Below are 283,956 nucleotides of genomic sequence, written 5' to 3'. Positions count from 1 at the left end.
AACCTTAAAATATACATACAATATTTTTAACACTAAGCTTAAATTATGCAGTTGCTGCATTTTGATGATAAATATGCAGATGAGAAGATTTCTGCCTCTTTTATCTTGTGGTTCTAACTCTGTCTAAAAACAGATTGTCGCAGTCACCCTAATTCTGAGAAAAACAGCCTTTTGTGCATTGAAAAGCCAAAACAAGCAAGTCTGATGATCAGATCTTCTCTTCCTAGCTGGCATATGTCTGCCATGCTAGTGAAGGAATCACTTATTTCTCGTGGTAACAGCAGTTGGTGCCATCAATTCCTGTCAGCTGGGGAGAGGGATGGGAAGCCAAATTCATACACTGGTGATTAATTCTGGGAGCTCACATGAAGAAAGGCTCTCTGAATACCACTGGAAAGCTCTGAGATTGCCCACTCTGCTGCAATGCAGATATATTCTATACAGATGTGATTAGATAATTCTTGTCTTTCTGCACCTTGGGGAGAGCCCTGAGCCTCACTCGTGTGAGGTCTGGGCTGTAGGTGTCCAGAACGGGCCAACACAAGATGGGATGGGTGGGTTGCAGGCATTGGGGAAGGACTCAGTCAGCACCAGATCTTGTTCTGCATCTGTGCTTACCTCTTTCCTTCAGTTTGGAAAGTGGCACTTTTCATTGAAGGCCACAACTGCTTGAGCAGTTTGTGGAGGGGGTGACCCACTCCTCTGTGGGCGGCAGGGCTTTGGAAAACTTGCCTAGTGCTTCCACTAGTTCTTCTCCCCCTTGTCTCAGTTCTTCTCTCTTACTCTCATATATACCTAGACACAGTCATTTTGTCTCCAAAACAGGCCTGGTGCCCTGATTTTTGGTCTTTCTGGACATAGTAGCATCCCTTCTGGTGCTACTAATCACAAGCAAGAGTGAGTTGCTGTGTTTGTCCTCATCCCTTTTCCTTCTGATGTGTGAACCCTGTGGTTACTGGCTGTCCTTGGGCTGGCCACTCACACCACAAGCTGCAAGCTGGTGGCAGGGCTGACAGCCTTACCTTTCATGTGACATCGAGCACGGGCCACAGCAGACAATGCCTGCCAGAGCCAACCATGTACATCCTCTTCCTTCCCAACCCAGGAAATGCACTGTGTGTCTCTGACAGGTTGTATATGAGGGTAGGGAATCTGGCAAAGCACAGTGAACAATACCGAGCAGATCTGGAGTTTACGGGACCAAGTTCCTAATCCTGTCCTTCGACCCCTGTGTAGCCTGATGCGTTTCTCTGGACACCTGTCAGATTAGTGCTGAAAACATCACTTCAGACCTTACCTTTAATCAGTCAGCAGAGAGGCTACAAAGTTGGGACGTACCTGAACTTACACAGAAGATGGGCTCTGATGAAGCCAGTTGGCCTTGAGTTACTTCTACAGAAAACCCCTGTAGCCTCACAGTTTCCAAGTGAACAAGCATAAAATCAAACAAGTGTAAAAACAAGTAGTCTGCAAGGATTGTGAAACTTTGTTCCCAGACAGAGTAACTTCTGATGTGACCTGTTCATATCCCACAGTCAAACATGAAGACCTTTGGACTCTAATACCATCTGTGGGTATGTGATCCCTTGGCTAGTTTGCAGCTGTTCAGCACTCTCTCAAGATACACTGGAATTGTTAAGTTCAATTGAAGTAGGCAGTGAAAATAAGTGTGAAGGGTTTTAATATTGATCTCTGAAGATTATAATGTTCATAGGCAAATAAACACTCTTATGTTTTTTTGCACATAACATGCTTTTATTTTAGGCTGAGGAAACCTGTAGTGAGAAAGAACAGAAGGCAAGTCCCCATGATGGCATGGGGTGTGTGTCTGCACACACGTGTCTCTCAGTCTTTTGCAAATGGTTGCAGACACTCTGAATACAAAAGTTGTACACAGGAGAATTCTTGTAGTCATACAGATGGAAAACAATGGGCACTCGTGGCTTGGGCTGCATAATCCATATATACTCACGCTTTCAGATATCTGAAAATACACTTTCTGATCTCCTCAGAAGACCACCCCCCCATTTTAGGCTGTTGGGTAATGAGGGTGAGTCAGCCACATTAGGACTTCTATTCATCCTATTTCATTGTGCTTAAGCAGGCAGTAGCTACTGGAATTGTACAGGCCATCTCTGCACCAACTCAATAGCACTGCTTATTTCTCCATCTCTTTTAAAGCCTCTGCAAAAGTAAACCTGCTGGGGCTGTTCATTGGTTTTCTTTTCACTCCATAAGCTTTTCCTTTCTCAAGGAGCTCAGCACCTTGCTGCTAATCGGCTCATACATACAGTAGAAAGTAGAATTGTAGGAGATTCTGTAGAGAATCTCCACTATTTTTTAATGTTTATTTAGTGTTTTCTTGATTAAAGAGTTCTGTCAGAAGAGCAGTGGTCCTGGGAGCATCTTTCCTCAAGTGACTGTGAACAGTAGTTCCTCTTCTTGGCACCCGGATCTGCTATCTCCTTTTCTGTATCATGAATCCTGCATGATTAGCACATTACAAGTTCTGTTTGAATTGAACTGGTATTTCTGCAGCTGCATCATGTGATCATCAACATTAAAATGGTTGTTCTTGGATTAATAGTTCTTTCTCTACCTTTTGGACTGTAGCTTCCTTTTCCAGGAGGGGCAGGAAATCACATCCTGAGCTTTACATTGGCAGTCTTGGCTCTTTCCCAAAAGAGAGCAGAATTTAGTGCTGCTGATGCTTGCATCTCAGTAAGATTGTTCAGAGAAATGGAGAATGTGCTGTCCCCCAGTGGGATGCAGGGGAAGCAGGGGAAGCGGCATTCTGACTGAGCTCCACTGACTTCAGCAGTGTCTCCTGGAGCAGGGACGGTGCTTCCTAAATTCTGCTGAGTGCAGAGTGCAGCCAGCGGGGTCACGGCTGTCACACAGCCCAGTCCAGACAGAAATACACATGCATGTGCTGCAGGCTGCAGGTGCAGGAGTGCAGTGCTGCCACTCAAATGCTGACTCTCCGCAGTGAGCGAACTCCAGCAGCTGCTGGGACCAGACTGCCGGGCGGGGAGCCCCTTCTGGGCTGAGCAAACCTGCAGATAGTGGGGCTGCCTGTCAGACTGGTTACATGTACACATCAACATCCTTCTGACATGAAGCTTGACACATCCTCATGTCTCGTTGGCCTCCAAAGTGGAAACCAAGAAGAACTGAAGCAGCTCCTCTTCATGTTCAGAGCTCAAGAGATTGTGAATGTTTCTTCACTCTCAGCATTGCTGCTATGTCGTGTTAGTGAGGCCACTCCAGGAACCCACTGAGGACACAAACTCTCCTCTCGAGAAGGACAAATAATGTCTCTGTAGAGCATGCCCTCTGCCTTTCCAAATGGCTGCTTCCACCCATGGTTCTCTCTGCTTTTCTCAAAATCTGCTCGACAGAAGCTTTTATCTCCACAGTTATGGATGAGCTGGATATTGTGTGTTTGTTTGGTAACCAAATGGTGTGGTTTTCCGTATCTAAATCTCTTTGACTTCCTGGTTTTGACCTAAGATAGCCCCACTGCAGCACAACCACTCAGCGCTGTCTTTGCTATGGACTGCTTTGAATGTGGCACCTCCAGTGCTCACAGTGCTCCAGTGAAGTGGGCTCACAGAAGGGTTCGAAAACCCTAAAAACCAGAGAGGTTTAGTGAGAGACCATGTAAGGATCTACACCAAAAACCTGTGTGCCCTTTGCAAAACAGAGCAGAGCACAGAGCATTGAAACTGGGCTTTTGGATGCTGGTGTGTGCTTTAGTGAAACCTGATGAAATGCAACAGGATAGAGAGGAAATGAAAGAGTTTGTGCAAGCTATAGGGGCAGCATATGGCAGACTGGGGATGGGGAGACCTTGGAGAGCAGTTTGTGGCTGCAGAGATACTCAGCTTGTTTTACAGCACAGCTGCTCAGAACAAAAGAGCCTGTCTGGATTGCTCGTGTGTTAGCTAATGCTGGTGACAGGAAGTTTGGAAAATGTCTAAAATATTGCTCATTAAATGGGCAAGTGCAGTGCTCAGGTTTGCAACATACCGATCAAATATGTTGGTCATAATGGACACGGTCATGAGATGGGTCAACAATTTTAAGGAGTGGATGCAAATGAGGGAAACAGCAGAATCAGGATAGCAAAAGGGAGCAATGTGTTGTTGGTTAAGGCTGCACAGCACACTTTCAGGAGAAATTTATCCACTGTAAATCCATATAATTGAAAAAGGCAGAGCAGAGAGGGTATATATGGATGAGCCATATGAATGGACCACAGAGTACCTCAGTTTGGATTCTTGGAAAGTGGATCAATGAAAATATCTTTTTGTGGAGCTGAGATTCACAGTCACAAGGAGCAGATGGTTATTGTGAGTGTTATGACCAAAGCACACCTTGTCTTTGGTGATCCCCTGATCTCTTGGAGTTTCTGTAATTGAGCCCTGATAGTGCAAAATGTATTGACAAGTTCTATGAAAGTGTAATCTTGGGAATTAATTCTTCTGGTGACAGGCTTCGCACACTCAAAACCGGGAATCAGTAGGATCCACTGCATTTAGGCTGAATTTGCTAATAGGCATGAGATTGTATCATCAGGTGAGGAAAATATTTTCAGTAATGTTTGGAGGACTGTGAGTTTATTCTTTCCTGACATTCTGAAAGTAATTATGGATGAAAAGAGTATTTGAGTCTGGGTACACAGCACTGCTGCTACTTTGAGTGCACAAACAGCCCTACTCTTGGGGAGCATTAACTTGAATTGGCGTGAGAATGAAATTTGTTTTGATCAGCTCTGTGTTGCAGTCATACAAGGGAAAAGAACTGCCTCAGAGTTTGTTGTGCCCTGTACAGCACCATGGTAAAACCACAGGTGAGTTCTACATTTGGACACTAAATAAAAATGTATCTATTTTCTATTATTCTTGAAGCCAGGGATGTTTCCCCTTGTAGCTAAAGTTCAGAGCTTTCTGTAAAATTACCATCACATTGCTGCCCTTGTATTCCTGCAGATGCACAGCAATTTTGACCATCCATCTCTCTGGGTGTGGGGTGGGCAGCTGCCCTCAGCATCTTGGCTGAAATTTTGGCTCAGTGTGATGCAGACGTTTTGCAGAACCCCTGCACATTGCAGTGCCCATTGCTGTGACTCCAGCTCCTGGAAAGGACTTCTACTTAGAAAAATTATCAGCATGTAATGAGTGAGGACTGCTTTACCCAGCCTAGCTTTGATCTTTGCTCAAGAACTGATTCAGGATAATAACAGGCTGAGATAAAATACAAATGGCCACTTTGCTAGACAAAGACAATTGCTTGTGTAGAGCTTTGGCTACCATGCAATTAATTTCTTTTCAGAGCCACGCAGCTAATATGTAACAGTCATTTGCAAGATATTGCTGATTTGCATAGTGCCCCCACCTCTCCTGCAGCCAGTGCTGAAAAAGCGAGATTGGCTGGAGGCTTACAGGGATGTTAGCAATGAATAATACATCATCTGCAATCTGGGCTTCTTTAGCCATGTTATTTGCAGGCTGCAGGGGATTTTTTCTGGCTTAAGCAATATGTTTTTAGTGGATGTGTTGGAATCTTGTTTTGTCCCTTCTGCCGTAGCTGTGCCTGGGATGTTTGGACCTCCACATTAACACCAGCAGCTGGTTTACGCAGTTGGCAGCACAACGTTTATGGCTCATCTTTGTGCACTGTAGTGGTGGGACAGAAACCCACGGAGAGACTGAACCTGGTGAAGGACCCGGTCGTGTTTGGTGTGTTTCAGCTCCATGTCCCCCCCTCCAGCTGGCTTTTGGCACCCTTGATTTTAGAGCCCTGGAGGAGTCTGGCGGTCAGTGTGTGCAGTTTGGGCTGTGAGTTTGCCATCTAGTGGCTACTAGGTTTGATATTGGAGTCCGAACCAGCCCCCTGGTTCAGGCGCTGCTGCTGCTCCCGCTTCGACTGGCGACAGCGCAGTGAAGGCCGCCAGCCGCTCCCCGCCTTCGCTTGCTGTCGTGCTGGTGCCGCTCAGGCTCTGCTCCCCTGTGGCTTACCGGCTGCCTGACATTTGAGCTTCGCTTAAAGGTGAAACATGCTGTCAGGCCGAAGAAGTCCAGGGCTGGAGTCGGAATTTGGAAACATTTGTGTCAGGTTCAGCCCTCCAGGGCCAGGAACCAGCTCCATACGCCTTCCTGCTGTGCCAGGCTGACGCACTGAGGTTCCTTCCTGGCCTCAGCAGCATCTCAGCCTGGCTGCATTTCCCTGAAGCACAACCAAATTCTCCTCACTGTACAGATTCAGCAGGTTATGGTTCAAGCCATTTTCCTCCTGACCGTGTGAATGAGAGCTAAGCTGTTGTGTTAGTGCCACTACCTAAGTCTCCTGTGCCAAGGAAAGGCTTTTCAGGCTGGTGCTCTGGTGTGTGCTCGTGTGTATACACAGGTGAGAAGGACACTCTCTCTAGTCCCTTCTTAAGGGGGAGGTGACATGAAATTTTTTATTTGAGCGGCCTTTGCAGTGCTGATATCGTCACACAGTGCAGTCTGTGTGCTTGGGTGGGAATAGGGAGGAGCACATGTGCGAAGAATAGATATTAATTCGGGTAGAAAAAAGAGCCGCATTGGAGAAATATCCTCTGCCCCTTCCCCCACAGGTGTTTACAGGAGTTGCACTTGTTTGCTGTCCCAGGTGCCAGAAGAGCTGGGGTGCTGCTCTCGTCATGGCTGCTTTGTGCCTGACTTTCTCCTCCATGATCTCATGTCTGAATCAAAGCTTGCCTACAGGTGGTGATCGAGCCCAAAAAGGCTCATCACTTACCAAGCAACCGTCTGCAGTTATTTGTTTGTCCTCTGTAGCCAGCTTAGTTACTTATTGATATCAAATGTTTGTCTCACCATGTTGTAATGAAAAGGAAGAGATAAAAGCCTTGTTCTTGCTTCAAGTGCCAAATTAGCTAAGAATGGTGACACTCTGCTACTGTTCTCTTGTGTGCTCAGATGGAAAGGCATAAACCATTGCTCTTTATACACTGGGGTAGTTTGTTACCCTGGGACAAGGCTGGTTCAAATGCTTGAAGTGTGAGCCAGATGCATCTGAAGGATTTACTAGACAGTTAAAATACAGGAGATGCTGCCTCGTGCATTGAGCATTGCTCCAGGAGCCAGGATGAAGGAAACATTTCCTCCAGGGTAGCTGCAGTGGACCTTAAAGCCAGCAACAAGGCCAAGGGTTCACTTTCAGAAATCTAGAAATCTAGTCCTAAGGTACTTGTAGAACATCCTGAAGGAACAAATCCCCACTGCCTGAGCGAGGCAACACAGGTTCTGTGGTGGGAGTACAGAGTCAGCGCCTGCTCTTGCCAGGAGCCTGCGTGGTGTGGTGCAGCCATTGCATCTCGGCATCTTCTGGGCGTGCAGGCAGGGCCTCCAGGCAGTCTGGTTGCACAAGTTTCTAGTTTGGGTCCTGCTGCAAGTCAGTGTTTAAAACCCCCAGGGATTTTGTGTGTGTGTAAATGTGCCTTGTAAAATGATGTCCACAGACATTCTAAGCAGACCACAGCATTTTGATGGAAGCCAGGGTTTGAATCAAAACCACCTCATTTGCCTCCAAACCCTGTCTCCCCATCAGAGTTGTCTGGATCCCATTTGAAATGTGTTAATCAGAGAAAAATGACATATGCCTCTACTCTGAGGTCCATATGAACTTAGCGTGACATTGAGAGAGACCCAATGCTCCATTCTTCATCAGGCCTGTGCTCCAGCTGTAAATGCAGGGATATTGGAGATTCTCTTTAAATAGGAGTACATGTAATAGTAGAAATATTTTCTTACAGGTGTGAGAGAACTGTCAGTAATGAAAAGCCATGCTTCTGTTCCTCAGGGTCTTGGGTAGGGGCAGCAGTGAGAGCAGAAGGTTTGCTCTCTGACTTTGCCTATTCCTGAGGCAGAACTGTTCTTGGGAACAAGGTGCTCAGATCATGCTGTGATTGCTAGAAGAGGGCTCACTGCATCCTGTTAGTAGTGTGACTAAGTACTGCAATATTTGATGGGATTTTTTTTCTTCCAGATGCTGAAAGAAATGGCTTTTTGTGCCGTTTGAGCTCTCAGATTACAAAAGGTATTTCTAATCTTTGTGGTTTTGTGAGAACATTTTAAAACATGAAATGAATTCAGCTAATGGACCAGAAACCAGAAGGCAGAGAAAGAGAAAACAAATTGTATCTTTCCTCTCCATCACGTGGTTGGTCTGGGGAGGAAGAATGAGTCACTATTTTTTAGCACATAAAAGTGGGTGTGATTACTCCTGTTCAAAACCTGCTGATATGCACAGAAAAAATGAGCTGCATTCAGCACTTGCCCAGGCTCTGTGGCACTGATCTGCCCTCCCCTGGGAGGTGAGGACATTGCCAATGTCTTGGCAAGAGATGGGAGAAGAGAACGTGCACAGGAACTGCGGGCCGTGGCGCTGTCCCGGGGCTGGAGTCCTATGGCCACTCCCCACGTGCGGAGCAGCGCTGACGCTCTGCACCCTCCTGTGCCCGAACCCCACGGGCTGCGCCTGCTTCTGGCTCAGGCCTCCTGCTCACCATGTCTAACCTACTTAGGAGTTAGTAAATTGGAACAAATTCAAATGTTAAGTAGTTTAAGACTCAGGTCTCTCATTTTAATTACTTTCTCTTAGTCAAAATTTTGCCTTTTGAGGCAGATAAAATCAGGACAAAGACAGATACATGGGAAGAGCAAGCTTTTAAAGTTAAAGCTCACAACGTTTGTTCAGTATGAGCTCCCCCTGGAACTGAGAGCTGGAAGAATCCTGCTGGGCTGGAAAACAGTAGTTCATCAGCATAACTACAGAGCTGGGGAGAATACAGAGGTGGAGGCTTCAGATCTGCTCTGTTTACGGCCAGGGGCGGGGGCAGAATGGTTTCCCTCTCCTGGCGTTTAGTGGCTGTATAAGCTGCACATACCCCACTTTCCTGGTAAGGGGCTCCGTTTGTCAAGGCAGAAGGAATCCTTGAAGACCCTTTTCTTGGACTTAGAGCAAGGTCCCAGCCAGCCCAGAGCTGAAGCAGCATTTTTGGTTGTAGTTTCCAGATTCATCAACTTCTGCTTTAATTCTTGGTGCTCACAGTTTTAATTTCTAAAATTCTGCCGCTTCACGATCTTCACCGCTGAGGTCCCTATTATCCCTGTTGTGCAATTACTGTGGATCAGAGTTGAATCTATTTTTACTCTCTTGTTTTTCCCTTCAGTTTGTAATGCCTCTGGGAGTGAGTTCTGGGAAGAATCTGCTTTGGTTTTAAGCTGGATGGTGCCGCCTCCTCTCCCATTATCACTCTCCGGTTTCAATGGCCCCATTGTGCTGTCTGTACTGGCACTTTGTTTGCTTTGAAGTGTGGGTAAGAAGTTGCTCCGTCCCTCCAGTTTTATTCTGTCACTCACGGCACTGACCTTACTGCCGGGAGCTGTTTGGCGGAGCGGCTGTTCCTCCTGCGCACCTGAGAGCCCTCCAGGGCAGGTGCGAGCTGCCGAGGCTTTCGCGCAGCCCCGCCGACACCCGCGCCTGCTTCCTGCACCGGCTGTGCCTTGCTCTGGTCCTTCTTCCTTGGCTGAGAGGAGTCGGGGATCCCGTGGATCCCGTGTTTTTAGTACTTTGACAGTGAGACTTTTTCCTTGTGAAATTTTGGCTTCTGCCACTGACTGAGAGAGACGAGAAAAAAATTCTGACGATGCAAAAAATGCTGTAAAGTAGAATTGTTCTAGTGCAATTTCTGACTGCATTAAACTCTTTCCATTGTGCATTTCTCAGGCTTTATTGAATCCCAGCCAATTTCCTTCAGCTTTGTCTCATTTCCCTTCAAAGTTGGCTTTTCTCAGCTCCAAGATATTTGTGTTGCTGCCCTTTCTGCAGACCCTCATCTGCATTTCAAACCTGGTGAGAGATTACCATCCCTGTATCTTAGGTATCTCTGTAGTCATTTAGTACACCTGGCTCACATCCAGCCCTTGGATGCAGACTTGTCTCTGATCTGGCTGACAGTGTAAAGCAGCTGCTCTCCTGTACTATCCCCAGGAGCACAGGCCCTTCCTTAGTGTCCTGTTGTTTCCCAAATGAAGTAAAATCCCCCCTGGACCACACTGCTTGCCCTGTTGACAGACCTCCCAAGTCTTTTCCCTTTCCTTTCCTTTTCTTACCCAGCCACAGTCGCGCTGTTTGGTGCTCTTCTCAGTGGCTGTAGTTCTGTGCCCGTATGTTTGGCTGCAGCCGTGGGCAGGTCCCAGCGTGGTGAGTGCTCTGCTGGGGCGCGGGGACAGGCCAGGGATGAGTCTTTGTGTAGGCAGGCACTTGGATGTGCTTCTGATGAATATTTAAGATCTCACCGTGAGCACTGGGCTAATGAATTGCAGTTCTAGCATTCACTGAAAAAGTGTCACAAACATAATGGGGACAAAATTTGCTTAAAATTTGTTTTGAACATCTGTGGCATTTTTCTCTCAGTTTACTCAGCTCTGTTTTTTTCTGCATCTTATTTACTTTGGATTGTGAACCTACACTAGTTATTTTAACTTCTATTTTTTGTTTGTTTTGAATAAATTTTCTTTTACTATTGCGGAGACAGAATGGTACCACAAACTGTTTGCCTTACTTCCAGGAGACATTATATTATTAATGCTTTCTAAAATTTTTGCTTTTTATTGGTTTTATTTCTACTAAAGCTTGGACTTGAAGCCTACAGTCACTGTTCAGAATAGGGGTATTAGCTGTGACCCATGTGTACTGTGCAGAATTTAAGGGTGGTATTATACAGGGAGAGTTTTCAGTATACTCTGAGTGCACACATCCTGCAAAGCTCTTATGGTGCTGATCTCTCCCTGGATGATTCCCTGGCAGAATTTCTCTCAGCCTGCCCTGAAGGCCCGTTCCTGAGCTGGTCAGATCTGTGCCCCGAACTCAGGCTGCTGGGGGTGGCAGCGTCCCATCCCCCTGGACTTGTCTTACAAAGAGGTTTTCAATCGAACAGCGTTAGCCCACGTGATGGGTGAATCCAGGTCAGAGAGCATGGTCCCTTCACATCTGCTCCATGCTTGCTGCTGACATTTTCATTCAGCCTGCCTGTACTGGGCAGCGATGGAGGTCTGTGAAGGGGGGACAGAAACATCTTTCTGCTGGGGGAGGACAATGGCAGGACCTCCCAGTAACTGCAGCTGTGTCGGGGCTCTGAATACAACGGGCCACTCTTGGCAGTGCTACTGAGGTCTGGCTCTTGGAAAGCAGCACTGTGATTCAGCTGTCACTCAGCTCCCAGCAAAGGGAGCTTTGAAAAGGCGCCTCTGCTGCTCTCCTGGAGTAGCAAATATTTCCTAGGCCTGTGCTGCTGAATGGGAGAGATTGCCATTGTCCTCCTTCCCCTCTCAGGCTTGCTGGGCTTGCTCTAAATGGGCCTTTTGCAAGGGAACAATAAGCCCAGCGAAGGGTCCAGGTTGCACATGTCTGAGCAGTGAGAACACTCGAGCACTTGTTCATTGGCTCCTGTGATGTGAAAAGCTGTGCTGCCGACAGGGCAGGGGGTTTTCCAGCCACAGCTGTGGTTTGTTTTCTCTCTCAGGTTGTGCTGCTCTGGGTGTACATCTGCGTGTTTCAGCTAATTTCCTAGAAAATATTTTCACCCCAAGATTTACATTGGCCTCAGAATCTGTTTCCTTTTGCAGCTGGAGCTCTGTGATGTGTTTGCAGTGAAACCCACCAGGCGGGTGGGACCTGAGTTCATATGGCTCTGCTCTGATAAACTTTAGCTTAGGGTTGGTAGAATATCCCCAAACTTGTATTGCCTCGTGGTTTTGTGGCAAAACCACACGCACCTCTCTGATTCAAACCTGGCTGAAAAGCCATGGCTTGGGCTGATGTTCACAATGAACTTCAGGGCTAGAAGACGTTGCCCCTCAGGAATTTGTATGGAGACAAAGGTACAATTCTCTGCCTGGACCACAGAACATTTACTAGTTTTCCTCTGACCTTCTCATGAAACTTTCAGTGCCACAGAGTTACACGCTGCTTTTCTATATAACTGATGCTATTCCTGCCCTCTTTCCCCCTGCTGCAGCTGAAATAATGATTTTTGTGTGTGCAGCATTGATTGGCAGGAATGTTTTAGTATTCTGAAGCTTTTATTTGTTGTGATGGAGGACTGTGTCCTACCCAAGGAAGACATGGGTAGGAAGACATTGGAAGAGTTATGCTGTACAGTAGAATACAGTAAAAACTTACCACAGGGAGACAAATATGAACATACCATGTTACAATCTGGTTTTCTCATCTGAAAATTAGAAATATAGCCATAGTGATCTTTGGGTCATTTAAAAAAAAGTCTTTTAGTTTTTAAACCCCACCCAGATCCCAAATATAGTATAATATATTCACTTGCTCTACCTGCAATATTTCCTTTTTTAGGGGTCATATAGCAATGACCTGTCTAAGAATGCCTTAAGACCAGGGACAGCATTCGGTGACTCACAGTGTCCTTACTCCGCTGAAGTGTGGCTGACACGATGGGCTTGGTTTCCCAGCATTGCCTGTGTAGATGCCTGAGGGATTAGAGAATTTTTCAGTATATGTAATCTCTGCTTGCGTACTCCTACAAATCAATGTCAGCTTTTATTTTAAAACACTATCAGAAAAATTAGTTCTTTGTTCTTTTCAGACGTTCTACGGTCTGATTTTTCTCCTGCACCAGTCTTGCTCTAGTGCAATTTGCACTGGTGCTTTTCCTGATTTAGGCCTGTCTGAGTGAAAGGAGGATCAATGCTTCCTTTGCAAAGTGACTCGGACTGCAGCCTGGCCACACCACGCCGTCATCGGGAAGTTTGCAAAATTGAGGTGACCGCACCCTGGCTGCGAGTCCGGGGGTTCTGTGCTGTGCTGTGTCCTCCAAATGCCAGTGAGGCAAATCTCTTTGGAAGTTTCTGCCTTGCTCATCCCATTTACTGAAACTAAATTTCAGGAAGCTAATCGGGCAGAGAGTGCAAAGGATGAAATGTTAGAAATCAAATTAATGAAGCTGAATCACCAATTTGTGACCTAGAAGACTATTAGGAGTGATCAGAATTAATTAACTCTTCTTTGCGATGCTTCAGAGGAAGCCAGCGAGCATGGAGACAAAGGACATGGATGGGATGTGACTACCTGGGCCGGCTGAGGCAGCACGGCAGGGCTGGCCCCAGCTGGGCTCCAGCGGCCGCTCGTGGAGCGCAGTGAGTAGGAGTGGGCGGAGGAGTTGCCGTGGTCCCTTCCTGTGTCCTGCTCTTCCATGCTTGTTCAGGGACACGTGGATGAAGCTGTGAAGAAGCAGCCATGCTGTTATTTGTGATGGAAGTGCAGGGGAGTCTAAGAGACTGAGTGGGATTTTGAATTTTCTAGCAGAATGGTACTGACAATTCCCTGGAAAGGTCTCATCACTGCTCCCATTCTATGGATTTGTTTCTTTGGCTCAAGCTCTGTTTGCAGGTTGAGGTTGGAGGTATCTGATGGAAAGTGGCCACCTCACACTCGGTCTCAGAAGCCTGGCGGCAACCACCAACCACCAGAGGAAGAGAAACCATGACACAAAATCTTACTGGAATTTTCCTGGTTAATCAAAACCAGGATTGAGTCCTAAACACTTCTGGGGAAAGATGATACATGTATCAAGTTGTAGCTTCTTTTCTTTCAAAGGTCAGAGTTTTAGACTGCTTTGGCTGATAGTTGCCAAAACAAATTGGTCGTATGGGATACTCTGTGATACTACGTCAACTTCTTGCTGAAGTGAATGTGAAAGGTAATACCTACTTTGTAATATTTGGGAATTTTAAAGAAGTGAATATTTTACTCACCATTCTTTTTGGGACAAATACGGAGAAAGAAGATATGTAATCATAATTATTTTCACTAACCAGAACTGCAGTGTTTCTTCTTGCATCAATAAATTCTTTTTATACTCTAAACTGCCCATGGGAGAAAGAATTGGTGAAGAGATGGCTCCAGTTTCTTGAATAATGCATTGTTTAGTAAATGGACTGTCCGATCAGGAAATAGTCCTCTGACTATGATCAACATCGACATTGCTGGCTGGACAACTTACAAAGGAGCATTTTGAAATTAATTTGATGATTATGAAAATGTCTTGGATCCTTTGCTGAAGGCTAAATAAACACAATTAAAATATTCTTAGTTTTCAATGTGCTTTGTTCAGTTCATTAAGTGTAACTAGAGCTTCCAGTTATCTGCATTTAGTTTTTCAAAAAATTGGAGGGTATTTTTAGAGCAATGTAAAGCTTATTGCTAATTACACCTGGGGGGAAATCTCATTAGATATTCATTTGCTTTCAGAGCTTAAAACAATTCTAATGAGCTGCATTAGTTGTGATAACACTGACTGACTCTCTCTTGTCTGCTCCCCCCGGCTTGTCTGAAACAAACAAAGATTCTGTGGAGCCTGGAACTCAGCAAATGTGACCTTGGCTATCTTTGGGGCCGAGGGGAAAGAGGCGCAGTCCCGAGGACAAGGAAGTTTGCTGCAGTCAGGGCTTGGAGCTGAAGTGGCAGATGACCTTGCAGCCAGGACACTGAAGCAGGGGAGATGCCTTGTCCTGTCCCTGCTGCAGCCCTGGCTGTGCTGGCCAGGGCCAGTCCCAGTCCCCCTTTCCTGCCACCTCTGCTGAACTGATGGTTTAAGGTCTCATCAAGGCCGTAAGAGGCAGCCTGAAAAGTACTCATGAGAGACCTGACCTACTTTCTTCCCTACAGAATGAACCATCCCCTAGGCCCTGCCTGGCCAGGTGGGTGCAGCTGAGGCTGGGGAGCCCTTGGACTCAGAAGAATTCAGGAAAACCCAGAGGAGCAGCTGTTTTTCCTCTTCACATAGCTGCTGCTCACAGTAGTCTGCAGTGTAAAGCTTTGTCAGCTGGGGTGTCTGCCTGGGACAATGCCATGAAGAGCCACAAGCTTGATTCTGAGTCCTCTGCTCCACCAGCTGCCAGAAGAATTGCTGCTTTACTGCTGTTGCGCTTGGAGATTGGAAGGGCTTCTGGTGAGGAGCTGTCTCAGCCTTGGATGGCTTAAATGCAGGACAGTGACGCTGAAGGGAAGAGTTGCCTTACCTTGGTGGGAAGTACATGGAAGTCAGGCAGATAGAGCAGAACCATTTTTACTTCTCCCTACACCAGTACATTTTGGATGAACTGGGCAGCCTGTGAAGAGTTCTGCCCTTGCTGGACTTAGAAATTATTTAGTGCTGGTCTTTGTATCACTTAACACTAAGCACCAGCAATGACTCAAACTCAAAAACAACTGCCCAAATGAAGTGTTGATGTTGCTCCTTTCCATTTTACAGATGTAGCATCTTTGTCCAGGACAATGAGAGCATAGAGAGAATATGAGCTGCAGCCACTCCCCACGATGGACTGTAACAAGCCCATAAAACTCTGGAAATGTGTTTAAATCAGCTCTTTCTAATGATGCAAAACAACATAGTGGCCTGGGAAAATACCTGTTTATGTGGCTCTGTAAGCAACATCTCCTCATGTGGCACGAGAGGAAGGAAGCTGCTTGTGCACACAGGTATCTCCATAAGTGGCGTGGCAGGAAGGTGACTGTGAGTTGAGACACTCCTTGGAGACCAGGGAGACTCAATGTGGGTGTAAGTGGCACATAGAGACAGGTTTACTGCTGCTTCTGGGAGAGGCTATGAATTGAGCGGTAGGTAATGGTGTAGGAATGATCACACACAGAGCAGGATATATGGGATTCTTTCGTAATTGGGGACATTTTGGCATTGGAGCTGAGCAGGTGAGAACAAGCTGCCAGAGTCTGCTTGTCAGCAGGAAGAAAAGGGCTGGCTGCAAAGACAGAAACTAATTTTGTTTTAATCTATTGGTTGTAGAGTAGAGAAAAGGCAGGTAGAAATATCAGGCTTGGCTACTGGCAGAGAGAATACACCTGAGTCAGAGAGGAGCTGCCTGGACCAAAGTTGTAAGTAGAAAGGTGGAAACCAGACTTTATTCCTCAAAGGATAAGAGAGCACAGAAAACGAAGCTTTCAGGGAGCTGGAGGGTGTGAAGTGGATGGTTGGTACCAAACCCCCTACTCCATGGCTCTCTTATTAAAGAGGTTAAAGGAACTGTGGGTCTAAATTGGAAAGGTTTTCACAGGCACTTCACAGAGCTGAAGTGTTTTGCAGGAGATTCCTCAAAGGTGGAAGGCGGACAGCCTCCCACCATTATTTAAGGAGCGACCCAGATGTGCACCAGGGTCTTGCAGGGAAGTTCGTTTCCCTTCAGGTGAAGACAAGTCTTAGAAAATGTTTTAATAGATGAAAGGTGGCCTGTTGAGAAACGCACAGCTTGACCAAAGATAGCCAGTATGGTTTCCGGAAAGGACCTTTTCTGCCTCGCTAACTTTTGGAAATTTCTTTTTTTAGAACATACACTCCTGTCGGCATAGACAAGAGGCTAAGCAGGAGTCAGGAGAGGCTTGGATCTTCAGACGGTGTTTGACAGGGTCCCGCGTCGGAGGTTAATGTCTAAAGGTGGGGAGTTGGAAAGGGGAAGAATTGGCTCACTGATTGAAAATTGGCCAGAGGACAGGAGCAGAGTGGGGAAAGGAGGCATAAATAGAAGCCTTTCAAGATGAAAGACAAGTTAATAAAGGAGCGTGTACTGTAGGAGACTGCACTGGCGGATCCTGGTCTTTCTGATAGTTACAGTGTATGAAAGACTTGGCTGAGGACATAGAAAGCAAGATTTCCTAGTTTGCAGATCACATCAGATTTGGGAGGAGTGGTGAATAATGAAGAATTCCAATACAGGCAGAGTGGAGACCACTTCTAGGCTTTGATATGATGACAAACACAGACATAGACAGAGCAAGACATTTTACAGCAACATATTGGGTTACTGGTATCTAACTTCTTTTTAAAGAGTCTGGGATGGTCATTGGTTTTAATACTTCCCAGTAGGCTTTATTTCTTGCCAAGCTGCTGGAAGAGGCTCACTGAGAGTCTGCTTGTGTACATAGTAAATTTTATTTTCTATTTTGGCTGGTAGAACTCATGATAGAACAACTGCACATGTTTGAAAGGGCAAAAGCATCTTGAATTGAAAAGGGCAGAAAGTAGGACTGAATGAACAGGCTTAGAAGGACTATACAGAGGGTCCTTTCATGTTCAGTCCAAAGGTCAGAATAGCTCAATGACTTTGGAGAACAAACCAAATCCACCAAACCCACACATATGGTAAAACCCATCTGCCTCAAAATTGAAGTGGCGCCTTTCCAGTATGTCTCGTTCCTGCAGTGGTGAGCAACACTAGCCAAGATAAAGCCTTTTAGGAGTAAGATGATTATTCTTCAGTCACACTGCACAGCTGGGAAGGAAATTCACATGTTTATACATAACCAAAGAGAGCCTGGTTGACAGTGAGGGAGCAGACCTGTCAACTGGTCTATCTTGGCTCTCTTGAATTCAAAGGATCAATGACATTTTCCACTGTCTCAGGGTAAATACTGTGGCGGTGGAAGGAAGAGGTGTCTAGTGCTTAAGTCAAGTTTCTCTTAAGTCAGCTTCAGGTGTTCGGAAAGAACTGTTGAAAGAGGGGGAGTCTTGGAAGCCAAGTGCTGTCACGAAAGGCAGCCGCCTGCAGCCAGGCTGAACGTCACCTTGGTGCCTCCGCCAAGGCAATGGACACCAGGATCCCCAGCCTGGGCTGGGGCCTGTTTGGAGACTGCTGACATCAGCTACATAAAAGCATTGAGCTTGGGGAATGAGATGGAGTTCAACTGTCTGAATATGGCACAGAGGTTCTCCTTGAGATGCTTCAGAGCTTCTCCCAAAATTTCTGTTTTGAAAGTTAAACCTCAGTATTTTACATCAATACTGAAAGTGTCCTCACTGGGGACTTTCCCCAGACCTACTCCTCAGTGATTTATTTCTTGTCCCCCAACTAGGCTTGTGTAAATTACTTAAGTTATTTTTTGGGTACTAATTAACTGTGCAGTAGAAATCATATTATACAACTGGTAATGAGCAAAATCTCAGACACACTCATACACCAACCAAACCTTGGCAAATTGTAATTAGCTCAGGACTTGATACTCCCTTATTCTGCATTTCATTTTTTTTTTCCTGAGGAAAAAAAAGCTCTACATAATGAGCTCTTTGAACCTAAATCAAACAACATTTTCAGTGGGGACAGGTAATGAAATGTTAGTCAAACCCATTGCAATGGACAGATCAATCACTGCCTTGTAGGATCTGAAAAGGAACTCTGAGATAATGGTGGCAGAATGGCTTCCACTGCAAATCTTGCAGGCCCAGCCTTTGTAGGTCACACAGGTATGAAGTGGGGAGCTCTTTCTTTCAATCCCAGCGTGCTCGGAAAAGCGAGTTGCCACTTTGCTGAAAGCAGTGGGATTGAGACAAGAAAAGAGGCTTTCACTTTTGGATCAAGCCAGCAAATTCTCTGTGCCAAGAGGGAACCTGGAATGAGTATTAAGTCTTGCAGGAATGCTGAGGGAACTGAATATGTGTTCTTGGCCTCATGGCAACAACAAGGGAGCGTATAAAGCAAACAGTTGTGAGCTACTGAGCTCAGCTGTTCACCAGGGAGATGAACGGCTTTCTGGAGCTCCAGTTTCCACATTAGCATCGTACAACAGCCTCATCTATTAGTACAGTGTGCTCTCATGTCGGAGATGCTGTTGCAGCACTCAATCACTTCCCAAGACACTAACTTTTTAGTTTCTCCTCTGCAATAAGGCTTTTTGGAAAACAAAATATTAGTCCCCCAAGAAATTCTGGTATTTCAGAATTAGTTTTTGGTTCTGAATTGTGATAAAAATCAAAGCGTTGAAATGTTATATTAGTCAAAATACCTGAAATATTTCAGTTGGGAAAAAACCTGCAAAGTAGCATTATCAAACCATTACAAATCTCTAATACTGAAGCATTTCTTTGCAATAATTTCCAAGTGTCAGAAATGATATATAATAATAAAGTATATAGGGATATAGAGTTCAGAATGTAGGAACAAATTGTTCAGAAGTATTCCTATTTCAAGCTTTGTTGAGCTGCCCATGTTCCCAGGGAGCATTTCTGTTCTTGATGAAACAGTATTTCCTGATTTTTGACATTTGGTCAAAAGCATTTGGAGCATCTCTGCTCAGCCAGAGTGGCTGTGGCGAGGGCAGGCACAGCTCTCGTCACCCAATTTGTTAAATGTTTGTTTTTGCTTCAGCTGTAACCCTGCAAGTCTCTTACACTTGCTCTACCTTTAGCATTATCTCTCTCTGCATTATTACTGCATGATTTGGAAATTAAATCCAGGCTGTGACCTTCTGTCATGCATGTTGGAGGATTTCCTTTTGGAGTAGACAGTGGCACTGATGGGACTGACGGCTGTTTCAGTCAGCGTACTGATTCTCTACTGACAGGCACTTCTCACTTGTCAATGTGCTACTTCATCTCCTCCAAGTCCATGGACACTCTATCTATCTGTCTATCTATCTATCTCTCCATCATCCTCTAACAGGGCTGCTGAGCATTGGTGCCTGCTGAGCATACACCTTGGGTAACACCATTAATCACCTGCTTGATGAGCCTGTGCTTTGAATTACTTGAAATACATAAAAGTGCTGCTGGTAATTTGCTTTTTCAGGGCATTTCCCTGGGATTCAGATCATTGTGGCTGAAGGTGCCTTTTCCCTGGAGATAGAAGGAGGAGCACCACCCCAAAACACCTTCTGAGGAGGGGTTGTATTTCTGTTTTCCTCCTTTCTTGGTTAGAGATCCTGGTGCAGGCTAATCCTTGAGCTGGGCACCTCCACCCTTCATAGTTTATTGTCTGGCACACATTTTGCAAGCCAAATTGATTAGTGTTCACCAAGGTGAGAGCCCAAGTCGCTTGGCCTCTGCAACAGGCCTTCCCTGACATTCAGACAGCCTCGGGGCCTTTACTATCTTTCTAAACACTTTCCTTCTCTCCTGTAGAGCTGCCTTATTACAGCAATAAAAATAACAAGGTCCCTGCAGACCTCTTTATAAAGAACAATTTAGAGCCAGGAGTAAGTGTAAGGATTGGGATGAAAATAGGCTATCACAGTGCTAATGTGATATACAGGTACGATTCATGTATTATATTGGCACAGGGAAGCTGTGTGTCCTGGGAAGCAGGGACTCAATGTGGGACTGGTTTAGGTGACTGCAGACAGACAGAAACAGTGGGTTTGATACCCAGCCTACGGGAAGGGCCTGTGACAGCCTGGAGTGACTGTGACAGGTTTGGAATGGTTCCGTTAAATGTAGGGAATGCAAACACCAAAAGCTATGTAAATCTATCCAAGGACAATATTGATGTCTAGATATGTTAGGTTGGAACAACAACTACAATATGACATCCTGGATCCCATGTTATTCCCTCATTTCTGTGGGCATTTTCAAGTCCTTTTCATGGCCTCCATTAGAAGCAGCTGGGTTGAAGAGAGATGTACAAAACAAAAGCAAAAAGGTGAAACCACTCCAGATCCCACCTCCTACCTCAAGTTTTGCTGTGTGTCTGCCCCTGTGATCTGTGTTGCTTCAGATAGCTGAGGAGACACAGGCACAAAGCAATGGCAAATCAGTTACTGAGCTTACCCAGGGCAAAGCAGAGGGTTAAATGGCATGCAGGGATGGCAAGAAAAGGTAATTGAAGCTTTTGCTGGTGGTCTGGGGAAGGAGGGAAGGAGAATGATGTCCCTTATGGAAGAAGTATTTCTGAACTGAGAACCTGCTGGTGGTGGAACTGCTATTTTCTTCCAAAGGTCAAAAATCCCAACTGGAACATGGAGCAAAAGAATGGGCTCAGCTGCAACAGGGGCAAGGCCAGCCACACCACGGAGACAAAAGGCAAGAACACTGCAGAAAATGAAAGCATTTTATTCCCATCTCCTGCTTCATTTCAAATGGAGGGTAAAGACGGAGCAGGCTAGGATTCCTAAGGAGGATTTCAGGCACGTACATTGCATGCACTTTTGTCAGGAGGGGAGCAGTTTGAAGGATGACTTGTGTTATTGGCACTAGCACAATATTACTGCGTTATCTTTATTTTTTTTGAAAACACCCTGTATGCGTTGCAAGACGTGTGAAAACACAGCAGCTCCAGACATCAGTGAGGTGGAGCAGATAGAAATATAAAGGCTTATTAACAAAAGGTTGATGTATGAATCACAGCCACATGTTTTTCTCCTCCTGCTCTACACACAGTTTAAAAAATTTTTTTTGTTGTTTTTCAGAGGAAGTGAGGTGTTCCTCTGCTTGCACAGAAATTTTGAGTACCTGCTGCAGGGCTGTTTAATTCTGTGACCCTTTCTTCCAGAGTGGCTGCCTTCTGATACTTCTCAGTCTGAAAGGCTCCTGCTCTGCCTGGCAGCTGGAGCAGAAAGTGCTCCAAGCACGGGAGCCCCGACAAGGGGGCTCTTCTACTGACTTCCACTGAGGTGTGCTAGATTCCAGTGTTTGCTCTGCAGCTCAGGAGAGCAGCCTCTGCTGGGCAGGAAGAGCTGCCCAGCGCTGGGATTTCCTGTGCAACATCTGCCCTGCCAGCAGTTTAAAATAGAGCAAGATGAAGGTCCGGGAAAACCCAGAATGGCTTTACCTGGAAACCTCATTAAAGGGAAATGAAATTGCTTTTGCTCTAACCACACTCAGTGATAGCTGTAGCAGCTTGGCCTGTCACTTCCTTTTGCTACCCTTCTCGTAGGGCTTGGCTTAGCTCAAGAGCTTGCAATGCTGTGAGACGGCACCCGGAACCTTTGATGCTTACCTGTCCCACATCTTCTATATCCAGGTGATTCAAAGCCAGTTCTAGTGTTGCAGCTGCATGAACATAGGAGGGGATTGAAGCCTGTTGCTTTAATTTTTAAAGTGTAATGAGAAATCACAATCCCAACTAAGGAATTCAAAGCTGAAACCGGCACTTTTCAAGGGGGCTGTAACTCCTGGTGATCACAGGGGCAGCTCTTGCCCCAGCACAACAGCCAGTCTCAAACAGATCCTGGAGGCATTGCACAACTTTATATTAAAAAAGATTGATGTGAAAAAGGTTTTTTGTCACTCACTATAGCTGAGGGAGAAAAATCAGATGACAGAAGTGGTGCGGTTTGCCATTGTCTGGTGGGATTCACAGAGCCACGTGCTTGGTGAACATCTGGCCTGAAGGCTGTTATGGGGATGGAGGAGGGAGCAGGAGGGGAGTGAAATGAGGCAGCAGGATAAGGCTTTGTCTGAAGACTTTGAAATACAGGTGTACATAATGCTGAAAAAGCAGAATGAATGGTAACCTATTTTGTGGCTTTTTGATGTCTAACTTAGCTGCCAGTTCTCGTAACAGCATTGTAGGTAGCTGTCTCACAACAGAAGGTGTATTGTTCTCACTGTCCTGCTCGTGCTCTCACTGGGAAGAGGGCTTGCCCCGACCATGCTGGATGAAAAGCAGAGCCCCTATCTCACCCAGTGACCCCCAGCACCAGCCTCGGAAGCCAGGGCTGAGTTAGAGCCCTTCTGTCAGCAGCAGACTTTGTGTCTCAGAGACCTCCTGCTTAGAAGTGCCCCAAAGGGCTGAACTTCAGCTGGATGGCCAGAGGGATGTTTTAGCTGAAGGGCTTGGCTGTGTTTGCCAGGGGAACAGCTCTGTTGGCGCTGAGCTCCGCTGTGGCAACAGGCTCTGCCCTGGCAAGTAGGATGGGCACGGCTTTCACAGGCCCTGTCCTCCTGGTCCCGTCGTTGGCCACGTACCTGAGCAGCTGAGGCCAGGGGGAACAGAGTCCTGATTTTGTTTGGCTCAGTACTACTCCATTCCGTCCTCTTGTTTTTGTCCTGGCTCATTCCTTGGCTCCTCTAAGATGTAACTTGGCAGGAGCACAATGCCCAGTGCACACACTTGGCAGCTCAGCTCTTGGTCTGTGGCTTGAGTGTTGCTAAATGAATGATGCAACCGACTTCTGAATCCAGGCCTCTCTTGCGTATTAAGTTACTGCTGCCTCCTCAATATGTTTTTCTGTACTACAGGCAAGTCTCTCTGGTCTTTCTTTCTGCTTCAATGAGGATTATCTGCCCCATATAAAAAGCCTACCAGAGCTGTCCAACATTTGGGCTGGTCCCAAAGAAACTTAAGGACCCTCAGGGCAATGTTTTAAAAAAATATTAAACAATGTCTCTCTGCGCTATCCTCTGCAAAGCCTCGTGCTGACCAGCTGACTTGTACTCCAGGCAGTCACCCTACAGCCCCCAGCTCTCCCACTCCTCCTCAGCAGGACATGTAACGCGCCAGGCTGTGGCCAGCAACACCTCATTTGTCCATAGCTCGGGGCGAGCGTGCAGCTCTGCTCTGTGCCTGCCCTGGGAAGGGACGGGTGCCGGGAGCCTCCCTGGCAGAGTCTGCTCCTCGACTCGTTCGAGGCTTGCGAGCACGAGATTGCTGTAATATTGAGCAAGGTTTTCCAACACATGCTTTTCTCTGGCAAATCGCCACCCACAGTGCCGTGTGCCAACATAACACTTTGACTTAAAGAGGGAAAACTGCCAGATAAATGTTTTAGTTGCAGGCCTGTTTCATTGTTGAATTCTAAAATCTTGGCGAAAGCCTTTGCCAGTGGATGGGGAAGCAGCCTTGCTGTCGATGCTGGTGAATAGGGACTAAAGCAAATGTGTTCAGGGATGACATTTGGTGGACATCACCCACCAGCTAATTACATTCTGTTCCCTATTTCTGCACCAAAGGCATGCAGAGCAGATCAGGGACAATGGAGTAGGGACCCTTTAGTTGTCCACTGGTTCTCAAGCAACAAGATTGCTTGTGATTTGGAGGATTACAGCAGTGATTTGGGGGCACTTTCTGAGCCTGCAGATTGCTTGCTCAGTGAGATGCTGGTCTTTCATGGTTAGGGGGATATGTCCCTGGTATCAAGCAGCACTTCAACAGGGCAGAGCAGTACTAGCTAGACTAAAGGAGAATTTCAATTGCATTTGAGTCCCTGGAACAAGGGTGGAACACAGCTCTGCTCCCTGCCGTGCTGGAACCCATCTGCTGGAGTATTGCCAACCCTGGGCTCTGTTAGCCACATGCAGCCCCTCCAGCTACCCTGGACACAGAGAAAATGGGGGGGGGGGGTGTGCACAATCCAGGCACAACGTCATCAGCAGATCCTTCTGAAATAACAAGGATTAATACTACTTTGCTTCCCTCTGCCTGGATCTACTAAGCACAGAGGTGTCAGAACAATCTGTGCCTCTTCTGCCCCAGACCCAGAGAACTGAATCAGAGGATTAGCAAAATGTCAAAGAGTTAAGCAATAGGAAGGAAAAGGCTGAACTTCCCTGTGAAAGCACTACTTGCAATAGAAAAAAATCACAGTAATTGTTGTTTTCTAAAGAAACCCGTGTTTGCATGGCATATATCTTCCAGGGTAGCCACCTACACAGCTTTTCTTCATCAGGGATCATTTATTTTGTTTTCAGATCATTGTCTAGACTAATTGTCTTAAACAAGAGTAACTTCCTTTCTCTTTATTCCCTAGTGGTCTTGATAGGTTTTAATTACCTTTAGGTGGTTCCCCGTATAATTGCACATCAAGTTCATTAATGATCACAATATGTTCACCTAATAGGTTTCCATTAAAATCCAATGGGTTGCCATCAAAATGAGTTATGGGAACTGACAGAAAACTCACTAAAATCCCAATGTCTTTAGTTACAGTGAATTAAACATTGTGTCTATTAAGAAATATAAAAAACAAATGTCAAGACAAAAAAAATTGTCTCACAAATTGATGAATTTATATGTACAGAGTTCTGCAGAAACTAGCAAAAGGCTCTTACTGCTTTGGGTCCAGTTAAGCAGTGAAGTTTTTCCACCGTGACCATATCATTAAAGTTCAGATAAATCAGCAGAACAGAAAAAGCTAACTTCATTCCAATGCATTGCAGTTTTGGAGGAACAGAGAAGTCTGGATCCCTTGCTGGTCTCAGTTCAGTCCTTGTCACAGCTGCTCTGTATGAGTCCCCACGGCTGCTGGGGAGCAACAGAGACAGCACAGGGCTGGGAGTGCTGGGAGTGCTGGGAGTGCTGCCGGTGCTGGGGGTGAGGAGCGAGTGCAGGCAAGAGGCAGCTGGGGTGAGAGAACGAAGGGCAAGGCCAGAGTGCATGGCTGGAGCATTCTGGGCCCTCCTCCTATCCCTGCACCTTCCACTACAAGTAGGTCCTGCCTCTCTCATTTGCTCCATCCCCTCTCACTTTCCCTCACTCCCAACTGCAATAACCTCCTGAGGCCCTGCAGCAAACTGGAGGAGCTATTTTTCCATTCTGCTCTCTTGACCCTTGATCTCTTCAGTGACTGGCAGCCCAGGTGCTTTCCAGGGATGGTTGGAAAGGAGAGGTCATTCCTGCATTTTAACTAGGAATGTCTCCAGGCTGTGAGGTGATGTCAGCCCTGGGGCTGTTTGTATCCTCTCATTCCATCTGGATCTTGTAGGCTAAGAGCATCTTTGAGCTGAAAAAGTGCCCAGGACAAACCTTTTCATCTGTACCTGAGCTGCCCCTGCAGTGTTGAGCCCCATTGAATGGTTCTGCTGCTATGTATGGGCTTCTGCTACAGCAAGCAGGACTTCAGAGAAAAAAATCAAACTGCTCTAAATTCCAGTAAGCAAATCTGTGACTCTTCATGGCAACTCCACATTATTCCCAGGTTGTTTGCTATTTCCTCTGTTCTTCCTTCCCTGCTGCCTTCATTATCACACTGAATATCACCAGGGCAGCATGACAAGAATCTAGAGAGACACATTATTAGGACAGCCATGTTCATACCTCTGAACTGCAGCGTTTGTTAACAATTCTGAGCTTGAAGAGGGGGAGGATGGCAAAATCTGCTCTTCCAAATTAGAAAGATGTATTTTAACAGTGTGTCTGAGGCGAGATACATACTCCAGTGGCTAATAGTGACCATTCAGGGACCTCTCTATTGCTCTGGTGCATACAAGGCCCCTTGGAGTGGCACAGACTTGGCAGGGGAGTGTCAGATGTGTCCCTCCAGGTGTCCCACGCAGGGCATCTGCAGTGTGACCCTTACTTGCTCTTTGCACTGTAGGTCCCGTTTCCTGTGCCCAGGGAGCCCTGGCCCAGCACAGGGGGAATTGTAGAGCTCTGTGTACTCAGAGGCAGGATGGTGGCTGGCAGACAGAACTTCAGCAGCACTGACCAACAGGCTTCGTAAAACAAGGGGCAAACTTGGAGTGCAGCAGCCCCTGCTCCGAGCCTGCAGCTGGGCCACATTGGCAGACCAGGGTAACTGGAGTGGCTGAAAATTCAGGCAGGGATGTTCAAGGCTGGGATGTGGACAGTTTAAGGGGACCTTATGTGACATGTCAAAGGACTCGATTTGTGATGAGTTCGGCTTTCATTTTGTTGCCCCAGGGGCTGTCTGCCTTCTAATGTTAGTTTGCAAGAAGGCTGCCATGAATGCAGAGGGCAGTACCTGTCCATGGGCATGGATGGCTTCGGTCTGGGATCAGACTGCCTCACTCTGGTCCTGGAGGGAGATTGTCTGCATTGCCTCAGGAAACTGAGCTTGGGAGAGGAAATCTGGGTATTACTTTTCCTCTTTTAATTCCCTTGTGTGTCTAAGTTAAGAGTGCAGAGCTGCCGGACACAGACCTTTCCTTTCCTGTTCCAGCCAAGTGCCAGCAGCCTTTCAGGGGTTCCCAATACCCTCAGCAGGAGACAGAAAGTGAACAGAACTGGCTTCCTGCCACAGCAAAGCTTTTGTGCCTGTTTCAGGCAGCTTCCTATGGTTCCCTTCGTGCCAAGAGGGGAACCAGAGGAAGTTCCTACAGACAGAAATGTGTATTACTATTTCCTGTTATGAAAAGCCGCCAATGCAACAAATCTTAGCGGTTTCATTTGTTTATCTCAAAATGAACTAAGAAACTTAATTTTTTTTTGTCACGTGTAATTAACTTGTGATTTTTCTCTGCAGTTGCTGAAGGTAATTTAGCATTTTATTTAGCTCTAAGCTACAAACTCATGCCTGACCTTAGAAAGAAACAAAAAACTGTTTTCTGGCACTTACAAGTAAATAGAATAGTCCTCTCCTCTTGCCACCATCTTCTATTTAATGCTGCTAAAAGGTACCAGAATGTCAGCATTGGAGATTGATTCTCCTTCCCAGCCTGGAGACCGTGTCTGTTCCCGAGGAGCCAAGTGCTGTTGCTGAAGTGCAGCATGCAGTGCCATGCTGCCCTTATCTGCTTATTACACTCAGTCACATCTAAATAAGCATCTGTAAGAGAAGGCAGCGAGGGCAGGACACGGAGGGCAGCCTGAGGTTTGCAGAGCTGCCTTCTCCCCTCCTCATTTCTTCTTTTTCCGTGCCCTTCTGTCATTCTTCTGCTGCAGATGTTTCCAAGCCATCCTGATTGCACTGGTCTCCAGTTGGTCACATTTTTGGTTGACTGGATTTTTTTTCTTTCCAGAAACACATGTGCTTTGCTTTCTCTCCAACTCTGTCACTTTTTATTAACTCAAACAAAATGTAGGGAAGCAAACACCTCTTTGAAAATACTTTCAGTCATTTGATATGATACTGTCTGAGAAATGCTGAAACCATTCCAGGGCTCCAAGAGAGCAGACTGTGGTGGTGTCAAGGAGAGTTTTACAGCACGTGCAGCTGGGTGCACAGCTCCTGTTACAGCCTGTCAAGGCTGGTGTGTCCAGCCCTGCTCTGCTCGTGGCCGCTGCTGCTGGGTGCTCCAGCAGGGATCTGCACTGCAGTGGCTGGTGCTGCCTTTCAGGTCATGGGACAAGGCGTGCACATCACACAATTGCTTGCCCAGCCCGGCTTCCTGATAATCCCTATCCCATTCAAGCCATCTCATCTCAGCTTGCATGCAGTATTTTGTACATTTGAAACACTAATACGGGCCAGACAGTGAACAGCCCCACGGTGTCCTTGCCAAAGCTGGGATCAGAGCACTGGTGCGAGTCTGTGGGTCCAGCTGACCTCAGTGCAGTCCAGCTCACTTACATCAGCTGAGAGTCTGGAGTACTTGGGAATACAGTGGGCTTGGCTTCAGAACTGAGGAATGGGGACATGGAGAGCTGGACTTGCAGAGTTTGTGGTTTCAGGGAACATAAGGTACGTCCTGGCTGCGACAGGAGTTGTGAGTGCTCAGCACTTCTTAAAACCAGGCCTGGTATCTGACTTAGCACACCCAGTTACACAGTACTGTGTCCTGCTCTGTGGGAGCTGCACTCAGCTTTGACATGGCTGAAGAGAGACAAAATATTTAACATTAGGAAGAATATTGCTTTGTCAAGGGAGACCACTTTGCAGCACAGGCCAAACTAGGTAGGTGTGAAAGCCGTGCACAGGAAGGCTGAGCTGCGCTGCAGTGCCTGACTTCTCCTGATGCTGCACGAGAAGGGAAGGCTGTACAACACGTGTGTGGAGCACCAGCTCTGCTCCATTTTTTATGGAAGAGCTCAGGTGTTGTCCAAGATCAGACATGAGATGTTTGACACATATGACTGCCAGACCAGAGAGGAAAGATTACATTTTCATATTAACAGTTCCTGGCAAGCTCCAGATTTTTCAGCTTTTCATAGTTTGCAGAAGTGCCAAGAATGGAGGCAAACAAAGGGTGAAAAATATTTAATTCATCCTGTGAACAGTGAGTTCAGGGGCACCCGTTATTAATTGAATCAAGTGCAGAGCTCTGGATCCAACCCTGGGCAGGAATGCTCTCTTTTGAGACCTGCCTTCTTTGGATCTTTGAAAAGAAGAAGAATGCTTTTTGCATGTGAAAGCAGTAAGTGGGATGGAGCAAATGCAGGGACAATTTAGTGAAACTGCTTTCTTGTCAAATTGAGCAGAAGATGTAAGTTTGTACATACCAGAACTGAAAGGCACTTGCACTCCAGAAAACAGTTCATAAATTTCCTTGTGCTCCACACTCTCTATAATGTCCACAGCAGAGAACCCCTTTTTATTGCCAAGGGAGACATATGCCCAAGGAAAGTTTTAAGGAATCATAGGTACCTGCTGAATCTTCATTAAACTTCCCCCACTTCAGTACTGGGGCAGTTTCCACTACTGTGACAAGTCTTGCAGAGAGACCATATTCTGCAAAGCAGGAGTCTTAAGACAACAGAAAAAGAGAGTCTTCTTTATACAAATTATACTTTGAATTTGGCAAAATTATTGTATGGGTCAAAAACTTAACAGGGCAAAAAAAGTTATTTGGCATATCTCTCTGGATTGTCTCATTACTCCCGTAGAATATTGAGTTTACAAACACCCGGTGGTTCTGGGCCGGGTACCCAAGCCTGGCTGCTCAGGCAGGAATTCCTCTGTGCTGCAGGGTCAGAGGAACTCACACCGTGGGCAGCACCCTGAGCAGCACCATTGGCTCTTCTCTCTCTGGCAGCTGCTGTAGGCAATGTGGGAGCTCCAACCTGGCTGCTGGGAATTCGGAGAGCGAGGGCACCACATGCTTAAGCAACACTTTACATTGTTGTGGTAACATCCAGCAATACAAGAGCTTTGTTTCGCTTGAAAGGCACAAGTGCAAACTGATGGGGATTTCAAACCTTTGTGAGCAAAACACTTCTTCCTCTCCTAGCCTTGATATATCAGGCGAGTTCCAGCCTTCAAAAGCAAAAGGTATCAACAAGCACGAACTGCACCCAGGCACAGGAGAAGTGGCTTTGCTGAGCAGTGTGTTTCAGTGGAGTGATTTAGGGAATCTCTCTATGTACAACTTGTGAACTCTGGCTGAGGTTACGGAACGGCTGCATGAATGTTTCAAAGTATGTTGTTCCACATGTCACAATTCTTTCAGATCAAGCATAATGGAGGTCCCTTATGTGCGAATAGGTCCCACTAGTACAACATAAAGGAGGGTTGCAGCCTAGGCAATGCCTCAGATGATTCTGTCTGAGAGCTGGAAGGACCAGAGAGCCAAATAGGGTGTAATGCTGCGCTTAAACATAGCAGAATCTGAGAAGTTAAGGAAGAATTCAGGCTCCCTCCTGCACAGAGGAAGCGTGATAAGGAATGCGGTGAAGAGATCATGCTTTCATCTGATGGAGAATGGTGTGTCCTTTATGACCCTTGGACCAGCCACATTAAAGGATAACATTTGCATAGGAGAGGAAGAAAGAACTAAAGGTATTTCGCTGTCCTTCGGAATGAAGAGCTATTTTCTGCTGTCTCCAAACACTATTTCTCAAGCATGCCTCTTGATGGCTTTCAACAAGCTCCTGAGTTATTTTACACACTTAAGAAGCATTCCTGAAAGCCACTTTCCAGTTGCACACATCATTTTTGAGTTCGTTTAGTTTCTGCGGGCTCATGATAGGCTGCCATGGGCACAGAGAGCTTCAAGTAGCAAGGTGTTGAAGAAGCAGACTGGCTTCTCTGAAGGAAACACAGTCCTTGAAGTACTTCAGTTCTGAAAGCCTCTCTTATCCAGTGGTAAGTACTGCTGGGAGTAATCAGCAGAGCTAATAGCATGTGCTCAGGGAAAGATTTTGCCTGAGTTTCCGTTTGTCCGTGTAAATCCAGGTCCAGCTGATAACAGAAGATGAACACACTGTATGGAATGAGCTCCTCAGGTGCACATGGCAAAATGGGTGTTCCAAGCATAGGTGACACTCACACAAAGTGAAGGTGAGCAAAGACATCCAGGGCTCCTTGGAGAGCCCCTCTCCAGAAAGTAGACCTATCTGATTTCTATTATGGGAAGGAAACCAGGTGGCAAGAGCTCAGCTGGTCACTAGAGAATGACCAGTAAGCACAGGCAGGATGTCTCTGCAGCATGCAGGAAGGCAGCCAGGGCATTCAGTTTGGGATGCCAGCTCTGGGAATTGGCACTTGCCAGGGAGCAGCCTGGCTCTGCCAGAGCAGTGTGGTGCAGGGCTGTGCGGTGCAGAGCCATCTCTGAAGTGTGTTCACATGGGAGCTGCAGCTCCACTTCAGTGGAACCTGTTCTTCGTGCCCTGCTGGGGCTCAGTGAGGGCAGACCCCAGCCCGAGGAGCTGGGTAAACAAGAGGGGCTGAGCACCACTATGCTCTGAGTGCAGCAGCTGCACAGAACTGAGCTGCTTAAATCCTGCCCAGCAGTCCTGCCACGAGCCCACTTAGTCACTGCAGTGACTGCAGCGTAGGCAAGCCCCATTAGAAATAATGCATAAAGGTTAATGAAATACTTGTAGCTATTTTAATAAGTGATTAATCTTTTATTACATACTGTTACACAGTCCAGCAGAGCAATAGATTGCTTTTAATTGTAGCTTATCATTATCTATGGTAACTTGCACTGATGCGCTGGTAACCATTTTGAACACATGCTGCTTATATATATAACAGGCCAACCACTCAAATTCATTATTCATTAATGCCTTTTAAGCTGTGTAAAACTGGGGCTGTAACATGGAGCATAATCAGGGCAGGTTTGCAAAGTATCTGTGGTGTTGCAGGACTGGCTGGGAATGCCTGGAAAGATAGCAGTGCTTGGTAGGGATTCACACAGCTGGCTGCAGGGGAGCAAGAGCAGTGGGGCTGGGGGTGTTGCAGCACTTTGGGAAATCGGGAATGCTGCCGTGCTTATGTGGGAAATTCCAGCTCAATCTGGCACATCTTTCCCTGCATGAATCCCTAAATGAACAGCTGACCTGGGTCAGCCCTAACTGACAGTGGCCTAACTTTAAACCTTACCGTAGGCATCTGTGTTTGGCCACTGCTGGAGATGGGACACTGGCTCGAAAAACCTCTGCTGTGGTCACACACAGCTCTGTGCCTGTACCAAAACCTGCCAGTGCAACAAGTGAGTGTCTGTCGAGGCTCCTGTGAGCACCCTGCTGGGTCTCTGTTATGGTTTGCTGCATGTTTCCAACTGCAGTGGCAGTTCAAGGATGTGTGACACAGAAGGAGCCCATCTGCCAGTGAGAGAAGGGACTCTCCCTTATGCTTGTGGTTGGATGCAGGCTCCCACTCTTCTGCTTTCAGTGGTGCCTGCGATTTGCTTAGCAGCCCCTTTGGTTTTAAAATGTAGATCAGTGATTTGGATTTACACACTGCCTGGGGTTTGTGTGGCTGTTCTTGCAGTGTGAACATGTGTGTTCAGTTTTTAGGTCTCTGTGCACAGAGAGCAGTTCTCATTGTTAGCTCACTTAAATAAAAGCTGGTGAAGAAACCTCTGAGCATGAGTCACTATCTCACTCTCTGGTTCTTGAAGTCACTTCTTAGAAAATGAAATGGGGAGATACTGTTGCATCCCCCTGATAATTGTCAGCAAAGAGGGTGATGTGAGTAATGATCTAATTTTATCACGTTGTGGTTTGAAGAGGCATCAGACTGGTTGCAGGTCTGCAGTTAGAGTTGGCTGACACAGGGTATCTGACACAGTCCTCACCAGGTCTGCAGCAAGACGGAAAACAGAACATGAAGGGGACACTCAGCTCAGGGTGCTTATTGATCCATCAGGGAAATGCTGGGTGTTCCAGGGCCAAGTAATCTGTTTACTTTGGTCTCACTGGGCCTCAATAAATGCCAAACTGGTCATTAGCTCTTAGGAGAACTCCCTGTTTTCAGAGCAGTCTTGCTCTGTGTGGTCCCTTTCCCTGTGTGACCCTGTGGATACATGGACAGCTGTCTTACACTGACTCCCCTTCCCAGTTACTCTCCAGCTTTGATATTGTACCTGGCTGGATGGGCTGGAATTTGCCACATGGTCCTTAAAAGCACTGAAGAAATGACACAAAGGGCAGGATTCATGCCAGTTAGTCCATCAGGATTACTTCCATGGGTTCCAAGCCCAGTTTTTGTCACTTTGCAAATCCCGAGAGGTTGTGGAGATGAAGATTCCTGTGGAGTGGGCAGTCCTCACATTGTTGAAGAGTCTGTTTTAAGAGCAAAAATTTTCTTGAAATAGCAACATCAGTGGGCAGAAAAATGTACAAGAGGTTTGGTTTGCCACAGCTTTTCTGAGGAACAAGGATGTGAGTCAGCTGTAAATAAAGTATTTATAGGGACGCTCACCTTGGGGCAAATGTCCTGCCTAAGGATGCTGAGCTGGGACAGGTGGAGACAGCGGAGTGAGGAACAAGAACACTGGAACCTGCAAAACCAAATTACAGCTCTGCCTTAAGAGCAGCTTTCCTAACACATTCCTTTTCCTTCAGACTGACTCCAGGTCACACAACCCTTCTGCTTCTGCAGCAGTTTGATGAGTGTGTTTGTTACTAACCCCATCTCAGTGAGTTCTTTTTCCTTATGTCATCCTGCAAGTTACTGCTTTTGAGAAACCACAGACTGATGTGGTGCTAAAAACAAGGGCAACACCTTGGATGACAGGAGTGTGCCAAGAAAAGGATTTCCTTTTTTCTGGAGCTGGAGAGAAAGCAGCTCCAGTTCAGTGGGCAAAGGACACTTTAGATCTAGGAGAATAAAATGCAAAACAAGTTTTTGTTATTTCAGGATCATGAACCCAGTTCTAGACCTTGTCTGACATGTACTGAGTCCTGAAATTATCCTAGGAAACCTTTCCTGTTGATCCTGGGTCCCATCAGGCAGTCCTCACAGTTTCCCCAAGCATCTTTGTTTAATGTCTCATTCAGTATCTGTAGATGGGTCTCATTTCCATGCTGGAAGGTGCCACACGGAGGACAAAAAATGGAAGCGTACACAGAGAAAATGACCTCTCAAACATGCACCCACCACTCTTCTCAGTTGGGCCTCAGGGTTTAGGTGCAAATGAGAAGCACCAGGGTCTTACCACCCCCTCCAAGTAACATTAAGTATCAATAATGGAAGTGCTTACAGATACCCTGTACAATTCAACCCTTATCTTTTATTTATAGCTGACAAAGCTCAGAGAAGGAAAAAATATCATCATACTTTAAATAATAGAAGGTAGAGGTATTAAAACTACCCAGGCAGTTACAGTAGTTGCAGAAATGTCTCCCAGCAGACCCGAGTGTGTGTACACCGACTGCATTTTTAATTTTTAAAACATATTTCTTTCAAAATTATTCAGCAATACAAGAAAGCCACTTTTATGGGGTGATAAATTACTGTAATAAAGTGTCTTTTGTCCAGGCATACAGACAGAAAGCCATTGCAGGCAGCAGAGACAGGCGTTAGCCCCCAGAGAGCTCAGACCCATAAGCAGAGGAGCATGTTGATTTGTCTCACTGGTTTTTAATTACTTTTAGAGCATCCTATCTGTTTTTTAACTGCAATTTTGCTCTCGGTTAACATTTATGTGAAGGTTTGATTTCTCTGTGAGTTTTGAATGCAGCATTAGACCTTTGCACTGGTTCTGGAGAGCTCTGGTGCCCCTTCCCTGCAGCCCAAGCTAAATGACACGGTACCTGTCATTTACGTGCAATTAGAAATAGTTTGATAAGATTTATATTCCTTTGAAACTTTAGAAACTTCTTGAAAGTACTAACTGAAAAAGGAGTCATGAGTGATAATTAGGGGTCTGATCCAGCTCCCTTCAGGGCCAGTGTGTTTTTATCACAGCTACATCCATCACTGTAGCAGGCTGCTGGATATTGCAGATGCGGATGGAGTCACTCAGGTCTCAGTGGACTTAGCGCCAGTGGACACAGGACTTTTTCTCATCCCTCTGGACAGGAGTGTCAATCTTGCACCCTTTGCATCTTGATTAGTCACCAGCATTGTTACTTTGTAAACCCAGGCAGAGTATCTTTAACCCCAGTCCTATATATATCTATATCCATGTTCTGCACGTAATTCTTGCCCCCAAAGCTATGGCGTTTGAACTTCACAGAATAAAGTACATTTAATTGGACCTATTATTTTCTTGCAGAGGCAAAGCCTTTCGGATCAGGCTTCAGCCTCTCTGTGCCAATGAAAATACACATACCTAATTATTTCCATTTTTCAAAGAACCTCAAAGGCAGCTGATGAAAGGAACCTTTTGCAAAAGCTCACAGCAAACAGAGTGAAGTCACCTAATGTGCAGCGAGAGGAAGCAGTGATCTCCTCCTGTGTGCACGGGGCCAGCGATGCTCCACAGTGCCTTGAAAGAGGGTGTCTGGCTGTTGCTCTGGAAAAGAAGATTGCTGGGAAATGGATGAATTCATGTCACCAAAGAGGGTTTTTTGGAGCTAAGAGCTTTTAGGACATCAAGTCTTTTGAGATAGGACAAAATGTTTTACCCTGCTGCTGACACCAGTGCTCAAAAGAGGCACAGTCCACTGCCCAGATTATTCAGGCGTGTTTCTTCCTCAATTTGAGAAAAATTCTCTTCAACTGTAGTTTTTATCCTAACATCTTTGCCTTCACTGATGATGTACTTTTCCTTTTCTAGGTGTTGTGTACACCGTAAGAAGTTGCTGTTGCCTTGAAAAGCTCATGGTTTAACGAGCAGCTCTGTTGTTATCAGCAGAGGGTTGGTGTGAGCAGTGGTTCTGCAGAATTCCTCCCTCTTGTCCCAGTATTGCCCACTGCAGCCCAGCAGCCCCAGACCACCCTCCCCAGGCAGTCCCAGGGTCTGTTGTTACCCTCAGCTGGCTTCTGTTGGCCTTCGCATGTGTGTGAGCTGAGACTCTGTCCTTTTCTCTTTGGGAGTCAGGTGCTGTGATTTGAAAGGTAACACAAGTTTCCTCCACTTAATAGAGGCTGAAAACCATTCCCTATCACTTTTATCCTACTCAGCTTTTAACATACTCCTCTCTCTTCAAGCATGGCAATTACTGGGCCATGGTGTCACTCGGGCAAGTCCCCAAGGCCTTCCCTGTTTCCATGGGCTGGAGGTGGGTCAGCCACTCGGACACACAGACATGCACACACACGGTGGTGGACAGGCAGAGAGGAGCCTTCTCAGCTCTCCCCCTCCTGAGCTGTGGATTCACTGCCCTGATGGTCCGGAACGCGCTGTCACTGATCAGTGAGCTGGGAAATCTGGGAGCAGCCTGACAAGGCACTGCCGGCTCTCCGAAGAGTCTCGGCAGGCTGGCAGGTCAGGGTTCCCTGTGTGTGGTGCCCACGGCCAACCTCTGCACCAGTGTCTGCCCCTGGGCATCCGCTCCTGCCAAGGGAGCACCTTCCCCCAGCGTGGAGGGGAGGGACACAGAGAGCTCCTGCCCTCCTTCCTGTGGGAGAGCTGGAGACCTTTCTCTGCACCTCTCAGCAATGGAAGCGTGCCCCCAGCTAGGAGGATGGGCAGGGAGTAGGATCCCATGGAGCTCTGGACTGCTGCCCAGCTCAGGAGGGAGAAGGGGGCAGGTGGGAACTCCGGCTTCCTGCATTTTTTCATACAAAACAGAGGAAGAACAGCTCCTGTTCAGCTCTCCATGGACACCAGTTTGCTCCACTTGGCTTCTGCTGGTGTAACTTGTAGCTGCTCCCTCTCTCTCTTTGGCTGTCAATGGAAGATTGATGTAGCCCAAAAGATTTTGTCCACCACCCTTCAAGGATAGTATTTATTATGAATTTATCAGCCTCAGAGGGCTTTGTTTAGGCCCAGACAAAGAGGTTTAGAACAACAGAACTTGAAACAAAGACTGAACTCAGATTAAAACTATTCTGGGTTTTTTGCTCAGCCTGCAATCATTTGCTCAACTTTTACTGACTTTGTCTTGTCTATCAGAGGATGTTTTTTTTGTCTGGACTTAAGCCCGGCTGGACTTAAGCACATGCTCAAAGCTAAATATGAGTTAAATTACTGTGCTGAATCAGGGCTTTTCTTCTGAGTTATTTTGCTGTGAATGCATTTTTGGCGCACACGAATATCAACTGTAGCTGTTATGCTAATAAAGTTGAACCTCCTGATTTTAATATTCTATATTTCTTTTCATTCTATGTGGAGACGGTGATGACTTCTTTTGTATCTGAGATTTACATGCAGTCCCATATTTTAACAGTGACACATAATTTACATGTGATTAGATCAAAGTATTTACTTCCAGAGTTTTAAAACAACAAAATCTGATATTGAATATGCCTATTTTCCACACCTTTTAAGTGAATACAGAATAGAAATAGCAGCTTGAAGCAGCAGAAATTTCAAGAGATCTGAGTTTAAGAGAGAGGTTTCACTGCACTTTCCTCCTTTCAACTGCTGCTGTCATGGCTGGGGAGTGAAAGTGGCAATGTTTTTAGAAATGTTTTCATGAAGTATTTTATAAGTGCAGTTTAAATTACTTTTTAAGTTGGGTAATCTGCCAAAGCTTTACATTGTTAACAGAGAAGGAGAAATTGCTGAAGAACTGAGTGGTGTGCTCATTGGTGTGCATTTTGGGAAATGGGAAGGCAATTCCTGCCGTGAACCCACTGTGCTTCCCACACAGAGTGTATTCCAGCATCTCTTAGCTGTGTCCAGGAGCAGCCCTACCTGGAAAAGATAAGCATGTTTACTGAGTGGCATGGGAAATAAAAGTACATGTGCAAGGAAATGAACCCAGACAACGTGCCCTCCAAAAACGGGGTCCACATTCCTTTGGCAGAATTACCGCTGAGCGATGGGGTGTCTTGTGCTGCCCCTTTCCAATCAAATACAACTGCAGAAATTAAGCATTCCTGAACCTGCTTTTTCTGAAACTCTGTACTTAAACCCTCTTTCTGCCAGGTGGGTGAATTGTTCTGGTGGTTTTTATCCAGTCCTCTGTGTGTCTTTCATTCAATTCTGCCTGAGCGAGTCCTGCAGGGATCCCAGCTGGGTGCGCTGGGACTGCCCCGTCATCCCGGAGCTGGGCATGCACAGTCCACCTCGTACCAGCTGCGGGGCTGCAGAGGTCACCGGCTGCATTGCAGCCTCCTTGCTCCTTTTTGGTTAGGGTGAGGCTGAGCAGAGCTCAGCCACTGCCGCCTGCTTCCCGCGATCTGTCTCTGCAGGGAGCTGGGGAAGCAGCGCCTTCACCGTGGGGCCGTCGGCAGCCCGGGCACTCGCTGCCGGGCCGGGGCTGCAGAGCAGGGCCGGGGGCCCGGGGGTTGTCCTGCAGACTCAGCTGCTCGATAGCTTTGGTCTGAGCGGTGTCAGGCCCTTGCAGGAGCAGCCCTTCCTTGTTTCAGCACAGCTCGGGGGGTGTGGACACGCGCAGGGCTCCGCACACCTTGTGCAGACCTGAGCCGTGCAGGGCTGGGCCGGGATTGACTTTGAACACTGAGCAAGCCCTATTTCGTCTGTCTTACAACTCCTCTCCTAACACAAGGGAATCATCTGTCTCCACTCTCTGCCCGGACACAACGAGCAGATAATTAATTCTCTGGGGTAGGGATGAGGCTCTGGGGAGGCTCCAGGCGCAGAGTCCTGCCCTTGGAGAAGCAGGAGCAGCTGCACTGGCCCTCCTGGTTGGGGATTTTTTTTTCAGCTTACCCAGATAATAAGATCCTTGCTCCTCTTAACCTCTTACCTAGAGTGCAATTAGGGGTAAACTGAGCCGGCTGCTCTGTAAAGAAAGATGTGTCCTTAACCTGGTAAGAACAACTCCTTAATTATTAAGCCAGCAGTGGGAAGAGTAGTCTGAGTCTGTCTGAGCCAGGTGAGCAGGGGAGCCTGTGAGACTCACCTGGCTCAGTGTGAATGCCACACAGTGCTTTGATGAGATTTCATCTGCTCAACAGGCTCTGTGAAGCAACAAGCTCAGCAAGATGAGTCCTGGCCAGAGCACAGTGCCCATCTCTCCCTGCAGACCTGCTCCCAGAGCCCATTAGCGCAGTCCGTGCTGGTCCCCACAGCCTGCTGCCAGGGCCACACGTCCTGCCCTGCCCAGGGTCCCACGTCCTGCCCTGCCCACGGCTGCTGGTGTGAGCGTGTTCCACCCTGTGCGTGTGTGCACGGTCACGCTGGTTAACCAAATCCAGCAGTCTCTGTGGTGTTCTCGTGGGAGCAGCCACAGTTAAATGGATCACAGGACACTTTCCACCGCTATTATCTGATTTCCCCTGAATGCATTTGTTCAGGCTCTGCTGCTGTTGTTTGGTGACAGCTGTGCTCACTGAACCATTTTCTAAAAGCAGAGTGCATCCAGTTAACCACTTCACCTGGTACAGCAGTGCTGAGGCTTGGACTGGGGAGCTCCCTGGGAGCTGCCTCTGTGGGAATTACTGTGGGAGCACGGGGTAAGGCTGCTGCTGAGGGATCAGATGGACCTTGCAGCACCATCATTCCAGTGCTGTGGTCCTGGGGCTTTTCTGCGCGGGCCTTTTGTGGGTTTTCTTTTTTTTCCCACAGGCAAGCAGCAGACAAGATAAGCTGCTACTGCAGCAGATGACTTACATAAATGTTAATGAGCATCTAATGTGTACATAATTTTCCTGCAAAAGGTGATCAAAGGTAGGAGAGTTTTGACAGGCCTCATTCCAGGGAGCAAAGTGAGGCAATCTCAGCCCAGGGGCCAGAGCTCAACACTGGAAATGGTGCCTCCAAATACAGCTCCATTCTGGCTCCATTTGCCTTTTTCAGGCTCCCTTTTTAATCTCTGTTTCAGCTGCCTTTCAAGTGAGCAGGGTTTTTTTCCCCATGAAAGAAATATTACTCTCTGAGGCTCATTTTTACAGTGTGCTGCTGCTAGAGCAGCACCAGCCGATTCCCATCTCCTGCTGCACCACCCACCTGCCTGGATGCTGTGAGGACCAGCAGCACGTGGGCAGACCTGGGAACACACGTGTCCCTGTTCATGTCATCCCTTCCCTCCTGAGGCAAGCTGGGTGGCTGAAATGAAGCCCTTTGCTGTCAGACAGAGCAGAGGGAGAATGTGAGACACATCCTTAATTTTTGTGAGGGAGTGAAGGCGTCCTCAGTACAGCATCCAGCTATTCCCACTGACTGTCACTGCTTTGTTGTGGGCAGTGTCAGCAAGTCCATGGACTAGTGAGGCTTTGGGTGCTGAGCTCCTCCAGCACATTGCAGGGCAGGGTTAATGCCTGGCTTGGCTTCTCTAAACCCTGCTGGTGCCTTGTTGTGCCTGACTCCTCCCTGCTCACAAACCTATTCGAGACACGCTGTCTGGTTACTGATCCTACACCTTAGCTGGGTGTCTCCTTAGTCCTCAGCAGAACTGAAACTTCCCCATGCCCACCCACTGTAAACCCAGAGCCGGGTGCTGAGTTGGATGGCATTTCGGTTCTGGGCTGCAGCCTCCATGCTGAACTACTCCTGATGATAAATGCTGGTTGGACTGATGTCTGTAAAGGCTTTACAGCTCCTTCTTAACTGAAAGCAGGGCTTTTCCTCATGATTTGCTGAGTCCTGGTCCCTGGAAGGAAAGGGTAAGGGAAGGAGAGGGGACCCTGCTGAGCCCTGGGAGCGCCTGAGGCCTGCCTGTCCCCTCTGGTCACAGCAGACTTGGGGCAGGAGTCCCTGAGTCACCCTGGCTGGTGCAGATGATTAAAGGGACACAAATGATTTAAACATCCCATTTCCCATTTCAAGATGTCCATGACCCTGTAAGACAAGATCTGGGAGATTAATTATTGCAGATACTGTTGTCAGCAAATTATGCCTCTTTCTCTGTTGTCCCTGATCAGATCATGATAATTACATTTACGCTTTGAAATGACTGAGGTAGTAATGAGGAGCTCTTGGTCTGCAGTTTGTTTGTGACAGGAAGCTGCCAGCCTGCACAATTGAAGTTTGCATTGCTCTGGTTTGACATGCAGTGCACGTGGTAGCATTTCCCTTCCCAAACCAGGGGAGCATAACTCATGGCATCAGGTGCAAAAGCTGGTTTATGAGCCCATAATTCCCTTTATGGAACATTCTTTCAGGGTGGTTTAGGACTTGCTGGGCTGTGATCATTCCGACCAGTAAACTGGCATTCCTGGGATGTTCGCTGCAGGCTAATGTCAGAAGAACATTTTATCCCTCAAATAACAGCCTCTACATGGTTTAAAAACTTTTCACTGTAATGAAAAAAGTAACAGTGAAAAAATTGAAGCATTAGGCCTTTTTCTTAACAAAAATACTTGGAACATTTCTACTAAAAACATTCCTTAAGAAAATGAGCATTTTCATTCCAGCCCTCTGATAAGCACATTTTGCACAGACAGTACTTCTCATTTCCTACTCACTTTATGACCAATCCTGGGTCTGACTCACTCCTGTCCATCCCACCTTGCCACTGGCTTCTGGTAAAAAAACAGGCTGATAGATATGGGAATGGCTGATTTTTCTTTCCAGAGAACAGAGGTCTCTTGTTCTTTTCTGTGGTTGTATTTTCACTGCTTTTTATTCAAACATAAATAGCCTTGAACGACTCTGCTCTCCTGGAGGCTGACAACTGACTGTGGAGGGACAATTTTATTGTTTCTTCGCAGGTAGTTGAGCAGACACCATGCAGCTGCAGCAGGAGAGAGGATACAGGGGTGTGTGTGAGCATGGACAGCCCAGCCATCTCTGCTGTTAGGTCTGAGATTGCATTCTGGCAGGAGAGCAGGAATGTATGACTAAAGAGAAGGAAGTTGTATCTGATAAAAGGCCAGGCATGGGAAGAGATGGCAATAGAGAGGGTGTTTAGTGAGGAGAAAGCCCCTGCCTTCTCCTGCCTGCTGCAGCAACCCCCTGTGCTCCCCGTGGAAGCAGGGGCAGGGCTGCCCCCTCCTCCCCATCTTGTGTGTGGAGGGAGCAGATTGGTTTCCCTCCTGGTGCTTCCTCGAGCAGCTCTCATGTGGCAGCCTGCCTCGTGCAAATGAGCTGAGCTGCAGCTGGGCAACCAAAAGAGGTCCCAGTTTCCTCCGACAGAGCAGATCTGGCTTGCAGGTGGCCTGCACCGAGTGCCAGCATGCTGGAAAACTGCTACCAGGAGCAGGGTGGCAGCCGGAGCTCGCTGGACCTGCAGTAGCAGCTCCGTTATCTGGCACACTGGAGCCAACTCTGCTCCTCTCGGTTCCCAGGCACTGTGACATATGCTGTCTTAATGCCTCCGGCAACTTGGAATCAGCTTGGCTTTTTCAAAAGCCCTTTCATACAAAGGGCTGACATTTTCTGTGCTTTATTCTGGAGCTGGTTTGGGTTGTTAAAAATTATACCCAGTGGGTAGGAGCTGCCATAGCTCCAATTGCTTGTGTGGCTACTCTGTATTTTATCCCTCTCTTCTTTTAAATTTTATGTTGGTGTAAGGAGAGGGGAGCATTGTTTTGAAACAAGTCTGTAACAAGACGTTGAAATAGACCTGGGAAAGTGTAAGTGGTAAATACCTGTCTGAAGAACAAACCACCCCAGGGCCTCAAGGACAAGGCCTCCAGCTGTTCAGTTATTCCACCTGGATCACGGGCTCCAGCTGTAATTTCTGTTTCACTAGCTTAATTCTACACCTTTTTACACTGGCTTTTGAAAAATGTGTATTTATTCACTCTCTGCCTTTCCACATTAGCTGTAAATGCCTTTCAGTGGGTCACACTCTCAAGTGCACTTGTCTTTCCAAATCTGTGCACGGTGCTGCATTGGGACAGTGAACAGCAGGGAGGAAAGTAGGAGACAGGCACCCAGCATGGACCTGAGTGCACTCACAGTGCTGAGCCCAAATGGAGCAAAGAATGGGAACAGCAAAGCTCTCTTGTCCTGTCTGAGTGTCAGCACACACAGAGGCACAGACACGCACCCCCAACAGCAACAAGTGCACTGCAGGTCTTCATACTCCTCTCTTCCAACACACCCTGGGAATGCTGGATGTGCTGCCTGCCTTCTCCTTGCATCTTCATCCAGCGTTTTTTCTCTTGTTTAGTGGAACAACTCCTCTTCATGTACCTTGCAGCAAGGCTGGTGTGGTCATTTTCATAGCAGAGAAACCAAGCAAGGCTGTGGAAAGAGATGTGGGAGAAAAGCATGAACAGAACCCCTTGGCAAGTGAGGACAGGTGTGTTCACAGGGTTTCAAAGGGACATAGTACTGGAGCAGTGGTAGAAGTAGAGTGGAATTGGGAGAAACAGCATTGGGCTGGGAAGTGGGGTGTGCACTAGAATCTGAATCATTTTTCACAGGAAGTGGCGTTGTTTCAGCCCTGTGACTCCACACTGGCCAGAGCACGAGGCCACAGCGGTGACTGATCTCCTCTTGTTCTGGGCCTGTTCCCGGAACACGGTGCAGTGTCAGAGCAGGACTTTCACTTCTGTTCTGCAACAACTATTTCAGACTCTCTGATTCCATATATTGATCACAGATATTCCAGACTGCAGCTCTGCCATTTTGGGCTGAGAGTGACATCGGCCACAGGCTCATTCCTGGTGTCTAGACTGGAAGAGCCCGTAAACAGTGTCAGTCTGAGTGCCTTGTGTGGGAGGTACAGGTTGGGCTGGTGAGTGAGTGATGCTGACTCAGGTGACTTTGAAAATTTATTTTCCTAATCACTTATGCCAAGGACTGCTCCCTGAAGTCAGTCAAATAAATGCAGAGCTGCCCCAGAGGGACAAGTCAAAGGGAATTTGGACTGCCTTGACTGGTGACTGTATTGTGGAGGACAGCACAGAGCAACCTGGGGCTGGCTTGTGGGGCTGTCTCTCTCCTGAACACCCACAGCCTCAGCTGAGAACAGTACTGTCCCTTCCCTGTCCCAGGGAAACTGTGCCACAGGCTCCTCAAACTCCTTCCCTATAAGATGCGATGTGGAAAATCCCCTTCCCCTGCTACCTTCACCACAGAGCCCCCCTAACTGTGGCTCCCTGCCACCATGTCCCCTCCCAGTGTCCCTCTGTCTTACTTGCAGGGAAGCATTCTGTCCCTGAGGGAAGGCAGCTCCTGTCATTAAGGGACTGAATTCTTGGTTTTCTCTTTGTCTAGTTCTTGCATTAGCTCAATCCCATGGGCCATGTAGAGGACCTGAAGCTAAAAAGGGTTGATTTGTCTTGTTCTTGCATTGTCTAATGGCTGTTGCCCATTTATACCATGCTCTGTAGCTTTAGTGAGTCCACTCCGGTCCATTAGATTACCCCACTGAACTGGAGAAAATGAAACATGTCCTTTCTTTGGCAGTGGCTTTGTACACAGTAAGAAAAGAAGAGAATTAAACCCTCCCCAGTAGGGAGATTGCTCTAACAATTATTTACTTTGAGCAGGCATATCTGTATTAATTTGCTTTGGGTTTGCTTGATTTTGTTGATGAAGATTACAGGAGACGAGTTTTAGAGGAAAGCAAATTGCTTAAATGCCGTTCAATACTGGGGGTATGTCTTGGCTTTCTGCATTTGCAAAGGTTTTTAGTAGAAATACTTCGTTTGGGATGAACAAAATACGAGTGGAAGTGTGTGTGTATTTGTGGGTATGTGACTAAGCAGCAACTTACATTTAAGCACATCATTAAGTGAGTTGGTGAGGAGGGCAGAGTTGCTCCACCAGCCTACTCCTCCCTTTCACAGATGTGTATGAATGTGTGTTTGCGAGGCTTTTGTTGCAGTTTCCTAATGAACAGTGGGAAAGAAGTTATCACACACTGTGCAAAAGGTGTTCTACCTGAAACAATCCAAAAGATTGTGGTAGTCCAGTTGCATTTCTGAAGATAACAGATTTTTTGTATTTCCTCTTTTGACTTGCCATTGGAAAACCTTAAATGGAATATTTTCCAGTGATTGTTTGTGTTAACCCAAATCTGCCCTCCCAGATTTCTGTGGTCTTGGTTTTTTCTTTCTAATGTTCTGCTGCTGAGCATGCAAATCAGTAACTTGTTATTGACTCCTTTGTTAAATTTAATAGCTGTTAATGGGACTCAATGAGAGTTTTGCAGGGTTTCATTTTAACTTTCAACAGAACTTCAAAAGTACCTTTACATTAAGCTTAAATTTCAGACTGTCCTTCAAACTCTGATTTTCCCTGGAGAATAGTTTAAACAGGGGGAGGTAGACCAGAAGCCTCAGTGGGTCTCACAGCACTACATGGACACGGGTGCACTCAGAGCAAGTGCCCAGGTCCCACCCTGGTCTCAGTCTGTGGTGCAGAGCAAAGAAGAGCAAAGTGAGGAAAGGCAGCGCGTGCTGGTCCCGGCTGTGGGAGCTCTCGGCTCCATGGCTCTGACACTGGAGATGGGGCAGAGTTCACTTTTTCCACGCTGGGGTCAGAGCCCAGCTGCCCTCCTGGGTGTCACTCAACCCTGACTGGCACTACCTTGGCGTGCTTCTGACTTGACTAAAAATAGGCAGTCTGGCAACCTCCTGAGAGACCTGGCTTTGCAGAAGTCTCTCACTGAGCTCTGCAGAGCAGCAAGCGCAGGGCCATTTTTGTTAAAGATCTTCAAATGGAAGGAACTACCTTAGCCTGTAGGATTTTCTCCTTCAACAGCCAGAGAAACATCTCCTGCCCCAGTCATCCCTGCCTTGCTCGGTAGGATAGGGATCTTGCAGAGCTTCCTTATCTGAGACCATGTGGCAGCTCTTGCAGCTTCAGTTGTTAAGACTGAGGATAGCAGATGAACGTTGGATCAGGGATCCCACTGTCCTGTGGATCAGGGATCCCAATGTCCCATGGCCCTGGGGCTCACCAAGGGGGTTGTCAGCACGTTCCTCGCTCTGCACAAGGTTTTGTGACTGAACCTTCCTTGGTGCTGCCCCCACCCTAATAGATCAGCTCTGAAAAATGCCTAAACACATGCTTCAGAGCTTGATAACAAGGTGATAGGTGTCTTAGAATTACCAAACTGAACCCCTTTAAGTTTATTTTGCCCTGTAAGCTGGAATGGACCCAGATAATTTCAGCATTTCATAGTGTCATCTTCAGTTTAATGCGCAAATTACTTAATGTGGAGTTGTGACTGCAGGAGCACATTGCTGTTTCCTGTCCTGGTCTTAGCAATATTGAATTTCCCCAGCCCTACCAGGACTCAGCTCCTCATGCCAATCACAGAGATTGGTCATTAAAAATGGGAGACAAGAAAACAAGGAGCTGTTCCTGTAAGCCGTGTGCTCCAGCTGATGGGAACGGCAGGAAGGAGGAGATGGGCTTTGCTCCTAATCAGCCAGAGACGCTGCACACTGCAGAGGCAAACCTCACTGTGCTCGAGACAGGCCTGAGCCACAGACCTTGCTGCGACTGGACCTGGACCTTTCTGTGTCTTGGCTCAGGAGCAATCCTGACATGTTGCTGACACATTCTCCTTCTCTGCCCACGAATCTCCCACTCCCCAGGGTGGCTGCCCTGTCCCAAGCTCAGTGAAGGCACAGGGAAGGTTGGACAACAGACCGGCCCTTGTGATGGGGGAAGATGTTTTTTTGGAGTTTAGGGAAAGATTTTTGTTCCATAGCCAGGAAAGCAGCCACAGCTGTGCTGTGCCAGGGCTGTGCCCCGGGCTGCCGAGGGGCTGCGGGGCACGTCGGGCACCCCGGGGGCTGCATGCCCAAGTGCCGTAACACAGCTCTACTGCAGCGGCACAAACACCCAGCCTGGGGCCCCTCTAGCAGGTTGTGGGAGCACAGCATGTGCTGCTCCACTTTGACAAGCACAGGGAGTGATTAATGAGCCAGGAAAAACAGGGTGACACATGCAAATACTAGAGATCTACAGAGGAAATTCTGAGGATCAAGTCCACCTTTGTAAACAGAAATATCTCTATTATTGTGGAAGACAAGAAGGGAGCAGTGAAGCTCCGTGACTTCCCCAGACAGTCTCTAATGATACTTTCTGCAGTTTGCATCAATCCAGATTAAGCTTTGGGCTGACACAGACAGGTCTTAACTAGGATCTCCTCCAATGGAGTTGCGTGTTCCCCTGTCCCCCTCTTTCCCTGCTGCTGAGCTGGGCTCCATGCCTGACACAGAGTATCTGCACATCCCCTTGAGCAGCTAACCCTGCTCCCCTGATCGCTCTGCCAAATGAGGCTCTGGTTTCACTGTGATCAGGAGTGCTGCATTGATGAGGACAGTCTGTGTGCGGGAGGAAGTGGGTCTGGTCTGTAACTTTAGTTGTTCCAGGCAGAAATTGGAGCAGCTCAGACAGCTGCTGAAAGAGGCATTCTTGCTCTCCCAGGGTACCTCTGCCAGTGTAAGGCCACTGACATTGCCAGCCCCTGAGAACTACTGCTTCAATGTGGACTGAGCCTTAAAAACCCCTTCAAATGTGGGAAACAACATCAAAGCAGAGTTGTGGGAAATGGGAAATGCCACTGTAGTGGCCTGGGATGTGCTGAGCCGGGGTGGGATGAATGGTGCACAGAAGAGCTCCTTCCACTGCTGTGCTGAGAGCAGGGAACATGGCTCCTGGTCTCTCTTAGCCCTGAAAAGTCCACATCAGGTTCTGCAGGAGCTGCACAGTGCACAGACCAGCCCTGTTAGTGCAAACCTGGGCATTTGGCAATCTCAGAGTTCTCTGGAAACACTACTCACTAACAACTACTGCTTCTCAGGACATCACCAGGCACTGTATTCTCTTTTGGAAAGAGATTTCACTGGGGCCTCTAAAAAGGAGAGCAGTAATTATTCCTCTGCTCTCCATCTGGGGAGGAAAGCCTTGACCTCCTGGCACATGGTCAGATACTGGAAACAGTTTCCTGCCAACACAAACTTCTGAAAATTTCCCATGTCGCATGAGAGGGGAGAAGCTTTAGTATGAGATTGCAGGGCTGTTTTGGAGTCCATTTTCTTTAAATAGCAAATACAGATTGAGTATCTGTACTTTGGTGTAAGTAAGGTTGAATAAAGAGGAAGTCCTTGAGCTATACTGCAGTTTACTGGGACCCATCCACAGACAGTTGTGGATCCTTTTGCATCAACCTGAGTCTTCTCCCTGTGCTCATACAAGTTGTCCCAGGGCTCTGTGGACACTACAACACTGTACAAAAGCAGCATCTCAGCACAGCCTGGTAAACCTGAAGAATTGTTTGGGGGCAAGTGGGGACATGAGGAGCATGGTTGAACATGCCATGTGTCAGTCAGGGATGCCATACCTTTAGCAGATAAGGGAACAAGGTAATTGACTTTTCCAGGCTTGTGTTACCCGGAAACTTTCTCCCAGCTGCTGAGAGTCTGCAGTAACACTGAAGTGTTGGTAATTGCGATCCGCACGGTGCACATGCTGCTAAGGTGAAACCTTCTACTTCTTGAGAAGGCGTGAGCTTGGAAGGGTTCTGGGCTTGATTGTCATTCTAGACAAGTGTATCCTGACATCCTTTCCTTTTTACTATAAATCAGAAGCAAAATGAATAAATTAGTTATTGAAGTTCCTTGTGGGCTTCATTGATGCGATTGCAGGTGGAAAAGACAGGTAACATAACCAGAGGGAATTGGTGTCAAGGCTGCTCCTTACAGACCCAGATTATGTCACCAATCAGCTGGTGAAATAAAGAGATTTCCCGCGTATATTTAGTAAATCAACATGACAATGTCATATACAATCGGAGTTAATTAGGCAAACCTTCTTGCTGTGTATAGCATATCTCATGCCTTAGAGGTAGAGAGGCTTCCGTCAATGCTGCAGCTCTGGAAGTGTCAGGGGAAGTGGGCTGGGTGCAGCTTGGTGTTGAGAGGCCCCTCAGCACCCTCCTCCTCCTCCCTGGGAACTGCTCAGGGTGAGCTCGGGCTGGGCAGTTTCATGCCACCAGCCCTGAGAACGCAGAGGTCTGGCCTGTAGCACCGGGTGCTGTTGGGAGGGGCACTGCTGGGGTTTGACACAACGGGAAGACAGGAACCGTGTCTGGGAAGCCTCGTGTTTCCCATTTGATCTCGGCGCTCCCCAGGTTTCCTTAGCCCCCTGTGACCATGACGTGCTGTATTGCCAGAAGTCCCCCGCTTGTCCCCCAAGAGCGCTCAACTGCAGGATGTGTTCTGGCACACGAGACTCGCTTCTGGGGTCAAGGAGGGACACAACTGACAGGAACCCCTGCCCTACTCGAGCTGCTCACAGCTTCCTGGCATGGCTGCAGCAAAAGGCTTTCCATCCCTGAAGGCCTTTCCTCGCCCCTGCCCCGGGGAGGAGAGGCTGAGTGTAGGGCAATGGAGGGGCTTGTCCAAGGTCAACCCGTGTCAGAGCCAGGAGCCCTGCACCATTTCCTCCTTCTGACTGTGGGACTCCCATCTGGTTTGATTCAGCTGTCAACCCTGGAGCAGAGAGTGGCAGTCACAAAAGGTTTTTTCAGACATAATCCCACTAAACGGAGACAATCCTGTTATGTTTCCAGGCGACAGGAATTGAGACTTTAGTGCCAGAGTATGAGGACTCTGCCCGAGGGGCTTTGTTTCAGGACTTAACGTCAGGTGATCTCAGGGCCAGCCTGGTCTTTGTGCCCTAAAGCAGCACAGATTAAGCCCTAAACATGTATTTTTAAACTGAGAAAAGCCCAAGAGGTGTGATAGACAATCTGGGAAGGGGAGGAAACACCAGACCAGCATCCCAGTAAGAGGGATTAGTCTGGCCAAGACAATGGAAGCCGTGAATCTCCGAGGGGCATGGCCTGACATGCCAGCTGAGGGCTGGGCTGCCCTCCCCATGCCAGCTACACCAGCCTGCCAAAGTTCAAATGTCTGACAAACATCACACTGCAGCTCCTGTATTCCCAGCCCATGTGTCCCTGATCCCCAGCAGAGGCCAGTTAATACCCAATTAACAGGACTCTTTCTAATGAACTGAGCCTTAACTGCCAGGCACTCCATCCTTTAATCTCTCCCAGCCGAGTGGAAGGGCTTGGCAGGTGTCACTTCAGGCTGGGGTGACAGGGCAGATCTGGCCTGCCAAAGCACAGCCACATGTCCCCTGCCCCCTCACCGGGGCCTCCTCCCGAGACACCATTTACCCCAGGGCAGAGAGAACATCCCTGTTTCCACGGGCCCTGCAGCTCTGAGAAGTTAATCTCTCCTTGTCCCTGGAGCAAGGCCCTGTTACTTCCCTGGCCAGGACAGGTATCCCAGTTTTTCTCAAATGACTGTCTTGGTCAGTCACACTTTGTCAAAGCTGTTCTTCTTCCCCTGTCTGCCAGAGCCTCTTTTGTAGCCATGCTCAGTGTGAAGGAGCCAGTGCCACTCTGTGTGCCCAGGCAGCCTCTTCGTGGCATTTGGTCCCCAAATGCACGAGTCAGCAGTCCCTTGTGAAAGGCCCAAGGATGCAAGGAAAAACGGACGTCACTTAGGAGATATGGCCATCCCAAAGCCCTCATCAGACAAACCAGGACTGGGTGTCTTTAGCTGTAAATTTTTAGAACAGAGGGGAGACACACCCCCCAGTGTCACAGATTCCCTCAGCACCCCAGAGGGCTTGAACCGGCTGTAGCAAGCCTTAGGGATGAGTAGTTCAGGAGTTACCTTGGCTTTGGGAGCATCAGAGTGAAGCTGTTCCCGCTGTATAGAGCAGCTGCCTTGCTTTACAGGGACTGGTGTGCAAATCAGACTTTCTCCTCCATGTTCATCTCAAAAGTAGAAATCTATGATATGAAACAAGCTGGGAAATCCCCTGCACATCCTATCTCAGCCCCCCACAGCCTTATCTCCACTCGCAGAGGCTGGGGGCATGCAGTGCTCAACAGGCAGGGCAAAGTGTGAAGATGCAGCACAGTGTGGGTGCTGTGGAATTTGGGGTTGGGGCCAAATGAGGCCATGGTGGAAGAAGGATCATATGAATTGTAGTTCCTAGTGGCTAGAGACATCCCCTGCTTCTCCTGTGCCTCTCTGGCTTCAGGTAGCAGCAGCAGAAGCTGGTGGTAGGTTGTGCTGGAGCCAGTCCTGCCCTGAGCACCTGATCTACCTGGGAGGTGCCCAAAGCCTCACAAAGAGCTGGTGTTCAGTGGGGAGCCTGGGAGAGGCAGTACTTAGCACATGGAAATGATGTTATAGCACTCAAATCATCATTAAAGATGACACCAGATTCTGCATGCTGGACTAGCACAGAGATTGTTTTGTTGCATTATCCTGTTTCTTTCACCTGCAGATCTCGTCGTGCCTCACATGCACTATTGCAGACACACGCTGTCCTGGGAAGGGCTGAGATAGCATTAGCCCAGCTTACAAAGGGGGAAGTAGAGAGCAGGAATGCATTAAACACCGGCTTCTGTCTCTGGTGCATGCAAGAAGCTGGGCCAAAAAGTATTTGCTGAAAGCCCCAGAGCAAATGGCTGGAGCAGATCACAGACTGTGCCCCAGCCTTTGGCTGCCTCAGCCACAAAATAGCTCCATCCCCACGACTGGGACAGGAGAGAGTGGGAGAAAAATACAATCTCCTAGATCACAGGGCTTCTCCAGGTTTTTGGGGAACTACTGGCACAGCCCCAAATGCTGTGACACAAGCTGCCGGCACTCCTGGTGCTGTGACGGGCTCTAGCCCAGGCTGAACTGTGCCCATTGCCCTGATGCGACGCAGAGCCAGGTGGCTCCTGCTGTGTGACATTGCTGTACCCCAGCCTGGCACAGAAAGGTTTGAGCTGTTCACTCACTGTTTTCTAGAGCTGAGGAAGCAGACTGGATCCTAAGGGGTCACTGAGGATCCTGTGAGATCTATGCAAACATATTGCCAGAGCAGCTTGTGCAGCTCCCCCCACTTTGCAGCCAACAGTGTCAAACAGCAGAATTGAGTGTGAAACAGCTTCCCCGCAGACCCCATTAGCCTGAGCTGGAATTGCCAACATAAGGCCGGGCCCCACAGCCCTGGAGAGATGCATCCTGTCAGAGCTTCCCAAAGCAGGAAGGAGTGAGACTCAATGAGCAATGACTGTGCCCTTTTTGCTTTTAGGCACAGGGCCACCACTTGCCCTTTGCTTCCGAGCAAAGCCGTGGTCCCTGCTCCATGCCAGCAGAATTCCCTGAAGGAGCAGGCTGCACTGAGGGTGTCCTTCTGCCTCTGATGGGGTGGGGCTTCTCTCTGCCTTAATTTTCTCCCAGATGAATTTCTCCTGTGCCTCTAATTAAGCTTCCTCTTTGGCTTAGGACTGTGGACAGTCTGAGCATTTGTAAATTAGCCATCCACCAGACAGGCTTTGTCCAGCTCTCAGCCCTCTAATTACTCTGCTCAGCCCCCAGAGATGAGGGATCTGCAGGAGACAGACTGAGCAGAGCAGATCAGGTGCGACAGACCCTGCTTGGACAGCAGCCCTGAGAAAAATGGTGCTGCTGCCCAGCACAAAGAGCTGCGGGGACACAGCCTGAGCCTGGGCCGAGCAGAGCCCTGTGCTTGCATGTTGGGTAAAAACTCTTTACTTGCTTGTCTGGGCTGTGTCAGAATCCCCCTGGCTGTGTGTGCCACGAGCTGGTGCTCCCCCATGGCACAAAGTCCAGCCAAAGTGCAGAGCTGATGGCAGGTGCCCCTGGGCTGTGCCCAGCCAGCTCTGAGCCGGGTCCCTTCCTCCTTGCCAATGTGCCACTGTGATGCTCTGATCCCAGGGAAAAGGAGATGACTGTCCCTGACTGAGGAGATGACCAGCAGCTGGAAGCACCAGAATAGGTGACTCCAGTTTGTTGTCTCACCTCAGAGAGCTCACTGGGGCAGGACAGCACCGTGAATGAATGCAGGAGGCTGCTTTGGGAGAGTTTGGACATTTGTATAACACAGCCTGTGAGACTCGGTTCAGCATTTGAAGGAGTTGCAAGTCATCTGCAATGTCCTCTGCAGCTCCTTCACCAACAGAGCTTGAGCAGCCCTTGCTCGAGTCTTTGGACTTGTTTACAGAAAGTATTTGGACAATGTGGCAATTCGGGGTTTTTGTTTTTTCAGAAACAGACATGCAGGCAGCAGAGTTGGGTACGTACACTGGGCTTTGCAAGACAAGCACTAAAGAAATTTGTCTAGCTGGGTTTGACTGGGGAGGCACAGGGAGCACAGAGCCCAGCAACTGCTGCACAGGCAGCCCTGCCCAGCGCCTGGCAGTCACTGCCACGGGCACAGCAGAGGACAGGGGCATCTTTGGGGGCAGCAGTGTGTTTGCCCCGTCCCCCCCAGGGCAGGGCAGCTGCTGCAGGATCACTCTTTATGCAAAGATTACAAGAAAAAAATGCTCCTCTCTGGGCTTGCTGCTTTGTCTAAGTCTTGAATGATTTTCTGTCACTAGGTATCAAACTGCAGTTGAAAGGATTTCCCGTTGACATTTAGCAGTATTAAATTACAAAATAACCACAAGTCAGCCACTCAGTATGATATAAACAGTGGGATTTGACAGAGCTTTTTCTGGCCTTGGGGACCAATTTATTCATTTTTACAGTCCCAACTCCAGTCATCCACTGGTAATGCACAGTGCCTTTTGGACACCGCCTATTTGGAATTAGAGACACATATGGCAGAGTGTAATTACCTATTTACTCTGCTGCTGAATCAGCAAACTGAGGCTAGTTAACATTACAGCTCATAAGTCCCTTTCATAAGCATGGGTCAGTGCTGGAACTGAGCAAAATTAATTCAAAAGAAAGAAAGAATTCCTCTTGAAAGGAGAGCCAAAAAAATCAGATGATTTAACAGGGAAAAAATGGACCCTAAATGCTTTCTGTGAGGAAGAAATCTGAGGAACCCCGGCCAGGCTTCTGGGAGGAGGGGCCTGGACCATCACTTATTCCCACTGGTGTAAATCGGGAGTAGCTGTGGAAATGTCTTGCTGAAAATCTAAAATAAATGAGAGGGAAATCAGGCACATTGGCCAGAGCTCCGGCTCAGCTCCCTGAGGAAACAGGCAGCTGGTCTGAGCTCTGGGCTCTGCATCCTGCCACCCCATGGGGTCTAGCTCCAGCCAGGCTTTGTGCTGGCTCTTGGGGCTGGGCTCTGAGTCCCACTTGTTTGCACCGAGAATTTTTTAGCCCCTTGTCACCAGCTGTGACGCTGGGACTGGACATGCACGGGGCCTGGGTGAACACCTCCAGCTCCCGGCTTGTCTTCTGCCCCCCTGCAGCCCTGCCCTGGTTAACAACCAGCGGCAGAAAGAGCTTCACGACTCCGTGAAGCTCAAACATTTCCTGGTGAGTAAATGCAGAGCAGCCAAGGTGGGGAACGCTGCCCGGGCAGGAACGCTGTGGAGAGGCACAGCTTGGCTGGCACGGCACAGGGGCTTCCCCAGCCTGCAGCCATGGAGAGTCCCGGTCTGTGGCACCCGGAGAGCCCCAGCAGCCCCCGGAGAGCCCCAGCCTGCGGTGCTCCACCAGCTGCAGGGGCGACACTGGTGGCATGTGGAGGAAAGGGTTAACTTCCACCAGTACCAGCTGCTCCCAGCAAGAAGCAAGGAGCAGTGTCCTGCCCTCTGGGCAGACCAGCCAGGGGGAATCCAGTGGGTAACTGGATTTCCCAGCCCTGTGTCTCAAGGGCGCTGGGGGCTGCTGTTAAATGGTTCATGTGTGGGACTCTGGGAAATCTCAGCGCCCATCCACTCTCAGCTGCAGGATGTAATGGATTCTGTCTTAGTCCAGGCACTGGCTGTGTGGGTGTGGGTTTTGTGTCTTTGTTCCTGGGGTTTGCACATTTATAGTCTCTGAATATGAAGCATCACAACAGCAGAGCTGTGTGGGACATGACTGGGAATGTTGTGGAGCAGAAAAATGTGTCCCCATCAGCCTGGGGTGTGGGAGTTGTGCTCCAGGGTTCAGTAAAGTTTGCCAAGTTGAAGTATGCCATGTCGGGCTGGTGGCTGGGGAGTGGGGAAAGGTGGCCCTTGGGAGGGCAGGGAGGGCAACTGAACACCTGTGGCGCTGGGTCTCTGCAAGGGCAGTGTGAGCCCCTGGTTCCTCTGGTCACTGCAGTGGCATGCAGGGCTTGGCAGCAGCATGGCTGGTCAAGGGCAGGGGAAGGAGGCAGCTTCCCTGCCTCTCCAGATGTGCCAAAGAGGCAAAATAATAGGAACCTAAGCTGCCAGCAGCAAAGTGAGAGACACCTCTGGAAAGCACCCTCTAAAGCTGTAGGAACATGTTTCTCCTCCCACTGACTTTCAGAGCTTTGCAGTGATTAAGACACATCACTGCCAGGCCTCCTCTGTAAAGCTGCTATTAGGTGGTTTCCCTGTGGGACAGGGTGAGGTACAGGACTTCACAGGGATCTGAAGCGAGATAGGAGACGAGCTGTTGGTGCCTGGCTCCATCCCCAGCTGGTCCTGGCTTGGGCGTCTCTCTCGTGGGGAGCTCTGTGGGTCCTGGTGTGGAAAGCACCCATGAGCTGTGCTGTTCACAGGGCGGGTGGTGGCATGTTGCTACCCCTGGCCTCATTTGAGTCTCACCCAGCTCCTGCTATTCCAAAATGGAAAGGAGCCATTTTAATTTCCTCCCTCTACATTAAATTTGCCATGGTGAGCAGTCACTGCCCCTAACAGAAGGACGGAACTGAGTTCCTTGGCTGAGCTTCAGAACCTCAGGGGCCACAGCTGACAGGGAAAGGAGCAGCACAGCAGGGTGGGCACAGCCACCCCGTGTCTTTGCCCTGACAAACCTCATGATCTGCACAGACAAGTTCCCAGTTCTACCCAGCACCCTGGTTTGTACAGCTATAAAATGGGGACAGCAATGAGCAGCTGCACTGCAGTGCTACCAAGGCTGATGTTTAACTTGTACTTTTAAGTGCTTCAGAGAGAGACATTACTGTGAAGTGAGTGTGGCATCCTGGAGCAGGGTCCTGCCACCAGCACCACTGGAGCAGGGGCAGCCTCTGGCTCCTACAGGTGCACCCACTTGTGCTCCTTCTCTTTTCATTTTCACTCTTCAAAGGGCTGGGCATCTCCTAGGAGGGTGCGTGCGGAGTTGGGATTTGAACTCACTAGCTTTGTACAGCCTGCACCTGTATCTGCAGCATGTGGGGAAACAGTTTTGTTTCCTACTTTGCTTCATTTTGGTTTGGTTTGGTTTCGTTTGGTCTGGTTTGATTTGTTTTTGTTTGAGAGGGGAGAGTGAAGAAAGAAAATGACAAGCACCTGGGAAGACCACCTTGTTCTGGGTGAGGTGCTGTTCAGTAGGAGCAGCAACACCTTAGAGGTAGCTGGTGAAAGTGTTGCAGGGAACAGGACCAACATACTTGTCCCTCTCACTGAGCTGAGGCCTCATTTGCAAGAAGGGATTGTGCTGGGGAAGCTTCTCTGTGGCTGCTGGTTGGACCTCTCCTGCCTAATGTGAGTGCAAGGCCAACCCCCTGGTGCATCTCCAGTTGTGGAGGCCTTGTTTGGTACAAGCAGAAAATAACACAAAATTTCTTCTTTTTTGCCCCATCCTCCCTGCGCAGGGACTGTGTGGAGGAGGAGGAGGTCCAGACCATAAAGCGGGGTGGCAGGACTTGCATGTCCTTATTCTTCCCTCTGCTATTATTCTCTCTGCTAGCACGGATTTTTTACTTGTAGCATTGGTTTCCCAATCTGTAAAACAGATGGAAACTAGAAGCCTTGCAGGAATATTCTACACACTTCAGATGGAGTTTGTCTCATCTGAATTCACATCTACCTGCCTCGTCCCCCCAGCCCTGTATCTTTTTCTTGTTCTGTGATTTCAGATAGAATCTCATAAATCTTGTTCTAGGCCTAAATTAAATGACTGCTTAGAAGTCAAATCCCATCTGTGGCATGCCCTGTGACCTGGCAATCTTCCTTTCCATCGCTTGAAGTTGGCAACGTTCCAGGGTCTCAGGGAAGTTCTGCAGAAGGATTGTCAGGCTCCTGGGATTTAGTTTAGATCAGTATTTCCATCCCCAAAACCTGTTTTGTGGGAAGGGAGAGAAGAAAGAAGTTTGATGCAGGGTTTTAAATTGGCCAAGTAAAGTCCATACACTTAAACTGTGAAGCAGTATGTTTTATATTGGAATTTGTTAGATCCTCTTAAAGGCTGTGGAAACGTAACTACAAGAAGTCCTATTTCTCCCACACTTGCTTTCCCTGGGTTCTATGTTCTCTAAACATCCTGGCCTGGTGTGTGCCACAGCCACTGGCAGTGGCGGGGAAGGGGCTGCAGTTTGAAATCTTGAAACTGTGAGAAGTCTGATTTTTATCTCAAGTGAGCATTTTTGCTTAATTTGATACCAGCGCTTTGAAGTGTCTGAGCACTGCACAAAATGTACCTAAAGAATGCAGAGGAACAGAAATAACAGCAGGAAGCTGTTACAAAAGCAGCAGGAGATGTGATTGCACCAGGGCAGGATCAGGCTCCGGCCCCGCCGCACCGCAGTAGGGGTGCCAGCAGCATCCCCGCAGAGGGAGACAGAGTTGGGACCCACTCCAGGGCTTTTCCATGGGAATTCAGCAAGACCTATTTTCTGATGAAGCTGAAGCTGGCAGCACATGTAACCAAGCCAAGGAGTTCACTCCAGAACATGGTGATTTTTAATAAAGTCACAATTGCTGCTCTGTGCTAAATGAGTCATTTTAAAGTCAGTCCCTCATAAAACAATCGCTTCCCAGATCCTGCTTCCTTCTATACACATCTCACCAGCACAGCATACTTTTATGGCATAAACACCACCTTCGCTTATATTGCTGCTCAACAGTTAGTGCTTGTTCTCAGTGATTTCTCAACGGTGAAATCCAGGCTGTGCACAATGCCAGGGAACAGCATGCTCGGAGGAAGGGCCGGCAGCATCCCGCATCCAAACCCAGCGGCGTGAGCTGCTGTTCTGGCGACAAGTGCCTTGATGTGTGCTTGTGACACCGCCCTGCTGGGCACAACGGGCCCCCTGCTCCCTGGGGCCCGAGGTCCAGACTGTGCCCTCCCGGCCGTGTGCATGGCCAGCACAGATACTCATCTCATCGCTTTCTGGCCCACTGATCTTTTACAAACTTAGGCAAACTGAATTTGGTGTTGGATCCTCCTTCAACTGCCTGCCAAATTACATAAAATTATTTAAAATTGGCCAGTGAGCTAAAAAGATGGGGGTGGAGGAGGTGGGGGGAGATGACAGATGGATGGTGTGAATGCAGGAGTCTTGCGTCCTTAGGAAGCCAGGCTTAAAACATTCAGGAAACTGAAGAGGTCTCTGATCCATGAACCCTTTTGTTCCGAGGCACTAATCTACCCGACCAACCAAGCTGTTGAAGTGCAGGATGATTTAGTTTACTTTGTTTATTTGCTTTTTGAGGAAGTATGGGCCAAAATGATGGTTGAGAATATGGCATGTCTCGCATTATTGACTGCGGATCGTAACCTTGTAAAACAGCATTTTCATAAAATACACTGTGAGCATTTGTAACCTGAACGCGAACTGCCAAACACACGTTCACACAACTCTGGTATTTGGTTTAATATGTATATATTTTCTTTTACAATTTGGACCTAATGAAAAACATGTGGTTTGTGCTGAGTAAAAGGAATAACAGAACTTTGTGCCGGCTGCATCGGTTCCTGCTGGGCATTACCGACCGCATGTGCTCTCTTGCTGGCTTGTGACTCCAGATACTGCGGAATGACTTGAACGTGTTCCTCATCTCCACCCAAACCTGAACATTGCGGTTTTCAAAAACACTGTTGTCTTGGCAACCTTCCAGATCCTTTCTGGGCATTTAAAACTTGGCTGAGCTAGTGGAGCAAAAGCATGTTCCAAGTGTTTTCCCAGGCCTCTAGCACAACACCTGACTGCAACACTGCTTTCTTCCCGATACTCCATTGCTTCAGTTGTCTTTGCTCTTCTTTTGGTAGCAGTGGCACCCTTGTGGTACCTCCCTGTTTCCTTCCGGTTTAAAAGAAAGCCCTTTATTTGCCCAGAATTTGAACCAGGGGCACCAAAACATTATTGTCCTGTGGTTATTCACATCTGAGAACTGCAAATAGCAAGGGCAGCGATGCTTCACTGGCTCTCCGGAGAGCTGAGTCAGCACTTCCAACTTCCTGAGTGGCACAGACTTAAGAGGGCATGAAACAGGGCTGCTGCTTTAGAAATGGCACAGAAACCCTACAAATGCAGAAGACTCCTCAAAGAAATGTAAATTTGAATGTGAGCCATTGAAACACACAGGAAAATCCTTCATTGTGAATGTAAATTTAAACAAAATCGTCTACCTCCTGCCTTCCCACACAAAGGAAACCTGCTGCCTCTTCCCTAGGAGAGTGTTTTACCAAGCTCATATGAAACTCTTTTTACAACATCCCTTTGTCTCTCTTGGAACCTGACCAAGAACTATAAGCCTTTAAAGAGAGCTTTTTGCTTGTTCAGGCCCAAGGGGAGTAGCTGGGTATAAATAATAGATTGGCCTCTTCTGTCTCCAGTGTTTCTGTTCTGCTGCTCCTCACGGACGCAACCTGGGAAAGGTGTGGCGGTGCCTGCAGCAACACGAGAGCAGTTATCTGGTCTCCCCCGAAGGAGCACGATGATAAAGTGAGAAACAGCTGACAGGACCAGAGCTGGTATGTGCAGCCCAGTGGACGTGATGTTCCAATTTTGGAAAACTACAACTGGGGAGACTTGCTCACTCGCTGGACCTTGCTGCTGTTTTCTGCACAGGGAGCCTTGGGAGAGCAATGTCTTATCTGTCCAGCCTGCTCAGCAGAAACAGCCCCTCATCCAGGCAGCTGATGGTTAACAATTAATACCTTTGGAGCATATGCCTAGCTAGGGAAAAGTGTTAGGGATTTGCAGTATACAGCCAGGCAACATGAACTCCTTGTTTTTCCAGGGTGAACAGCTCTGCCACATCATCCTAGAAAACCACAGTTGTCCCTTGTTTTCAGTTTTGCCAGTGTTGCATTTTCCATGTCACCCTTGCCTGTGAGCAGCAGTGCTGTAACCCCAGTGGCCTGAGCTGTCATGCTTCTCACCTGCCCCACTCCCACCCAGCCCTGCCTTTCTTCTCCCTTTATCTTCTGCCTTCTCAACTGTTAAAACCCACCTCCTCACCTTTCCTAACAGCTACCCTTTAACAGTTGTCTCTTCTCCCCCGGTGTCAGATTCTGCCTTGAGTTGTCAAGTTTGACACTGGCAGTTTGTCAGAACCCCAGTTCCCACCCAATCCTTCTCCACTGCTGTGGGTTGTAAGGAAGGGAGGTAGGTGCGGTTGTATAGTCCCAAATGGAAAGTCTGTATTTATCTCTTGGCAAGCAGAATTAGGAACTTGAGGGATAGTATACAGGCTTCTGCTTTCTCCTACTCCTCAGTTCCCTTCTTGGTCTCCCTGGGCAGATTAAGGCTTTTGTGCTGTTTTTACCAAGGTCAGCGATCTATTCTTTTGTATTCGCTGTTCTCCACTCAATTAGTTGAGGGCATTTAACATGGATTTTTCATATTTGCATCGCAAATTCTAAATGATCCATGAAAGGCAGCTGTTCAGAAACTTCTGAATTCATTATCCCCAGTATCTTGGAGTAAAGAAACTTTACCAGCCATTTGACTGGGCCCCTGTGTAGTCAGTATGATGGGAAACTGTCAGTCATTTGTAGTCTGCATTGAAGAATTAATGTGATGCTGTGGTATCCGGTTTCCATTTTGCATTCCCTTCAACCTCTTCTTTACCTGACTTGCCACTTACTAATAGTTGTGTCGACCGATCAGTAGCTGGAGACCTGTGCAGCAGCACCCCCAAGGCCTTTTTCGGCAGGGTCATCACAGTCCTTCCACATCTTATTGCTGTGCCTCCACCTGGGCACCTTGGAGAACAGCCCATGCCAGCCCACAGCACCCTCCCCACTCCCAGGGCCAGGGGCTGCAACCAGGTACAGGATGCACAGGCACAGGGTACAGCTGGAGACCAATCCTCATGTTCTTCCGTGTGACACACGCGTGTGCAAACACACCCCACAATCACATGCACAGAGCTCCCAGCTCTGCATTTCCACCCTGTGTCTCAGCTGCATTCCTTGCTGCAGGAACAGCACAGCTGAGAGCCAGAGCCTGCTCTTGCTTTCTCTCCTTCCTTCCTTCCTTCCTTCCTTCCTTCCTTCCTTCCTTCCTTCCTTCCTTCCTTCCTTCCTTCCTTCCTTCCTTCCTTCCTTCCTTCCTTCCTTCCTAATTCCTTCCTTCCTAATTCCTTCCTTCCTTCCTTCCTTCCTTCCTTCCGAATTCCTTCCGAATTCCTTCCTTCCTTCCGAATTCCTTCCTTCCTTCCTTCCTAATTCCTTCCTTCCTTCCTTCCTTCCTTCCTTCCTTCCTTCCTTCCTTCCTTCCTTCCTTCCTTCCTTCCTTCCTTCCTTCCTTCCTTCCTTCCTTCCTCTTGCTGGGTGTGACAGGCTGAGCACAGTTGTTTATTGCTTTTGTTTCCCCATCTAATCAGATCTCTTTCCCTGACATTATGCAGCTCAGCACAAGCACTCCAGGTGGGATGAAACCAGTTCAGTGCCCTCCTCCCACCCTTGGCTGCTCCTATCACTAATGAACTGCAAACAACCATGTTCCCCATGTTCAACCTTCACCCTGTCCGATGCATCCATAATCTAAATATAGGCCATAATTATTCTGCTGGCATCTGTTGGCCCATTGACAGAACTGACAGTGGCAGAGGTCGTGAGACCCTTTGCACCTTTAATATATTCTCTTAACCATTTCCCCGCCACTGATTGTTACAGACTCCCTAACACCCAGTAAATGTCTGTGGTTTGTTCTTTGACTGTTCCAAAGCTGTTCCTTAGTCTGCTCAGTTCCCGTACCACCGAATGCTGATTATTTTCTTCCCTCTAATTGGGACACTTGGTTTGTTTATCTGGTTGTGCAATCAAAATGTGAACCCAGGATGCTCTTTTCCAGCCAATGACCTGCATCTCCCCCAGATGCAAATCCCAGTGCCTGAGAAAATGAGTGCAGGAATCGATCTCTTGGCCAATGCACTGTTTCCATGATGGAAGCAGAGGCACTGACTTTCCATATTATTATTTTTATGGCCCTGTGGAACAAACAGTTGAATATGGTGCTGTGAGAGTGAACAGTGGGGGGAGAAACTAATTTGTGCTGTAAGTAATTTGATCGCAAATCTTTTAAAGAATGAAAATTGTAGGGGAGAGATGTCACTCCTGGCAGAAGGTCGCCTGTGTCACCTGTCAGACAGTCCCCAGTGGCGATCATGAAAATTTCTTTGTGGGGTTATTAATAAATAAACATAATGCTCTGCATTTCTGCAGCACCTTTCAGTGCAGGAACAGAAAGCACTTCAACTTTAAGAACTATGCTCTGCAATTACATTAACTTCCTTTGAAAATACTATTTCAAAGGTTAAATTTGTAATTTGTTTGAATGTTACCATCATAAGACAGTATTAAATTTAAATGACATTATTTCCACCTCCACCCCAGCTCATTTTGAGGTAAAGTGCAATCTCCATTTGACATCTTGATGAATTGAGTGAAGTGACAGGTCATTAGTTCTGAGACATACTTTAAGTATTTGCAGTGCAGTAGCTCTTGGAAAACATAACAGTGGTCAGGAATCCAACGTGCCCCTACAATGGGCAAAGATTTTGTCTCACAGAATTTATAGTTTAGTTCAAAACTACAAACAGCAGTAGAAGAGAAGGAAGGTTGGAGGTCGAAACAGTTGTGGGCTGTCCCACAGCACACGGGACACGAGGTCATGATCATAAAGTCATCGTGCTGTCAGTCAGAGTGCAGTGATGTATTGCTGCTCTGCCAAAGGATGGGCCCTGGCTGTGCACCTCGGTGTGTGCATCCCCAGATCTTGTCCACGAGCTAGAGGAATACCTGGAACAGGCAACGAAAAGATGGAAGAAGAGCTGTTGATGTTGTATAACCCCTGTGTGTTCTGCTACCACCAGTAGTGCCTCATTTTTCATTTGCATTCTTTTATCTCTGTGGGTCCATATGATTAGTCTGAAATGTAAACTACCATCAGCTTTCTCTGGGCAGGAGTCTGCTTTTGTCCTGTGTTTTTGCACAACACCAAGCACAGCTTGGGTACTGACTCATGAGTAGGACCCAAAAATCCTTCAGTTAGCAATCTGTCCTGCTGCCATTAAAGTTTATGGCAAAATTCATCCCGCTTTCTCTAGCTGTGAAATGATACGGCATTGGTGCTATGAACCAATCTTCAGAGTGAAGGAAAAGGACAAATCACAAAAGAAAAGTATTACCCAGAATAGATTCCTCAGAAACTATTCCCCGTGCAAGGGGCTGGGAATGGGAAGGTGCATGCCTGCCGTGTCTGGCAGGGTCACCCTCGTAACATCTGGCTGTGAAAGCTGGGGAGCTCTGCCAGCTCCTTTGGAATAACAAGCCGAGCTCATGAAGACAGAGCATAGCTGTGCATTCCTGCGAAACTCGCCTGGAACACTTGGAAAGGGTCACCAGGAGGAATGTCAGGGAAAACAGGGGAAGGGCCTAGGACTGTTAAAGCCAGAGCTGCTCAATCTGGCTTCAATTGCTTTTCTCCTTCTCCTTTCTCTATTTCTTTCTTCTCTCCTCTTCTCTGGCTGCGCAAGGGGAGGCATTTGAGCCTCACTAATGACCAGGGACACTATATAAATGATATAAACAGGGATCAACTTAAGGCAGTTCATTAAGAAAACAGGGAGACAGAGCAGTAAAGCTTGTGTCTTGCTTACACAATAATGAAGTAGTTAGAAGGGTTTATCTCTGCTATCAGCTTAACATGTGGTTTGAGTTCACACCTGAGCCCAGGCTCTGCAGTTAATCCTGCTGCTCTGTGGCTCCAGCCCAGTGAGCCACATTCACACCCTGCCCGGAGAAGTGAGAGGGAGGCACTGAGCCTGAATGAAGGTGCTCCAAAGCCCAGCACCAGGGGCAGGGTGAGTTCTAACACCGGTGGTGTGACAGTTCCAGGCTCACACAGCTGGTGCAGAGGGACAGCTCCAGGAATGGAGCTGCAGAAAATGCATGAGTCAATATTCATCCATATATTCATGATCTGTAGGCTTGGGTGCTGTGATGCTCATTATCTAGGCATGACCTTAAAAACTGTACTTGATTGAGAACACGGCAGCCCATCTGTTTGGCAACACAGGCTGCTGGGGGCCTCACCCCAGCACTCTGCTTCCTGCACTACTTCTCTGCTTTGTTGGAATACAGATTTGAGGGCACAGGCTTCATCTCCAAACCCTTTGCTGAGGCTGAAAAAAGGCATCCACAACTCTTTCTCTCTCAAGAGCACAGTGAGTGCTACCTGTGCATGCAGGACATAGCTTACTCCATGTCCCAACTCCAGCTCTGTACAGCAAACTTCCTCCTCCTCCTCATTGCCCCAAAATGAGCAGCAACCACAACACTGGGTGCTTGAGAAACTCCATCTTCTACTCTCCCTTCCACAAAAGCAACAATAACAGCCACCCCACAGCCCCTGTGAGGCAAGCTGCAGCTCATGCCATGAGCTCTCTGCAGTTGGGGTGGTGGTAGGTACCACCCAGCAGCTTGGCAGGGACAGCCCTGCAGCCGGCCTGGATGTGACAAGGAGAGTGTGCTAAGGCCAGGGTGTTCCCTCCACTGGGATGGAACACCTCTTCCAGCTGTCCTCTCCATGCAGGACAATGAGCAAATTCATGAATGAAAATTCAAAATTTCCTGCTCCATTAGAAGAGGACAACAGGCCTCTTCCACTTTTCCTGTGCTGCTCTGCCCTTGTTTCAATTCAAGAAATGAATGAGAACTGTTTGCTGCCACTTCATCATTTCAAACACACAACCACCAGAAAAGAGGAAGCAATATTCAGTTTTCTATCCATGTGAAAAATCCTTCTGCTCCTTCCTCCAGACACCTTCCTGAGCCTGTTTTTGAGCATCCCTCCTTCTTTAAAAGAAAACATGTCTTTCTTCTAAGCAATTAAACTCTATAAAAAAGGCCATTTTCCCCATCATACTTTCCCATCTCCCCTTTCCTGGATGGCAATCACATCCTCCAGATCTCACGCTGAGAAGGATATTCTGCCACTGGTCACATCTGGTTCCCTGATGAGATCCGCAGGCGGCCAGGCTGGAGCGCTTTCTGGGTCACGTGGTGGCTCTCAGTTCCTTATCTTCCCCAAGACCAGCGCTTTTTAATCTCCCTTGATTCTGTTTCTCTCCTTTCAGAGCACGCTTATCAGTTTGAGACTAAACTGCTGTGCAAATGCTCACGAGATCAATCTACAGATCTTAAATATGGTACAAAAGAGGTGTTTCTGTGAGCAATCTGTTGGAGAGATTTTGTGCTGCCTTTTCGCCTCGTTCCACGCTGGTATGCATTCCTTCAGCATTAATGCTTCCTCTGGGACCCAACCTTATGGAAATCTGAGCCGGAGCGCACAGGCTGCAGCCGCTCTGTGGAACTCGGCCTGCGTGGAGGGAGCTGCAGCCCTGCCTATGGAAAGAGGAATCCACAGCCAGCTACTGCTGGCAAACTGACTCTCCTTAAACTCTACAATTTACATTTGAAGAAGAAGGCTATTTCGGTTTTTGGGGGGTTTTGGGGGTTCTTTTTGTGTTGCTTTTCCTCCCCTGAAAAATAACTTCTAGCAGCCTGCTCAGTGTGTGCTACTAGGAATGGAAAATAAGTAAGTCAATAGGCATACATTAATTCAGTAAGGCCAGGAATTTATCGATAACAGACTGAGGATCAAGGATACAGTGACAGTTGCATTTAGCTCTCAGAATAAAGTAAATCAATCGAATTGACTGGATGTTGATTTAAAATCCTTAAAGATTTGGGTCAAGATTGTTCTAGTTTTCCCAAAACTGACTTGTGAATCTCCATACCCACAAGTAATACAGGAATGTTCATGGTTTCATGTTCTCAGCCCCCGCTGATATTACAGTGCTCCCTTGCTGTGCTTGGCTCTGTTGGAACAATTAACATGAAGTGGCCTCACTCCCAGTGGGTCAGTGCTACAACATTGGCTGGAAATAGTGAGGAGGCCATGGGTACCCTACAACCATGGGAGTATTGGCTATAAATGCTTTAGAGGGATAAAAAACCTATTTCTTTGTATTTTAGGATAAAAAATAAGTTATTTAAAACACTTTTATTTAGATAATTCTCCATTCTTTACAGACTTACAGTAACTACTAAGAATTCCTTTGGACAGTTGAATCAGTGGGATTTTAAGTGTTGCAGATTAGGATGTACATCAACATATCCTTGAACTGTATAAAATAATTAAGTGATTAAATGGAATGGTTAGCTAGGATCTGTGAATGATGCAGCCCTCATTTAGATGTGTGTGTATAAAATACATTTTTTTGCACTTCAGGAGACTTGATCTGTGGCTGTTCTTACAGACCCTGAAACACAGAAGAAGTAAAGTAAACATCTGAAAGTTCTCACTTCAGGGGTTGTTTGAAAGAGAATTTCACACAGCACTGTAGCACAGATATGAAAGAAAGTCTATTTCTGTCAAGACTTAATTGAGGAAATTTAATTTTCTTTCCTAACTGAATTGCTGTTGATAATTTAAATTAATTCTGTCTGGTCTGTCTAATTTAGCCATGAAAAACCTGGATCTTGGAGCTGTGCACAAGAATGTAGCAGATTTTTAAAAACAGCTTTTCTGAATAGAAAGACAGTAACTTATGGCAGCCTAACAATAGATTTTTTTTGGTTGTTGTTTTGATGTAAAGCACTTAAGTTCTTCCACCTCAATCCACTGATATTCTCATTTTAAGAGAAAGAAATGCATTTTTGCAAATGGTACATCAACAGACTTTGGGAAAATTGAGTTTGGAAAAAAAAATTGAATTAATTTTGTTTCTCTAAGCACTTTCCCATGTTTCAGATTTTGTACTGATAGATTGATGATATGATTTGCTTTAAAACCAGGTGGCCTCTTAGTTTCCATCTGTTGTGTCTATTGCTCTGTCTCTAGTGAGAAGCATTGCAGAGCTGTGCAGGCATCTGCACCCCGGAGAGAAACTCTGCGCCATCAGAAATGCTCCGGGAGAGAGAATCTATTTTCACTGTCTCTTAAATGTATCAGAAACTCAAGCCCCTGGATCTTGTTTATGTTCACCGAAACTGAACACAGTGAATTTCTATTAGCTGAGTGTAAACAGCTTCGTAACAAAACCAAAACCAAGTGACATTTCCAGAAGAAACAGTTAAAATCTTCCCAAACCACCATGGCAGTTTCTGGTCTCTCTGGATGCTGGGGGTGGCACTGCTTTTGCAAGAAGGTTTTCCTAAAAGTAGGAGTTTCTATGGATAAAAGCCATTTTAGCAAAGATCTGCCATCATGTTTCAGGTTCTGTAAAACACAGAATTATTTTGAAGTATGTGAGTGCAGTCTGCTGGAAAAAGTTACTTACTTGAACTGAAATGAAATGTCTTGGGCAGGCTCCCCACAGCTCTGGTGTAGGTGTAGGCGATGCAATCAGTCGAGGGAGAGGGGCACAGCAGCGACACGCCACGAGGGCTGCAGGCATTTCCTTGGAAGCTGCGTGTTCGGGAACATCGGGCAGAGAGTGGGGCCTTTCCCGCTGCTCCCAGGGAACACGCACAACAAATCCCCGGTGCTGCGGGGCAGGGCGTCACTGTACACGACTGTCTTCTCCAGACAGCTGCAGCACACCTGAAGGGATTGGGGAACAGCGAGGCCAAGGCATGGGACGCTGGGGTGAAACCACAGGCCCCCCGTGAGTGCGGCTCCATCGCGGGTGCCCAGCCTTAGTCCTAGTGGACTGGGCTGACCTGCCCCGTTCCTGTGGGACTGGGTCCATGCTCACTGCTAGGGCACTTCAACTCGTCTGCATTACAGGAGTAATTAAAAGAAAGAAAAGCATTTAAAAGTAGTATTTTAACTAGCAAAGGGCTGCGCGGAAATGGTCGTAGTGGCAAAGGTGCTTTTGCTGGCACAGCGTGTTTCATTTGTGAGCTGCTCTAGGGCTCGCTGGTGTTAGCACTGAGCTGTGCCAGCGCTGCGAGTTTCCAGTCATACCAGCAAACATCTCCACACAAGTTTGGCAGAACTGACAACAGCTGACAAACTAGGAGCAATTGCCTTGGTCCCCAGCCCCGCTGCCCCGCAGGAACCATTGCTGAGCCTCACTCGTTTGGTTTGCGTTTATTGTCAAGTTTACTTTCAGGTTCGCGTCCACTTGTAAAAAAAGCCTGTTTTATTTCACATTCCATTAAATTTATGCCAAGTATTCATACATGTCATAATTTGCGGATTGAGGATTTTCTGTCCCAAACGCTGGATGCGTTTTGGAGCGAAACCCGTCCAGGCAGGCTCGTGCAGGAGCTCGGCTGTGCCTCACTCGAGGCCCGAGGCTGCGAAACGCCAGGGCCGGACCCGCGATGGGGCCCCGCTCCGAGCCGAGCGGCCCCGGCCGCCCTCCCGCAGCCCCGGCAGGAGCGGATGAGGCCCGGGGAGCCGGGGCGGGGGCAGCCACGGGGCAGGGCGCCGTAGCGGGGCGGGGGGCGCGGCGGGCCCGGGCGGTGCCGCGGGCGGTGCCGGAGCCCCCGGGGCCGCTCCAGGTGCGGGGCCGCAGGTGGCGCCGAGCGCGCACGCGCCGCCCCCCGCGCGCGGCCCCCGCCCGGCCTGCGTGGCAGCGGCGGCGCGCGCGCCCGAGCGGCGGCGCGTGCGCGGGAGCGCGGGGCGGGTGCGCGCGCGGCGAAGTTCCGTGCGGGACGCGGCGCCGCTCGCTCGGTCCTGCGGGGCTCCCGCGGCCCCCGCGCCGGCACCGCCGCGTCTCCGCCGTGCCGCAGGTGAGCACACGGGGCCCCGCGCTCCGCCGGGCCGGGCCGGGCCGGGCCGGGCCGGGCCGGGCCGGGGGTGTGCCCGCCCGCCGCGGGCCCCGGCGTCGCGCGGCGCCTCCGGGCAGCCCCGGCCGGGCCGCGGGACCGAGCGAGGGGCGGCGGGCGGGATCGAGGGGCCTCGCTGGCGGGGCCGCCGGGGGCTGTGCGGGAGCCGGGGGTCCGGGCCGCAGGGCCCTCACGTACCCGGGCGGGAGCGGGAAGCGGCCGGGGACGTCCCCAGCACCGGGCGGGTCAGCCCCGCTGCCGCCGGACGGGCCGAGCGGCGGCCTTGCGACTTGAACAAAGTTGCGGCTGTGATACAAACACGAGTGTTTGCGCATTTTGATGTCGCTCGGAGGGTTTGGGGAGGTTTGGTTTTTGGGTTTTTTTTCCATTTTAGTGGCTGTGCTCCGAGCACACGCGGCCCGGAGGAGCCGTTCCCGGCCCCGCGCCCCTCCGTGCGCCGCTGCCCCCCAGAGCCCGGGATGTGCTCGTTTGGCTCCTCGCTGGGGTTCCGGGAGCTGCCGGGGTTGGCGGAGAGAATCCCGGGTTGTCCGGGAGGCCCCGAGACCCTGCCCGGCTGCTTCGTGCTGGGGTCTCCTGAGACCCATTGCTGGCAATCCCCCCGTCCTGGAGCCGCTCCCGGGGTGCGCTCTGCCGCGCTCCCTCCCAGGGTCGGAACTCCGCGGTAACCCCAGTGCCGGAGGATTACACATGGCTTGGGAGAGAGCACATGGCAGAGATGAACTATCAAATACTATCTTTTCCCCCCACCGTGTTCCTTCCTCCAAAGTGTGATTTATGCTTGTTTAGAATAACGGTGGATTTCTGAGCCCATCTGTTTGTCTGTCTGTTCGCACACATGGAATATCTCTGCCTATGGTGATTGCCTATGGCATTATTGCAGGAGAAGTAGTTTGATAGGAAATATTGTAGCAATTAGAAGTCCAGTGATGCAAGTTCCTGACACATTGTGACTGTCTTGCTGTCAGTTCTGTGTCTCCTTTAAAAGTTCATTTTTTTGTGAATCACTGTAAGTAACCGTTTAACTTCTGCAGCATTTCTACAGCTTTTACGTTTGAGACATCTCTTGACATTGAGTCAAACACTTTCCACTGTCAATTTTTTCCTGTAGACATTCTTTGTGACAGTCATATTCTGTTAAGCAACAACAGAAAAAAAGAAGGAACTGCTTTTAGATAAGGCTGTTGCTGCCTGTTTCCTCTGGCTCTGAGTCTTAGAGACCTAAAAAATGGGAACTGTGAGAAACTTTTACTATGATGGAAAAAGAGCATCTTCTGTGGGAAGTGAGATTTCTAGATGGAGTGTGAGTGACTGCTGTCACCCCAAAGGAATTGTCAGAGCAGAACCAAACTTTTGCTTTCTTAACACCTGTGATGTATGAGAACGTTTCTGCTTGTTTCATTTTTCCCTCCTTCCTCTGGAATTCTGTTTCTTGACAAATAGGTATTTTGTGAGAGAGGATGGATGCATAATTGGAATGTGAGTTTTTATATACCTTTTCAAATTCTTCACTGTTCATTTTGTTGGGAGAAAACCAGATGAAGATGAATAACTCGGACTCCAAGCCCATATTGGGAAACAGGTTTTTTTGCAGTACTTGCCCTCTGTGATCCTGCCTGAAAAGTTTTGTGTCAGTCTATAACACTGAAATATATATTGAAAATATTGAGCCTACACTGGCTTTTTCTCATTTCTTGCAGTTATCGAGGCTGTACTGGAGAAAATAGTGAGAGATTCTGAGGCTTCTCCTGCAGCGTGTTTTTGGGCTTTATTCACACCTACCTGTTGTTCTGAAGGCCTCTTGCAATGGCTTGAAAGAGGTTTTTTGTGTACTGAATGAGCTGTTGTTTACTCAGAGTAAAATGAGTATTTTTGTTTGAATCGGGGTAGGAGCCAGAAATACTCATATGGGTTTTTCTCCTGCTCTGCCTCTGCTCTCTTAGCTGTAAAATGGAGGTGGTTACCAGCAAGTCCCCTTCCTGAACACCTGCAGCTTTCTAGATGTGTAAAAGATTAATTAGTGGATGTATTTTAGCATCTTTTCCTCCTTTCTGTGGTGTGAAATATATTTGACCTCAAGGCTATGAAAAATATCTAATAACAACCAACCTGGCAGTACAGACCAACCTCTGTGGCTGCAGCAGCCAGCAGCTGGTATGGGTGGGAGAAATCAAATGTATTCAGTTTGGATTTAAAGCGTGAAAATGGACTGTGGCTGGAGGAGCAGAGGAAGTACTTAAAAGAAGATTTCAAAAATGAAATTACGAAAGTGGAAATCTGGGGCTTGTAGGACTTTTGCTCTGTCCTAAATGAAAGCCTAGATGGGTCCCTAGGGAAAATGAATTTAATAGCCCAAGTTGTGCTTCAGTTTTTGTCATTCTAATGTGCTTTTCTTAGAGGTTCTTGTTGCAAACGAGGTTGTTCATGGTGATCTCCAGGAAATGAGAACAGTAAGTACACTGAGCCTCATTTTGGAAGTTGGGCTCATCTTCACCACTGAACGAACTTGTTTCTAATTGTAACTTCCAGAGTTTTACTTCAGCTCAACACTTGTGTAGACAAGGAGTGGTCATGATGCTTTGTATGGTTTGAGCACAGAATTATGGTTAGGGAAGTCATGAATGGCCGTTCTGCCCATGACACACACTCCTGCATTTGTCTTGTAAACTCACTTAACCAGTCTGTTTTACCTTTTATAGGCAGATGGTGACTAATCCAGTGTACACCTCTCCAGGTGCCTGACTGGGTTGTTTGTAGGAAATTATGTGATATGTGTTGTTGTATCCAGTACAAATACAAGATGCAGGAAAAAAATCATGTAATACTGAAAGCAAAAATAGTCATACCGCTGAAATATAGTTTATGGTGGTCTTGATACCACTTGTCACTGAAGGTGCTGAAAATGCAGCAAGAGAATGGTGGCCTCCTCTGCTCCTGGCTCTGGAGACAGGCACGGTGGCAGAGGAGGCTCACACGTGTCTGTGCCACTCCATGGACTGGACAGAGTGGCCTTTCCCAGTACAAAATCACGTGGAAGTTAAAGGTTGTCTAAAATGGGCAAAGTGAACACTGTCCTGTTAAAGGCAGAGGCCTTTAAAGTAGTTCTTTCTGTTACCAAATGCTGTTAAGCTGTGTTTATTGTACTCACCCTTCCTTTGTAAAGCTTTCAGTACAAGCCAGTACTCAGCAAGGGCCCTGCTGCTTTCCACTGGCAGGTCAGGGAGTGCTCCGGGAGATAAGAGCAGTTTATCTAAAGCTGGTGGTAACAGTGGGGAAGATTCGGTGTGTCAGCACCAGGCAGTCCCGAGTGGCTGAGCTCACATCACACAGCTGGTGCCACTGAGCTGGAGGGTTCCCCTGGTGTTCCCTGCTTGCCCAGGCTGGCATTCCCAATCCTGTGGGCTGGCTCAGCTCACAGTGAATTGGTGTAAAACCAAGGAGCCAAAAGGAGTTTGATTAAGTAAGAGAGTTGAACGCTTGACTCTTTGTGGCTGCTGGAAGGTCAGGTGGTGCTTTCCCGAGCTGTGTCCTTGCGTTTTCCCATGGTGGGACGGGTGCACTGAGGGATCCAAGGCTGTGTTCAGGGACTGGGATGTCTGCCCTGGGAACAGAGTGGACCCTGGGTCTCTTCCACTTGTGAATTCCATGTTTCACTGGAGAGCTGTGTCTCTGAAGTTAAATGGAGGAAAATGTAGTATCTAGGAGGTGAAAGAAGAGTTCGAAGTGTTCAAACCATGAGGTGATGTTGGCCCAGTCAGTATTTTTCTTTTTAAAGAAAAAAACCAAGAAGCCAAAACATTTGCATGCAAAATCTAGATTTAGGTCTGACTTAAAAGTCATAGTGCTTTTTGGAATTGCTGCAGTGTGTCTAACTTACATAGAAAATTAAGCTGTATAAAATACTTCCAAAATTTTTTCTCTGACACAGGTTTTGGGGGTGGTGAGGAGGTGTGTGTTTCTAAAGCCAGACTGGGAGCTGCTGTCTTGAGTTGGCTGAAATGTAGGACAGGGGGAACTGGGGTTCTGAGTGTGTGACCAAGTGTTAGTTCTAGAGCCTGTAAGTGAAGTTTTGTTTAAAAACAGAAAAGCACAAGGAGTTATTTTTAATAGTGGTTCAAATGCAGAAGCCTATGAAGCTGTCAGATCTTTTTATACAGGTAGGTAAGTCTTTTCTATCTTGGCTTATTTTTTATATGCACCTTGGATCAAGATTACTTCAAGTTCTAACCTGTGCTAAGTATTTAAACATCTGGACTTGCTGTGAGCACCACTGCTGTCCAGACATGAGAAGTCTCTTGGATTGCTTTTTAACATTTTGAAATATTTCAGGAAAAAGCTGTATTTTTTATTCTGTTAAAACAGTATATGTAGCCTCCAGTGTTCAGTCTTGTGACATGGCTTATAACATGGCACAATGCAATAAATTGCAAATAACTTTATGGTGTCAGTACAATCAAAGAAATTAAATTTCTAAATTGTTTACTTCAGCTTGGTGCTACTTTAAGTGTCTGTTATCAGAGATTCCAGGCAGTGGACAGCTGTCTGTCGCAGATGGGAGAGGAAAAAAACCCCTAGCTTCTTCCTTCTAAAAAGGTTTCCATATAAACCCCATAGTAATGTAATACAACCTTTTAGTCAAATTCGAGTTTCCTGTTACACATTTAAGTGAACCGACAGCAGACTCGTATCTATTTGAAACCAAGTGGTGTAAGTAATGTGGCCCTGGGAATTTTGTACTCCAAAGCATTCTTGAAACCTCACAGATGCCTGTTGAGCAGTCAGATGTATTATTTATTGCATCTTTAAAAAAAAACCAAAAAAGGCCTTGCAGGTAGTTCATGACTTCTGTAGTCTGCTGTGTTTTGGTAAGATCAGGTGGTATTGTCTTTCCTGTGCCTGTTTTACCCAAGAAAATCAGGTAGTTTAGAAACTGTCAGCAAATCCACATTTTTAATAGAGTAATAATAGAGTAAGAGAATAAACCAGGTGTAACTAAGTCTGAAAAAGAGCAGTTTAAGGTTGAGTGTTTTCTGCTGAGATGTGAAAATGGCAGAAATGGATGTTTTGCACCGAACTGCATGAAGTTTGGGATTATAAATTGGATGTGCTGCTTTATTGTTCTATGTGCTAGTTCACCATGGCAATTATAAACTCATTAAAATAGTTACAACATGTCATCATAAAGTGCAGAAGGTGGTAAGATTGTTCTGTTTAAATGACAAAGTTGTCGCTGCTGTTGGCATCCAGCTGTCTCCTTTATGGTGATTTCCTTGCTGTCTTTCTTTTTTTAACCCCTCTGGACTATTTACAGGCATTTTACAGTTCTTAGACACTTCTTAAAGATTTTGTGCTTATTTGTTTTGAGTAACTTTGGTCTCCAGTTCTGGACTCCAACCTTTGAATTGTGCTTCACATGATGAATCAAAGTAGGTGCCAGCCCATCCCCTGCCCTTCGACAGACCTTGGGCACCAGTCTGGACAGATCAATGTGTTTGCTTTTTAGGAAGGCAATTAATTTTGTTATTTTATCAAAGTATTGACTGGTTTGGGTTGTAGTTTGAAGCAGTTCTCTCTGTGAAGCTGTTGAGCTTTCCCTGTCGGGTGGTGCAGTGGTCTCTGCTCGCCTCAGCTCCCCAGAGCTTTATGTGGCTGCACCTCTGGGTGGGTTTAGCTCAATCTAAGGTGTAACAGGCTTTTTTCTGAATTCAGTGGATGGATGGTTTGTTTGTATAACATCAGCTGGAAATGGTGCTAAAATGTTGTTTTCCCAAGTGTGGAGATGCTGCTGCTGCTGTTCCAGAAACCCCTTTTGGATGTGAGCCCTCTTAGCGGGAAGGGAGTGCTCCTGATGCAGTGTTGGTGGGGGCAGGAGGACGAGTGGAGTGTGAACTCAAACCTCTTCCAAACCAGCCGAGCTGGAGCGACCAAGGGTGATAAACCTGAGCATGGCAGTGTTGGAGAAAAGGGCAGAGATTCCTCTCTGATCAGGGCGATAACATTTTGCACTGCACAGCTCTTTCGAAAATGAGTGGCTGTCAAAGTGTCCCCACCAGCCGGAGCAGCACTGCCAGCAGACTTGAGGGACCTTCCTGGGGAGGTTGCAGTGTCCTGTTTCAGTGCATCCTCCCACCTTTCAGCCCAAACACCCTTTGGTGTTTGATGTGGTGGGACTCCCCCCGACTGGTTGTGCTGTCCCTTTGGGGGAGGCTGTCGCCATCCTGCTCCTCCGCGCGCTGTCTCCAAATGAATCACAATCTCCTCACCACGTGGGTGGTATTGCAGGGACTGAAAACCGCACTGATAAGGGCTGTGACCCGGTCCCAGTCCAGCCTGCTGACAGAGCAGGTGTTGCTCCACACCCTGGGGAGGATGTGCAAGTCTTTCATTTTGCAGAGCTCAGTGACAGATGCTGACCTCCAGTTACTTTTGTTGTTGGGTCTTTGGGAAGCCCACTTGCTATGAGATGGGAAGTATCCACCAACCTGTTAAAAACTCATGGTGTGCATGGACTGGAGCTTTAAGTCCATGCTGACAGGAAAACCGGGGATTTGGGACTGCTGCCTCTGAGAGCTGGGGTGCTGGGGGTGGCACAGCCCGAGGTGTTTCACCCCTGCTCGGTGGTGCTCACTTCCCTCACTGCCACTGTCTCCTGCCTCAAGTGGTCCAGGATAATGTAAGTTCCAATTTTTCTTCTTTTCTTAGAGCCAACTGTTCCCTTTGACTTGGGAGAGTAACTTTTTTCTTAACTTAGGGATTTTTAAACTGTGGAGTTGGAGAGGAAAATCACTGCAGATGGTGCAATAATTGGGGAATGCTGACCTACAGGATAGATGACAGCTTCGAAGTACGTTCAATACGATCCTTTCAGGAATTTCAGTTGAAGTGTCTTGTCCTGTTCTTAACCTTGTGGACACTTGTTGCTGCCATCCTGAAAAGGTGTGGATTTTCTCCTTGTTGGAACATTTTGTTTCCTACATAGGAGCACTCTGAATGTCAAGCCTCTCTTGGAGGGTTTGCAGTGGGCTCTTGTTCTTGGGGCAAATCTGTGTCATTACAGTGAGGAGATGGTTTCTTTCCCTTAAGAGTAGAGTCTCAGGGTACATAGATATCAAACATGAACAAAAAAACTTCTTCCTCTTTCATGGAGATTCTGCTTCATTCTTTGTGCTGCTGGTGTTTTATTAGCTCTTCTGTCAGAGTTGTGAAAAACCGAGAGTCTCAAAATAATTAAACTGGAACAAAACCCCCCCAAGAAACCTTTAAAAGGTTTTAAAAATACATGACTGTATTTCAAGGAAGTAAGTAAGTCACAACTGGGTGTCTGTGTGCCACCCTTTAATCAGATGGGAAACCTAGGGAGTGACTCTCAGCTGTCACTGTATTAAGAACCAGTGCTGCCTTTTGTGGAGTCTGTATACACTGAACTCAGGGCCATGGAGTAAATATTCTTGCTGTCTGTTCATAATCATTCTACTTAGAGTAAGCGCTTCTTGGGTGGGTATTACAAACCTGTTAATCTTTATGGTATTTATAGGGTAATTTTTAACTCTCTTGAGCTCTTTATTTCCTTGTGGGTCAATTACTCAATTTATAACATTATGTCAGATGTAAGAACTTTACCATCCAAGAGTAAACTGTTGGGGATGGTTCTCTACCTGTGTTTGCTCTTAGTTCTTTGTATATTAAGGTATGCAGTAACTTACTCTGTGACTGACTTACTGGGATTTCTTTTAGTCCCCCTTGTTTGCACTTTGGAGTGACTGTAATGTCTTATTTTAGCTTTTCTGCTTCATCACTAATGCAGGAAGAGAGACCATTCTGCTTTTGCACTTGCTTTGCCACGTGGCTTCCAACTTCCTGGTCAGTGATAGCTGCACCTGGATTTTGCTGGACTTGAAATATTTCTTTTGATGAGTAGTAGTGTGTTATTCACAGGTATTAATAAGGTGTCAGCATTAGGGAGGTTGGGAAAGAAATGCAGGGTGGGCAGGACTGTTGTTTCCATGAGTAAGCTCATGGTTTTTAATAATCTGATACTACTGAGTTTTTGCTTCAACACTGAAGCTTATTAGAGCAATAGAAAATTGTTACAGAGGGCAGAATACAGTGTGAAATGTGATTTGTCTCTTATACAGAGCTTGCACATTTAGTTACAATTTTCTTGAAAGGTTAATTCCCAGCTTCTCTTCAGAACATTCTGTGCAGGCCTTTCTGTAGGGAAAAAAAAAATTGGACCCAATTTAAATAGACAAGTCTTGTGAATCCTGAAAGAATTTGGGCATTTAGCCCAGGAAAGGGAGAGCTCTCTGCAAGAACTTCATTAACCCTGTCTGTCATCAAAATAAGTAATAAAAGTAGCTCTGCAGACATTATAAAGAACAGATATTCTTTGTTTTACCCTGTGGCCTTGATCTGCAAGGTACTGGTGGATGAATCTTACTCTTCAAGGACAGCTGTGCCCATGTAGGAAGGGAGATGGAGATGTGCTACATGCAGGGATGCAGAAGTGGGGATATGAGCTAAAGATCTGCACTAATTTTTGGAAAATTTGTGCCATTAGTTCCAGATACTCAGGAATGTGCAGGGCAGCTGACTTTCATTTAGTAGCAATATTGATAATACAGTCTTACTTGGCGTATTTTGGGGCAGAAAAAATATAAACAATATTTCTACCATAGCTATTTTTGTAAGTAGAAAAATGTTAAATATTTTTACATGGAGAAGAGTTTCTGCTTCCGTTTGGCTGTTGCTTGCAGGATCCAGATGCTGTGAAAGCTCTTCCTGTGATGCCAACATCTGGCTGCCTGCACATTTTGGGTAGAGTTTTATGAGGTGGCTTTGAAGTTGCTTTTGGATTTGAATCACATGAACCTTTGGATTGGCTGGGCTGCACAATTCTCAGCATCATTTCCTTTTCCTTCTGATTATGGGAAATATAAATACTTCAAGCTGTTGTTCTGATGTTTTAGAGTTGGGGGAACATATATCTGTATTTTCCTCCATTCCTTTTCCCTGGATTTGAGACATATTAAAGTCTTTAATAGCCAGCAGCATGGCTGTAGAGAGAAGCTGCATGAGCAGAGTTGGTTACAGCAGGTTTTGTGGATTTTGAGCCCATTTTACATGGGCTTGCTCTCGTACTTTGATCTACCTTTCTTAAACATTTCAGAAATTACAGCAATATTTCAGAAGTATTTCTGTGAGGTTTGCTTAATGCTTCTTGAGTGCTTGGAAGTGTTCTAATTAAAAGATACTTATAAGTGCTAAGTGGTGGTGTTCCCAATCACATATGTACATAAAGATTTATAGAAAACTTTGTTAAGATTTGAACTTGTATGTTTGTTAAACTTTCTGAGGACAGACTGGGCTGAACAGATCCCACATTCAGGGTTTGGGGCTGTAGCAGCAGAGCTGATTCAGATTTTTTTTTGTACTTTGGATCTTACTGCTGGTTTTGTCTTACTAGCTTAGGATGGTCTGTTCACTTGTGCTCCCATGTGGGATGGATGGTTACTAAAGGTGTCTGATTGGAACCAGCTGTGGAAGTAGTTTGGATTCTTTGTTGTGTCCAGTAGAAACTTATTTCAGGGGTTGGTTTAGATTGAGGGGTTTCACCGTAGCCTTGGAACAATCCATCTGCCCAAGTGCTTGAGTTTTGGTTCTTCATTTTGACAAGGTCCTTGAGATGTTGCTGGTGAGTGGAGCTATATTTCAGCTGTCATTGTCACCTGGCTGGGGGTGCAGTGAGATTGTTCCCTCCTGTGCCAGGAGCCAGCCTGGAACGGAGGTGGCAGTGCTGGTACAGACAGTGTGTGTTCCATGGTTCCATGGGATGGGACTTATTTCAGTTAGCATTTAATGATGTGAAAATGTCTGGCAGTTTCTGTGAACACTTACGTTATGAATATATTCCCAGCCTATATTTAATCTTTCCTTCATCAGAAATGAATGAATTCTGAGAAGGATAACAGAAGTGTTCTTAAATAATTTGGCTTTGTGTTTGAAAGCTTTATTGCATTATAAATTAAAAGGTGAACATGTTGTTGCATGCTTGGTAAGCAATACAGTGAAATTCCGGGTGGGTTTGGTATGTGTTTATTTTTGACATGTGTTTCGTGTCAAAACAGAGATCTGAGAGATCTGGCTCTAATGGTTCAAAGGTGATAAAAAATGAATACCGTGAATTTTCTGGATGGCTCAAAATTGCAACTGCGAGAATATAAATTAAGGTTGGCTTCTTACTTTATCTGAAACACACCTCAGTGAAAACTGGTTGGGGAAGAATGCAACTTGCTGTTGCTGTACCATGGTCACATTATCACCTCTCTTCAAAGGAAGTCTTGTCCCTTTAAATGCTGCTGACTGCTGTCCATCCTCAGTTTTGGATGTGAGTATGTATTTGATGTTTACATCCTAAACAAACATCATGCATAAATATTTACATGTGGTGTAGCACTAGGAAATTCAATGCAGTGAAAGAAGGGGTAGGAGTAGTCCAGTTAGGCCGGTGAAAAGGAACATTTACCTTAAAATATAAACCAAGTATTCTTGGCATTGATCCTGGAGCTGTTTAATAGGAGCCCTGTGAAGCCATCCCTTGGAATGGATGGATCTGCAGAGTATCTGAAATGTATCCAGAAGACTTAAACAATTATGCCTTTTGGTTTAGGACCAAGTACTAGGAGCTGGTACTACAACACAGAAGAAAACCAAACAAAACCCAACCTTTAATTATTTAAAACTTTCTAAACCCCTAACTCTTTAAAACTTTTAAAACTTAAAACTAAAATTAGAAGTAAACTACCTGCCTACCTAATGAGAGATGGGCACTTGAAATGTTCTCTCAAAACTATTGTATTAGCTCAAGTGGCATCCTCAGACACAGTGATCCAGTCGAGCATTCTGTGCCAGGCCTTGCTATTTTCAAGCCATTGTACTGGATTTTTCCCCAAACTAGAAGGCAGACTATTTGAAGTTATAATCTTCCTTGCTTAGAATGGGAATATGGACCTGAGCTGGGTGTAGGTGGTGATTTGAAACAGAGTGGGATATTTCATACAGTTAATTATTGGCAGGAAGCATTTGTTTTATTGACATCCACAGCGAGATGACTCTGAATAGCTTTAAATAGTTGACTTAATGTCATTTTGCTTCTAGGTATGGAACAGTGAATTCTGGTGTCTGTCACAGCATTCGTTTAATGAGTATCAGTTGTTGACACGGTATGAAAAAGCTCCAGGGCTCTTCAGCCATTTCACTAAAACATTCTCAGTTAGTGGATTTGGGGTCTTTGAGAAGCCCATCCCTGACTGGCTGTTGAAAATCTGGTTTGCACAGTCTTAACACAAGCCCATCTGCACCTGCTCAATTCCAACCCTCTGAAATGTGAGGTGTGACTAAACCACCACTCTTCGGTGGTCAATTCGTTACGAAGACCGTCATCCTTTTCAGGATAAATCCTTTTCAGGATAAATTGTGGGTAACTCACACTGTAATGTTTGTATGTGTGAATCTATAGACGCAGTTTCATCGTGATGCTAAGCCTGAAATTCAGAAACTGTTTCCTCGTAATTTATTGGACTCAGTTTAACAGTTTCTGCTTGAATTCCTTTAGTGCAGGCAGAGCTGTTGTTGTTGAGAGAGGCCCCAGACTTTCTCACAAGGCAGGGGTGGCCATGCCATGACCATCACCCTCCACAGGCAGCTCTTGCTGGGCAGTTTTTTACTGAATCACATTCTCTAACTGTGCTCTTGCAGTGTTCTCTCCTCAAGCATTTCAGTGCCGCTCCTCATGTTGTTTCCTTTAACATTCATATTCATATTTTTTTCAGTGTTGGCAGGTGTGTATTTCACATTAACATGAGGGGTTTTTTGGATGTTAGACTGCTATTTGCTTATGGTAATTTCCAGTCATCATAAGGTGACTGTTGAGAGAGATGAGCAGAGAGGAAAAAAATTGTCAGGCATTTACAGTAAATACTCTCTGCTTTTGGAAATGCTGTCAGAAGTTTAATTGTTAGGTTCAAGTAAGTTTGTCATGTGCCAGACAGAATCAGTCTGCTGTAATGAATGGGTTACGCACTTCACCAGCAAAAAGGGAGAGTGAGAAACCAAGGGATGCTCAGGATTTCCTGTCACCTTGCACTGCAGAAGGAACAGGGTAGGCTTTTTAACCTAGCCTGTAATTAGGTTTTGCATGGAAGCATATATTACTGTGCTTGCTTTGCCAAAGCTCTTCAGTATGATGGATGAGATTTAAAGGTTGATCTGACTAAATTGCAATGAGAATACTAACGACAAAGATATTTCTGTTGTGAACTATTCCTACCAGACATCATAGCTGTGACAGAAGTGGTGTAAGGTAATGGACAATAAAAGTCACTCGAAAATAATACTCTCCTAGGACTGGGCTGCCTTCTCCAGAGCACGTACCCTGAACCACAGCGATAATGTAATCATAAGCCCAGATCATCATTTAAATATATAGGTAATCTCATAGAGTATCCTGGCAGATTTATTTTATGAGCAAGGAAGAGGAAGAATATTATTGGGCGGTAGAGAGGGAGAAAGTGGTGCTGATGTGGTTGTGTTTATTCTGTAAAACAGTTTGCATTGCCCCAGTCTTTGGGGATCCTGCAGCGAGCAGCACAGGGGCTCTGAGGGGAGCAGCAGCCGGGCTCCCAGGGCAGCGCATCCCTGCGGATATCGCAGCCGGCCGGGAGCCTGCTGGGTGTGCACTGCTGCATTTCAGTCCCCGACAACTCCCCGTGTGCCGTAAAAGATGGACATTTGTGCAGTAGGTTAAGTCATGTACTTGATTGGTTTTCGTCAGCTTGTGGATTTCTGGAACTACGCAAGACTTGCCATTTTGTTTTGGTTTGTTTTACACAAGGTACCCAAACAGAGCTGCTTGGCTCCCCCCACAAGTCCCTGTGTAGCGAGAGGATATGAGAGGCATACAGTAACTGAGTGGGAAAGCAGATTTATATATGTTACATATCCATGCTTTAACACTCAGTTACATATATCTGTGTGTGTATATATGTGTGTGTGGTGGGCAGCAGCAGGGCTGAGCGCTGGGCACACGGAGCAGCTGGTGTGTCTTGCAGGAAGGTGAAAAGTGCTGGTACAGAAAACGGTTGTAACACTGCGCACAAGCTGCTGCTTTGCTGCCTGCTTGAGAGGTGCACGGTCCTGTCATGTTGATTATACATCTGGGAGCAAATAATTTGGCCTGCAGTTGAGTTGGAGGCATCCCGAGACACATGGTGATACCCGATCAGACTGGTCACAGCTGCTTCACCGAGGAGCACCCGGGGCATCAGGGCGGCTGGGACTGAATGCCAGGATGCTGATGAGGTTCTGCTCCTTAATGAGTGTCTCGTAACTAATGATCCTGGCCTTTGCTACCAAGTGCCCTGGGCTGTTCTGCCCTGAGAATTCCACCTGTCAGGTTCCTGCAAGGTACTATGGGTTCGATGGGGTTTTGTGTTCTGCTCTCTACTGATTAGGTGTCAGAGATGAGGTGTAAGTACATTCAGGTACCCAGAGAGGAATTGCAGCTGGGGTTGTGGCAGGGGAGCTGACTGCACAAGAGGTTTTTTTTTTCCCCTCTATTTGGAAAAACCCCAGGTTACCTGTGAGTGCTGCTGCATGGAGTAATAACTGTACAGCAGAAAGGGTGACAGTAGTTTGGGAGAAGGAGCAGCTCATTCCACGTGGGTTGTGGTCGCATTTCCCGTGATGGTAATGATCATCCTATCCTTTTATTCACTTTCTGGAAAGATATGTGATGCTTCATGCAATTTAAAGATGTTTTGATTTACAGTCATAGTCAAGACTCAGTGTGAAAATGTGTGATACTGCAGAACTATGTAGGAAATTTGGAAGCAGGAATAAAAGCCTGTCACTTGAGAAGGAAAAGTGCAGAGCTAAGACAATGTCAAGTAAAAACGTGCCAGTGTTAAGAGTGTACCTTGTACCTTTTCTGATGCAGTGCAGTGCCTTCATGTTGCTGGCTGCTATTTGAAGATCCTCTGTGAAGCCCCTTCCTGGGGATTCCCCTTCCCTCTCCCTGTCCAGTGCCAAGAGCCCGGAATAGCCAAGCTGACAGCCTGGGGCAGGACATGCTGTCCCGAGGTGTCAGCGGGCTCGGTGCTGTCATGTGAGCTCTGCTGGATCTCTTTTCAAAGCTGCTATTTTGTTCTTTCTCCTTCCTCTGCTTCCAGCTGTAGCTCTTCAAGCAAGCAGTGCCTGAGTGCAGATCCTGCCCCTGGCCTGTCCCTGCTTGTGGCAGGTGGGCTCTCCTGGGCTCTGAACTGCCTGCCTCTGATGGTCCCTCACAGCAAGGGATTTGCTCCTTGAGTTTCCTTATGGCCAGAGAGTGACAGTTCCATTGGGAGTGCCCAGACTGGGGCGTGATGAGATCGTTCAGGTTCCCATGTTCAGAAGTGAATCCCTTCCCTTTCTTTGAGTATTAGACCTTCTGAAGGCAGGACACAGTGGATGCACAGTTTGATCAGTGTTAGACTGTGGACACTTCACGTGGCACTGCCCAGATGTGTCTCCGTGTTGGGGCTGGGAATGTGGGATGTCTGGGTTCCTGTGGAGCTCAGGGCTGAGCAGCCAGGTGTTGGAACCAGCGTTTGCTCTGTGTATGTGGACTTGGAAGAGAGAGAACATGTTGCTCTCCCTTCAAGTAAACAGCCTTTCTCCAAATCTTGAATAATAAAATAATTAGGATAGTTCCAGCAGTGTAGCATAAGGTAGGAATTTCATAGGGCACTTTAATGTCGCTATTAAGAGACATAGTTTTATCTAAGTATTTTCACCTGGTTGCTTATAAACCTATAGATGCTTGAGACTAAAAAAATCTTGAAGTCAAACTTCTTCATACTAACATACCTTCTTCCACTGGAGTTTCATGGTACTGACTTTGAAAAACTATTTTTGTTGAGAGCAACCCGTGTGTTCACCTGTTTAACGTAGCAGGAACTGCAGCTCTTTTGTCTAGTGACCGTTTGTTAGAGTGAAAGCTCATTTGCTTGAGACACAAGAAGAGCCTGTCTCTGCTTTCCACCTGTGTTGTGGTAGCTGGTGTTGGGAAGGATCTGCCAGAGCTAAAGGCCTATTTCACAGACAACTGTTAAAAGAATTGAGCACTACTTGCTGCAGAAATTCTTCTGCATCATATTTTCTCCTCCACTCCCACAAATATTTAAAATACCTTTGTATTTTAAATTAAGACTTAGTCATTGCCCAAGTACCAGGCATGCACTATTAATACACTAATGAGGTCAGGTTGTGTTCTTTCACTGAGTGAATACTTGCCAAAACTCTTGAAATAAGTTTCTGCAAATGCTTGTGTTGGCCACTAAATCTTCCCTTGTCACCATTAGGCTTCAGTCAGTGCCAAGGACAGGAATGGTACAACTCAGAATGACAGAGGGTGTGGGTAAGGGATAACCAAAACCTGTGTAAGGCCCTTTGTGGGGAAGGGACATGAGTGTATTTATTGTGGGTGTTCTGTAAATGCTGTGACTGTATTTTGGGGCCTAACTTTGCTCGGCCCCAGAGCTGGCGTGGAGCAGGGAGTGCTGTGATCCACTCCTGGTTCCCTGAGCAGCTGACAGAACTACCAGAGTTTGTCTGCAAGTCAGGCTTGAACACAAATAGCTCAAGTATGGGTTTTGTTTCCTAGAAGGGCTGGAAAATCTGGGTATGTTCAGTCTCTTCTGCCTCTGCAGGCAGAGGAGGTGTCTGAGAGCTGTTCAGCCTGAAGCCCACAGCTGCCCTGTCACTGTTGGCCACACATTTCAGGTGTTCCTGAAGTGTGTGTGCAGCCCTGTGCCAGAGGAGAATTAGTTAATCTGGGATCACAGTGTTGTTCCAGCACTGGAATGTCTCAGCTCCCTGATGGGCAGCTCTTTACAACTCCTGCATGTTCTGGTACCATTTTGAAGGGGAGCAGACTTTCATTTCCGATCGCTGTGTTGGGCCAGCCTGGAGCTTCAGCAAAGGAATTCATGCATGGAGTTTGTTTCTCTGTTGTTCCTATAACACTTCAGCCTCATTGAATCCAATATGGTTTCTAGCTCCTGCTTCCTGTGTCTTGCCAATGAAAGCTTGTAATTTGGGGGTAGGAAAGAAAGACTGTGGGTGAATTTTTGTTGTCTTTGACCAAAGAAAGCAGCAACAGTCTGGAGGGACTTTTTAATTTTTGTTTTACAAATGGAGATGTGCTGACCTTTTTGCATGTCCCCTAAGTGACTGGGGACCTTCACTCCTTGGGGAAGTGGCAGTAGCTACTGTTACAGGTGACAAAAGCAGTGTCTTTAGTAGATAACAAACTACTGACCGAATAAACCCGTTTTCTGCTCCTTTATTTACTGTGAAACAATACCAGCAGTAGCTGTGATGCTGGTGGTTTTGTTGGGTACTCTCTGGAAGAGGGTGGCTCTGGCCTGTTGCTGGGCCCTTTCAGCAGCAGCTCTGCTCTGTCAGAGCGTGGGGTTGTGTCTGAGCTGTGTGAGTCAGCCCAGGGGAAGGGCAGGACTCGGCCTCCCGCTGGCTGCTGCAGCCACTTGTTGGCACAGCCCAGAGTTCCTCTCTTCCCACGCTGGCTGGGCAGTGAGAGACCAACCTCTCCCTTTCTTTTGCCTCCAGCAGAAGCGAGAGACAGAGTTTGGTATGATACCATGGAAGGGCAGCACAACCATCCTCATCATCTAGGGGACCAGAACAACCCTCTGTGCAAGCTGCCAGGGCAGGAATTCCAGCATGATCCTCAGGTAAGTGCAGGTGTCTCTGATCTGTCTGCCTCTGTCTTTTCTTACCTTCATTCTATAAAGGTCTCTTGATTTCTTAGCATTTAGCTGCCTTCGCCCCCCTTCTTTTGTTTTTAGTGCAGTTATAGCAGTTTTAGGGAATATCCAGTTTGGGATTCTGCCAGCCAGCCAGAGTTTCCTGAACCAAGTTTTTTGATTGTAATAAGAGAAAAAGGAAATAGTTTGAATTTTGCTTAAAACAAGTGTTTTTAAATCATCTTATGAAAACATACTGTGTTGGCATTCTCTTGTCTTTGATTCTTTGAAGAAAAGGCCAAAGTAAAATAGATGATTGTGTAAGTGAATAAATGTATTTTATCTCCTTTTATAGTGTCATAATAAGTGCTGGAGAAGTAATTACTAAATAAAAGAAAAAACTCATTCTGCGTGGAACTGTAGGCTCCCTGTGAGTCTCTGGAATCCATCCTGCAATGTATTTTGTCCATACTATAATAAAGTTTCACTGTAGCAGCTCCTCTCTCTTCCTGCCTTTCTGCAGAAGGCAGCTAAAACCAGGATTAACCCACAGTCTGTGTAATCATGAAACTTGGATTTTGTGAATTCTGGCTGCTTGCCTTTTCAGCCTGTTTGTCTGTTGATCAGAGCAATTCAGTTTTGCCCCTATGTTATTTTAAGGAATAAACCAAAAGCATCTTGGGAAGCTGTCAGAAAGAAGAGGATTGTAACTGTGGTGTGATGTGACCATAGGGAGGGGCTGGGAGTGATCATTTGTCGTTCCCACTGTACAGTCCAGAGGTGATCCAGGGTCCCTGAGCAAGAAGTGGTCCTTGGGAGAGCTCTGCCAGTGCCCAGCACAGGCTCTGCTAAGGGGGGAGTTTCCTGCACACAGTGAATGCACTGCTGGGAAAGTACCATGGTGTGGAGCAAAGCCCCCTCTCCTAATGCAGCAATTTGTCATATTAAGTCATTTAATAATAATTGAATCCCCTTGATTAATCTCCTAGAATTAGCCAGTTGCATTTTGAGCAATTAGGGTTAATTACTGCCTCATTTGGCAGGATAGTGCCCCTGTAATTATTTCATGAACAAGATTAGGAAGTGTTCCTGTGCAGCAGATACATTCATGGCATCTTGGAGCACATGTTAGAATTTGTAATGACATAGTTAAGTGTAATTAGTAGCTAATAATCAGTGTTCTGCTGTGATGCTGATGCTGAGTGGGCTCATTTTGCTGTATGGTCATTGTTCAGTGAAACCTCCCCTCAACTCTGGTAATACCCAAGTTCTGTTAATGGAGGGCTCTATTAAACTGTTCTGAGAATGATCTAATTTGGAATTAGAATTGCAGGAAGACTTCCTTTGGTTTTGCTGTCAAAATAACATAAAAAGACCTGAATAACAAAAATATACAGTCTACCAGGGAACTGGAAAAAATGCATGTAAGAAAAGGTTGTGTTTAGAGGCCTTACATTGGTGGCATGATAGGGTTGCTGATGACATATTTCTGATTTTCCATCTTTCAGGAATATATTTATATATAATTTTTCAAATCTCTGGTACTTTTTACCTGGAAGAATCTGAAATTGCATCCTTTCTTTCTTCTGAAAATCTGAGTAATGCAGACATGCTGTGTAATAGTTTGTGGAAGGGAGGGAGGTTTGGGAAGCTGGTCTTACGAGAAGTGTTGTTAATGGCAGAGATAAAAACTTCAGCAGAAAAAGCCAGAACATGAGTTCGGAGAGTCTTGGATGAGGAGGGGGCTTGGTATGGAATGGCCTTCCCTTCCTTCCATCCCTTTCATTCCAAACTACTGTGCCAGCCCCCAAAAGACCAGAGCAACAACGTGTTCCTTCCCCAGAGCTTTTCCTGTAATTATGCTGCTTTCTACAGCTTCTTTTTTTTTCAGTTCTGACAGAGGTGTTTTTTCTGCTTTATAACTCATCAGTACAGAATATGAGGAAGTGTGTCAGGCTTTTCTTTCCATCTTTAACTGCTGTAGTTTAGTTAATAAGATGAAACCTTTGAATAATGCTGGATATTTAGAAGTTATCTGTAATACAAATAATAATAAAAGAAAAAGTCCAATAAAATCACAGTTTTGGCTTTTGGTTCTCTTACCTGCCCAGAGATACACCAAGGAAGTTCATCAGCAAGAGGGAGAGCATTTTCTAGTAATGTTCCAGAGTGAAGGTGTTAATTATTTAAGTCTCTAGATTACTTAGTGTTTATAGCAGTAAGCAATAAAAATTATTTAGGAGTAAATCAGTGATATAAAAATATAGAGTTGTAATTTTTCGCTTAGTTTTCATACTAAATAAACACAATAACTCACTTTTAAACAACTCTTTTATATACTCACATCTTAGCAGAGCTGCTAAGAGATTATTTCTATGGTAATTTTAATTTCTTAGTGAATATCACCTTGTCCTACTATTTCCAAGGTATTTCTCTCTTTCCTTGTCATGTTATAGTACAAATGTCTAGATAGGTACAGAATATCTGGATATCAGGATAGATCCCATTCGTGCTGACAGGGATGCCGAAACTTTGAAACTCAAGCCAATTCTTCAGTAAACTTTAAATTCCAGGTAACAGGTTGAGTGAAGGATATTTTATGATGACTGTGTAGTCTCATTTTGAAGCTCAAATTGAAAAACCTGATGTATTCTTCAATAATTACTTGGCTACCTGTTTGAAGGATTATCCATATTTTAGAAGTTTCCTCATCTCTTGCGAGCTTAGAAGTTCTTTCTTTAATCAATCTGTTTTAATGTGTTCCCATAAATTCACACTGGAATTTCAGCCTCAAAGTATGCAAAATTCTTTTCAGGTAGGCGTTATTGAATGCAGGCAGGTGTATAATTTTGGACATACTAAAAGGGTTTGAAATACTGATGCTGATAGTAAATCATTGCTTATAATGTGTGTGCATGTTCTACTGGAGGGGCTGGAGATCCCCCATCACTACTGCAGATGTCTTTTAAAGGTGAAATTAGTTACAGTAAATGTCACTCAGATGAAGTATGCACTTTAGAAGCAAGGAAACCATTCCTTTAAAATTAATGATGCATTGCAAATATCAGAAAAACCTTATATCCAGTGTAAAGATAATTAAAATTCAGGTCAGAAGTGTATGACTTAGTCTGGCTAAATTTTTTAATGAGATTTCAGAAAATTAATTGGGCGAGTATGTTTTTACTCTTCTAAAGAATATTTCATTTCATGGCTCTACAGGAAAGATGCTTTTATTGACATCTGAAGATTGTACTGTCTGACTTTTTAACTGTTGGTTAACCAATCTTAACAGTTTTTAGGTTGATTACAAATACTCTAAATGCCTGTAGCCCTTTGTGCAGAGCTGGCTGGTGCCTGTTTTCCACATGCCAATCAGCAGTAAAACAACTGACTTTATTATTAATTAACATTAGCACTCTGGGTTTCTATATTGTGCAATTAGCAGTGAACATTTCCCTTTCTCAGCCCATTCAGCCTTGGATTTCCTGTGCCTCTGGGGGAGCAGAGGGACAGGCCTGGCTCTGCAGTGGGGTTGTATTTATGATATTTTTGTTTTCACTCTTAGGGTGCTCCTTGGCCCAGAAGAAGGGCTTAGAGGCTGCAGGCAGACCTGCCCCCACAGTTCTCTTGGGGCTGTTCAGGTTTTCTCTGGATCTTAAGTAATTACAAAGAGGTACATTTATTGGCCAAACACTAATTGTTCTGGACATTGAAAGTCAGAACAGTTTTTTCTTCTTCTTCCCTATCCCAAACAAATTCTGGACAACTACTCATGAACAAAAATAAAATACAAAAAATGTGTTCAGGGTGTGTAGGTGTCCTGCCTGCATGTCCTAAGAGCAGGATTTGGAGGGAGCTATGGAATATCCAGTTGTACAGGTGACAGCCCCCAGAATGGGGGGTTGTTAAGTACAAACTGCATCCAAGGAGCAAGTCTGTAGCAAGGAACTTCCCTAATTATGCCTTCCTCGTGTTTGGGTACCTTTATAATCTGCGATGTGGAGACTCCCAGGAATCCTTGCCCTTTCCTGAATCTGTTCTGGTATGTACAAGATAACTGAAGCTTTTATTTCACTGGGGGTTTTTTAGTGTTATGAAACCTTACCAAATCTGTTTTGCAGAAGATCTTGTAACACTTCAAAATTTGAGGCTAAAAGCCCTGGTGAACTTCCCCCTGAAGTTCTGTGACAAGGGCTGGCCATTGCCTGCTTTTGCCAGCTTTGGAATTTGTGCTCTGCCACCAGTGGTTCCATCTCACAGAGCACATGTATGCCAGAGGAGATGTCCAGAAGAGCTTGTTCTTGGAATAATCTCTGCATTTCTTCTTAAAAATGAATGGCCTTTTTATTTGCATGAGGAATTACTTGACTTCAATCTTAGACTTTTTTTTCCCCATGGAGTAGGAGAAGAATGACACTTCCTTGTGTGGATGAAGAGAACAGCCTTTGTCTCAAAACAAGTTCTTCCCAGACTGTGCCCTTCCTACAGCTGCCCTGGGAACAGAAATGTGCAAACAGCCCAATTTTCATAGTGCCCAGTGGTTAGGGTTCTTTTTGCTTGGTTGTTTTTCTTCTTTTTATTTAATTTTTTCTTCTTTTTATTTAGTTGTTTGTTTGGTTTTTCTTAATTTAAGCTCCATTGTTGGCCTTGACACCTGATCTGTAGAGGCAGGGGCTTAATTTTACTGCAGTTATGCAAACCTGAGCCTGAATCCGTCCTAGAAATGAGAAAGCTTATTTTTAATGGACAAGTTTGAAGACGATGGTGGTCTCTTATTACAATTATATCTTATTACAATTACAATTTATACCTGTAGATGAAAACTCTGAGGTTTGCAGAAGTAAAGATCATGGGTTGTTTGAATGAATAGGGGTTGGTTCTTTGCCAGCTTTCTGAAAAATTGTGGTGGTTAATTGTGGAAGGACTTGAAGACAGTGGAGTCCCCCATGTCAAAAGTCATGAAATAAGTGAAATGTGTGTAAGGTCAGACTAGAGGGGGTTATTCTGAGAAGGCAGATATTTCCTAGGTGTTCTGTGTGCTAGCAGTACTTAGCAGAGCTTCCTGCTTACATTCAAGTACAGCAAGAGAAGGTTAAGTTTGAACATAAGGGAAAGTAGCCTGTGATCAATAGGGAGCTTTCTGGTACAGTTTGGCCTCACCTGAGGATGATTCCTGGTTTGTTCCGTAATCAAACATCTCCTGCCCTCTCTGAAAGCTCTGTTACTTTAATTAGGTCTGATAGGTTGTGATAGCCCATGCAAATCTAGGTCATTGCATATGTAAATGTGCAGCTGCAGTCCTGGCGGTGCCAGAACACATCAGCAGAGGTGTCCAGGCATGGGCAGCATCACCCCCAGCACCAGCAGCTCCCGGGCTCCCTGTGGCAAAGGGGCTGGGACACATTCCTCTCACTTGCCTAATGTTTATTTATGTTTTCAAGTTCAGAAGTTGGTAGGTATTTCTTGGCACATGCTTGAAACATTGTTTTACACTTAAGCACTCTTGGTGTAAACACACACAACAATTTAAGAAGGGCAAGTGGAAACTCCTTGATTTCAGTGTGGATTTCTTTCTGAAAAATAAAGTTTTGTAGTAGTTGCCTCGTGAAATGTTCTAAGAAGTGCTGCTTCTACTGTGAATGGTAACTACAAGTTAAAAAAGCTTTTGCTCAGACTTTCTTACTGCTCAAGAACAGCTCAGGAGGCACATGGACATGGTAAAGGAAATGCTGTGATTCCTTTCTATTTTTAAGTTAGGAAAAAGTGCTTTGTAGGTTTATGTGCTGACACCTTTGTTTTGTCTGGGGAAAGTGGTTTGTCTGTACAGGTCAAGGAACTCGCTTAGCAGCTCATGTGTAAAACAGTTGGGAAGTGGAGATGTTCCTGGTGGGAACCAGGAAAATGGGACAAAATCCCTGTGTGCGGACTCTGCTGGCTCTGCCATGCAAACAGTGCAGGGGAGCTGATGTTTGTTACACTGCCTGGAATGAGCTGAGTATCCACTGTGACAGGTATTGAGGAGTGGTTCTGTTTATCAGATTCCCTGCAAGGAGAGGTTGCAACCAGTTTAAACTGAGAAGGCTGCAGGGGCTGATTAATTGGAATATTTGCTTGTCTGCTTTCATCCTGTGTTGCCTTACTCTGGTGATAATTTAGTAACTTAGAGGAGGACTTATGTAAACAAAAAAGCAAAGCAATTTTAGCCTTCTGCCCTTTATCTGATAACCTGTAGGATACCTGTTCCCTCATCACTGAAAGGATGCTCCCAGTTTATTGCATAGTGTACACTGCCAGACTTGGAGAAATGAATCTTTGGACTTCAGTTTTGGTTTGTTTTTTTTTAATCTCTGTGAATGCAGCATAATTCCAAGCACAGCATGAGCACTGAGAGCTGACCCAAACTTTGATTGCAGTTAATAGCTGGTGACTTACTCCAGAGTGTAGGGGAGACTGAGGAGTTCTTAAAGGGAACCATGCCCTGAGCTGCTTGAAGGAAGCACTTGGAGAAATTACCTTCCTCTTTCTGTGGGACTTGCCTTCAGAAATAGCTGCAGGTCCTAATGCTGGACTGAAAGCTTTTCCTGCATTTTAAGTCTCAATTCCGGCCCTCTCCTGCTGCATTAGGAAGCAACAGTGGTAGCAATAGTCTTTCCTTCAAACATGCAGCCCTCCCGGGCCCCTTGTGCTGGGCGTGGCTGCTCCAGGTTGGGCTGTAGGTGATGGCTCATCCCTGGAAGCCCTTCCCCACCTGCAGCCTCTGCTGGGAACTTCTTTTTCTGTGGTATTTGATGCATACTCTGAAATGGCTCAAGATGCTGAAACTTGAAAATGTTCTACTTGGCACGTGTGGTAACTTTGAGTAATTAATTTTCATAATTTCTTTTTTAAACATTGTTTGGCAGCCGTGCTAATTACAGAGGAGACCGGAAGGGCTCCTGGGAGCAGTTGCAGTCCATGGAGTCCGTGCTCCTCATTAGGCTGTGTCTCCCTGCCTGCCTGGGTGTTTACCTGGGACTGCTTGGCTGCAGCATCGGCGTCTCCCAGGTGACACAGGCAGGCAGAGCTGATGAGAGGCTGTGCAACGAGGGAGAGCAGTTTGGGACTAATTAGTTACTTACACGGAAGGCAAGACTTTAATTCCCTTTTTAGAGAAGTCATTTGGCTTCCTCCAGCCTATGTTACTGCTGCATCTGCAAGGAATTCATGCATTTGTGGTCGGGCTGTTCTCCATTCTCATCAGCCGAGGTGAAACCCTTGTCCACAAGCAGTGAGAGCAGGAGGGGCTGAGTGGCTCTTTCGGGTCCCTGACTGCCTTTCCTTTGACAGAGACATTTAACGTCGTACCCGTATCGCTGCACCTTGGCAGATTTTCAGATCGAGAAAAAGATCGGACGAGGCCAATTCAGCGAAGTTTACAGAGCAACTTGTCTCCTGGACAGGAAACCTGTGGCACTGAAGAAAGTCCAGGTGAGCATTTCAGTGCAGAGTCTCCTGCTTTGAGAGCAGAATGGGAATGTTTCAAGGGCCTGCCAGATGACCTGGAGGCAGATAACTCTGCCCTCCAGGCTCTTCGTCCCTCATCGCCTTGCAGTGGGCTCCTGTGTCCAAATCAGAATTACCTAGCAGTATTGCCATTTCATATTTATTTTAAATTTCACCTTTCACTTTAAGAAAAGGGTTCACCAAACTGTTACTAAATGTGTGAAACAGTGAGGCCCTGGGGCTGTGCTGGTGCCATGAGGAGATGCCATCCCAGCACAGCTGAACCACAGGAACACGGAAGGGAAACAGGCTGGAGCTTGCTGGTGGAGTTTGAGAAGAATTTTTGAAAACTTGGATGCCAGAAGTGTAGATTTTTTAAACTTGGCTGAAAGTATTGGGCAGTATTCAGAACAGCATTTTGTTTGAAGAAATTTGCCTTTAATCCTTCAACAGATCCTCCAAACTCTCATTTCTAGTGACTTGCTGATTACTGTGGAATGAATATTAATGCTTAATGTTATTGTTAATTATTACAGAGAAATCAGTGGAAGCTATATCTATTTAAAAGAGAAAAGTGAACATTCTGTCTTTTATTTACTATATGAAATTAATAATAACTAAATCAATGAAAATCACAGCAGCAAATTCACAAACTTGTATCTTTATTTTTTGTGCTGCTTAGAATATTGCCTATGGGTTTTAAAATTAGTTTTACCCCAACATTATCCCTGTAGTGGTTTCAAAATAAAGAAAACATTGATCTTTCTTTGATCTGAGGATTGTGTGAATACTCATTACAGTAGAGCATGTACAAATTGGGGAAGGAAACACCAACTGCTTGTTAAAGTATAAAGTACTTTTTTTTGTTGCTTCATTTTTATCTCCAATGTTTTTGTCTTTGAAGATTTTTGAAATGATGGATGCTAAGGCAAGGCAAGACTGCATTAAAGAAATTGACCTCTTGAAGGTAAGAATTTTTATGATGACTTTTTTCTTTCTTTTTCTTTTTCTTTTTTTTGGATTGGTTTTATTTTGTGAAAAAAATTGTTTTCGGGTTGGCAAATAAAGCTTACACTGTAAAGGGGAAAGCAGTTTTGCCTGTACATGTTACGTATGTGTGTGTATAAATATCACACATGAAAAATGATCATTTAGATAAAGGCTGTGAAACCAGAGTGTGTTTAAGTGATTAAAGCAACTAGTGATTTTTAATGCCTTGGTAGTTTATTTTAAATTGTTGATTAAAAACATAGATGTGTTGCACTTTAAATATCTATTTTTAGTAAGTGCAACAGATTGCAGAAGGCTAAAAATTTAGTTTAACTAGTCAAATTTCATTCTAAAAGTATTAAATAATTACTTCTGTGCCTGTGATTTTAGGGATTTCTGTTCAAATTCATGCAGTTGTAGCCTGACTCTGTAGGCTGCAGGGAAGGATAAACATGAGCCAGTTGCTCAATAGTCATGGAGAAAAGTAATGCCAAAGTTTACATTCAGAAAGAGGATCTGTGGTACTTTTGGGTTCTAGTAAAAAAAAAATTCAAGCATCAGTAGTGAATATAAGAATGAGCTATACTGAAATGAAAGAAAGGAATTAGTGCGGAAGCCAGCATAAATAATCAGATAATAAAGTGTCACGTGCAATTTGTGTGTTACTTTCCTCCATCAAAGTTGTAATTTAGTTTTGTTGTTCTTTTAAGGGGCAAAGAGACCTTGAGTACTGTAACCAACAGTTGGGGCTTTGTTTCTTTTTAATGGGGGGAAAAAATCAGTTATTGCTTAACAATAATTCCTTCAGGAAATTGCTTTTAAATGTTTTGCAAGTTTCCGATAGAAGAGGTTGTTTCACTCTGTTCGGGTGGAATTGCTCTTTGCTAAGGACATTTCCAGGGTGCTGTGCCTGTGAGAAATGCTGTTTCTCACAGGATTTTGTCTGTAGCAGCTCGGCCCAGGCTGTGGGTGCACCGACTGTGAACGTTTTGCACGTGGGTCACAGGAGGTGCAGGTGTTGTGTCTGGGAGTTGTCATGACCACGTTGTAACTGTTCCTCTTGCATTCCCTCCCTCTGCAGCAACTGAACCACCCCAATATAATTAAGTATTTGGATTCTTTTATTGAAGACAACGAACTCAACATTGTGCTGGAGCTGGCTGATGCTGGGGATCTCTCCCAGATGATTAAGGTAAGGATGTGTCCGTCCTGGAGGTGCTGCAGACTACTAGGATTAGGCAGACCCAAAGCAGTGGGGTGAGCACAGATGGGTTAGAAGCACTTTTTATCTCCTCTTGCAGTTTTGCACACCCCCAGGTTGCCTTCAGATCTGAATCAAAGTGTCTGGTGGCATTTTGAATATCCCAGGCCATACCCTGAGCTTCTGGTCACTGCTGCAGAGGGGAGCAAGTGTCTGTGATCTGGTGGGACACGTGTGTTATTTGCGAAGTTGATTTACTCAGTCTGTGATTGATGGGGACATTTAATTACTGTTGGATTCACTATTCACATTGCCTGTCTGCCACTCTGAAGACATTCAAGGAAGTGTATTGACTTTCTTTGCAATGGGGATTTGGGTTTGAGAAAATGTTTCAAGTACTTGTTCTTCTTTTATGTTGCTCTTAGGAATACTTGTATTGCTGCAAACCAGCTTTAGTTAAGCTGTTACCACCTGCTTTTATATTTTCTTTGACATGTTAATCTTTAGGCATACATCCCTTGTGAGAACAGATGTGTTATATCATGTTTGTTAGCACTCTCAACCTTCTCTCCATGTTTTACCTGGTTTTTGCCATCATTTTTCTGTAATTATCATAAATGAATGTTTGGAAAGTTCTCTTCCTCCTTGTCACAGTTAAAATATCTTATTAACAGATTTGTTTTCTTTGCCAGCAGAGCTATGAGGCACTAGGCCAAAGGCTGTCAAACAAGTTACCCATTCAGTCCATAGTCAATGGCTAAATTTACAGGATCCAGGAGAATCTGCTTCGTCTCACAGGAGAGGCCCTGGGCGAGTGCTGGGAGCAGGCAGTTGGCAGAGTCACTCCTGGGGAGAGCCCCAGATCCCCAGGTCCAGCCTCACTCGAGGAGGGAAGGGGGATCTGCCCCAGCCCAGGAGCTGCAGCCTCGGGGAGCTGGGGGGCTCAGCTGCTCCCTCTGCCCATGCAGCAGCTCTGCCTTTGTCCTCCCTGTTTCCTTGGGGCTTCTGCTGGATTTTGCTCTTTTCCCACCATTTCCTGGGAAACTTGCAGCTCATCTCAGGCTTTTTGTGGTTGTGGTTGAAGACGGAAAAAACCCAAGGACTGTGAGAACAGGGGTTAGGGGTGTGTGAGACATCCTGGACTGTGCAAGGGCTCTGCTTGAGTTTACAATCTTAGCTTACAAAAGTTTTACCTACAAAATTGTGAGATTTCATTATATGAAATATTTATATTTTTTGGTCTTCTGTAGTTTTCAGTTTAAAATACTGACAAATATGTTCATTTGCTTATCGGGGTTGGCTATTTAATGTTTTAAAATTACTTTCTATGTCATTATAATAAGAGTTGCATTTTCCAAAACATAACTGGTAGATTCTTAGATTGGTGCCTTGCCCAGCGCTGGACTGTGCTGGCTTCCAGTGCACCAGCTCTGTGTTCCCTCTGTATTTCAGGCATGAAGAAAATGCATTTGTTTTTTTTCAAAGTCTTATAAATGAAGTTTTTTGATTGGTGCAAATCTGGAAATTCAGTTTTTGGGGTTTTTTTTAACAGAGGTTAAAAAAAAAACAAAACCAAGCCCTAAACCCAAGAGGGAACAAAAGCTTCCTCCTAAATGCAGCTCCACTGCAGCAGGGGAGTTTCCTCACCAGCCCCTCTGTGTCACTCTCTCCCCTCCCCGGGAGCTGAAGCTCCTGCGCGGATTTTCAGTGGAACAGTGGTGACAACCCTCGGAAGGTGTGAGGGTGATAAACCCAGGGCCTGTCTCTGTCACGCCCCGGTGCCTGCATTATTTATGAGAAATGTAGAGCTGCAGGAAAACCCACTGGAGAGTTGGGACTTCCTTGTAAATGTCAGGCGAACCTTATTGGACATGACATTTAGAAAATTATCACTTGTGGTCTTGCATATCCACTCTTAAGTATTTTAACGAGAATTAAATAATTTTATTGTGTATATAACACTTTTTCCCTCACCCTCTGTAATTCCTCTGTGCTCTCTCCCGAGTTTTGGGTTGAGACTGTTGCAATCTGTCAGATTTGCTGCCTGGGGAATTGCACAGTCGTGCCCCTTCACAGATGATCTGCAAAAGAAAATTTGCCATTGCTTGAGTCAAACACGAACTGGTAACAGCATTTCACATAAAATAGAGAATGTGGCAACGGACATCAGATGTCACTGATGAGAGGGGAAAGCATGAGATGCAGAAAGGGGCAGCAAGCCATTCCCTTCCTTTATTCCTGCTGCAGCTGGGAATTCTCACGGGTGTGCAGCAGAGGAAGTGCAGCTGTGGTGAGGCAGGAGGGTGTGCGGCGCTCCCAGTGACAGCCTGTGTGGCAGGGCAAGAGGAGCAATGGGAAACCTCTGGAAGTGTTATAAGTGTATCTTGTTAATGCTCTGGCTGTGGAGCTGGCTCAGTGAGAAGCCAGGGACCAACAATCCGAGCCCTGCAGTTTTGGGATGCCTGGGTGGGGTGCCAGACACGGCTGGTGTGCCCTCCTGAAAAGGAAGGAGAGCAGCTGAAGGTCTGTAATGTTTGGCCTTCACTGAAGTGTGCAGCTGGTTCTTTATTCCTGTAGTGGGTTGAAGAAGACTCCAGTATTGCAGGGAGCCAGGGCCATGCTGCACTCTGTGGTGGTGCTTTATGCTTCCCATTATTCTGAGAGCTTTGGGGCATTCAGAGGTCCCTGGAACCTGGACCCGGCTGCGCTTGGCGCTGCCTAAACACACCCAGCTGATCAGGAGTGTCTCAGTCTCACTACAGAGTGCAGTTCATTTAGTGTTCCCATTATGCATGAAATAGAATATATTATTCTACCTGATCACAGAAGAAACATGGATACTTTATTGATGTTCTGGCCGTCTTTTAAAAAAGGGAAACAGATTTCCTTATCCTTGTTAGTGGACGATGCAATAATGAATGTTTACAAGGGGGTTTTTAATGGTCTTTTGTTTCTTAAGGCAAAATATTTGAGACATTTGTTGTTTTGAGGCATTAAATATGTTTTGCAAGGTAATTAAGGAGATTAATGCTAATCATAATTGTGTCCATTCAAAAATGTCAAACCTATTTAAGCATATTTTTCATAATAGTTGTTAATTAGTGAACTGCAACGAAGTTTCCACACAGAGAGGAGGAGTTAAAAGCTAATCAGAAGAAAAGTCATACAGCTGCAGATCTGGAAGACATGAGCAACCTGCAGCTGACTAACACAATTCCAGGAACGAGTCAAATATGTTGCTTTTTCACTGATCTTTTATTTATTTCCTCCCACAGTATTTTAAAAAGCAGAAACGGTTAATCCCAGAAAGGACGGTGTGGAAATATTTTGTGCAGTTATGCAGTGCAGTGGAACACATGCACTCCCGCAGGGTGATGCACAGAGGTAACATTAATTCAGTCTCTTTTCACTGAATAATAATATAATGTTCCAATTAGTAAGCGCCTACATTCAAAAACAATTATGCTGATGTTCAGCCAATGCATGTTTAGAGAGGCTGGAGCCTGCAAGATGGATTTCTCCTTCTGTCTCTGCCTCATTGTTAAAGCATTCAGGCCAAAGTGAGTGTGGTATTAGGAAGATGAGCTGCTTTGTATTCCAGACACTGATATTAAGTAGAAGTGTCAAACTTGCCATTAGAAAAGTGTCAGAAATAAAATGCTGAGACTCCTGGATACAGTGAACTCCAAGAAATAGTCTTCGTTATATTAGCTGTGACCTTAGAGAGTTGAGAAGAGTTTTCCTGTCTTGCAGGCTTTTCTGAAAAATTAATACAAATATGTCCCACACTCTCATAACCTGTTCTCTATTTTCATTAATTATTTTTCAGTCTCTTGTCTCAGAACATCTTATAAATTTGAGCTCTATCCAAAAATTACACTCTTGCTTTCAGCATCAGTGAAGTGCTTTGGGAAGGACTGGACTCAGGAAATGCAAATTTCCCCAAAGACACCAACACCCATCTCAGCTGCTTGTTATTTCCTTGCTCCTTTGAAGGAGGGAATTCTTCACTATATTTTTCAGCAGTGTGATGTCATTTTTGCTTCATTATGCATCCCCTGATGCAGTGTATCAATTGTACCTGAATTAGGTCTGTGATTGGTGACTGAAATGTGGAGCCTCTCAGGTTGAGACTGCTCTAACATGAGGAAAGAGCCTCTAACTCAGTCCTGATATGACTGCTTGGGAAACTGGGCTTGTAGTGATTTCTACCCTCCATGAACCAACTAGGCTGTGTAGAGCCTGGAATTTATGTATATGTGGAACAGTAATTACCCTTTGCATGAGGGGATGGTGGTGGGCAGTGCAGTTTCCTGTGGAAAGTGATCATTCCCAAGGAGAACTGGGCTCATTTCTTTGATTTCCAGCAGTTAAAGAGGTTGCCTCTGTTCTGTTGAGCTGTTTCCTACATTTTCCCTCATTGGTATTTCTTGTGTGCTGGGAAGTACACTCTGATTTTTGTGTCTGTGCAGAGCTCGAAGCCTTGGAAGATTGAGCCTATCAAAGCTCCAAAGAAGCACGGTTCTGCTCGAGCCTCTTTGTACCGCGAGCGCTCCAGGCGATGCTTCTATTGCAGCATTAGAACCAAATAACCTTTTGTGGCTTTGACCTTTTACCTTTTTCTTCTTGCAGACATAAAACCAGCCAACGTGTTTATAACAGCCACAGGGGTGGTGAAGCTGGGAGATCTTGGATTAGGCCGGTTTTTTAGTTCTAAAACCACCGCAGCACATTCCTTAGGTAAGCTGGTACTCGTTAAGCAGGGCCTGGCGTGCACGGTCAGCTCTGATGTTCAAACGCAGGGTGTCCGTCCTCCCACGGTGACACGAGTGGGAGTCAGGGGATGGGGACTGCATTTCCAGCCGTGGGTGTTTTAAATGCTCTTTGAAGGCATTAGTAAGTGTCTTCTGTTTTAAAATCCATTTGTTATTTTTTTCTGGAAGGCCTGGCCTGGTGTGTGTTTTACAGTAAATGTAACAAAGGCAGCTTTTCCACGTTTGCCTGCACTGTGCTTGCTGGAATTCAATGTTACCCCCAATACCTTTCACAGCAGCTGCTTATCAGGGCTCTGCCCTGACTGGGGCTGTGACTGCTCGAGGTGGGTGAGCCCTCATGGCTCATCTGTTCCAAAAAGGGACTTCACTTGAAATCTGGCTTATGCTTTAAACATCCATCTTCTCTTCATATCTTCCACATATCTCAAGGTTGTCTTCCTCATTTTTACTGTTAACATTAATTCCAGTGCAGTAAAAAATTGCACAGTTATGCAGTTCATTCTTTAAGTCTTACAGTATAAAGTATTTCATAATTGTGTCTGTGACCTCTTGAGAGGTGGCTGATTTTCCATTTTTATTAATGGGTCTGAATTTTTTGAGTCCCAAAGGTGCTTCTGTATTACAGCAGTGAAGGAACTTTGGCTTTTGGTGCAGTATTTAGGCTCTTTTACACTAATGTCTCTCAGTTGACTTTGGAACACACAATATTTGTTTCACTATTCGTGTTCGTGCAATTCCCTCCACTGAGTGTGTCTTGCTGAATCCTTTCTTAGATGTGAACAAATTTCATTGCTAATACTGGCCAACAGCACCGGGTTTCTCAGTGCACAAGGAAGGAAAATACCTGCCTTGTTTTGAGTGTGCTTAAAAAATAGGAGGCATTTCTATAGTTTACTTTCATAAAATAGATTTCCCTTTGTATCAAGAGCTGTCCTAGGATATATCTCCACCGTACTTAATAGATGAAAATAAATCTTCTTCACAGGAAGTTACAATCACATCATCTGAACAGGCCAAAATATGATCACGTCTAATTATATGATCTTATCCAGTTTGACTGCTGCACTTATTATATTAATAAGAATAAATTGGGGCTTGGAAGCTGGCTGCACATGTAAGCCAAGCTTGTGACCTTTACCAGGGCTGCTCTCTCTTAATTGAGAAAGCTGGAGTAGGAAGAGCTCAGCGGCCGGTGCACAAACCCTGCCCTTCCTCACATCACCGGTGTCCTGCAAACAGGTGAGAGGTGCAGGACACTGAGGGAGCAGCAGTGAGTGAGACTGGAGGTGTTGTGGGAGGGATGGACACATCACCATTTCCAGCGGTTCTTGGATCCAAGTGAAAAAGAATATTTTTAACAATCAAAAAATATGCAGATGTGAAGCTTCTTTCTATGTTTTTGATAATTTGCCAGAGACAGAGGTTTTGTAGCAGCAGGAAATCGACTGATCTTGGGTTTGGTTTAATTAAGACATTTGTTGAAGGAGCTGTGAGGGACGAACACCCCACACCAGAGCGGGGCACCCGTGCGGGCTGGGCTGCGACGCCGAGCGCGGGCACTTCGTGGTGCTGCGTTGCCCCGGCAACCGCCCTGAACCATCATTTCTCTGGCTGCTGACCCATGAATTGAATGTGCGGCTTATGCAAATATATTCATCTCATTTCTCCCTTTGGTTGTATTTGCTAGCAGCAGACTGGCATGAAAGGGCATCAGGCAGTCCCGACCCGGCTGACAGGTGTAGCAGGGGCTCGGCAGCGCCCGCCGCGGCGGTGGGAACGGAGCCGTAATTAGAGCAAGGAACAGAATGAACGTCAGATGAATTACCAGGCAGCAGATCATATTTGTCAGGAAGGATTGCATACATAAAAATTAAGTGACAGTACATGCCGGGGTAATGAAAGAAAAATGAAAGATTTGCCTGTACACAGCTCGTGAGATGCCGGCGAGCACCGTGCTTTGAGCGCCGGCGGGAGCTGGGAGCGGCGCCGGGGCAGCGGGAGACCTTGGGGCAGGGAAAGCCCTGGCCCCTGGAAAACCTCCACAGGCACACCTGCCAGAGGGGCAGCATGGACACCTCCAGCCTCCCGTGGTGCTGGGAGAGGCAGCAGGAACCAGCTGGGGCTGCGGGAGTTTAGAGGGCACCCCCTCAACTGCCACTGCCTCTTCTCCCTGGAGAGAAGACAGGAGATACTTTTCCATAGGGAAGAGCTCCTCCCATACGAGCCTTACCAGCAAATTCATGTTTTAAAGGTACTGGGCATAGCTAAGGTGACTTTTACTACTTGTTACAACATGGTGGTTCACCATCCTTCCCTAATTTCGGACTTTGGTAAACTTAACATTAAGCTGGTAGATCTTGTTTTAATAGGAGCTCTAATAAATACAGAGAATTTCCATTAATATTACAATGGATAACTTTTTTGACAACTGGTATAATGTCTGTTTTTAGCCAAATAAACTTGGCATTATCCAGAGCTTCTGACTGGCTTTACATTTTGAGGAAACAAGAGGAATAAGAAAAACAACCAACCAAACCCCAAAAGAAACCAATTTTACACAGAACAGTCTTGTTTTGGAGCAGATGATTTATTATTTATTCTTGGACAAGAATATACTTGGAGCAGATTTTCCTTTCGGGAGATTCACATAAGTCAAAATCTTCCCAGTTTAGAACGTGCCAATAGCCCTGGATTGGAGTACACGGGGTTACACGTTCCTTCTGGTTCCTGCTTGGATGTGAGGGTGAACAGCAAGGAACTGAAGAGCTCTTCAATAAATGGACCATTTGTCTGCCTTTTTTTCTTTCTTTTGCTTGCCAAGCCAGTTTGCTATCTGAAACAAAATCCCTGGGCTTGGAGGAGCTGGTAATCAGGACTTGGTAAGAAAAAATGGACACAAGAAATCCACTGAAAACATCACCAGCCAATATTGTGTGTGTTTGGAGTTCTGGCCTTTTGGTTTGCATAGTATTTGTGGAAGAAAAGAGAGATGCAGAATTGCTGCAGGTAGATTGTACTATTTACATGTGAAAAACCCAACCAGCCAACCAAAAAACCCAACCCAACTACTGAACTAAACTTGAGTTTGGTAGGGTTGTGTGATTCAATAATAATAATGAAGAAAAAATAGAGAGCTTAGGGCAGCAGGCCTTGTAACAACAGCTGCAATATTATGCACAAAATATTGGGGTTTTTTAAGAGTAAATAGATTTCATCTGCTTTTTTGGTTTTGTTTCTATCATGAAAATTTGGGGGGGGGCACCTCACACTGAGATTTGAAGGAATTTAAAGTCTATTTGAGTGTGTTTGACCACAGTTTAACCTCAGCTAGTTCCCAAATTCTCCTGGGAAAAGACCTGAGCTGCCTTGTTGGAAATACACCTGAAAGAATGCAAAAGTTTAGAAAGGGATACTTGAGACCTCAACTCCTTTTAAATAGTGCTGTACATTTTTCTTGTAACCTACAAGTGTGGATGGAGAGGGTGAACCAGGTGAGAAATCCAGACTCTCATTTTCCAGCAGAATTGCTTCCCTGCTGTCTTTGCATCACCAGGTAGCACTAAAGCATGCTCAGGAATTTTTCTCAGCTCTGTGTGTGTTCATGGAACATGCACTAGTGTTGTTCATGTTAAAGCTAAGCTAATAGTTCTGGGAAAACTTTATTACTATTTGAAAAACTGGGCAGTTTTTTGTTTTTCATGGAGGCATTCAAAAAGCCTCAATGTACACAGCCTATAAAAATATCTGGAAATACTCTGCGCTGTCAGTCTAATGCAGTCTGTGTAAAAGTGTGGGAGAGCCTCTGCTGTGCAAGGCTTGTCTGGGTTGCATCAAACGCAGTGAATGAGACTGAGAGAGCCTCCTAAAAGTATAAATCAGATTTCTCGTGGTTTTGCACAGGAGCAGCTAGGGATGAGTTTCACAGGAAGCTTTGCTCATGGCTGAGCCATGTTTGCATATGTGAGAGGAATGGAATTTGAATTTCATTTCTGGAATAACTTTGCCACCTTTGCCTCTCTTCCTAATCTTAACTGGGAATAATTAGGATTTCCCTACCTTGGATGTTGCAGCTATGCCAGGGTTGTTGTAGCTGCCCATGGGCAGTGCTGGGAGAGCAGGAATGCTCTGGCATCACTGAAGTGGCTGATGTTCAAGTGAAGGGTTCCAACTTCCAGGAGTAGAGCAGGAAGCTCCTTCCTTAACCATAATCTTCCCTATGGTTTTGTGACCTTTATAACTTCAAATGTATTGCTCTACCACCTGGTGAGTAACGTTGAATCTGAGCAGTATTTTGTATTTTCAGCAGGGCAGATGCTGAGGAAAGTTTCTGATTAATAGTCTCCGATTAGACTGTTCTTGTCAAATTGACTAATGGGATGCAATGGCGAGCCCCGACTGATTGGACTGGAAGCCTTGTGCAGTTTTCTAGAAGATGCTCATTACAAGAGATTCCCACGTAATGTTGGACAGGCCATAAAGAGAATTGGCCTTGTCAGTCTTTTATCATGACAGTCATTTAAAAATTAATGCATCAGTTTTGAAACGCCGAGACCTGCTTGTTTGTACATTTGCTGACAAGACTACAGTAATGATAGGTAAATGTGCAAGGTGGACCCACAAAATGAGCTCAGGCGTGGAGTGCTCCCAGAGCCATTAATGGGATGGAGCAGCCCCGTGGCCCCGATCCAGGGCCGGTGACGCACTGAGCCGTGCCACAACCCCTGTCACAGCCCTGTCACCGCTGGCACGGCGGCCGGGGGAGGCATGATCTGAACCGACAGTGGGGCCGCCCAGCAGAGCTGCTCCCACGGCAGCAGGGCCTGCCCCTGGAGCCCACACGTTGTGATTTGCTCCGAGGTGCCCACGCAGTGACCTGGAATAACTGAGTGCCAGAACAGCCGCGGCTCCGGGGCCCTGGCACCGGCACCGCTGAGCTCAGGGACCAGAGGGAGCAGAAGTGGGGCTGGTGCCGGTGCTCCTCCTGCCAGCCCTGTGCTCCAAGGCTCCTGGAGCTCCTGGCACAGCTGGCAGAGCAGCAGTGAGGAAGAGTTGCAGGTAGGGAGGGGTCTTACACTGCTGCCCTGTGGGGACTTCCAGAAGTGTCTTCCACAACTTCCTGGAATGAATCACCGTTTCTTCTGCAGCTGCTTATTTTTAAGCAGGAGAATGAATCAGTGCTATCCCAGCCAAGTCAGTTCTTGTACAGAAACCTGGCAGATGTGTGGGAATTACTTGGAGAGCTGTACTGTCCATCGTGTGGATGTTGCATGCACATGGGATAGAGCCACAGAAAGCCTCTGAATGAGTGCTTTCTGCTCCTGGTGTCCTGGGAAGTTACTCTGGGTAGTCTAGTAAAAATTACTAACTACTAGTAGGACTCTGGTTTCCCCCTTTCACAGGCAATGAAACCCAGCCAGGTCTGGGACTGTGCCAGTCTGACCTGCTCCTCCTGAGCATGGAAACAAAGTCATCTCCATGTGTTACTTTTCCTATGTTGTCATTTGTATATTTGTATATTACATTTGCAAAAATGTAACTTCTCATTAGGGTACTCTTCACATTGAAAGGGAAGTAATTTCTAAAGGAATGACCTGAAAGCATGAGCTAAGTTCATCACACAGGGCAGCTGATCACTGAACCATCTTGGGGGTCCAAATAAATTACCTTCTCTGTGCTGGGTCACCTGTGCAGGTGCCAGGGCCTGGGTTTTGCCTCTCAAGGCTGTTGCTTTGTGCCCCAGAACTCATTTGTTTCCCACAGTGTGCAGATCCCTCCATAGGCACACTGGAGAAGGTGGTGCCTGTTCTTCCACTTCCAGCACCATCCTTCAGCTGCTTATTAGTCATGCAGCTGTCTTCAGGCAGCATTTCAAATGGAGAAATTGTAAACTGAATTTTACAGGCAAATTAAACATTTGCCATCTTGTGAAGAAAGGTCTTTAATTAGGAGAAGGATACAGTGAGTGCCAAAAGGAAAAAAAAATTGACAGGGGATGGACAAGCAGGGGAAGCAGGAGAAAAGAGCATATACAGTCCTTGGATGTTTTAATAAATGATGTATCTGAGGATTATTTGATGTAGTTGAGACGGCCAGGATGTCTTGTACTTTCAGTACCACAACTGAAACTTATTTAGGATTTAAAAAAGAACCTTTTTGAGGTAAGGAATTTATTAATAATTTCCTGTAACTTCTGTCCAAAATACTGAGTAAATTTCTTTTGATAAAATACAGACTTGTGGAAGTGCATGGAAATCCCCCAGCTTCTGACATAACTTCAAGTCAGAGCAGGGTTTTAAAGTTTGGAATGATTATCTTGTTTTTTTCAGACAGGCTTTGCATTCCTGGCTGGTGCTGGGCTTAGTGTGTCCCCTGCAGGGCCTGGTGACCTGTCAGAGGTCCCCCATGTCACTCTGTGACACTTTGTGCCCTGTCAGGTGAGCACTCAGTGATGTGCTGGCCCCCGAGTCCTGCTCTGGTGTCACAGCCATGACACCCAGTGCAGTCTGGTGAACCAAGGGGATGATCCCTTCCAATGGCTCTGTCCATCCAAGACACTCTGAAGGTTCTTGGGAGCCTGGAAGGGAAACAAAGCATTTCTCAAATGTCAGAAATGCAGAAGATATCTTCAACAATGTTCACCATTCTCTGTTCTGTATGTGATGATAAATTTGGGTCTGATCAGGTCTTTGTGCTACACCTGAGCCTTTAATGAAGTTTCTCTCTGTATGACACAGGCTCCACAGTCACTTGCAAGACAATAACCCCTGGTTTGTTTGTTTTTGCAGTGGGAACTCCCTACTATATGTCCCCAGAGCGAATACATGAGAACGGCTATAACTTTAAGTCTGATATCTGGTCTTTGGGCTGTTTATTGTATGAGGCAAGTATCTTCTCACTTTTTTACCCTGCATTTTCTATAACCACACAGTTCAGGACAGGAATTGAGTAGGTCAGGCTGCCTGTAGTCAACTTTTTGAGAATCCTTGGAAAAAGCTGACTTGTGTTTGTTGTGCACTTTCTGAGCATGAATGAAGGGGTTGTGCCATTCAGCACTTGCACAAAGTTAATTTAGGTCACAGCAGATGTGGAGGATGAAGCCATGGAAAGCCAGCTCACTGCATTCCTCCTTCCTGCTGGGAGCAGAGCTCTGTTAGGGCAGCATAGTCAGAGTTTTTCCTGACTGCATTTGTTTTGAAAATAGCAAATTCATTTGAGTGCAGGTTACTGGTTTCTTAGACGGAATTCTGACCAATTGTGGTATTTTAATTTTGGGAACTTCCAATAAAGAAAAGCAGAGGTTTTATGTAATGTGAAGTTGGTGTCTCTAACTACTAGATTATGGCTGGAAGTTTTTCTAATTGTACATTGTCTTACAGCTTGAGGCACAGATGCAGAGCAGGCACGTTTGGATGAACTGCCCAGTGTGCAACTGGTTCTTAAAAGCAATTATTACCTGTGTTCTGAAAATAAGTGCTATGATTTTGTAACTGCTTTTGGTTTTGTGATTTCATTTCTAGCAGGGATCATAGAGTATCGAACAGTCTTGTACTCCTTTGTAATCTAATCTAAATCTTTTTTTAGATGGATGCTTCTTCCAGTTTAAGTGACAGTGCATGCCAACATTTAGAAAGCTTTTATCCCAGCCCAGAGAATTAAAAATCCCTGGGATATTTAGTCAAGAATATTGCTCACATCCTCTGTGGTTAACAGATTATGGGAACTGGTGACATTTTGCTTCTCAATACAACTTCTGGTAATCACATGGAATTAGAGAATAAACAGAAATGTAATTAATTTTGTGAGCACATCAGATGTGAAAACTGCTATAGCTGAGCATGGACTTCAGCTGGTCGATTAAACAAACTTTGTAGGACACGACAGGATAAAAGTAAATTTTCCCATAACACCTGTAAGGCTCTGAGTCGAGGCCTGTGGCCCTACCCTGGGGTGTTGGCCTGGCCAGGTCTGTTGGGAGCAGCCGGAGTGGCCCCAGTCAGACTCCACTCCCTGGGTGCTGCTGCAGTGCTGGGGTGCTCTGAGTCACTCCAGGCTGAGCTCCCAGAGATGGGATTCCAGATTTATGCAGAGAGAAATATTTAGCGTTGTGCTAAGATATGTTTTTGTTGCAGGCAATATGGTCCCCTTATGGCACAGGAGTCTTGGTACTCCTTGTATTTCAAGAAGCTGAATTAATTGCACACTAAACATAATTCTCTGGTAGGAGTAGCAGTACTACAGTAACATCTGAAAGATTTGGCATATGAAGCGTTTTGAAATTTCCTTCCTACGTAGGTAAGCCTTAACTTAGGGAACAGGAGCTGTGAGATACTGCAGATTCCAGGGAGGACTGGACAGGTACCAATTCTATGTTCAGTAGTTAAACAGCTACTTGACTTCTTAAACTTTGTAGAATTCGGAAAATTAAGCATCAGATCTGTGTGTCTTTGAAGGAACTGTTTTATCTGCTCTAATGTCTTGTAAGGAGAGTGTTTTTCCATTTTGCTTAGAAGTAAGGAAGGGATGCTTGTTTGGGTATGAGTCACTTCTGATATTTCTCTGGATAGATTGTGTAGATAAGCTGCAGAGAGATTTAATGTACAAATTGCCTTCAGAGACACGTGTGTCCACTGGAATCCACTTAGGGAACATTGAGGGCTTTGGGACATGATGCCACATAGCACCACTTAACTTTGACATTGATAATCATACAGTGATTTTTATTAAATCTTATCAATATAGTAGTAACTGTCTTCATCCCTCACTTCCTGTAGATATCTGTCAGCAAGATAACTTGGAGGGGATAAAAATAAGTTGTTAATTCCCAGAATGTAGCTACAAGCAATGACTTCAGCAGTTCTGGCAAGACGATCAATTTAAACACTAACAGGGATTCCCATCTCTGGATGTTGAACCAGTCATGCTGCGTGGTGGGCGTTTTCCATGGAGATCTGGCTGGCCTGGGGTAATTGCTCTAATCAAAATGTCAGGAGCAAACCCCAACGCAGCATCACAAACTGTAGTTAGTGAGATACTTGGAGTGCCTGTGGTCACGGCCCTGCAGCCCTGACTGCTGTAGTCACAACTGGGTGCTCTCTCTTCCACTTTAATTCCCTGCATTTACTATCCCAAACCCCACAGTATTTCCTTTTCATTCCTCCCCTTTTGCACATGAGCACTTAACCTGGAGTGAAAAGTTAATGGGAATTGGAAAATCCTTCTCACCCTCACTGGCATTATTGATGTGTGTATCAAGATCTTGGAGGCTCTGTTTAACCCTTGCTTGCTTTCTGTGCTTTCCCTAATGCCCCCATTAGTGCTCTCCCTGGAACAGTCCGTGCTGGGCTCTCCAGTTTGTTTTAACTGATTGAGAGCAGTTTGCTATCAATCCTAACTGGGGAGTAGAGTCTCTAATGGGACTCTGTAATTTTTCTCCCACTGATATGCCTGCTACTGTCATGACAGTAATGAAGTAACAGTAGCACTTCCCCTTTTACCTTCAAAACCTTCCAAACGCTCTTGTCCTGTGCTGGGCTCTTTAGGATCCTGTCAGAAGACTTGTCACCCCTCAGGTCTGCGGGTTTGTGAGGAGTAACTTAGTGTCACTACTAATAGTAGTGGTGAGGAGTGAGGAAGAAACACAGTAACTTCAAGTTCTTTAAAAGATACGTGTATGTTTTAAACAAAGAGTGGTTTATCTTGGTGTGTCCTGCATGCTCAGCACTTGGATGTGTGTTAGTGGTGGTGAGGTTTTGGTGAGACCCCCTGGCTGCAGCCCCTTCCTGCAGTGCCTCTGGGAATCCAACCCAAACCCAGCATTTAAACCCCTGCCCTCATCAAAACAGCTTCTCTGACACCAAATCACTAATAATCCATCAATCTTGGTTCCTCACTGTGGGGTAATAGATTGGAAGATTTGGTATTGGCTCTCTTCAATTCTGCTGGGAGCTCACTGTGTGTCAGAATGAGCCAGAGTTCTCCAGACACTTTCACTGCACAGGTAACGAGCAACAGACCATTAATCATCAAATAACCACCTTAAAGCATAGTGAGAAGCATCAACTTCAGCTGGCCTCGGGATGAAACTGAAAGGGGAAGAAGACCACATTGATGAGGAACATTTTCAGTAGTTTCATTCTCAAATCTGCCTGGGTTACTCTGTTCTAAATAGCAGATTTCCAGCAGGAGATAGGTTTGTTTTGAGGTTGTTTTGGGTTTTTTAAAAGATGATGTGCATTGCTCATGCTTACAAGGTCCTTCATATTCTAAGCAGCTAAATATCCAATGATTGAGAGAGATGATTGTATCTGAGAGGGTTTCAGAGTTGTCTTAGAGCCAGTTTGAGTTCTTACTGGTGGGTTGGTGGTCTGAGCATCCTATTTCTTGGGGTTTTTTTCTTTGGAAGCCTGGCAGAGCCTGGCACCAGCCATACAGGGGCTGCAGAGCTGTTGGGATCTCGGAGCAGCCTGGGCTGGGGCAGGCTGGGAGCAGCAGCATCCCTTGCTCTGCTCACTGGCAGAGAACAAAATTGGCTCTTGCAAACTGGCAGCGCCGAGGGCTCTCAAATCCTTTGTGTTTCTGAAGCGTTTTGTTTTTTTCTCTCCAGATGGCAGCTCTGCAAAGTCCCTTCTATGGAGATAAAATGAACCTGTTTTCTCTTTGCCAAAAAATAGAGCAATGTGACTATCCACCTCTTCCAGCTGAACATTATTCTGAAAAGGTAAATTGGGAGTGTGGTTGCAGGGGAATGGGGAGGTGCAGTGAAGTTCCTGCTGGCACAGAGAAAGGGAACCCAAGTGAGAACCCCCCACATCCAGGGAAGAACAGGGGAAATTACTTTTGTGGTGTCTGAATATTGACAACCTAAATCAAAACAAAAAAGATTTCTTAATATGGGGAATATTGTGAAACTGAAGATCTGTGAGGCTGGCAGAAACCAGCAGTGAGCCGTGGGAAAGCCCTCTCCTTGCTTCCTTTCCCATAAAACATTTCATAAAAGAGCACTGATATGTTTGTTTATGAAGTCTTCAGTGTGTGACAAAGCGGGGAAGGATTCATTTTAAGAAAAAGAGAAGAAAAGCCATTTAGTTTAATGCAATAAGCACCTCTACAGCAGCTGCATGGGGGCTTTTTGAGTCCGGGTTTGTGTGTCTGAACATGAGGAATGGGGAGCAGCATCTGAACCAGTGCATAAACCCCACTGTCCCAGTTCCTGCTCCCCCAGCTGCAGACATGTGCGTTGGGTTTCCTCAGGGCCTCTTGAGATGAGCTTGACTTTTTTCTGCCTCACCTCGACAAAGCAGCTGGTTTTCCTTAACCTCCTCATTCCTTACATTTGCCTTCTATTTGAAGGGAAATGGCTAATGGAATTTTAAATGTTCACTATATCCCGTGGGGTTTTTCTTTTGTTTCACTCTACCTCAGCATCCTGAGGAGGAGGCAGGATGCCGGGAAATACTGAGCACAGCCACTCTGGCCTCTGCCCTGGGAGGGACCCTGCGCCACACTTTACTTTTTGCTTTGTTTTTCCTTACCAAGTAACTCGTGCAAAACAATGCTTTGAGAACTAGTCTGTAAAAGTGAATTTTAAAATTTTTTTGCCCCAAGCTCCGTAGCAGCGCCCGGCTCTGCGTGTCCCTTTGCCGTGCTGCTGCAGCTTGCATTTCAGGATATGCCTGTTGGCAGCAGGAATTAGTGTAAGTTGACAGATGTGTTTCCTGTCTTTACAATTACTGTCTGTTTGCTTCCCTCTGGCAGTGCTAAAGAGTGCATGTAGTGCAGTGATACAGTCGGGGTGAGAAGGATGGTTTAGAGCTCAAAGGCGCCGGGTCCCACAGAACTCCAGATGGTTCATGCACTATTAACTGGATGCTGGTGGAGGCTGTGCCTGTGGCTGCAGCTCCTCAGCTGCTGCTGGTGCTCACTGGAACAGCACAAACAGGGAATTGGAACAGGACGCCACCACAAACAGCATCCAGTGTGGTACTTCCTTGGAACAAGAAAGAGGAACAAGGCAGTGTTTGCGGCAGAGCCCCTGCTTTAGTTCTTTCAGGGATGTTCCTCTTCTCTGTGGCCTTTTGTGCCTCGCCAGTCCAGGCCGTCCTGTGAGCAACTGCATGCTGCTGGAAGCAGGAGGAGTTGAGATCCAGCCAGGATTGGTTTTCTATATTGGGAACAAATTTGCTGGTAACTGGAGATGCTGGCTGGTGGTGCTGATCCAGGCTCAGCCCACTGGTTCCTGTAGGTGCTGGTGAATGCCTGTGAGGACAGAACTGCCTGGGCTGTGTTTCAGTGCTGCAGTCACAGGGGGGAGCACAGTTACTGTTTGGACAAATGGTACTGATAGCACAGGCCCTGGGCAGAGTAGAAGCATTTTCAGTTGTTTGCGGGAGTTTTGTGGTCAGGGCTGAGATACATGCTCGCTCTTTGGGGTCTCAGGGTCATGAAGGCAGCAATGTCCCTGCCCTGAGCTGCTCAGAGTCACCAGAGAATGGGGCAGGGCCAGGCAGCAGGTCTGGGTTGGGAGCAAGGACTGGGCCTCGCTCCATCCAGAGCTGGAAACTTCGGGTATGTTTGTTAATGCAGCTGAAGTCGTGTGCTTGATAGCTCTATGGCCATGCTTTTAATTACTGTTAAAATAATTGGCACTGTGGCTACTGGGAGGATGTGAGAAGATCAGAGGCTCAAGGCTGTTTCTCCTGGTGCCTCAGGGGTACGAGCAGCTTTCAGTGTCTGTATAATTAAAAGCTACAATCTTTCATGTGCACAATAAAGAGGGCTGGGAGGTGGGGAGACTCCAGCTCTTCTGCATTTTATTTATTAAACATAATCAATGACCAGTTTCTCCTCCTCATAAAGGCTTTTAGGAAACACCAAGATCTCCTAGTTGTGTCCAGCAGCTTAAGATACATAAGTGCCAGTCAGACTTGTTACACTGAAAGGCTTGAGCGGGTTTAGTGCCGGGGTTGGTGTGGGAAGGGCAGCACAACTGCTGTTCCTGAGAGCTCTGCTGAGTGTCCTCCTTTCCTCAGTTCCCTTTCACTGGCAGGTCCTTCCTCTCCTCCCACCTCAGTCACTTCCCTTCCCTTCCCTTCCCTTCCCTTCCCTTCCCTTCCCTTCCCTTCCCTTCCCTTCCCTTCCCTTCCCTTCCCTTCCCTTCCCTTCCCTTCCCTTCCCTTCCCTTCCCTTCGGTGCACAGGGTCCTCCTGCACAATGTAAAATATTCTGGGGTGGAGGAAATTTAAATCTTTAGTGACAATTTGGTGGAAAAGGTTATTCCTGGCTCTTTTGGAGGTGGGACACACAGACATGAGACAGACACATGCCTGCAATCTGCCCAGTAACATGTGTATAAAAGAAGTTCCCCTCTCCTGGTGTGGCCTCCAGCCCTTGGGCAGACATTCCTGCAGCCTCTTCCAGGAAGACAGCAGTGGATTCACTGACATTTGCCTGTTTTGCTGTCTTGCAGCTGCGGGAGCTGGTGAGCATGTGCATATACCCCGACCCAGATCAAAGGCCTGACATCAGTTACGTGCACCAAATAGCCAAACAAATGCACGTGTGGACCTCGAGCACATGAGCGCCGCGGCCACGCAGAGCCAGCACAGCTCAGTCTTACTTGAATTCTTTTTCTCAGCTGAAAGCGACTGGTGCCAGGTCACACAGGTGGGAGGTTGAGCACTCACAGCAGAGGCTCCATCATTTGCAGGTTATTTGATAAGGACTCTTACAGGTGGTCGTGCTTTAACGTGAAGATTCTGTGAGGTATTGCAAGTGATTCTTTTTATTTTTTATTTTTGAGGCCAATAATGTTATGGATGTAGATCATTTAAGGGTCCTTTCTTAAAACTGTCGTGTGTAATCTAGGATAGCCGCTATTACTGAGGGCTCGGCCTTTGCCAGACCTTCTCTCTTAACTGTAATGTGAAATATTGAAATAATTCCTTCAGTGAAATCACTTTATACTAATGTAAGAATTACCATAGATTTTGTGTAATTTGTATAACTGCTACTTTGCCTCTTCTGCAAATGGTTAATAGGAAATTCAGTTTTTACTTGGTATATTTTAAAGCAGTCATTTATGTTTTTATTAATTTCCTCCTCTTCAGACTTAGGAACTGGGACAGGTTGGGGGGTGGGAAACACTTTTGTTTCATGATTTCTTTTTTTTTTTTTAATTGAAAGAGTATTTTGCTGATGCATTTCTCTGTCAGAGATGAGTTAAACATGAGCCTGGGGAAAAGAAGACAAACAAGCCAAGCAAACCCCAACCAGCCTTGCTCCTGCAGAGAATTGCTCCTTACCCTCATTTTTCCCTTTTGGAATGGTTCTTCTTCACCTCCAGGTTCTTGTTTAAAACCAGTGTTTATCAAAGCCAACTCAGTTTTGGTGCAGAGACTTTTACATGTTCCATAGTACGTTGGGTACTACCAGTGGAACTTCAGCAGTGTTTTAAACACTTGGAAAATTTTTTAAAAATAAATGAAATGCTTTGTGTATGAAATTCTGCATAGGATCAGCCCCTTCTCTCAAACTGTGAAAGCTCACTACAGAATGTGAATGTTTATAAAATCTCAGCTTGATCTGAAGGAGTCATCGTCTTTTAACTGCATGAAAATTGTCAACCAGCTAAATTCATTCATTGAATCAATGATTTGTTTCATTACTGTCAATGGAAATACTCACTGCTTTAGGAACAGCCGTGGATTCACGTTCCAGTGTCTCCATTCCATGTGCCTGTCGGGAGGAGCAGGGCTGCACTCGGTGCTCCAGAGGAAATCCCTCAGCCTGTGCTGCTCCAGTGCCGCTTCCACATGTGACAGGGGCTCATGCCAATGTATAGATTTGTGTGTGACAGTTCAAATGCAGCCTGTGCCTGTTTTTTTTTCTTAAGGAAAGCTTACAATCCTTAAATTTTTTTGAACTAAGATTAGGGTTAGAGGGTTACATACATATATATGCTTTTAGTGGATTTTTTTAACCTACTTTTCTCTACTTTAAGGAAAACTGCAGTGCCATCTTCCAACTCCTTGCTCTCAAATTTGGGAATAATTTTATGGGATACCAAGAAAAGCCATTAATTGCCGTGAATATGGTTGGTATCATTAATGCAAGGTGCCATTTTACTGAGGCTTCTCAGCAGAAAGTTGAGGCTGCTGCTCACAGGAGAGATGTGGGAAATTCAAATCAGCAGGAGAACATTGTGGAGGCACCAAATGGCTCCCACCATTCCCATGCCAACCAGCTTGGTTATTTATACCAGCTTCTTTAGCACTTCCCAGAGTTCAGCCTGAACCCCCTCTGGTTCCACTGCAGCTTTCCTTGGAGCCATGGCTTCCAGGGAAGCTCAGCTCAAAAATGAGTATCTGGAGAAGTCTGGTCACTTTCTTGCTACATAAAATTTCTTAGTGCTTATAAAGAAATGTATTTCAAAAAGTAATTTTTTTGCAATTGTGCATTTTTAAATAAATAAAAAAAAATATTTCCAAAATAAACACCTTTGTTTAAAAAACAAAAAAGTCCAGTGTTAAAGGTCCAAGTGGAGGCGAATTACAAGACCATCAGACTTGAAATGATGCTGGATCTGCCCTGTATCCTGTCTGTATCTACAGCAAACAGGGAAGCAATAACATCAACATCCCCTGATGACCCTGATGATACCCTGCACTGAGGTAGCAGGACACCAGCGTCTGTTGGAAGGCAAGGTCAGCAATTCAGAACCACCAATGCTCACTGTTTTCTTACATTCTATTAAATTAAAACCTATCAAATTGGACTTCTGCAGAGTAGTTTTATTCCTGGTGTTTTGTTCCTGGACTAACAAAGCAGCTCCTTTTCTGCCCCCAGTGCCAGGTGGTTCCTGGGGGGGAGCACAGCTCTAACCTGCTCAGACTTCTTGGGGTCAGTCCCAGAGCCCTTCAGGGCTCATAAGCCTCACCTGCTCTAAAGGAGGAAGGGAGAAACAGCAGCAACAGCACCAGGTACAGACACACTGAGGAGATTGGGCAGAGCCCTCTTTATTCTGCATCAGCTGCTCTCTGAGCACCCAGGGGCTCAGGATGTGTCCATGGTTTGCACGGTCTCATCCAACACCTCGAGCTCCAGCTGTACCACATTCTCTGTGAGAACAGCAGTTGTTCCTTTTTCACACTTGTACCTACCAAACCTAGTTAAGAAATGGGGCAAAATTAGTCTGGAACATGGTACAGAGCAAAATTGCATTTAAAATTTTAGAACTGATCAGCTTTAGAAGTTTCCTATAAAAGTCCGAAGTAAAGGAATTGTGCTTACTGCAAAATCTAAACTGATTGCAATAACTGACAGAGTTGCAGATAAACCAGCAGCTTGAGGAAACTGGTTACAAAAACACTGCCGTGTAACTGGAAAGGTTTTTACTGAAATCAAGTGGGCTCTCAAAGTGGTGGGGGATATTTGTGCTACAAACCAAAGAACAAGCAATTTACTTATGTTTTGCAACTCTAGAATAATTCTTCCAATGTATCAGCCTCTGTTCAGCTGCTGCTCCAGCTGCTCATTTGCACTGTTTAGTTGAAACTCCTACAGACTAGAGATCACTGACAGAATTTGGTATTACTGAAAACAGGCCTTGCCAGGCAGAGCAGGGACCCACAAGAGCTTCAGGATTACTCACCTGTCCCCCTTTTTGTTGGCCACATCGTATGGACGGAGGAAATCCAGCTTGTTCTTGCTGATGACACAGATGTCGATGTTGCTGCCAGAGCCCAGGTCGTTGTAGATGCCGGCTGCGATAGCATCTCGCACGAGCTGCTTGGCCTCCTCCTCCTGGAATGGTTAAAAAGCTGTCACTTCTTAGTGCTGGCATTTCCCAGGACTGTGTGTCCCTGTGCCTGCAGAGGTTGAGCTTGGAACAGTAAGTGACACACCAAACCCTGCAATCACCAGGTACAATACTGCAATTAGTTGTTTTTACCACTTAAGTGAAACAAAAAAGGAACCTTGGCTACAGTAATGGATGTAACTGAGGCACAGTTACTAGTTCAAAGGAACCAGAGTGCAACAGTACCCATGTTACACAACAGCACTTGGGAGTATCTTTTACACAGAAACATTTCAAATTCATCAAAATATCCATTAAACTATTACACCAGATCTGCAAGCATCACATTCTCCCCCTCCCCAGTAACACATGACTGGTTGCTGTGGGGGCATCGGGACTGGCAGCCTTCCCTGGTCATTCCAGCAACACTGGCTCCCTCTGCAGCTCCCAGGCAGGGCTGGGGCTGTTCCAAAAAGGCTGATGGAAAATATACCCATGCACAGCTAGGGCCAATCAGGAACCATCTGACATGGCCTCAGTTCCTGCCATAACCCAGGCTGGGGAACTCCTGGGGCAAAGGACAAATTTTCACTGACAGAGCCTGTGCCCTACAACCCTGCCCATGGCACCGCAGGACTTGCCGAGAGCCCAGAGCAGCCAGGGGATGTCCTGCACCCTCGGCTCCACTAAGTCCGTGCCCCATCACCTGGCCAAAGGGTGAGAATGCAAGGAAAACAGATTGTGTTTTAAATATATAAATATGGATGTATATACACACACACAGATCTTTTCAGTAGCCTAGAAAGTACAAACCAGAGAATAAAAGACTCCTTACATTCTCTCAAAGGTGTGTAACTTACTTGAAAACACTGACTAGAGCTGCCTGTTCCAGTACAGAAACAGTAAGACTGGAACACATCCATGGACACAGAGGTGGGGACTCATTTTGTCCCCAGCAGTTGTGTTGTGAGCAGCAGTTGCTCCTCAGCTCACCCAGCGGATCATGCCGGAATGCTGAGGCTTCCCAGGCTCACTCCTCATTGCTTTGCTGCTATTTCACACCTTGGAATAATCTTCTGCCACCAGACACGAGGAACAAGAGATGGGGTCAGCGCTGAATTTGATAAATGCAGCTTTTTCCAGTGTGCCTCATTTTCCCAGCCTGTCTGTGCCAGGACCCCGCCACGTGACAGCAGCGGTGCCAGGAGCGGCAGCTCCAACTGCAGCTGCTCCAGCCCCGAGTGCAGCTCAAGAGGAGCCCAAAATTAGCTCAGCTCCTGCCCGCCTGCACCCAGGGCCTGCCCTGCACTCCCTGGTGCCCCTCTGGAACAGTGGGAATGACAGTACTCCTGTGCCAACAGCCATAGGAGCAGGGCACAACTTCCAGTGAACTACAGAAACAGCAGCAATTCTTATGTCACTCCCAGTTTAACCACTATTACTCTTTATTAAAAAAAAAAAAACTGCATTACGCTTCCTACCAAGCTGACTACGACAATACAGCCATGCTGCAAAAATAACTTCTGTCCCTTTCCTTCAGTGTTTTGGGCAATAAAACCCTGGTAAGCAAGTAATTCCTCACTCCACTGACAGAAGACCGTCAATGATTCTTTGCAGACTAAGGTTACTTTAGTACTATAGTGAAAGTAAATAAACCAAAGAAGTATGTGTAGATCTGTTTTAAGAATTAAGTGGTAGCAAAAGCAGAATAATTTTAAGCTATATGAGTGTAACGTGTAAGAAAAGCTTACACGTAGCTTAGGAAAACTACAGCAGATTGGTGGAGTTTGTTCCACTCTTCCTTTTAATTTCATCCTTTTAAGACAACACTGTAAAGCTCACAGACTCCTCTAATTTAAATTTGATTTGCTTTTAAAAATGTACTCTGTGACCCTGCTGTTATCAAAATAGTTCAAAAATACTCAAAGTGCAGTCAGAAGGGCTGAGCTGTAACTGCACTGAGGCAGCCACTGCATAGAGAGCCCAGGCTGTAACCTCAGCTTCTTCACTAACAGTGCAGCTCAGTCTGTGAACATAGAATAATTGTCATTTTTGAAAGCCCTGCCTCCGTGCTGCTTCCTGCTCCTCTTTTTACAATTTAGAAAGCTGAACAGAATAGCCACAAGAAAAACCTAAAGTATTCCTTACAGAGATCAGCAAGGTGGAGTTCAGCAAGGACTGCTATTTACAGTCACAAAATAGGGGGTTAGCAGGAAAGTGCTGACACAGTCCCAAGTACAGGGCCCTCAATGAGTCACTGTAATAATTAATCTTAAAAAACCCTAAAAGTTCAGAGTATATAAAAGGAGCACTTCCTGCTTTATGGTTGCAAAGACCAAGCTAACTGGGAATATCCTCCTCTGGGGCCCCCACTGCTCCTTAAATGAGATTACAGCCGAGTGATGAACTGTATGGCGAGGCAGCGGTGACAAGCAGCACTTTATGGAGCGATCTGTCTGTCCCCATCACACAGCCCACAATGTGTCCCTGGACTCCAATGTGCAGCTCCATTTACCTCCGCATGACAAATGGGCAGCGCTTGGCAAAGGCACAGCGAGGTCCAGCGCGCTGTAATGGTCAGCACAGCTGTGCTGTGGGACAGAGCCCAGTTCATTACAGTGACCGGCAACACAGCTTCCAAAGGGTGCCTGAGGAATAGGGCAGTAAAGGCTAAAATAAATAACTCAGCATGGAAAGCTAATCTGAAACAGTGTTTGATAAATTATTTATAACACAGACAATTGTCTGCATTTAATATTGGCGCTACTGGTAGCGTCTTTAAAAGATGATTTATGTGTTGTAATGCCATTAAGCTTTATATGGGCCCACTGCTGGCTATAAAGTCTGCTGAGATTTAGAGAATGAGTTTTAAACTGTCACTGCAACATCATAGTAGATAGAGCCTGTATTAAATCTTTACTTTAAACCTGTTATCTGGAGAGTTGCAGTTTGCAGACACTCAGAGCTGATGGATTACCTCTCACAGCTGCTCTGCCACAAGTCCCAAACAGCACCGAGAAGCAACTTTTACACATTATTCTTGTATATGACTTGGATCAACTTTCTCTTCTCACTTAAGCAATTTCCAAATTTCAAGTGCTACTGAAGGGAAAAAGAGACTTTCTTACAGGAGATGAGGCTACTTCTATATTATATTAATACTGTCTTCACTAATAACCTGTAAACAAGTTTATCATTATGCTCCAGCAGCAAAGGGAGCAGCTGGAATGGCTTTGTGAACATTATTTCCTCAACATTTCCTAACTTCACAAGCAAGTTACACAGGAGATGTCTTTTCCAGATTTCAGAACTTTAGAAAGTACTAGGTTTTTTTCCTAACTCTTACCAAAATAAAATTAATCCCTTCTGCAGGTCACCAGGAGATGCAATACATGGTGCAGTTCTCCTAAGTAATTCTTAGAAAAATTTGAAATGCAGTGCACAATCAGTATAAAATGAACATAAGCAAGCAAATATTTTTGTATAAATAAACAAATGCAAATACTTATCATAACAGTCTTTTACAACAATGAGATTTGTAGAAATATTATCATAGAAAAAGTTGATCCTACTTAAAATGAGAATCTGCAAGACTTGTGTGGGAAGAAAAAAAAAATCAGAAGCTTCAGGAAGGACAATGACAATAAAAAAATAAATCTATAAAGCAGTGTTGGGAATCTGGGACTAGAAAGCAATACCTCTTGAAGGACAGAAGCACCTACAGGAGCATAAATAGACTCTGGAAGAGAATAAGCAGCATATGGGGAGTGAGGGGCTGGGGTGGAGATCAGCCTGTAACTGGAAGAGATGCTGAAGTCTGCTTTTAAGTCCAAAGAGAACGACTCTGAGAAGCAAAGGACTTTGTGTTTCTTGTAAGGGAAGGCTGGAAGGCTCCAGCAGCAAGAATGGATTTGGTTTGGCTGTCAGGAAAGGGGCTGGCACGTGTCATTTAAACCACTCAGGTTTAACAAGTCTCCCCCCAAAAAGTGCATTTCCAGTGCTGCCTTAGAATAAGGAATGACACAACTTGTCTCTCAATTTTTTTTTTTTCAGATCTATGCATTTTATGTCAGGTTCATTGTGACTGAAGTGTCAGTAAATGTTTATTTTTCTAATAATTTTCTGGTAAGAACTTTCCAAATAAACTGCTCAGGAGTCCCTAATTATTATTCTCAGAGCTAACAGTTTTTCCCATTCTGAGGAAGCTGCCTGTGAGCCCAGGCTCATCCCCACCCCCTCTCTGATATCATACACCACCAGTATAATAAACCACGTTAATATTTCATACCAGGGTGAAATATGCTGGAGTATCAATTCAACATCTGCTGTCTTTAGGGTACTGGCGTCCCGCAGAGACACTTTCAATTTGTAATTGAGTTCTATACTGAATTAATCAGCAGTTTATCTTTTTTAGTAAAATAATGTCTTCCCCACTAACCTGGATTTACATTAACAATTTATGCCAAATTACCTGCCAAGACAAGAAACTTATATGATTCGGAACTACTATTCAATAACATTAGTTGCTGTATGTCATTCCCTACACGGGGATTAGTACAATCCATATTTCCAATGGCACAGAATTAAATTACAAGCTCTTCCTGCAACTGTGGGATTTCTTTTAATACTATTCCCATTCTCTGAACTAAGAATGATTACAAAAACTCATCCATCACTTCTTACATATGGGTAAAGTTCATGGGTTTTTAGGGAACTGATTCTCAAAATGGGAACTGGCTCAACAACACCAGAGCTGTAAATCCTGCCAGGCTGCAACTCCTCCTCTGGCCCCACTGTGCTGCTCTACAGTAACACACCGACCCTTAGCCACCCAAATATGCAAACCCTGCAGAAGACTAGGTTAAAGTTACTTTATATTACTGCATATAAAAAAATTAATATCAAGCAATAACGTGTCTGGCTTCAAATAAAGCAAATTCTGCTCATCTGACTATTGCTTTACCTCTGACAAAAGGATGGACGGGAATGAAGATCAACATTTTATTTGGAAAAGAAGCCTTGGGCCCTCTGGTAATATATCCTTCCTAATATACCAAAATGCTCCATAAAGCCCAGGCTGGCTCCCTCCTCCTCCTCCTCCTCCCTGTTCCCTCACAGCAATTGCCCTCGGCCCTGCCGGCCCTCGCCGCAGGAGCAGCACTCGGGCTCTGTGCCATGTGAAATATTTTCCAGTACATTTTGCCCATGTTCTGCAGTTATGGGAGATATACAAACTGGAACAATTTAAACTGGAACACCTGCTCCTGAGAAATGCATCAAAAATAATTACCTGTCCTCCCCCTACCCTGTGCAGTGAAATGATCTCTTAACACAGAGCCCTGCTTCTGGCCAGCTTGTCTACATTATTACAGACAAAGTTTAAGTGTTACTTTCATAAAAGTGAAGAAATTGTTGCTCTTTGTCATGCAGCAAGGCCCAATTTACACAAAGGTAACATTTATTTCCCTTGATACAGTCTGCAAACAGCAAACTGGAAGGCAGCACGACTGGGTGGGTATCTCTGGGAACTCGGACTGGTGCTGCCGGCAGTGTCCCACTACTTCAGCACACAGACCGGGCTTTCTTCCATTCAGAAAGCACACCACAAAACACCTCACCTGCAACCCCAGCCATGCCAGAGCATACCTAGCTGGCATATTCCAAATCAGCCCAGATTTCCTGTTTAACACTAGTTCCACAAAGGAAATCAATCCCGGGCACAATTCTGTGAAAGATGATGAAAACAGTACAAACTGTCCAACATGTCAGGCAGAAACCAGGTTGCCACAGGGTAATTGTGATCTAACCGAAGAATAAGGAACAGGTATGATAAGCCTTTATTTTCTAGCTGACTGTATGCACTAACACCTGATATTTACCCATGGAAATCCATGTCTCCAGGAGACACGAACACAGCTATGTCAGGAAAGCTGAAAACTGCAGTGCCACAAGCTCTGGCAGCAAGGAGTGAGGATATGCCACTAACAGCCTCAGTTCCTGTCACTGGATAATGAAATACACAGATACACAGGGCACAGAAACACAAAGTCCTGATTTTTACTCACCAACTCAGATTCCCCCCCCCGCCCCCCATTTACTTAATTCCATGTTTGACACCAACAGGGGTTCAAGTATCTCAGGCTGGCTCTCCAGCCTAACTCCCATAGTCTGGCTTGATCTCCATTGTCTGCTGCCAGAGTGGAGCCCACAAACCTCCCAGCAAGTGGTCACCGTCCTGCGGAGTCATTAAAGCTGCGGTGTCAGCTGGCAGGATCAGCCACAGCTGCCACACCTGAGCCCGAGAGCTGATCACCATCACTAATGAACACAGGGCTCATCTGCAGCTTGTCACTGCTCCCGAGCCCCCGTCACACAGACACAGGCGACAAGACTGGGGAGACAACTATTGCTGAAGATTAGAGACTTTTGACAGATTCCAAAAATAGCTCAGTATTATTGTCAGTAGTTAATAAACAAAAATAATTCCACCATATTGAGGGACAGTAGGAAACGTGAGCACAGGAACATTTTAAGGATCTATGTGTCAGCTGCTTAAAAATGGAAGAAAGTGACATGTTTTCATAATATTTTGTAGTGTGCCTGATGCATTTTTTTACTGAAATAAGAGGTGCACAGTGAAAGCTGCATTCAGTCTACTTTGCATTTCAACACAGCAAAGATCCCAGAGCGCACGGAGCATCCCGAGGAAAGCGCTCTCCGTGCCTCAGCTGCTTCACTCAGGGATAAGGGGCTACTCAGAAGTACCTCAAAAACCACTTCTCCCAAACCTGCCTGACAAACTGCTCGGCCAATTGCTCCCAGCCCACGTAGGTCCCATTCGAACAGGTGAGCCGAAGCCACCACAGGTAACCCAAGCACACCCAGGGGACCACCCCCTCTCCAGTGGGACAGCAAGCTGCAGGTTTTGGGACAGCACAGCTGCTGCAGGACCGAGAGGGCCTGTGCTCCACGTGGAACACACTCAGTCCCTTCTTTTTCATCTATTCTTACCCTCTAGGATGTTTTTGGTTTTATTCAGTACCACTTGATTTCCTACCACACTTAAGAAATGGTATAATAAATGACTGTAAACATAATCTGACACATTTGTAGTGATCTATCCTAGAAATAATTATTAAATATCTGCCAGACTATCTCCTATCTCCTTTCTTCCACCTATTCTGCTCCTGAACGCATTACACTCCAAGATTTACTTTCTTTTCCTTGCAAAAGCATTTTCTGTGGCTTCTGATTCTCTTCCTTTTGGAGCCTCTTATTATTAAACCTGGCTGTTTTGATGAAATACAGAAAAGAAATGAAGTTACAAGCAGCCTTTCATTGCTTAAACAAGAAGTCTACAACATAGCCCCACTGTGCATCAAGTAATTCTACAGACAAAATGCTCCTACTTTTCAAACACCAGAAATCAAATACCAGAAGAAATTACATCCCCTCCCCATCTCCTGAGGAATTCTACCACCACAGGATAGAAAAACCCAGAATTCCAGCGTTTAATACTGTAGACTTTTTTTTCCCCAGTTCACGATGCTTTCCATATCCACTGACTCAGAGTATTTCTTTGCTATTGTTTAACACCAGAAGGCACAAATGCATTTACAAAATGACTGTAAGGTTTAAAAACCAGTGGTGACTCTACTGGAAGAAAAATTGGCTACAATGAAAGATCTAAGCTCAAAACACTCCATTAGATGTGCTGTTCTTCCACTTACGTTTTTTTAAAGTAGTCTATAGCTGCCTACATGACAGATTAATATTGTTCCACAGTAGTTAGGTGCTTGGCATTACATTTTTGAAGCATCTACAGGCCTTCAGGGCTGAAAGTGTTACCATTCTCAGCGATCTATAATGGTTCCTCTAGAGGCCCAGCACTCCTTCCCAACAAACCCTGCCTACATAAATCAGGCTGCACAAGTGGCACTCGGGGACGTCACCATCCATCTCCACAGCTCCTCTGAAGGATGTTGGGTAAAGATCATCTCCCAGCACTGCAGCCAGGGAAAGGACCATCACAGTTGGCACTGATAAAGCATGTGCTACTTAAATCTGAAGACACACTAAGTCTATGGAAAAAAACACATCCTGCTGGTTTTAGCATGCCTCAGGCACTGGGAGAAGCTTCAGCAACTCATCTTCAAAAGGCAGAGAGCCAGGGCTCTAGAAACCTGCAAAAATTGGCTAAGCCTGCAGTCTTTTTTTATTTTTTTTTTTTTTTTTTTTTTTTAGTTGAGCATCTTCAAAGTCTATGATTCTAACTGTAGGGCACAGCAGCTGCCACTGCAGATTTGATCCTCTCAGCTTTTGGCAGCTCTCAACTTGAAATTCTAGCAAAAGAATTTTTCAAGTTGCTATTATTGCCTGTCATGGATTTATAAATATTGTGCACTATCTGCTGTGGCATGGCTCTCCTGGGACACCAGTGCATGCCAAAAGCATAACAGAATGAAAAACAGTTCCTATTCTTCAAATAAATGCTAATTTTTTTTTAACTGTGCTCACACGATGCGTTTGGTGATCAGCTTCAATAGTACAGAATATATATCAGAGGCAAAAAAGCTGATTGTCTTTTCCAGTAGTATTCAGCTGCTACTTTCATTAAGCTTGTTTAATTACATTCCAGATGCTAATTTGCAAGTTGATACCAGAGGGTGCAGGACAGTTTGCCTTTGAATCATTTTTCTGTGATGTGATGGTCTTGAAGCACACCACTACCCTCCAGTAGCCCTAGGAAGCTATTCTGACAATTAGTGCAAAAGAAAGGAGCACTGATCTTGACAGAAAAATAATCATTTTCTACGTATTTTATTAAATTAATCTCCAGCAATTTTAAGTTTATCTTCATTGCCATTTCATAACAAGTTTTATGTAAAATATATATAGCATACTTTGATTTAATTTGGATTAATTTCAATAGAAATATTTGTTATTTTATTAATTTACCAAAAAAAAAAACAAAAAAAAACAACAACAACAAAACCAACAAACCACATCTGACTTGGAAGGTAAGTATTATAAACTCACAGCCATAACAGAATGCGAGGAAGTGTTTAAGAGTACAGCTGAGCTTTATCACCTGAAACTTTGCTGGTTTGCATAATGCAATTCCTGAACTGTTATTAGATAACAGATTATCCAGAAAAACCAAAGGAAGGGTTAAGGTGCATGCAAGACTCAAAGATCCAAACATCTATTTCAACAAATTGGGAGGTTGCATTTCTACATGCTTGTTATAAGTGACTATCTGCTGCCACTTACGGTTGTGTGTGAAGACAGTTTAATGAGGATGACCTTTCTAAATAGGAAAATTTGAGATTTACCAGTTTTTGGTGCCTTTTTCGGTTACTCTTACACAAGAAATGACTTAAAATACAAGCTTGAAAGCTAGCTGAGAATAAATGAAAATTTTAGTTCCACAGCACGGCTCTTTGCCATTTGTATCTTGGAAAGAGGACTATTGTGCTGTAGCTGTTGATTCCAAGGATTTGCAGTCCGTGTTTTCAGTGGAATGGCACGCATGCCAAGTGCACAGTCACACAGGAGGCTGGAAAAGGAGACTCTCTCATTCTTACAGCAGCACGAGGCGAGAGGGAAAAACAGAGTCTTCCTCTCTCTCTCATGCCTCTATCAGCCATCTGGTGTGAGGATCCTTCCCAGAGACACTTGGGAGCCTATTAAACATATCCCAATATATCTGATAACAATCGTAAATATACTAGAGACCAAAAGTCCAGTGTCTTCAGATGCTGCCTAAGTCACAGGAATCCTGATCCCACTGTCTGTAACTTTGCACACCTACAACTCTTGCTTAGGTACTGACAGGAGAGGGGCCAGGGATAATTGGAAAACTGCTTCTTACTAATGCTTAAGCAATTAGCTAATGGCAAACTTCTTAAAACAAGGTGGGGGGTTGACTGGTGTTTTTTTAATCTGCTGGAATTGCACATCATGATTTGTCAGGAGATGTACCAAGGTACAACAGATTATCTCACATTTTAAACTTCATTTACCAGCTTTATAGAGAGGAACTCTGTGGATTTATGGGACCATCACCTAAAACCACAGTGCACTTGAGGGGGATGAAAATGACCCACAGCAGCTGCATTACAAAAATGAGGAACATCTGAAGACCTCTGCTGATGTAGACTAACCTTTTCCTTTCCTACATCATTCAATAATACTGAAGAGCTCCAAGGGTTTTTTTTATCTGCCTTTTAGGCTGAAATTATTGCAACAGTTACAAGTCATTTTTAATGGGTCCAATTTCAATCCTGAGTTCAATTCTCATTTTTTCTTTACGGTGGAATTATTAATCAATTGGAATGAGAAGGAGCATTCACAGAAAGTCTGAAGAGATTAATGTGGTTTAACAGGACTTGGCATTCCTGATGCATTTTATGAAATACAGCTACAGAAAACCCTGTAATTGTTTTGGAGTTATTTTCATCAATAGAAAGACAACTGGGTTCTCAAGGTTTAGATCAGCAGCATGGTGTAACCAAATGCAAGAAACATTACAGAAAATACAAAAATAATGCACTGCATTCATTTGTAACTGATCATTCCTTTGTAACATTCATTTGTAACTGATCTTTCATGACACTCCAGCTTTTAGCTTTCCTGAATGATTCTTTATAACAACAATCAAGCATTTTCCATTTTTTATCAGTATGATCAGCAAAACACAATCTTATGAGTCTTCTGATAATCAGCTTTTAAGTAGATATTAGAAGTGCAAACACTAGTTCTGAACATACCCAGTCAATCAGAATTGTTTTATGCAATACCTGAACACTTTTTGTTGCATTCTCTTTTCAAGATGGAGAAAGAAAGACAGACTGACAGAAAAACAACAATATTGACTGTGCAAGGGCTGGTAAATTCCTGAAGTCAACTATAATCAGTAAGCTGTATGTTTTTAAAGCCTTCACCTACATTCAAATCACACATTTTCCCATATAAAAATACAGCTTCTTGCAAATTTATTTATTTTACCCATGAATTTTTACAGTTTTGCAGTAAGCTGACATTAGTACATTTTAAGTGCAGCAAAACTGGAGCAGATTTAACTTTTTTAGAGTTTCAAACCTCCTAAATTCTTATGATCATAAGGATTGCTGAGGGAAGAAACACTGACGTTTAAAAAAACCCGAGACTTACCTCCATGTCGGGTTTGTATTTATCTTCAAACACTGCCATGGCCGCGAGCGATCCAGAACCTGTGATGACAACATCAGGACACCCCTTTAGCCAGTGGACTTAGGTATGGCACCTTTTTTTAGAGAAAAATATAGTAAATCTCAGCAGCACAAACCAAGACTGAAGCCTACTTAGCTTACTCTTCACTGTACAGTGTCTACACTAAGTCAGCACCTGATTTAATCCTAGGGGTACAGCTTGTGTGCACAGACTCGGCACAGGCCCATCCTGGCAGCCTTTCCCTTTTTACTGTTTTTAACATAAGACACAAAAACGAGGTTGGAAACAGAGAGCTAAGGGAATGCCATAGTTTGCAGTCCCTAGTCCTACATCCATCCCGCCCCACTTCCGTGCCTGCCCCTGTTAGAGGGGTGCTGGGATGAGGAGAGGGCTCCAAGCCTGGGGACGAGCAGCCCAGCAGTGGGAACGGGGCAGGGGGCTGCTGCCACAAGTGCATTTCCCCCGTAGTTGTGAACAGTTAATTGTGCTCCTACTTTGTGCCATTATTTCTACACTGAACAATAACAGCTGAACAAAATGCCAGAGACAAAACCAGGAGTTTAACGTTCCCTCTCCAGAAGGAAGCAGGTACAAGTGCAGTGATGGAACAGGAGCCATCTCTGCCCAAAGCACTGTGACTGCAGGGTAATAAATGTGCTTGTTTTTCAGGAATTAACACAAAAAGCAGGATGGTACTACTTGAAACTGTAAACTTGCTTTGTTCAGAAAGAGTGAGTCTTCAGGAAGATTTTCTTGTCTGTCGGTGGCCCTACCCATATTTCAGAGAGCACTACTTTTGGGGAGTGAATAAAGTTACCTGCAATTTTTTACTCCAATTAGAAGATTTTTTGGCATTTATTACTTTTTAACTTGTTTTGCATAGTGCTATCTGTTTAGCTGGGTCACAGAGAAAGCCATATTTCCTATTTAAAATGATTTGTGTATATCGCTTGACCACCTCAATGGTTTAGTGAAAGCAAAAGGCAGCGATTAAACAGTTTCAAATGAGGTGTCCTGCTGATTTTATCAAGTCTGCTGAATGTATAATGAAAAAGGAGAAGCTGACAGTGACACTGTTGAGAAAATACAGACTACCTTAGCTGAACCATTTAAGGAGGTCCAATTATAGATCAAATTTAAAGGGTTGAAGCAGCAGATTTACAGACACAAATCAATGAACATGGTAATCCCAATGAATATGACAGATATTCCTGTTACAGAATATTGCTGTGGTTGAGGATCATTACCTTTACAGTATCAAATACATCACATCTAAAAGCAGTAGGACACTCTAAGTGTGTACTTGTATTACAGGCAATGACTATTCATTTACACCTTGGAGCAATACACAACTCCATTTCTTAAATGCTGAAACTGAGAATAAAGAAGATTTTTAAGCAACTAATAGCAAAACTGAACTGCTGATGCAAACAGCTGATATCACAGAACAAACCACAAATAAAAGGAATTTTACTGACCCTGCAAACAAGGTCAAAATAAAGCTTGTGCCAAAACAAACAAAGGACCTGAATGGTAAAATAAAAATTCTTTTGGAATTACATAGGAATATTTGTAATGAGGAGGAAAAAAAAAAAAAATCTGGTCTATGGTCTCAAACCAAGCCCACGTTCTTGCTACACTCAAATGAAGGCCTACCATGAGCTGAGTGGGAAGACCCAAAGCTGGAAAACAACCCTATTCTTGGGGAAAGGTTAACAAAATCAGAGTACAAAGAGTAGAAAATGTGCAAGAAAGAAAGTATAAAATGCAATATCTGACTGAAATTACTACATTAGCTATCTAGGTGGGAAAAAGTGATCTTAATTTCTTAACACTTCTACTGACAAATAAAAATTATTGATAACACAATTGCATACATGGCTCAGGCTGGTTATTTCCTCCAGCTCCTTCTAAAAAGAAGTTCCCAAAAGAACCTACTCCCAAAATCAGTAACTTAAAGAAGAAAAAAAGAAAAAGGAAAAAGGCGAGGGGAATCTGATGTTACAGTACATGAAATCCTTTGTACATAAAGAATTATGCTTAATTATTTATCTCACTACGTTACCAAGACACAAATAAATGCCAAATCTACTCTCAACCTTAAATAAATAAATCCAGACAGTCCTATAATGTAAATTTTCAGAGAGTTGTTGAAAGTCTTAACTTAATTAAACCTACATGTAGACATTTACATCTGAAAACCAAGATCCTAAGGAGGTTCTAACAGAACAGGAAGCTGGAAAAGCTGAATAAACTTGCTTCATTTTTTCTCTAGTGCTTATAAATCCTAAACATAAGCTTTATAAGCTTGCATTTAAAATTTGCCTTAGCAAAAGCCTCCCAGCACAGCTAAGCATTCTCTGAAAGAATAGATTTTCCTGATCTTAAATAGCACAATGAAAATTCTTCACTGTTCCCAGCACCAGATGTAAGCCCCGTGTTTTCAGAAACACCAGTCAACGCATGCATCCGAGTGTCTCTGTCAAAACAAAGCATGTTTGACAACAGCAACAGGAACTGTTGTGAAAAACCCTCCTGCTATGCAGACATCCCCCTGGAGCACAGAACTGAGCAAAGCCCACCTGCACTGCTGGGACTGGCCCTGGACATGCAGCCATGGACAGCTGCGCCTGTGGTGAGAACTTCACTGTCCCATTGCACTGACCTCCCTCTCCTTGTAAATTCCACACACACTGTCCAAACAACCCCAAAATGTTCCAACTACTCCAACTGCCTTGTGAAAGCTGCATTGTGACAGGAGAGCAGGCAATAAAACTGGGAACTTAAGTAAACACTGCAAGTACGGTTTTCTTATTGCAGTTCCTATAAAAACACAGAAAACTTGGATATTAAGGGTCTATGGAGAACTTGTCTTTATGTGGGGAAACAGCTGCTCTCTTGTCCGTGCACTTGGTGCCCACCAATAATTCATTTTTAACAAGCATGCTTTGCCTTTATGCAGAAACAAGCTTCACAATTCCCAAACATAATGTCTGGAGAAAGATAAAATCCAAACACAGCAAAACACCATCCATTATCTTGGGATGGATTTCCCACTTCATGCGCATGGTAACTGATTTAAGTCACTACCAGTTCAGATTCAGCAGCAGTTCAACCTCAAATCCATTAAAACTTCCAGGAAAGCTGTGTGATAACATGTCATTAAATAATGTCTTTACCTGAGCTCAAAGTAACACCAAACCAGGTATTTATCTTAGGTAAGATTTCAAACTAAGCTCTGTAGAAACAGGCAATTTTCTTTGTTGGATTTTTTTTTTCCACATGTTTAAAGTTTCTCTCTCTTCTGTGTGTGAGCAATAGGAATAATTAAAACAAAGGATGATTAGTAAAGTCATAATTTATTTGTATTATACAGCATTCAGGAAAAAACCCTTTCAGACCTTTAAAACCCACTAACTGCTAGGAATGCTTACACTTAACAGAAGTAAAAAATGCCATCTCAATTCCAAAGAACTTATTTTGCGTATATTTTCAGTAAGCGACACTTTAGAACCAAATATTCAGGAAGTATTAACCTAATATCTACACACGAAAAATATTGACTGCAAACAAATTCTACATAACTACAGAAGCTGAGACATAAAGCTCTACTCAGAGGCAAAGGCTTTTCAGTCTCCTGATTAGCATGAACCAGGTAAGTTATGAGACGATAAGAGAATTTATTGTTTTCTTCTTTAAGTAACACTGGTCTTTTCCTGAATTTTCCCAACTAAGTTGTTAAATTTTCTGCATGCAACTGTAATAAATTTACTTTAAAAATACCACCTGGTCTTCACTGGAGCAGTTGTACCACTTGAGTGTTGATTTAAAGTGAAAGATAATTATTGATATGTAGCAAAAAAGTGCAGCTCACAATAATTTTCGCTGTGAATTACAACTGCAGGAGCTTTTCTAAAGCACATGCACTGGATCTTTTCAGCAGAACCTTCACTCAAGACAAGTTCTTATTGCTAAGTACAGTCCATCTCCTCACCCACGGACCTGTTTGCTGCCACACCAGAGGATGTGCAGAGCTTTGAGAGCAACATTTAGCACTTCCTAATCCATCACTGCCAGGGCTCCCTGACAGGGCATTTATTCACACGAACTCATTGTTACTCAATTTGCTGCTCATCCCAGGTAAGAATTCAGTGATCTCGGCAGCCTCTTGGATTGGGATCATTTTTCAGCGTGGCTCCTGGCTGGGGGCTGGCTTCCAGCAGTGGGAGTTCTTGCTCTGCAGCACGACACTGCCACTGCATGAAGAGCTGATTTATGAATATGAAGCACCACTGGCACCAGGGGAGCAGCTCCAGCCACGAGAGACTCCTGAACACTCCGCCGGCTTCCGAAAGCTCAACTACACACTTCAAGTGCTTTAATTTTATGCATGCATTTCATTAAAAGTCTTGGCCAGAAGCTTTCCTAGACAAGCCAAGCAATCAGACAATCTTGCATCGTTTGCTGAAATCCAATTTTGTTCTTTGTCAGCATAAACAGTTTAATTTGATGGTCTCACTCCTGAGTAAGCACTGTGTACCTTTTAAATCTCCCTTGAAAGGCAGAACACCACTCTGTCCATCCAGATATACCAGCACACCAAAATAAAACTCAACTTCTCAACCACCTTTCCTATTTAATACCGAATTTCCAGAAGTTAACTAGCCAAAAACACCTACCCTGACTTAATAAACCGCCTTTAGAACATTTGGGAAAAAACCGCCAACAAACAACAAATTAGTCTAAATAAGACTGAAATACAATTCCAACTGCTATCTCCAATTTGACTTTTGATAGTTTCTCTGCTGTCTCAATTCTATCTCCTCTATATGCATTAGCTAAGTTTTTGCTAAAACATATCCTGGTCACAGGGTGAAGTGTCAGTGCACCACGGGTGGGAAGGTGAGGGACACTGATGCTGAGAAGGGCTTTGTCTGTCAGCACGGCCAAAAAGAACGTGTGAGCACCAGCCACACACCTGGTACTGCCCACAGCAAGCCGGAGCTTAAACTACAGGGAACTTAATCCACTGATATTCTACTTCCCACTCGTTTGAACTTAGTCTGCTACTACACTATTTTTGGGGAGGGAAAGAGGAGCGGCCAGGGTTTCCCGACAGGCTGCGTTTTAAGGCTTTTAAAAGTGAGGCAGGGAAGGCAGCATGCGGGGAGCGGCAGCAGCACACAGGAAAGCAGGGCAGGGAAGGCAGCATGCGGGGAGCGGCAGCAGCACGCAGGAAAGCGAGGCAGGGAAGGCAGCATGCGGGGAGCGGCAGCAGCACACAGGAAAGCAGGGAAGGCAGCATGCGAGGAGCGGCAGCAGCACGCAGGAAAGCAGGGAAGGCAGCATGCGGGGAGCGGCAGCAGCACGCAGGAAAGCAGGGCAGGGAAGGCAGCATGCGGGGAGCGGCAGCAGCACACAGGAAAGCAGGGAAGGGAAGGCAGCATGCGGGGAGCGGCAGCAGCACACAGGAAAGCAGGGAAGGCAGCATGCGGGGAGCGGCAGCAGCACGCAGGAAAGCAGGGAAGGCAGCATGCGGGAGCGGCAGCAGCACACAGGAAAGCGGGGAAGGCAGCATGCGGGGAGCGGCTCAGGGCAGCACACAGGAAAGCAGGGAAGGGAAGGCAGCATGCGGGGAGCGGCAGCAGCACACAGGAAAGCAGGGAAGGCAGCATGCGGGGAGCGGCACCGGGGCAGCATGCAGGAAAGCAGGGAAGGGAAGGCAGCATGCGGGGAGCGGCAGCAGCACACAGGAAAGCGGGGAAGGCAGCATGCGGGGAGCGGCTCAGGGCAGCACACAGGAAAGCAGGGAAGGGAAGGCAGCATGCGGGGAGCGGCTCAGGGCAGCGGCTCCCGCAGCCCCGCTCGGCCCCAGCCCCGGCTCCGTGCGGCGGGCCCGGCCCGCCGGCGCCACCCAGCGGCCGCACGCCGCCACCGCAGCGCCCGGCCCGCTAATTGCGAGCGTTAATCACGGCCTCGTTACACCGCTACCCGCCCCGGCTCCGAGAGCCAGCAGCACAACAGGAACATTCACCACCTCCAGCAACAGCCTGAGCAGGTGTTCTAGCCAAAGATGCCAGCCAGAAACAGAAAATATTAATGAGAATCTATAAATGTGTATTTTCCCAACACAGAAAGAGCAGAAAAGCTGCACCAGGCACAGGCTGACTGATCTACTAATCTGATAACACTTGTTTTCAGAGCAGTTTTCTGATCTATTTATTTGGACTTTACATTACACTTCCATGGCTCTACCAAAAATAAGTTTCCATTTAAAATTATCTGAGTTTGCCAAATGAAACTCAAGTTCCCCAAGTGAAATTTGTATGAGGCACGAGTTAGGACCATCTGCAAATGAAGTTTCTGCGGAATTTTCTTTTCTTTCAGAAAGATTTTGGGAATCCTGCAATTCTTGTGCTTTAAGGTGTGGAGCACACACAGAGCAACGTTCCCAACAGCAGTTTTCTGGCAGCTGAGTTTTGTCCCAGCCCACATTTGCGAAGAAACAGAACAGTGCACTTGCCCTATAAATACAGGTACAATTTTATCTTTGTAGTGTGAGGCCCGCACAGCTCCCAGCAAACAATGGCATTTAAATAAAACCACTTTAAGTACCAACCGTTCCCCCACGCCGTGCCCCGAGGGAGCAGCACTCACCCATAGTGACATAGGGCAGCTTGTCAGTCGATCCGTGGGGGTGGATGCTGTACAGGTGGGGCCCCGTGACATCCACTCCCCCCAGCACCAGGGAGGCTCCGATGTAGCCCTGGTACCTGGGAGCAACGTTTGTCTGTGAGTCCGAAGCCCACGACTCACTTGTGGCTGTTTAACACAATATAGGCATTTGAGAACTGTTCCACACCTACCTGGGTAACAGCTCTGTACTAAACAGGCTGCTTTTACCAGCTGGGAGCAATAAATTAAGAAATGTACTAAAATACGGCTTATTTCCGCGTCCAGCAGGCAATGATTCTATTACAAATCACCGGAAACTCCCAGTTTTACAAGCTTGCACGTTACACTATTACTGGCCCAGCCTTCTCACCACAAAGATACACAACAGTTTTCACGGGTGTGATGAACACTGTATTAAACTAATACCCTTCTGTTTTTGTTGTGTGATCACTGCATCGCGGCACAACTAATTCCCTAAAACCACAGGCTCGATTTCTCTTCCATCTCAGTTCAAAAGCCCATGAAGCAAAGAGCAATTATGAAATCCTTCCTGAAGTCTTGTTATGAAGTTTAAGCAGCCTGAGACAGGATGCCCCTTAAGCATTATTTAGTTTTACAAGCAGGGTTAGTAAACAAGAAATCACTCAGTTACCTGAACAGCATCTGCTTGAGCATCCGATTGGCCGTGACAACCCGTGGGAGCCGTCCTGTGGACAGGGAGTGGAGCTCCAGGTTGGAGGAGATCAGCTGAGTTGTCATCTCAGTATCAGCAGCTGTTCCGGCACCGCAGCAACTGAGGAACGTGACGAGCAAATGAGGGAAAGGAGACAGAAACCTCTATGTTTCATGCAACAAGTAGAAATTTTCTCATTGTAAAATTGAGGGATTTAAGTTCTCACACAGTCAGAGAGCATGAAGCAAGAGAGCCTGCTTAAGTGTAGGTGGAATACCATGAACCCCCAAGCCTTGCTAATAAATGATCATTTTGAAACAGAGTTTAATATTTACTGCTAGTAAAGAACACGGCTAAAAAACCCAGTACCAACACCATTACAAAATAACATACACAATAAACAACTTACTACCCAACAAAAAACTGTAATACTTACTAGATATTAGGGGAAATGAAGTGTATTTTCGAACAGTTCTTGTCAGCAACAACCATGCCCTCAGTTGCTCTCGTATCCGCTCCGAGGACGATGCCATCCTACAGGAAGGCAGAATTATTCCCAAAGCCGCGACCTCCACAGGGGCCCCCTTCCCGGGGGCAGCCGGGGGGTTCAGGATGGGGCCGGGCACACCGGGGGTGACTCAGCAGAGCGAGGCCTCCGCCGCGGGCCCGGCCCCGGCCCGGCCTCGTCCCCCGCCCGCCTCACCTTGAAGATGACGCCGGCGATGGTGGTGCCGGTCTTGCGCGGCGCGGGCACCCGCAGCCCCTTCTGGACGAGCTCGGCCTCCAGCAGAGAGTTCCTGCAAGACAGGAGGCGAGTGGAGCCGGGATGAGGGGTCCCCCCGCCGGCCCCCGGCCCAGCCCCGCGGCCCCGCGCTCCCCCCGGCCCGGCCCTGCCCCGCTCCCAGCCTCACCGAGAGCAGTTGTCGAAACTGAAGCCCGCCGGCGGGCGCGCGCAGCACCGACACGGCCGCCATGTTGGGACGGGCGGGGCCGCGAGCGCTTCCGGGGCAGCGAAATGGCGGCGGGGCGGGGCGGGGCGGGGCGGGGCGGGCGGGCGGGGCGGGGCGGGGCTCTGAGGGGCGGGGCTCTGAGGGGCGGGGGCTCTGAGGGGCGGGGCGGGGCGGGGCGGGGCGGGGCGGGGCTCTGAGGGGCGGGGCTCTGAGGGGCGGGGCTCTGAGGGGCGGGGCTCTGAGGGGCGGGGCTCTGAGGGGCGGGGCGGGGCTGGGCTCTGAGGGGCGGGGCTCTGAGGGGGCGGGGCTCTGAGGGGCGGGGCTCTGAGGGGCGGGGCTCTGGGGGGCGGGGCTCTGAGGGGCGGGGCTCTGAGGGGCGGCTGCCCGGGGGAGTGGAAAGCGACCCGAAAGTGACCCGAAAGTGACCCGCTGTCAACGGAATGGTTCTACGGAAAAGAAAAAGAAAAAGAAAAAAGAAAAAAGAAAAGAAGAGAAGAGAAGAGAAAAGAAAAGAAAAGAAAAGAAAAGAAAAGAAAAGAAAAGAGAAAAGAAAAGAAAAGAAAAGAAAAGAAAAGAAAAGAAAAGAAAAGAAAAGAAAAGAAAAGAAAAGAAAAGAAGAGAAAGAGAAAAGAAAAGAAAAAAAAAAGAAAAGGAAAAGAAGGGAAAAGAAAAGAAAAAAGAAAAGAAAAGGAAAAGAGAAAAGAAAAGAAAAGAAAAGAATGGAAAAGAAAAGAAAAAGAAAAGAAAAGAATGGAAAAGAAAAAAGAAAAGAAAAGAAGGGAAAAGAAAAGAAAAAGAAAGGAAAAGAAAAGAAAAGAATGGAAAAGAAAAGAAAAAGAAAGGAAAAGAAGGGAAAAGAAAAGAAAAGAAAAAAAGAAAAGAAAAGAAAAGAAAAGAAAAGAAAAGAAAAGAAAAGAAAAGAAAAGAAAAGAAAAGAAAAGAAAAGAAAAAAGAAAAGAAAAGAAGGGAAAAGAAAAAAGAAAAGAAAAGAAAAGAGTAGAAAAGAGAAAAGAGAAAAGAAAAGAAAAAAAAGAAAAAAGAAAAGAGAAAATATACCCATTTTCAAAGTTACAGGAGTTCTGCTGTATGTCAGGATCACTAAAATTAATTTAGTGTTTTCTGAGTAAACTACATCCAACCTCCAGTTTAACTTTTCCTACAGTGTCCCGACCCAATAAAGGAATGCTCAAATGTATCCATAGAGAACAGAACTTCTGGCCACATCTGCAGAAAGAAGGATGTGCTTTAAAGCAAGGCAGAGAGTGAGATTTTTCCAAAGTCTAAGACACATATAATTGCTTTATAGATATATAATTTCCTGAAATTAAAAATCTTATTGATTAAAAAAAATAAAGTGTCATTTGTTCCTAACATTAAATATTAATTACTTGACACCCTTTCTCTTGTAGGAAAATGAATCTGGGGTCCCCTGTGTCCAACCAGATCTGCACGTCTGCACTGTCCCTCCTAATTATTGAAAAATTACTGTTTTCCATCAGGGTGTTCTTCAGATGACCAACAAAAATGGGTTGGGTGGTCAAAGCTACTGGGCAATGTCTACTTTTTCCCCCAATGCTCAAAAATACTTGCCAATGGGGGAGAACAAAAACAGCCATGGGGAAGAAACCCAAATGCCAGCTTCTTTCTTAATTGTGCCAGTCTTGCAGAAAAAAAAGCCACCAGACCAGGCAAGACCATCCTTAAGGTAAAAACACAGAGAACCTGCGCTCTGCACACTCTTCTCCCCTTCTTTCAGCCCCTGGGTAACAGAAATCCCATGGTTTTGTACACTGGCAAAGCTGGGAAGCTGTCTGAAAGACAGAATATACTGCTGCCAGATGCTCTTTTTTCATTCTAACACAGTTGTTTTTCTCTTCACTTGATAAAGTTAAAATAAACAGTCTCTGGGGTGAATTAGAGGCATCAAAATTGGATTGGCATATAAACTGTAGAGCAGTTGGTGGTGGGGAGTCTGGGGAGAAGGAAACAGCAGGTTGTAGCTAGAGGGGACAACAGCTTTATTTCCCTTTTGGTCCTTGACAACTAAGCAGATGTCCTACAATTATTGTTTTACCTTCTAGAAATATAGTGCCTTTTCCCATCCTCCCAGGCACACGACTGGCCCTTCTGCAGATGTGCAGGTACATCTCCTCCCGGTTGAAAGACATCTTGGTGCACCACTAGCTCCATCTATTGCTGGGTAACGGCTGGCTGAGAGTCAGACAAATCCTTGTTTCTCCCTCAGCTTTCTGGGATACCTATTTCCTGTCCCATTAATGTAGATACAACTGATGGTCTAAAGAATAAGATCTTCTCTGATCATCTGCCACGGGCTTTTTCACACCTGCTGTACTGTAGACTTTCCTTCTGGGTTGATGCCCCCCACTGTAGACACAGGTGTCTGTTGAAGTCCTTGAGAGCCCTTTGGTGCAAGAGGCCCTAAACCCTGACAGCAGTGACGGGTAATAGGAGGTGTCCCCGGGCATCCCCTCTGTCACTGGGCACCCACTGTGCGGGGTGGGGGGATGGTGCCATTCTGAAAAGCTTGGGAAGTCCAAAAGTGTGCAGAAGAATAAACACCGGGGAAGAGAGTGTCAGGTTCAAATGATTTTTAAGGTTCTGGTCCCATCTATGAGGGAGTGTTTGCATGGTCTCCTGACAGACAGAAAATGGTCTGTTCAGCAGTGGCTGTTTAGCAGGAGGGAGGTCAGCCCCACACAGATACATCTGGGAACACCTAGGGCTGCACACCCCAGAGCTTAACTTGCTACGATGAACTGCGCTCAAGCCTGAAAAACGCAAACTTTTCTCTTTATTTTTTTTAAAGCAGTCCTAAAGTCTGTTTCTAGCCTTAACAAAGCTGCAATCCAGGTTTATCATCCTACAAGACATCTGACGGGGAAGTTAAATAGCACTCCAGACACATTCTTTAGAACTTACTTGGGATAGGAGGAATGTTTTGTGTTATCCCAGCAGGTGGGCATTGGAGCTGAGGTCTGTCTTCATTCTGTGTGTGCAATGTATAAACTCCCAGGTATTTTGGGGTCTGCACTGACACCTGCCTGGTTTCCCAGCTTTGTGCTCAGTGCTTTCTCAAAGCGTGAATGCCAAATGACATCTTAAATTCTTGGACCTTTTGAAGAGACATTGGGTAACTTGGAATGTTTAACTAAATCTGCAGTACAGTTTTACTCTGCAAAGCTTGCACCTGCTCTTGCAGTATGAGAGGCAAACGTGCTGTTTCAGGCTAACGAGAGGAAATCATCAAGCAATTTTTTGCTCTCTAGAATAAAGGAGTCAGAAAAAGTCAAGACTTACCAGGCGAGGCTGGGTCCTGCACCACCCACCCAGCCCTGCACAGGACAGCTTTTCATTAGAGCTGGTCAGAGGCAATGCAAACTGGCCAGGAACTGGAAGCACTGATGGTGCTCCTGACCCCTCATCACGGCTGTGTCTGGTGCATAATCCAACACATTCTTGGTTGGTGTGTGTTCCTAACTCCTGAACTAGCCAGCAACTCCTGTAATGTCCCAAGGTGAACTTGTGTTAGGAGTGGAGCCAGGCAGGGAGATAATCGCTGAACTGGAGAATAAATGCACCATGTGTCTCTCCTGTTCCAAACCACTCTAATTTCAAACATCTCGCCTCAACAACGATCTGTTAACGAGCTGCAAGCCAAGAATCTGTCAGAAGAATTTAAATACAATTCTGACAAGATCAGAACTAGATAGAATCGAACTTTACCAACCTGTGGCTAAACCAAAGCTAATCCAGTAAGTGCTTGCCCAGGTCACGACAGAAGGTGAGCTTACTGGGATCTCCCTCATTGTAACGGAAACTTCCAAAAGCAGAATTATTTGAGATATTTAAATTCATTAGAGGAAATAGAGTGTTGACTTGAGTCCAAGAGGGTGCCTTCATTCCTCTGAAAACTGAAAAAAGAGGTTGAAGCTAGAGCAGACAAGTGGTGCAGGCAAGGGGATGATGTGGTGAGATGTGAAGTAAGTTCCAAAGAATTTCTGAAAGAGCCATTTTCTGAATGGGAATGGCTTCTGGCAGAGGTGTAGATGTGAGAACAGACTGTCTCCCTCCATGGGACAGGATGTCGGTAAAAGGGATGTGAGGTGGGGAGTCCATCCAGGCTGGGAATATACACTTGATTTGTCTGAACTCCAAAACTGTGGAGACATCCGGGGCTCAGCTGGACACAACGTGCTTCCTCTTTCTTGACATCTGTGTTCCTGTAAACTGATGTGGAGCTGCTTATGCCAGTTATTTGTAGACCCTCCTGTCTTGTGACTGACGTGATTAAACCCAGTAAAGAGATTGTTTCTTTACTGCCAGGTTCCTGCAGAGAAGACTTGGGCCATCTGCTTAATGGTCTGTTGCGTTTCTGGCCGCTGGTGCTGTCGCAGTGGCTGGAGCTCTGCTGTTGTGCAACAGCCACGTATGGAAAGCTTTATCCTTTAATGTGAAAAATGGGAAAGACAGATGCAATCTGGGTCTAATATTGTTCTTGTATGTTTTCCTCACATCTCTCAGGAGCTCTCTTGCTGCTGTCTTTCCTCACTCTGAGCACCAGAGCTCCTCTTTTTACTTGATAAAGCAAGTGCAGTCACTGTCCCCCAAAGCCATATCCCTGCCTCAGGGTGTTCCTCAGGAGGATATGAACCATCTCCCCATGATGGTTGTGACCTGCCTGTACATATCGACACCTCACAGAAATGACAGTTTGTGGAGTTTTTCCTGGCTGTGATTCCAGGCTCAAGTAGATGCACAGTGGATGTCTGGTTAAACCAGCAAAACCCCTTTATTGGAAAACTATGGAAAAAAGATATCAGAAAGATTTAGTGTTCCAAGGAGGATAAGAACCAAATGCCCTGTCTTGCTGGTAGGAGGATGGGAGATTTAGGAGTAGTTAGTAGCATGAGAAAAAAAACCACCAAAAAGATGAATAATACAGGCAGCTCCTGTTTTTTCTATTAAGTTTCTAGGCTACACAGTTTTGTTATAAATGATGGCACTAAATAACCAGCCATGCCCAAGCTCCCTGAAAGGCTCTGTAATATCAGCAGCTGATGTCCCACTGCGCAGGGACACAATTGGGTCTGTTCCTCCAGACAATACACCTGTCAGTGGGAAACAGAAAGCTGGCAATTAGCGGGGAGGCTCTGTGTTGGGCTTTCATCCCAGACAATGAGAAGGGCCTGGAAGAGCGAGATTAAGGCTGGCATGTCCACATGAGATTGCTGAAACGAACCTCACTGAGACTTGGGGGCATTTAAGAAGCAAAACCAAGAAAATAAAACCCTGGTTAAATCTAAGTCTACAAACAAGTCTAGAAAGCAAAATAACACTGGAACAGGATCCTTTGCATTAGAAATGTAAATCTGGACTTGTAGAGGAAACTTTCTTCTCAGCTGAGATGTCTTGTAGTTGTCAGTGTATCACAGGAAATTAAACCAAGTGGGGTTCTGCACTCAAGAACTGAAGAATTCTGGGTGTTCTGCATTGCTCAGCCAGGACCAGGACTAAGCACCAACCTCCACAGACAAGAATTTTTACCTAACTAATGCAAGTTCCAAGCCTGGGGACTCCATACCTTGCACTCTGAATGCTTAAAGGTCTCCCAAATTACTGGCCCTACAAAGGCCCTGAAAGCAATGCAGCAGCAATGCACTGACACAAGTAGTGTCAGTGACTGCTTGTGACCAGTCCTGAACCTGGAAGGGACCAGCTGTTAGAAAGGAACTCATTTGGTCAGCAAGTCTCAAACATTTTTTCTTCTGGTGCAGGTGTTCTTCCAACACACCGGAATCGGGAAAGCTGGAGGAAAATTAGGAAAATCTTTTCCTTGCTATCCGCTCTGGCTCCCCAGGGATGTAATTGAGGATTGCCACACGCCATAATGCAGTGGGTGGGAGTCTCCAGTGGTTACACCCGTGCAGTGCTTTGAGCATAGCTCAAAGCAGGGGCACAGCTCCCATTGCAGAGCTCCTGCACGTCCCTGTTCACCAGCGGCTGAGGTGTGATTGCTGTGGTGAGAGCAGGTCACCTGCTGCTGACAGGGGCACGGCAGGGTGAGGGCTGCAGGGAGAAGTGTACATTTTCTGTGTGAGGAGGTGGTTGGTACAGGCAGGCTCTTGAGACTTCCGTGGGTCACTCTGTCCCCTTGGGGAGGTATTGCTCTGCCTGTGACCTTGTGCCCTCTCCCCTCAGCTTCCTGGGGGACATATCCATCACCTACCAGGCTCTTGATGTGAAGCCTGTAGCATCAGGAAGTTTGGTCAACCCTGATGTGACAGATTTGAAAGGAGAAGGGAAGAGGAAACTAAGAGAACTAGACAAATAATGGTGTTGCCAAACATGCGGGTGTCTGGCCATAAAATCACATCAGTGCAGACCTTCAGTGTGCAGGAGGAACTTGTTTGGATACCTGAAGAAATAGCTTGAGCACGTGTCCTCTCTGTCCCTGCCCTGCTGTGAATGGGAAATGGCATCTGCCATCCCAAGTCCAAACTGTGCACTTGACGACTCCGTCATGGCCAGTCAGCGGTCGCTGTGCAAGTACAGACCAGTTTTCTAGGTAAGGTGAGTGTGGAGGTCAGGTGGTGACACTGTCCAGAAGGGCTGGGAGAGTTGTCTAGATTTTTCCAGGTACTGCTGCTTCTGATAACTTGATCCATGTGAGAGTGGTAAGAGCTTGCTTGGAGTGACAGAGATGGGATGTCCTGCACCGATGGCTTCCTGGGAGCAGGAACAGCAGGAAGTTGTACTGCGACCAGAGCACTGCAATGCAGGGTTAATTACTTCCTGAATGCTGATGAATCTTCTTTTGGGAGAGCTGACCCAGAGATCCCACAGCAGCACAAGCCAGGAGCAGCTTGTGAAACATTCAGATGTGTGAAATTGTAAAATAATTGAGACATGGCAGCTGTGTGACACGCTTTCACAGCCCCAGTACTGGGGAGGGAGGTAAGTCTGCACCTCTTCCGCTGGTGCCTCCTGAGTCAGTCCTTGGCAAACCCTGCCTTGGCTTGAAACTGATTCTGATGGAAGTTTGGGTGACACTAAACTCAGTGAGGAGGAGTTGGGTTAGAGAGAGTGTCAGTTATGAGCAGTAAAAAGCAGGGGGAAAAAAAAGACTGGAGGAGAATAACATCTACAACTGGGCTAGGGGAATGCTGTTTTGAAGGATAACTCTGCAAGAGACAGGCTTGCACATGACCGAGTGATCTCTGACATGTTCTGTGCTTTGTTCCATTTCTCAGTGCATCTTGCTCACACACATGGCTTCTACTCCATTTGGCAAATATTTGATTTATAAAGATTAACATGTTGCTCGCCCATGTGCTGGGAAGCTCTTCCAAGGGTTGTGTGAAAGATGTGCCTTGAGGGTGGCAGCTCAGGGTTTACTCACTGCTAAGGAAACGTTCCTTAAACTGCACCTGAGCTGATTGTTTAAATTGACTGAGTGTAAACAGAACTGCCATCTCTTCCAAACCAAACTAACCCAGAGTGACAGCATCACCCAAATGGCACAACACAACTTGCCCTTTGCTCAGCTGCTTGTTAGAGAGATTTACCAGCATCAAAAGTGCTTGGGGATTTTGCCATCCAAACATCCCGAGGTTGTATATCTGCTTGCCAAGGTCTTCATGTGCTGGATGGACACCTCTTAACTCTAGGAACTCTGTCATTTCTAATTTATGTTAAGATGTAGGAATGAAGGTGATTCCAGAAACCGTAGTTGCCCTAAGGAGAGAACCGACTGTCTTTGTGGGAATTAGTGCTGATACAATGAGGAATCGCCAGCACTGATGGCAACGAATCTGCTCCATGGCAAGGAGCAAACAGATGGCAGTGCCCATATGTGCATAGAAATCCTCTGGAGAGCCAGGAGGTCCAAAGGAACCACGCTTTCTGGGCTGTGCTCTTTGGGGCCTTTTCAGTGTGATTTTAGGTGAAAGCACAATGAGATGCCAGCTATTGGTTTCCACTTGCTGGCTGTGACCTTTTCTTTGAAATGCCAGTGATGCTTTCTTGCCAGGGTCTCTAGAGCCATCCTTGATGCCAGCCAAAGCATCAAGTCTTATTTGAAAGTCCAGTGCATACTTAAGGAAATTAGTTCGTGTTTAAATCCAGATAACTTTTCTAGGTGAGGTCGGAAACTTGGGTGGCATTCAGTGATCATGGGAAACTTCCCTTCACCTTTCTGCATGTGCACAGAGGAAGGTTTATTTGTATATACAGGGAAGAGTGAGGCTGAGGACTGGATCCCATTTCTAATGCTACTGGAAAACTCTATTTTGTGCTCTTACAAAAGGTGATTCATTCTGTCTAAGACACAGGCACAAAGAATACAGTTTTGCTGTCTGCTGGGAAACTCTAACTCTCATTAAACCTAATCCAGCCCTAAATTTGAAATAATTTTGCACTTTCCCTCTGAAGATCTTTGGCGTAAAGTTGTGCTCTGCTTCATGCCCTTTGCTCCTTCTATTACCGAAGGAAGCAGGATCCAGTTTTGGCCAAACCATGGTGAGCAGCAGAGCCTTCTCCAGTGCTGCCATGCTGTTGGCAGGCCTTTGGCGCTCCGTGCCACGCTGTCCAGGAGTGCCAGGCCATTTCCCAGCTGGCAATGGTGACTAAGCAGCCCGGAGCAGCTGCCTCCAAGGTCCATTCTTTTGTGGGAGATTTATTGCCGAGAGCAGAGGCGTTGGGATGGGAAAATTTCCTTCATTCCCAGGCGAAGACCCTGAAGAACAAAAGCCAGTTGCCGGTGAATCCATGGTGTGATTCAAGCATTTACTTGGACGGGAGGAATGGGAACTGTGTGCCTGTTGCTGTAGCAAAAGTGAGTGGGCATCAGCTGAAGGAGCAGCTCTGGCTGGTGAGGTGGGGAGTGCCACAGCCATGGGGGTGACCTGGACCCTCCAGCCTTGGCATTCTCCCCGGGGCAGCTGCAGGCCCCGGAGTGAGGAAACGCCAGAATGCTGAAGCTGCTCGGTGAGGACATTGCACCAGGAACATGCTGGACATCTCCAGACCTGTCCCTCTTCACCTGTGCTCCTGGGCTGTTTTGGGCTCTTGCAACTGTGAGGACCCCTGGTAACTCCCCCACTCCCTGATTTCTTTGCCATGATCCTGTGCCAGACTTTCTGGGAAGGTTTATTGGACACTTCTATGGAGCAGTGACTTGCCAGGGAAGAAGATCCTAGTGCTGCTGGCACAGCGGAGCAGGGAGGGTTGTGAGTGCTTTGCTGTCAGGGCGAGGGTGTCGGCAATGAGGTGGGCTGGAGGGGCGTCCCGGGATGCGATGTGGGGTGAGGACGCGGGCAGTGGGGTGCGGGCGCCCAGCAGCACCCCGGGGACTCGATGTCGTCGTCCCGCTGCCCAGCAGGCCCGGTGCGGGGAACGGCGGCACCTTTTATGTGCGCCGGTCGCGGAACTGCCGCGGAGCCGAGCGGGGCTGCGAGGGGCGGTGGCGGAGTGCGGGGTGCGGAGCGGGGTGCGGGGTGCGGGGTGCGGGTTGCGGGGTGCGGGGTGCGGTGCGGGGTGCGGGGTGCGGGGTGCGGAGCGGGGTGCGGTGCGGGGTGAGGGGTGCGGGGTGCGGGGTGCGGGGTGCGGAGCGGTGTGCGGGGTGCGGTGCGGGGTGCGGGGTGCGGAGCGGGGTGCGGGGTGCGGAGCGCGGAGCGGGGAGCGGGGTGCGGAGCGGGGTGCGGTGCGGGGTGCGGGGTGCGGTGCGGGGTGCGGGGTGCGGAGCGGGGTGCGGGGTCCGGGCCCGCTGCGGTTCCCCTCTCCGCCGCTCCGGACACCGGCAGCTGCGCTCCGCCGCCCCGCCGGGCTGTCGCGCTTGTCCCGCTGCGACCGTGCCGGAGCCCGGCCCTGCCCGGGCTCCCCAGGGCGGCCCCAGACCCGGGGTGCCCTGAGTCACTGGGCGCTCCCCACGGGGTCACCTGGCACTCCCCACCGCCCTGTTTTTTCTGCCCAAACCGGGCACTGGGTTTCCTCTGCACCATCTCCAGGGCCCTCCTTGGAGGAGTGGACACAGGAGGCTACAAGCGCAGGCTGAGGAGCGGGAGGTTGGCGGTGCCGTGGCTCCCTCTCACCCCGGAGATTTGTACTTTTCGCTGGAGGGCCCGGAGCTGTGTTCGGTGCTTCCAAAGTCAGTGCTGAGCTTTGGAAGACTGTGAACACAGAGTCTCTTAGCAGCAGAGTGCTTAAATGTGGTTTTACAGCGCACACGGGAGAACCCTGATGAGAGCAGAGATCACTCGCAGCTGGCTATGCCAGTGCTCAGAGCTTTAGGGCTTGTTTGCATTGGCGCTCGCATTGCCAGGTTCCATCTTTGTGTCTTTACGTACCCTAATCTATGACTTTACTAGGTTTTTTACTGCCGTGCACCCGGGGTTTCCTCCCCCTGGGGCGGAGGTGGGCAGGTGGGGGCTCACTGCCAAGCCCTGACGCTGGGCAGCTCCCCGGGACTGCTCCGTGATGCTGGGCTCTGTGTTTGGGCTCATGAGGCTGGATTTACTGCTCTGCAGGGTCTTTTCTGGTGCTCTGTTCCTGCAGATTTTAAAGGCAATGAGAGAAGCTGCCAGTGATGCAACACTGTTTAATGATGCCATTTATGGTGGCTTTTTTATTTAGTTAATGCAGATAAAGCGGCTCTGCAATCTTGCCTGTTCATTAGTATTTCACATCTATGTTTTATGCTTAATTATTTTGTATCCTGCAAACAAATGTTAAACTGAGACCTTAAGTTCTTCAAGAAGAACTGGGAATTCTTTGGATAAGATACTATCCAGGACAGGTATTTCAGAGGGAGTAGTTTTCTCCTTTTTGTTTCGAGACTTTCGGAAGAAAGCAGCCTTTCCAGGGAGCGGGCTTTCTGCAGAATGCTTCTGTCTCTGTGATGCATCTCCAGTAATATTTTATTTATTCTAGCAAAGGGTGAAATCTTTCCAGCTGGTCAGCATGTTTAGGAGAGACTTGAGACCTGATTCTTGGTTCTTCAGCTTTCTGGTGAGTTTTACCATTGTTTTTTCTTTGTTCTGGGGATTTAAGATAATATTAATGTTTCTCTGAATGTTACAACACATCCTCTCCACCAGGCTGGTCTGTCCAGGAGTCTCCTTGCCTTTGCAGCCCTTGCCAAGAACCAGACTTCTAAAGGTTAGTGTTTTTATCAGCACTCTCTATGTGTTTTACAAGCAATATCCAGCACAGAGAAACACAAGGTGTCTGGTGGTGCAAACAAAGGTAAAGAAACTTTTTCTGTTACCCTGTTTTGTGCCTAAAATGCTGTTTGCAGATCTGGTATTTGCCAGGCTGTTTGCTCAGCTGCTTCTCTGTGCCCCACTGCAACTGCAAACCAAGCAGATTATTTTGTGCCTGCAGATTGCATCTGCGAGTGCAGAAGCTCGGAGGAGCTGGGAAGTGGGGATAAAGCAAGGAAAGTTATTTTTACATAGCTGCTTTGAACAAGCTTTTGAGGGCCATCCCGGGGCTTAGCAGAGTGAACTTTTCCTTTGTGCTGAGCTCGGTGTGGTTTGTGTGTCCCACGGGCGCGTGCCCCGCTCCAGCCCTGGGCCAGGGAGCTGCTTTGGGAGCAGACTGAGGTGTCCCTCAGTTCAGGCCCATTATAGTCTGAGCTTGTCTGTCACACTGTGCCCACCGACCTGCCCAAGGGCTGCACGGGGAGATGAGCTCCTGCCAGCGGCTCCTCCAGGATGCACCAGGCAGTTTTTAACAGTGGGCTGGAGAGGCTTTCTGTTTCTCCATGCTTTGTGTGTCTTTCTCCAGGTTTTGCTCCCGTCACAATTGAGACTTCAAGACACACGTATGAATATGTGGCCACTGCTTTGGACTGGTGGCAAGCTGACAGGTACTGTGAGCAGCGCTTTGCTCAGCTGCTCTTTGAACCCCAGGACAGTGAGCAAGACTCTTTCAGCAAACTACTGCAGTCCCACCACATCAGAGGTTCCGTCTGGCTAAAGGAAAGGGACAGTGTCCTGCACAAAACAAAGAGGAGACGTGAGTATAAGCGGACATCAGCTATTTGGAGACATGTTTTCATTCTGAAAAACATGACTGGAAAAGCTGTCACTTATTTTTTTATTGTCACTTTACTGGCCTGTGCTTCTTCCTTTCTGCTGACTGAAAATTCTCCTTCTAGGGGGCCATACTGTACCAGTCCTGGTATTCAGAGACAAAACAGACACAAAATATGTGAAGGTGCTCTCTGACTTCCCAGCACTGCCTGCTGTCACAGCCTGTGCCCACCTGCAGTGGGACACCAGGACCCAGGAGATTGCTACCATCTTCTCCTATGCCGTGCCTGCTTTCATTAATGAGTTCCAGCTCCGTGGCTTTGTGGATGAGGAAGGCTTTGTTCGGTTTGCTCTCATAGTCCACGGGCACCATTCCCCTTACCTGCCTGTGTTCCGTGCTGATGGACAGTGGCATCACTTCTGCGTGACCTGGCAGCAGGAAAATGGGGCCTGGGCCATCTATGCCGATGGGAAAAGGAGGGCATCTGCCAGTGGTTTATGTTCTGTGGGGCCGTCTGCCCCCCAGGCCATCTTTGGCCAGGGGACCTTCATAATTGGGCAGGATCAAGATTCCCTGGGGGGCACCTTCAGGGCGAAGGAGTCCTTCAGTGGCAACATCACTGACTTGCACATCTGGCAGAAAGTCCTCGGTGCTGAGCAGATTGAGAAAGTTCGCTCGTGCTGGGTGGTAGAGCAAGACCTTGTTTTTGGGTGGAGCTCAAACGCTCTGGAGGTAGAGAGCACCGTTCAGGCAGTGACCATGCAGCTTCTTTGCCCAGGTAAGTCTCAGTATCCTCGTGAGTTCAAGCCCCTCTGCAGAGGGAGGGTCAGCATGCAGGGGCAGTCCAAGAAGCCAGTCCCATCCTCAGAGAGGGAACTTGTTGCAATTTGTGGAATGATGCTTCTCCTATGGGAAGAAAAGCAGAAGCACATTCAGAGCTGGGCTGGGCAGTTTACACATTGTACTTGAAGTCACAGTCATCAGGAAAGCCTTGGTCATTAGAGACCCCTGCAATGACCCTGCCACAGATGGCTGCTCCAATGCCTTCGATGTTCCCTGGGTTTGCACACCCAGTCCTTCAACACTCTGCTGGGAGGAGGGACTCAGGCTCTCAGCCAGGCTGGGGTGACAATACTGATCAGTCACGAACTCAGGACTTGGCTCTGCCACCTCCCAGTTCCTTCTGGAGAGGAGGTACCAGCTGGGAGCCATTTCTGAGCCCAGTCCTTGCTCTGCTCTGGCTCTGGGGTGACTTAAGGCACAGCCCACAGCATTTGTTGTACTGGGGTTTGTGGATTGCTGCAGGAAAAGTGATACCTGCTGGGGATGGCGTGTCCCTGGGAGACCCAGCCCTTCTGTCTGTGTGTGTTTCCACAGGGCCTGTTGAGGAATGCAGAGTTTTGGAAGTTGGCAGCCGTGGATTCAGTTATGCATCTTGTTTGCAGACTTTGCCTTTCATCTGTCGCTACAGCAAGGGTACAGCATCTGTTAGTTATTTATCCATTGCTTCCACTGCACGCATTCCCAGAGGTCCTAGCTGGGGTGGTGGCCAGGGATGGGGGAGGCCCTGTGCCTGCTCTGAAGGGGTCATATGCAAAACCCACTGGGGCTGGCACTTTGCTTCAGCTGCCTGCACGCTGGCAGGGGGTTTGGCTCTTCCCCAGCTGAGCAGTGGTGGTACACATTCCACAACCTCTGGATGCAGTGCTGTGGAGTGCCTCCCAATCCAGGCATCTCCAGACTCATTGGCCAGGGGAGCATGGGGAGAGGCAGAAAAGGAGTGTTAAACTGTCTCTCCAGATGGTATCTTGTGCTAAAAATAAAATACAGCTGTGAAGTCTCCTTGTCCTGCCTGTCCTGCAGACCTAGCCACCATCTGAGGACCATTGCCCAGGCTTTGAACATGGCATGTGTTAACCACACTGTTGGACGCTACAGCAGTGGTTCTGGTTCTGGTTTATCCCCAGATGCGTACTGGCAACTGAAAAGAGCTCAGCTGGAGTCCAGTCACTCGCTCGCCAGCCGTGTGAACACCCTTGCAGTAAGGACTGTGGTGAGTCCTGCAGCCCCAGCAGTGACAATTGGCACCTGGAGCAGGTGGGAGCCGCTGGGGGGGGGACACGCTGACACCTAGTGCTGTTTGAAATCACTTTGCCAGCAGTTGTGCCTGTGACTTTTTCTGAGCTGCTATTGGAGATTGTGACCAACACAGCTGTAACTTGTGCTGTGATCAAACAAGCAAAGTGTTGCTTCAGATTGACTCATCTCACTGAGGACAAGAGTCTGGACAAGAAATCCCTTCCCCCAGGATATTCCTGGTTGGCCAGACGGGAGTCCTGGTGCCAGCAAGGGCATGCAGGGCATTGCTAAGGCACAGCTGATGATCAGGGAGAGTCAGGGCTCTGCATTGAAATAAACCATCTTTTCCATGACAGATTCCTGTCAGCGTCTTCACCAGTGATGTGCAAGACATGAACCTCTCTGTGGCTCTAGATGCTCTTGATGTCTTGGCAACTGTTCTGAGAGAAGGAGAACTGCCCAAGCTTGAGCCACCTGACCTCCTTGCAGTGCTTCAATTACTAAAGCAAGTTTCAGATATAGAAGTCCAGGAGGGAGATGAGCTGGAGCTGTTGGAGCAGTTGGGCCAGTATTACACAGAAATAACTGAGTTAATTCTGGAAGAGCAGAATACTGGGACATGGTCATCGATCAGCCAGGTAATGGTGTCACAGGTCTGACTCATCTGTTCATCCTTGGCCTGCTGGTCTTGCATGGTCATGTATAGCTTTTGTGGCCATACTCTGAGGCATGTGAAAATGCTGCAGGCACGGGCATGGAGCGTCTTCACCAACACAGATCAGGGCCAGCTGCTTTCCTGGTGCTTCATCTGTTCTTGTGCAAGTTCTTGTGCAAACAAGTGCAGTGCAGTGTAGTGGCGCCTTCCTTACAAACCCCTCCAGTGGCTGACTCAGCTCCCTTCAAGCTTCTCCACTTTGTCAGCCTGGATTGACAATTTGCAGATTCCTGGTGCTGTGTAGTTTCCTTGCTCCCACATCCTGCCGTCTGGCAGGGCAGCGCCCTTCCCTTTACAGCGTGTTGTGTTTTCTGTGGATGGGCTGCCAAGGAGCTGTTTGTCATCAGCCCCCACACTGCTCAAAACACCATCAGGCTTTGCATGAGGGATTTCCATCATCCCACCCCTGTGAGGTTTTTCTCCATTCTCACGTGTGTTTTTTATGCCTGGTACAAGGTCTGCACTCTCCACCTGTCTCTGGAAAATGTGTGAGACAGTGTCTGGCCTGGCCAGTGCCCCAGGAACCAAGCCAGGGACATCCAGAGATGAAAGGATGCCGAGCAGTTCAGAGTTTGCCTCATTGTTCACAGTTGCTCAGGTCTCCATGGCCACAGTCACTCACAGCTTCTCAGCAGCAGCATAAACCCAGCGCTGGCCCAGTGTAACTGGTGCAGCTGATTCATTGCTGGGGGAGAAGAGTGGGAGCTGTGCACTACAGGGGTGGCACTTGTGTATCCAGCACACGCAGGACCCTGGGAGATGGGGCCACTCTTCTGCTGCCCTTCAGCTGCAGAGTCTATTTCTGGGTGAAACCTTTTCCAGGAAGAGCAGATGGCTGCTCTACAGCTTTGCAAAAATCAGGAGTCAAGTCTAAAGATCTTTCTTTCAAGAAGCTCGTTTAGTTATTTATTTCCATGCTGTTTTAATGGCTTTTTATGCAGAACAGCAAGTTTCCCTCATTGCTAGACTCGTCTCCTTGCTGAAGGAACTGGGAACATCCCTCAGTAAAAAAATCACAGAAAAGCAAAGCCAAAGCCTCAAGTCCCAACTTCTCTTTTTTCTGCCAAGGAACAAATATTTAATGAAACTCTTGTGAGCTGTGGGAAGGGAGGGCTGATGGTGCAGGTGCTGATTTCCATCGGTCTCTCTCTCTGTCTGTTTGCAGGTTATCAGGGGGCCCATGGCTGTTGTTGAACTCTGTGACAGAATGGTGTCACTCTTGGTCCCACTGCTGACCGCAGAGAGGACAAAGATCACGATCCAACACGGGAATGTTGGTGAGTGGCACTGGAGGGTATCTCACTGGGACCCAGATCAGTCACCCTGTCTGGTTCCCAGTCCAAACCCACTCCTAGCTCCTCTCCTCCTCTGGCTCACCTCTTGCCAACCCCGCAGCCTGCTCCCCATTTCCTCCGTGCAGTGTCACAGTGTGAGGGCACCTCTCATGCTGTGGATTGCAAGAGGATTGTAAGAAACCTTTGGGCATGGGAGAAACGGAGCCCAGATGTCCACGGTTTGCACAGAAAGGGACGTGTCTGTTGCTCTGTGGGTCTTGGCTGGGATTGTAGAGTCCTTGTGGTACTTTGCTGTAGCAATAGCTCTGAAGAAAGGCTGAACCCTGGTTCAGCACCTGCTTTTACCTGTGCACAGGGATGGAGGTGAGGGAGCTGGAGCTGAGTGGGCAGGAGCTGAGTGGTGAGGCATATGTGGTCCGGACCCCTGAGAAAGGCAGGCATGACCTCATTGAAGTTCCTGTGGAAGAAATGCAAAGGCTGAAAACCAGAGGTTTGTTATGACACCTGAGTTTCCCCTCTGCACCTTCCTTAGTGGTACAAACTGTTTACCTTGCCCACGTGAAGTCTGAAGAAGTGTGGGGAGGGGATGCCCTTGATGAAAGGGAGATGGGCCGTGGGAGAGAGATTCTGTACAGCCCCTCTAGAGACACAGCTTGGAGCTGAGGGTGTTCTGGACCCCCAGTATCACCCCCCAGATGAGGGCAGTGGTGTCCAGTGCTGCCCTGTGTTCTGTACCTGTCCCCGTGCTCTGTTCCTCCAGGTCTCCACAGAGTCACAGTGAAGAACATGTGGTTTGGCTACGGCTCCCTGCAGCACTGCCTGTCCAGCACCGGTGCCAGTGCTGTGTCCCAGGACATGGCTGCCTCTGACAGGGGACAGAAGTGAGTGAAGCAGAACCCTCCGCCCCCCAGGGCTGCCCTCAGCACCACAGAAGAACTCATTTTCAAATCTGCATTGAGCTGGTGCCTCGATTTTGGGGTCACCTTCCTCCTGATCCATCCCAGCCCTGGCGCTGGGGCTGCCTGTGCACTGGGATGCACCGTGAGGTCTCCGGCGTGCCTCTGGTTCCCGGGGTTACCAGCTCTGCTGGGGTGGCAGGGAACAGAGCCCACAGGGGCTACTGCAGGGTCCCCTCTGGCTGGGCAGAGGGTGTCTGTGGAGATGGTGGCGATGGTGGCTCTCGGAGCGGGAGGCCGGGCCCGCTGCTCTCCTGGCGCTCCGAACACTAGGTGGGGATGGCCGCCCGCGCATCCCGCGCACGCTGCGCCGGCTCAGCTGTCCTGGGCACGGTGAGATCCCGTTTTCTGAGCACGTCCTGTGGTTCCCGTGCCTGTGAGCAGCGTCCTTTCCCTGGCAGGTACCTGAGCACCACAGTGGGCACAGCTGTGATCTCATCCACTCTGCTCAGTGACTACCAGGAGATCAGCACGTCCGTGCGCTACAGCCTGCAGCACCGTGTCCAGGTACCCCTCAAGGGGCTGTGCCCCCAGCCAGCTCCTGCCAGCGGCACCACACGGCCTGGCCCGGCTGTCCACAGCCACGGCTCAGCACCCCAGAGCTTTGGGATGAGGGGTGCTCCGTGCCCAGGGCTCTCACCTTGACTCCTGTGTCCCTGGGGAGGTGTTTGTCCTGTGCTGACAGATCCTGTTACAGCCAAGTGAGCGACCTGCACCCACCTGTGTCCAGCACATGCGTGGCTGTGTGACCTCTTCTCTCCCCTCTCTGCCTGCAGGACCTGCCCAATACTCTGGTGGGGCCCATCTGTGCCTTCTGGAACTTCAGCCTCAGGTGCCGTGTTTCAGTTCGGGTCCCCAGATTTATGAGCTTTTTATTTTCACTGGAAAACCAAACATCTCAATATAAATGTAATGGTAAGAGTAGAGATCTGGAATTTTTTGCCTCCTTTGCATGCTGACATCCCCTGTCTGCTGGAGCAGAATGCTTTCCTAGGAAAATTTCCTTTGGAGAAGTCACTCACAAGCAAGTGACCTTTAATGAGGTATATACAACTGAAATGGAAAGCCCTAGTTAATTATGATTGTTGCCTGCAACAAAGAAGAGTTGCTCCAAGACATATGGCCCAAAGACACACAGGACTCCCAGCCCCATAAATCCTGCCTGGCATTGGGATGTGTTTTTGCTGAATGTCACTGTGGTGAGAACACTGAGGCTGTGATATATTATGGATTGGTAATTAAGTCATTCAAGTGAATAAAACCTCCTTAGAGTCCCAGACTTGTAGCAAGCATGGATCAGTTTGGGGAAGGTGGGAAGAGTGTGTTTTTGGAAACAGCTGATTACTGTCCAAAGGGTCCCAGCAGCTCTGCTCTGATCCTGACCTTCCTGTGGTACTGGGGAGGTTCAGGGGGCAGTGGGGACAGAGCTGCAGCCATGGTCTCTGCCCAGGGAATTCAGATGGGAGCGTTGCTGGATGGCTGAGACAGGCTGGCTTGTCCTGAGGATCCTGAGCCCGGTGGCACTGTGCCGGGTTTGTGGCAGGCTGAGCTGGTGGGCAGAGTTAGATATACCCAGCCCAGTGCTGCTCTCAGGGAATGGGCTGTCCAGGGAGCTCTTCCCAGAGCTGTGCAATTACTGGGTTCTGTTTGAAGCTGTGACGGCTGAACTCCGCTTTTTAATGCACACATTGACACTGGATCTATTTTCATTGCATGCCTGCTGGATGAGGCAAAGCTGCTGAGACAAAGGGTGAACCAAAGGAAAGTCTACACGATGACCTGTCTCTGATATCCTCATCTTCCTCCTTTCAACTCTGCTTCTTCTGGGAGAATGAAATTCCCATCATGCCCTGGCCTTCTGTGAAAATGGAAGGTAATTTCCATGTGTTTTCTTTGTTTTTGCTGCGTGTTAGCCCAGATGCTGGTGGGATGTGGTCCACAGCCGGCTGCTCTGTGATGATGTCTCTCCCAGACTCCACTGCCTGTTTTTGCAACCACACCACGAATTTTGCCATCCTGCTGCAGGTGTACGAGATGCAGGTATGTGAGTAGCCTGTCTCAGCTGCTGTGGGGTGGATGCTGGGACTGCCAGCAGTTGTGGTTAATTCATGAGGGATTTGTGTCTTCTGTTGTTTCATGTCTGGAGCAGACGACCACCAAGGAGGAGTTCACACTGCAGACTTTGACTTTTATTGGATGTGGAGTTTCCTTCTGTGCCTTGATAGTCACCCTCATTTTATTCTTGGTAGCTCGGTAAGAAAAGCCTGGATGCTTGTAGCCTTCTCCATATTTTCTACTGGATATTCTTCTTCAGAGCCTTTGTCAAGGTGTCCTTTATCAGTGTGGGGTGATGCAGGTGCGTGGGGAGAGGTGGGAGCTGCCCTGTGGTCCATGGCAGAGGGGAGTGGTTGTTGGCTGAGGGGGGCTCAGCCCTGGTTGTTTCTGTGGAGATGCTCATTGATCTGTGCACACACCTGCGTGTCTGTGGCAAGATTTTTATCAATTGCTAACGATGTTTACTATAAAAGCTGCTCTTCTAGAATTAATTTTTATAAAATAAATGGAGCAAGGACTACTTTTTGATTGCCAACCATTCTGTGTCACTTGGCAAGCACAGAGATCTGCCTTGTGAGCATGGCAGTGGCTCCCTCCACCTCCCACTCACTGCCTGCTCCCTGGAGCCATAGCCAAGGGCTGAGCAGCCGTATCCAAGAGCATCCCCTCCACCAAGTGCTTGCACAGCAGGGCTGTCCTCTGCCCCTTATACTGTCACCTTTGCAGCGAGTGGCAGAGAGACCACAAGTTGCCCAGGCAGACCTGTGCAGCCCAGAGAGGACAGGGAGGACCCTTTTGTCGTGCACCCTTTTGTCTGGCTGCAGCTCAGGGCTCCCTCTCTCCCTCCTCAGCGTCCCCAAGAGTGAACGAACAACTGTGCACAAGAACCTGATCTTTGCACTGGCTGCAGGAGAAGCTCTGCTCATGATCAGTGAGTTGGCCAAGACCAACCAGGTGAGCTCAGCAGGAATGTCCTCTTCAGCCCATGTGACCAGGCTCCAGTGTGCCTGTCAGAGCAACAGAACAGAAGTACAAACCCTTTTATTAATTACCTGTAATTGGCATCTAGGATAGCATTGTTTCTCTGTTTGGAGATGCATGTACATATGTTGTGCAGTTGTGGTTTCTCTCCTCTCCAGGTGCTGTGTTTCATGGTCACTGCCTTCCTGCACCTCTTCTTCATGGCAGCCTTCTCATGGATGCTGGTAGAAGGGCTTCTCCTCTGGAGCAAGGTGGTAGCAGTCAACATGAGCGAAGACAGGAGAATGAAGTTCTACTACGTGACAGGCTGGGGTATCTGCACACTCCTCTGCCTTGGGTCCTCAGCAAAATATTCTTTTTCTTTTCTAGTGAAAGTTTTAATAGGAGAGATGCACAAATGTTTGATTTAATTTGAGAGCTGGGTGTCAGTGCTCTGCAGAGGCTCTCTTGAATTATTTGTCGAATTGCCAGTCTTAACGTAGAAGTTAAGCAGCATTTTTGTTATATTTCTAAACCCAGGAGTCCAGTAAAAAAAATGGAGGAGGAGATTTATGGTAAGTTTTCGTTCTCAGAGAGCATCACTATTGTCAGATAATAATTAAATATGAATGTGTTCCTCACTAAGCACCTTTTATTCTGAGGGGGCCCTTTAGGGACATAGAATTACTTGAATAAGCTGCGTTTTGTGTCAAAGAGGAGCCTCTTTAGGGCTGTGCTGCTTGAAGAACACACACCTAGTTGGACACTGGGCAACCACTTCAAGTATTTTGGATTGGTTTATGTCTTTGATTGTCCATTTTGTTAAAAAAGCAATCTGAGGAATAAATTGCTTTGGTCAGGACTCAGGACTTGGAATGCTTTATACCTCAGAGAAAGATGTTGACAGCTTGTAAATCTGGCTGTGTTGAGCCAGGACAGATTTCAGCTGCAGAGAATTGATGTTGCTCGTGGGGTTTTGGAGGCTCATGCTGGAGTGTGTCTGGTCAGAGAGGTTTTGAAGAAATCATCTGGTGCACAGTGCCCTGCACGGGGCATCTCTGCTTTTCCCAGGGTTTAACCTGTGGGTTTTTCTGCAGGGCTTCCAGTCCTTATCGTGGGGGTGACCCTTGCGACTTCCTTTAACAAGTATGTGGCAGCCAACCATTGCTGGCTGAACGTGCAGACCAACATCATCTGGGCCTTTGTGGGGCCTGTGCTCTTCATCCTGGCTGTAAGTGCCAAACCCTGCTGGGAGGGTGGGATTCCTTTGGGTCTGGTCCTAGAAAAGCAATGCGGAGTCGGGGGTGCAGCTCATTGTGCCTCCTGCTTGTATAGGAAAAATGTTGTTTTACTTTATATAGACTTGAACAATACAAATAAATCTCTTTAATTAAAAAAGCTTTTTGATAGGAAAAAGTTCTTTAAGAAAATTTTGCTGACCGGTTCTTAGTTGTCCGTTCAGTTAGGGATGTGGTGTGTGACATTGCCTTAGCTAAAGGTCTGATTTTAACATGTAACACCTACATCCTTGAAATATCATTGTACAAAACACAGCAGCAGAAAAAGGTGCAACGTTTAAGGGGTCCAGAATAGACATTTAACAGGCAAGATGTTCTGTAGGAGAAGTTTGGGGATAAGTTTCCTAGATTTCATACATGTGTAGATAGCTGTGTGAAGTCTTTTGATTTCATGGCTTTCTTGGTAGTGGTATTTTGTCCGCAAGTTCTGACGCTAGTTCCCAGCAGAAAAGCCTCACCCACTGGAGCTGAGATTACCGAATGTGACTGAGTCCAACGGCTCTGCCCTGGCAGGTGAACACCTTCGTGCTGCTCCGGGTGGTGATGGTGACTGTGGCCAGTGCTCGCAGGAGATCAAAGATGCTGACGCCCAACAGCAGCCTGGAGAACCAGATTGGAGCACAGATCTGGTGAGCAGGGAAGGGCCTGGCTCTCCCAGCTGTGGCTGCTCTGGGTGTGAAATATGTGAGATAGTGTTAGATACGTGGAAGAAATCCTTTCCCATGAGGCTGGTGAGGCACTGGCACAGCTTGCCCAGAGAAGCTTGGACAAGCTAAAGACAGTGAGATGCGAGAGTCAGAGCAGAAGGGGCAAAAGGGATTCTCTCCCCCAGGGTAAGTGTGTCTCACCCAAAGACAGTCTCTAATCCCAGCTGAGAAGCCCAGCCAGCACCTTCAGCTTAGGGAACCAGTGCTGGTCTCCATCTGCACTCACACTCCTAAATCTCACCCCTTTGGGATAGGAGACCCTTGGCAGTGCCTGCAGAAATCCAAGCTTGGGACCTGGTGGGTTGAAAGTAAGGCTGGTGGGGGTTACACACACAGGGGAAGAGGCAGTGGGAACTTCTGTAATCAGTCAATACTGAGAGACCTCTAAAAAAGTGCTGCCTGAGTCATTACTTTATCATGCTCCGTGAATCTTTATTGTTGTTAGCTGGCGCCGGATACCCCTGCTAGACACGCATTGTTCCCCTGTAGCATAAATAAATTTTCCCAAATTTACAGAAGCACAAAGATAGGGCATTGCTGGAGGGCAGGGTGACATCCATGTGCAAATAAAACAAATAGAGAAACCCTCCTTGTAGCTGAAATTGGGGGAAAATAGCTGTTTTCTCATGGCTAATGACGTCAAAGAGCTCCTTTCTTGCTAACTTGCAGTGATAAATGAAGAGCAGGGCTGGCACACTGGGGTCTGGGAAGTGAAATATTTGGTTTTTCCTGTCTTATTTTGTTTGCAGAGGAATTTGTTCCACAGCTACTGTCTTGTTAGTGTTTCATCTCTGAAATGTGCCTGGGTAACCCTGAGCTCTTCCTCCTGCCAGGGCCATGGCCAAACCTGTCCTGGTGCTGCTGCCTGTGCTGGGGCTCACCTGGGTGTGTGGGGTCCTCGTCCACCTCAGCATCGTTTGGGCCTATGTCTTCATTGTGCTGAACTCCCTTCAGGTGAGTCCTGCACCAGGTGGGTCCCAGGTCACAGCCAAGCAGGCACCTGCGGTTTCCTGTGCTTCAGTGCACTCTACCTGTCCTTGTAGCCAGGGACACTAACTCTGAAGCCAGCCCAGCTTTCCCAAGACACTGGGCTGTTTTGTCTGAGGAAACTCAGTTCATCCTTCCAAGATACAACATATGACTCTGGAGACCTTGTATATCTAACGGCCCTCAGCACCAATCTCTGGCTGTGTCCTACTGGTGCCGCAGATTTCCAGTTCAAATCTTGTTTCTTGTGTTAGGCTTTCTGACATCAGTGTGGTTTCAAAATGGCACTTACAAACCCATTAGAGTTTTTATTTGCTCATATAATGGGTAATTAAAATGGCACCTGTGCAGTCAAATGGGGCAGACATCCCTCCTGCTGTTTGTATCCAGGAAATGAGCCCTTCCTGCAGGACAGGGCTGGGCCGTGGGTGCCACTGTCCCTGTTAGAGCAGGGCTGCTGGTGGAGAGTGTGTCAAAGGTCACATCCAGCCACAGCCTGCTTGACTGCTGCTTGGATGGTGTGTTCCAGGATGGGTGTTTTCCATCTGGCTCCTGTTCAGACATTCTGAGAGGTGGTGACCTCTGTGAACAGTACAGGCAGAGCCACCTTCCCCTTGTGGAGTTCAGCTTTACTGCAGGGAGACTGGGGAAGAACTAAGAATTGAGAACTGAAAATCCATGTTGTCTGCAGCCATGCAGCTACTCCCCAGGGATGCTCCCAGTGCCCAGTGACAGCTGTACTGGGATCTGGTGAGATGCAGGAGTGTTTGGTGTGCCAGCTTTGGTGGGCTGGTAATCAGAGCTTTGCTTGGGACATCTGGAAATTTGGGGGCTGTTTCTGCCTCTGACTTGCAAGACCTCATGTAGATTATATAATCTCCTTCAGCCTTTTCATTCCTCTTCATCACCTGGCTACATTTTTAAGGCTCTTTGCTCGTCTTGGTGTCTTCCAGGGCCATGGCTGTGGCTGCCGTATTGCAGTCATGTTGTTAATAAGTTACTGTTAATAGGGAGTTCTGAAGGGCAGAGAGTAACATCATTACCTGGTGCATAAAGCAACACTTAATACTTGCTTCTGAGTTTACTGTTTTCATCAAAAGACTTTAAAGGTTTAACCAGCCTGTATGTGGTTAAGAGAGCAAAGCAAATTGCGTAAGTCCCAGCAGCCAGGAGTGCTCAGCTCTGCACCGAGCTGGGGCTGTTCCCAGGGCCTCGGGATATCTGGAACTCAGGGACACATGGCGACGAAAACTCCTGGAACATGTGCTTGCCACCTGCGATTCAAAGCATCAACAGAGGCCTTGCAAACCTCGAGAGAAGGCAGCTGTAGATGGAGCTAGAGAAGCACTGAACACCCCTGAACACCCCTGAGCACCACTGGTCCCAGCATGGTCCTGAGGGGAACGTAGAGTTCTCTGCAGGCAGGTGGGAGCCAGCTGAGGGGCACAGCTGGGCCAGACCAGCCCTGGGGCTGAGGCTGTGCCTGCACCAGGGGTGCCCCGGGGACTCCCTGGGCGGCCCCAGCTCTTGGCACTGCGTATTCAGGGTCCCCTGCCCAGCGTTTGAGGACAAATCCTGCTCCAGGGGACCAAGTCAAAGGAGCAACTGGGCACTGCCCTCCAAACCACTGTCATTCAAAGAGTTTTCCACCCCCGTCTCCCTTTTTTCTTTTGTTTTAATAGAAATTGGCTCCTGCTGTAGCTCGTGCTTGCGGAGTGGCCGGTTTGTGGTGCTTCCCTCTGGCATACTTGGCTGTTTTCAGAGTAGCATTGGCCCAGCTCTCCAAGGGTGAACCCAGGCATTATCACCACGTGCACAAGATGGGTGGTTGCTCAGGGATGTTCTGCCTGTGGCTGGCACTGGTCCAGCAGCCGGATGCTGCTCGTGCACATCCGCTCTGAGGGGAGGTTCCAAGGCCAGACAAGGGCTGCCTCTCCACATCCCCACTCTTAAGGATATCAGGAGGATGGCAGGAGGCCTGTCTTAATGATAATTAAACATAGCATCACTTCCCCGTATGTCCTCATGCCATGCTTGGGTTATTGAGCAGGAGAGAACTGCAGGCTCAGAGCTGTGTGGACAGACATGACTGTGCTGTACACATTTGCCTCTGTCCCTTCATTACCAAGTTCAGGACAATCTGCAGATTGCCTCAGAGGAGAAATAAATGCTGGTGAGAAGCTGAAGAGTTGAGAGAAATCCATCCCCTTTCAGCCCCTTTGCTGACTGTCCTAGGGATCACTTGGAATTTCCTTTGAGGCCAGGGACGTGTGGGTGCTGTGCAGTTGTTCTGCTGCTGGGGTTGTCTTCTGTTTGACTGCTTTCCATTTGTCTGCAGAAGCCCAAGCCTGTCTTCAAGGCTGCTCTGTGTGTCGGCACCAAACATGACAACTCCTTCTCCAGCCAGGCAGCGCAGGAACAGCAGCAGGGAGCCGGTGGTGCTGTGGGGCAGGAGCACGGGTGGGTGGAAGGGCGGGCAGGACGGGCTCCTCCAGAGCCGCAGCTCCGCTCCCGCCCACTGCTGCAGCTGGGCCTCCTCTCCTTCCTCGCTCTCCTCCCAGCCGACCTCTCTGCTCCCCCCTCCCCACGCTCATCCAGAATGATTCTTTCAAGGAAGACCTGCCTTGGAAGCCTGGCCAGAAATCTGGTCTGGGGGAGTGACCAGCATTGCTGGCTGAAGGACAGGTCACGGCACGGTGCCAGGGGGCTGCTACCATTGCGCCTGCCAAGAGCTCGCAGATGAGAGCAAGGCTCGTTGAAGACAAGATGAATTGCATCTCTTGCTGCAGCTGATTTATCTAGCTGCGATAACAAAACACCCCACAGATATAACATAAATCTGGTAGGCCAGATAGGGCTGCTTTAAGGCCCAGATCGTTGGTCTGGAACCGTAATTAGCCCCAGGCTGTGGCCCCCAGGCAATGCTTGCTCTGGGCCTGGCCTCTCCCTGGGCATATCCCTCACGCAGCTGTGCCCAGCGTTTGGTGGGGGGTGAGGTGCCATTGCTCACTGCTCCTCGGTGTGTGAGAGCAGCAGACTCTGGGAACAGCCTGGTCTCAAGTGTGGAAGGTCCTTCCTGCCTGGCTGTCCCTGGCTGTGCAGTGCCCACCATCTGTGCCAGTCTCACCCATTCCAGGGCTCCTCAAAGCCGTTTGCTCCGTGCAAAGGAGCACAAACCAGCCGTACATCTCCGAACCTTCCTCTGCTCTCTCCCTTCCAGGGCCTGTACATATTCCTGGTCTACGCAATCTATAACAGCGAGGTAAGAGCTGCCCCTGGCTGGGCTCAGTCACTCATCACAGCAGCTGTGTGTTGGCATCTGGGGGTGGCTGGGTGGTGGCAGTTGCAAGGGGCAGCACAGCCCCACTGCGCTTCTGGAACCGTGGCTGCTTTTTCTCCAAGTCTTGCTGGAGCATCTCCAGCTGCGCTAGAGCTGCTGTGGCCCTCTCTCATGTCCTTGCTCTGTTGCAGGTGAGGAATGCCATCCAGAGGATGAAGGACAAGAAGAGAGCCCTGTCGTTCACAGTAAGCTGGAAGGAATCCCTGCTGCCCCTTCATCCATCAGCCGCCCACCAGAGGAGGGTCCCAGCTGTACCCGGGGTCTGCTTTGAGGAGATGATGATGGAAAGAAATCTTGGTTTTTTTTACTTTTGTCTCCCTTCTCTGTGGTCTTGTTGGACAGCACAGACCCAATTAGGCAGCAGCCTGCTCTGCCAGGGCGGGATGGGAGCCAAAGCAGTTCCAATGAAATCAATCTTTGAAGCTACATCTCTGGATGTAGCAAAGACTCGTTGCGATTTTCACTGCCCTGTATCTCCTGCCTGTCATTACAGAACTGCTCTCATCCCACCAACTACATATCAAGTCCAAGAAACACGACCTCCTGGGACACAGGGAAGCTGAGGCCTGCAGCTGAGAGTGCCCTGCCAAGCCCTGTGCAGAAAGACCCTCCAGTGAAGAACATCACCAACAAAGGTAAGAGGATTGTTGTTGCTGTTAGCCCAGGCTGGGTGATGACACCACAGTAAAATGTTATTCCCAATACTTGAATTTTAGTGCCCCTGGTGCTGCATTAATTCCTTTGCACACTGTGCCTGTGTGAGCACAGGGTCTGGTGCTGCTGCTGCTGAAGGGGGAGGCAGAGTCCTCGTGCATGTGGGTCTCAGAGGGGTCAGGTCCATGCCTGCAGCCTGGCTGGGTGTGGGCAGGGGGTCTCATCAGCATGTTAGGCAGCATTGCATTCTCCCGAGGCAAAAATCCAAGTTAGTGTCTTAAAATTAATTTTCTGGAGGAGAGGCAAAGGTGACAGTAGAATTTAGGGATTTTGGCTTTGGGGAAAAAAGGTTTTGCATTCTTCAACCAGTTTGGGGGTGCAGTGATGCAGAAAACCTCTTTGGTCTCTTTGCTTCAGTGGGAGACACAAAGCACCAAGTTCTTGGTAAAGCATGAATATTTCTGTTCTCTGGTCTATGAACTCATTGTGCTGCTTCACTCTTTAGGAAACTTTGGAGCCAAAATTCCCATTGGAATTTCGTCAATTATGTCACCCGAGAGACCAGTACGTAACATCTTCTGTTCTTCCACCTTTACCCCACCCAGAGCACAGCAGTTGTGTAGGGACATCACCTGAGCCCAGGCAGGGGGACAACAGGGTGGGGCACCTTTCCAGGGGCAGGAGAGGAGGCGGCCCCGGAACAGCTGAATTCCAAGGCAAGGGCTCACCCTGAGCCCATGGGGAACCAACCCCACTGCCACGCCAGGAGGGTGCTTAGAACAGGGCCCTACAGGAACATGAGGTGACACTGAATTCGAGCCATGCAGCCCTAAACTGAGGTTGGTATGGATCAAGCAGGAAACTTTCCCTAGGACAGCAAATTAAATCAGGCAGTGGGGCAGCTGCCATGGGCAAGTCTCATCGCTCCCAGGAGGTCTGTGCTGCCTGCATTGGGACGGAGAGCTCAGCAAGGCATGACCTAAAGCAGGGAACAATTTAAATTTGACTGCTCTGATCCCGCTTCCATCTCCTGCTATTGAAATGATCATCAGTCCTTGTGCACTTGACATACAAGTGCTGTAATTTCCTCAGAATAAAATCCAACACTACTTTCATGAGTCTCTCACTGAAGGATCTCTCTTTCCCTCTCTAATATTTATCCTTTGAAAACCTGTGTCACATAGACAGCTCTTATTCATCCAATAGATAATACTTCTATAGCTGGCATATCATTCTGAAGCCACTCAGTAAAATCCATATTTCCATCTCTCATGATTTATATTGTGGTTAATGCCACAGCACCAGTCCCCTTGTGCTGAACAACACCAGGACTCACTCGCAGGTGATGCTTTTCTCAGCCAGCCAGGTGCTGGCTGTGTGAACCAGGGTCAGGGCTAAGCTCCTGGCACCAGGTATGAGACGTGGGCCACAGGGATTAGCCCAAGGACCCGAGTTCCCTAAGGCAGGGGCATTAGCAGGCAGCAGATCCCCTAAATGCCAAGGCCGTGGCATTTCTGAGCAGGCAAAGACAGAAAGTACTTCCCTGCGTGTGAGGGTCACTGAGGGCTTTGCTGTATCTTTGCTGCATAAACACTGCATTTTTAATGGGCTTGTTCTCTTTTCGAGCAGCGCGAGTGCCGCGCGGCTGAGGCTGCAGTCGGTGCTGCCGCAGCTCCCGGCGCTCCCCCGGGGCCGGTGCAGACTCCGGGAGGGTCCGTGAGCCCCCTGCTCGGCAGAGATGGTGGGCACGCCTGTGCCCTGCGTGGTACCACCCTGTGCTGCATGGGGGCTGCTTTCAGTGCCCCTCAGTTATAGAAGCCAGGGCTGTTTCTCCTGCTCCTGGCTGAGTCACGGCGCTCGCCACAGGAGCAGCGAATCAGAATGTCACTGGCAGCTGCACAATAGTTTGGATGAAGAGAAGATGCTACTTAAAAGCGTTTGAAAACACTTAAAATGACAAAACAATGAGCGAATGAAGATACAAATACAGACAAGATGTTCTTCGTGTTTCAGCTTTTTAAAATGTTGTTTAGTGATCTTTGTTGTTGTTGGACTGGGAGTAGGAATTTCACATCTCCTTGAGCATTAACCATCCCTTAAGCACAGAGTGCAGACTGTGTGGGCTCTTCCCACCACAGCACAGGGGGACAAATCTTTCTCACCCTTTCCTGGATTTTCCTGTGGTCTCCAGCATGGTATCCAGCCTGGTGGGTCACCACGGGGCTGGCATGGTCCCCAGAACGGGCGCTGGGAGCAGGGTGTCAGCTCCCCTCTGCTGGGGGATCCGGGTGTGTCCAGGGACACTCTGCCCAGTGCCCACCCCTCGGGGCCAGGATGAAGGCTCCGGTTCCCAGCCTGTGCAGCAGCTCAGTGCTGGGACAGTGGGTGGTTGGGTGCTGGGGAGCCCTGCCCGGCCCCAGGGAGCATGTTGGGGGTGACCAGCAGCAAAGCCATCAGACCCATACCCTCTGCTAACATATGTTCTCCCCTCTTTCAGGCCGTAGAGCTGACAGCGTTCAAATCCTCAGGTAACATCTGCCTATGTCATGTTCTCTGATTTTTGCTTCTGTTGATGCTGTTCCTGTGGCTGTGTGCTGCCCAGAGGGCAGCTGCTTTCTGCTCAGGATTCAGGAATCATATTATTTCCTAACTGCCCTGATGGGTCCTCTCCTGGCCAGGCTGTGGGAAATCTGTGTCCCCTTGAACAGATGAAGGAGATGTGGGGAATACGGAGCCCTGCCAGCAGCACTGCCTCTCCTGGCAGCTCAGTCAAAGGTCCCATCTGAGGGCACCTGCCTGGTTTCTCCCCATGTCCCTGCACCTTTCTTGCTGCCCATCCATGTCGGCTCCCAGCTCCCGGGATCCCGCTGTGCCAGCAGAGCTGGGGGTTGCAGGTGTGGGCAGGTGGCAGAGGTGTGCTGCAGGTTCCTAGTGCTGAGCTCTCTGCCTGCCCCCCGGCCCCGCTGCTCTGTGGGGTGCAGCAGGGACTGGCATCCCTGGCTGCTTCCAGGGGGGCAGCAGCTCTTTCTGCCCTGGGCTATTTTAGACCAACAGCTGTGGCAGAAAGCGCTGGCGGGTGCTGGGAGTGCCATGATCCCAAAGAAGGAAAGCTGGGGAAGGTGGGGTGTTCAGACAGGGCTGGATTTATGAGCTTAAAATCAGCCATTTAGCTTCTTCTGTTTCAGGTTGTAGAAAGGCCAATGTCACCACGGAGGTGGGTAGAATTAAAACCAGAAATCCCTCCTAAGCCCCAGGCCTCTGCTCAATGGCAGCTCCCTGCTACCTCCTCAGCTTCCCAGCCTGGCTTTGGGCAAGTCCCCAGCTCCTCAGAATACAAATGGAGCATATTTCACTTTATTTTCTTTAACAACCACTGTTGGGTACTCCCAGTGCTCCCAGTGCAGCTTCTGGATGGGGACCCTCAGGTGGACAGTGCAGTGAGGACACACCGGGGGTGGAGTGATCATGTTTCTTCTGCATTGTGACATTTTCTTTTGTCAAGGCAAGCAGTACATTAGCAGGCTTCTGATTTTGCTCCACATGAAGTGTCTAAGCAGGGCATCCTCAGACTATTTTCGAAACGATGCCACCCAGAAGCAGTGCAGCTTTCCTCCCCGCTGTGGACACATGAGAAAGGCAGAAGCGGTGGCAGCCAGGAGTAGCTGTGCAGCGGCATTTCGGGCATAGAGTGGGGTCTCAGAGGCAGCGAGACCTGCACCCCGCACAGGCACTTGTGCTCTGTCCACCCACCCTCACCTGCTTCTGCCTATTTTATGACCCACATGTGTTATTAAACTCCAGCTGTGCAAAGAAGGGGGTTGTTTAGTTTGGTTTTATTCTCTCAGGTGAGCCCTCAGTGCATTTTTAAAAGCCCAGGTCTGCACAGAGGGTGATGGAACGCCAGGCTGGGCTCGGTGCCGTGGGAGTGGCCAGGGGTGCAGGGAGTGTTGTGCACAGCCACCCTCCCTGAGAGCCCCCCAGGCTGCCCCTGTGGCTGGGCAATCCTTGAGCCTGGGGTGAAGGAGAAGATCTTGAGCCAGAAGAGCTCTCCTCTCACACTTGTGTTCGTGGAGCAGCACAGCGCCAGGGCCAGCCCCGCTGCACCGCTCCGGGCTCAGCCACAAGTGCTTCCAGCCATTAAAGCAGATAATAAAAGGCTGTAGTGCCCAGCTGTAGGGGTGCTGGGGGACCCCCTGCTGCTCAGCCTCACACAGGCATGTGCCTTCACATTCTGTTCACAGAGCAAAGCACTGCAGAGCTCTTGGGTGCCAGAATGGGGACAGACCATTCCAGCACAGACACTGTCCCCTCTTCTATATGTTGTCTCCCAAATAGTTTAATGAAAAGAGACATGTTTAGCCCCAGATATCTTTATTTGAAAGCTGCCAGCCAGCTGATGAAAATGGTGCTGCTGCCAGGAGGAGCTCTGGCAGAGACCTAGGAGAAGCCCAGCTCTCTCTCCCAGGAAAGCTGTGCTGGATCTGGGATGGAGTCCAGCACTTCTCTGCTCCAGGGCCTCAGCCACGCTCCTGGGAAATCTCTGGGTGTTGCACTGGCTCCAAGAGACAGACAGTGGGTCCATGGGGAGGTGGGAGGTGGGATGGGTGAGGAGGAGGGCAGATAAAATCCAGGTGAATCCCAGGCCAGAACCAGAGAAACAGGGAGTTTTGCAGTGTGGCTGTGGCGAGAGACAGGCATGGCCTCCCCCCACAAGGGCAGTCCATGGAGCAATTCCTCAGTAATGAGCTCCAGCCCAGCTGTAGGGAGCTGCACTGTGCAGCGAGCACTGCCTGGCTTCATTACACACTTTTTGTGAGCAGGGGAGGGCTGGGGCAGTTCACATATTTGCACAAACAATAAGTCCCATCTTCCTTGTCTTGGCAAACAAGGGCTCCAAGAGGCCTCCACATCCTCCACCTCCTCAAGTGATGGCTGCTTTGTTTCCCCACGATAATTTCATTATTCTGTTTGAATACATTTATATGTTGCTAAGCCACACATAGCAACATGGATCTTGTCTCCACAGCCCAGCCTTCCTCTGATCGATACTGAGTAATTCTGCAACTCTCACCACACTGTGTTACGTAAGACTGGTTTGAAATAATAAGGAATTTATGAGTCTTTGGGATTCAAAGCCAGGAAACACCTGAGTGTCATGGGGAGAAATAGAGACCGCCTCCATGCCAACCCCGCTGGGCAGCCTGCGGTGGGATCACCACTGGTGCCATGGCCCTTCCTGAGGAATCCCTTGTGTACCCTCTGGAGGAGATGCAGCCCATGTGGCACTGGTGCTTCCTGCCATGGCAGAGCTGGTGTTTCCCTTAAATCCCATTTAAATCTCAATCTTCTGTGCTCCCAGCACTGGGTGTTGTGCTCAGGCCGGTCACTGACCAGGGAAGAAGAGGTTTCCCTACAGCCATGGCCCTGTGCATGGAGGCTGCTTTGGCTTCCTGTCATAAGGACCAGCTTTCAGAGACCCCCAAAAGGACAGGGGGGTCTCTGGGATGGCAGAGCTGTGCCACTGACAGGCAGGGCTGGCTGTGCCACCCCGGTGCCATCCGCACCCACAGCTCTGTCCTGCAGCAGGTTTGGGCTGCGCTTTCTGCCAGGGCGCTGTGGGATTCTGCCAGGGCTCCCACTGCCCTGGGAGGGACCCCTGCCCGCCCCTGCTGCCAGCACAGCTGACACCTTCTCTCTTTTGCTTTAGGTTTCTGAGAAGATTCTGGGCGACAAGACTACAATGCAGAGGGTCCTCCAGCAGGAAGGATAGCAGGTTGGAGGAGCTGTCTTCCCTTGGAGAGCTTCCAGGCCGGGCAGAGCTGTCACCCTGCTCTCCTTCCCAGCACCACGTGCAGCCAAGCCGAGGCAGGGGCAGTGTGGGGTCCCATGGGGCTTCATCTGCTGCTGACGACTGCCCTGCTCCTCTCCCGGGCGGGCACCCAACAGGCAGGTACTTGTGTTCTGGGGTCCCCACGGCTCCTACAGCCTCTGCCAGGGAAGCCAAGGCTGGCCTGGAGCAGCACTGCCACCACTGCCCCACATGCCCGCCAGCACCACTGGCAGTGCTTGATTGTGTGCTCTCATTGCTGCTGCCAGTAGAGTTTGTTTAGCCTGGGGGACCTGGAGCAGTGGGATGGGAACAAGCCCAGCTTTGTCGTGGCAGCCGTGCCCACGTGGTGCCCACGCTCCCATGCCAGTGAGAATGGAAGCACCCCTGAGCTGGGGCAGGGCTGGGGATGGGCTGTGTACGAAGCACATGCACTAGGGAAGCCAGCAGCTGGCTTCAAGCCTTTTCTAAGCCAGCTGACATCAATAGCATCTTCTGCGGTTTAGGACAAAAATCCTCTCCCTGCTCCTGCTTGGGTTCAAGCCCGGCTGGCCTGGCCCCTCGCCAGCTGGGCGCTGCTTTCCTTCCCTCTTCTCCTCTTACCTCTGCAGTGTTTAGAACATAGAAAATGTGGTGGGTTTTTGCTGATTATGACAACAGTAAATGCTGATTTTAAAGACAACTGCCTCTCCTTGTTGCACTGTGTCCGAGGGAAGGGGCTGATGAGCCCAGCAAAGGGGGTTTGGCCACAGTGCAAGGCCCAGGGCACTGCCCACTAATTGCCCGTAGATGTTGCTGTTCCTGCACTCACTTGCAAAACATTCTAAGAGCCACTATGGCAATTCCCAGCAGCACTTTGAACCTATCTGGAGTCCCCAATGCCCTGAATCGAAGGCAGCAGCAGCCTCCTCCCACAGTCAAGCTGTCCTGGTCCCACAAAGGCAGGCGATACCCCAGGAGAGCGCCCACAATCACCCAGCCCTCCCCGTGCCAAGCGCTAACCACAAGGGTTAGAAAGACAGTCAGAAAAGACAAAGGCTGCCATTTTAAATGAACTGCAAAATTTATTACAGTGGTTTGCTCCTGACAAGGAAGTTGGTAGCCTTCTGCCTGGGAAGGAAGGGGAAGGAATGGGGAAGGGGATGAGGGAGGAAAGGATGTGAGAGACAGAGAGAGACACTTAAGGACACTTCTCATTTTCTGAAAATAAAACGTCTTTTACCTCCCAAAACATTTTCTCCAGTTCTTTAAGTTCACAAAAAGAAGAAGGTGAAACCAAACCACAGACTTCAGGAGAAAAATGCACAAACGTGTTAAAGCGAGACAAACATGCTCTTGTGTGTCTAACAAGCTTCACAAACCGCGTGGCTCCGGGCGCAGCCTCTGTGGCTCCTCCAGGCACCGGCTCTGCAGAGCTGTGGTGGCCCCTGGGCACAAGGACATCCCCACCCTGGGGAACAAGCCTGAACAACCCCGGCCCTGCTGCAGAACCCCCAGAGCTGGGGGTCCGTGGGGCAAGGGCTGTGCCGGCCCCAGTGGTGGGGCAGAGGAGAGGAGAGCACGGCTGAGACGGAGAGAAGGCAGCAGTGAGAGTCCAGCACGGCCCAGTCTGGGGGGCTGCGACCCCCAGCGCTCCCAGTCCTGTCTGTGAGCCCCTGTCCTGTGACGGGAGAGGAACAGAGAGCTCTTTGCCTGTGGCTTCTGCACAGCCTTTGCTGTCCCCTGGGGACACGGCAGAGCGCAAGAGGGGGCCGGGAGGCCCAGCACGAAATGCAGGACAATCCTTATTCCTCCTTACCCACTCACTTGGCAGATAAATGCGGGGAGGGCCTGCAGAGCTCCCCAGGCTTCCCCAAGATCCTGGGCACGTGCTGGAGCTTGCACCTCCCTCCTGCCTGGCTGCTCTGCCACCACACCCGGGGGCAGGACAGACCTGTGCTGCCTGTGGGCAGCTCTGGGCTCTGGGCACTGTGGCTGCCACAGGCTGCAAAGCCAGAACTGCTGCCTCCAGCACCAGCAGGCACTAGGAAAATGCACCTCAGCTGAGGATTCAGAGCTGTCCATCCCTGCCTACCCTCTCCTGGCTGGGGCAGCTGCAGGACACAGAGCTGGCGGCAATTGGGATCCAGCATCTGCACCTTGGGGTCCTGGCACAGCCACCTGGGCCCGACATCTCCAGCCCAGCCCCAGCATTCTGTGTAGTTCCTGCAGAAATCCTCCACCTCCGTGTGTTCCCTGGTGCCCAGAGACACCTCAACCACCATAAAACCACAACCTGAAGGTGGTTCACCTCCCCTGTCTCCTGCCCTGTGCACGAGGAGCCCTGAGACATGGGCAGGGTTGGGGAGGGATGGCAGCAGTAAAGAAACAGCTGGTGGGGGCAGCAGGAGAGGAGCAGAAATAGGAGAAAAGCCGGGACAGGCTTTACCCTTCCTTCACGCTGCCAAGCCGGGTTGGCAAGTGACAGGTTTGGGCACCAAGTGTGCAGTGGAACTGGGGGTCAGCACTGCCAACGGGGCAGGCTGGCAGTCAAGCCATGGCCCTGCAGCCTCAACTGTCCTTGCTGTGTACGAAACCTTCTGGGGCGTTTCAATAGCAGAGGTTAAATAGCATCACTGAGGAAGGCAGGGGGGAGGCGGTGCCCGCCAGCCCCGGGCACCAGTCCTGCCCCTGCTGGAGGCACTGGGGCGCTGCCGGGTCGTGCTGGTGGCCGCTCAAGTCCGCTTGGCGTGCAGCATCTCGATGAGGAGGTTGTTGCAGGGCACCTCCCCGCTCAGGTGCTTGTGGTACAGGTACTCCTCAGCCTGCAGGCTCAGCGCCCGGACCTCCGCCAGCCACAGCAGCAGCTGGCGAAACTTGTCCGTGGAGTGGGGGTAGTGGCAGACCGTGTACTCCAGCAGCGCCGCGTTGGCCTTCTCCTGAGCATCCTTGGCCAGCGTGTGGTTCTCCAGGTACTTCACGTCTGCAAGAGGGAGGATGGGCATGAAATGGTGCCAAACTCACGTGTCTGTGCCATCCGTGCCACGCTGTGCTGGGTGAGCCAGGAGGGACCCACAGTCCTGGGTCAATGTCCCTCATGCATGAAAACACAGTGCAGGAGGGGACTACCCAGCCACAGGCTCTCCATCCCTACCCTACTCCCCAGGTCTCCCCTGATGCTGAAGACAGATTCCAAACCCCCTGGCAGTAGGACTGGTGTCTCCCTACCCTCACTACCTAGGAAGCTGCAAAGCCAGAAGGTGTTGCCAGCTGTGCCAACACACTGGGAGTCGCTGCCATCAGCCCTCTTTAATTCCTGAAGGTCGAGGAAGCGGCTGAATTAATTCCCTGATAAACCTGGTCTTTCCAATGTGGCAACCAGGCTCACCAGCCTGGAAACCCTAATCCTCCGTGCCTCGCCAGGGCCACAGCAGCTTCCCGTAATCCTGCTGCCAGCTCTGCTGCCAGCAGGGTAAGAAGCAGCTCAGCAGGCAGCGGCACCGAGGTGCAGGCAGGATCAGTTGTCCCTGCATGCAGATTTTGCTGGCTTCAGGAAACCAGCGCTGGGCACTGCCCCATCACCACCTACAGCTGCACACAGCGATGGTACCACACGCCTGCCCGGCAGAGACCTTGCTGCCAACCCCGGCACAGTCCCTCCAGGGCAAGTGGATTTAGTGGATTCACTGTGCAGGACGAGGTAATCGGGAGCGCTGCCTCGGTCACAGACCCGCTGGCTCTGCTGCCCACAGCCCCCGATGCAAGGCCAAATTCCCACTCATGGGCTGGGAACAGGGAAATCTGGGCACAGGGTCTGGCCAAGGCAGCTGGGAGTTTGGGGATCCCTTGAAGGGACTGTGGCACCCAAGGCTGCTGCAGCCCAGCAAAGCCGGAAGCCCCCGGGGGTCGCAGCCGGGAGCGGAGGCGTGGCTGGGGGCACAGCACAACCGGGGGCTGTGAGTCCCCGGGGAGCCCCAGCCTCAGGCCATGCCCGTGGCCAGCACGGGCACTGCGGGGGCAGGCACGAAGGGCACAGGTTGTGCCAAGATGCAGTGTATCAGACCACCCTTCCCTTTTCACTCTGATGGCACATTTGCTCCTATTGTCTCCTGCTACCCGGGCTGTTGTTATGAAATCTCTTTATCTGCATAAGGTTGTTGTGCATGTCATTAAAAAAAAGAAGTTATATTGATAAATGTCAAATCTATCCTCTGAGTTGGCTCAACAATAGCTAGTTCTACTCGATGAACTCACCTGGTTCTCTGAAAGACCCTATTCACTGTTTAATTGAATATTTGAATAATCTTTTCATTCCTGCAAGGAATAAAGAATGTTGTCCAAATAACATTGACTCACTTCATTTAGAGACACTGCAGCAGTTGCAAAGACTGTCCTGTGACAAAGCCTCCCATCACACATACAGATATGCCTGGGATTATTTCTATGCCCTCAAGTGTTCTTCCTATTCACAGCTCCTTTTGTTTGGGAGAAGCTGCTGATAAATTGCAAACGCTTAAGGGAATGTGGGCTATAAAAGCCTCTCTTCCTCCCCTCCCCAAGAGTAGCTGCTTCATGAATGTAAGTCATGAAATCGAATGATAGGTCAATCCATTAAGGCTCTATTAAGCCCTTCTGTAGAACAAAGCTAACCTGTGCCGTCCTCATAAATATTGCTATTTTGAGAAGCCCTAATTTTAATTAAATCTCTTTACCTGCTCAGGAGAGAAATCTATTTAGAACTCAAATGGCAGCTCTTGTGAGCAGGGCTTGGCTTTGACTGTGCTGTGGCAGAGTGGTAAATGTGGAAATTCTCTTGTTAAAGGCAATTACATCCTGCACATAATACACAATCCCGTTCCCTACAGCTGAGCCTGCGAAGCGCAAATTACTCCAAGTGAGCTCTGCAATATGGAGAGAAAAAGTTGCATTTGGGGCAAAACGATGTATGGGAAAACAGCTATTGGATTCCACGCCCTCCCTGAAAGCGCCTGCTCAGGGGAAGCCATCGGGGAGGACGCTGCTCCTGCTCGCTGTGCTGGGCCGTACCAGGGGACACAGGGGGACCTGGGGCAGCACGGGGGGACCTGGCCCTCCTGGTACGGAGACCGTGGGGCAGCAGCCAGGGGAGGTCCTGGCTCGGGGTACGAGCTCCCCCATCTCCTTCATTTCCCAGCCTGGGCACTGTTTGTGCCACACCTTATCACAGCTTGAGCAACGAATTATCGTGCCTCGTTTCTCTGGATTTCTAAACAGCTCCAGAGGAAAGGAAAGCTGAGGGAGGAGATGCTGCAGGTGCAGCTCCCACCGCTGTCCCTGGACAGGACCCCACGGATGCAGAAGTGCAAGCACAGAGCAAGGCATTGGAACAGGGACGGGGCTGGCGGTGGGGACACGTCTGCCGCAGACAGTGGTGGGCTCACCGTGCCAGCACCAGCACTCGGCTGCCACAGGGATCCCAGGAGCAGGAGCGGGCTCTGCCACCCCGGGGACGTTTCAGGCTCTGGAACAGCGCCCACGGCTCCGGTGTTATTTTGTCTGGGTGAGGTGGGAGCGTGCGAACCGCAGGCTCCGGGCTGAGCCTAATCAGGAGCGCCGGAGCCCCTGCCCAGCGCGGCGCTCGGGGCTCTGACGCAAATCCCGGGAGATACGGCCGGCCCGGCCGCGCTCGCCTCTGTCAACACGCCTGTTTTCCCTCTGCCGTATCAGCGCTTGTTTCCCTGCCCGGTGTGCTGGGCGAGTGACCAAAACAGGCTCCTCTTGGCCAAAGGGGTGACAATGTCCCCTGCAGCTGGAGCAGAGCTCAGCCCCGCAGCGGGAGACGTTTTGGACCCCGGGTGAGAGGGGGACAGGCAGGTGCCAGCTCTCGCTCCTGGCTCCTCATTAGAAGCCCCTTTGTCGCACAGCCGGACCCTGGGCTGTGTGTGCCCCCTCCAGCCGCGCTCCCACCCCAGACCCCACATGCAGCAGCACCGCTGTGACCCCAGAGCAGCTGCCCCTCGCCCCAGTGCCCCCCCGGCTGCACTCACCAAGGCTGAAGAGGATGAGGAACTTGAGGCATACGAATTCGTGCCGGTCCACTTGGAGCGAGTGCAAGTGCAGGACGAGCTCCTGCGCCCGCAGCACCAGCGTGTTCAGGATGGAGCCGGCCTGGGCTGAGATGGTCGACATGTCCACCTGCAGGGACAGGGGTGACATCAGCTGTGGCAGCCCCAGCCCCACCACAACCTGCTGCAGGGCACCTCACACAGGCCAGGAGCCGGGGCAAGCCCTGAGCACCGACTGAGAATTAGGGGTGTCAAAAAAAAGACTGACAGGTGAAACGGGAACACCGTTTAAAACGGGGGGGCCCTTCACAGGGTGCTGGAATTGAAGGAAACACATCTCCAAAAGCCACCCCTGGGGAGGGAAGGTGCCCCTCCTCACATCCCACCCCTGAGAGTATTTGTGGGGTTGTTGATCCTTCCATTAAGAAACATTATTCTCCAGAACCAGGAGCTGTGTGGCAGGATGGGACAGGATGGGACCTTCTGCACAAGCAGACCCAGAGTGTAACAACAGCACCTGTCTGCCCTATGCCGAGTTGGGCACACTGGGACAAAAGAAGGAAGTCACTCCATTCCCGCATGCAGCCCCTGCCTGTCCCCACTGCCTCTCCACAGCCCCACCACAGTCCCAGAGGCCATTTCTCACCTCCTGGCCGGTGACCAGCAGCACGCTGTGCTCCTTGCCGTGCTGCAGCTGCCGGTAGATGTGGTCAAACACCAGCAGCTCACTCCAGCAGTTCTGCAGCAGCTTCATCTGGTCACCCACCTGAAACAGAGTGGGAGCAGCACAGTTGACACCCACCGTGCTGCACTGCACAGCACCCACCCTGTGCCTGGCAGGCGTTCCACAGGAGGGGGGGTCCCCTGGGGTGAGCATGGAGAGCTGGAGCTGCACCCCAGAAAGGGGGACCCCGAGCTGGAGGAGAGGAGATGGGCAGGTGGCTTTGCAGAGCTGGCTTCCAAGCAGCTCAGCATGTTTCAGTGGCACTTGCTGGCTCTTTTCATCACGGGTCTTCTCCCACCAAGCACAACCTCCCCAAACTGCACGCAAATTTTAACAAAATGACTGTGGGAGGGACACAGGGTGGCTGCACAAAGGGCCTGTGTGTCCAGACAGCCCCTCTGGATACTTTAAAGTGAAAGAAGACAGTGCTCATCCTCAACTCCCTGCCCAGGATGGCAGGTTTGGGGGGGCAGCACGGCCGTGGGGGAGCCGCTGGGCGCGGGACATCGCCGTGCCCTGCAGCTGCCAGCCCAGCCCTGCCCACGCTCCCACACACGCACTTGTGATCACGTGCACTTGTGCACATGTGCGCAGAGAAACTCCTGGGATTGTCCCTGTGAGGAGCTCGAGCCAGAACACCGGCTGGAAGGGTCCTCAAAGGTCTCACAGGGCACTGGGGACCGCAGGCAGCACCAGTGACTGGCAGGATGAGCTGCCAGAGCCAACAACTGCATTTGGAAGAACTAAGAGCCCTGCCAGGCCCCTGGGCCTGGAGCTGTGGCAGGATGTAGGGCACGCTGCCTTCCCCACTGACCTGCCAAGAACCACCATGGGTCACTGGCTTCATTCCCTCGGCACTGCTCTCCACTGAACCCCAACTCCTTTCCACAAAGAACTGAACCCCTGCCCTGCCTGGACTCCCCTCTCCTGCAGGGACACTGTAGGGAAAGGGTTGGGATTATGGTACTGCCCCCACAACCTCCCTGCGAAGCAAATCCAGCACCAGCAGCCGAGCTCTGCAGGGCCATTGTGCTCCCCCTTTAATAGAGGGAAGACAGATGCAGCATCACAGGGCTGGATAATGCCCTCGTTTTGCTGAAGAGGCTGCAATAAACCTGCGCTGGGAGATTGCAAAAGGAATAGAAGCCAGATGAGAAAGAGCTTTACGGTCTCCGAGCCGGCGCTCCCTGCGAGCCGCTGGGATTTGTCTCTCGAGTGTGGTGGGTGACCAGAGCCGGCCGTGCGGCAGTGCAGGGAATGGGATGAGGTGGGAAGGCAGTGACGGTGGCTGGGCTGTGGCACCGCTCCTGCCCGATGGCACCAAGCCGCCTGCAGGGCAGGGCCGTGAGCACTGCGGGTTTGCCGAGGCCGCGCTCGCCCCTCATCCCCAGAGCAGTGCAGCAGCCGCGGTGCATGGCCCAGCACCGCAGAGCGTGAGGCCCCTGTCCACCTGCTCGACAAAATGCTGGGAAAAAGCTCATTCTGCACCAAACCAAAATGGAGACTTTCTGCACCCTGCCAGAAGGTGAGTGGCCGCCTGTTACGGTGGCCAGCGCCAGCAGGGAGCTGGGGCCAACCCAGCTGCACAATCCCGGCCGGTGCCGAGCGCCTCCGCTCTGGCTCAGTCAGGGCGTTGTTTTGGAAGTTCTTTCCTGTGCCTCATTCCTGAGCGGGATGTGCTCCAGCAGGGAGAGACAGAAGGTTTTGCCTTGAAAACCATTTATAAAAATTAGCTTTTCCAAAGAAAGCACTTCGACAATTTTGAAATCTTATTTTCTGCCTTTAAAAATTGCTAATCAGCTTCTCTCAAACACTGAGGGGGGTTTGGCTGCCTCCCTGAAGCCCCTCAGCAGCACATTTCACCCTGCATGGCTGCTGCAGGGCTGTTCCCTTGCCAGCACACTCCGCCGTGCTGCGGCGCTTCCGGGGAGCGTCGCAGTGCACCAGAGCCACATGGCCGTGGCACAGAGGGAATGCGCTTGGGAGCATGATGGGGTGGGCTGGGGGCTCTGTGGGCTGGTCAGGGCTGGCTGGGGTGCACGGAGTCATCCCCAGCACCAAGCTGGGTGTCCCCATGGCCCAGACAGCCCGCACAGCCCTGCTCCAGCACTGGAGCTCTGCTGCAGGGGGCTCAGGCTGGGGTCACCTGGCTGCACCCCGCCCTGGCCTGGCCTGCTGGGAGCAGAGGGCTGCTAATGGAGGGGCACTCAGAGGCAATCAATCCTCCCAGCGAGGCGGCAGCACACACGCTCGCCGTTAAAAGTTAAGCAAAGGATCTTCCTCTTTTAATGTCAAGGCTTTTCCACAGAGTGCTTTATCAAAGGCCTGATGCAAGCTGTCTTTGAGAGGCAATTTTTATCTTTTTTTTAAAGCGAGCATTTAACCCATTCACAAAACACACAGTGTAACCCTCCCCACACTGGAAGAGCAATCCCTGATGAGCTGCAACCCACAGAAATTGCAGTTCTCTGTGGGACCGACCGGGTCTGGGGTGGTGCAGAGGGGAGGCAGGGCATGCAGAGGCAGGGATGGTGCTGCCCGGGCACAGGGCTGCAGTGGGTGTAGTTTTAAATCTTCTGCAGCCTTCCCTGTGGGTTCATAGGTACAAGGTGAGGAAGCTCCTGTGAGTGTCGGGGCTCCCCAAAATGTGCCCAGGCTACACAGGGACAGCGCAGCCCCACAGTGCTCACTGCTCCCTGCACGGCTGGTTCAGGGCATCCCCCACCTCGGGTGCCACCACTTTAGGAAGGAGAGTGACCCACCAGCAGCCCTTCTTTGGCAGGAAACCCTGAACTGGTCCCAGGACATCCATCCCCAGCCACAGGCACAAGCAGCACTTGGATGCTCCCAGCTTGCCCCCACCCCACAGATGCCCTCTGAGCCTCCTCCCAGATCTCAGGTGCAGGATTTGCCCCTGGGCATGGCACACATCAGCACTCTGAGCCGCAGCCCCAGCAATTACTGAGTGCCAGCAGGACCCATCACCTTGGCTACTGAGAAGTGCCAAAGTGGATTAGTGTCCACCAGCCACCCGAAATGGAAAACCCACACACATCCAAGGTGTTAATGGTCAGTGCAGGTCCCCATTGCCATGCCCAGATATCACCACGATGTGCATCTTAAAACAAATAACCATCAACAGGGTGGCTAGCCCAGGATCCCATCTCCCTGCTGGCTCCCCTGCTGCTGCAGCCCTGGCTGCGTGGGCACCACAGCTCTGCAGGCAGGGTTGTGCTGGCTGGGACACCACAGGCAGGGAAGCGTCACATTTCCCCCAGTGCATGGGATGCTAAACATTGCTGCAGCATCCATGACCAGAAGGAGATTTTAAATCTGCCAAAAAAGCTCTGGCCAGTGGCCAGGAGATGGGGTCAAGATGACCCACATGTTAAAGGCAGAGAAGCAACTGACTGCAAACAGGCTTTGTCGTGGCTCTGAGATCTCGAAGCACGACTGAGGGAGAGCAGCCCAGCAGACAGACCCAGTGAGCACAGGGATCCCTGGGTCCGTGGGAATGGTGCTGCCCTCAGCATCCCCCCCATCGCTGGAGCTTGCCTGTGGATGGGAGGGTGGTTTGCCCCAGCCCCTGGGCACAAAGGGGCTGAGGAGGGGGTTGGCATCATCCCACCACCCTGCGGCTGCGCTGTGCCCCGCCAGTGGCTCAGGGACCCGCTGCACACCCAGCCCAGCCTGGCCTTCGGGCTGAAACTGTGGCAATTTGTTTAACATTCCTGGCTGCTCATCCCAATCTAAAGGTCACTGCAACCCTGTGTACACAATATTGATATGTAGGTATGGCAGTGACACCTATATAAACCAGGTTGTGCAAGGCATGTGTGTATAAAGCACGCCAAAACCAGACACAATGTGAGTGTGCAAGCGCACGTGTGTGCACATCCCTCTCTCTGTCTCTCTCCATATACATATAAAAAAATTACATCTGAAAGGACAAAGTTGCCTGAGACTCACGACCCAACAAAATATATTTCACCCCCAGCCCATATTTTTCTTCCTGAAAAGATGCTGCAAATCTTCCCTCAGTCCTGACACATCTCATCTAGACTCAGTTAAAGTTCGTATTTATGGGCGTCAGCGCTGACCTCTTCCACCTCCGCCCGCGCGGCCTCGCGCCGTGGCTGCCTGGCCGGCCCTCGATAAACAAGCGGGCCCCCAAATCCCCCTCTGCCGTGCAGCGTTATTAGTCTTGCCTCCGAAGGCCAGCGCAGTCCGTAATTCTCCTCCTGGTGACACGAGATGAACGCCGCGACATCAGTCTCCCAGCGGATTGGCATGGGGACCCTCGTTTGTCAGTGGCAGACTGACAGAATTACTGGCCCTTAAATGAAACGATATATCTGGGAAGTTAAATCTGTTTTCAATCTGACTGCCCCGCGCCTGCGGGCGGACGTGGCGTGTGAGTCGATGTCAAGAGGCCATTAGCCCCTGGCCCCCCTCCTTCCCCGGGCGCAGTGGTGGAGCCAGGGGGGCTCTTCCCAATGTCCCCCAGCCCAGCCACCGCGCCAGGAGTGTTGGAGACAGTCTGGCCCTCACCAGGTTGCTAGGGTGGGAATGGGAATGGGAACAAGACTGGTCAGCTCCAGGGGAAACTGCTCCCACTCTCTGCAGGCAGGGACCAAAGGCTTGTCCTAACCAGGCGTGAGCCAGCAGGTCCCCATGTCCCTGAGGATTTGCTCCTTTGTCTCCAGGCTCCCTGTGAGGCCCCAGGGAGAAGCCAGGTCTCTGCAAACAGCCCTGTGGAAGGAGCACAGGGGTGCTGGGAGGGCTCAGGCAGGGCAAGCCATGATGGGGCAATCTGCCCACACCTCCCCTTCTCACCTGCCTGCACCTCCTCCCCGAGTAGTGCCAGCCTGGCAGGATGCCCTGGAGAGCTGTCTCAGCACAGTGCCTTTCCAGCCTGGATCCCCACTCTGGCCTCAGCCAACAGCCCTTCGCTGCTGGGGCTGGGGACTGTCCCCTTCACGCAGACCTTCCCAGGGGATGGAGAGGGCTGCTGGCATCCCTGCCCTGAGGAACCCCGAGCACGCAGCGGGGACTGCTGGTGCCATCAATCTCGGAGATTGTGAGGTTCCTCCACGCTGGCTTTAGGGCAGAGCCATAAACCCTGTGCTAGCAGGAGTTCATTTACCGCCCCAGCAGCCGTTTGCTTTTATGTGCCAGGCAGGAGCAGGAAAGGGGATTCAAGATCTCAGACCTACTCCTGCTTCCCACTGGCTGCTCTCCCATTCCTGAGGAAAAGCCACTGCCCTGGCCAGGGAGGATGCGCCGTGCCAGGTGGGCAGGGGGCAGCCCCAGCACCGCCTGTGGGGACACTGGGGACACCAGGCACCTCCGCTCTGCGCTGGGGCTCGGAGCTGCCCGGGGGTCTGTGCACAGGGGGCAGTCAAGGACGGCGATGCCACGTTCTCCCTCTGCCCCTGGAGCCAGGGTGGGCTGTGGTGTCCTGCAGTCCCCGGCCCTGTGAGGTGCTGGGAATGCACCCCCCAAACACCATGTGGGTGAAGGCAAAAAGCATGAAGCCCCAGGATGGCAGGGATGGATGTGGGCACCCGCTGAGCACTGAACCCCATGTCCTGAGCATGGCAGGGCACATGCCCTGCTCCCAACAGGACGCTGACAGCTCTGCCCAGGTGAGGCCTGTGGCACTGCCATCTCCCCAGAGTCCCACGGCAGGAGGAGAACCCGCCAACACCGATTCACACAGGAACAGCCTATTTTGGTGGCGCAATCAGGCTGACAATGGAGTTACAAGGCTACACAGCTATACAGCTGGGAACTGAATTTACACTGTTTACAATATCTCCTGCAAAACAACAACCACCCTGTTCCCAAAATCCAGGCTGGACACTGATATGATTGAAACAAGCCCAACCCACCCCCACAATGCCATTTCCTGACACTGTTCTGGCAGACGGGGGCTATTTTGAGCCACGAGGCTCAGCCACACTCAGCCCCATGGCACAGGGAAGAGCCTGGTCCTGTCCTACCGCACAGTCCCACTGGAAGAAGGTGGTTTTGGCCAGAGACAGACAGCACAACCTCATGCTGGAAACACAACAAAGCACCTGAGTTTCACAGCTGCCCCAGGACGTTGCTCACTGAGTTTTGGCCATGTTGCAGAATTTTCTCTCCCATTTTTGCACCAGTTTGGGATCTTAGGTCAGCCCAGGACATGAATGGAAAATTTCTGAAAGCTCAGCAAGGTGTGCAGGATGGCAGAAGGTGCCCCAGCCCTGCTGACCCTCCCACGGCCCCAGTAAATGTTCTGGGGCATTTGCTAGAGGGAATGTCCTGGAAGGATGGAGGTCAGCTCCACATCCCCCAGCTGGGCACACTCATGGGCTGCTGGCAGCAGGCACGGCTGTGGAGCCCGGCTCTGGGTGTCCCCTGCCCCAGCCAGCCCTGCCCCGGCTGCCCGGCACTAATAGGACCCACCTGACCACATCGATTTTCCTCCTAAAGGCAGAGGAGAGAATTGTCTCAACTATAATTCCTCAACGTTACATTTTTCAATTATATCTTGAGCTTGACACCACAGTCACTCTGCCGGCGATTGCCTCAACACCTGCCCCCGCCGTGATGAATCTGAAATCATTAGCCCCACATGACAGTGCGAATCGCTCCAGCATCGCGGCTGGGCCCAGCAGCTCCAGCTCTGCCGTGCAGGGAGCTGGGAGCAGGACTGGGATGTGTCAACAGATCTGCAGTGATGGCCCCGGGCTTGTGCCCATGGGTGTTGCCCTGTCCTCACAATATTTCACCCTCAATCCTGCCCACAGCCACATCCTGTCCTCACATCACAGCAGCCTCGATCCTGCCCACCTCCCGTTGTCCCCCCAAGAGCAGCATCCGTCCCCAGAGGTCCTACCTCCAGCTCCTTGAAGAAGATGCAGCTCCGTGCCCACTCCACAATGGAGAAGAGGGTCTGGTCGGCCATCTTGCACATGAGGCCGAAGGTGCTGAGCTTCTCATGCCGGCCTTTGCCCTGCTCTTGCTGCAGGCAGGACAGTATCCGTGCCTTCACCTGGGCCTCGTCAGGCTCCAGCTGCAGCAGCTTCAGGATGACCTCAGGGATGTCGGGGGGGGAGCTGCTGGGGTAGGTCTCTGGGTACATGTAAGCAGGCACAGCCTCATGGGCATTTGTGTAGTGGTCAGGGTACTCGGACTTGATGGCGCGGTTGGGGAAGGAGGGGTAGTGGTAGCCGGGCAGCGGCGCGTGGCCGGGCACAGTCATTCCCAGGGAGGGCGTCCCGTAGGGGCTGCGCTCGTAATCCACGGGTGTCAGGGCGGCCGGGTTGGGCGGCAGGGTCTTGGACATGGCATGGATGCTGTGGATGGTGGAGGACAGGCTGTAGTCGCTCTGCACAGGGGACATGATTTGAGGCACAGTCTCCAGCTTGAAGCCATTGGCACGGATCAGAGCTTTCTTCTGCTGCTTTAAGGCACGGTCCCGCTTGTACATGGGTCCAAACTTGTTCCTCCCTCCACGCATCCGGTCTGCACGGACAGCTGGAGACAGAGAGAGGGCAGAGACTACAGTGAGCCCACATGGAGAGAGACTAGGGCTTCCACAGGACACAGAGTAAACGCTGGGGGACATGACTTAGTGGCAAAAAGGGTTTGTGGGGCACTGGGGAGACCTTCCCAGAGAGCTGACGGCAGGTTGTGTCACTCCCAGCCCAGCCAGTGTCACCCTCAGAGCCTCTGGGGATTGCAGGAAAGAAGACACATTTGGCTTTCACTACAAAACGAGCTGGGGGATAAAGCAGCTTTCATTCCCCGTGGGTTGAGGGGGTAGCCCTTAAAGCCTGAGCAGAGCAGGGGGTTCGACACCCACTTTAGTTTTAACAACCCCTGTCACTGGACCAGCCCTGGGATTTCCTTGTTTCTGCAGAACCTGGGACCGCACAGCCCCCTCGGGACCCTGGTTCCCTCCACCCAGGCTGCACGTGCTAATTCTCTGCAAATCTCTGCCCCTTTGTCGGGCAGCACGGCTGGCAGGTTCCAGCGGGTGCACTTCACCCCACTGGCCTCAGGCAGGAGGCTGCCAGCGCCGGGGGTCCCAGCCTCGGTGAGGGCTCTGCCGGAGCATCCCGCTGGCAGAGCCCCTCTGACGGCTGCAGCAGAGCAGATGCTCCCACCAAACCAAAAAAGCCCCAAGGATCTGCCAGCATGCAAGGGAGTAGGTGCTTCTCTGCAGCAGGAGCCCTGCTAAGCTCCGGGGGGCTGCTGCCCTGGCATCCCCTTGGAAGAGCCTCAGATCGCTGGAAGGCAGGAGCTGGGGGCTGGACGGCAGCGCACAGGCACGGAGGAGAGCGCCAGCGAGAACAGACTGCAGCGAGCATCAAAGGCAAAACCCCTCTGCTGGTTTGTGCTCCTGCTGACAGCCAGAGGGTCTTGCTTTGCGTCTCAGCTGTTACCTCTGCCTTTCTTTTGCCTACTTATCCTGGGGCACACAGCCAGCCCCCCCCGGAGAGCTGGAGCACCTCCCCAACGCTCCCAAGGCAGGCTGGAAAGGCGGGAGCGTGGCCGGGAGCAGCAGCATTTCCAGGACGAGCAGGAATGTGCTCCCAGGAGAGCCGCCCTGGCTTCCTCCCTCATTCTTTATTCATGAAAACAGCATCTCGCTGGGAGCGGGCTGCCAGCGGCAGCCTCTGAAGAGAGGGGTGCTGTGGCCCCCGCTCCTGAGAGCCGGCCCACACCTCTCCGGGCAGCAGAGAGCTGTCCCGGGGCAGTTCCTGACTCGGGTACAAGGGAGGTGGCCACACTCAGCATGTGTGCACACCCCAGCCGAGGTCCGGCACAGGCAGGCGGGCTGGGAGCCCGAGCTGGCACAGGCAGGTCTGGCAGCCCTGGCCACACATCCCAGAGCCAGAGCACACGGAAAACCAAATCTCACACCCCCTCGAAGTGACATGTTCCCACCACTGCCCGAGGTCGGGCTCAGTGATGACTGCATCCCAAAGCAAACCCCTGTGACCCTGGGCAAGCATGCACAGGCAGGGACCCCCCCTAGTGCTGACTGCACTCCCACACACAGCGAGAGGTGCTTGCAGTTCAGTCTCACAAACCCTCCAGAGGCAACTGCATACACCTCCTCCCCTCTCCCACCAAGAACACAAAGGGAGAAGAGGCCTTTTAATTCCCTCCTGCTCCGCTTTTCCTGCCATTTGTGCTACACTTGGGATTGGGAAGAACTTGCCATTTGCTGTGTCCCAGCTGACAGCTGAGAAGCAAATGATGCACCCTGGCCTCCAGGGCAAGGGGGCCCAAGTGGAGCCACCCAGGAAGCACCTGCACCCCCATCAACTCTTCCAAAACCATCTGCAGGTGACCCCCGAGCCACACACCCACATGGTGGCAGGAGGGATCTCCAGCAGCCCTGCTTCTGACTCCCACTGCCTTGCCTGCTCCCATCCCAGTGCAGAGCCCTGGCTGGGGCAGGCTGTTGGCCAGGCTCTGCCTCCCTTTGGCCACCTCTCTTTGCCTGGGCAAGGCCATGAAGGGTGCCATGGGTAGTGCCGCAGGGTGCCCAGGGCTGTAGGCAGAATTGGGCCAGGGCTGTGCTTCTCTCCCTGGGCAAGTTTTGCTGCCACCTCCCTTCAGGCACTTTGAGGGGTGCCTGTGTCAACACTGTGCTCCCAAAATCAAACACCTCGGGGTTGCTCTTGTCTTGCGGACCTGTAGACTCACCTCCAAAGCATCACCTCAGATGCCCAAAAATACTAGGAGCTGTGTTTTTTACCACAAAAGAGGTGGTTCCATGGGAATATCACCCTTGGTTGGGTAATTGCCTTGTCTGCCCAGCTCTGCTAAGGAGCCAACAGCAAGAAAATACACAAGAAAAGGCTGTTGGGATAGCTCTGGGACCAAAGCACCTCCACGGCGAACACGACAAAAACTGCTGGAAAGGGACAAATTGAGACCATGCCTTTTCCTCCCAGGCACCCTGCCTATCTGTCGTAGGGTCCCCAGCCCCTGCCCAGCTCCCAAATCCCCTTGCGACATCAATCAAAACTGCCAGAGCATGCACCGAGGGATTTAGGGCACCAGTAACTCCAGCCCAGGGAGGAGAGTGGAACTGGGATCTGTTTTGGAAGCCAGCCCACGCCGGGAGTTCGCAGGGGTTGAACGTGCAGCTCGATGTTGTGTCTTACTCCTGCGCTTCTGCTCGCAGGCTCCCACCCCGCTCCCGGAGCGAGCGGCCGCCCCGCCAGAACATGAAGGACTTTCCGATTAACCGCGCTGTGTCCCGAGCAGCGAGCCCGGCAGCCGAGGGGCTCAGCCCGGCAGCCGAGGGGCTCAGCCCGGCCAGGGTCGGGAGGGAGGACTCAGCCCACTTCCACCCGCTGCAAAACGCAAACGATTTCAAGGGCGAAGTGGGGAGGGGGCGGCTGACTCTGGAGTGGGGGGCTCCTTCTGCCTCTGCCTTTGCTCTGCCATCCCGCACCAACGACCTGTCCCCCAAATATATCTCGTTGCCGGATGCTGAGCATTGTGGAACCCGTAACACGCGGCAACACGGGCTGTCGGGGCCCGACTCTGATGTCGGGATCCTCTGCGCCGACAGGAGAGAGGCTGTGGGGCTGGAATCGCCCCCTCTGGGGGTCAGAAATCCGTTAAACTAAATGTCACCGAGAGGAAAAATATAATTTGTGGTGGGTCTGCGGCAGTTTTATTGCGATCCCCATATTTTTAAACGTTTTCCTTAAGTCTCCGCTTCTGGAATTATGTGCTTAAGGAAAACAATAATTTATTTGCTATTTCCCAACCTTCCTGCCAGCAAAAAAAAAAAATCCTGGAAAGTTGAAGCCGTAGCAGCAGGAACCCCGGGGAAACAAACAAAATGAAACAAGGAAAAGAAGGAGACAACGCGAAAAAACGATTTTTTTCTTAACTTGGGAGGGCAAAACGGAATCGAAGCGGCGGCGCGACTTACCACCCCGGGAGGTGGCGGCGGCGGGGACAGCGCGACCGGTCCCGGCAACTGCACAGTCCCTGCACAGTCCCCCCAAAGTCCCCGGCCCCGCCGCCGCCCCCCGCCCCGCCGTGCCGTGCCCGGGCCGTCCTTACCTTCCAGGCGCATCCCCACGGTGAGGCACTTCTGGAAGCGGCAGTAGGGGCAGCGCTTGCGCTGGGTCTTGTCGATCTTGCAGCTCTGGCTCTCGGTGCAGGTGTAGTGCTTGTTGTTCTGCACCGTGCGCTTGAAGAAGCCCTGCGGCAGCGGCGATGCGGTGGGCACCGACACCGGCATCCCGGCACCGGCATCCCGGCACCGGCACCCCGGCACCGGCATCCCGGCACCGGCACCCCGTCCCATCCACCCGCCTTCGGCAGAGGCTCCCGCCGCGCTGGGGGCTCCCGTCGCGGCCGCGCTCCCCTCCCACCGCCGGGCGCGAATCCGCCGCTAACGAAAGCGGGCGAGAGAAGCCCCGCGGCCGGTCCCGCTGCCCCGGCCCCTGCAGAGCCCCCTCCCCGCTCCCTACACAGCCCCGGACCCCTCTTCCCCGTGCAGCGCTCCCCGCACAGCCCCGGCCTCGCAAGGCGCCGGTCACGCAGAGCCCCGGTCCCGCTTCCTCGGCCCCGCACGGCCCCAGCTGCGTTTCCTCAGCCCCGCACAGCCCCGGCTCCGCAGCCCCGACCCCGCGCGCCCCGGCCGAACCTACCTTGCAGCTCTCGCAGGTGAGCAGCCCGTAGTGGTACCCGGAGACCTTGTCCCCGCAGACCGGACAGAGCTCGTCCAGGTCCTCATCATAGGAATAGTCCATCCCCTCCAGCGGCCCTGCTACGGGACGAGCCGCGGTCAGCGGGACGGGATGGGAAGGGGACGGACGGCGACCCCAGCCCCGGCACTGGGTGCGGACCGGGAGTGGGCGCGATGGAGACCGAGCGGCAGGTGCGGGAGCCGGAGCTCTTTATAGCGCCTGGAAGAGCATCTCCATGTTGGTGCGGGCTCACGGCCAGCCCCCCGGGGCTGGGGAACCTCCTCTGGGAGAGCGGGCGGCTCGCGGCGGCGGGGACGGGGCGGGGGCGGAGGGACCCGCCGGCCCGGCCACCGGGAACACGGCGGCTGGGCTGGGGAGAGGCTCGGCCAGGCCTCGGCAGCATCAGGGTTTCCCCCAGGGACTCCCCCAGGGACAGGCAAGGGGCACTGCTCTGCGGGAAGGGGCGCAAGACCCTCCTTGCTCCCCCGCACCATCTGTGGGGAACAACAAGCCCCCCAACCTCTCTGGAGTGTTCGGCCTGAGAGAGGCAGGACCTGCTGAGAACCAGGAGTCTCAGGGCTGGAGCAAAACTGACCATGTCTGGGCATGAGCTTGCTCTGCTCAGCACACAGCCCTGAACCACCAGCTTTGTCAGAATATACGATTACCCCACACCAGCTGCCCCTGCCAGCCCAGGGAGAGCTGTGTGGGGAGCACTGCGGTGTGCAGCAGCTCCTGAAATCTCCTCTGGGGCCACCGCTGAGGAGATGAGTTTGGACCTAGCATTGGCCACCCCACCTGGAGCACCCACTCCGAAAGGTGTCGTGGTCCGCCTGTCAGACAGCAGGTATCAAACCAATGCTTCACAATTAGAGTTTCTTAATGAAATATTCCATGACGGCAGCAGACCAGCACAGGAGCACCCTGGCTCCTGGCATGTCCCGTTTTTCAGGACGCTCCCAGGCCTCACGCCGTGGCTCAGGGCTTGGCTGTGGGGAGCTCGAGGCTCCAGCTCTGAGCCAGGCACTGGAGCTGAGCCCGTCCTGCAGGGCTGACCCACTGAGTCAGGGGCCCTTCATGGCTAGTGCAGAGCCTGTCCCAGCATAGCAGGAGCCTGCTGCCAGCACAGCAGCACTGGGGCCTGAGGCTCTGGGTGCCTGGAGCTCTGGCACAACTGAGGTTTGTGCTGCTGGCAGTGCCTTGTGAAGGAAAGGCATGGCTGATGGCCCAGTACGGCTGATCCTGCCAGGCTGATCCCGCATGGCTTGTCTTGAAGGGCACATCCCACACACCTCATCCTACCCAGCTCATCCCACACTCTCACCCCACACACCAGCTGCCCATGGGTGCAGTGGGTAGGAAGCAGAGTTGGCAGGGAGAGCAGCAAACAGGAAACGGGCTCAGTGGAGCATCACTCCAGAGCCACCAGGAATGGAGTCCGGGCTAAGAATAGCAGCGGGTCAGCCGCTGTTCGGCCGGGAAGGAGCGCTCCCACCACCGGAGGAGCCCCTCGGCCATGGCCCCCACACTCACCACGAGCTCCCGGGGGAGCTGCCAGGCAGCCATGGAGCAGGACCTGCCATCCGGGAAGAGGAGCCCAGGAGGGGCTCTGGGTCGGGAGAACTGAGCAAACACTGCGAGGAACAAAAGCAACTCGGAGCCGAAGGCTGTGATCCCTGCCAGCGCGGGATGGCGACAGGATGCAGGCTCAGTCAGCTCCAGGAGTCAAGGGGTCCTGGATGCCTCCCATGCTCGCTCCAGGGTGCGGAGGCTGCCTGTGCTCCTACGGGCAACTCCCAACCCTTGGGTGACCGGGGACCCCCAGGCAGTACCAGCTGGGCTCCCGGAGCCCCTCAGCAGCCAGATCTGTCATTTCTGAGCCGATGGGCCAAGGCTATGGTGAGGCCTCGCTCCACTGCCCACGATCTGCAGAGCCGCCATCCCCACGCCCGCTGACGGGGACGGGACGGGAAGCAGAGGCCCACACACGACTCTGGCTTCCTCGTCAAGCCCTGCCGCGTCCCCAGCTCCGGCCTTGGCCGCCACCACGCCAGGGAATGGCGGAGGTGGCTGGGAAATGGGTGGGATGGGGGACCGCGGTTCCCCCCACGGACTCGTACTCACCGCGAGGCGGCTGCACGGCTGCTGTGCGTGGGGCCGGTGGGTGGGAGAGCCTCGCTCGGCCACCGGCCAGGAGCTGCGTCCCGAGGAGCCTCCGTGGGGTATGGGTACCACTGCCCTGTCCACGGTGGGCTGGGGGATTTATGGGGACCTGTGTCTCTTGGGAAGGTGTTGGGGCTCTGGCTGCGCACACGCCGCCCTGGGCAGGACACCGGCCAATCTCCTCCCCATGGGGGCCAGGCTCAGCCAGGATGGACCCACTTCGGTGCCTTATTGGCTTCTGTGGCCACGTGACCATGCTGAAAAACATCATAATTAAGCTACAAAACGCTGCCCATAAACTAGCATTAGAAAGTGACAGCGAAGATAAGTGGAACCCCTGCAGCAGATAAGGCGCCCCGGGAGGGAGACCCTGCAGGGAGGTGGGGGGCACAAGTGCCCCAGCACCCACGGCCACCCTGATTTACGGCCCAGGGCAGGAGGGAGGGGGCTGAGGGCACGGGGCAGGTCGCCTCTGGGAGGAACATGAGCCCACCTCACCCACCCAGCATTGGGGTGCAGCCAGGGCCTGCTCAGCCCTGAGAGGTGTCCTCTGCAGGGGAGGGTGGGAGGAGGCTCCTCCATGCTCAGGGCCCCACTCCCAGGTCTCTGGGGCTCACAGAGCCACGGCCAGCAGCTCTTCATTTGCCAGAAGAGCACTCACAGAAAGCCAGTGCCCCTGGGCCTAGGCAGCCAAGCCTTGGCTGTGTTTTTGCCATGTGTGGTTCCCCGTGTCCCACTGCCATGCTTGGTCCTACCCATGGGCACTGTGCCAGCAAAACTCGGGTCCCAACTGCCCTGTGCAACACAGGAGCTGCAATGCCAAGGCAAGAGGCTGCATGAGAGACCCTCCCATCCTTCCAGAGCAGGGATCTTCTCCCACTGCTGGCCCCGTGCTCTGACCATCCATCACCACAGTGTCTCCCCACATGTTTGCACAGTGTCCTTCTCTCTGCTTCATCCCACAGCGACGACAGCCTCGAGAAGGGGTGGCTGCCTCAAGCCCCACACCAGCCTAGCAAAGGCTGTGCCACGGCTGTGCTCTGGCCAAGCAGCTGCTGGTAACCAGGGTGGCACAGCAGGACCCACAATCCTGGGATCGGGGAAAGGCTCATCCTCTATATCAGCACAGCCCCGACATGGTGCGATGGTGACGCGCCCTGCAGTATTCCCATGCAGAGTGAGGGAAGCAGTGAGCCCCTGGTGCTGCGGGGAGAGGAGTGGGAGTGTGGGCTGCACAGCCCTGCTTGTTTTTTCCTTGCTTTGCAGCTGAAGAGAGGAGAAAAACTAATGAAAACAGAGCTCTGGAAGAAGCGCCAGGCCTGGAGTGGCTTCCGCCCCGATCCCCAGCAATTATCAGCCACATGCCAGATGTTCCGACGCGATGCCAATGTCAGAGAAAATAAATCTGTGTCAGGTTCAAGGTCCCTGCCGGGCCGGCACGCAGCGGCTTGCGGCTCAGTGCCGCATGAGGCAGGACAGAGCTGCGGGCCGGCCGCGGCCGCTTCCTCCTGCCAGGCATTGTTCCCCTGGGAAGCCCCGGCCTCACACCGGCCACTTGCTATTTTTGCAGCAAGGTGCTTTCGGGGGTAAATACGTCCCTGCCGGCCTTGGGCACTTTCCTCTGCGCGGGCCCTGGCCAAGGCTGTGGCCTGGCTCCTGCAGTGGGCGCGCGGCCACGGTCAGGGCCAGTGCATGGGCCGCGGTGCAGGCCTGGCTGGTGGCACGAGGGTGGAGTTGGGAAGGCCACGCTGAGTGGCCGCACAGGCACCGGGTATGGCCGGCTGCAGGCAGCCTCAGGGGTTCCTGGGGACAGGGAGGAGGTACAGACAGGTGACATTTTGGAGGCCACAGCACCTAGGAGGGAAGGATGAGGTGGGTCTGGCTTCCAGCAGCACGGGATATGCTGGGGAGGGGATGTTCAGGGCTGAGGATAGGCCCCAAAGCTGCTGCCCTGATGCAGTGCTGTCCTGGCCAAGGGAGCAGCACAGCTCTGTGCCCTCGATGGGCTCAGGCACTGGCACATCCGTCACCAAAGCTCTGGCTGTTAGCTTGGAGACTGCCCTGTCCCATCTCCTTTCCTCATGGCCACGGCGCAGCCGGAGCCCACAGATCCACACCACCCGCTGTGGGCCGCAGTATGCTTTGGCTCCTTGCTGGTGCTTAGCCTTGATGCTCAGCAAAGCATATCTCCTGCTCGGATTTTATCTCCATCCACTCAGCTTATCGGCGCGGGGCAGCCCTCCTGCCTGCGCCACGTTCCCGGAGCGTGCCTGCAGCAGGTGTGGCCAGCACTACTGTCTGCCAAACGCCGCTGCCTGCCCGCAGTCCCTGACTCCAGGGCCCACGCCGATAATGCGCGCGCGGCGAGGACTTTGGCGATAGCGTTCCCATTGACATTACCTTGTCCCCCGCATTCTTCCGATGCCACACACGCCTTCACTCGGGGCGCGAGCGGCCTGGCCATGGCGGCGGGTGCAGATGCTGTGCAGGCAGCACGGGGAAGCGCTGGTGGTCTCCTCCCGGGGGGACTCATTGAAATATCAGTCACATAGTTCTGCATAATTGGGACTTGGATGCAGCCTCTCTTTATGTTTCCTCTTGGCAGTTGCCAACAACATGAAGCACTCCTGGGTCAAAATGACAGCCTTTTGTTTACTATTCCTGCTTATGTGCCTCATTTTCTTCAAGGATAAGAGCTCTTTATAGGAATCTTTATTGTGATGAGGTTAGCAGAGAGAAAGATTTCTCTCCAGCTTTCTCTCTCTCTTTCACAGCTGATTAGCAGGGTCGGCCCACGAGGACAGTGATGTGGAGCACAGACCCAGCACTCGCCTCAGGGTCCCCCGAGCCATGAGCCATCCTCTCCAGCACAGCCCCAACCTGCTGGCCTCCCAGCACCCACTCGTGGCACCACTCCCCTCCTACTCATGGCAGGCTGCAGGGAGGGGATCCACCACCCCAATAAAGGTACTGCAAAATCCAACTGACCCCAGAGGCTTGGACAGGAGCTTACCCACAGCACACACCTCCTCTCCATGCTCTTACAAGCCCAGCCATGGTGAACCATTCTTCATCTGACCCCTGCAGTGGTGACCAATCCCATCAAACGCATCTGCACTCGGCAAACTGAGATGTGAGAGACTTGTGATGGACCAGACAATGGAGATCCACCAGTCTGCTCCACTCAGAACTCTGGTTTTCAGGTATGAACTCCAAAAGGACAGTGACTGGGTAAGGGATAAGGAGAGATGTGGAAGCAGTTGGTGACAGGATGGGGAGAAGCTCATGGAATAGACACGAGCAGGGTGGACATCAATGGAGAACCTTCCCCAACTCTGGAAAAAGCCCCATGGGACCATCCCAGCAGATCTTTCACCCACTGCTGGACTGACTGTGCTGCTGCAGGGAGGTGACCCAGCTGACCCCACAGCCCTGTCCCAGCCAGTGCCCATGGGGTGACACACTCCTGGGAACAGCCACTCCTGTCAAGAGGAAAGCAGCTTACCCTTGAAAGTTACTTTGCGAAGGTCAAGAGTGGGACTGTGACAGAGCAGCCTGACAAACGCATCTCCCTAAGTCCTTGGGCCCGATAATGTATGTCCCATGCAATGTTGACACTAGTGATCCACCAAAGATCAGGTTAACAAGTTTGACGTTAGTGACAGCGTGATTTGTTCCGCGCTGGCTCTGAATTCATAGAGCCGCTGGCCTTCGGTGATAAACTATTGCGCCGTGCACACGAGGCTGTGGCAGTTGTCACCCGCCAGAGCACCGAGATGAAAAGGAAGCAGAGCTCTAATCAAAATACAGTGGTCAGTAGGGGTTGAGCTGAAAATTAAAAGGTGCTGGTACTTTTCCCACTCCAGCCTCGCTTTCCAGGCAGCACCTCATGCCAGCACGGGGTGAGGGGAGAGGCTGCCTTGTCACCTCTGTGCAGCTCCAGCTTCGTTTGAAGGTGAGGACAAACCCATCACCCCACGTGCACAGAGCATCCTCTGCCACCTCCCGGGGAGCCCCACCACTGCCAACCTTCAGGGATCCCTCACAGGGAATAAATCCTGGGTGGCCCGGTGTCAGAGTGGCTGGAGCTGCTCTGCGGACACCGATGTAAATAAGGAAAATAACGCAAGGAGAAGGCAGGAGGCACGAGAGCACTCGGCGGAGGAGCAGGGCAGCGCGGGATGGAGGCGAGGCCCCGTGGGAGGGAGCAGCAGAGCGGGGCCGCTGCTCACCTGGAGCTGCCCCTCGTGGCAGCAGCTCCCAAGTGGGCCTTCTGTGCACTCCCATATGCAGGAGCATAAACATGGAAAGTGCTGCTGAGGCTTTTAACACACACCCACCTCGGCAAGACAAGGGATTGCTAAACCACTCCTGCAGTTCCTCACTCCAGAGCGCACTCCTCAAGCATCTCCAGTGCATTTGCTTGTTTGGATTGCACCTCCTCCTGCATGCCCTGCTCCTGCAGCACCCCATGGTGACAATGACCCACCCGAACTGCTGCATGTTCTGGTCACCCCAGAGATCAGAACCCCTCGGTGACAGCAGTGCTGTGGCTGTGCTGTGCACGCAGGGGTGCAACAACCAAAAGGATAAAACCCATCCTCCTGCCTGCTCCCCTGGGACCCAGGAAGGAGATGGGGACCGCCACGCACCCATTGCTCGGCAGGGCCCAGAGTCCATGCAAACCTTCACTCTTCCATTGTCTCTATTCCTGTCACCCCTCAAGGTGCAAGTTTCCCCACCCAACCCTGCTCTCCGTTGAGGCCACTGCCAGTCCAGGCTGTGGCTGCTCTGGGCAGGGCTTGTGCCCTTATCCCAGTTCCCAGCCACAGCAGCAGCACACAGGCCTTTCCCACACCCACCAACCATTCCAGAAGCACAGCAGCAGGCAGGCTGGGGCTGCAGCTGCCACCCAGAGCAGCGCTGGGCTCCCCACCCTCATGGTGCCCTCCACCCTGAGAGAGAGCCACCACCGAAAGGGGAAGGGACAAGCAGCCAGGAGACACCAGCAGTGCAGAACATTTCACATTTATTAGTTCATACAGCTAAACACTCACTAAACATGCATTCAACACTTATTGGTCACATTTCCACAGGTAGTCAAGTCCCAGAGCAGAGCAGCGGAGCAGGGGCAGGTCGGGCTGACACGGACCCGCCGGCAGAAACATTCATTTGGTCGTAGCGCGGTGAGGGGGCAGCTCCCGGTGCCCATTCCCCCCCAGGTGCAACAGGGCCAGACACACCCTCCTGCCCCAGCCCTGGCTCTGAGTGTGCCAATGTTCACCGTGTGTCATGCCGAGGCAACATCCTGCTTCCCTGATTTACACAAGGGATTGTGGGAAAAATGAACGGGAGAAACCACTTGGAACATCACCAAGAAGGATCCAACAACCAGGACTGACCCTCTTGGAAACATCCCTCAAACCAGCCAGGGGCTGACACCAGCAGCAAACCTGACCCGCTGCCTCTCCAGGCTGCCCATGACTGACACACGAGGAGCTGCGAGGTCCTGTGAGGTCCCAGGTTACAAACGCAGCCTCTGCACCAGGACTGAGCTGGAACCAGGCCTGTGGCTTGATGGGCACCAACAAAACCCAAACTGCCATGGGCCACAGCCTCCCCAGGGAGGGACACTGGAGCTCAGCCTCAGGCACGGGACACACAGCAGTGACAGGAGCCAAGCCCCAGCCCACGGGAAGGGAAACGCAACTCCAGCAATCACAGCCTCTCTTCCTCGCTGGCAACAGACACTGGCAGTATTTAGTTTTTCACACAATCCCTTTGAGATGATAAACAGGATGTCACACGAGGTAGTTTAGTTATGGAAATTGAGTCAATAATGTTATCAACTATTACAAGACATTTTATAAATTGAAAGAAAACAATGAATCACAAAAGGCTTTGTTAAGGTTGATCGTCATCTGGTCTCAATTTCTGTTTCTTTTTGCCCTTGGGGGCATTTCTTCCACTGAACCGTGTTGCTTCTTTCACAGACTTGTCAGAGGGCAGCTCACAGGAGCTATTTTTAATTTCTTTTTTCAAGGGAAAGACACTGCCTGGATTGGCCTCCCCAGCTTTTTGCAGGGCTGGTTTAAACTCAGATCTGCAGATCCTGGCTGAGGGTGCTGGGAGGGGGTTTCAGCCCTGCAAACTTTTGCTGACTCTCACTCAGTGCTGGCCCTGTCTGTGGCTGGGACCATTTGGACACTCACAGCAGCTGTAACCCCGCCAGAGTCACACACCAGTGCCTTTCTCAAATTGTCTGGCTGTGCCTACAACCATAGTGAGAAAGTTGTACTGATGAAAATTAAGAATTCATAAGCAACAAACAAAGTACAGAGCACTGGAACTGGCTGCCAGCGACACAATGAGAAATTCCTGTTCCCCCTTTTCCATGAATACTGAAACATATTTCACACCAAAGGCAGAGGGATGAGGCAATGCAGAAATAGAGCCCCACAGACAGAGCTGGTCCCCAGCTGCCAGGTGGTGCAAGGGCACAGCCTCATACAGCCCCGTGCACCTTCGGGATGCTCTGCCCACAGGACCACATCTGAGCCTTCAGCAGGCAAACTTCCCACAGCCAAACCCAAAGCTTTTCCCCAAAATCCCCACATGGGACTTTGGTCAGCTCTCAGCGGGTCCTCCAGACAAGTCATGAAAGAAGCAACTGTTGCAACATCAAAACTAGGGTTTCTCTGGGTCACATTTAAATACTTATCCCTGAGCTTCTGTGCATTGAAACAACACACCATGAACACAGAGAAACACCACAGCTTGATACTGATAGCTATGCACTCCCCTCCATTTACACATCATCTACAACTTAAAAATTAGTTCCATACTTTAACTAGTTCCCCAAGTTTCCCCCTTTCTCCTGCCTTTCATGTGGCAGGGATGATTGCCGCTTATTATCCTGAGAATAACAACATTTTCACAGACACCGAGCTTCATAGTTTCAAATCAAAACCAAGAAGGAAGAAAGAATGAATGGGAAATAGCACATTCACAGGAGAATCTTTTTTTTTTTCCTTTTTTCCTTTTAAAAAATGTAGTGAAGATAAAAGAAATTCAAGGGTTTTTTTTAAAAGTTGGTTTGAAGGACAAGACTTAAACTCCTTTACCTGAGGTGGCTGTGGGTCTGTGCAGAAGCCTGAGGAGCGAGGGCAGATCCTGCTGGCACAGAGGGGGACGGCAGCAGAGGCACTCGTGCCTCTGCATGGGTGGGCATGGGGCCACCAAGGACCCCACCAGCAAGTGAGAGCAGCCCAGGAGCCCTGCTGGCACCCCTGGGACCCCTCACTCTCATGGGCGCCCACAAAGCAACACCCCAGCACTGGGAAAACGGGTGGTACTGGGGTGGCAGCTGCCCTGTGCAGGTGCCTTGCAGCTGGCAATGCCACTGACCACTGGTCACTCTGAAAACGCCCTCTTTGGCCTGTGCGTGATGGGAGATGACAAAAGGTTTAAGAATTAAATCTCTGGATTTAAGAATTACAGAAGGATCCAGAGCCACTCCCTGATGGCCCAAAGCATGCAGTGCCTCTGCAGGAGTGAGAAGATGAAGGGCACTGGCACAGTTCACAGCTGAGCAGCATCCAGTGCCCGTGGGAAGTGAGGGAGCGCGAGGTCCGGCTGCAGCAGCTCTGCCCAGAGCCCAGCAGCGCTGCGGACCCCTGAGCACCCTGGCTGTCCCTCATCCCCCTGCCCTCTTGCAGGGCTGGGCATGCTGAGGACAGGGACTGGCTACTGACCCACACTGAGGGGTCAAGGCTCAGCCCACTTGGCAAGAGCCTGAGCTGAAGTGGAAGAGAACTCACTGACTTTCCAGAAGGTTCTGTTGAGGCCCTGGGATCTGGCAGTCGCGCTGGGACCGAGCCCCGTGAGCAGTGACCCCTTCCAGCTGCACCACGGAGCGAGGCCTCCTGGGCAGCCTCCCCTGAGCACGTGAGCCTGAGCACTTCAAATTTATGTTCCAAATCTCTGTTCGGATTAAAAGTAACTCTTCAGCTCTCTATCTGCACAGATGCTTTGAAGGAGAAGAGGGGGTCAGCCAGCCAATTTATCTTTCAAATCGGGGATAAAAATTGACTTGTCATGGCAGAAAATTCTACCAAAGACTATTATTGTTGATTGATTTCTCTATGACAGAAGGTCAGATAAGCAAGAGCAGATAGACACCAAAGATAATGAACTTCCCCCTACTAGCATTAAGCACAAATAAAATATGAGTCCCTGTAAACTGAATGTTACGTGAAGAATGGAACAAAAATTCCAGCCTTTCCAGGGTGTCCTTCAAACCAAATTCACAAATACATCTACCTAACGTCTCTACGTCTCTAGCTACATTCCTACCTTCTCATAATACCTGAGTTTGCAATGCAACACATTCACATTACCCTGTTTAAAAAACACAAGTCATTAGAGGACTTGGTGCAGAAGATATCAGGAATGACTGTCCGGTGATTCCGTCTGGTCTGTTTGCTGCTTCCTTACCTGTCAGTTCAGGAAGGATTTTCTACTCCCATAGCAAATGGGTATTTGGGAACGGATACTGCTGCCAATCAACCTTTGTAAAATTTGCTTTTGACAACAGAAAGTGGAACATTCATGTCCGTTTGTCATCATAACTGAATTTAGGTTTTTGGTTGTTGTTGGTACAGCATTAGTTTTGGGACGATATTTTGGAAAACCACAGATTACTCAATAGATTACTTTTGTTGGATAGCTGGCAACAAGATGACTGCTTTTATGTACACTAATTAAAACACTTATTCATCAACAGATTATAATAACTCAGTAACTGTAGAATAAAATCACTCCTATGCAATTTTAACAATTCCTTGAGTGTATAAAACAGCAAGCCAGAAATAACCCGTAATAAAAAGATCATATCAAGCTATTTGGAAATTAAACTTAAAAGCTGAGAAATACATTCTAACTTAGAAACAGGTAAACTAAAATCTTCCCCTGAACACGTGAGGTATCGGCTGTATGCAGAAGGCTTTCCTGAGAATACACACGTGTCTCATTGTACTGTCAGAAAGTAAATGAGATTTATGGAACCACCTTTGGATGTGAAGCTCCATCGAGCTGGGCCCAGCAGCTGTTACCCGTAACATCCTGTTTAAATAATGAAAAATGAACAGCTATGGACTTTTAGAAAAGGGAAACCATTGAGCTGGGAGATGCCCAAGCAGGATGCTCACGGTGAGGCAGCAGCAGGGCCCTGCCGTGCTCTGACCGCAGCCATCGGCACCACCACGGCCTGACCGGGACGTGCCAAACCAGCAGGTCACAGCCTGCCTTGGGCTGCAACCCAGGGAGCACCCGCTGGGCCAGGGGGAGGGAGGGAAAGACGACTTTGGTGAATGGGATTTTTCTCCTGCTCACCATCACATTCATGCACAGCAGCTGCAGCCCGTCTGAGCTGTGCTCGCTCTGTGCCACGCAGCTGTCACCAGGGAAAGACAAGAAGGTAGTGACTCATCCTTCCTACCCTGAAGGAACAAAAGTTGTTTCCACCAATATTTTTAAATCAGCATTCAAACACTTATTGAGGAGCCACCTTGCTAAGTGAATGCCAGATTTACATCTAAGGAGGCAGGGAAGGAAATCCAGCCAAGGCTGTCTAGGAAAATGACTGAGTCTTTGAATATTAATTCCTAATGAAGGAGAGGAGAGCAAGAGCATCTCATCCAACCTCCCCACCACGAGCAGGAAATCAAGAGGTCACTCAAGAGAATGCCCAAGTTTAGCTAAACACCAGCACTTAGCAATCACTCAATCAGTTAATCAGCTGTCATTAAACCAGTTCTCCATCTGGAGTCGTGGGGAGCTTGCGAGATGGAAAATCCAAGCCTTGCAACACCTAGAACACAGCAGGTCGCCAAGCACAGCAGTAATGTTCTTTTTCCTGGGATTCCACAAGGAACAGCACAGTTCTGGCAGGATATAACTATGGAACATCCATTCCCTGAGTCCAGCAGAGAAAGCCATGCCAGAGGACACTGGAGTCCCTCCCCCCACTACACAGGGCCCATTTAGCACAGCATACATTAACTACTCCCAAAACGGGGATTGCTTCAATGCAGAAGCCTCAGGAGTCAGGTACCATGCTGGAGGAACACACTAATGGGGGCAATCCTGCCTCTTCTCTAAGTAGGATTTTCCTGCTTTTGTAAACCTAAAATGGATTTTAAGGAAGTGATGATAAAGTCCTTGCAGTTCTCTAGCAACAGTAGCACCTTTGTGTAATGCCAGGAGCCTGTTATGAACCCTTGAACACAATTTCAGAGAAATTGGCAGGTGTTGTGGCAACAGTAAGAGGGCAGCTGGCCAGGAGGGGCTGGGGCAGACCCCACCTGGAGCTCCCCAGATGGGACAGGGCCAGCAAGCCCCTTGGAGCACTGCCATCCCACTGAGAAACCTGCAACTGGAAACCACCAGGGGAAAAGAAATCAACTGCCTAGACAGACTTCTCCTTCTCCACTCCCTGCCTTTTTAAAATTAAAGAAAAAGCTTGGCACTTCTCTAGCACCCACTTCTCCAAAGTCGTCCCTTTGGGATACTAACAGCTCTGTTGACATTTGCTCTCTATGACAAATGCTTTTGGATGCAAATCATGGAAAGAGCAGTTCGTGAACAGCATCTTCTCTTTGAGGTAGTCTTAGTCATCTCGGTCCCCAGCCCCAAATACAAAAGAACTAATCCTAACAAACACTGTAACATTAAACATCTTCACATTCTGTAAACCACTGGAGAATGCATTTGCTGCATTCTTACAGAACCATGTGCATCGTGTTGAAGATCATACATTCAACTCTGTCGTGAAATAAATATATAGGAAAAAGAGTAAAAAACCAAAAACAAACAAAAAAAAGATTCTTGCTACACGGGCAGGGAGGCCACTGCCCTGTCTCCTGCCTGGATGGCGTTTGCCCCTCTCCCGGGGTGAGCCAGCTCCCAGCCCAAGGCTCAGCATAAGGCACCGGCCGGGGCCAGCTGCGCTCACTCTTTGCTCACGCTCGTCTTGCAGGAATGTAGAACAGCCTTAAAAAGGAGAGGCAGCTGCTCCAGGGGGACATTCACCATTTTTCCTGGTAAGAAAGAAACCAGAATTAGCAGCCACTCCTGAATCAGATTTCAGAGACACCTAAGCCAGCAGCACTGGAGATGATTTTACCTTGAACTTCTCACAGAAACAGTTAATCATCCTACAGCTACATCAGACATTTGATATTCATTTTGACACAATATGATTTATTATTTACCGACAGAAAGCAAAATAAATGGGCAAAGTTAGATCAAAATGATTTCTCCACAATGGAGCAGTATTTACAGAAACTGGAAAAGACTAAATCCCATCTCAACCCAAAGTGCCTTGTTGATCTGCATGACTAAATTACAAGAGCTACTCTGAGATTATTATCTAGTTCATTATGATGAAGTAGGATGAAGCATATGGAGCCTTGACACAGGGAGGCAAGCATCTCCCTCTGCCATAACATTCAGAAACAAACAGTTTTAGTACCACCAGACCTTGGAGATCTAATTAGTGACACAACTGCAGTTGGGAATTCACCTGCAGATTTCCAAGGTCCAGACAAGTGGAAACATGGAGGTTCAGGTCTGCCTGAACTCTGCTGATCACTTTCTGCTTAGTTCAGGGATCTCTTTAATTCTCATGAGATACCTACTCAAACCAGGATTATACCCTTTTGAGACAAAATGCCCCCCATCTGGCAGTGAAAGAAGAAAAGGGGAGAATAAACTATGTACTTAAAGGGTGTCAGGTTGGAGCAAGGCACCTCTTCCTGGAGCAGGACTAACCCCGTGCCCACCAACATCACCAGGACACCTTCCCAAAAGCCCCTCTGACTGGGTGAGCTCAGGGCAATGGGATGGGCTTAAAGATGAGCAGAAGCTCTGACAGGAAGAGGTCCCACACAAACATCCTTAACCAAAGTCCACAAGAATTTCACTGCAGTAAGTTAATTATCATTTAAAAGCAAATTTCACTCCTTGCTCCCAGCGGGAGAAGTGCTCAGAAGTTACCTGCAATATACCGTATCTCTGGCAAACACATCATTAAATCCGGGAAGCGGTTTGGCTGGTGGGGGTATTTGTACTCCGTGAAGTCCTGGCAAACGTACCAGTACCGCTTATTCAGCTGCTCCAGTTGGGAGGCGTTGGTCAGACCCCTGATATCTGGAAAAGAATACAATTAAGAGTAATGAAAGCAAGAACATCTCAGGAGAGCAGCAGCCTCGCGCTTACTGCCACTTCTTCAGGACAGACTGATTTCTGTCACTCTGATCTGGGTCCCTGCTTTGGAGACTGGCTTCCAGCACCTGGTTAGACCAATACAAAATTCCCATCTCCCTTCCTGCTGTGCCTGCATCATAGATGTGTCTTTACATGAGCGTCTGGATCCAGGATTTCCCTCCACAAAAGGCTGGGAAGAGAACAGCTAATGTCCTACACTGCTCATCTGCAGCTCAATGAATGCTCTTGGAGAGAACAGCCCCAGCAACCTGAAATCCCTGCCTGGCACAACACAGCCAGGTGTCAGGGTTTGGTCCTCACAGCAGACCAGTGTAACACCTCCTCAGACAGAACACATTGGTTTTAGCTGTCTCATCTTGGCTGAGGACAATGCTCAGTTCTATAATTCAAGATATCATCACATTTCTCCCCGTCTGCTTATGAATTATGTCACAGGAGCTTTATAAACTTGTCAAGTTCTTATTTTTAAATTTAGCTTTGCCAATGTCAGGCAACACACACATAGGAAAAATGGACAGGCAGGAAGTCCCACTGGCAGCATGCAGTGTGACCAGTGGCATTGGCACTGCCGGGTCCTGGGGAGGATCCGGCACGGGAGCGAGGAAGCTGAGGAGCCTCAGAGCAGGCTCGGTGCTTGGAGACCATCTGACGGAAGAGGCATTGATCTACTGCCCAAAAGCTGACTTTTAAAAATAAGTCTCAGGTATTTCACATAAAAAATTGCAAACTTCAACTAAAAATAAAAGAAGACAGGAAGTTAATGAAAATACATTTTGGAAAACAATGGAGACAGCTCGAAAAGTGCATTATCCAGTGTCAGGAAACTGCCCAGGGAAGCAAACCGGAACCTCAGCCCGGCACAGATTGAAGCGTCAGCATTATCTCCCTCTGGAAATGAGTGGGGGAGGAGGGAGTCTGCAGCACAATTTTACAGACTGCAACTATCTTTCACAGTACAAAAGACTTTGGAGACATTTATTTCCAAAATTACAGCTGAACACTATTCACTGAGCATTTGTCTCTGCATGGATTTTGAAATGCCCAGGGTCCTGAAGCAGCCTGAACTGTCAGCTTTAATATGCCACTTAATCAACAGGAGGATACAGCCCTTTCCTAGGCTGCACTCATGGCCTGCATGTACATACTTCATTCGTGATTACCTTTCACTTTGTAGAGTCAGATTTAGGTATAGAACCTAAAAAGCAGGAACCCAGCTAAGTGACCTAAGGATATACCCTGAAGGTAAACATGTTAACAAGCCAGAAAAGCTCTAAAAAAGGGAGGACCAGTCTTACAAATTCACCCTTTGAAGCATAAAAATGAACAAGTGAGGCTGGTACCTCCTCTTTGCCGACTCACCTTGGTTTAGGAAGTTGATGGCTTTCATGCACGCGTACTCCTCGTTGCTGACCTTCAGCTGGCTGAACTTGCGAAAGAGGTAGATCAGCCGCTCCATCACCTCCATCCCCTCTTCACTGAATCTGGAGGACAGAGATCACACATCAGCACACACAGCACACGGACTGAACAGTGAAGATGAAGCTTATTAAAGTAACTTCAGAGATTTTAACATCTTGCAAGATAATTTTTAAAAATTTCGTCAAAACTGCCTGAAGTCTGCTGGTACCAAAAATAAGGAGGAAAATGTCTCAGTTACAAATGCAGAATCATAGAACCATGGAATGGTTTGGGTGGAAATGACCTCAAAGCTCATCCAGTTCCATCCCCCTGCCATGGGCAGGGATACCTTCCACTAGACCATGTTTCTCAGAGCCCCATCCAGCCTGGCCCAGGGATGGGGAGTCCATGATCTACAGATATTTGTAGGAAAAAAACCTCTCTTGGTGATTCAGTTCACCACCAGCCTGTTCTGACAGCAGAGAAGGTTTCACAGAGTCAGGAATCTGCAGTGAAGCTGGTGACAGAGATGGGTGAGACGGGGCACACTGATGCACAGGGAACACAAACCTCCCCCAAACCCCCTGGGAAATTTCCTGATGGGGATTTTGTGGGCGCAAAATGAGATCCTCCTGCTAAAGAGGGTGCCACACTTCATCAGGAGTAATACCCCATGTGCATCACAGAAAAGCCATGGGGAAGGACCAGGCTGGAGTGGAGCGGGAGGGTGTGGAGGGCTGTGGGTGTCTGCAGGCACCTTCATCATCCCATGCTTGCCCAGGGCCAGAACAGCCTCTTGGGAACACATCTCACAGCAATACCCCCAGCTTCAAAGAAACCACATATTGCAGAAGCGCTCAGAAGTGGGACAGAAGTGTTTCGGGAAGCTTCAGTGTGCTCTGGCATTGTGCAGCACAAAGAATAAGAGCACAGCCAGCAAGCCATCTCTGAATAGAACAGAAATAGAACCTTTTTCACTGAATAATACCTTATTTTGGCATGTGTGTTTGTTTACTTCAAAGTTATTTGTAAAATGCATGATGGAGTTTGACCTCTGTGAAGTGAAAACAAGCTGTCTGAACTCCAGGTCAGTTCTTCAAGAAAGTAATATTGTAAGTGATGAAAGCCTTGTCGGCTAATCTAAAGTTGTACAAGTTTTCTTGCTCTCCAGTTGACATTAAAAATCTTGCAGGTGCAAGATTGCAAAGCTCAAGAAGTTAATGAGCACAAAGACCACTCAGTCATCTGCTGGGTTTAATTGTTTTTAGAGCATGCACATTTTTACCAGCCACTCATCACTACATAAATCCAGGAGAGCTCTTCTCTCATCCCTGCAGTTGAACTGTCTTACTTTTCTGCGCATACTTTCCTCCCCCTTTCAAACAAAGCTGTTCTGTTTTTCACAGCCCTATTTCTTCTCGAGGACTGACTCCTCCACACACTTTTCCTCACAGTTTACACCAGGCAAGTTTCTGGCTGGGAGTTATCAGGATCAGCTGGGGAGGAGGGGGAAGGGAAGTGCTATCAGGAGTGATGGGGGAGGTCAGGAGTCTATTCATTTCATATTCATCTTCAGAAAAACAGTACAATAAAAGAAAACATTTGATCTAGCAGGCAAACAGAACATTTAGCCAGCTGTTAGAGGCAATTAAAACACAGGGGCTGGGGAGCTCATCCTATGCCTTTGTTTGTCACCTATGCTTTAGCACTGCTCTTGTCATTTTGCTAAATAAGAGCAGAGATTAACCCTGAAGTGCCAGACCATCCCTGCTCAGTGAGATTTCTCCAACCAGGTGTGAGCTCTAACGAAATTCCCTTTGCAGTCACTCCTGATCAATGCCAGTGGAGCCGGGGCCTCTCCGAGAACGCCCACAAATGGGACACCTCTCCAAAAGGGCCCCTCTCAAATCCAAAGGGACCAGCTTTTCCATGAGTGCTTTGGACAGGGAGACTGATACCCATGAGCTATCCCACTGCTGCTGGAGGCAGTCAAGCCATGGCTGAAGGACCATGAAGACAAGTGGGAGGGAGCCACACAGCTCCAAACTCTCATCTCTGCAGCTTCCCACTAAATGGCTTTTTGGGTGTGCATTCTCCCAGGTTACTAATGACAATTAATAACACTTGAAAAGCTAAATCACAAGAAGAGACTGCAGACGCATTCCTCTCCCAAGAACACCTATTTTCATCCATGTGCACAGATCTTCTCTGAAGGACCTTCAAGACGACCAGCTCTGAATTGCCGGTTTCTGCAGGGCGAGGATTCCTCCTTTGTCTTGTTGTCTTACCTCTCGCTTGCATTTACCACAAACTCAAAATGAAACAAACCCTTCTCTTGTGAGGGTCTGACCAGGACAGCAGGAACAAAAGGACAGCTGAATGCAGGAACAAGTGTCATTGTGGTTTTCTATGACCCTCAGTGCTCCTCGCAGGAGCGGCACCAGATGCACGATGAATGGCTGCGCAGAGCAGCGCCGCAGAGGAACCTGTCCCAGGAAATGAGACACCTGGGTCCAGCTCTCCGCTCCCTGCCATGGGCTCAGCCAGCCAGTGCCTCTGCTTGTTACAACAGATGCACAAAGGAGCCCCCAAGAACCATGAGACGCTGCAATGGCCGAGGATCACAGCAGCGTTTCAAATCTCTGCTCATCAGACATCGGATCCCCCGGTGACTCCGGCAGCATCGCAAGCACAGCAAGGGCAGAGAGCGAGGGGCAGGTGTTTAAAGGGAGGATGGGCAGCAGTTTCCCTAAATCCTACCTATTCTGCCATAGTACTGTGAGATTGTGACTCTACTACCAAAAGAAGAATCTGTCTGGCACCAAGACTACAAAATAAAATATCCAAACCAAAAAACAACACCCCTGACCAAAATGATAAATGAAAGGCAGGTTCCTCAGAGCATCAGATAGTCTGTACCATGGAAAAAACAAGAACTAAGTTGCAACATCTTTAAATTTATGTAACCAAAACAATGAAATAGCAATTAATAATGAACACTTTGATAATACAGACAACCAGCTTTGTGAACAACCTTTCCACTGGCCCAAAGGGTTTTTAAGTAAGACTTTCTTTCCTTTGTGTCAGGGTTACCCAAAGTGTTGGTTAGTTTTACCCTCCTCATAAAAAGGTGGCTTGTAGGGCTGTGTTGGAGGAAACAGCATTGCTACATGAAATTCAAACAGCCCCACACAGCAGTGTGCCCTTCCCCTGCAGAAGGAAGTTGTGATCCAGCACTGACTAACCAGGATGTGCTTTCTAAGCCTGGAACAACTGTTCCCTAAGAAATAGAGAAGGAAAACAGCCACAGGTGAAGTGACCTGTCCCCAGAGGTGGTCAGAGGACACCTGACTGTTGGGCTCCCCATGGCTCCTCCTCTCCAGATCTCGCTGCCTCACCCTGGGCTCAGCCCATCTCACCTGTGCAGCTCGTCGTCAGAGGGAGAGTACTTGGAGGTGACATCCGCAAGGTCACCAAAGATCTGCTTGCTGTAAACAGTCAGCGAGGAGAGCAGGATCAGCTCCTGCCACGTAGAGCTGAGCAGGCAGGTATAGTCCTTGATGGAGAGTTCGCAGAAGAACGGCAGCTTCTTGATCCAAGCAATCTGCCTGAAAAGCAATTCATCCGCCAGACGACACAGCAATGCAAACAGCTCTGCCTGAGTCACTTTATACCTGCAGGCACAGTTAATACAAAGGCAGAAAAAACATTAAAAACTTTTAATGACATCACCTGATGAGGCACTTGAAAACAAGGCAAATGCCAAAGGAATTTGGCAGTACCCATGGTCAGCACCCACCCTGCCCGGGCAGGGGCTGAGGGGAGTCCCTGCAGCCCCTGGTGTCACCCACCTGCCCAGCACCCAGCCTGGCCAGACCACGTAGCCTGGAACCCCACGCCAGGCCCGTGCACCCCAGCTCCAGCCCCAGGCAAGATGGGATGGGGGCTGGTTTGGTGCTTGCACTGTGGTTGCATCTCGCCCCAGGGGATGCGCCCGCCGTGCCCGCGTGTCACACGCACCCGTCCTCGATGAGCATGGGGGTGCCAAGCGGCTCCAGGTCCTCGGCACACACCAGCTGGGTGATCAGGCTGTGCGACTGCGGGTCCAGGCTGCGCGTCTGCGGCGGCACCAGCGCCGAGTGGGCGGAGTAGCTAAAAAGGTGCGGCAGGTACTGGTAGTGCGTGGACACCGGCGTGCCCAGGTACTGATCCCTGAGTGCAGCGAACCCGTTCAGCTCCACGGACCTACTGGAAAAGGAAAAGCTCTTTAATACACCCCAAAACTCCACCTGATTCATTACAACATCGCACCCAGCTCCATCAGAAACGTTAACAAAAATAGGGAAAGCAAACAGAGTGGAAATGCCTTTGTGTTTAGACCCTACTGTGGAAAGAGCCCAGTGTGCACTGGCCACATGTCCAGCCTGGCCGGGCACTGGTTCCATGTGGTGGAAATCTGGGAGCTGCTGCTGAGCTGCCATTCAGGGAGCAAAGCAGAAACCCACCTGTGCCCAGCCTTTCCACCCCAGCTTCCTTACAGGGCCAGAATTTAGGATTTCACATTAAGTACTTACACAGCCAGTGAACACAAACAAGGCCAAGCTTAAGCTGCAACTGAAAGTAGATGGGATCTGAGATTTTTGCTGTGTTTGCAACCAAAGGCTGCATCAGGAACTGCGTCAGGAGGTTTGCACTCGCAGTAGCCAACTTTAATGTAACACCATCAATTACTAACACAAATGGTTTTATTTTCAAAATCTGAGCACAGTGCAGAGAAAGAGCTTATGCAGAATGAGCAGCGAAGGGTGATAAAGTTCTCAAGATCTGCAGAAAACACAATCAATATAAATTGAGGTATATTTTAAATGTAATTTTAACTCAAGATTGTCCTCCTTTGCTCATGAACATCTCGCGCCCCAGTTCAATTTTTTTCAATCCAGTGCCAGTTTGTCTTAGAACACAATCAGAGAGGTAAGAACCTGCTGCATTGACCAGTTTACACGGAAATGCCCTCACATGTTTTCCCTACACTGACCCCAAGTATCACTCAGGGAAAGAAATCCAAGATTCCTGTAACACCAAATTCTTCCAGGAGTCATTCCCACCTTGAAGATGGAGTAGAAACAGGTGAAGGCTGGTTGCTCTCAGAAACTCCATTTCCAGGGGAACTATGGTCACTGTCTCCGTTGTTGCTCCATGACATGTTTGCCTCTCCCTCAAATTCTTGCCCAGACATAATTCTCTCAATCTCTTCCTCTGATATCTGTCAAATACAGGACACAATGGTTACTTTGGCTGGGAACAGAAAAGCAGAGCCTCTGTTTGCAAACACCTTGTTCAGTCACACCCAACAGAGCTGACCCCCCCACCCCCTGCAGGTACCACATCCTTCCTCTGCATTTAACAACACACACGAAAAATTCTATTTACAGGTAATCGTGGTGACCTCCAGCTCCTGCAGTATCATTCAAGTGAGGGTAGCACTGTAGACAGGAACTGACACATGAAAAGATGATGTCAGATGAACATGGCAACAAGCTGTAAATCAGCCACCGTCACACCATGAAAAACCTGGGAGTAATTGAGGCCAGTGCATTGGGAACATCACTCAGGACTGGCAGAGGGAAAGGCAAACAGGAGGTGGGGCAGGCTCTGGTTTGATAAAGCAATCAAGAGGCAAGGTGACATATATAAAATCAGTCAGGAAAACATTTACAGGGAGACAGAGTTCCCTATTTTCCTCCAGATAAGAACCAGCTGGCACCTGAAGTATCAATTGAGCATCTAATACTTAAGTTCTAGAGAGTAACATATACAAAGCTAAAATGGACTAAAAAAAAATTTTAAAATTGAGTCACTGTAATATAAAGTTTCAAGAAAGTGCTGGGCATGCTCCTGGAGGAATGTTCCACCACTAACGGGGAAAATGAAACAAAAATTTAGAGGCTTCTTTATTTTTAAATTCTGTGTATGTCTCTTAATGTGCACAGCAGGAAACAGGTTTGTGTGGTTCCAGGCAGGCTGTGTCTGCCACTGACCACAGGCACCTGAGTGCCCAGCAGGGCAGAGCGGTGCTTGCTTGGCTCCTCACGCTTTGGGCCGGGCCAAGTGCTCCTTCCCTGGAGGAGTGCTCCTTCAGCTGGGCACTCAGACTCACAGAATTTGCTTCAGTGTTATTTCTATTTTGCTAAAATAAACAGTAAACTTTTAAAAGACCCCTTTTCCAGAAGCAAGCTGGAAATGGCCATCATTTCTCAGGCATGCAGCACAAACTGCTGTGCTGAATTACCTCGTGCTTTACAAGGCATCTCTGGACAAGCTGTGCCATCAATCAGAGAGACATTTACTGGTGCCCTGCTTGCCTCAACTGAAGGGATTGCAGCAGGCAGATGGAGATTTACTGGGAGCCATGGAGGGACAGACGTCCTTGTGTGTCCATGCAGCACCCTGGGACAGGCAGCACCCAGCTCTATTTACCAATCTACAGCTCATGACGTGTTTCTGGCAGAGTCAGAGCCGTGCCACGCCAGTGGGAGGCACGGCTAGGGATGATGGAGGCTCGACCAAGCCAGCCCCAGCCCAGGCTGAGCAGCCACGGTCTGAGCCCAGTCCAGCCCAGGCCAGGAGACGAAAAGCAGAATGGAACCATGGAGGGACAGCCACACGTGCTCACCTGGACAGGTCCGATACTTTTGTTTCTGCCTCCTGGCATGCCATCCTCTCTGATTGCTGAAAGATACAACCAAACTCGGGTGAGGAACACTACTGCCGGGTATTCCCAGAGTATGTATGAAGGTACCTATTTATTTTGAAAAAAAATTTTATACTTTAAAAGATGCGTTTTTTTCATTAGAAGTTTACAGAGAAACCTCCAGTGCTTGAGCAGCACACACCATGGTTCTCACCCCAAAAGGCAAGGACATGTCGATGGGGCTACAAGCACTGCTCTGGGACTTTAGTTTCTTCATGTGCTCCTTGAGGGACAGGTAATGAAGAAACAGCAATCCTTTATCACAATTAATTCCAGCATAATTTGAGAAGTGGCACACGGTAAGGAACCCTATTTGACCCCTGGAAATAACCCAATGAATGCCCAGGACTGCTGGAAAATGAGATGTGGAGGCCTGCACATCCAACTCCACTGTCCACAGCCCTGTGAAGCACCACGAGCCAGAGTCCACTGACCAGTGCTGCTACCAACACAGACACAAAGCACTGCACTGGTGACTGCTAACCCTGCTGTCACTTCAGAGGTCACATCTACAGCCACTACAGAAAACGGAGGGGGGATGTTTGACCCTGCTGGTCACTTGGAAAGCCGTTGTTTAAAACTCAGGTTACCAGGATGAGCTGCACAGCTGCGTTTCAGAGAGGCAGCCTCATTTCTCAGTACAGCAGCTGCATTTTTAAGGCTCTTTAAGCAATTTCCAGGGAGCTCCAGTGAAGCCCAGTTAAGGAGATTAACCTGGAGCAGCTTCTCTGCCTTCCTCTTCCCTCTGCCTGTCTCTGCAGAGGCCAGTGGCAGCCCTGCTCCTCGTGTGCCTCCCCTCCCAGGCTGGTCCCCCCGTTTATCAGGGCCCGATCTCTTTCCCACCACGACCTGGCCAGACTTGGCAGGAGGCTCTCCCCAGCTGCACGGTGACCTTGCTGCTGCATGGCCTCACCCTGCTTGGCACACGGGGCTGCAGGAGGCCCTCCCGGAGCAGAAAATGACACAAAATTTAAGGAAAAATTTCTGTCCCAGAAAAGCCACGCTGCTGCCTGGTTTGAGATATCCTCAGCTCACTCAAATCCTCCTCGTGTGCCTCGAGGCTGCACCCGCAGCTCAGGGAGTGCCTCAGCAGGGCAGAGGAGAGGCACACCCGGCCACGGGAGCTGAACTGCAGCTTCCCAAACCCCAGCCACCAACCCGGGCAAGGCACAGCACTGGGGGAAGGGTCCTGGTGCCTGACCACTGCACCAGCCCGGCACCAGCAGGGCAAGGATGCCCACGGGCCCTTCCACCACCACACCACGGGACAAGCAGTGGGTTTAATTCTTCTAACACTAAGTCCATCCCCTCCATGCAACAGCCAGTATTTTTATTTCAAACACCAGATAAGACTCATTTAAGCACACTGGAGAAGCCATAAACACAGGATATAAAACAACTGTGATTACCTTTCACATCACGTAAATCTCTTACGATATAGCAAGATAACAAGCTCATTTTAACAAACAAGGCTGTTTATTTCCTATGAAAGCTCTTTATAAAAAATATCAGTTTCTCACTAAAAAGCTAAAAAGAATTATGTAAAAAAAAACTGTCATTGTTAGCTGTTACACAGTTTAGGTTTCTTTAACTTAATGGAACTACAGGAATTCTGGGGGAACTTCTCTCATTTTCCAACATATTTTACCACTAACTATGATTTAGAAGCTTCTCTTCAGCTCATTACATTATGAGCCATGGGCATAAATGGTCTTGGTCTTTTGATTTCAAAGCATAATTGTAGCAGACAATAGCTTACACCTGCAACAAAATGTAGGGATGTTTTAGCTGGTGGTCCATCAAAAAGGCATCAAGAGATCTGAATGGTTCCCTAACACAGATGGACCCTCTCGAATACCATCCTGGTCCTGGGCTGCATGACAGCCAGTCTCCTCAAAGCTGGTTTTCCTCCCAATGCTGAACTCTGCACCTTATCTGGATTTAAAAGTGATTGTATTTAGACCTAGTTTGGAAGAGATTTTCCAACCCAGCGATGCCATAACTTGGGCACCAGGGCAGGAAGAGAAAGCTCCAGAACCCAACACTGAGGACCTTCAGGGCTGTCCGCAGCCTCCTTGGCCTTGGCAGAGACACCGGTGGTGAGTGGAATTCACGCACTTGTTTGGAGAAGGAAGGAAAAGGAAAGAAGCAAATGAAGAGAAGAGGAAAGGAGGAAAAGCAAGGGAAGAAGGGGAGCAGGGAAGGGCGTGCGGCCGGCAGGTGGCGCTGCGCCCCCGCGGGTGAGGGCCCGACCGTCGGGTGAGGGCCCCGAGCCGCCCCCAGACCCACAACACACCCCGACCCCAGACCCACAACACACCCCGACCCTCGGGTGAGGGCTCCGAGCCGCCCCCAGACCCACAACACACCCCGACCCTCGGGTGAGGGCCCCGAGCCGCCCCAGACCCACAACACACCCCGACCCCAGACCCACAACACACCCCGACCCTCGGGTGAGGGCCCCGAGCCGCCCCCAGACCCACAACACACCCCGACCCTCGGGTGAGGGCCCTGAGCCCCATCCAGACTCACAATAAACCCCCTGATTCCCCCTGATCCCCCAGGGCTGAGGCCAGCTCTCCCATCTCGGCCCCTGATGCATTTTCTAAGGAAGATCCTGGTGGATTTGCAGTGAATTTATGGAAGTTTCAGTGCCTCTGACAGGCGGCTTTTGCATGAGCGATGGCCCAGAGGCCATCAACAGCCACATCTAAAACCATGTGGTGACACTGGGGTTCGGCAACCAGGATGAAGGATCACTCCACTGCCTCACTGCACGGCCAGGGGAGCACCGTCAGCTCCTGTTTGCGCCATCAAACCAAGGAATCCCTGCTTTTAAGGGGTAACAGCAATTCCAGAGGTTAAATACACAAAAGATTGGAGTGAAGAGTAGAGACATGGCACTGAAAGCAACCACAGTCCATTCTTTATTCCTAATTTCTGAGTTACCTCACACCTTCCATCCTGTAGATGATACCACAGCATTTGGTCACCTCTGCACACGTGGGGGCAAGGGGTGGCTGTCCCTAACCCAGACCCCAACTGTTTCAACCAGAGCAGGTGGTCAGTGAAGACCCTCACACCTCACCCCTGGGCAGCAGCTGCTGGTCTAAGTTCCCACGACAGCAAACAGGTAATGCCTGGCTCAGATCTCTTGGGATTCCAAAAGCCTGTTTAAATGCTTTAGTTTATGCCACAGTGGTAGATTGAAGCATGCAAATAGTGACCACTTTGCTCAGCATAAATACAAATATTCTCCAAATATTTATACCTGCTTTCAATTCATACAGACTGTTCCTCCATACAGGAATGAAGTTGCTCAGAACTTAGTATCTGTGCATCATTTTTAATCCATGCCTGATTTTGCTGAAGTTTCGCTTTTTTTTTATTTTTGGTTGAGAGTTTTAGAGGCAGAATTGCAATACAAGATGGCAGCTGAAGGAAGGGCAGCCCCCACTGTTATCCCTGGCCCCGATGTGTGCCTCCCCCAACAGAGCCCCGTGCCCGTTACCTTTGCGGTTCATGCCCATCTGGAGGCACTTGAGCAGCCGGCAGTACTGGCACCTGTTGCGCTGCTTGCGGGACATGACGCAGTTCTTGTCCCGGCTGCATCTGTACACCCGCTTGTTGCAGATGCTCCTTTTGAAGAACCCCTTGCAGCCCTCGCAGGAGATGATCCCATAGTGCAGCCCCGTGGCCCTGTCCCCGCAGATCAGGCAGGTTCGCTGATCCACCCGCTCATCTGCAAGGCAAGAGGAAAGGCTTTGAGGAGGAGCCCGCAGCTTTTGTCAGGTCAGTCTGACTGAGGGGCAGTCACTGCCAGCCCGTGCGGATCCATCACGCAGCACTGCAGGGGCAGCTCCATCCTTCCCTTTGCCACGGCCAGGCAGGGCCCTTGGGGCTCTCCCCAGCAGCCTCCATTGAGCTTCCTGCTGCTCTTAGCAGAGAGGAACAGAAATCTAATGGGGAAAAAAGGGGTCTAAAATGTCCCACCTGAACCGCACAGAGCGGGGCATGCAAATACAGAAACCTGGCAGACACCAGAGACTGTGAAATCCTGTCACATCTCAGAGTCCAGGGATACCTCCAGGCTTCAAAAACCCCACTGCACAAGCCACTGCCCAGAACCCAAGAGAACATCATTAATCGTACAGTTAAGCCACAGTGATGTGATTTTACTGATCCTTTTCCAAATCTTTGGAAGGCCTTTGGATGACTAAAAATGTAAATTGCAGGGCTTTCCACAACAGGAGCTGTCACATTAAATTCAGTATTTTAAGACTCTAACGCTGCCTGGGAGGGAGAGCAGAGATGATGCTTGGCTCAGTGAGATCCAGACAGGGATGTCAAACAGAAGGGAAGAAGTAAATGATGGTGAAGAGACGCAGGTAGTTAACCAAGAATATCATCACCTCATACTGCAAAGGGAGGCCTAAACCTTGCTTCAACCAACAGTCAGCTACGCTTCAAATAATGTCAGCGAGTCGCACCAGCAGCTTTTCCTGTAGCAGATGTTTCACAGCCCAACACAGTTTAACCCCTTGCATGCCAGGCCAAGCTGCCTCCAGCCCCCACCTTGAGTTTTAACCCATTAAAATCCCAGAAGTTGCAAACAGATATGCACAGCAAAGGTGGGAGCTATTCAAGTACATTCAGGGACACACAAATCTGCAGTATTCCAGTATTCTCCATGGGGCTGCTTTCCCAAATGTCAAGCAAGCATCACCCAGATGAGCAGATCACCCTGGCTGAGCCAGGGAACACTAGGCTGCTTCTCACTCCATCACACCTTTCCTAGGGATGCTGGTTAAACCAGGTTGGTTTTGGTGTTTGTTGGCCTGAAGGGCAGAAACACCCACGACTGAGGCAGGACCTGGGAGGTGGCACCGGCTCTCTGCGGCTGCCTGGGGACAGAGCAGGGCACGGCAGCTTCCCTCGCCCACCAGCCACACTGGCAGCCAACAGGGAGCTCAGACTGGGCAGACACACGGCTGGACAAACCCACACCGTGCCTGGGGTGCTGCCCACACCCACTGCTCCCCTTTGGATATAGACCTTGAAAAACCCAGCCTTTGGATGGCACTGGCTTGTGAAGATGAGCTGAGTCAAACTCACTTCAGCACAACAACACCAAGCCTGACTTTCCTCATTTAGATTTGACCAGGGAGTTTTCTGAGACAAAGGTGTTTATCTACGGGATGGATTTTTGGAGCAGCAGGAGGTAGGAGTCACAGTGAAGTCTTCTCCAGCCTCAATAAAGCCCAAGCAAGCTGACAAACCAGGGTGTAGCTTCTTACTGCTGCAGAACATGTGAATGCAATAGAAATGAATGAGCCAAATGTATTGGGATCAGAAATTAAACCAGTTTTCAGTTACACAAGCCAAGCAAAAATCTAAACCAGCTGCTCCTACTCACAAGCAGCTTTCTCCAGAGCTTAAATGCAGTAGAAACCAGAACCAATCTGTGTTAATCTCTAAAAGGTTTGCTATGCACAGCATGCACATTTGCACTGTTCTCCAAATTTCACTGTTATAAACATTAAAATAAAAGGATGACCAAAGGAAACACAAACTTTAAGTGAAGGAACATTCCTGATTCACACCAAAACATTCCCAGTTTTACAGGACAGACCACCTCAGGTATGTGCTGAACCCAAAGGAATGTGGGTACAGATCAGGAGCGAGGCTATCTAAGCATCTCTGAAGGGAGGCAACTAAACATGACTTTGTAGTCACCAAGTGCATAATCTCCACCTTCAGCAATCTGATAAACGCGGGGAGGGGGCCAGGGATTAGCCAGGACAGAGGAGTCCTCTATCTGCAGGGTTTAGCTCAGCCTCAGATTAACTCCTGGCCCTCCCCCTACTCCCACAGCAGTGCCATAAATCCCGGGTGCCGGGGGATCCCGGGGTCAGCAGCAATGGCTGGACTCGCCGCTGGGCACGGGGAGGCACGGCCAGGCAGGACCAGGGAATCACCACCGGCATTCACATGGCTGAAGGCAGGACACCCTGGATTGCTCCAGCACCACGGCACAGCCCCCGGGGCTGGCTCACTGGGCTCCCTCCTCACCCGAGAAGCTGTGGCTGAGGATGTCAGTGAGGGCTCATTTCCAGGCACAGCTTTTTTTGTTGTGGGAAGAATAGGGCCGTCACCCAGCCAATGTGGGAAGCCTGGATGATTAAAGCGAGGAGGAATCGGAATCCTTCCCCTGCCATCCCCATCTCCCCAGTCGAAGGGCGAGATGGTGTGAATGGCCCCCTGGCCACAGGAACTGCACACACCTCCAGCAGAAACCGTTCCTTGGGTTTCCAGATTAAGATTCGCCGTCGAGCAGCGGCACACACCGTGAACAAAGACACAGACCCCAGGGACCACAGAGGTGTCCCTGCTCCCCACAAACCTCGCTCAAACAAAACTGGGAGATGAAAAATGATGGCCTATAGAAAGTCTTAGAGGTTTAGATCTTTAAAAAAATCCTACAGGGACCATAGCCAGGCCCACGTTGCTCCCCTGTGCCCACGGGTTTGCTGCTCCTGACCTTTGCCAGTTTTCACCCCATGTAATGCCTGGTGTGGGTGAAGGATGGGAGAGGTGGGGCAGAACCACAGTGAACTTCACAGAAATGGTAAAGCACAAGCAAATCTAAAGCAGTTTTACACTGAGGGTGCTCTGAACTCCCTTAACCTTGAAATTTCACTAGAATATCAAACCAGATAATAAGAATAGCCATTTTTAAGCAAATAAGCCCTCCCTCCTCCCTGTCTCTGTCACCTCTTGTCTCACTGATTCCTCTGGTTTCAAAAGCTACACACCGCAACACAGATTAAGACAAAAAGCAATTGATAAGAATTTTTTTCAAATACCTGTTTTATTTCAGAGAGAGAGCTGAGGAAGCTTCCCCCTGCCGCCCTCCCCAATTTTCCTGATGAGTCTTACATTTAACAAACTCATACACGGGATATTCTGGCTTTGTTCTCCCAACCCATTGTAGCAGGGGCCACTAAATCAAACAGTTGCTGCTACAACAAAAGCACTCACAAAAATCTCAACCTCATCTTGAACCCTGAAGATTTTTATGGCTACTCCCTTGCTAGCCCCTCCCCGAAGCCACATTAAAGGATGTATTGTTTTCAGAGGTCATGGTAGGTTTCATACCACATACAATGTAAATTCTCCAAGAATATGATGATGTTACACAAGAATCACACAAGATGGAGTGAAAAAGAGAAAAAATCTCCTCTCGTCTATGTTTTATAAAATAAACAGTAAAAGCAAGACATTTAATTTTTCAGAAAACTTGCTTTTCCCCTCAGCAAAATGAGCAGTCTTGATAATTTTTTAAATAACATTCCTATGAATTTCCAAAAGGAAATACCTTACAATCTTGCTGAAACACATGGCAAAGACCCATACAGAAAGCACTACAGCACGTGAATGAGATTCTAAAATACACAGCAAATAAATTAAAGCATTGGGACACACACCCAGCACACCCCTGTCACTGCTCCCACCTGTGCCACTCCTGTGGCCAAACACCCCGAGCAGGCGACCGGGAAGCTCCGGGAAGCGCCGTTGGTGTTGGGAATGGGGGAGCGGCACTGCCGCATTCCGGGAGGGGACCAGGAGCTGGCTGCATCTGCAGGTCCCCAGGCTGCCAGGGGGTCACACCCACCCCTGGAGACCCAGTTTAAAACTCTACAGCAACTACAGCTCCCTGTGAGATTTACCTGGGAAATCTGACGGTGTGTTGGTGCAGCCGACTTGTGGGATTTTCCATATCGGTGCTTTACCATGGAAGAGAAACAAAGACTTTGTTTCCAAGAGTAAGGCCAAAAGTGAAGGCACAACCCCTCACCCAAACCCCAGGACAGACCGTGCCGGGATTTGGCCTGGCTGGAAAGCAAGAGGGAGAATGCAGAAAGCTGCTGCCGGCAAAACTTCCCTTTTATACAACAGAATGTGAATTTACAGCTTAAGAAAATCTTATACAGCTGAAAAGAAATTACAGGCAACACTCAGCACTGCAATTCATTAATATATTTAACATCTTTTCAGCTGCGTGCCAGTTATGTGCTTCTTGATTAACTGACCCTATTGCAGCTGCCTGCAGCACCCTTTAGCTGGGTTTAAATCTCAGGCTGCTAAATACCAGCTGTTTGGGGAGGGGGGCAGAGGGAGAGATCTCATACATGTGTTACTTAAATCCCAACAGCATCTCACTCCCCTCCCTCCTCTGATGATGCCTCAAACACAAACAAACATGTTGGGGTTTCTTTTTCCCTTTATTTTTCCTAACAATGTTTTTCATTGTCAATTTTTAGTTTCAAGAAAACCATCCTGTGAAATTCAAACCCCAGAACTGGAGGAACTCCCCCTTCACTGTGGAGCGCTGCATTGTCCAAACAAGCCCACCCCCAAACCAGGCGCTTTGCTTCAGGGGCCTTTTTTTTAAACTTATAATCGATGAACACAGGGATTAAATTTTCTGTGCGCTGGCCCCTGCTCGGGACGGCAGCGAGCTCGGCGGCAGAGCCCGTGGCCGGGCGCACAAAGGGCCGGGGCGTCCCGCTCCTGCTCCCCATCGACCCCGCAGATGGGGGTCCCACCCCACGCTGGAGGCGGGCGAAGGCTCCGCGTCCTGCCTGGCCAGCCCAGCTCAAAGAGCAGATTGTGCTGCCCCGGATCAGGCCGGCCATGGTGAGAGCTGAATAGAATTAACCCTCTGTGAACTAAAACAAAAACATTTGTGTGCCCAGCTGGGAGAAAGGTTAATTTAAATAGACAAGCCCCCCGAAAAAAAAAAAAAAAAAAAAGAGGAGGGGAAAGAAAGAGGCAGCCTGCAACCTTATTCTCTGTACTGTAAAAAGATGTTCTACACACAGAGAGTCTCATTTTAAAAAGCAGCGAGTACTGGAAAGAAAAGAGGAGAAATGCTGCACTGGAGGAATGGCCAGTGCCATCTCACTCTGCTCTCCCTTTCCAGTAATGAAATCCCAAACTCACGGTCTTATTCCACCCTGATTCTGTTTCTGCCCAAGCAGAGTACAATCAAAAGAAAATCCCCAGAAATCATCAGCTGCTCCTTCTCGGCTCGGTATAAATCAAGAGCGTGCAGCTGATGAAACCCATCACCCTTCCCCTGCCTGGGACACATCTCCATTTGCATATCAAAAACTCATCTGTGAAATGCAACTTCTCCCGGGCAGGGGAGCCCCGGCCCCGCCGCTGCCTCACCCCGACACCAGCCCCGCGCCCCACGGACCCCACGTCTCGGCGGGCGGGAGCTGCCGAGGGACACGGGGCGCTGCGGGACCCGAGCCCCGCTCCATTGTGCGGGACGGGGAGAGGACGGATCCTTCACTCCAGCCAGTTGTTGCACAAAGAGTTTGGAACAAAAGCCCGCACACCAAAATGTGCCCGATGGCCGGGACCGCAGCTGGGGACAGGCACGAGGGTCTCGGTCGCGCTGCCCACGCTCACAGACCTACTCCGAGTTTAGTCGCTCTCCCAAGTGATCAACTTTCGCTGATCCAATTTTAGCAAAATAAAGCTCCCTGCCCTCGCTCCGGCGCGGCCGCACGCTCTGAATTAACGACTGGGTTAGACTGGGGTGGGTTTTTTTTTAATTGATACATTACAAAGCGGTAAGATGAGGACCTGACTTACCTGCCCTAAAACCTACTCTCCTGGCCCTGCTGAAGCTGTCTAGATGTGCAACCACTGAGAACGATGCCAAATTAAGAAAATCTGAAACTAACCCCACCTCCAGCAGTCCGGGCTGCGGGAGCAGGGCCTGGGCACGACTGAAACAGTGACTTGTTCAACGTGTGTTACCAAACACGCAATGTTCTCTCCTGAAATATTTCATTCTTATTCTTAAGATGAGCTTTACCGCTATCTTCAGTCACAGAGACGAAAAAAAGGCTGCAAATACCGGGGGGGGCAGCGCCGGTGCCGGGAGGGTGGGCGCGCGCTACCGAGCGCCTCCGTGACCCCGATACTATCCATAATTAACAATACCAAAAAAAGCTCCTCCAGATGGTCGGAGGGATTAGGAAGTTTAAAATATAAACAAATTAAGCCACAAAACAAACTAATGCCCTTTTTTTTTTTTTTTTTTTAAATTGCATAATCCCGCTCGCAGCCCAAGGCTACACTGCCCGGCCCCCGCGCCCCGGGAGCCCTGAAAAGGCAGGAAAAGGGGAAAGCCCGCACGGCTCCTTCTCCCGGCAGTCCCGCAGCCCGCGGTCCGAGCCCCGCACGCCGCAGCCCGCGGGCGCCGGGACGGGCGGCCCCGGGCCCGCGCAGCCTCCGGCGGCACCGCCCGGACAAAGGCCCGGCCCCGCTCACCTTCCATGCAGGTCGAGTCCCGCTTCATCCCCGGCCGGCTCCTAGGGCCGCCTCATGGCGGCGGCGGGCGGGCAGCCCGGCTCGGCCATCGCCGCCGCCGCGGGCCGCCCTATGCTAACGACGTGATGTCAGCGCCGCCCCCGCCGCACCGGCCCGCGGGGGGCCGCGCCCCCGCCCGCCCCGCCGAGACACCGAGCGAGACACCGAGCGAGACACCGAGCGAGACACCGAGCGAGACACCGAGCGAGACACCGAGCGAGACACCGGCTGACAAACTGATCGTCTGGCCGACAGACTGAGCGACAGACCGACCGACCGACCGACTGACTGACCGACCGACCGACTGACCGACTGACAGACCGACTGACCGCTGCCCCTGCCACGAGGCATAGCCTGGGCAGTTGCCACGAGCCATCAGACACTGGCCATCACCACCAACCACTGGCCATTTGCCACCAGCCGTTGGCCACCAGCCATTGGCCACCAGCCATTATCACTGGCCACCACTTTGCGCAGTCCTTTCACCAACTTCCCAGGGAACGTGAGAGAGCTGTTCACTGCGGTGTGAAACAGGAACCACCAACACACGCATCAACAACATCCAGGGATCCCCAGTATGAAAATACAGGTTGCCCAGAGCAGCTGTGGCTGCCCCATCCCTGAAGTGTTCAAGGTGAGGTTGAACAGGGCTTGGAGCAACCTGGCCCAGTGGAAGGTGTCACTGCCCATGGGAGGGTGTGGAAGAAGATGAGCTTTAAGGTCATTTCCAACCCAAATCATTCTGAGATTTTGTGACTCTATGAAAATTATTTCTTTGAACTGATAACAAGTATTGGCAAAAAACTTATGTTTAGTTTTGATCACCAGTGAAAAGCAGTACAGACACAGGCAGTACCAGCCAACAGGCACAGCTCACAATGCTCAGGCCAGTGCCCTCAAGGAAGCCACTTCCCATGCCCAGGCCTGGCAGAGCACTGTGAACATGGACTGAGACTCCCAGTTCCCCCAGGACTGGGAATTCGGGTGCTGCCTTGGTGGTGGTCACTATGGGGCAGGGGACTGGAGTCCTCCTCACAGGGGTCTGCACAAGTGGGATGCTGGAGTTAAAATGGAACACAGTAAATCCATGACTGATTTAGCTGCCCACCTCAAAACAGGTACCACTAGGCAGCACTGATCGTGGTGAGCCCTTTGTCAGACACAGACATGTATGTCTGCACCAGAAAATGCTTTCATGAAGCTCTTCTGCCCCTTCATCTCCCCCTGGGATGAACTCAGCCTGGGCTACAGTGTGTCCTTAGTGCCCAATAAACTGTCCTGGTGCTCAGCTGTGCTTGACCAGCCCAAACCAACACTCACCACACCACAGCATTTAAGGGAAGGCTCAAGAGCATTTCTGCTGATGCCCAATCCAGGCTGTCCTCCAGATGTCTGGATGTCTTAAAAGCCAGAGTTTGCTTCTGTTCCTCATCCTGAGGACCGCAGTGCCCAACCGCGCTCTGAGAAATGGCTGGCTTAGAATAAACAAGGCACAGAGGCAACAAAAGAGGTCATATTTCACTCCATCCCAAGCCTGAAATTTCATTGCTTTCTGGTGACATCCAGCAATGCGAGTAACCTCGTGTGCATGCAGGGCAGAGCTCAGTGGTGTCCTGGCAGCCTGGGCACCCTGCTCCGGCTGGGCAGGGGATCTGCGGCTTGGGCAGGGGATCCGGCCACCAACCCCAACCCTTCTGTGATTCTCTCTACTCATAATCCTGTTTTTAACCCAGCATTTCTGCACAGCAGGTGCATTTGCAGGGGCAAACTGTCACAAGCCCGCCCCGCACTGCTTTGCTGATGCTGTAAATCTGCGCAGTTCCGTGTCAGTCCTTGAGACCCTCATGGGACTGACCTCTCCTTTTTCACCGCGGCAGTCACCAAACCCGGGCTGGGTGAGGAGCGGTGCCACTGCCCTCGCAGTGCATGGCCAAGGTAAGCCAGCCCTGGCTGCACTATTGACACAGCTGTTTGCAATTGTGCTGCTCCCAAAGCTCCACATTCTTCATCCCATGTGAGCCCTTCGCTGGCTCCCGGCACCCCTTGGAGAAGTGTGACCAGAATGCAGAATGCTTATTTTGTAAAGCTGCAGCGTGGTGTGGACACAGCAGGCTGAAATAAAGCAACTTAATCTTGAGATAACACAAAGTTGCTCCCACAACTGCTGTTACGACCCAAAACACAGATACACCAAAAAAATCCCAAAACAAACCCAAAAAAAACCCCTCCTAATTCTGAAACTGCAGTTACAGACAAAACCTGCCTGGGAAAAATGATAATTGCCCAAACAACCCAAATCTTCCGAATTATTCACTACTCACATTAAATACACGTCAATTTATCCATAACAAATCCTTACAGGCAGAAAATAATTACAGAGATCTGAAAGTGTTCTGTAAAATCAGAGGCCAACTGGGAATGGGCAGAGGGCAGGCAAAGACCGGAAAAATGAGTTCTGTTGTCTGACCCAAACAGCCTTGCAGCAGGTCTGGGCAAAGGAAGAAGAAAGTAGCTGGTTCTTATTTGAGCCTGGATCAGCCAATTCCCACCCCAGACAGAAAAACCTGATGCTGCTGTAACCAACATCTAAGATTTTAGAATGACACCAGTTCGTAACAGAAAAAGCCAAAAGCATTGCCAAAAAGTGGGCAAGTGCCACTGCTGCCTGCAAGGGATTTATTGTCCTGATGTTAAAGCCATAAGGGACAAGCACAGGAAGCAAGAGGAGGTACTGCTCCTCTCCCCGGGTGCTCCCTGGTCATGTGCCGTGAGACCACCATTCCAAGGGGAAGGAATTCTCAAAAGATGTGACTTTTTCAGAAATACGGAGACAAACTGGTGTCATGAGCCAGTACCAAAATGGATAGAACAGTGCCAGTCCACCCCAGCACAGGTCTCCCAGGACACTCTCTGCCAATACCATCACCTGCCACAGCTGATCCCAAAATCTTTGATGAAAACCCCAAATTTGGGCAGAGCAGGGTTGGCAGAGCTGTGTGGCCCCCCAGGACAGGGGCAGCCATTCCTTGAGCTCTTGCTCTCCCACCCACGGCCACAGTTTCATAATTCCCCGTGCTCCAGCGAGGCTTTGCCCATTTTCATGACAATCGGGGCTCTGTTGTGTCCCTGCAGTTTGAGCCATCAGCCCCTTTGTGGCAGGAACAAAGTCCGGGCTGAGGATAACAAAACCCAGCACATCTTGGCGCTGAAGGCAACAAACCCAGGGCTGCCCCCACACCACTGAGCTGGCCACGGACCAAACTACAAGGGGATTTGATTTCAAGCAACAAACAGATCCTAAGGAAATACCCGACTCCTGGCTTAGTTTTCATTTTACCAACGGTGCCGCCGGCAGCACCTCTGCTGTGCAGCGCCTGAGCCCATGCGGGTCAGCAGGCACAGGAACCTGGGGAACGAGACCAAGCATCCGCAAGCAGAACCAACCTGGTTTGCAAATGTAGCTGAATAAACGATAAAAATTCAGATTAACACATCTCAACAGCCTCAGTACTGTGGATGTTACTGCTTTCAGGCACTGCAGTGAGAGAACTGGTTGGAGGTAAACACAGCGTGTACTTTCCCCAAAAGGTCTATTCCACTCACGATGCATGCAGTTATTTCAGAGAAAATTTTTTTAATTAATATAAAATTGCTTAGAGGAGCTATGGAAGGAACTGCAAAGAATGATAATAAACATCCACCTGATGTCTGAGCTGTTCTGTGATAATGGTTTAACAACAGATCGGGTAATTCCTCTCCTCCCTGGTGTTAAACATACCAGGAGTGTGGTGTTAATAATTCTAGTCAAGGTGGTCACTTGGCGCACATAAAATTAAGCAATTTTCTCCTTCTTACTAGTTTGATAGGTCATTGTATAAATTGAACCCTTCTATCAATTTCCGGTTTTATCTGTTTATTTATATTTTTATTCGCCTGGCTACCGAATTTGCCGTCCCAGTCAATTGAGCAGTTACAAGCAGCGTTTCATTGCACCTCGCTTGGTGGGTGACAAACTGCAGAAAGCAGCTCTGTGTAACAGAGGAAAAGGCAGGGGGGAGGTTAAGGGCTCCTCAGAGAGGTCGCCTTCAGAGGAAAAAAGGAAAACAAATGGGATTGTAGGCATGAGAAGTATATGGCTTTACTGCCTTAGTGGGAAAGTACAAGAAAGGAGAATTGCAAAGGGAGAAGCTTTACATTTCTATGAGGAGGCAATCGAGCTCCATTCCCTTCCTATGGGATGGCTCCATCCATTCTGAGAGTGCATCTCCTGTAACTCCCAGTAACCAAAACAGGTCGCACAGCATTAGATCATACTGGAAAACACGGGGAAGTCCTTGGGCTCGGCCCCTGTTACCAGCGAGAGCCTCCCAGAGCCCCGAGCACTGCATGGCTGGAGCAACAGCCGGCCCAGGGCAAGATCCGACCCTTGCACCTCCTCCTGTGGGCAGTTGTTTCTGCCAGGGGTCGATATTCAGGCACAGAGCCCACAGCAGGTGCAGCAGCGGGGCTTTGTCCCGGCGTGTCCCACCTACAGAAACAGCGCACCCATCAGCCAGCACGGGCACAAATGAGCCCAAATCTCTTCATCCAAACCTGGGCAGAAATGATGTTTAGCAGGATGCAGGAACAGAGGAGAGGCCTGTAGGCCAGGAGGCAGAGAGTATCTCTCAGGTTTGAAGAGGTGGGAAAAGTTCTGTGCATTAAAGTGATAAACTGAAAAGCCAAAAGATGATTTTATGCCTGACTTACACAAACTGTGATAACACAGCTACTCCAGTCTGCTGCAGTTGCTGGTGTTTTTAATAATAGCAACAACAGACCAAGTTTGTTATTCTAACTGTAGTTATTATAATTCTGGACAGTATTTACAAATTCCAGCTTGGTGGTGAGCAGCAATTTTTTGAATACCCAGGGAAAAACAAACAGACAGTGAGGACATTTCCTCGAATTTCAGGTCAGATGGCAAAACGAAGAAAAAACCTTCAGAATTACAACTGCAGCCAACACGTTGCTGTGACTGCAGCGGCTTGGGAGCTTCTTTGGATCATTAGGTGCTGGTGAAAGTCCTGTTTGGGAATGTCCTGGCTGCTCCATGCCTCCTACACCCTGGTGAGACTCCAGAAGGATGGGGACGTGGCACATGGTGACAGCACAGAGAGACGCGGGCCATGTGTGGGACGAGGCCGCGATGCCGAGCACAGGCCGAGCATCCCTGTTGTGCAGGGCTGTCACCAGGCACGGAGAAACGCCTGGATTCTGTGGGAAGAGAGAAAACATCGACGGATCCGCATCCTTGGGCTTTACAGCAAGTGTAACACGTGCTACGCTGCAGGGTTCCTGTGGGGTCAGCGGCCACGGGCCCGGCCCCCGCTCGGTGTCCCCGCGGGTCCGTGCGGCCGGCGCTGGACGGGAGAGGGCAGCAGCCGACCGAGGACACGGCGAGCGGCACGGCGGGGGCGGACACACCGGGAACGGGGGCGGGCACACCGGGAACGGGGCCGGGCACACCGGGAGCGGGGCTGGACACACCGGGAGCGGGGGTGGCACACCGGGAACGGGGGGTGGCACACCGGGAACGGGGCCGGACACACCGGGAGCGGGGGTGGCACACCGGGAACGGGGCTGGGCACACCGGGAACGGGGCCGGGCACACCGGGAGCGGGGCCGGGCACACCGGGAGCGGGGCTGGACACACCGGGAGCGGGGGTGGCACACCGGGAGCGGGGCCGGGCACACCCGGAACGGGGCCGGACACACCGGGAGCGGGGGTGGCACACCGGGAACGGGGCTGGGCACACCCGGAACGGGGCCGGGCACACCGGGAACGGGGCCGGGCACGCCGGGAACGGGGGCGGGCACACCGGGAACGGGGCTGGGCACACCGGGAACGGGGGCGGGCACACCGGGAACGGGGCCGGGCACACCCGGAACGGGGGCGGGCACACCGGGAGCGGGGCCGGGCACACCCGGAACGGGGGCGGGCACACCGGGAACGGGGCCGGGCACACCGGGAGCGGGGCCGGGCACACCGGGAACGGGGCCGGGCACACCGGGAACGGGGCCGGGCACACCGGGAACGGGGCCGGGCACACCCGGAATCACACCCGGCTCTGCCCAGGGCCGCCTCAGCCGCTCCGCGGAGCGAGCACGACACCGATGCGGATCCGGTTTCAGCACCAGCTTTTGTTGTCCTCGCAAGGCGCCCGCTCCGGCGCCGGCGCTGCCCCGAGCAGCTCCGCAGCATCCTCCCCTCCCGGGTGCCGCAGGGCACCGAGGCACTAAAGAGTCCCGCTCACGGGCTGGATGGCACTTCGGGTTTAATTTTCTTGCAATTAACTGTTCTGTCAGTAGGAGTAGCTATTTAAAATGTCCCTTTCCGCCCCCAATCATCTTTGAGTATTCAATTTAACTTGTTGAAGTTTGTAATCCTATTTTCCCTTTTTACAAAAAAAAAAGGAAAAACTGATCAGAAATGTCCTCCCAAAATTTACAAAAGTGGAAATAAAATTATGGAGGAAGTACCTGTCATACCCTGACAATACCCCCAGATTTCCTCTTTGTATCCATGTAACCAGCCAATAATACATCCATGCAGCAAACAGCATATTCCACTGAAAAAACCACATCACCCAAACTCCCAGCTTCTGTCAAGAACCTCCTGCCAACACCTCAGCTTGGAGACTGAGTGATTTACCATCTACAACTATCTATAAACAACAATTACTTCTTAAGATGAATTCAAGCTTAAATGAAATCATGAAATGTCAAAATCTATGGAAAATATATTTATTAGAAAGGCAAGGGCAACTGAAGAAAGAGAAGGTGGCACTGGCATGGGACAACAGCACAGGAGAAATCCCCAAACTCAAAAAATCCTTGTGTAAATTCAGCTTCCTTTCTAGAGGGCCTCAAAGCAGCAAGGAAAGGCAACCAGCATGGAGGGTGGCACAGTGACACACCTGGCCCTGTTTTAGGGGGATAAGGGCCCCTAATTTGTCTCGGGCTCTGCATCCCCTTTCTCTGTCCAGCCATAACCTGAAGTGCCCAGCTCAAAGATGCAGAGGGGGCTCCTCTAGAAAAATGCTTTCATCATTTTAAGTTTCTGCTATTGCAGATGTGAGGAAAATGTCCCCATGAGCTACACAGGTTGTCCTGGCTGCAAAGTCGAATCTTTGTGTGTACAGCAGGTTGTGTGGTTCCAGCATAACACTGCAGAGGAGAATGGTGCTTGGGAAGTTACATCTTTGCATCCTGTCCAGTGCTTTGGGCCAGCCTGGAGATCTGGGGCATTTCTGCACTGCTCTCCCCTCCTACTAATAATGGTTCCAATTCTGAACAGGGCAAGAGCTGAATCCTGAAAAAATACATGTTACCTCCCTGTCTTCCTTCTGCTAAACCCGATCCTCATCCTTTCCTTCTGATAAACTGGATAATTTATACGTCACCTGTACCAGCAGCTCCCAGGCCCAGATACCACCCACCCCAGTTAGCACGAGGTTCCAAATTAAGATGTACGTGACTGCAAAGAGCCAATTTTATTAGACTAACACTAGGGGAAAAAATCTTCCATCCTCCTCTCATTCGTGAAGCCACACAGGGCAAACTATTCCCATGCCTATTCCTGACAGGGAGCGAGGCTGCCCCAGCACGGGGGCTGCTGCTTTGGGTGTAAAGGCTGAATCGAACATGCAGTATTTAAGACAATTAGGTTTTCAAAGAAACTACACTAAACATTTCTTTCATGTGTAATCAAATTATGTTAAAGCAAACCTCATAATTTAAACCATTCCATTGGTCAGCTCCTATTTGTTTTCCCTGCACCCTCATTTTTGCTCCAGATCTGTCACATTACATTAACACCTTTCCTACTCACTGCCTACAGAAATAACAGCCTTCGACATGCCTGCACAATCCATTTGTCCTGCTCTAATTACTTTTTGACATAGCCTCTTCTGCTGTTATCTTGCCTTTTCTGACCTCTGCCTGTATTAAAGCCATTTAAAACAATCTTTAAACTCGGTATTTATTGTGATGTGTCTTACATGATACTGCTGGAGTATCAGGCAGCAACATTTTGTAAATCAAATATTTAAATCTATGGTAATACGATAATGTACTTGAGGAGGAAAGCTACTGCATAGTGGTAAGAGCTACAACTGGCTGCTCGTAACACAAGCCCCCAGGACTGCAGCACATTTTCAGGATGAAATTCCTATAGTCATAAAACTGTTCTACATAAGGAAGCTGCTCAAATCTGCTCTTCTGTGTACTAGGAATTTCCCTTAAATTCACAAATGGGGAGGAAAGCAGGAGAAACTGAGAAAAGTGGTCATCCTGCACAAGAGAGCCCAAACAACCTCCAGACAAACTGAGCAGACAGGAAGAGGATCAGGCAGGGTGCACTGACAATGTAACCCATGACAAATCATACTCTTCTTCAAACCCACAGAAGAAACCATGAATCTCTAATCCCAATATCCCTCTGTTTTCATCAAGCCCATTCAAAAACTGTGCCCTCATTTTCTTTTGTGGTGATTCACAGAAGATGAGCCTCTAATTACCAGCTACTTCCCCAGCTGAAGCAGCGGAGGATCTGCTCTGTGCCAAGTGTCTGCTTTGGAGTCAAGAACTTTTCCACATGGTGGAACTAATTTTTTGGATATCAAGTTGATCCCAATGTACGGATGTCTCACGATACAGTCTAACTACATCTTTACATGCTATTTTCCACATGATCCAGTCTCGTGCTAACTTAATTGGTATCTAGTCAATATTTTACTCACATTTAAAGAGATTCCTCCAACCTACATTTGGTCTGGTTCATTTACAGGGTAATTATCCAGCTCACACCAAGTCTGGCCTTCTAGATCCAACCAGTGCAGACACAGGCACAGCTCTGCTGGGAAAGCACAGCTCTACACTTTGTCTTCCAGACGACAGCACTATAAAACCAACGGGGGACAAAACCAGACTCAATTAAAATACATTAAATGCAATGCAACAATTCTAGGATTTGTCATAGACATTTTATTTCTCTGAATTCCTCTGACTGTGTCCTCAGGACATTAAATCCCATGAATGCTGTGGAAAGCTCTTCCCACAACACTTCCCTATGCTCATTTTTATTTTCCTCTTTCTCTTTCCTGTCAGCAGCCCTGACCACAAACCTCAGCCTCATTAAGGCATCTAAACAGAGAAGGGATCCATGGCTGCACAACCAGGCCAGTCTGCTGGAAAAGCAGGAGTGTGAGACAATGCTGTGCTGGAGCACAGCTGATGGAAAGGTTTTTCAGCGATGGCTTTTGGCAGGACATTCAACAGCAGGAGTGGGTAATGCCCACAGGAATTGCTGAAACAGTGAGGATTTAGGGAACCAAAAGCAACAGATACCAGTCCTGGAACCAAGGCCACAGAGATCCCCAAATTTCGTGCCTCGTGAGTGAAGAGGCTCCAAGCTCCTCTGTACGGTGGCACAGAGCAGCATCTCTTCCCAGCCGGCTGCAGAGCAGTTGCCGGCGGAAGTCGGGGGCTTAATTCCTTGTGCAGGAGCCTCGTGCTTGGAGGAGACCCATGCTAGGACTGTGATCAGTTCTTAACAGATGCCTCTAAATTGCCTGCTGGAGGAATCCACCTCTCCCCGTGACTGCCCGGGGACGCGGCCCCCGAATTAGGGGGGTTGATTTCCCCTCATTAAGCCTGTCCTGAGCTGCTCTCTGCGGGAACCGTCCTCGCCACAGCTCCCACTGCAGCTCCAGAGAAACCCTGGAACTCCACGGAACCCCTGCTACTGCCCTGGTTTTCCTGGCTTTGGGAATGTGAAAATGGCAGATTAGCTAAACCAAACAAATTCTCCCGGTTGCTCTTGGGGCCGAGGAGCGGGTGCAGCCGAGGCCCCACTCACAGCACGTCTGTGTGTGCAGGACAGACAGACAGACAGACAGAGCTGCCCTGCTCTCTGCGGCCTCGCTGGCTGCCGACCACGGCCATAAATCCTTCCCAACGCAGCACAGCGGGTTTAGCCAGAGGGATCCTCTGCAACACGAGGTGCTGCAAGAAATGTGAGAGGGTTTGAGAGGAAACATGTAAGATTCAGATTTGAAATTAAAATGATCTGCCCCAACAACAACGCCTGGATTTCTGCATTAAATTTTTGACATTCCAATGGCATGATATGTTCGTGTTGCTCACCCAAGATAATCCCACGCATTTTTTCAGAAGTTAAAAATTAAAATCTGCATTAGGGTTTTTATCATATATCTTGAAAACAAGGCAAATAGAAAACTCCCAGTGCTCACCACCAGGCATCTTATCAGCAGAAACTACGGGGCTCTTTGTGCTGTGCTGTGATGACTTTGCAGCACACGTACTCCTGAAAACAGCCCCTGCTACTCACAGGAGAGACACCCTGGATGCTCAGATCCACGGATCTCACCGCGAGGTGCCACACCGTGTGTCAGAACAGCCCAAATCACACTGAGCAAGTTCCTATGCCAAATTTAGCAAACTGCACTTGGACTACGTCTATAGGAGCAAAATAAGATGTTAGATAAGGGCCACACCGGGGTTATGTACACTCAGTATTTGGTTAAATCAGGAATTAGACTTACGAATTCTAGAGACATGAGTGTCACTTAACAAAACAGAACATAAATACCCACAGAGCAGTGACCCTCTTCTTTAAAGCAAAAGACATCCAGCTTTTCCCGTGTGAGTCTTGCCAAAGACTAATTACATTATTGCTTGTTATTTGTAACAAAACATAAACATTTTCCTTATGCCCTGAGACAGCAATCACAGAGGAATCCATACACCCTCACCTCGAGACACACTGTCGTGTAGGGATACAAAGCTCTCTGATCTAGTCTCATCCACCCACTAAATTGCTCCAAAGTTTGCTTGCACATATTCTCTGCAAGTCCAGGGACAAGCTGCTTTCTGCACTGGCAATACAGCGAGCAGGGTGACAGTCTAACATGGTGTCCTGCTGAGATCCAAGAATAGCAATGCCTTAAAAGGCAGCGATGTTGAGATCACAAGGAAAAGAGAATTAGGGCACAGCTGTGGAGTTCTGTAGGCTAAAACATAGACTCAATATGTCAGAGAAAATTAAATCACAGAGCTACATGTAATTTCTAGTCTCATTTGGAACTTTGCTGTAGCTGTGCAGAATTTGTGCTTGGGTCATACATGTGAGTCACCGCGTTTCTGCACACAGAAATAAAGCATGGAATTAATTTTAAAAGAAAAAACAAAGGGGTTGTGTGGCACAGTAACACAAAGAGCTATGTTTGGAAGGATGTGTACATGCTACCGCAGCTCACACACACTTCTGTGGGCAGGTCTGGGGGACAGACAGCAAAGCCCCAGCCCCACCTCAGGTGACACAGCCTCACCTGCAGCATAAAACAAACTGACCTGACGGATCTGAAAAATGCCTGTTTTCCTGTGGTTGTCAGATAAGTGAAAAGGACCCTTCCTCAAAATTGAAGGTATCAAAACTGATAACAAACTTTAGCATAGGCTTTTCCCCTTGAAGAAGTGATGTCACATTTTTCAGATCAGTATCTAGATATAAATTTCCCAGTATTTCTTTATCCTTGAAGGCCAGTACCAGCTCTTCTTCTGAAAGCATTCAATATCCAACAGAATACAGTCCATTATCCTCTGCCAGTATCTACTATTGCAATCTGTGTCCAACTAATGAATTTTTGGGATGTCAGGGTCCGTGCCTGTCGGTGCAAGAGCTGTGCCTTGAGCCAGGAACTTGGTGCCTTCCCCAGTGTCTTCTGCCCAGCTCCAGACAAGCCTCCAGAAGGCAGCACAGCAGAGACCAGCACAGAGTGGTTTGATGGTGAGAAGTGTGGGTTCCATGGGAGTCCCTGGATGAAAAGCTGGCCTTTAGGCAGAGCAGGAAGGGCTCTCCTGGCCAAACCTGGACCCAGGGAGCAGCTGAGCAGTGCCTCACACGCACAAGAGACCAGGCTTTACCTGACCAGCAGACCAAAATTCTCTCTTTAAAAGGCTCTGAAGGCCAGGGACAGATAAGAGAGAAGACGGAGGAGATAAAGCAGTTGGCAACAAGGGAGCAAAGGACTGATTGGGATGAGGTGTAGATGGCCAGGCTTTCCTAAATCCCTGGTACTTGAGCACTACAGTGGTACAGAACAGCAAGAAAACAGAGGTTGGAAGCTGCACGTAACTAGGACTGTGTTTAGCTAAGTGTATTTCCTGTGGAGCTCACAGAGCACGGTGCACTCAAAGCTGGTCTGTTGCCATCAGCCATCCTTTGTCCCTAAAGAGGTAAATAATACCTCTGATTTGTATATAAAGTTCAATAGCTGCTAATGGTTATGCTTGAGCTGCACACGGAGCTGTGGACTGACATCTCCAGGAGTCAATTCCTATGAAGGGATAGTACATTAAAAGATTTTACAAAGGGGGAGAGTTCAGCAGCCAACAGACAGGGAGAGGTGAAAACGAGCCAGGGAGGGACGTGCAGGGGCAGCTCAGTGAGTGTCTGGCTGGGGGACCAGGCTCAGTGGGACAGGAGCTGTCGACCCCTCCAGATGATCATTAAGGTCCATTCCAACCCAAGCTGTTCTGTGGTTGTATGACCCAACTCCTGCTGGAGTTCCAGAGCTGTGCGCACGTGGCACTGCTCGGGAGAAGGAGGAATGCACCGTGATAGACATCACACGGGGAAGGAGATAACACAGGAGTGCAGACGAGCAGGAGGGATGCGTGAATTCAGCCCGCAGCGATGGAGGAGAGCTCTTCTGGAAACCGCCAATACCGGGAAGGGTTAACAGGGCAGTTCCCGAGCACAGGCGCTGCACGCAGGGGCACACGTGCACACCACGATCTAATTAACAGAGAAAATGCCAAATGCAGCAGATGAAATGCTTTTCCCGAGCAGAACTATGTATTACCTACTTTAAGCACAGCCCGGTTCATACATATGCAATGTTCTTCACAAACACCGCACGCGGTGCGGGAAACACTCCCGTAAATGAGGATGCAAAAGGAGGTCACTAATTCTCCTGGAATATCTTTGGGAGCAGGCGGAGGCAGCCCCGCACGCCATCCCTGCCCATCCCGGCCCGGCCGCCGCGGAGCAGCCGCAGCCCCGCGGCCGCTGCCAGCGCCGCTCGCCCTGACCCAGTTTCCCGCAGCATTTCTGCATAGCGACAGAGGTCCGAGCAGGACAAGTGTCACCTCCCAGCCCACGGGATTCTCCATTTCCTACTGCTTCGACTCGATGTGCCCAGCCTTTACACGCAGGTACACACAAGCACGGCATTGCACATAAATGTAAGTAAACACAGGAAGAGAAGGAATTAGAACAACAACAAAAATCCTGTTCTCGTACACAGAATATTCCTCTGAAGTAGATACAGGGCTGTGAGAGTGGCTACATGAATATCCATCCCACGGACCCTCCCTGGGAGAAGCCTGGCAGTTCCATTCTGGCCAAAGCTCTTTTAAAAGGAGTTTGCTCGTTTCTGGCTGGTCTGAGCATTCCTGTTGCCCTGAACCATTCCTGCTTTCACTTCCACCAAAAGGAATCCTATTTATTGAGCCACCCAGAAAATTACAATTCCTTCATTATCCCCAGCCAAAGCTCTGACGCTGTGAGGAAATGCATTTTCCCACCCCAAGCCCCGCACACCCCATGTACTGTCCTATTTCCTACTCCCTCAGCCCCTATGGAATTACAGTGTATTGGCTGCAGATGCACTGGCAGTTCTCATGTCATCTCAAGGCTTTTTCTTTTTAATTTTTTTTTTTTCCTAGGTGAAGCATCTATATTTCCTCTGTTCTGCAATTTTGTGCCGAAACTATAACAAGCCAAAAATCTCTTCAATGGGAAATTTCACAAACGGAGGATTATGACTTCAGCTCCAGAATAAGCAGCAGGAGCAGATGGAACTCTTCAGAAACAATGATTCCATTTTCATGCAAATTTCCTTAGTAGTTAAAAAAAGACGACGAAGAAAAAACCACCAAGATATCAGAATGGTCTCTAAATGGAAGGTTTTTGAATGATGCTAAAAGCAAAGGGCTGGTAGCTCTCCAGAGTCCCAAGCATTTTAGCGGCAGTCAGGGTGAAAAAAAACCATGACAAACTAAACTCAGACTCCGTCCCCACTCAGAGTCAGGATAAGGGAAAGGGAAAATGGAGTGAATGTGTATTTTAGTTTTTATGATTTTCAACATCCTCGGCTTTGTGCTAATGCACACTTCAGAGCTAATTCTTATGCTCTTTAGGAGCACAGCCTTCATTCATGAAGCAGCATGACAAAAATTCTTTATCCACTTGATGACTACAGAAGGTGACAGGCACCGAGAAGCAGCCAGCCACGGGGACCCTGTCAGAGTGCTAACCTGCAGCGCTCCTCCTCGGAGGACAGCGCTCCCCTGATTGCAGGAACACAGACATGCATATTTCATAGCCCAAGTGTGGAAACGGAGCCAATTCTTTTGTTATTAATACTGGCAGCATACCCTAAAAAACAAATAATGCAGAGTTAGCAGACCCTGTTTCTGGCTCTTCTACTGACTTCTTACTCAGTTTTGGTCTTGTGCCGTAATTTCCCCCTTGTGTTTACTCCCCAAGTGAGAGAATTCAAGCTACTCCTTCACTCTCAGCAGGATGAGGACAACTGGCTTTGCACAACAGAGTGTGACTGTGCCACACTGTCGTACCAACCACTGTCCAGCTGTGCATACAGAACACATGCTCACGGTAGTATATGGAATAGTCTGGAAGGCCCAGGGAATTCCACTTTTACAGGCTACTCTTTTAAGCTGAGGTTTTAAAGCCAAGAGGAAATGATACGCACAGAGGAGCAGGATTGCAACAACCCAGTGCAGTTTGTCAGGGCCTCCCCCTGCACACGGACCAGGGGAAGGTGCAGCCAGGCCTCTCCCCGAGCAGAGCTGCAGCCACCAGACACGGGGAGCCAGGACAAATCCAGGTGCCCCTCCTGCCACAGTTCCTCCCTGATGCCACTCCTGATGTTTTGAAGTGAGGCTTCATAAGTGCCTATCAATTCTATCAAACAATTTCTATTTCAATCAGTTTCACATTGATTTTTAAAATTTATTTTATCATTCCTTTTTCATGCAAAAGAGATAAAAATTTGGCTTCAAATGAGGCTGCCAAGAGTAAAGGTCTCTGAGCCATGTGTTCAATACCAAGAATACTTCTGTTTAATCCCATTCTACCTACACTTATCCTTTTCATCATGTCACTGGCCAAATCTTTTCACTTTGAATTTGCTCTTAAGCTGAATCTCTTTCCTTCCTCATCAAGTTAGATGGATTTAAGCAATGACAGCTATCAAAAGGACAGAGCACATACAAAATAACTCCAAAAATGTGCTCAACAAGGGTTTTTTCAAGCTCTTCCCTTGTTTACTTCTTAGCAGAAGGATGTAAAGAAACAATTTCCTCAGTTAATCCCTCCTTGACCCAAATTAACTTTTTCCAAACTATTTTCCTAAATAACTTTACAGTCTTGCCTGAACGAACTTGACAATAGGCACATTTCAGTCTCCCAAGGAAAGGAAGAGAACAGCAATGGGGAGGGATAAGAAGATGACTTAGCTGGTCTGACCAGCACAGTGCTGCGCATTGGGGTGTGGGAAGATGGGAGGTTCGGATTAACACTCTGGATTTCTCTTTATTTCTCAATAAAGATGACACAGGAGGAAAAAAAGACATGTATCCTTTAAGCCCCCACTTCTTCACTTGCTGGTCTTTGCAGTATGAAGAGAAATGAGACCCATCTGCCCCGGGTCTCGCCTGTCTGGATCAGCGCATTGGATCTGATCGAACTCATGGGAAGTCTTCCTTCCTCCTTCCCCTGTCTTGTCACAGCCTTTCTCCAGGATGGGAACTGCCAGAAAGACTCGAAGATAATTGGGGGAAGCAAAAGGGAGCACCAGCATTGCCTCTTCTTTAGATGCCTCAACAGATCTCCATCGCTTTTTCATTTTGACTTGGGTAAATTTTAAGCAGCAAAATGTAACACAAAGTTGATGACAGTCCTATAAAATGGCTGAAGGGCTGAAAGCTGGGCCAACCTCCACCTCCTGCCCCCAGCCCCATCAGCACTGACAGGGTCCTGCAGGGCCTGGCTCCGGCGCGGAGGAACAGCCACGGCACAACGGCCTCGGCTGCAGTGCCCTTGCCTGGGGAACTTGTTCTCCACGGCTGCTCCAGCAGTTCACTTCCCAATGGGAAATGATGTTTTCCATAGATTTAGTGAAACGCGGTTCTAATTTAGTAATCGCGATGTTCATCCTACTGAGCAGGACCGAGTGTTTTGAGAATGAGAGCAAAATAATTAGGACGAGCCTCAAAATATTCGAGCGACTCAAACATTTGAAGATCACCTCTGATGTGGGGACAGAAGGAGGCACCTGGAGATTGGCATGTGGTTGTGCTTATACATTGTGCCAAAACCCTGTTCCCTTTTCCAGACCCTAACATTTCATACTTGAGGAGTTTTATAGTATTTCTGCTAATCTTAAAATGGGTTCCATAGCTGTTCAGATACCTTGTAAAGCCCATGTTACCCAAAAAAACCCACTCTTACGGATTCATTTTTTATTTTTCATGAATAGGATCAAAGATACTGCATGTTTTTCAGCCAGGAGCCCACTCTTACCCCAGCAAGCACCAGAATATGTATTTTAACAATTGCATCAACTACGTTTCAGGAGTATAAGTAAATGACTCAAGAAATGAAAGCCAATCTTCAAAAGAGGAGGCAGAGAGGAAGCTGTCTGGGAACTGGAGAAGTTACTACAACGGTGATTGTGGGAAGAATGGACAGCAGATACAAGTTATCTCCTTCACACTCATGACAGGGAGGTGGGAACCTCTTCATCCACATCAACAGCAGCTGCGTGACAGTGATACGAGCCTGGGTCACCATTAAAGCAGCATGTCAAGCTTTTTTTTTCTTTTTCTTTCCAAATTGCTTCCTTTTGGATGAGTTCCATGTAACTGTCATTTGTTTTCTCATTTTGTTTTCATTTTCCATTTATGCATTCATCCAGCCCTTGAGGGGGAATTCTACAAAAATCCGTGTCAAGAATGCCCACAAGGGCTCTCTGACCCACCCCTCCCATTCCTCCATGTCCCTCCATGACAACATGGCACATCCGAAAAACTCAACAAGCCTGACCAGCAAAGGGCAGGAACTGCATTGCCACTGAGGCACCTTCCCTTCATCTGCCACCTGCAGCTGCCCCAGTGCACGAGCCCCGTGCCAGGGTACTGGGGCTGCCAGACCCACGGGAACCCAGAAACAGCAGTGGGTTACTGCAGTTGCTACTGAAAGCATTTTTACAGCAGCAACATACAGAGAGAGAGAACAGCCATGCAGTGTCAGAGAATGAGAACCTGTCCTACGGTACGGGGTCGTAGGTCAGAAGGGACCTTGGGAGTCACCCAGTCCAAACTCCCCTCCAAGGAGGGTGTCCAGTGCTTTGGTCTCCCCCTCTCAAAATGCTCTCAGAGAAGAATAAAAGGTCAATAACTGAAAAAAGCAGAGAAAAAAAGAACACTAAGAAACCTGGAAGAGAATGAGAAGAGAAAATGCAACACGGACATGGACTTCTCCCCACTGCTCAGCCCTGGGTTCCCTCTGAAACACTTAAAGAAACAAAGTTAGTGTGTCTTAGAGATGTCCAGAGACATCCCAGTGTCTTGTTTCACTTTTGTAGCACAGGGAAAGGGTGCAGACGAGTTGTGGGAGCAGCTTTGAGTTTTGTCAGTCTCAAACCACTGAAACTAGCAAGGTAGTGGAGTTCATTCATCATCAGGTGGTCTCATTGAGAACGTGCTTTAAAGTGTTTTATTCTGTCCTGCCATACAAACGGGAACGGTTGTTCTCGCTGTGCTAAAGAATGGAAAGGAAACAAACACAAGCGGAAAATCTCCTCGGTGCTACGTGTGGCTCAGGGCAAGGCTGCCAATGGGATTTGGTGGGGGCTGTCCTGCCGCTCCAGAGGGGACAATCCCGAGGTTTTCCAGGAGCCCACAGCGTCCGTTAAAGGCGCTGGAGCCGCTCGGTGGCACCTTTTAGGCGCCTTTAACTGCGAACACGAAGTGCCCTGGCGCTCTTGCCCGGCTCTGCCCATGCTGGCGGCGGGGCCGCGCCGTGACCCAGTTTCCCAGTGGCCCAGAACGCCCGGGGATAACCCGGTCGGGGGCTCGGGGGCCGGCGGACCAGGCCCGGCCGCCGCCCGCCGGGGCCGGGTGACACCCCCGCGGCGGGACCGGCGGCGGGCCGGGGCGGGGCTCGGCCCCGTGGTGCGGCCGGGGGGGCTCCGGCGCCGCAGGGGCGAGGGGCAGGTGCGGGGCAGGTGCGGAGCCGGGCCCGCCCGGCACCCAAACAACCCCGGCCCTGCGCCCGCCGGCGGGGCGGGACGGACCCTCCGGGGCGCGGGCGCGGCCCAATCGGGAGCCGGCCCCGCGCCGCCGCAGCCAATGGGCGCGGCGGCAGCGCGCACGTGACCGGGCGCGCGGCCGCCCGTCAGCGGGCGCTATATATCGGGGCGGGGGGCGCGGGCGGCGGCGGCCGCGGGGGCTCGGCGGGTCCGGCCGCCGCTCCTGCCCCGCCCGCGCCGCGCCGGGGCCGCCGGTCAGCGGTGGGAGCTGCCGGACCGTCCGCACCGCCGACAACTTTGGGGAGAGCGAGCCCAGCGCGGAGCCGTCCCCGGGAGCGCCCCGCCAGGTAAGGCGTTAATCCGAGTCCCGGCGGGCCGGGGGGAGCAGCCGGGGGGGCGGGGGTCGCGCTGCGCCCCGACCTGCCGCCAGTTGGTTTTTTTTTATTATTTATATTTTATTTTTCCAGTCTCATTTCTGCACGTGCTCCTTTGTTCTCCAACAGAAGCGTTTTTTTTTTTTTTTTTTTTTCATATATGTATATATATATCCGTTAATGTAACGCAGCTGGAGCAGCCGCTCCCCGCCGGTACCGGGGGAGGGGGGAACAGGCAGCAGCTCCCCCTTGCTCCCCCCTCCCCGCTTTATTCCCTCCTCCCCCGAAGAAGAAGGAGAAACTCGAGCGATTCCGCAGCGCTGGAAGTTGCTCGCGGGTCCGGGTCGGTAACCAGACACGCGTGTCGCCCGAGGGCTGGCGGGGAGGAACTGAGCCAGACGGGGACACAAAGGAGGGGGGCAGCCCCAGACACGCCGTCCCCGCCCCGCGGCGGCAGCGCCCGGCACCGCCGAGACCCGGGCGGGGACGGCGAGGAGGGAGAGGATGCCCCCCGGTCCCCCCTTTTGTCTGGCTTCGGTGGCACCTGCGGGGGCGAGCGCTCGGCCGCCCCGCCCGCGGACCGTATCGCGACCGGCGGCGGATTAGCGACAGTTGTTGTGGTCGGAGAGGGTGAGACAGCCCCGGTCTCGGCGGTTTGGTTCTGTGGCCCTGCAGGGCTCGATTCCATAAGCCTCATGTTAATTAACGAGATCATTAAAAATACAAAAAAACTGCAATAAAATGAGCCCCGATGTGCAGTATTCCCCCAGTTCTTGCTCCATCACACTCGGAATTTTTATCATAACTTGCTCTAGAAGAAATTTAACATATTTGCTCCCAGACTGTCGACAGTGATTAGCTGTGACGCTTGCAATGGACTCTATAGAATATCTAAAAGAAATTTAATGTATTTACCCCCCCAAACCATCTCCAGTGATTTACTGTGATGATTGCAATGGGCTGTGTATACGATACCTAAAGAAATTTAACTTATTTTCCCCCGCAAATCCTCTGCAGTGCTGCTTGGGCTCTGTGCATGATAAAATATGTTCAATGTACACTTAAAAATCTGGTATTTTTAAGAAAATAATTTTCATAAACTTTTCCTATCGTTTCCTCAGCAAAAACAACCCATTATGAAAGCTCTAAGTAGAATTCTTCCACAAGTTTAGTAAGTTGAGAAGAGGATGATTTACCCTCCTTGTTTTGTCCAGGAATGTGAGATAGCATATTTTAAAAGTTAATAAGTATTAAAAGCCACGAGGAGCATTAAAAGTGTATTTCCAAGTGGTGTGCTCCCCAGAGCCACGGCGCAGAGCAGCCAGCGCAGCGCCTGCAGCTCCACGCAGAGCAGAGGTTATTCACATGGCTGTTCGAGAAACTCCATTCATATCTCTGACTACCTGGATTTGAATAGAAACCAGACAGCAATTCTTTGGTCCCAGCCACTATTCGCCCCGCTGGACAATAGAGATTTGTTAGCACACAGGCACAAGCCCTGGGACACAAAGCTGGAGGCAGCAGAGATAGGGGCTTCACTGCACAGGAAATTACAGCTTTTGATGCACTGTTGGCAGGTCTGTCGGTTCAGAACAGCAACATGCCTGTGCCATGTTTAAGAGCTCCTGACTGCCATTTTTAACCACCTAGAATGTCATAAAAGCTTTATTGTCGCAGTACATAAAATCATGAAGTCCATATGGTTACTTTTCAGCTGCCCTGAGTCTGGAAGGCAGAAGCATGATCTGGCTGGAAATTTTAATTTGGGGGGAGTGTGTGGGGGGGAATTAATAGAATTTAAGGACAGAAAACCTCAAAGTGTTTATAAAAGCAGAGATTTGTTACCGAGGTGGCTGATGTCCAGCCTGAGATGGGGTGGTGTTCTAATAGACTTGGTTTAGTGGTGGTTGTAAGGCGACAAGGCTGGGCAGCTTATTTCATCCTAAAAGGTTCAGTAAATTTACTCCATGCAGCTCCAGTACCAGCTGTGGAGGAGAACATTGTTCCGTTGCGTCAACTTGGGAAACACAAAAATAAATAAGAAAACCAAACTGCTCAGTGTCTGGTACCTCCCATTTCCCTTACTTTCCCCCCAGTCTGGAGTTAAAATGAGAACTGCTCGGAGACTGGGCTTTAATCCGCTGATTGGAGCCAATGAGCAGAAATTATCGAGATTAGAAAACCAACCAGCGGGTTTTATTAGCTGAGAAGCCAGCCCCTCGCTGTGCGCGGCGCCGCGGCCGCGCGCCGGGGCTCAGGGCAGTCCTCTCCCAAAGAGCGGGAGGGTTGGGGCTGGTCCTCCTCTCCTTTTGCATTTTTCCATAAATCTTACCTCCTCTACCACCTTAGCGCCAGATAAAATACCTGGTCCAACAGGCTTTTAAGACTGTGCCTGGCACAGTTTTAACAGTGTCAGGGTGTCTCTAGGTGTGAGCCTCACTGCGAGCGCAGCAGGAGTGGGATGACTTTGCTCTTCTTCACCCAGGAAAAACAATGAGAGTTCTATATTGCAGCTGGAAAGTGTGTGTGTGTGTGTGTTATGAGCTGCAGCAATACAAAGCATGATAAAATACAGAAACAAATGTTGGGCTGTTTGCTGCCATTAAGCACGTTTTTATCAACACAATCCTTGTGAGCTCAGGAAAAGGGGAAGAGTTCTAAAGCAAGGAAGGTCCATCTTCCTGGGGGACACCTGGGAGGAGCACTGCTAATGCTCTGACCAGCCCATCAGGCAGATGATGGACTTGCTTCCACTGGTCCTTCAAGCAACGTAGGGCAAAAGAAGGCTGGATGACTAAAAGAACACACTTCTAAAAACAGTGCTGCTTGTACAACTAATAAACACCCGTACGTGTGAGGGGCCAGCTCACAGAATTTTCAGCTGCTGTTTCAGAACATTAAAAATATAAATGTGAATGTAAATACTTTTCACAGGAGTCAGTTTTGTCTGAGTAATTATATAACTTCCTTGAATTCTCTTCCTGATGGAGTACAATGGCCTGGGTGTATTACTTCTCAGTAAAACTTAGCTTGATTGTAATCTAGCCCAATTCTTATCACCTATTTTGATTTTTTTCTTGCTGGTACTGACAAGCCCAGGAGGACCTACCTAAAATAGGCCTTTGAGCAAAAACATTATTATTTTTAATAAAGGTTAAGGATATTGATGGCTCTATCTGCAACACACTTGTAGATGAAATTCCATGGTGTTCTTAAAATACAGCAACCTTTTCTGTTACCTGTAAGACTGCTAATAGTTAATATTCATCCAGATGCTTATGATAAAACCTACCCCTTGAAAGTGCTGTCTAAAAAAAATGTGCTGAAAAGTTAAATTTTGTCCTTGCAATTGGGTCGTAAGATTTTGAGTACCTGTTAAGCACATAGTTTTGAATGGAAACCAGACCATTATAAGTAGGCAAAAAGCACTTCTGCTTAATCGAAATAGCCATAAGAGGAATGCCTGGGCATAACCTGCCCCCAAAACATCTGCAGACTCAGCCTGGACATGGGAATAATCCCATCATGCACATAAGAAAAGGATCCTGATGGCTCTTCTCATGTGGTCAGGGTTTATTTAAACTGCACGTAGAAATAACAGATAATTCCAAAGTCAGTTTTCACAACTCCAGTTACAACTATTCCAAGGGAAAGCTTATAAAGCCTGAACCACTGTCACAACCACTAACAGCCTTGGAAGTGCAGCAGATGCAGAAGACCAGGGCGTGTATAATCCGACCATTAATAGATGGTATTGCATTACAGGGTTGGTTGCCAATAAAAATGTGTCAGGTATGCTGCAATCTCACAATACACTTGGCAATTTAACACAAAATGCGGAATCCTAGGAATTTCATTTTGTCTTAATTATAGCCAGCAGATGCTGTAATCGTTTCAAACCCACAGCGCTGATTAATAGTGCTCAACAGTTTCAAATGTTAAGAACTCAAAAGATAACAATTGGGTGTTTTGATATTAAGGATAACATGGAAGCATGTGTTTCCCTAAGAAGCACCATGGACGTACAGTCTGATGACATCACCTCTTCAAACAGACCTCAGTCATTCCTGCCCTCCGTGTTCTGCCTGAGAGTAGCTCAAACCATCTGCAGCTGCCCTGGACCATAACACAAAGAAATGAACCCCACTGCCAGCAATGACCTGGGTAAAACTGCAGATTTCTGAGTGCCAAGTGCTGCATCTCAAACCCAAGAACCCTCCTGCATTAGCAGTTAATTGTGTGGGAATGAATATTGCAGGAAGCCTGGGAATGGGAATTCTGCTGCCCAGTAGCAGGTCCCTTTCCACCATAACGGCTTTGGGGTCATGCACAACTTGGCTTTGCACCACCACGCTGCTCAGCCCTGCGGTTCACCCGTGTTTCCCTCGGAAAGGCCAGGCTGGGTGGGATGCGATGCCCAGCTGTAAGGGCTGGGTGGGCACGGGCGGCACGTGGAGCGGTAACGTGTCCCCCCACGGGCACTGCCCTCAGCTCAGAGCTGCCCTAACACAGGGGGACGGGGCTGTGTGCTCCGGGCTGGCTCCAGCCCCGGCAGGGTGAGCCCAGTGGTGACACAGGCACTGCTTGTCCAGTGCAGGCAGATTGGAACACAATGGAGTCCAGCAAGCTACAGGTTACCAATCCCCAAAATTCTGTCAATATGTTTACTGATTCTCAATTTGGTAGCCAAATCAGTTTATAGGTCTCTTGGAAAATGCCTTGTCATATGAGTATTCAAGGCTTTCCTACTTCGCTTTTTCCAGGCTTTTGAGCACACATTACTTGAGCATTAGAGCACACATCCCTCTGTTCCTGTGTACAAGTCTGCAGTACCTCTGTAAATAGTGCTACATCTTGAGTCTGATGTCATGAACAAAAAGGATTAATCTGGTCTATGAGCAGAAGTGGTCAGGGTTTCACCACGCACATCAATTCCCAGTCTCCCATATTTACTTACATTTCCAGCTGCACGCACACCAGTGCCCTGGAGTGGCAGCAGCTCCATTTACATAACCAGGGCTGGGTACCCCGGGGGCTCAGGCTGGAGCTGAGCCCCCAGTGCAGGCAAGGAGACAGCTCTCACCTCACTGAGAACGCTGCTGCTCCACAGGGGAGGCTGGGGGAGTCCACCAGGGCGGCTGCATTACAGAGTGTGGTTATGAGACATACATAAAACCCTCCCCTGCAACTGGGTGTAATGAATGGCTCTTCCTAGTCAGATTTATCTCTTTAGGTAGAGCCTCAAAATCAGACTTTAAGATGATCAACACGTTTGCAGATAAGGTTCACATTAAAAAGATCCTAGTTGCAAAACAGAATGCATTCAAGTTTGCCATATATTATTTTCTGCTAAAGATTTAAATATCATGTGGCTTTAGCTTTCTTTCTGTTCACTGAATATCAAGGTCAATTAGGAATGATGTCTGGCTAGTACTCTCAGAGCAGATTAGACAGTTGCATCAAAAACTAGGACCATGTATAGGTCATCTGTTACTGTGACCTAGATTTCTGAGAATCTGTTCAATTTGTTTTATTGAAAATGTGGTCCTCTCTCAGTTCTGTTTCTCACAGCAAACCTTTCTGTAATAGCAGAAAATAGCTTTATTAGATACTTAGAGACACTGCTTACTACTTCTGCTAAGATACAAAGAAAATCAAATCCATGCAGCAGACCTGTGCCTGTCATCCATTTAATTTTAAAATAACTTAAGGTTCTGAAAGGCTTATGCCTTATAATCTAAAGCATTTGGTCCACACGCCAAATACTAAGCGATCTGAAATACATAATAGCTTAGCTCCAGCTTTGTTTGCCCTATTTAATTCATTTTTTGCCTTTAGTAACCAGGGTGTAGACGCAATATTTCTGCAGTCTACTTTGGAAGAGAAGAACGTACAGAAATGTTTGAGTGAGGCTGTTTTGTTTGTATCTGTGTGAGCTTTGTGGTGCCCTGGGAGGAGAGTTGGTGTGGATTGCCCAGATCCAGACGTCCCTCCCAACCCTGCCTGTTTACTGAGGATAAGGATGGTGCTGTCTGAATCCTGACAATTTACAGTACATCCACCTATGCTTGCTGGGTTGTCATTCTGAAACAACATAAAAGCAGATTTCCATTTGGAACATTTTATCCAAATTTCCTCTCCTCTCACAGCTCTTAATTGTTCTGGTAGAGAGCAATTACTAGAACACAGACCATGCAAACCCCGCTGTTGTTGGTGTAAGTACTGGCGAGAGGGAAGACAACAAAGTGTATCTTAAAATATTAGAAACTTTTCTAAACACCAGTGAGTTCAGTGTAAAAGGAAAACTATAAAAACAATGAAGTGATTGCAGAACTCGCAGTCCAAAGACCACCAACCAAATTTGAGCATTACCATCGTCATCAGTCTCTGTGGCTTGTGGTGCTGGGGTACAAAGCACATCAGGAACACTTGTGCTCTCATCACACCCCAGGACAAAAGGTTGCTAATACGCTCAAATATGAGGAGAAACGGCACCAAAAAAGAAAATATGCCAATAGGTTGAGATTCACAAATGAAAATCTGCAGCGCGTCCCTCCCTCCCTCATGCATCGATCATAGGAAATCTGTTCCCATTTTTTCAAAATTCTAAAGCGAGTTCTACCAACTCATATGAATTTTATACTACTTTCATATTCAAACTTTTATGTGCATATCAGCACACTGGGACCAATTTATTTTATAGGCAAGATAAAACCCTGCGATATTTGGTGACGTTATCCAAAGATCATTCTTCTAAATGAACATAAGTACATTTTCTCCTTTTTGTTTCACATGATGGCTGCATTTGAATAGGCTAAATGTATAATTCAGAGAAGAATGGCTGAGTCCTGCTCACCTGGGGGTCATATCCACATCCATCCAATATTTAAAAGCACGCAAAAGCAAAGAAATTAAATATATAAGAGGCCGGGGAGGATGTCTTTCTTCCAACAGAATATTTGCCTGGTAACCAGATAGAAGAGACCGCCTCTTTTTTTACCTCCAAATCACAGTTAGTTGTTCTACAAGTCTTTGAAGACACTTCTATTTTAAATTTTAACACCTGAAGAACAGTTCAAGACGTGCTGCTCTGGCTGAGCCACACACAGTGGGAGGAAAGTCTCACAGAAACATGGCTGAAGCTCTAAAGCCAGCGCGTGATCAACGTACATTCAGACCATGTGTAAACAAGGCTGAATGAATTTGGTGTGAAAAAGGGAAAAAAGAGCAAGGAAACGTAGTGGAAATCCATCCATGGTGTGGATGGGACCATGCTTAGGATGTGATGTTTCCCTGTCAGCCCGGAGCACATCCATCTGGGCCTTGTGGTACCTGCTGTAGCTGAATGGGAGTGACCGCGGCCAGAAGATGGGAGCCAGGATCTTGCAGAGGTTCAGTGAGATCAGGGCACTTGTTCTGTGTGGCACCCGTTCAGCTCACAAGGAAGACACTCCTCATGGAAAGAATAACATGCTGCCAGCTAAGCCAGATGTTGGCAAGGGATAAGAAATCTCATAACCTTTGGGAGGAGGATGGGGAGAAAGCCACATGAGGATTCATTTTCCTGCTCATTACAATGTCACTGTAATGTCATTTTCTTTGCTTCAGTTATATACAGTTACTGGAAGTAAAATCCTTACTACACTGAGTGTATCATGAAATGGAGTCTTACAAGGTGGCAGCGTAAAACTGACCCAGAGGTGCCGCACTGCCAAAACTGAGCCAAAAAGTGAGGTTTTACAGGTATTTCTTTTGAGAAGAACTTCAAATCTTGAAGTCTATCAGATGAAAATTGCTGGATTACAAAGATGAAAACCAGGAACTAATTATCTTGAAAGGGACAGTTACCAACACATCAGGAGACATTATGATTATGAAAAGCAAATCCTTCATTTGATCCCTCTCCATCCGTACTGCTTCCCAAGCAGATAACCTAAGCTTTATCCATGTGGAATTGCTAATATTCCAAACAGGGAATCAAATATGAAAGTCACAATTAGCATATATAAAAAGAAATCTCTATTTTTATAGTGTTGTGTATGATCAGTGTGTGAACAGGGGCACGTGGCAGCAGTTCCATGGGGGTCATGTCCCTGGTCTAAAGTCACAGGAAGCCATCTCAACAAAACAGACCTCAGATTTCTCTCCCAATTACTTTGCAGCATATTTTTCCCATGTTTGGCCATTACAAGTGGAGGTTCTGGCCATGTCTTCAGTATCTCACGTGGGAAAATGAAAATGATTCCTGTGAAACACACATCCAGGGGCAGGCGTCGTGCTCGGGGTGAGCCCACTCAAGGCACTGCCCCACCAAAGCAAAGGAGACCTTAACTCCAAACTCAGGATTCTCTGACATTATCCAGCTACATTATACATCCAGAAACAATGACAAGGGAACCTCAGCTGGACTCTGGGGACCAGCAGGAGAACCGATGGTGCTTCCTGCCCTCCCTGCCCTAGCAAAGACTGGCAAGTCCAGCTCCTTCCAGCCTCAGCACAACAAGGCAATTCTCTGCAACACAGGAGCTAATTTTTGTGAAAACTGTCAGACTGATGACTCTGCCAGCAATTTCTAAAAAGCTAAAAGACAGAAAACAGTCTCGGTAACAGAATCATCTGCAGTTAGGATCATCTTTCTCCTTCCCGAAACACGCACAGGAACTATGCCTGAATTCACAGCTAATGGGAAATCTTTTGATCTTCACAGACACAAAGCTGCCAGCCAAGAAGAGCAGTCTTCACAGGGGGACCTTCTGAGGAAGCACTTATCCTAAATTCACCACCACAATAAATGTAACACATCCTGGGTCTGGAGCAGCGCAGTCCTCAGTGTTGAAGAACTGTGAGCATGTTTAATACAGCAGAAAAGACAACGTTATTTATATCTCACAAAGCTGCTTACCCAGCGTTAGATGTGCCGGGGCATAGTGCAACTGCAGGAATCCATCAGGAGGACACCTGAGATTCCTCTCCATTAAAAGTGATGGATCTAATACAGCCAATCATCTTCATGGCAACAAATGTTATCTTAACAGACAGGGGATAAAAGTTCACAGGGAAGCTGTGCAAATTCATGAAAAGAAAAATGCATTCCTGCTGACTGAACGCACAGAAGCCTGTCTCCAGAAGTCTGTGTGTGCTGAAAAATGTCTGGAAGACAGGAGATGATTAGCAGGAAATATGCAAGCTTCTCCTCCTTGTATCCTTCTCCAAACATCCATTAGCCACTGGTTTGATTTTATTTAAGAGTCAGAACTGCTTTATTGATTGCAGCCAACAGCTGCAATTCAGTAGTGGTCCCAAACATCCCAAAGTAGTTTTTTCCCAACAAAGACAATTTCTGAAGTTCTGTGAAAGGAGAAGATGACACCGTTACTGAGACATCCTGGGCTGAGGTCATTTTGTTCCAGTCCAGGTACAAACAGTTCATAAATGGAGCTCCCTCCAAACCCATCCCTGCTTGTCTTCTCAGAACAACATCCCTCCCACCACCCCTGGAGTGCTGGGAAGCTGTTACGGTCCTGAAGAAGCTCCTGATCATCTCCCCAGCCTGAGTGAGACTGTGCTCAGTCCTTGGGGAAATGTGGTGTGAGGGCAGGGGCTTGAGATGTCGCATGCTGATCCCTTCACCTTGCACAGAACAACTCTGGAGACAGGACAGCGAGCTGGGCTCTAATCCAGGTGATCCCTCCTGTCTTAAGTAGGTCAGCAAGAAAGCCCCTGCCCATGGTCATGTCTTCCAGCCTCCTCTACCAAGCAAATTTGACAACTATTTCCTTTAGGAGGTCACAGGAGATGGAGAGTTTGATCCTGAGAGCTTGTGTGTTTGTTCTAGAAACATAAAACAAGTTTTGCTTTAAAAATACAACTATTTCACCATTTTGATAGCTCAGAAAGAGTTCAGTGAAGCACTTAAAAAAATACAGGGCATCTCATTACTCAATCTGGGATGTCAGATTGCAAGAACATCCAGAGTAGCTCATTCATAAATGCCTTGTTTTAAAATACTACCACATTTGGCAAAAAGAATCAAAACCAAAATAATTTTACTTTTCAGCTGAAATCACTCGCTGAGTCTTAGCCTAGTATTTTTCAAGTATGAGTGTCTAGTATAATTTTCTTGCAAAATCACATCCCTATAGGTCAAAAAAACTTTCCACTCTTTCTATATGCTCTTGAAACACAAGTTGATACCTTGAGTTTCTGAAGAGTCAAACCATTTTTCCCTGCTAACACCCACTGCCAAGGTTCTGCTTCCCTGCTATGAAGCTAGACCCATTCCCAAACCCAGGGCAGGGTTGCTGTGCTCTAACTGGCTCATCTGTGCAGGTGAAGATACTAAGAGACAGGACAGAACTCCTGAACCTTCATTGGTTTACCTCAGAGAACCTTATTTTAGTAGTGACAGTCTTTCTGATTATTTAATTGCTTTCCACTCAACCTTTCAGAAACCTGCTCAGCTCAGTGATGTCTTCAGGGCATCCTGTGCCAGAACTGGTAAAGCATCCTTTCAGCAGTTTCAGGAGATCTAAATGCAGATGCACCAGCCTGTGCTGCTGTTAAATGTTTCATTGTTTGCACAGTAGTAGGAGTCAGGTTGTGCACACACATGCAGTTAATTATCCTTGTGGCAAGTACCACTTCATGGGCCGAGTCCTTTATCTTCACACATGCTCTGTATTCCTGGTTCCCAAACATGGAACTTTGCATTCGACTGTACCAAAGCATTCACTTACACCTGATCTATCTAGAGATCCAAATCTGTGTCACTCTTCTGTCTAAAATACCCCAAACCTGCTAACCTGGGATACTACGTTTCTCCCAGGCCAGAAACCACGATGCTTTAGGACATGGCCAAGTCATTCTAAGGCTGCGCCAACTGGATCACGTTCCCACTTGGAACTGCATTCAGACCTCCTGTTTGTCATTTGTTAATCCCTTTAACATTTGCCACAGCAAATTTGTATCATACCAGTTTAAATTGTCATTCGGTATTAAGTCAAACACCTTACAAAAGTCTAGGGTATGTTGCATCCACAAGCAAGCTTGTCAACCTAGAATGAGATCAAAAGAACTTGGTAAGTCCTCCCTAAAAGGCTGGAAACTGGTACCAACAGCATTTCTGCCAGGTCCCAGCAGAGCTCTGCATCTATTTTCTCCAGGATCACCATCACAGCACTATGTTCTAAAAGGGCAAATGGAACAGACTGGTAACTTTGTTCCCTGATTTCATGTAGCCCCAGGACTGTCAAGTAGTAATCCAAGGAATTTTTGGACAGTTAAAAATAATCTCCAGTGCTCACTGTAGAAGACTGATGAATCTGAAGTGTTTGGCCTTGGCACTGCTAGTTAAACACTCACCCAAATTTCAATGAAACAGCAATGACTAAAATTACTGCCAGCAGTCCCATGCTCTTATCTCCCCAAGGTGTATTTGCATGCTTACCCTGCTGAAGTCATTTACCTCGACAAAGAAAACACATTTTCTTACAGTACAGTTAAAGCTTGTTCCAGGACAAAGCAAGTGTGCTTGCACATGGCATTTCCATGGATGCTCCAGGCAGGCAGTAAGACACTGTCATGTGCTGAGGACAATCTTGGCCCCAGTTTCTATCACTGGGGTCACACACCTCCCTCATGAGAGTCACAGCTACAGCACAGGGGGTGGGAGGGAAAGGAAAGCTGTTTTACTACCAGATGCATATGTAAAATTTATTTAGTGATACTTTAGGGCAGTGCTGTTGGGATTTCTGCCCTGCTAAATAAAAGCCTTATTGTGAGGCGCTAGTAGAATGATTGGATTAGGGTGTAAGAATTGTTCAGCCACCATAAATAAAAAGAGCATAAGAAACATCCACCAAATGAACTCAATCCTGTGCCAGACAATTACCATGTTAACCTCTGTGTTTCAGGGTTTGTATGCAAATTGAAAGAAAACCCCATGTGCTCCAAATGTTCAATACTTTCATTCATAGAAAAGTCTAGTTCAGCAATCACTGCCTCCTGACTGGTGGCCTTACAGGGATCCCAGTTCACAAGGTGTCCCGTGCACAGAGAACAGAGTTGGGCTTTCAGGGACTCCTGTCAGCATCTGGGGAGGGTCCACTTAATGCTTTTTTAAGAACAAAAAATAATAATTAAGGAATAACAGTTGAGGTGGCAGCTGTCAGCTCGTTTCAGTGCTTCCTAGGTGAAAGAAGTCTCAGAGAGAGGAAGGTGTGCTGAAGGTTTGGTGCAGACCATAACTTTTGGAGTTTGCCTTGCACATATTGCCCACTTACAGTTTCCAGAGAACTATTTTATCATTTCGGAGTCTGTCCAAAAAATCTGATGGAGAGCTTTGAACTTTGCAAAGGGGAAGGAGTGTGCAGCCAGGGTATAGAAATAACGTGTACAGTTTAACATTCAGAAGAAATTCAGGCTCTGAAATCATGAAACAAGATGAAAGTTACTACCTCGAAGGTCATTGGAGGGATAAAGGAGGAAGAAGTAGTGAATTGAGAAAAAAGCCTCTCTCACAGTGTCCTTTAAATACAAACACACTGTTTTGGTTTGTTAAAACCAAAATTTCATGCTTGACTTGAACTGAGTTTCCTTGATTTATGTTATACCTACCACATGTAGTCACCCTTCACACTGGGACACTCCTGCGGCTTAACACTCCAGGCTGAGCACTGCTTGTGATTAATTCAAATTGTCTTTGTTCTTTCCACCAGCTCCTACTCCAAGAGATGGCAAGAAAAAGGTGAGACTAATTTTCAGAGAATTCTTTTGATTTTCAGTATCAGCTGATGTTTAACGATACCATTAAAATCAATCAGTTTAAGTGCAGGCTACTAACTGTATTCCTGGAGCAAGATTGCTTCAAGTACTTTATTAGACAATACGCTTACTGTTAAATTACATGTATCAGCTCAGGATATTCAGAGAGAAACTGCTAGATCCCTACAACAAGAGAAAATACTCCAAATTTAAAGCAAGTTTCCAGCATTTAACCGTAAATTATCCCTGCTGACTCTGTAGGCTCCACTGCACTCACAGGAAAGTTATTTCAGATACAGCAGCAGATTTACTTTTTAACAAACAAACTGCAAATAATTCATCTCTCTGGAACCATGCGAGCCAGGTGGAAAAGGTGAAGATAATTAGATGCAATATAGAGATTTAAAGAGATTAAACCCCCTTTTCCTCTTTTCAGGGGAAAGAAGAGTGGGGACAGGAGCTGTGGAAATACAGACACTATGTACTCCACTAAGAAGTAGATCCCCTTCTCTCATTTCTGTTGGTTTAGCATTATGGGTGCCCCCCACCCCCAGTCTTTTTGGTTTTTAAATGAACTTAATAAAGAAATCAGAATCATTATAAACATCCTTGGTGCTGCTATTGAGAACATGCCTATCCACAAGAGGAAAGGTTTTTCCACAACTGCAACGCCGATATATTCCAAGCTGGTTTAAGAAATACTAAGTCAACTCAGCATCCACAACCAGAGCGTTACACTTCTGCAATTCATTAGTCCTCAAGGTTCCATTCCGTAATTAAAATACTTTGCAGTTTAAGGCTTTACAATAAAGAATGTGCAGTCCTCAGCAGTGTTTCCACAGCCAGTCTATGGAAAACATATGCATGGAAAATCTGTACAGTGCATGTATACAGCCATCTTTGGATAGCTTCAGTGAACATTCAACGCTGTCGGTGAGTTTGAGAACTAGAAAAAACCATCGACCGTTGACTGTACCTTGAGGTTTATCACAAACCCTCTGTTAAATGGAAAGCCTGAACCTTCAGAGATTTCACATGTGGTTGCCATTAGCAGGTCATGATTTACAGATTATATTAAGAGCTACAGAGGTTGAGTTTTTCCAGTTCTACTTTCTCTAAAAGTGAATTGATGTATAAGAAATGCTTGTTTGCTCTTAAAAAAAAAAAAAAAGAATTAAAGCTTTATACTAGCATAGCATTTGTGCAGAACAGAGTATAAGAGATCAATGGAAGGTTTTGTATGGGCAGCACAAAAGCAGGAATGTATCCACACCATATGGGACACTTGGAAACAAATCTGAGCGTGGTATATGTTCAAAATAGTAGAATACAGGCCAGATCAGGAGGGAAACCTCATTTCCATTTGGGCTGGCAACTTGAGCTTTGCTGGAAAAAGCTTTGGAATGTCAGTTCATTTGCTCCCAGGAACCTGCACTGGATTTCAGCAGCTGCTCACCGGGAATGCCAGGCGAGGAGTGGCTCCCTCCCAGCCAGGTCCAGCTGCTCCCATGGCTCAGGCTGTGGCTCTGCACCCAGGCAAGCAAGGAAACCGCCTTCCTTTCAAAGGAACAGAAAGCCAAGGGCTCAGACACCTCAGTGGTACCTACGTGGAACCCTTTCCAGCCCGGCTGGGTGACCAGGACTGCAGGCTCTGGCAGTGGGTGCCTTCACAAGGGTGCAGGCACTTGTTTTGCCCTCACAGGGACTGCAGGATCCATAAAATAAGAAAAGACCCAAAGCATGTGCCAGGGAATATTGTCTTGGGCTGTTCTAGAAGAAGAGATCTTCTAACATGTAAAATTTTACTTCTGTATATGGTCACAGATGGGCAGCACTTAACAAAAAAAGAAAAAACACCCCACCCCATCTCAAGCTGAAGAGAAAGCACAGGCTGTTGAAAGTTAACCCTTCAAACACACCTGGCACCTTTATGTGCCTATATCAGATCACCATTGGGCACTAAAGTGTCAAACAGGCCTTTGTCTAAACGGGTGCCAGTGGAAAGTGGTCCAGCTCATAGTTACCTGCTCCATCAACTACAGACCAGGTATTCCCGGCCGCAAAAATCTGTAGTAGAAGTGGAGTGACCAAGCAAAAATAATCACCTTACAAAACAAAAGGTGATTTATATATTATTTTTTATGTCATTTCTAAAGAAGAGTATTTTCTACTCCTCTCCCTGTGAACGTGTGCTTGCCAGAATCACCAAGACTTGACAGCTGCCACAGGGAGTTCCATGTGACAGCACCACCACTGTGGCATCTTCAGCATCTAATGGCTGCAATCAACATTCATTGCTGTCGGTGGGTTTTCATTTCTATCAACTCACTGATCAATGAATGCAAACTGCGGACCAGCCAGCCAAGGACCACCTGCTCGGACAGCCCAGGACCACCCATTCAGATGGCCAGGGTGGCTCTTCTGGCAAGAAAAGTGACACTTGTGCCAAAGAAATGCCGTGTCCAAGTTCTGCCTCCCAAAACGGTGTAAGGCAGGTCTATGGCTGTGCCATTGTCCCACCAAAGAAGTTCAGGACACGTCATCCAGCTCCTTCATGAGCAAATCTGAGTGCTAATTAAGAACTGCACAGGAATTTTTAAAGGAGCAGAACAGTTGAGGAACTAGTTCAGTTCTAATAAAAGTGACACCCAATTGGCAAATCTGTCAGTAAAGCATAAACCTACAGCTTTACCAGTTTATAGGAAATTAAACTTCCTCCTGAGCAAGCCAAGCTATGGAACAGCACCGGTCCTACAAAGGGAACTGAAGCTGTGGGGCTTGGGATTGACAGGGATGATAATGGAAGGAAGCAAACAGAAAATAGTGATTTAAGGTAACTGCTGCAGAGAACATTCTTCAGGGCTGTGGTGGGCAAGGCCAGTTTCAATTACATTGGAAAGGCAAGGAGCTGGAGCTGACTGCCTGGGGCAGGCAGGGACCTTCCTGCTCTGCAGCTGTGCAGGGAGGAGCAGACACATCTGTGCATGACAGACACAACTGACACTGCTGTGACACAGAAGAGCAGCCTCTCGAGCTGCCCTCCAAGTGTTTTCACATGATTGGCATGACCTACCTGTTCCCAGAAATGCCCCTGTCTCTGGACAGTGCAATGCAGTAAAGTTAGGAGGTCCCTGTGGTGCCCCCCACACCACTCAGAGCAGCAATGGTGGATCCCACTCTGCTCAGCAGTGGTGTCAGTCAATCCCCTGTGCAGTAAAGGGTCCAAGCACTTCTCTTATGCCTTGTTTGCTCCTCCAGTTGCTCACAGGATTATCCTGAAGCAGCCTGTTCAGGCACGCTGTGCTGCTATCCCACAGGAACCATGTCCCTCAGCTCACTGTACAGCTCAAGTCAGAACAACTCACCAAGGACTTGTAAACTCCAGTTTGGTGAATATTCAAAATAAATCTGCTTGTTCTGTTAAAAGACTTAAACTTGTTCAATTTTACACAGGAACAGCTCCACCAAGTTCAACAGCTACACACTAAACGGACTGAACTTTGCAAAAGTGGAGTTTTAGGAAAAGTCTCCCCTCTCCCTGGGTCTGACAGCAAAGGGCCCTGTTCAATCACCCCCAGTGAGCACTTCCACTGACACCCTGGGTAAGTGTGGTGGTTTAGTACAGGAATTTACCACAGCAGTGTAACAGCAAGCAGCCCAAAAGCACGTCTGCCAAATTGTTCTACCATTATGAAAACAAGACAAATGACTCGTTTTTGATGCAGTTTGACATTCTGCCTTTGAAATCTCAAATTTTTCAGCATGCTTGGCAGACTCATTCAGAAGTGAGAGTGCACAATTTGGATTTTTTCCAGCGACATCTTACAGGATGTACAAGAAAGCACTTCTGTGTTATTTTAAACAGACATTTCAGCCAACTGGTTTTCCTCATGTATACCTGTATGAAAGTAGAAAATACAGAAGTCCTGACAGAGGTGTTCGTCTTTACTGCAAGGACATGTGAAAATAATTCACTGCAGTTTCTCTGAATAAGGCATTTCAGACAAACAGGGAAAATTACAATAAAGGAGCCATTATCCCAGTTTGCCAATGTATGACAAGCCAAAGGCTTGCACAGACACTCCACACATCTCAAATGCTCTGGATGCACAAATAAGCTTAAAATTTGGGTTCCTACTTGGCTGTAAAAAAATCCTCCAGATTTTTTGGGGGTTTTTTTGTTTTGGTTTTTTTTGTTTTGGTTTGGTTTTTTTGCCTTAATCATGTTTGGTAAGGAGACAGCAAAGGAAGAAACTTAACTAAGGGAAGACAGGTTAGCAGGCATGTTCAGAATGTTTTCAAATTCATGCTTGGGAAGCTTTAGATGTTTGTGTCAGCAACTGTTTGCTGCCTACCAGAGCCACCACCCCGCAAATCTGCCCGCCCTGGGGCACATCAGGGTGACACTGAGCACCAGCACATTCAGTGCTGCCACCACAGCCATGGGACAGCTGGGGCTGGAGAAGTCTGGGGCCTGCCCAGCAGAAATTGCCAGGGCTCATCCATCCACACCGGAGGCCAGCGAGGGCTGGGTCATCATCGCGACCGGCCGGAGTGGCCACCAGCACTGACCCGGTGATCGAGACACAGGAGGACATCAAAAGAACTGGAGGAGCTCGGTTTATTTAGTTTATCAAAAGTTTATATAAATATCTTCATAGGGAACAGACGTTTGACAAGCATTTTTCAGTTTAGCAAAAGATAACAGACATGAAAGCTGTAGTTAGACAAACTCACAGTAGCAATAAGATACAGTTATTTAAGGGGAAAGAATCACTCAGCTCATGTTGGACAGTCCTGCCTTTTTTTGCAGACACATTCTGCTGGGAGAATACCATGGAAAATTTAGTTTTAATACCTTTCAGTGCACAAGAATAAATCTGAGCTATGTCAGGCCACAAAGGTTCAACAGAATATTAGCCAATGTATCATCATAAACTATACATGTCTCTAGATGAAAAATTATTCTACATATGCATTTGCAAATTATCTGTTTCCATATAAAAGTGATAAACTGCATGAAAACCTAGCTAGATACCAACAAAGATGTGTTTTATTAATCAAGAGGCAAATAACTGCACACATGTTACAACTTGGAGCCTACCTTGCATGCATTCCACAGGGCTGTTCTCATTATAAAGGAAGGAACCATATTTTCATTCCCATCACAGAGGAACCACAGTTCTCCAGTAAAAGTAAGTGCAAGTCCACCAGCACAAAGGCATGTGGAAAGGACAGTATCCTGGCTCTGGGAGGCTTTTAAGCAGTTGTGAACATCTGAGCATTACTTTTGAAATGAGCTGTCAGTTAAAAGACTGCCACATTTGAAAAATCCACAGAGTTCCCAAACAATGAGATGAAAAGTTGCTCTGAATGAGGGGTTCTCAGCCCTGTTAAGGACACAGTTTCCCAGTCCCACCAGTCTGACAAGGGCCTGTTGCCATCTAGTGGATTCCCATCGACTGGTCCCTCCGCACAGCAAATGCCACTAGATGGAGTGTTAAGAAGGGATTCTGAATTCCTACTTTTTTAAGTGTCCAGCAGCTCAGATTTTCAAAGTCTCAAAAAATTACAGGCCCAGAATTACCCTGAAATTGAGGTGGATTTCACCAACGCTCTCAGTTTCATGAGAAATTCCAGGCTATAGATTTCCAAGTGTAATACTGAAACACTGCAGAAAAATACTCCTGTGTCAACATAATTTACATCACCTCAGGAGTTTTATCACTCATGCAGGCATCTCCTTCACTGAGATATCTCTGGTGGCAACACATGTTACACAACCTGCATTCTCCTGGTGTAAATAGTGATGTACAGACCTGGTCTGTGCTACTTTTGTGAGAAATACCTCATCAGCTCTCTGCTATGGGAATCCTCACTTCCATGAATAAGCATCAGCTCTAAAACTTCTCCAAGTCTCTACCATGGAGTATCAATTCCCATCTCTGGATTATCTCAGAATAAGAAATTCTACCACGTCACACATGGCAAGAAAAGGGGTACTTACTGCCCATGGAGTTCATAGGGAGGACAGGAGAGGAGGAACTCATCTGCTCCACATCTGTAGCTAATGGGAAAGTGAAAATGAGAAAGATGTGATGTGCACATTACTGAGAAGGTTTTATTTTGAAAACTTTAATTTACACTGAAATTGAATACAGGTGTCTTCAATCACTTGAGGAAGCTGCTTTGAGAAGCAGGTAATTTTAACAGCATCTGCTTTCCCCCTTTCAAGGTATTTCTCTCATACACATTATCTGTAGATCTACTTTTCTGAGCAGTCATATTAGTAATTTCTAACTTGTGATGGTCTGAGAATATCAATTCAGAGCAACTTCCAGCACAAAGAAAGTCTAAATTACATCAGCTTTAAACTCTATGCAGAGCATTATTGTGGAATGAAAGGACATGATGATCTCCCATCTGCATCCAGTGAACCTTCAAAAGATTACTGATCAGAAGAGAGATCCTCTTCCAAAGACTGGCAAGCTGCTGGCATTTGTTCTGGAGCAGCATCAGAAACAAGTATCTTTAAGCACAGGACACTCCAAAGCTTTATTTTCTAACAGCTGAGAAAAGAAGCAGAACTTCCTGCCTGTGTTTGCCAATGAAAACCCTCAAAGTCAGAATGTGATCAAAAACAAATGCCAGATTGCCCTCTGTGTTTTGGAAAGAATCCACCTTTCCAGGACCCAAACCAGAGAAAACCATCTTGCAGTAACAGGGTCAGTTTTAACCCGGCATGAGGTAAAGCAAAGATGCATTCTTTGGGCTTGATCTCTCTCAAAAGACCACAGCCCCTCTCAGCACATCACCACCAACACCCAAGTCGAGCAGCTGAGTCTCCATCTCCATCATTTTAATGCTGGTAGGTCCCACATGATTATATATTCTATAACTCTTGTTTAGCTCTAAGACCCAATAAATGCACACTACAAGTTTACATTCCTAACCACAGAACACAGCCCCAGAAGCACAACTCCAGCCCACAGCCAGGCTTTGCTGCCAGCCCGAATCCTGCCTTTCACATTCTTGCAATTCCCATTTCTCAGGCAGCAGGCAGTTCCCTGAGGACCAGTGTTTACACTGAAAGTGCAAAGTTCTGCTCTAATTAGGCAAACCACAAACAAATGTAAACACTTCAGCAGACCATTTTTACAGAACATGAGAGCAGACACTGCACCACACTGACTAAATCCTCCTGCCATACCTTCCTACCACTACTCAAAGCAGCTGTAGTTCATCGTGTTCAACACCAGCCATAGCTGAGAACAGCAACAAACACAATTACAGATTTATTCAGCAATGCCCTGGCTCGTTCCTGTCCTATTCCCCACTGAATTATCAAGACATTTACTGCCTAGAACATCTACACGTTAATTTATCATCTTGCTTGGTTCTTGCACCGGTGTTCAGAAAGCTGCATGTGACATGCCCACTGCAGACTTCGCAACAGGCTCTGGATTACACTGCACAGATCTCTGATGTGCTCAGAGAAGAAGAATTATTTTGCATCTTCCTATTTCCCACCGTAATACTACAGCCTCCCTGATTTAGGAACTGGCAGGCCATTTACTATACATGTTTTGTACGGAAAAAAAAGATTCTTCATATGCAGAACAGCCATTTTGGGTTCCTGGAAAGAGCTTTGTACTTCTGCCTATTGAAGGCTACGTATGCTTTCACATACAGCCAAATTAAGCCAAAAAATAAGTGCAGGTTAAAGTTACTCTGACTCTTTTGAGAGTGGTGCAGATTCAGCACTGAGCACAACTCGGCTTTCAGGAAGGCTGAGGGACCAGCTCAGCAGATGGTCACTCCAGGGTTACCTGCTGCTCTGGCACACAGAGGTCACTGCCCGGCACGCGGCCAGATGGCACAGGGCAGGCACTTGAGAAGCTGCTGTGAGAGGAACGGCCACTTAGGGCAGTAAGCTACACCTGCCAACATCTGGAATAGTTTATCAAGTATCATTCAAAGAGCAACTAAATAATGCATGTGCTTTCTGAAGAGAGGTTTCTGAGTGGGAAGTGTTTGGAGAGAGGCAGCACAAATTCTCCAAGTCCCGAAATTTTAGATTGTTCACTGTAATGCCCTGTTACTGCCTGCAAACAATGAAGTGTAACTATTTCCCAGCCATACTTGGAAATTTCAGTCCACACTTGAAATTATGTGTTTTAATGACCATTTGTGGTATGGTCACCAATGTGGACACCATGGGCACCACCACCCAGCTGCTCACATTTGAGGTTAGAATTCCCTCAGTGTCCTGCCCAGTGCTGCCAGGAATCCGGCGATCCCACGGCCGTGCAGGAACAGGGCACAGCTGTGGCACCCAAGAGCACCAACACATCAGGATTTCTGTTCTTGTGCTACTACTGGCAGATGGTATTTATAACATATTAGTCTCAACATCACACTTTGATTTTTTTTTTAAGTACGTAAAAGCACAATTGCTTATTCTACGCCTGGCCTTGAATAGACGGATTTTAAAATTTCTCTCAATATAAAAAAAATTCAAACAGCTCTTTATGAAACATGCCAATGCTGGTTTGCTCTCTTATCCATAATCGCCACCCTTCCCTCGAGCCCTTTTTATCTTCATAATTATATGTAATCCATTAAATTCCTAAAAACAATTCATCTAAGGGAGAAGAGAGATGGACTAACAACCAGACTTAAGATTTTGGAAAGTGGTTTGCCCTAAAAGATGAAAAGGACAGAAGCTATGACAAGCAGCTGCTGCCAATAAAAGTATTTACCTCCTGACCTCTCCTCTGCCCACTCAGTGAACAGTGCCAATTGTTTTCCTGTATTATATACTGTTTACAAGCCCTGATTGGCATGAAAGGAATTAATAATTCAGCTCATGGAGCTGATGACCTTTATTGGGGTACCCCTGTTTGCTGAGCAGGAATCAGAGCAAAAAACTCCCTCAAAGCCACAGGGTTTCTTTAAGAGTTTTTCACTTTACAGCCTAACTGGCCACCATAACATAAATCAATTATTTCTCCTGTTTTAAACAACAATGCTACCTATTCTCAACCCCTCCATTTCTAACTTCCCTTGTATCAAGCCAGGCCTTGTTCTTTGACTTTTACAATGGTCTGGTAAACACACTGGCAAGGCCGGCTTGGAGAGCTTTGCAGGATCGGGAACATTTGGGAACACCAGCAAAAAGAGGTTATGCTATTTTGAACTTCTCTTGACCTTTGCCTGCCCTTGTCTCTGTTTATGCTAATTGAAGGGGTATATGGGCTACTCCTAGAAATGAACTTAGCCTGAACCTGTGACACAGCACTGGACTTTAAAGATGAGTTGTGGTACCACTCCCCAATGTTGTCATCTCACGTATGGGAAGAGCTCAGCAGATAACACATGGTACCCTGGGCACTGCAGGGATTCCCAAGGTGGGAATGAGCAGAACATGATGACTTAGTGAGTCCCATCATGTTCCCCCCTTCCGAGCAGCTGCTCTCCTGATGAGGATCAATCAATCACACACATGGATCCGTGTGGCACAGTCCCAGTGCTGCCTGTGGGGCTGCAAGCAGGAGATGTGCATGGGACAGGCTCAGCAGGCACAGAATGTTCCAGAGGTGACTCTGCCACATCCCACAGAAGGCACCAAGTGCTTCTGTCAACCTCGTGGCCATCAGCTGTCGCAAGCACAGCCTGACTCAGTTGTGAGGTTCTCCAGGACCCCAGGTCCTCTCTGCTGAGCTGCTCCCCAGCCTGCACCATTCCATGGGGTTATTCCAGTCCAGGTGTAGGACTTGATGTTTGTGTCTGTTTAACTTTGAAGTTTTAATCAACCTTTTCCTTCAGGTTATCAAGGTCCTTCCGAACAGCAGCTGTGCCCTCCCAGTTATCAACCTGGTGTCATCTGCAAGTCTGAGGAGTTTGTCCATCCCACCATCCAGATGGTTGATGAAATTGCTCAATAGTATTGGCCCCAACACTGACTCCCAAGGACAATCACAGCATAGTGAGTGCTTGAACTCGACTGCCACCCTTTGAGCAAAACAGCCCAGGTTTTCACCCAAACTGCCTACAAGGATGCATCAGAAGCCTTGCCTAAGGCTAAGGTTAATGACAAAATTACCCTCCCCTCATCCATGGATCCAGTCATTTCATCACAGAAGGAATGAGGTTGGTCAGGCATGATCTCTCCCCTTGGAAAACCCACAGTGAATGTTCCCAATTACCTTCCTGTCCTTCAAGTGCCTGGAAATGCCTTTTGGGAGGATTTGCTCCATACCCTTCGCACTGAGGGACTGAGACAAGGCTGACCAGCCTGCAGTTGCCCATAGCAGCTACTACTCAGCAGAGCTGAGTTAAAGGTGATTCATTATCCCTTATCAGCTAAATTTTACTATACAGAGACATTCCTCCCCTTTCCCCTACATTGGGTAGAGCTTGTCTCACCTCAGCACTGAAAACACACACTGTTTGCAGAGAGGAGTGGGAAATAAGGTCATCTCATGATAAATATTTTTACTTCTTTTCATTTACGTGGAAAACAATCCCAGTTCCTGCTTACCAACAAAACTGAAAGGAAACCTACACAGAGTTGAGTGTTCCATGTACCTGCACTGTATTCCTCAATATACTCTCTACAAACATGTTATTTTAAATGCCTGTTTACATTCCAGTAAAATTCTGTCAGCGTGGTATCTGATTTATTGATGCTATCAAAAGTCACAAGATTCCTGACATGCCTCCTGAGGCACAAAAATCAAAGCAGAAGGGAGATGCATGTTGCTGCAGTATCAGCACTACCACATACCTTATGAGCTGGGTTTCCAGAAGCCCTCTGTGATTTCTGGGACAGAGCACAGTGCACTTCTGGAAAGCTGCTGCTTCCCTGAGAGGTTCAGCAGGCTCTGCTCCTGAAAAATGGGGTGGAAGTGCCCTCAGAGCTGGCTTGTGGTAACAGCAAGGCTCATCAAGGCAGCTCTCAGCCAGCTCATTCCTCTGTAGGGGACTCATACACATCTGGCATCTTATTTTAGACTTTTAGGCTACCAAATGGGAAAACACAGTCAAGCACCAAAGCTTTTTAGAAAAATTATGATGATGAAGTAAAAAACCTGTCCTAAAAGAAAGGCGATCATCTCTCTCTGTTTCACATCCAGTGCCTCTCAGCACGCAGCACCCCAGCCCACAGGCACACTGTCTTTGTCCCGGGGCATGAGATTTTGCATCTTCTCTACCTGGAGGACATTTTGGTTTATGAGGATATTGCCTACCAGGCAGCCCAGCCTACTCCAATATTGAAAGATCAATTGCATAATCAGTTTGTAAATCTGGGGAAATTCTTTATTGACTTTTTGATCACTGATAAAGTGTTGACCAACACAAGGCATACCACTATAGCAAAATCCATCTAGAGTCCACTAGAATTACCTACCAGAATTGACCAGAAAAAAACCAGAATTGACTGATATTATACAAGAGATGCTATTTTTTGAAGAGTTAACATCAAGACAGATTAATACCGATCTCCTGATAAATAATAGCATGTTATGATATACAGAATATGCCAGAAATCATGTTGCAAATTAGCCAGTGTTCCCAGAGGCAAGTTGTTCTAGACCCCAAGCAGTGCACCATGTTAGAAACGCCCCTGTAACTGGGCCTCTTCACCAAGATGCAGGTAACCTGCCCATTTAATGCAGCAGATAGTGCAGCAGTGGCACTGACACACCAGATCCTGCAGAAGCAGGACATGGGACCAATCTGAAAACAGCTTTTTTCCCTAATCTCAAGGTTAATTAATTTCACGGTATTTATCTTCCAATTTTAATTAGAGGAGATAATATTACAGCTGCTAACTGCAATGGGCTTGAGCTGCTCACTGCCCATGCCTGCCAGGACCTGGCTGACCGCACCAGCCCGGGATGAGGACATGGACTGTCCTCACTGGGGGGTGAATTTGAGGCAATATCGTGACAGAAGCCTTCAATGTGAAAAACAGGTGTAAGCACCACACACTGGAACAAGTTTCTCATGGTTACCACACGGACACAGAAACACTGAATCATCCAAATCAACCACTGAATGTATAATTAACATTACAGCGGCATTAGAGGGAAGAAGCCTCCCAGCTGCTGGGGTGCCGTGCGCTCCTGCCACGCTCGGCTGTGGCACGAGCTGGGTGATGCCACTGTCACACCAGAGTTACTGCTGGTGGTCAGGATTCAAACCCACGGGTCTCAGCACACGGAGGACACGTGTTAGAACCTGATATTCTCTGTGCTGTGTGAATCAAACAGCAGAGCTGTGTCTCTCACCACCCGTCACACGAGGACAAATGAGCGGCTGAACATTCCAAGTGTCAGTGTGGGAACAGTGCTGGGTGTGGCTCTCTCATTTTTGTGAGGTCTCCCCTTCCCACAGGCCACCTGGAAGTGGCTGTGGCTCGTGCCGATGGCTGCAATAACTGACCAGTCCTTGAGACTTCAGGTTTTCCTTCCATTATTGATTTGAGCATCTTGCTCATAAAATTCAGTGATCCAGACCCCACCGAGCACTTCCCTCTCACCCCACCAATGCCAGCATCCCGGGTTTTGTTGGAGTGAAAGGCTCACATTAAGCATTTGGCCTCCCAGGGATAGGGATTACAAACGGGCAGGAATCAAGGGAAATTTGATTCTTTCTCCCCACCTACCTCTCTGCCTACTGTCTTCCATGTTTGCAAACCGTATTAGCTCCTGCTGCTTGCAATTCCAGAAACACTTCCCTTTCTCTTTGGGGCTCATTCCAGCCACATCTGCCTATTGCTATAATCTCATTTTGCAGGATGCCACATCTCTTAGTAGCTTTTAATTGTGGTAACACATCTAAGCATCTTAAAAAGCACATCAGAAACTGTCTGACAGATAGAAAAATGCTCTTCAGAATAGAAACATCCCTCCTGATATTTGGATATTTGTGGATATTTGTCTCCACTTGTACTAGAAAATTACCTTAAATGCAGAAAAATATCTATATTTTTAAAGAGAAGGCTCCTAATCTTTTCAATGAGAAATTAATTCTGGATTGAATTTAGTATACACTGATGCTCTGAAGAACAATCTGAATTTTAATTGACTTTTAATCTAACTTAAATAATACAGGAGTTCATGTTTTGCCAATTTCCAAGGAAAGACACTGCACAATTTTACCTTTTTAAAAAAATCTCTGTTGGAAGACATATGATTACAAGTTTTACAATTTTAAAATAATTGTTACATACATTGCTAAGGGAAATCTATTTGTATTCTTTATTTTGAAGCTGCTCAGCACTGGTGCTCCACAGATGGCTGTGTTCTGCTTGGGCAGTGGTGGGTAAGGCTGGTCCCCCTGCACCCCCACCCAGCCACGGACCACAGCCACGTCTGAAACATCTCACTCTCCTCAGGAAAAATCATCCCATCGTAATCTGCTGCCTGCTGGACTAAAGGAGATGAGAAAGGCTGCGGCACTGCTGTTTATTTTGCCATAGATATGGCATTTCTTATGTAGCAACTATTGCAGAGGTTTTCCTAGAAAAAAAAATTATAAACAAGTCTCTTGTTCCAATGTATAGCATCTTACTAGAACATTTTCTAGTATTTCTTATTTGAATTTCAAATTATTATTTGAACTCTTACTTGAATTCAAGTAATCCCTATCCTGCAATAAAATATCCTACAGATGTTGACAACTACAGTTCATTTACTATTGGGCAATCTATATATATATTTTTTAGCATAACTCAAAGATAGAAAAAGAGGCCAAGCACCCAGAGGTGTATTTCTTCCCCAGTAAGTTTGAAACAGCTTCTATTGCTTCTTGCAATAGAAGCTGTTTCAAACTTACATTGTTTCATGAAAAAAGGGCAAAATTTAAAAATTCTGATCCTCTAGATAAAAACATGCTGCTGCTGGACCTGCCACTTCAGAACATGGAGGTTTGGGAACAGGAAACAAACCCTTCACCTACCAGCTATAGAAAAGGGGTAAATAAAAAAACCAAATCTAAGAACAAAACAACTCAGCATTACTGGAAACAAAACCTTGAGTGCAGGCTGGAGCTTGCCTCTTACAAAAGCCGAGTCCCTTGCACCGAGGGTGTAAGTTACCACTTGTGAGTAAGGACCAACACAGCCCTTTCCTTCTGTCCACATGAAGGAACATTTCTGGCAGGGCTGGCGATCCCCATTTCCCACATTGTGTGATTGATTACACTCTCTCCCTTAGAAGAGCTGATTGGTTTCCTGGTGCCAGGAAAATGATTGATGAATATTTCAGGCCATGGGCCTCTCTTCCTGCTGGGTGTCCTTTTCACATGTCTCCAATGGGCCTGGGGATTTTTTTTCAAGACTAGGAAGTGTCATTTTTATGGATATCATCCTGTGATAGGGACAGTTCACTGAGCAGAGGCCTTATGTAAATCCAAGTGAAATACTAAAGGTCAGCTCAAGTGTTAAGGTGATGGACCCAGTTGGCAGCGCCAGGTAAGCAGGAAAACAGAACTGGGCAAAGAAAAGCTTCACAAAGCAGCAGCAAAGCAGGAGGCACCGAGCAGCCACACCCTGAGCTTGGTACAGCAGCAAACTGGTACCCAACTCTGGCATCTTTCCTCAGCTCCCTTCAATTTTGTACAACACCACGAGTAAGGTAAATTTGCAGGTAAGAACAACCCCTGCTTGTGACCCACAGAAAGGGCATTTCCTTAGCACTGCTGATAAAACAGGCAGAGGATGGAGAGTCTCCTGGCAAAAGCACTCACAAGACATCTGAAACAACATACTTAGGAATAATTCCTTGTAAGTATTGCCAAACAACATAAAGCTGCAGCTGTGAGACTGAATGAAGAGATTTTTGGAGGACGAGCTGGTGTTTGGCAGAACTTTCAGATACTCAAAGTTCTTTTACAAACTTTTACTACAACCACGACAGCCATCATTTAATCACTTGGCTTCAGGATCTGAGGGCTCCGCAGCAATTCCCGCAGGTAAACCCTGGGCTTCTCAGCAGCAACTAAGCAGAATAAACCCTAACGCTGACAGGAGCCCCATGCACATTTACAGCTCAGGGGTACAGCATCAGCAGGTTTGTAAGCAGTGCAAGGAGCCCACCACAATGAACACCTTCAGACACTGTACCACCAATGCAACCCACATTTCCTGCAGGAAGAGCTGGGGAGGCTTTATCCAACAAGAGAATTTTGGGATTTAGTCTGAAGGACATCACAGTTCCAGATTATGTTCCCATAAAAACTACTGAAGGTTTCCCCTCAAGTTTCAGCTGGGAGGTATTTCCAGACAAGGACATCACAGCAATTTGCAGTCAGCCTGGCATTAGAGCTGTGATAGATTTTTACTGGGGTTTTTTTTCATGTGTTCACAAAGGAAAAAAAGGCTTAAAAAAAATTAATCTTTCACACTGACCAGGCATTTCTCTAAGTTTAAATTTCACCACATCTACAAGCCTACGGCTGGGATGATTAGGCAATGGAAGACATGTAACTTGTGCTCTCTGAAGGACGCAGGGTCCACCCTGGGTAAATGAAGCCTCCTTATCGAAGTGCTGGGGGAGAACTCAGATACTCCAGGCATATACTGCTTTCAAGATAAGTTATTGGCAATCATTTACCAATAAAGAACTTCACTGAAGCCAGCCTCTCTGTGGAGTATTTCCTCTTTCTAACAAAACCTGTACAGAACCATTTCTATCAACACATAAAATCTGGAAGTCTTCTAATTATGTAATTAGAACTGTAATAATTAAGACCAAAGCTAAAGCTCGAAGGGTCCCCTTGTCCCCCAACTTCCCTTTCTCAATTAACTGTGCACAGTGATAACCACTTTGGCTTAAAGGCTAAAAAAAGGACAGGATCAAAAGGCTGGTTTAATACAGCTGGAGGGAAAGAATGCATTTCAGCTCCCCAGCAGCCATCTGATGAAACCCTGGGCCAATTCTCTATGTAAATGACTTAATTAGAATTAGCAGATTACACTGCTGAAGGCTTTATTTAAATAGGCAGTTTATCAACAGGATAAACTGTGCTCCCATTCTCACAGAATGCTGGTGTAAATGCATCTGTTCAAAGCTCTACCACGTAGGAGTTGAACAGCAATTCAATAAACCACTGGCATATTTTCCCCACCAGAAAAAGAAATACCCCAAAGGACTTGCCAGAGGCAGGGCAGAAAGATAGCTATTGCCTCCCAACAATCAAGAATTAGTCTCCCAGATGGGAAAGTTCCCTCATTTTCTATAATACAGTCTCTTTATACTGTTTTTTAGCAAAGCGGGGAAAAAAATCCTGTTGTTGCAGTGTCACATCACACACTGCATCCGCTCAACATACAGCACTAGTCCTGGGCTCAGCACAAAAAGGCATGCATAAACCCATTTTCCTGATTAATGATCTACAGAAGCCATCAATACCAAATTCCAACTTTATACCAAGAGGTATTTTTCCATCTTTACCATCAAATCAAACAAAGGAATTAAGTTGTTCCTAAATCACAAGGCTTTCATTTCCCATCACAGAACGGAGTTCAGAATTCTATGTATTATTTTCTACTATTATTTACAAAATCAAGAGACATCCACATTCAACAAGCCAACACTGAGCTGAAATAACACTGTAGGCTTCTTGTTTGTTCAGAGACATTTGACTTCAGCAGCGTTGCCATTCGACAACTCCATTTGTTTTTCTTCCTAAATCTTCAAAGAAATGTGTTTATAGCAAGTAAACTAAGACCCAACTATATCAATGAAATAGTCTTTGTTAAGCAAAGGCTTATCTCATCAGATGCAAAGCAACCAAGCATAAAGAACCACTAAAAATGTCAGTGTGCGCCAGTAAAGTTTGGGAATGCTGTGGAAAAGGGAAGGGATGCAGGCAAAGGGATTTTTCTTTGAAAACCTTACATTCTTTGTGCTCTGACAACTTTCCTCTTTTCTCTGGTATGAAGTTTATCCAGATCAGTAATCTGCCCATCTGAAACTCTGACAGTTTTACGGGAACACAAAATTCAAGTAGTTTCCTGATAAATCTGTCTTCCAAGACAACACTACACAACAAAGTGTCCAAAGTTACCTTAAATTCTAGATAATCTGCTGTGTCCCTATTTTAGCTAAAACATAAAATAATTAAAACTATGTAAAAGCCATCATGTCTCACTCACAGAGGAAAAAGATGCCAACTGAAGCTGTATCAAAACTGATCTTAAATGGGACCCTGTTGAGAAGTAATTGCTACTACTGCAGGAAAAATGAATGCCTTAATGAAATTGCTTTGAAAAAAAACCCTGGTTTTACTCGTTGCCATTGATTTGCTCAATGGTAAAATATGTTTCTTACATGGAAGAGGAAGTACTCAAATTGGCAAGGGAAAACCATCATCATATATTCCAAGAACGTCAAGTGCCCCCTCAAATAATGAGGCTGCAATTGCCCGTAACTGCTGAAATAAAACCACGTCGCTGCATTTCAAAGTTATCCTGAAGCTTCTCTCACTGAAGACGCCAATAAACTTGCAGCACTTTACTCTGGGTTAACACAGAAGCCACGTGCAGAGCTTAAGTTCATTAATGATTTTAACATTAACATTTTAACACCAAGAATACAATGTGACTTTTATACCTCTGTACTCGTACAATTTTCACTGTTTTTACTAAGAGTGAAGATGCTGTTCCTCAAGGTATCAAAAGTACTATGAATCTTGCTTAAGAAAAGGAAACATTAAGAGCCTTCATTTCCCATTATCATTTGCAGGTATTTTATAAAACCATGAATTAACAACCCAATCGTTCGTGCTCCTCCCCCAGAGGCTTTAGAAAGACCGAAGGTCAAGCAATGTCTCAATACCGCACCAGTATTTCACATTTTTGAAGGCAAAGTAGTAAAAGGCTGTTACATCACCCATTCAAAAGACTAACCACAGCCACAGGTACGTCTGTCACAAGATATGCAAGAAACTCTTTAAGCTAATCTGATTAATCAAAAGAGATTTCCCCCAAAATCCCACATCTGTGGGAAAAATAGCAAATGCAGACAAAGCATTAATATTGTTGTACTCTTAGGGACACTAAAGCAACAGACACTTCACAAATTAAATCAGAAAGTTCATAAAGCATTAAGGATATATTAAAGTATTAAGAGTGTTATTAAAGTATCTAAGAGTATTAAGTGTCTTCATCCAATTGGACATCTAATTAAGTGAGAAGGAATAAAGTGCTTCCAGGGACAACTCAACATTACAGATCAGGGCGGTTACAGAAATGCCCATTTCTGCAGTTCCCACACTGCCTATCTTTTGGTACCGCCTGTATCTCGAAAACCGAGGACGCTGCCTGATAAAAAGCCTCTTTTGTCTGAGCAAACCCTTTGTAGAGAACCCGAGTACCTTAAGATGGTAAAATGCAATTGTAAACCATAAAAATTGGCAGGGACATTCAAGTGCAGATGCGGCATCTGCATACGGGAAGTGTAAAAGAGTCCCAAATGGTGCCCATAAACCCCGGGCAGGGACCGGCTCACAGGGGCTGAGCCAAGACACCCGCGGGGCACCGGCAGCAGCCGCGGGGCACGGCCGGGACACGGCGGGCGGTACCGGGACCCCGCGGGGCTGCCCCGGGACACTCGCCCGGAGCGCTCGGACGGACGCGGCAGCGGCCCCGCGGCGCCCCACACACCCCGCGGGGCCTCGGCACAGCGCGCCTGGATGCGGAAAACGTGATTTTTGTGGAACAAGTTAAACTCGCAGGAAACGCCGCACTGTCCGAGGGGACCCCGCTGCGGGCGGCGACCCCCGCGTGCCCCGCCGAGCCCCGAGCGGAACCTGGCGCCACGGCCCGGGGGGCAGCGGGGCAGGGCGGGCAGCGGCCCTTTGTTGCGCCCCGCGGCCGCGGAAAGTTGCGGGGCCGCATCGGGCAGGCGGAGCCCCCGGTACCGCCGGCCCCGCGCCCCGGCGCGTCCCCGGCCCGCGCCCCCGGCCCGCCCGGACCCCTCGCGTTCCACTCACCGCTGCGGGGCGGCCCCTTGCTGGCGGCGCGGGGCTCCGGGAGCTCCGCGGGCGGCTCCAGCTCCATGGCGGCGCCGGGGCCGCGCCGGGCCGGGCCGGGGCTCGGCGGTCTCAGCGGCCCCGGCGGCCGCGCTGCCCCATGGCCGCTCGGGCGCTGCTGACAGCCAGGGCCGCGCCGCGCTCGGCCGGGCCGGCCGCGCCCCGCCCCCCCGGGGCACCACGGGAGCCGTAGTCCGAGCGCCGCCCGCGGGGAGCCGGGGCCCGGCCCCGACGGCCGCGCCCCCGGCCCGCCCCGAGCCCCCCGCCCCGCCCCGCCCCGCCCCGCCCCGCGGGCTCCGCGCCCCGACCCCCCCCCGGCTCCCCCGGGCCGGTGCACCGGGAGCGGCGGAGCGCCAGGGGGCACCCGCCGGCCGAGCCCCGAGCGCTGCCGCGGCACCGCGCACGGCGAGAGGGGAACCGGGCAGCGGGCACAGGGAGAGGGGGGAAACGGGGCACAGGGCACGGGGCACCGCGAGAGGGGGGAAACCGCACAGCCCCGGCGAGGGTCCGGCCGGGCTCGCCCGGGGACACCCGCCTCCTCGGGGGAGGGGATCGGCCAGCCCGGGGCGGGACGAGCAGCCCCGGCACGGGGCACCGGGCAGCCCCGGTACAGCGGGAGCCCCGAGGCGGGCACGGCCAGCTCCACCCGGGGGGAAACGCACCGCCCCCGCGCCGCGGCGCCGCTGCTGGCGCCGGTACCGCCGCCGGGACGGGGCGGGGCGGGACGGGACGGACGGGCGGACGGGACGGGCGGCTCCTCCCCACCGCCGGGACGGGACGGGCCGGGCGGAGCGGGCGCTCGGTGCGGGCGGTCACCGCCGCTCTCGCCATGCGGACGCTGCTGCTCCCCGCGCTCCTGCTCCCGGCGCTGGCCGCGGTGCGCGGCACCGCCACGGTAAGGACGGCCCGGACCGGCACCGGCACCTACCGGGGTCGGGACCGGGATCTCGATCGCGGCCGGGAGCGATCACGGCGGTGCTCGGGAGCGGGCGGGGGTAGCCCCGTCCCTGTGGGACCGGCCCGGTGTCCCCGGCGGTCGCTGCTCTCTGTGCCCGGGCGGAGCGGCGGGGCCGCAGCCCGACACGGGCAGCGGGCGGGGGTCCCGGGAAGGGCGGGGGTTCGGGTGCCGGTGCTCCCATCGCGGCGGGGGCTCGGCGCAGGGAATGACCCGGGCGGTGGGCGCGTTCGAGCGGTTGGTTGGAAGGTGCCCAAGCCCCGGCGCTGCGGTGATGGGCGCTGCAATGAGCGACTCCGTGCCAGAGAGAACAGCCCAGACAAGCCTTCCCCCGAGGGGCTGAGGAGCAGGAGCGGGACCGGGAGCGGGGGGAGCCAGCCTCCCCCGTGGATCCAGGAGCCCTCGGTTCCAGCTGGAAGACGTCTCCCACGGGGTCAGTGGCCGTAGCGGGGCCGGAGCAGGGACACCGGGACCCAGCCCAGAGGAATGGTAGTGGGAGCAGCTACTGCAGGATCACCAAATGTTATAAAGAAAGGATTTCCCAAGACATTTGGTGGAAAACGACGCTAACACAGCTGTTGTCGGCAGCACTTAGCTTGGAACAGATATCCAAAGCCTGGAATGCCCTGTTGCTGGGGTTCCCGGCGGGGTGCCAGGGGTGATGCTGGCAGGACTCAGAGATCCACGCGGTGCCGTCGCCTCCTCCATCCCTCCCTCCCCACAGGTGCTGCCTGCTGTGCTCAGAGGTGTTTTCTCCGTTCTTGCCGTTGGATGAGATCCCATCGGTGGGCATGTGTGTGCCACACAAGCGCTTGGCATGGCTGTGTCCCCGTGACCAACACGGGATACCCAAGCAGCGCCAGAGCCTGGGGCCTGGCCGCCGTCAGCCACGGCCCAGCCCTGCCAGCACTGTTCTGCCTCAGCTGCAGGACGTGTTTGACACCTTGTGCCAAGCCTGGGAGGAGGAGGAAGAGGAGGGTGACATGGTTTCCCTCCCGTGACGGGGACATGCCTTCCAGCAGCTGTGCCAGAGGAGTGCATTGCAGCAGCTTATCAACACAGTGTGTTTTCCTCCGAGACGAGTCCTCTGGCAGCAGCCACAGGACAGCTTAAAAGCTGGCCAGGGGTCATTGTCAAAGGTCCTGCTTTCTCCAAATAATGTCACAAACTCTGTGCTCACATGGATGCTCTTGCAAGAGGTTCCGGAAACCAGGAAAATTACCCAGCTCATAAAACTTCGAGTGAGAAAACCCTCAGCAAGGTGCAGGGACACTCTCCCACACCAGCCACGGGTGTGCAACGCCTGTGGAGCTGGGACCCACTCAGGGGGAGAGGCAGCAGCCACTTGCTAGCACCCTGGGCTGGGGTCTGCAGTGAGAGGGGGGTATCCAGGGAAAGAACCACCAGAGCCCCTGCAGGGCTGCATCAGCCCCTCACACAGGTTTTTTGGGGTGCTCATGGATTCCCACCTGGAGAAGGCAGAGCAGCATGAGCTGCCTCCTGCACCCATGTCCCAATCCACCTGTGCGCTGTTAGGGAGAGGGTCTGTGCATGCCCTGGTGTGGGCTGTCCCCTGGAGTCGGGCACAGGCTGGCAGAGGGCACCCAGCCGATGTACCACGGTGGGTGACCCACACAGAGTCTCCCCACGTGGGAGCCTGTTTTTTAATACTTCCTTGCTTATGGGCTTTTCTGTGTAAAAAGAACATGCAGCTCCTGTTTAAGCAAGCTGGCAAACAGCAGAGCGAGGTTTAGTGTTACGGCCCCACTGATGGTGGGCGGCTGCCCCAGCCACGATGCAGAGAGACACAGCCCCACGCGGGATGGAGGGAGATGGAGCCGGGCGGGTCTCTGGGAAGGGGCTGGCCCTCCGTGCCGTGGGAGAGGCTCTGTGTGCAGTGTCACAGCTGCTGTGGCTGCTCCGGTGAGTTGGCGGCTCTGGACACCTGCCTGCTCACCACAGCGTGCCAGGGCCGAGGGAGGGGATGCACAGCCCAGGATCACCTGCTCCCTCAGGAACGAGCTTCCAGCACAGGCAGCTGCAGCCCTGCCCTGCAGAAGGTGCCGGGAGCAGGTGGGGTCACAGCATGTGCCGGGCTGTGCTGCAGCAGTGGCACCTTCACCGGTCCTGGTGCTCTGGGTGCTGGCAGGAACGGGGAACCCCAGCTTGGAACTTAAGTGGGACTCCAGTGGGGCACGCCAGGATCTCACATGGGATTCCCACAGGGATGTGTGAGTGCACCAGGAGCTCAGGCAGCGCCTGGACACGGATGGACATTGCTGGTGGCCAGGACAGCCCATTCCGGGCCCGGGAGCTGCTGGGTGTGTGCAGAGGGGCCGGCAGCTCGCGGCCGGGCTGTGAATTGTCCTGCCTGTTTGCACAAGTGCCGGCGTGGCCGTGGGGGAGGTCAGGGGGCCCGGGGACGTTCGAGCCTGGCGAGGTGGTGTTTGGGGAGGGCGTCCTTGCCCCGCTCCCTGCTGAGAGCTTGATTAGATTCTGCTCAATTTACAGCCCTTTGGCTTCCTGGTGTTTTCCTTCAGCCAGCAGGACCTGGTTTCCCTTTGAACGAAAGAGGTTTTTTTGAAACCCAAAACGTGTGAAGTTTTGCAGCCCTTCAGAAAGGGGAGGAACCCCTGGCCCGTGTGGGCTGTGGGGAGCTGTGGGGAGCTGGGGGTCCGCGCCCGGCTCAGGGAGAGCCACTACCCCGGTGCCACCAGCGCAGGGAGGAGGGTCCCTGTGTGGCCATGGGCGCTGCCTGCAGGCAGGACACGGACCCCACGGGCCTCTGCCCTTTCCCACGCCGCACTGTGCTCCACTGTGGTCCGGGGAGGACCGGGAGCCAGAGCTCAACTTGTTTCCCAGCTCTGCCACCGTTCTGTTTCCCAGGATGAGTCAGAGTCCCTGTGGGCAGAGCCCTCTCCCTCCGGGGTCACTGCACTGCCTCTCCCTGTTCTCCCACCCTCCCGGGTGCTCGGAGCAGGCGCATCCCCGCTCGTGGGACGGCCAGAGCAGCCTGGCCGTGCTCCTGCCAGCCCAGGCGGCCCCCGCGGGTGCACAGCCGGTGGCAGGGGGTGAGAGGGACTGCTTCCCCTGTTCCTGAGCACAATGGGAGAACTGGGCTAAACCAGCCGAAAAGCACCCTGGGCTCTGTAGCGTGAGTCAGGGCCATGTGTGGAAACAAGGGAGTCCTTGAACGTGTGCCTCGGGCCATCGCGGCAGACTGAGGGGCCGAGCTCACCCCGAGGTGGCTGCATGTCACCACAAACAACGAACCCTGTGTGGGCTTGGAGCCGTGGTGTGGGGGCACAGAGGCGCTGCTGGGTGTTCTTGCCACCATCCCTGCTCACTGAGGTCTTGCTGGAGGCTGAGAAACAGCCGCAGAAATGAGACTGAAGTACCTGGGCCACGAAACACTGGCGGCTGCAGGGATGAGCAGCTGCCTGGGCTTCGTCACGGTCAGCCTGGGTGCAGAGTGGTGGGACAGGGTGCTCTGGACTAGGCAATGCCTCACGCTCTTTGGGGCACAACCATGAGCCCCAGGGGCAGTGGGAGATCTCTGGGCAAGCACCAGTGAGGGAGTTGGCTGTGATGGTCTGCTGGGGCTGGCAAGGCCCTGTGGGACACCCGGCTGGGACACCAGGCTCATCACGTGTCCTGCAGGCTCTGGGTGATGTGGACCAGGTCCGGATGACCTCAGAGGGCTCCGACTGCCGCTGCAAGTGCATCCTGCGGCCGCTCAGCAAAGACGCCTGCAGCCGCGTCAGGAACGGCAGCGCGCGCGTGGAGGATTTCTACACCGTGGAGACGGTGAGCTCGGGGACTGACTGCAAGTGCTCCTGCACCGCACCCCCCTCCTCACTCAACCCCTGTGAGAATGAGTGGAAGATGGAGAAGCTGAAGAAGCAGGCCCCTGAGCTCTTCAAGGTATCTATGGTGTGGTGGGACTGGGGGCTAGACCCTCTCCCTGCGCTGCGCAGCCGCGCCCCTGCCCCATGCCCCAGCCCTTACCCCAGGCCCTGTCCCTGTGCCCCCTCTGCAGCTGCAGTCCATGGTGGATCTGCTCGAGGGAACGCTGTACAGCATGGACCTGATGAAGGTGCACTCCTACATCAGCAAGGTGGTGGCCCAGATGAACACGCTGGAGGAGGTGAGCGAGCTCCAGCAGCACCATCCCCGCAGTGCTCCCCACTGGGTGGCTCAGGGCCGTCTGTGAGCTCCCTGAATGGGGCTGCAGCCTCTCCTCTCCTGCAGACCATCAAGACCAACCTGAGCAGGGAGAATGACTTCATGAAGGAGAGCGTCCAGCACCTCACCGACCAGATGAAACGCTACGAGAACTACTCTGACATCATGATCAGCATCAAGAAGGAGATCTCCAACCTGGGCTACCAGCTGCTGCAGAAGGATGCGGCTGCCGTCCCGGAGAGCAAAGCACAGGTACCCCAAGGCACAGGTACCCCCGGGGCCCAGCCCCGTGCAGGCACAGTGGGTGCTGCCACGCAGGGCCAAGCTGCCCCAGGCTTGTGGCAGGTACATCGGGGTAACCCCTGGGCTGGTGCCTGTGCCCTCTGCCTGGCACGGTGGCAGCAGGGAAGAGGAGGGCATGGGAGGGAAGTGGGTCTGACCAGGCTGTGCCCCCCAGGACACAACAGGTGGCCGAGAGAAGGAGGCAGGACGGTACCCCAGCACCCGCAAGGCACTGGGGGACAGGGCAGGCCCCCGACTGCCCAAGGAGAAGCCGCTGAAGCCTGAGAAGCCCAAAAAGGAGAACACCAAGGCCAGAGCGGGGTCACAGCCCACGGCCAAGCCCAAGCCCCTGGCGCACCAGCAGACTGTGGTCCGAGGCATCACGTACTACAAGGTTGGGCAGGCAGGAGCGGCCGAGGGTCCGGCCGGCAGCCGCGGTGAGTCTGGAGATGGGGCAGGGCTGGGGGGCTGGGAGGGCACCTCTCCCCGAGGCAGAGGGCCAGGGCCTGCCCCTGCCAGCACACTAACCCCCAGCTTGTGCCCCCACAGAGGGCCCTGTGAGAGGCGCAGTTTTGACAGAGCAGCAGGAGGAGAAGGGCCCCCTGTCCCCCTCAGCTGAGGGCACCCCAGCCCAAGCTGTTGCACAGACGGAGACCACCGTGCCCAGCACCACGGCTGCGCCCAGCACCACCCCGGCCCCCCGCAGCACAGCCCGCAGCCCCCCTGGCCCTGGCCTCAGGCAGGGGGCTGACAGCACCAGGGGCCCCGAAACACCAAACAGAGGTGGGTGAGCGGGGGCAGCTGGGACAGGGCACCCGGACCTGTGGTCCCAGTGCCCGTGGCCAAGCTAAGCCAGCAACAGTCTGCCATGGGAAGGAGGAGCAGTCAGCTGCCTGGGGCAGGGATAAGCCGTCCTCTTCCTCCCCCTCGGTTCCCAGTAAAGGAGGTGGAGTGCGAAGGCACCATCGAGTCAGTGGAGGCCCCCATGGAGCACCACAGCTACGGGCGCAATGAGGGGGCCTGGATGAAGGACCCAGCAGCCAAGGATGACCGCATCTACGTCACCAACTACTACTATGGGAACAGCCTGGTGGAGTTCAGGAGCCTCGACAACTTCAAGCAGGGTGAGGGTCAGCGGCCGAGTGGGTGAATGGGTCCTGGCTCCTCCTGGGTGGGTGTCCAGGGCTGTGTGACACCAGCTGTGCTGGGCCCTGGGGTGGTGGGCAGCTGAGGGGAGCTGGGGAGCATCCACAGGGCAGCAAGGGGGACACAAGTCCCCTACTGCTGCCAGCGTGCTCTGGCCATCATGCATGGGACCCCAATGCTGCAGAGGGTCCCAATGCCTCTCCCACCCACTCACAGGCCGCTGGAGCAACCTCTACAAGCTGCCCTACAACTGGATTGGCACTGGGCACGTGGTGTACAGAGGGGCCTTCTACTACAACCGTGCCTTCACCAAGAACATCATCAAGTACGACCTGAAGGAGCGGTACGTGGCGGGCTGGGCACAGCTCCATGATGTGGTGTACGAGGACACAACGCCCTGGAAGTGGAGGGGCCACTCGGACATTGACTTTGCCGTGGATGAGAGCGGGCTTTGGGTCATCTACCCCTCTGTGGACTATGACTACTCACAGCAAGAGGTGATCGTCCTGAGCCGACTTGACCCTGCGGACCTCTCGGTGCGCAAGGAGACCACCTGGAAGACGGGGCTGAAGCGCAACACGTACGGGAACTGCTTCATCATCTGTGGCATCCTCTATGCTGTGGACACCTACAGCCAAAAGGAAGGGCAGATCTCCTATGCCTTCGACACGCACACAGACACGGAGGCAGAGCTCCGACTGCCCTTCCTCAACCACTACTCCTTCACCACGCAGGTCGACTACAACCCCAAGGAGAAGGTGCTCTATGCTTGGGACAACGGCCATCAGATGACGTATGGGCTCCACTTTGTGGTCTGAGTGCCCGGGCGGGTCCCACTGCACTCCTGCACCCACCCTGCGCTGTGCCTGGCTGGGGCACCCTGACGCAGCCTGGCCCTGGCACCCCAACTCCAGCCAGGGCTTCGGCAAGAGCCCGGCTTTCAGCCCAAAACCTTCCCCATCTGCTATGCCCATCACCTGCACCATGCCCACTGCACTGCAGGGCAGGGAGAGCACGCAAGAGCAGCCCCCAGCAGACACCCCCATGACAACGTGGCCCCTGGGGCTGTGGCAGCTCGGCCAGCATCGCCTTCCCAGGGACGCAGAGAGGAGCCCAGTCCCGCATCCCTCTGCCACTGCTGGCACCGCCCGCCCTGCACCAGCGCACTGAGCTCCTCCTGCACTGCCCCCAGCCCAGCCACACTCCCTGCACACCCACCGGGACCGCGCGTGCCATCACTGCCAGCTGCCACAGTGCCAGCGCCGGGATAGCCCCGCGCCCTGGCCTGCGCCAAGCCCTGTGGGCGGGCAGGGCCCCTCACTGCCAAGCACCAGGAACAGGTGCCAGTCGCTATTTTAGGAAATGTGGCTAAGATGCCTTTGCTTTTGCTGATCATGAGCTTGTTATTTAAATGTGTTCACTGGAGCCGTGCAAGTCCCATTTGGCAGCAGGTGTGGAGGAGCCTGCCCAGGGTGTCGTGCCCGCACACCCACCTGCACACCTGCCCTCACACCTGCCCACACCCAGCACTGGACAGGGCAGCCCTCGGGCCTCTCATTCTCCATGTGAGGCAGAGTGAGGGGCTGCAAGCGCTTGGCTTGGTTTTGGTCATTTTAGACATGAACAGTATTAAAACATAACAGATGTGAGAGCGGGCTGTGTGTGTTGTCATTTGTCCTGAAGCTGAGCAGGGAGGAGTGGGCAGGGTGGGTGCTTGCTGTCTGTCCCCATCCCTCACTGCCCCTGTCCCTCGCCATCCTTGTCCACTAACCCGACTTGCATGGCCAGGAGTGCCCAGAGGTTGCTGTCCCATGTGGCTGCTCTTGACCGCACACCTGACAGGCACATCTGCCCGCACCCAGCCCAGGGCGGGCACCCCACGTTCCCCCAGCAGCACCAGCACGGTGCCACGGCAGTGCAGAGGCAGGAGGATCCCGGCGCAGACCCGGGACAGCAGCCCCTGCCGGGTCCTGGGGAAAAGGAGCTTCGGCACTGTCCAGTGTGAGCCGCAGCCCGAGAGCCGCTGGGAGCCGAGGCGGTGCCGGGGCGCGGAGCAGCCGAGCGTGGGCACGGCCGAGCAGCTGCCCCGGCGCTGCTGCAGAGCTTGGCAAGCGCGGAGCTGCCGGGGGCCCCGGGTGAGAGCAGCCCTCCCGTTCCTGTCCGTGTGCGAGGGCAGCGGCCCTCGGCCCCGGCTGGTGGCCACGGGCGCCTCGCGATGCGGAGCTGGCACCGACCGTGCCCCTGGATGCGGAAAGGTTTCCTACTGCGAAGACCTGAAGCCGGTGCCAGGCGCGGGGCAGCCTGGCACCCCCTCTCCCGGCCCCACGCTGCTCCCAGCTCTGGCTCACGGCAGCACCGGCCGCCCCTGCCCCGACCCCCGCGCTGGCCGTGCACTGCACCCCTCGCTTGGCCGCGGGTTCTCGCCACCAGAAAGGAGCCGGCCGACTTTTCCCCCCGACTGGGTCCCTGCCAGGCTTTTATCTAGCGATCCCCAGCAAATCCCTGTACAAACAATACGGATTTCTGACATTTTTTTGTGGTAAAGTAAACTCCCAGCACATCTCTAATTCCAGGGCTTTGTTGTTCTTCCGCAGGGGCTGCCGTGGCTCCGCGCTGTGCTGGGCTGGGCTACGGACACCCCTCCGCTCCCCTCGGTCAGAAAACACGGGAAGGGAGGAATGAAACCCACGTGGCCAGAGGACTACCTTGTGTTGGGTCCTTTGGGCTCTGGTGGGGAGCTTCAGCCCCAGCAGCCCTTTGTGAGCTGATCCTTGTTCTGGCACGGGTCCACGATGGCTGGTCCTGGTCTCTGGTCCCAGGTTCAGTCACAGGACAAGGCAGGCTGGAGAGGACAGGGGTCCCTGAGCAGGACAGAGTGGGGACATGTGGGTGAGGGCAGGATGGGCTCCCGCCGTGATGGGCGCTGCTGACTTCCAGACATTCCTCCTGTGCGTGGCCGGCACCACCTCGGCTCATAACGTGATTAAAAGATTAAAATCTCTCAGTTCAGCAGCAAGCAGCAAATGAAGCTTGAGACAGGGATGTTGGGGGCCTGTGGTGCCCGAAGCCCCCATGACAGTGATGTGGTGGCTGGGGAAGGGCAGCCGAGGCCACCTGGGCAGGTGGCTCTGGTGCCACAGCCCTCGCTCCCAAAATTCCCTCCTGTCCTCGGTGCAGCTGGGCAGTGAGCCCTGACCCCCCCGCCTCCTTCTCAGTTACTGGCCGGGCTGGTTTGTTTGTGGTGGTTTTGCCTCCTTCCTGGCCCTGCTGCCCAGGCTGGCGTCCTGCTCTCCCCACGGTGCCAGCCCAGTGCTGGGCTCTCTCGGGGCTGAGGTGAGCCAGGCGTGGCCAGTCTTTGGGTGGGCAGGATGTACAGTGGGCAGAGGATGGCACCAGGTGACATCCTGGCCAGAGCCTGCCCATGGCTGCAGTCTGTTGGCACCCACTGAGGGTGCACCAAAGCCTCGGTCCTTGTTCCACCCCAGGAGCTGCCTCTGCCTGGATCCCCTGCAGCTCAGCTTGTCTGGGCACAGCCAGGCTCCAGGACCAGGGGCTTGGCAGAGGGCTCTGCTTGGGATGTGGTGCCCAGCCATGCCAGCAGCCTCCAGCTCTCCCTCGGGGAGCAGAAGGCTCAGTGCCACAGCCCTCATGCTGTGCCCCCACCTATTTGCTGCCCATGCTGGGACACACTTGGTGGGAGAACATTGGTGCCACCAGGGCCTCTGGTCAGTCTCCAGGAGCTGCAGGGAGGTGCAGGGACGTGGTGTGATGTGGGGACACAGGTGCCAAGGCTGACAACCCCGAGCAGCTGTGGGAAAGGGCTGGGCAGAGGGTGGTGGGCGGTGGCCGGAGGGAAGGGAGGGGAGCCACAGGCCTTGGCAGTGCCGCCGCTGACTCACTCACCAGTGGAAACAGAAATCTTTCCCAGGCTTACACCACCAGCTCCACAGCACCCGGGCCTCGGCATGGCAGCCCCTCGGATTGGCAGGGTGCACCTGCAAACACCCCTTCCCTGGCAGCACCCACGGCACAGCACGGCAGGGAGGAGCGGGCTCTCGTGGCTGGACTCTGCCCAGCCTGATGAATGGGCTTTCTCCATCTCCCTGCGGATGTACAGCCAGGCTGGCCGGGAGCCAGGAGCTCCAGCACGCAGCAGCCCTCAGCCCCAGGAGCCCCAGGGCCACCTTTGCCCGGGAGCCCCGAGGACGGCGGGAGCAGAGCCCCGCGGCGCAGGGCCTGCGTCCAGACACTGCCTGTATTCATGGAGCAGCAGGACCAGGGCAGCGTGGGGGCAAGTCCTCCCCCAGACTGGCCAACAAAACGGGCATTCAGGGCCGGGCGCAGGCGGCTGCCCTGAGCAGACCTGGGGTGTCCACGAGGCCGGCGGGACGCGGCATTTCCCTGCCAGGCCTCACAGCGTGGGGCTTGTGGTCACCAGATGCACCCGACACGCTGCTCACACGCAGCCACGCAGGGCCAGCTCTTCCCAGCATGCATGTGCTGGGCATGGCACGGCCAAGGGCACTGGGACGTGCCCAGGTGGTCACTCCCAAGCTCCCTGACCCGCAAAGCACTTGGCATGTCCCTCCATGTCCCGCTGCCCACACATCCCACTGCGTGCAGACACCAGGGTCAGCCCTGTGGTAGCACTCAGGGCAGCAGCCAAGGACCACCCTGAAGGAGGAAGGTGACAGGGACAATGTCAGGAGTGTTAGGAGACCTGGGGTTTGTGTCCATCGCAGCAAACACCAGCCAAGGGAGGTGGGTCCTAGGCTTTCCTTGGCAATATTTGGTTTTCAGTCAGACTCAATCTTGAGGGTCTTTTCCATCCTAAAAGACTCTGTGATTATACAGCTCACATCTGCCTTGCCCCCTCTGCAGCCCCTCCTCCCCAGCCCCCCAGGCCCTGCCCCAGCTGCAGAATCTGGTCCAGGAGTGGGTGCTGCCAGCTCCCACAGTCACCATCTGCTCCGGGCCGGTCCCGCTGTGCTGGGCAGAAACATCTGGTCCCGTTGGATGCGTTCCAGGGCGCAGGGCCAGGGCTCCCTCTGCAGCAGCACCAGTTTGGGCTGTGCCCTGCAGCCAGTCAGCAGCTGCTCCTCTGTCCTCATCCCCGCCCGCGAAATTATTTATTTGTTGAAGAACGTCTTTTCCTGGGAAGTCTCTCCAGTGCTGAGGGACATCTTCATCTACAAGGAGCAAATAAACAGTCTGAGCCTCCGAGGTTCTGCTGCTCTGCAAACACCGGTGCTAAACCCAGGGCCAGTGTCGGCAGCTGCGCAGGGTCAGCGCTGGAGCGCAGCAGGGTCCCAGGCAACCGACCCCACGGCCAGGCCGTGCCATGCCTGGAGGGGGACAGGGACCACACAGCCTGCAGTGGCACAGGGGAGATGCTGTGGGGTCCCCACAGAGGCAGCACAACATGGGGATGCTTTGCTGGGGGTTACTGCCACCGGCCCTCCCTCCCTCTGGGGACCAGCAAGCCTGGAGTGTTCACTCAGCCCCGGCAGCAGCGGCTTCTGCCACGGGCACCCTCTGGGGCTGGCTGATAAAGTGGGAACCAGCACAGACCACTGGAGACCCCAGCCAGAACAGGCTTTGCCTTGCTCTCACAGCAGGAACAAGTGTCTTCACCTGTGCCCTGGAGGAAGCTCGTCGCTTCACCTCTGTGTGCCCTCAATCAGTCTGTTGCTCCTGGTCACTTAAAGGGCTGCTTGTCTGCAGGATGTCTCCTCTAACAGGACAGGGTAGTTCTGATGGAAGGGCCAGACTGGTTGGTTCTGTCTGTTGGTGGGTGGATGGAGTAATTCAGCCCCAGGATTTAGCGCAGTGCCAGAAACACGTTCACCTCCTCAAACGGCTCCTGTGGGCTGTGCACAAACCAAAGCCTGAGCTGTTCTCCAGTACTGCCTCCCACTTCAGCATGGGGATGGCTCCGGGATGTTCAGTGCCTGCTTAGTTGGGGCTTTTCCCCATTTTTGTGTTTCCCCCACTCTTGTTACTGATTGGCATGCCAGGGATCTGTACTAATCAGATCCTTGAGACAGCAGATCCTCTCTCTGCAGCGCAGCTGCTCCTGTGGCTGGGCTGGAAGGTGACACCTGGAGCACGCCCTGACACCGTCACCAGTCTCTGCAGTGCAGAGTTCACACCATGTTTGCTTTGCCGTGTTGTCAGAAATGCTGGCAGAGCCGTCGGGCTCCCCTCAGCTGCGCTGCTGCAGCAGCACAGGGCACACACCGCTCCAAAGAGAAGCCCAAATGCAGCCAGGCACGATCTGGCAGCAGCCACCTGCCTCAGCCTGTCCCATGCCCAGCGCAGGGGACCAGCCCCTCTCCTGTCTCCTTCAGGCATCAGGCTCCTGTGATGGGAGTGTTCAGATCTGGGATCCTCACACGGGGTGCTCC

At 49.1% G+C, this 283,956-nt stretch overlaps 6 protein-coding genes and 1 long non-coding RNA gene across 14 annotated transcripts; 4 read left to right on the top strand and 3 right to left on the bottom strand.

The window, feature by feature from the left end:
* Positions 1-68,288: 68,288 nt before the first annotated feature.
* Positions 68,289-115,473, top strand: NEK6 (NIMA related kinase 6). 2 transcript variants are annotated; one of them, XM_039561428.1, is made up of 10 exons: positions 68,289-68,397; positions 85,120-85,241; positions 92,580-92,720; positions 93,640-93,702; positions 94,807-94,917; positions 98,202-98,310; positions 99,559-99,666; positions 106,487-106,581; positions 110,305-110,418; positions 113,167-115,473. In XM_039561428.1, the coding sequence occupies exons 2-10, from the start codon at positions 85,149-85,151 to the stop codon at positions 113,275-113,277; spliced, it is 945 nt and encodes a 314-aa protein (XP_039417362.1). In that variant the 5' UTR covers positions 68,289-68,397; positions 85,120-85,148; the 3' UTR covers positions 113,278-115,473. The 2 variants fall into 2 exon arrangements, with proteins under 2 accessions (XP_039417362.1, XP_039417361.1); XM_039561427.1 differs by having other exon boundaries at positions 85,117-85,241.
* A 206-nt stretch (positions 115,474-115,679) lies between these two features.
* On the bottom strand, positions 115,680-136,032 carry PSMB7 (proteasome 20S subunit beta 7). The gene is given in 9 exon segments (XM_039561429.1): positions 115,680-115,863; positions 116,350-116,501; positions 127,672-127,730; positions 134,368-134,483; positions 135,038-135,178; positions 135,495-135,592; positions 135,762-135,855; positions 135,970-135,995; positions 135,997-136,032. Coding segments are annotated over 9 exon segments (834 nt in total). The 3' UTR covers positions 115,680-115,751.
* An 8,879-nt stretch (positions 136,033-144,911) lies between these two features.
* On the top strand, positions 144,912-169,617 carry ADGRD2 (adhesion G protein-coupled receptor D2). 2 transcript variants are annotated; one of them, XM_039561907.1, is made up of 26 exons: positions 144,912-145,116; positions 146,956-147,033; positions 147,123-147,183; positions 147,814-148,044; positions 148,187-148,840; positions 149,440-149,538; positions 150,030-150,115; positions 150,498-150,779; positions 152,022-152,133; positions 152,507-152,641; positions 152,912-153,032; positions 153,509-153,614; positions 153,884-153,939; positions 155,021-155,147; positions 155,257-155,360; positions 156,014-156,116; positions 156,302-156,455; positions 157,220-157,353; positions 157,934-158,049; positions 158,961-159,081; positions 162,335-162,376; positions 162,586-162,639; positions 162,948-163,089; positions 163,614-163,672; positions 165,606-165,636; positions 168,816-169,617. In XM_039561907.1, the coding sequence occupies exons 2-26, from the start codon at positions 146,986-146,988 to the stop codon at positions 168,821-168,823; spliced, it is 3,186 nt and encodes a 1,061-aa protein (XP_039417841.1). In that variant the 5' UTR covers positions 144,912-145,116; positions 146,956-146,985; the 3' UTR covers positions 168,824-169,617. The 2 variants fall into 2 exon arrangements, with proteins under 2 accessions (XP_039417841.1, XP_019140503.1); XM_019284958.2 differs by lacking the exons at positions 144,912-145,116; positions 168,816-169,617 and adding an exon at positions 166,655-166,939 and having other exon boundaries at positions 145,895-147,033.
* A 357-nt stretch (positions 169,618-169,974) lies between these two features.
* On the bottom strand, positions 169,975-189,839 carry NR5A1 (nuclear receptor subfamily 5 group A member 1). 2 transcript variants are annotated; one of them, XM_039561908.1, is made up of 7 exons: positions 189,530-189,839; positions 187,367-187,485; positions 186,774-186,915; positions 182,569-183,209; positions 175,605-175,724; positions 174,941-175,088; positions 169,975-171,897 (listed from the first exon to the last, which is right to left on the bottom strand). In XM_039561908.1, exons 1-7 carry the CDS (start codon positions 189,837-189,839, stop codon positions 171,650-171,652), a joined length of 1,728 nt encoding a protein of 575 aa, XP_039417842.1. In that variant the 3' UTR covers positions 169,975-171,649. The 2 variants fall into 2 exon arrangements, with proteins under 2 accessions (XP_039417842.1, XP_039417843.1); XM_039561909.1 differs by having other exon boundaries at positions 187,367-187,482.
* Positions 189,840-194,580: 4,741 nt separating this feature from the next.
* On the bottom strand, positions 194,581-271,024 carry NR6A1 (nuclear receptor subfamily 6 group A member 1). Of its 4 annotated transcripts, none has more exons than XM_039561663.1 (10): positions 270,943-271,024; positions 257,945-258,004; positions 213,517-213,747; positions 209,928-209,983; positions 208,360-208,517; positions 207,275-207,502; positions 206,674-206,928; positions 203,216-203,337; positions 201,626-201,778; positions 194,581-200,667 (listed from the first exon to the last, which is right to left on the bottom strand). In XM_039561663.1, the coding sequence occupies exons 1-10, from the start codon at positions 271,007-271,009 to the stop codon at positions 200,579-200,581; spliced, it is 1,419 nt and encodes a 472-aa protein (XP_039417597.1). In that variant the 5' UTR covers positions 271,010-271,024; the 3' UTR covers positions 194,581-200,578. The 4 variants fall into 4 exon arrangements, with proteins under 4 accessions (XP_039417597.1, XP_039417598.1, XP_039417599.1 ...); XM_039561664.1 differs by having other exon boundaries at positions 207,275-207,499; XM_039561665.1 differs by lacking the exon at positions 257,945-258,004 and having other exon boundaries at positions 270,943-271,013.
* LOC109144390 lies at positions 239,030-267,584 on the top strand. 2 transcript variants are annotated; one of them, XR_005603238.1, is made up of 3 exons: positions 239,030-239,148; positions 251,892-251,920; positions 261,766-267,584. It is a non-coding gene; the product is annotated as an uncharacterized LOC109144390 (long non-coding RNA). The 2 variants fall into 2 exon arrangements; XR_005603239.1 differs by having other exon boundaries at positions 247,883-251,920.
* A 725-nt stretch (positions 271,025-271,749) lies between the features above and the next one.
* OLFML2A (olfactomedin like 2A) lies at positions 271,750-279,198 on the top strand. The gene is made up of 8 exons (XM_039561803.1): positions 271,750-271,876; positions 275,597-275,860; positions 275,976-276,083; positions 276,188-276,373; positions 276,579-276,840; positions 276,953-277,186; positions 277,342-277,527; positions 277,766-279,198. Exons 1-8 carry the CDS (start codon positions 271,811-271,813, stop codon positions 278,365-278,367), a joined length of 1,908 nt encoding a protein of 635 aa, XP_039417737.1. The 5' UTR covers positions 271,750-271,810; the 3' UTR covers positions 278,368-279,198.
* The last annotated feature ends 4,758 nt before the right edge of the window (positions 279,199-283,956 follow it).

This window comes from Corvus cornix, chromosome 17 (assembly GCF_000738735.6).
Source record: "Corvus cornix cornix isolate S_Up_H32 chromosome 17, ASM73873v5, whole genome shotgun sequence".
Taxonomy (NCBI): domain Eukaryota; kingdom Metazoa; phylum Chordata; class Aves; order Passeriformes; family Corvidae; genus Corvus; species Corvus cornix.
This window is presented reverse-complemented; position numbering and strand designations above follow the sequence as displayed.

Bases quoted from the DNA above. Each gene is read 5' to 3' on its own strand.
- NEK6 (XM_039561428.1), top strand. From the start codon at position 85,149: ATGGAAGGGCAGCACAACCATCCTCATCATCTAGGGGACCAGAACAAC. The intron at 98,311-99,558 runs GTAACATTAATT...TTCTTCTTGCAG, and splicing joins CCGCAGGGTGATGCACAGAG to ACATAAAACCAGCCAACGTG. The intron at 110,419-113,166 runs GTAAATTGGGAG...GCTGTCTTGCAG, and splicing joins CTGAACATTATTCTGAAAAG to CTGCGGGAGCTGGTGAGCAT.
- ADGRD2 (XM_019284958.2), top strand. From the start codon at position 146,986: ATGTTTAGGAGAGACTTGAGACCTGATTCTTGGTTCTTCAGCTTTCTG. The intron at 150,780-152,021 runs GTAATGGTGTCA...GTCTGTTTGCAG, and splicing joins CATGGTCATCGATCAGCCAG to GTTATCAGGGGGCCCATGGC. The intron at 157,354-157,933 runs GTAAGTGCCAAA...CTGCCCTGGCAG, and splicing joins CTGTGCTCTTCATCCTGGCT to GTGAACACCTTCGTGCTGCT.
- NR5A1 (XM_039561908.1), bottom strand. From the start codon at position 189,839: ATGATGTTTTTCAGCATGGTCACGTGGCCACAGAAGCCAATAAGGCAC. The intron at 183,210-186,773 runs GTAAGGACGGCC...CTCTGTCTCCAG, and splicing joins CGTGGGGATGCGCCTGGAAG to CTGTCCGTGCAGACCGGATG. The intron at 175,725-182,568 runs GTAGGACCTCTG...ACTCTGTTTCAG, and splicing joins TCTTCTTCAAGGAGCTGGAG to GTGGGTGACCAGATGAAGCT.
- NR6A1 (XM_039561663.1), bottom strand. From the start codon at position 271,009: ATGGAGCTGGAGCCGCCCGCGGAGCTCCCGGAGCCCCGCGCCGCCAGC. The intron at 208,518-209,927 runs GTGAGCACGTGT...TGTATTTGACAG, and splicing joins AAAGTATCGGACCTGTCCAG to ATATCAGAGGAAGAGATTGA. The intron at 200,668-201,625 runs GTAACTTCTGAG...CTTTCTTACCAG, and splicing joins AGAGATACGGTATATTGCAG to GAAAAATGGTGAATGTCCCC.
- OLFML2A (XM_039561803.1), top strand. From the start codon at position 271,811: ATGCGGACGCTGCTGCTCCCCGCGCTCCTGCTCCCGGCGCTGGCCGCG. The intron at 276,841-276,952 runs GTGAGTCTGGAG...GTGCCCCCACAG, and splicing joins GGGTCCGGCCGGCAGCCGCG to AGGGCCCTGTGAGAGGCGCA. The intron at 277,528-277,765 runs GTGAGGGTCAGC...ACCCACTCACAG, and splicing joins CCTCGACAACTTCAAGCAGG to GCCGCTGGAGCAACCTCTAC.